General features: G+C 40.9%; 1 protein-coding gene and 1 pseudogene across 1 annotated transcript; one reads left to right on the top strand and one right to left on the bottom strand.

Moving 5' to 3' along the window:
• Positions 1–66,255: 66,255 nt before the first annotated feature.
• Positions 66,256–261,918, bottom strand: PELI2 (pellino E3 ubiquitin protein ligase family member 2). The gene is made up of 6 exons (XM_042943329.1): positions 261,543–261,918; positions 206,837–206,966; positions 97,643–97,744; positions 81,917–82,114; positions 74,424–74,612; positions 66,256–66,922 (listed from the first exon to the last, which is right to left on the bottom strand). The coding sequence occupies exons 1-6, from the start codon at positions 261,617–261,619 to the stop codon at positions 66,356–66,358; spliced, it is 1,263 nt and encodes a 420-aa protein (XP_042799263.1). The 5' UTR covers positions 261,620–261,918; the 3' UTR covers positions 66,256–66,355.
• On the top strand, positions 261,618–269,544 carry LOC122222652 (annotated as a pseudogene).
• The last annotated feature ends 18,814 nt before the right edge of the window (positions 269,545–288,358 follow it).

Genomic DNA, 288,358 nt, shown 5'->3' with positions numbered 1-288,358 from the left:
CAGCAGCTTCCTGCAACCAACAGCAGCTGTCACCCTGCAAAAGGACATCTTTCCATTTTCATGAGGAGTAGTGAAATTTTTAAGGGAACGCAAATGACAAAATATTTGACTGCATTTATCTGCCTTTTGGCTATTTTTACCCCTGTGCCATGCAAACGCCTTCCAGACTTCCCTGAAAACATCTTACTTTTTATCCAAGTCTTTGCTTAGCAGCCAATGCACATGTCTTGTCATTTACATTTTACAGATGGAGAAGCTGAGAACCTGAAATGTAAGTGACATGAACATAGTAAGGTCAGGCAGAGCTAGAAGCCACATCACAATTGGCTGAAAACCACCCAAGTCCCAAAGGAGGGACAATAGTCATCATGTTCCTCCCCTGGGAAATGGGAAAGAATACCAATTCTATGAATGCCACCTGGGAGCAGGTCAAAGTGGTTAATGTGGGGACCTAGAAAAATGTAGGGCCTGATTAATGCTTTTTTCCCCAGTGAAGAACTTGATGTGTAACACAGCATCATCTGCCCACAATATAAAGATTTTGTTTTGTTTTTTCTTTAATGTTTATTTATTTTTTTTTGAGAGAGAGAGAAGGAGTGTGCACGAGAGTAGCAGATTGAGAGGAGGGAGAGAGTCCCAAGCAGGCTCCAAGCTGTCAGCACAGAGCCTGATGCAGCCCTTGAACCCACAAACCATGAGATCATGACCTGAGCTGAAATCAAAAGTTGGGTGCTTAGCCGACTGAACCACCCAGGTACCCCCCAGATTTTGTTTTCTATGAGAGACCATGTTTATTGGTGCAGCTTATGCCTCATAATTCCTTTTCATGTATTCATAATCTGGATAGTGTTTCTACATATTTCTGCCGGGCTGTGGAGTTCTTTCCTCATCCAGACTTACCATAATTATTTTGTTAAAGTACCTGAACCCATTCATTTCTTCATTGATGCCATACTGAGGCCCTGTTTGGGGCCATAGGGCCGGGGACCTGGGAACACAAAGAAGAAATAGTCTCAGTTCCTGCCATCAAGGGATTCAGAGTCCTCTGGTGATAAACCGGTATGGAAACAAGTAGGTAGATTTGTAAAGAAATATGCTAGAGACTGTGGAAGTAATCGTCTCTGATGGGCAAAGAAAGGCTTTCCTCTTTCCTGGGAACCGTTGGTTGTGTCTTTTTGACCTCTCACCTCTGTCCTGCCCATGCAGCCCTGTTCTCCTTTAGTGTTGACATTTCCTCTCACATCTCCCTTGCTCCCTCCAACATCCCTGAAAGGTATTATTTCATGGCACAGAGGACAGTTCCATGTATAGAGTACGGATTTTCCCAGATGTCTTGCTCACGAGAAGTTTTTTCATAGAGTAAATCAATGCTAATTCTGTAAAGCAAAGCAACATTAAAGTAATTTTTTTTTTTCCTGGAGCACATTTCAAAGATTATGATCTATGAAGAATACTAAAATGAGAACAGATCCCTGGGCCTGGCTTGTTACTAATTTTTATTCATCTGATTTATAGAGGTGATAGGCAAGACAATGTCCTCCTCATCTCTGGATTGAAGATATGCTGACAGCTCCATCCATCAAGCAAGCTGTCAGAGCACAACACTTCACAGAAGTTGTTAAACAGAGGTCCAGCTGGTTAACACTTCTAGGAGATGAGAAGGAAGAATGTTAACCTTAGTGGCCATAGAAAAGTATTTCACTCACTCAGCAGGGAAATGGACATAGCAGTCAAGTCTTTAGTCAGAGGTATTAGAATTTCAAGACAAATTTTAACCATATGTCTGTATTTCTGCTTTCTTTGTGATGCTGGAATCAATCCTTGCTGGAAACATATTGATAAATAATCAGCCAGCAATGGCAATCTTCACTGAAACTTGCATCCATCTTCGTTAGTAAATTAAACAAAATTTTTTTTTAACATTTATTTATTTTGAGACAGACAGAGACAGAATGCAAGTGGGTTAGGGGCAGAGAGAGAGGGAGACACAGAATCCAAAGCAGGCTCCAGGCTCTGGGGTGTCAGCACAGAGCCCAACGTGGGGCTTGAACTCAGAAGCTGTGAGATCATGACCTGAGCTGAAGTTGGACGCTCAACTGACTGAGCCACCCAGGTGCCCCATCTTTGTTAGTAAATTTAAAGACTATTGATGTCTATAAATACAGGGCGGAGCAAATAGAGAAGACGTAATTCCAAGTTAACAGTGACACTGGTTCACTGAAGAGCTGGATTGCAATGGGACGCCTTTAACAATTAGAGGCACAAGGGAAGGACGGTGGCCATTTATATGATCACATTAATAGTTTGGTTGGTGACCAGTTTATGCTAGCTTGAAGAATTCTAAGCCCATGCAAAACACCAAAAGGACATCTTTTAGCTGCTAGGTTTAATGTATTTTCTTTCTTTTCTTTCAACACTTTTCAGCAGTTTTAGATCCTTCAGGGTTTTAGATCATCTAAGTTCCTCAAGGACAGAGAGAGATTTCACAAAGGCATGAGAGAGACTCACAGAATGACCTCTTATGAAATCTGGTTCAGGGAGACAGCCTACCTGAACAGCCTCCTATATTCAGTCTCCAGTGGTCTTCAAGATCCTTGCCGTGCTTGGGGCTGGAGAATAACTTCTAAAATGGGACCAATGAAAGAGTAATACAAAAGGCCCCTGAAGCAAGTGGCACTGCAGTCCTTGGCAATTTGAGCTTTGAGGGCACTCTTCAATGATGGCCTCTTCATCGCTCTAACCAAAATACTGTGATTTCCCCTCGATTGTCTTCTCAGTGCTCTGTGGTGGGGTGGGGGGAGACAGAGATTTTTAACAATCCCCTCCTAACTTCTAAAGAGAAAGTGTCCCAAAGAGGACCCCTTAGTTGCTGAGGGAAGATGGCACTGTTGGACGGACTCAGGCAGGAGGATGCATTGTTAGGGAAGGCACCTGACTCTTCTGCACAATAGGAGGAAGAAACAGAAAAAAAAAATGGTGGGGAGTAGGGAGGACAGAGAAGAGAAGCAGACAGCTAAGGTGGAGATTTTGACGAAGTCTGTGAGCATGTATGATATCATCTCCATCTTCCCATGAAACAGCCTGTAAAGTTAACATCACCAACAACACCTCTGCAATTCTATTGAGTGCTGGAGGGAGGGGAAGAATGGAATATGAGGAGGGGTTCAGTCTTCAAGAAAGTGTCTTGAGTGTTCAAGGACTGCCTAAAGGGCTGAGTTTGGACTGGACAACATAAGTGTGGTTAGCAAAGGTGAGGGATAACACTGCACTTGGGTCTATTGCTGCAGCCAAAGAGATGGGGACACTCTCCAGGTGAGTTATGGAGAGACAACACAAAGAACCCGGAGAAATGACATCTTCAACCAACCCACGTACCCTGCCATAGATCTGAGAACAAAATGCCCTCTTAGGCTGAAAGTAAAAGTTCATGGGTTTCACTGGAAGTGTATCTTCTTGATAAGAAGCTGTTTTAAGGCCACCAGATGTTTGGGACAATGGTGCCACATGACTCTGAGTGTGACTCAGCCCAGATATTTGCTTTGTGGTTCTGTAAGGATCTATGGATCCTGGACCATAAACACTAGAATCACCGGCAAGCTTGGTAGAAATCCCAGTTCTCAGGCCGCACTCAGATCTGCTGAACCAGACGCTTGGAAGAGAGGGCCCAGTGATTTGGTTAAATGAGTCCTCCAGGTGGTCCTGACATTTGAGAACAACTGATCTTTGCAACGATTCTCAATGTTGATGGCACCTGAACCCCCAATAGAGCTTGTCAAATACAGAATCACAGAATCCCTGGCATAGACACCAGGGATTTTGACTGTATAGGCCTGGAGTAAGCCTGGCACCCTATGTTTAACAAGCCCTGCAGATGATCTGGGGGCTTAGCCAAATTTGAGAACCACTAGAACAACAGATTAAGAAGAAGCTGAGTCCTATAGTCTGAAATTATTAGCCAATGTTGCTAGCCAATTAAACAACTTATTGGAACAACTGAGGCCCTCCCAGATAGGTGAGGGAGCTTAGTTAATGCTCCTTATTAATACAGAGTGTCTTGTAGCTGACAGAAAGGAAGTTTTGGAGATCATACACAGGGAAGAATTCTTCATTCATAAGCCCAAAGCTCCACCCAAAAGAACTCGAGTATCTGTGGAATGACTGGGGCCCCGGGGAGTGATCCAAAGACTCATTTATGTTTTGCAGGGTGGCAACTGTCATCCAAGTGTCCAACCCAGGTAGAACGAAGCACTGGGCTTCTCAAGGCAGGATCTAGCATTCAGGTGCCCCATGAGCAGTCTTCAGAATCACCTTGGAGCTTTTTACAAATGCACATTCAGATTCTTAGGCCCCACTCCAGTTTGCTGAATTAATTTGTGGGATTGGGGACTGAAAATCTAAATTCTTTACGAGTACTTTAGGTGTCTCTCACACACATTCAGGTTTGAGAACCACTGATCACCAAGTCTAGAAAAATGGGTAGATAAATAGGCTGGTTAGCATCACTGACATTCTAGTAAGACATGGGGAGAATCAGAGAAGTTCCCAGGACCAAAAGTGGTGTGGCCTTGATGGAGAAGCAAAGAGGATCCTTGTGTCACATTCCCACCTCAGGAAAGTAAAAAAGTCATTGATAGTGAGTGAGGTCACTTATGAATAGTTGGTTTCCCCATGTAGACCAGGCATTAAGTTTTGAGATATGTACTATGTAGTATTCTAAGTATATTAAACTTAATATATCTCTGCAGTAAGAGTGCTTGTCTGGTATTTAAAATATTCCCAAGAGTGCTGGGAATGTAAGGAAATACCTAGCTAGCAATATGCCATAAAATTTTCTGGGGAAATTGCTCTGATGTGGCTATAAATATAAGATTTCCCATAATATTTAACTTCCTCATTTCTTGTTCTTTTCGTTAATCCCATTTTTCTTGTGGTGCCCAGTTGAAAAATGCCTTAGGCAATTAAAAAGAAGTGGGTGAGTGCCTGTTTGTTTTGGAGACAGCAAAGAAGGGGTGCAGTTAGAGAAGTTGGAAAGCCCACCTTCCATTCTGCATGGGGGAGGCTTGTGGGGGTCAGGAAGGAGCACTGGGGAAAGGAAAGTGCACCCAGTCTCTGGCCCCTAGAAGTGCCAAATGGGAGAAACTGTCTAAGCATCCCATTGCTATCTCCACTGGGTCCTTCCTAAAAACTGGGCTGGCAGATCCAAAATTTAAATTTCTAACACCAGTTACACTATTCTAACAGTGGGTGTTAGAATACACATGCCTGTCGGTATCCAAGGTTTCAGAAGTAACCAGACACCTTACATATTTTTTCCCTAAATATTTGCACATCTGCTTCTATAGTACAGACTTGTAACGTCTTTTTAAAAATCTGCTTTCCCCCGAGTTCAACTTCATTAGAAGTCAGCTGGCTTTCTGACTAGCATTTCAGACCCTTGATTATTACACCAAAATCCATTAAACACATAAAATCTCTTATTGGAAACTCCAATTAAACCTCAAGTCTCATAAAAGAGAATGGAGTGATTATTGGAAAGTGATCTAATACCATGCAAAGTGTGGGGAATAATAATGCTGGGGATTTACGCGGGGCCTTTTGCCCAAGCAACTCAAAGAATTTCCTAACCTCCATCTAGTGGAGTGGGTTTTGATTCCTATTTAGTTCATTATTTGGCCTGGCATATGTCCAGCTTTCTCCTCTTATAAAACAGGGATAAGAATAACCATCCAACCTAACACCTAGAGATAATGGGTCCAAATGTTTTGTACAGTGTCAGGGAACAGTTGTTGTTGCCATAGTAGAAACCAAGGAATAGCTGTTCCTTCACCTTAATCTTCTAGATTTTTTTGTGGTGTGTTCAGGGGGACCACTCCACCTAATAGTGAATTGGTCAGCATCAATGCCCAGTCGAGCAATGGTTCTCACGCTTGACTATGCCTAACATCCTCCTGAAGATCCTATTAAAATGCAGATTCGTGGGACCTGCCTCCAAAGAGTTTATTCAACCAGTAATTATGCGTGCTGGACACTGTTAAAGACATAAGGGAAGTACAAGTGAACAAGAAGACAGAAGCCCACTCACAGCCTATCTGCATTTGTAGCAGAAATCCAGGTGACACGGAGACTGAGAGTTACACTCTCCCAATGGCCACACCTTGAGGAGCGGAGTGATAGCACAAGTCAACTAGAGACAAGTCTAGTCGCTGTCAGGCCAATGGCTATACTGATGGAAACTTCAACACATTTTCACGATCCTATTGTTCTTGTCCACTGAGACCTTGATCACAGTCTTCTGGACTATTTTTACCATTGCTTTTTCATTCCAGTATCACACATCATTTACATTGATTTCTCAAGGGATATCCTTAGCATCAAAGTCTTTAAGGAGAATTGGGAAACCCATCCCTTGTTCCAGGGACTTTGACAACGGGACAGTCATGAATATGCTGGATTTGACCTCTAAGAACTGGGAGACAATTAATTTGTCTAGTTCCAGCCCAATCTAAGAGTTTACCTTAAGTGGAAATTAATCTGGGGTTTGACTTAGTCTAAGTCATTTCATTTTCATTTCCCTTTCTATGTTACAACATTTTGAAATGGGGAAAAATAGCTTTTGTTAATGACCCACACTTCCTGTGGAATGAGGGCTCCATTCTGGAAGGCAGTAGATTAATTGCTCTAAGTCCCTTTGATGCATCCATACTGAAGATGTATTGGAGCCTTAAAAACTGATCCAGACCAACAGAGCAGATGAAGTACAGAAGCAAAATGGCATTGCACTTAAAAAATGCTTTTTGTTTGCAATATCCACCTTTAAGAAGACATGTTAATAAACAGAGCTGAATGATAAAAAATTCATTTCACTCCAGAACACCTCAAGTGCCCAAAGCTGGCAGCAAATCATTCAGTGAGCAAACTAAAGGTAGAAAAAAAAAGCAACAAGGGCAAATAAGATTTTAAGTTAGTGAAGAAAATGAAGAATGAAAAAATACCTAATAGATTCCAGGTTCATTGAAAAATGTATCTAGGGAGATTTCTTAAGTAATATTTCATTTAGTCCATATTTTATTTGTTATTTATGTCCTGCTTCCTTCCTCAAAGGATTTGAGGCTGCTCATTTATTCTGTGTACCTAGTGAGAGATAACATTTTAAGGGAAAAGATCATCTCTTTATCTTTACCTCCTCATTCCTCTCAAGTCCAACCACTTAGGAATTTCAAGCAGGATAAGGAAAGCACAAAACTTATCCTATAATAAGTTTTCCAACATCCAGTGTAATCTCTGCCATTTTAATAGCTATTTTTATCAATCTTAGAGATCTTTCCAGCTCCAAAAAACTATGAGTCTATATGTCTGTATTATGTTTGCCATTGATGGCACAGGTAAATATCTTGCTTTCTTTGCATTTTTTTTTAAGCAACTGAGATTTTTTTTTAACAAGTCCGAAATTTGGGGGACAGTTTTCCTTTTCCAAATCCTTCAGGGTCTTGTCCTCATGTGTATCTATTTTACCTGCGATTATTTTACTCAATATTACATTGTAAACATTTCCCACACTGTTACACATGTTAACTTTGAAAGTTTAAAAGTTACCGTTTTGAAAGGTTGCATGAGAGTCCACAGAGCTGGTGAGCCATTATAACACAGGAAAAGGAAGGGAGGCATTTGAGCAGATGGCCTTGACACAGTTCACAAAATGAGTCGCGCTACCGTTATTTGTAAGTGCTGGAGTATTTCATATTCCAGGGAGAGAAGTCTGGTACCAAGGAGCTTATTACTCTGAGGGCTGATGCATCAAACATGCACAAGACACGAGCTATCTTGGTCTCAATTTTGTTTCAAAGCCCTTCTTTATTCATTTCTTGCGTCAATATCCTTCAAGGGACAAGTTCTGCAAAAAGCAGAGAGAACAGCTGACATGAAACTACTCACCCCTGCCTTCTTGCCAGCGGCTGGGAGGTGGGGGTTGGGTGCCCTCTGACACCCAACAGCAGACACATGTATCCCACTTCAGTGGAGTCACCGTGGAGAGGGAGTACAGCTTCTGAGGCAGTAGACTGTAGTCGCTATGAGCAAGTACTCTGCGACCCGACTTTGCCTCTGTGTTCTTGTGCCTCCACTGTGCTCATCTGCAAAAATGGGGATATAAGAATGGCACTCACCCCACAGGGTTGTTGTAGGGATTATATAAAGAGCAGGGTGTGGCACACATTTAACACCATATAAGGGTTGATTATCATTTCTTTTTCACTCACTTTTGAAGGAAGGCAGAGAGCACAGCAGAGGTCAAAGTGCCAGGACACTAACTGGACACTAACCATCAAAAATAGCAAAGCGCAAAGTGTCCAGAGCAATCCGGGGCCCCGTTTGCCGCATTCACTTGTCTTAAAAGAATTTGAACCTAGAGACAATACTCGAGACTTTGTGTGTGCGTTTTAAGGCCAGAACTAAAGAACAGCTCCTGGAAGTCGAAGTCGAAGTCAACTTCGTGCACAGAGCCTGTCTCAACGATGCTGACATTTCGTTAGTACTAGACTGTCTCATCGCCGGACTGGACTCTTCATCACCTACCACAAGCCAGGACTGTTAGGCGCTTCATAGAACAATATCTAGTCTTCCTAACAACCTTATGGGGTAGGGGTGGTTGTTGTTGTTGTTGTTCCCATTTTACAGATGTTGGAACTTGCAGCCTGAAAGATAGAGCAATTTGCCTAAAGCCAAGTGGACTCTGAACTTGGGATTTAAATGCAGGTTCATATAACTCCCAAGTTTATTCTTTTTCCACTTCACCCACTCCTGCCCAGTGTGATATTTGTGCAAAGATGCCTTGAGTCTTGGAGGCTTGCATTGCTGATGAAGTAAACTGGCTAATGCCCACAGCTGCTTTGCTGAGCTATTCAGTGCTTCCTACACATTCCAGGCTAGATGCCAGCCTTCCTGACCCCCACCCCCACCTCCTCATTTCAGACTCAGCCTCTATGCTCCTGACCCTGCCTGCAATGGATCCTCCAACTATTAACGAAAAAGAGTGATGTGTAGTTGACACAGAGACCATCATATAAAGCCTGCTGGCCCTGGTCCTGTCTTTCTGCTCCTGCTCTGTTCTGATGTTTGGTGACCTTCTGTCTCAACCTTATCTCCACGGCCCCACTCTGGCACCAGAGTCCCTGATTACACTCCTGGAAGTGAGGGTGCACACACCAGCCTCGTGGTGGAAGCTGGGAAAGGGGAAAATGAGAGATTTGCAGGCAATTCATACTGAGCTAGCTGCTTTTATGGAGTTTCAGGCACAAGAAGCTCTCACCCGAGGCCCATACTGAGATCGCAGGTCAGTGTGAACTGCTGTTTGGACCTGAATGGTGTCCCCTCAAAATCCTAACTTCCAGCAGCCCAGGATGTGGCCTTATTTGGCAACACGGTCATGGCAGATATAATCAGTTAAGAAGAGGTCATACTGGAGTGGTCCCTAATTCAATGGCTAATATCCTTATAAGAAGGGGAAATCTGGACACAGGCACGCCCCAAGAGATAATGCCATGTGAAGAGGAAGATGAAGGCAGACATGGCCCTAATGAGCGGTCTGCTACAAGTCAACGACCACCAAAGGTTGCCTGCAGGCCATCAGGAGCTAGAAGAGAAGGATGGAACAGATTCTTCATCATGGCCTCAGGAGAAACCGACTCTACTGGCACCTTAATGTGGACTTCTCACCACCAGGACTGTGCAGAAATAAATTTCAGTGTGTGAGCAACATGCACATCCCCGCCCCCCATTTGTGGTGCTTTGTTGCAACGATCCCGGGAAACTACTAAACTGGAGTCATCTGAAGGCTATGATGAGCCCGGTCATGGGTGAGGTGGGATGCAAAGAGAGGCAAGGCTGTAGGAGCCTTCCTGCATGGGCCAAGGGGCCCCAACCCTGCACTGAGGTTCTTTGGAGACTGTTCCAGGCCATGAACAGCTCACCCTCACAAAACAGCTGATGCACAGGCTGTCTCTGGTGCCTGCCTGGGGAGAGGGAAGAAATTAGATTTGGGGGCACCTGGATGGTTCAGTAGGTTAAGTGTCCAGCTCTTGATTTTGGCTTGGGTCATCAGCTCACGGTTCGTGAGTTCCAGCCCCACGTCCGGCTCTGTGCTGGCAGCACAGAGCCTGCTTGGGATTCTTTCTCTCCCCCTCTTTCTCTCTGCACCTCCCCTGATGTCTCTCTCTCTCAAAATAAATTAATAAACATTAAAAAAAAAAAGAAGTTAAATTTTAAGCCTACTGTTACCTCTAGCATAGGGATACATGATGACTTTCATGGGCCTGAGGCAACTTAACGTTTGTGGGCTTTTTCCTATATTGAAAAAAAGAAAAGCCATGAAAAGTATTTGACAACCTCATTAGGGTAAAGACAAGTATAATCTATACTGGATCCATCATGATATATTCATTACTATTACATTTATTTTTTCTTCGTATTTAAGAGAAAATATTCTGTGGCCCTAAAAGTGTCATGGGCCCCAGGCACAGTGCCTATCGATAAGTCAGTCCTGCCCCACGGATATAACGAGTGAACCACTGGGGAGTCAGATAAAACCCCATTCCCCTCCCCCCCACCCCGTGTGCTATTGCCCCAAGAAACAGCTTTGGAAAGATCTCTGAACAAGTGTGTTGTATCTAAGCACTCTGTCTGTCCCTGCAAAGTTATGCACTCTTGATACAGGTTGCGTTTCTTGAGTCAAAAAGTCCATAGCTTGCTTACACTTTTCCTTCACCTTAGGATGAACCACAAAACAAATACTCCCAGGCGCAGACAGAGAGCCATGCCATATATTAGCAGCCACCACCTGCAAGTGTGGAGCCATAAATCCACACCCCTCCCTCCGAGGCAGCCGCTGGATGCCGTCAGAACCATACATAAAACATGCCCCTATGTACTGTATTATTGGCCTTCCTGATTTACTGTATATACAGTCTCCAACTTAAATACCAACAGAAGCACCTGAAAATATATTCTCTTGCAGCCCCTGTCTGAAAACCACATTCCCAAATAATGTCTGCTCATTCATCATTTTCTTCCCAGTACCTGAGTGTCATTCTCAGAAATACATCCCTACGGCCATGCCCCATGAAACTTGTGAGCACAGAGAAGGAAAAGCAGAACCTCCAGATTTAAGGCCCAGTCATTTGAAAAGTGAGCATGAGACTAAGCCATTTAAAGAGTTGGTATCCGATTGCCCTCTAACAGGGCTTTTATTGGCTTCCCTTCATGTCATATTTGAATCTATCTCACTTTTATGCACACCTCCTAGCAAGAGGAGCAGTGATAACAAATTAAATAAATAAACCCACTCTAAATGGTTCTCCCTAGAAACCGTTATGAAGTGTCTGCATTTATGCAGAATTTCAGGTACTTTCCACGGAAGGCCCAGGAGCACAGGTTTCTAGTCAGTGACAATCCACTGGGACACAAGTCTCAGGAGGCAGAAAGCAATCCCCAGTTATAGGTTATCTACTGAGAATGGGAGTAGCATTTGCTTTTCTAGGTTGATCTGGGTTTGAATATCAGCTTTACGACAACTAGACAGATGCCATCTTAGAGTGTCTGAGTCCTCCTCTCCCAAATGAAGATAATACCAAGTGGGCCAATGTTTATTGGGAATTTGATCCAGATGCCCTCCTTTCTTTTTTTTAATTTTTTTTAACGTTTATTTATTTTTGAGACAGAGAGAGACAGAGCATGAACGGGGGAGGGTCAGAGAGAGGGAGTCTCAGAATCTGAAACAGGCTCCAGGCTCTGATCTGTCAGCACAAAGCCCGACGCGGGGCTCGAGCCCACAGACCGCGAGATCACGACCTGAGCTGAAGTCGGACGCTTAACCGACCTAGCCACCCAGGCGCCCCCAGATGCCCTCCTTTCTAACTAGACCCTGATTTTGTTTAGGTAATTACATACCCAGGACCAGTTTCATGGATGTGTGACCTGTACAGGTACAGAGGGCCTCATGCTCAGAAGGGCTCTATGCTTGGCTTAATGCTCTGCTATCACCATCTCGAAATTTAAGGGTAGTTTGTGGTTTAGATGGCATATTTAATAATTTAATTTTGAACTTGTTAATTTGTAAATCTGATGAGACAGTGGAGCATGCACTTGAGTGGAGGAAATATAACATGATATGCCACCTTATTCACACTTCTGTGGTAAATCCACAGAATCATTCCATGGGGTAATTCTTGCTTGTTGGTGGCCTGGTCTGGAGACCAGGTATGCCACTCAAATAAGACCAATGAGAAGCTTCCTAGAGACTTCTGGAAGAATTCAGTCTTCTGCTTCCAGAATTAATTCTGTTTCCATCTTTCTGTCAGAGTAAGGATGAAGCCAAGATACAGAGCAGGGCAAAGTCAATAGAATCACAGAAAAACAGAGACCTCTAGACTGAGCAACCCAAACGTTGGCCCCCACTGTGGACTTCTAGAAATATGAACCAACCATTTTGCTGTGACTAAATCCCATTGAAGATGGCTTTTCTGTAACTTGATGCTGAAAGCGTACCAGTAAATATCTGTTGACTGAGTAGACAGATGCTTTGAAAAACCAGGCATTGAAACACCAGGAGTCATGGCTGGCATTGGACTGACCAAGGAAAACATGGATCTCAAAGGAGGGTGAATCTGGTAGACAGGTGAAGAGCAGGAAAAGGCTGTCCTGGAAGGAAGGGGAACTGTGGTGTATGTAAAGACCTGAGGTAGACACACTCAAGGGGGTGGGGAGGGACAGGGAGAGTGGGGACCATGGAGCGACTGCCCTACATTTGCGAGGATCTGTGATTTTTCTCAAGGTGGTGCAGTCATTTGCAGGTGGACCCTGTGCTAGCACATGACTCAGAAATGCCTGAGGTGGTGAAGAGATCTGTGACCATGATGTCACAGTAAGACCTTACGAGCTACTTCCTTATCATCTTATTCATGAAAAGGCACTTCACCGGAGTATTAATAGCTCCATTTTAGAGTCTAACCACCTGGGTTTGAAACCTCACTAATGGTATATCGTGGGCAAGGGACCTTATCATTCTGTGCCAGATGAATGCATAGTGAAGGTATTAGCAGTATCTCCTTCACGCTTTGCTACGAGATTATGAGGTCGTGGAGTGTTTGGCATTGACAAGCGTTCCGTGGATGTTGGTTATTATTATTAACAGTCCTTTAATTGTCTTACATGGTTCCTTGCTGGGGAGATTTCTTCTGGGGACCATCAACCCACAGGCTCCTACCCACGCACCTCGTCTTTCGATGTTTAGAGACCACCATCCGCAATTGCAAACCCCTCTTTCACCCTTTTGGCACCTTCTTCAGCGGCCTCTGAGCTGCAAGAGGAACACCTTCTGGGCCCCGAACTAAGTGTGCTTGTTTCCACTTTTCTGACATTGGGCTGGAGGAGGATGCTGCAGAGGTTCCTTGGACCAGATTCCACCACAGCCAGCCAACCTCTCTGGCTGTACCCAGCAGTCAGGGGAATGCCTTGAGTCCCAGCCCACTTAGGGTTTATAGAGGAAAACATAAAAGTCATATGAGAAATACTTATGTAGCTAATTTAACTTGATTTATAGGGATTTCTCAAGCAAGCAAACATGTATTTTCACTGTCTTCACCTTATTGTAGTGCTGTCCATGTTGGTAATCTGCTTCTGCAGGCCACATTTGGCCATATCTGGTGTTATCTTCACAGACCCCTGTACTCCTTAGCCACAGGATCAATGAGGACCCTATTACGTATGACATCTTTCCTTTAGTTTATTTATTTATCAAGTGCTTACTCAATGCCTATTACATGCTGGGTACAATTTGATGATCTGTCTTATACAGTTATCTGCATTCTATATATTATGTATGATACAACAATGTTACACAGAAATACTTTTATGTTTTCAAATAGAATCAAATTTCAGAGGGAATATGCCATTCAAACCACAACTACCTGGAAGAACTTAACTTCAAAACTTCAAGAATTGGTTAAAGTTCAGCAGATTTCTGGCCTCTGGATTAGTATAATCTTTCCAAGGTAGAGGTAGGAATGTGGTTCCACTCAGCACACAATTACCACTAATATTTACAGCTTGCCTTCTAAAAGTAAACAAATTAGGAGCAACCGGAGAACTCTAAGCCACCAAGCCCCACACTTTCCATGAATCTTTCTTATCATGCTATGATAAAGGCAAATAAAAATTCTTGGATGTAGTTCAATGCTAGACGATGACTCTGCATCTGCAAAACATCTGACATATACAAAGTTTTAAAAATTATTTTAAAATGAATATGCAGAATAAAGCATGCTCTGTGTCTAGAGACAAAATCATATGTTATCAATTATTTGAAACACACAGCACACATAGCCAACAAACACACGTGGAACCCACCAGTGTTGTTGGTAGGATTATGGGGAGAGTGGAGAGATTGCTTGCAGCTGTTATGTTAATTAAGGAACAAAATGGCTCCATCTGCCACACCATCTCTCATTTGGGCTACCAGCCCTTTTCCTACTTGGCTCTAAGTTGTTACAGAGCTAGGACGCTGATGCCTGGTCTTTGGCCCCAGTCAGTTCCCATGTGGAGTAGATGTTGGAGAGGAAGATCTGGCAGGCTGAGTCACAGGTTCCCACCTGGCTAATTCTCCATCACACTCAGGCTTGGGCTGGGGCTGTCAAGGGATTGTCTTCCCCCACATGGATGTGACTGAGATTGGGGGGTAAGGATCTGTGAACCAGGCTAGACTGGACCCTATGGAAGCCATGCATCAATAAGAACAGATGGAGCTGAACAGAGATGCGGAGCTGGGTGGCATTCTGAGTTTCCTTTGCAGTTGTCTTGCTTTAATCATCCACATGACTTATGTGTAGCAGTGCTCCACACAGGACGCTCCACAGCCACCAATACAATCAGCTTTGCTTGTATTTGTAAGCTTTGCTTGCAAGATCCTAGAATAGCAGAGTTTGGGGTAAATTTCTATTTGGTACCTTTCCAAGGGCCAAAATCAGAGACACACTGAATAAACACTTTCTAGTAACTGCCGAGACATAGATCATACAGACTGAATATACTTTATTTCCTCATGTATCCAATCTTCACCTATACGCACATGATGCTTTGTTGCTTTCTCTATGGTCTCATGTTCCCTAATGGTAAAAATCATTTTGTCCATTGATACAAGTCAAAGATGAAGATGAACATAAGAATAGGAAAAATTCTAAATGCATTATGTTCATTTCCATGATTAAATCATCAATGTGCTTCAAAAGTCTTTGATAAAATTAACATCCCGTTGTTTTTAAGTCAGTGAAAACCATATTATCCTCCTTTTGTTTTCCAACTACTCTTTTCTGGAGGTACAAAGGAGCAATGAGATGACAAGAAGTTAAACTTTAAGAGGAAAGAGTCATCAAGCACCTGCTCTGTTGTGGGTATATTCTCTATCTACAGAGTGAGCCATTACCCACAATACCTGCCCCCACCCCCCAGCACTCAAGGCCAAAAGAGTTATTTTTCGTTCTAGCCCTGGTGATGGGATGAATCCAAAATCACCTTCGTGCCACTTCCCCTTCATTCCACTTCCCCCCTCCACCATGACCACTGCTAGGGGATACAACAGTCTAATGTGGTATATTAGACCAAGTTCTGCCCCACCCAGGAATGAAGAGGAGAACTACCATAGACAGCTAAATGGTTTCTCTACAGAGGTATCAGAGCTCGGGGCAAAAAAGGGTCAAGAGACAGGGTCAATCGTATGAGAAGAGAAAGACCAAAGTCATAGCTTTGGAAGAGACATTCTTTCTCTGACATGAAATTAGGCTACTGACTCTAAGGAAAAAAATGTTTCCCTGTTTACCCTTAGCTGTAGCTCCCTTGGGTGGTGAGACTTGTCTGGGATTGGAGTGCTTCAGTTCATAAATGTCTTGCACCTGTCTGTATCTTACCCCCGAGTTTACCACACCCAAGAAGAGGAAAATACCAACAAATACTGGTTGAAACACCAAGGCATTACTCAAGTTGTGAGTCATAGGAAGGAGCTGAGGATCCTACTCCTTTTTGGAGGAGTGTTAGAGCTTCCTGGGGAAAGGGACTAGGTCATCCAGGGGGTGTCAGGGAGGGAGGAGGTGCCTGGAGCCTGAGAGCAGAGAGGGATGGGAGACTCTGTCCCAGGAAAATATGAATCATGAGCATCTGTGTTTAGGTGGTTCTTCCCATTTGTGCCACAAGAGAAGAGCTGAGTTGCTGTTTTTGGTTGTTTCAACCTTCACTTCTCCCAGACTCTGATGCCCTTCTCGGAACTGCCTGCCCTTTCAGTAAAGAGCTTCTTCCACCAAGGCATCTTCATTCTCCAAGCCATTTTTGGGTAGAGGCACTGGGACAGATGCCAGTAGCTCTAGGGGGGCACTAGGGAAAAAAAACTTCAGAAGCTAAAGACAATATGATGCAACTTCTCTGTTGCTTCGTTAACTTAGTGAAGATTCCTCTAATAGTGATTTTACAATCCAAGTTATGTTCACATTAACCTCCAAAGAAGATTGTAGCTCAAGAGGCTATGAAATTCTTCCTTCTAAATTTTTTTGAAACAAAAAACTTTTTAAAAACATCCAAGCTTAAAGGTCAGAGGGCATATGGAACACTTGAATCAAGAACTCACATGTCCATCGACTGATGAATGGATAAAGAAGATGTGATATATATATATATATATATATATATATATATATATACACACATATATATATGTGAAGATGTGATATATATATATATACATATATATATAGACATATATATGCCTTTTATATATATATATATGTATATATATATATACATATATATGTGTATATATATACACACACACACACACATACACACACACACACAATGGAATATCACCCAACCATAAAAAGAATGAAATCTTGCCATTTGCAAGGACATGGGTGGAGCTAGAGTGTATTATGCTAAGTGAAATAAATCAGTCAAAGACAAATACCATATGATTTCACTCATATGTGGAATTTAAGAAACACAGCAGATCAACATAGGGGAAGGGAAGGAAAAATAAGATAAAAACAGAGAGGGAGGCAAACCTTAAGGGACTCTTAAATACAGACAACAAACTGAGGGTTGCTGAAGGGGAGGTGGATGGGGGGATGGGCTATATGGGTGATGGGCATTAAGGAGGGCACTTTTTGGGATGAGCACTGGGTGTCATATGTAAGAGATAAATCACTGGGTTCTATTCCTGAAACCAAGACTACACTCTATGTTAATTAACTTGATTGTAAATAATAATAATAATAATAATAATAATAATAAAAAGAGCTCACAGTAGAGAAAGTCAAGAGTGAGAAACCTAACTGTGAACAGAATTCATAAGCCCAACAAGGTGAGGAGACGAGAGGCTCAAGCTCATTTTACTGGAATCATCATAAAAACGCAAGCAATATATAATGCTTGCAAAGTGCCTGGCACCTTTCTAAGTGCTTCCCATGCAGTAACTCCTTTGACAGGCAAATGTCTGCTAATTAAGAGCAAACAGACTAAAAGAGGTTTAAGCACTATCCCTAAAGTTTCCCTCAAAAGGCATATTAAAATTCAAATACTCTTCTTCCTCGGTAGAGTTCATTATTTACCAACCATTGATAGCATCCTTAGACAACAAGCAAGCAAATACCAGTGTGGCAAGGCCAAGTTTCCTAGATTTTCCTAATAATGAAATTCCCATCAGTATTGCAGCCTGAAACAGAAGCGAGGACCAGTCTTCTAGTGGTAAAGATTTGGACTGAAATAAGACCCATTTGTCGGGACAACATAAATTGAAGCAGTGTATCTAAATAAGGGAACTATCTCTTAATCAAAACTAATTTGTCTACCTTTTTCTTTTTTACACTTCATGAATTAAAAAATGTGTTATTACATAAAACACAGAAATCATTAATTAAAATCTCTACAATCAAATTAGGCTCTGTGGGTCCGGACCCTTTAACAGAGAATGTATAGGGGTTGCCATGGTAACTCATCGTGTTGTAATTCTGTACCTTCCTGGTCAAGAGCCTAGAAAGGAGAAGACAAACAATTTGAGGAGATACTAGCTTCAGAAATTGAGTTAATCTGTGACATAAGCCCTCTGTAATTTTGTTTGCCAGCTTTCCCCATGTGGAGGAAAAACAGTAAGAAGGCATGAACGATTTCATTTCAAAGCTCCCTAAAATTGCCAATTCCGTTCAAAGTTGATTCTCAGCAGAATAGGAAATGGGAAGAGAATGCAGGGAGATGAGGCTGTTGTAAAAAGATGAGCTCGAAGGAGAAAGTGGCATCATTGCTTCTGAATGGCAGGAAGCAGGTGCTTCCCCCAGGGGAAGGATTCTGTCCAACCCTTAGATTTGAACCCACCCTCAGCTTACTGTTCTAAGCCAATTACCAACCTGGGACAACACAGAAGCAACTGGAACCAAACTCACAACCTGCAGGCACGCTTTCCCTTCCCAGTAGCTCTGTACACTGAGGACTGGAAATCATCAGACACTGAGTACTGAACCCTTCCACAGCTGCTGAGCACAGAATGGAGCTGAGCACAGGATGGTCAGATGGCTGACCATCAGGTCTCATTTCCCCCCTTTCATGAAGCTGGGCACAACTGATGAAAACTTTTTAGGCTTTTGGTGTAGTTCTTTGCTTTCTCCCTTACCTTATTCAAGCCATATTGAATTGGGATTCTCTGAGAGTCCCAATTTCTCTGTTTGAAATACCTATACAAAAACTGATGGGTTATAAAATCCATTTACTGAGCGAGTGTCTTGCCTAATGTGGTCAGAAAACGTTAACAAGAACCATAATAATCTTCAGGACATTATTACAGGCAGGGATTGAAATTATTTAGCTTTTAGAATTCCAGAAGGTGGGGCACCTGAGTGGCTCAGGTGGTTGTGTGTGCGACTCTTGATTTCGGCTCAGGTCACAGTCTCGTGGTTTGTAAGTTCCAGCCCTGTGTTGGGTTCTGCCCCTCCACTGCTCATGCTCTCTCTCTCTTTCCCAAAAATAAATAAATAAACAAAAAAAAAGATTCCAAAATGCTATCAACCATGGGATCAATTGTGTGGCTATTGTCAACAACGCTCTTCCTCTTGCACTGGAAGCAAATGCTAGAGGGGACAGGGCTCTGAGGCAAAGTCAGTTGCATTAGAATTGTCACAGGAGTGGGCACCAAAGAAGAGTTCTCTTCTTAGGCAATGTTGTGTGTCTAGAATGCCTTTACAGATAACACGTTGGCAAATAAAGAGCTTCTTAATTACCAAGACAATTCCTGTTTTTATTGGGTTACACTGGAGACGATTTCATTTATTAGGAGTTGACTCACAAGAGGAATTTATTCAACTTCCCAACTTTGCACTGGGGAGTTATTTATGAAACAGCTAATGGGAGCTGGGAAGGGACCTCAGTGTGAAGTGAACTGGCTACATGTCAACCAAAGTCTACTGTTCAGCACAAACCAGCCGCCATGAGCTACTAAGCTACCGTGGTCATGAAAGCTGTGCCACTGTATAACTGTTATTTGTCAGCTGCTGCCTTGTGGCAGAAGAAGGGGAAGCCAGGCATCCCTTCTAGTAATAGATCCCTTTCCATCCTGGCCCATAACACTACCTCTAGTCCCCTCTGATCACATTCACCAGAGTAATAACTGTGATTGACATTAGCTTGACAGAGAGAGTGGTGGTGGTTACTGTCAGAAGTTCAAAGAGAAAAACAAAGGAAAACCAACGAATCACTGAAGTAGTAATTAGTAAAAATTTATTGTGCACACACCAAACAAACAAACAAACAAACAAACAAACAGTTTGCAAACTGGGAGCACTCAAACCAAAACATGGAATGAGGCTCAGAGGTATATTTTTGTAAAGCAGCTTTCATAGAGTGGAGGCAATGACTGTTTATTCTTCATGGTGATTGGCTACCAAATTGGAATTGTCTTCAACGAAAGGGACCTACTTAGTTAGTGGCTACCTCGTATCAATACTGAGGAATGATCTATGTTTCACTTATGATTTTCAGAGACATAAATAAAGAGTGACCCAGGTCAAGGGAGTTTCACTTGTCTGGCAAATTAAGCTAAATTAAGCTTTACTTGTATGATTAAACTGGTTTAGTCTGCTCAGGGAATTTTCAGGTCTGGTCTCCATTTGTTTTTGATTTAAGCATTACACAACACTGTGAATGTACTTAATGACATGGAATTATACACTTAGAAATGGCTAAAATGCTAAACTTCATGTGATATATATTTTACCACAATAAAAAATGTATCAAGCTTTCTTTTAAAAAAGAGTGATATATATATGATGAGTGATATATATCATATATATATGTATATATATATATATGATATACATAAAATACGGAGAGAGAGACATGGAATGACATTGGAATCTATATCTATATCTATATCTATCTATCCATATATATGGTTATATATGGAGAGAGAGAGAGAATAAAGAATGAGTTGCAAAGTATGGTGGGAATTTCCTAAGCAGTCAAGAATGTGGTAAGCTGTGGTAGACATTTGTGGCGTTGGGCCTAATGTGAGAATACCTGTTCTACTTTGGAAGGATCTCAAGATGGAAGCTGAAGGGTGGAGTTGTTCCCTCAACTGTTCTCTGAAAGTTGGAGAATTAGACCATCTGGAAAGCATCCCATAAAATGCTCATGCCCAAGACTCTAACTCTTAAGGGAGGGACCCAAAGATTCAGGTTTAGCCAGACAGGCCCTGGAAGTGAGTGGAGGCATGGCGAGTGACAAGGGAGCACTGCAGGGGCTGCACCCTCCACGAAACATGGACAGCTCTGAGGTCTTGTCTCCTCTGGTTCCTGCCCATTTTCCTGGTTTCTCCAGCCCTTCTGTGAATTCTGCAATAAAATCCTTCTAGTAAATTCCTTTTCCACTTAAGTTACTTTGTTAACTTCTGAAGTTTGTCATATGAATGGTAATACAAAGAGAAAAGATTCCATTTCTTCCATATTGACAAGTAATACTTGAAGTAAAAGTCAAAATGGAAATTAATTTGTTTTTTAACCAAGCGAGAATTTCTTAAATTTTACCTCATTTCCACTTTACTGAGGTATAACTGACATATAAAATTATAAAATATTTAAAGTATACATAATGGTACAGATGTATTCCCTGCGAAAGGATTCTCCCCATTGAGTTAATTAATGCATCCCCCGCCTCACATATTTATCTTTGGGTGTGAAAACATTTAAGTTTAACTCTCTTAGCAAATTTCAATGGTACAATACATTATTAACTATAGTTATCATGTTTTACATTAGAGCCTTAACCTTAGTCATTTTGTAGCTGAGTGCTTATACCCTTTTGCCAACCTCTCCCTATTTCCTCCACCATCCCCCAGTACCTGACAACTAGTTTTCTATGAGTTTGGCTTTTTTTTTTTTTAGATTTCACATATAAATGATACCATGCAGTATTTATCTCTGTCTGGCGTACTTCACTTAGTATAATGAGCCTTCACTTAGCGTAAAGCCCATCTATGTTTACAGTGGCAGGATTTGCTTCCTTCTCACGGCTGAATAACATTGCCTTATATAATATATAATAAAAATACAAATAATATGAGTATTACTCTGTGAAAAATAGCATATCTTTACCCCTTCACCTGTTGGTGGACACTTTTTGTTGTCATATCTTGGCTGTTGTGAATAATGCTGGAATGAATGTAGAATGCAGATATTTTTTCGAGGTCTTGGTTTCAATTCTTTTGGATATATACCCAGAAATAGGCTTGCTGGATCATATGGTAGTTCTAGTTTTAATTTTCTGAGAAATCTCCACACTGTTTTACCTAGTTGCTGAACCAATGTACATTCCCACCAACAGTGTACAAAGGATCACTTCTTTCCACATCTTCGTCAACACTTAGCTCTTGTCTTTTTGATGATAGCTCTTCTAACAGGTGTAAGGTGATATCTCATTGTAGGTTTGCTTTTTTTAAACTTTTAAATGTTTTTATTTAAATTCAAGTTGACATACAGTAATATTAGTTTCAGGTATACAATATAGTGTTTAAACGATTCCATACATCACCTGGTGCTCATCACAGCAGGTGCATTCCTTAAACCGCATCACCTATTTAACCCATCACTCATCCACCTGTGAGTTAGCATTTTAAAATTACTTAGGTGATTGTGATACAGGTCATCCTATGAATCCCAAATACTGGTTAAAATTGTAGAATACTTTCAAGGAAATTAAATTATATAATTTTTAAGGACAAATAGTTAATAGATCAAAGGCATGATTTATTATCTCTTTTGCTTCAGAGGTGAGTATGATTTCTTAAAACATAAAAAGCATTAACCATGAAAGAAAAGACCAATAAATTCAATTACATTAAGGGGAAGAACTTTGATTCAACAAAAGTCACCATAAAGAGGATGAAAAGACAAATCACAAATCAGGAGATGTAATTTACAACATATGTAACTGACACAGAATTACTACCTGCAAATCAGTAAGATTTTATCAATAATTAATACCTACAAATCAATAATAAAAGGACAAACTGATGCAAAATGAACAAAAGGCTTGGATAGACATTTACAAAGGAAATCCAAATGGCCAGGAAATGTATAACAATGTACTCAATTTTATTGATGATCAAGAAAATGTGAGTTAAAACCACAAAGGTATGACATTACATATTCACTAAATTGGCAAAATTTAAAAGGCAGATCTACCAATATCAACTGTTGGAGTGGATATGGATCAATGGGAAATTATACCTTGCTGAGGAAGGTATAAATTGGTACAGCCATTTTCGAAATGATCTTTAGCCTTATATTGTAAACTTGAATACACTCCAGCAGTTTCCTAGGTATATTTTAGAGAAACTCTTGCATATAAATACCATATACATGCAAGGATATTCATAGCAGTGTCAGCACTGTTACTTGTAATAGAAAATTATTGGAAACATCCAAATGTAGTTTTGATTTGCATTTCCCTGGTAAGTGATGTTGAGCATCGTTTCATGTACCTGTTGACTATTCACATATCTTATTTAAATTTTTTTAAATATTTATTTATTTGTGAGAGAGAGACAGAGTGTGAATGGGGGAGGATCAGAGAGAGTGGGAGACACAGAATCCGAAGCAGGCTCCAGGCTCCAGGCTCCGAGCTGTCAGCACAGAGCCTGATGCGGGGCTCGAACGCACAAACTGCGAGACCATGACCTGGGCTGAAGTCAGACACTTACCAACTGAGCCACCCAGGTGCCCCTCACATGTCTTCTTTAGAAAAATGTCTATTCAGTTCCTCTGCCCGTTTTTTAATCAGATTGTGTGGGTTTTTCTTTTGTTTTGTTGCCATTCAGTTGCATGCGTTATTTATATATTTTGGATAGTAACCCTTTATCAGATACATGACTTGCAAATATTTTCTCCCACTGAGTAGGTTGCCTTTTTATTGTGTTGATGATTTCAAGTGAGAATTTTAGCTGAATTTGTAGCCACAAATCTTCCTCTGTTGTCACAAAACCACTCAACCCTGCTAATCTTCAGTCAAGCAGAGGCTCAAATGGTTAAGAAATAGTTTTCTTTCCCATCACAATACACAAATTCCCTGGGAAAATCAGAAGGACTGACTTCATGTGCTCTGGCTTTTTTTTTGTTTTGTTTTGTTTTGTTTTGTTTTGTTTTGTTTTGTTTTGTTTGTTGGTTTGCTTGTTTGGCTGCTTCAAAGGTTTCAGTACAAACTTCCAAAGAGGAGGCTGTATTTTCCCTAAAATCCTTAATGACCAGGATGTGCACAGTAGCCACATCACTTCAGTCAACCCTAGCTCTATTCTTGGAGTCAGGCAAATGAGCCTCAAACTGAGCAGGGCCAGGCTCCAAAGGCCAAACCACAGAGTCCAGTGCTGAGAAATGATCTTATTCCCTCTCCCAGGGCTCTGGAATGGTTTCTCTTCCAGCATATAGGTAGTTCTTCCTTTATCAGCCTTGCTACAAAAGAGAGTTCTAAGGAAACTGTGGCAACAGTAAGTATGAAAATGCACCAGCCGTGGCACAGTGGCTCGGCCTGCTGGTTGACCCACGTGCTATTTCCACGCACTTGCCCTTCTTCGCCTCCTGTTCTTTGACCCTGGCAATTTGTCCACATGGGTCAGAAATGGACTGTACATTGAAGTTTGTCTACACCTTAACTCTAGGACAAACTATGCTTTAAAAAAATCTATGTAGTCTGTCAGGATGGTTTCAACCAGCCTCCCAGAAGGCTGTATCAGAACCATTTAGGGTGGTTTTTTTTTCCCCTCCTAAACTATGGGCATTCACTGCTTCCTCTCCCAAACACACATTTGGATAAGCACCCCCACCCCCATTTGGATAAGCACTCATTCCTCACTGACATGACCAGGGCAAATGTGTGACAGGATTTCTTCAAGATGACCAGTTCCCAGGGCTGGGATGGGCATCCAGCACACCTGCCTCCATGCCCATGTGGTTTCTAGGGCCCTCAGCACACGGTGGGAGCCAGGTGATCAGGTCCCTCCTGGCTCTGTCACCTCACCATCCCCTAGTCAGTACCTGTATTTGAGGTGTTGTGACAAATGGGGAGAAAACGGGTGGGGACATGGGGAGTGATGCAAAGTGCTGCCTAAATGTAATTTGCTATCATGATGAGTAATAGTCTTATCTGACGTGAGTGCTAATGCTGCCACAGGACAGGGTCTGGAGAAGAAAGGAAGCTGTTAACCAGGGGCAAGCAAATCACATCTTGCTTTGTTTGAAAAAAAAAACAAAACATATTTCTAGCTATAGGAAAGAGGAAAACAAATGACAATTAAGGACATGAGTGACTTCGAGGTGAACCCGTTACTTCCTGAGAAGTTTGAAAATGCTCACTGAGGTAGAAATCCCCTCAGCTTTGTGTAACAGTGGTGGCCATCGTTTTTCCAAGAGTTCGCGAGTACCAAGGATTTATATTTGATTTCCTTACTTTGTTTTCCCTCCGCCTGATTATTCTACTGGAAAAACTGTGTGGGTTATGGAGAGAAAGAGGAAAAAGACAATACCACTATGGAACAAGTTGTTACTAAGAGGAACCTGTGATATGGAGTGAGTAGACTTTAGGAAGATACATAGTAACGTTTGACCAAAGTAAAAAAAAGATTTCACTGACAAGCCCACTAGATTCTGTTAAGGGTTGGCCCTGTCTTTTGTTGACATATCACACTCTACTTTCAATGACAGTTTTATGGGCTTTTCAGAAATTAAAACAGCAATAAAAATAATTACATTAATGCCTCCACAGATGTGTTGGGGTTGTTTGATATTCTTGTAATATTTTAAGTCCTTTGCATAATCGGATTAAGCAACATGAACACACAACTCTAGAGCGAAAGGCCACTGTCATCCCAGGAAAGAGACCAGCATTAGCAAACAAATTAATTCCTGGGTAAACCAGAGAGAAAGGAGTAAGGCTTTGATCCAAGACTTAATATTTTCAAACCATCTCCCAGTTAAATTAAAGAGCTATCTCCTGAAGCAGATCAGTGGAAACCAGGCTCTACATTGCATCCCCTTCTACCATTAAGTGTCCCATGGAAACAAACACATGCTCTTGAAGTTGCTGACCTGCCAAGTGAGAAAAAAACACATTATGTGAGTGTGGGGAGAATTGGTGCTCCAATTTGAAACAGTTTGTCATTTTTCCCCCTTCATGACCTTGGGTAAATGACTTGAGCACCTTTGAGCAGGGTGCTGCCTTTCCCACACTATAAAAATGGCTATTATGCCTATCAATCATGCAGAGGTGCCACAAGGCTTAATTTATTAGTTAATGTTTGTGTTACACTCTGCAGCTCTTAGATGGAAGGTGTTATAGAAATGCAAAGCAGCAATATATTATCTAAACATCTGCCTCCTCAAATAGCTCTCCAGAAAGTGTTCATGGCTACAGCACAATGATTCTTCCAAAAATGGATAATTTTGTCCAGGTCTTCCTTGGTCTGTAAATTGTTTCGCCCTCCTTCCGGTGCACAGAGTGTCTATGCAGAATACACTCGAGTAGCTGTGCTTTCCGTCTCCAAAATGGCCCTGTGGGTGCTGCTCCCTTGCACCCGGGCGCTGCAATTCCTTATAGGTCTCCCCGTTTCCTCCCCACAGCCGCTCTCTTTGTTCTTTACTCCAAAAAGCCATTATAATTAGGCATTTCTTTTTTCCTAATGTTAAGTTCATTTATTTATTTTGAGAGAGACAGCGTGAGCAGGAGAGGGGCAGAGGGAGAGGGAGAGAGAATCCCAAGGAGGCTCCATGCTGCTAGTGCAGAGCCATATATGGGGCTCAAACTCACAAAACTGTGAGATCATGACCTGGGCCAAAACCAAGAGTCTGATGCTGAACCGACTCAGCCACCCAGGCACCTGTAAGCATTTATTTTGATGATTAATTTTATATATGGGCATGTTATATCTAACCCAAGGGCTTGGTGTTTTAAAATTTGGCAGTGAATGGGGCACCTGGGTGCCTCAGTCAGTTAAGCCTCCAACTCTTGATTTCAGCTCAGGTCATGATCTGACGGTTTGGGAGATTGAGGCCTGCATTGGCCCTGCACTGACAAGGCAGAGCCTGCTTGGGAATAATCTCTCTCTCTGCCCCTTCCCTGCCGGTGTTCTCTCTGTGTCTCTCAAAATAAATAAATAAACTTAAAAAATAAAATAAAATAATAAAACTTGGCAATGAAACCAAGAGAAATCACTTAAAAGATTCTTGAAAATAAAAGAAGAAAATGCAAAAAACAAAACAAAACAAAAAAAAAAAACAAAAAAAAACTAGTCCAAGCTTGAACATGTTTCGATGAGACTTAATTAATGGCTACATTGCTAAAGATTATATTGGAGATTATTTCTGCTAATATTAATACTGTCCATAATTTTGTTAAACTCTGTACCCTACCCTAAAGCAAGTGGATATTTATTCCTATATAAATTCCATAGTTCCACGTGTATGCTTGGATTTGGGTAACTCCTTTCCCAAACACAACTAGAGAAAGACAACAAATAATAAATGATCTCAACATACTGTATTCAAAGGTCTTCCTCTTCCCACATTTTTACTTCCATTTCAATTTTGAGAGTATTTTTTTTCTTTGCGTATTATTCCTCAACCCTATTGTTTATGGTTATAGGAATGTCTTCATATGTACCTGGGATTTGTTTTAATCAGGTTTCCTGAGATGACAGACATGGAGACAACGGACTTGGAAAGAGTTTGTTACTTACAAGGCCCAAGAGGAGGGGGCATGCAGCTCCATGCAGGGCCACCAGGGGAAGCACCGGGCAAGGCAGGAAGCAGAAAGAGCGACCAGAAAAGTGTGGCCCAGGGACTCTATTGTGGTTCCTGGTGGAAGGACTGGGTGAGGCAGGGTAGGCAAGTTTGAACAAAGGCAGGCTCTGGGCTATGAGTGGTCTCCAGTTGCCTAGTACTTGGCCCTGGGGTGATTTGGGGCAGGGGAAATATGGGCTTGGTGTGTGAGGTTTTGATAAAGGAGGTAGATGGGAATATGGATTTTGGATTAGTTGGTTGGTGTGTGAAAGGTGTGCTCACAGGCAAGTTGTTTGCTACCCCAGCTCTGGAAGGGCAGTCTCTCCCCATGTTCATGTGGTCCCCAAGATGTCAAACATCATAAAATATAAAAAATAAAAAAACATGATTAACACAGGGAGATCTTGCCTGGCATCTTCCAAGAAAATCTTTAAGAATTTGGCTATACAAGTCTCTCACCTTTTGTTTGGTGATAAAACATATGCTTTATACAGAGAAAAGTTGTGGAAATAATCATGAAAACAGCTACCATTGATGAGTACTTACTATATCTAGCAACTGGTGAAACACTATATGTACTATGTCATTTGAAGTATTAAACTCTAAGAATGCCAACATGAAAAAGAAAAGTTTAAGTTACCCTTTTGTCCTTATTTATCTGTTGTTTCATGGTAAAGCATCTCAAGGTAGGGTTTACAAGAGGTTGACCCAGAGGGCTTTGAAAGAGATAAATCAGCATGTTCTTCCTTCTTAACAGAGATGAGTCAGCCTGTCAACACTCATTTGTGGTGTTGTAAAGCTGCTCACTTAAGTGCATAACCTGCCATGCTTGGTGTTAATTGGCTGTTTGAATTAACTCTAGCATTACTTGGAAGCTCAGCTCTGACGCATGGCTCCAATTGAAAGTCTCTCCATCTGTAATGTCCTCAGTTTGTGGGTAAGCGTTCTTAACCTGGCATAAAACAGACAGTTATCACCCGGCATAGGTACCATCACTGCCCAAACCATACCCTTAGCCAGTATTGTTTTGTCTGAGCAAGAATGCAACCTCAAAATCTCTGTCAACACAGTTCTCTAGGAATTCACAACCAATTTTTAGAATTTAGTTTTTAGAGTTGTAGATTGAAAGGTAATCAATAAATTAGTTTATTGACTATAGAAAATCAGAGACATAATTTAATACTTCTATATTTATAATGAATCTTTGTCTTACAAAATGTGTAATGTAGGTTCCTGCTAACCCAGAAAGCTAGGTTAACCCTAAAGTGACCGGTTCTAGGTTGAGCCAATCACAGTCCTTGCTGGGTTTCTTCTGCTGGGGTGTCAGATGAGATTGTTTCTACTGGAGATGCTAGGTCAGGAGGGTATAAGGAAGGCGCTCGTGGTGGAAGACATCATGTGAGCTCAGCCAAGAGATGGAGAGAGAGACAGACAGAGACAGAGACCTTGGGTCCAAGCAAGATGGACCACTGAACTTCCTAGGCATGCACGAGAGCCAATAAATTTATTTTTCTGTCCCCGTAGGCTAGTTTAAAGTTGAACTTGTAACCAACAGACTTCTAACTAATAGAAGAACATTTAAAAAAATATATCGAAGGTATATTTTTACTCTATAGAGCTATTTTCTAAAGTTCCAACAGTTGGACACATGCTTAATATTGAGGAGATACATGATTCATATAAGGGGATAATATTTACTGAGCTTACCATGTGCTAGGTATCGTTCTAGGCACTTAGCATGTAGTGAATCATTTCATTCTCATAAAATCATTGGAGGTGGGTATTACTAGCATTATTATACAGATGCGGAAACCCCCACACTGAACACTTGTCCAAGGTCACAGAGCCTATATTTGAATCAGGCAGAGTCTGTGCTCTTAGCCACTAAGCCAGTACTTAGAGCCTGGTTCTCTCCTCTCAATGGGAAAGTCTTTCATAATTACGTCTAATAACAAAAGAGAACAGGCACAGTATCCTTTCTCCTTTCCATGCCTCATATGCCTCCCTGGACCCTGAGTGCTGTTCTAACTTCCAAAGATGAGCAAGAGAGTCTGGTCCCCCTTTGTAGGGGTGCTGACGGCTCTGACTCTATCGTTGGCTCGCCATCTTCTTCACGCCTGCGCAGTGACCTCCCTCGGAGCTACGTGTTCCAGGCCCTAAGAGGTTAATGTAAGCCCTGATCACAATGAGAGAAGGCTTGTTCTGATCTTCCCTAAAGTGGCGCACAGAAGGGCCCACTGTAGATAACGAGTAGAGATCCTCTGGAGCACAGATGGCGCCACTTTAAATAACTATGCTGTGACCTCACCACTGTGCCCCTCCCTCTATAAAAGCTGGGGGTAAGGCCCCGGCAGGGTGGAGAGTAGTCGTGCGGTCTTTGGATTGTTTGCCTGCTGGATTCTTCTTGTCAGTAAGTTACCCTGGACAAAACTGTAAACACTATGGAGCGGCTTGTGTCGTTTTGGTCTTAAAGTGCCTTCTTAGCCTGGAGGTTCATTACTGACTCTCTTGTACCTTCTAAAACCTTTGCTATGAGAATCGCTGCCCTTTAGATTTGGGAAGAACATTTCAGAAGAAATTCTACCCATAAGCCTCAGCCTAAACAGGCATACCCATCCTTTCATAAGTACGTAAGGGTCTTGAAAAATGTTATTAAACCAGTGATGAAAATACACAGGTGAACCTTGGCAGTATGCAATAGAGGTAAATATATCCAAGAAAGCCAAATGTTATGAGAAAGGTTATTCCTACTGCTCAGGGACTGGCATTGAAAGCAGGAAAATCTGTGCGTAGCAGGGTGCAGTCACTGGGCTTACATTTTCGTTGATTGCAGGGAAGATTCCTCTCCAAGTTCAAGTTCTCGCTGCCCTCTGTCCCAGGCCCCAGTAGAATTGTCCAATCCGCTTTTGGCACTTAGTTACTTGATTACCTGCTGAAACCCTGCAATTGCTACAGCTGTTGCTATTTTCGCTCCTAGAATTTATGAGCAGGGGAGCATCTCCCTCGCATCTGCTTTGGCTGTTGCTTTTGAAACGAGCGGTAGCGCTGCCGGGGAGGGCATGCAGCCCCAAGAGCTCTGGGGTGGGGGTGGGGGGTGCTGAGGACTGCTAAGAGAAAGAGCAACTCTTAACTTTGGAATGAGAATAGTAGCAACATTAAGTATACACATCTTTTTCCCTGAGGAATGCCAAGTGTTTTTCAAGAGCATGAACATTAAAATAGTGGCACGGTTTGTAACATCTAGATGCTCTGCAGTGGGGTGACAAGAGGTTTGCTTTTCAAATGGAGGGGCAATGTACGGAGAGAATACAATTATCTTTAAAGGAACTTGTTAGCTCAGGGGGATCTTCTTTTCAGATGCTTCATAGGTAACAGGGGAGACAGAGGGCTGGGAGAGAGGGATGCAGAGAGAAAATAAGGTGGTACTATTTCTATAAGCATTTCTGCACACTTTTCTTAATGGGCACTGACCTACACTCTGGTTTCCTCAAGGTCGAAGATAAAATTGATTTTTAGCCAAGGAGCAAGCCCGCCAGACACCTTTATGAGTCCTCAATTCTATGTGGGCTCTGATTTGGAGAAGGCTGTTCTCCTGCTTCCCTGGGCATTGTCTGGCCTCGGGAAATGGCCAATTGCAAAAAAAAGTTCACTAAGGATAATAAGCTATTTTCCATAAAGTCAGGTACTTGGGATTAGTTGGGGCCACTGGCTCTTTATGCACAAGTGCCTAGAGTTACTGACTAGCGAACCTCAGAGCAAAACTGAGCGTCTGTCCTGCCTGAGCAGCAGAGCCCGGACCGTCTCTCCATTTCCATGTACAACACCGTCTTCAGAAGACGCGGGGAGAGGATGCATCCCCCAGAATAAATTCTAGTCAATTCCAAGTGAGTCTCAAGCCCCATTAAAATAAAGTTGAATTAACAAATCACTGCTGTATGGCACATTTAAAGTAGAACCGTTAAATGCCATGAGTTCGTGTTTTTGTGAAGAAAGATCATTTGAAAGTAAAAGGAGAGGGGGAAAAAAGAACAATTTTGGTACGTGGTTGTCAAAGCTTGAGGAACGTTAACTTTTTGAGCAGAGGAGAATTTTTTAGGGCCCTACAATAGAAATTAAACAAAAGCTGCATGGTTGAACCCCACTCTTGTTCGGTGGCCTCAAATACAGGCTTGGGACTCTTGCTCCTACGCAGGATCCTGCAGCAGACTAATGCTCTCACCAAGAATAACTAGAAAGGCCATAAAGTGAAATGAAACATAAGATACAATTTAAAAATTCTGTTAAAAGGCATAAGAGGGCAGCTGATGCCCATCCGCAACTAGGCAGGTCTATACTTAGATTTATAGGATCACAGAGAGGTGAGCTATTGATTCCCAGGTTCCTTTACCCTGAGACATTTGCAGATTGGGGAGCTAGAGTCAGAGCCTGAGAGTCTCGTCTTGGCACGGAAGACGGTAGAGAAACCAGTCTTGACAGTCTTCTAGGGTTTGAGAGACCAAGTTAGTAGAGGGTAGCAAATCACTAGCCACGAGCATGAGGATGCTAGGAGAATCCATTAGCATGTTCCATGGAAGGAATGGAGAACAGTGATGAATTCTGTAAGAAGGCAAAGTAGAGGTCAGATAAGAGAGCTTCCACTGAAAGTTAGGATGAGGAACACCTTTCTTTAGCAAAGGTTAAGTGTTCCAGAGTATTTACACGTGATACTTAACTGTTATACAAGTTAAGCTACCTTAAAGTATTGGTTAAAATTTTATTATAAAGAGTGAATTATAGGGGCGCCTGGGTGGCTCAGTCGGTTAAGTGTCCGACTTCAGCTCAGGTCACAATCTCACGGTCCGTGAGTTCGAGCCCCGCGTCGGGCTCTGGGCCGATGGCTCAGAGCCTGGAGCCTGCTTCTGATTCTGTGTCTCCCTCTCTCTCTGCCTCTCCCCTGTTCATGCTCTGTCTCTCTCTGTCTCAAAAATAAATAAACGTTAAAAAAAAAAAGAATGAATTATATATATATATATATATATAATCTCACCAGTGCATGTAGATATATAGTGATATATACATAGTTAAATATTTAATTTGTTTTCAATTAACATACTTAACATAAATGATATTTCTACCATGTTCAGTCTCTTTGAAGTTGAAAGCTTTCCTTCACTGTCTTCATGCGTCACTTTCAGAGGAAAAGAAAGGGTTTGATGGACAGAATCTGATTCTGTTTGGGTTATCTGAAGCTCTAAACTAATGGATTGCAAATTGCCTTGTAGGATGTGGCATGTTAGGCCATTGGTGAAATGCAAGCTCCTGGGAAATCAAGCTGATGCTGTGAGTATAATGTACACAGGATACCAACAACTTTCATTCTCCATGAGTACAATTGTTGCTGTTTCCTTTTAAATTCAGGTTTGCAACAAGAACGTAGCTCAGGTCTATCGCTTGGTGCCTGCCTACACTTATATATTATGCAAGACATAATGCTACGAGTGGTTTTGTATTTATTAGGCAATTTTTGTCTGACACATTTATAAGAATGGCTCTCATTGTTAGATATTGTTAGTGATCTAACTTGGAGAACATTTTCTATTCTCTTTCAAGCTTCTGGTTTGGATTAAAGAGTATTAAGATGGAAGTTGAGCTATGAATCAGGTTTTTTTTTTTTCCCCAATGAAGCAGAAAGATTGATAAGGCTGATAGGACGATAACTGTTTTCCATAATCCTAGATTTTATCATTTTTTCTCATTTGAGTAATTTTACCCATTTAAGCTTTTTAAACTTATGCCACTAAAATATTGCTTTTACCCACTTACGTATTAGGGATCTGAATGAGAAGTCATCTGATTTTTTGAAAGTGTTCTACACTATCTACACTTTGAAAGCCATTGGTTTAGTCCAATTTTTAATTTTTTTTAATGTTTTATTTATTTTTGAGACAGGGAGAGACAGAGCATGAACAGGGGAGGGTCAGAGAAAGAGGGAGACACAGAATCCGAAACAGGCTCCAGGCTCCCAGCTGTCAGCACAGAGCCCAACACGGGGCTCGAACTCACGGACTGCGAGATCGTGACCTGAGCCCAAGTCGGCCGCTTAACCGACTGAGCTACCCAGGCTAGTCCAATTTTTTTAAAAGTTTTGATTGTAATGAGAACACTTTACGTGAGATCTATCCTCTTAACGAATTTAAGTATATATTATTGTTGGCCATACTTAAAATGTTGTACAGCCCTCTAGAGCTTTTTACTTGAGTCTGGTCGACACACAATGTTACGTTAGTGTCAGGTGTACAACACAGTGATTCAACAAGCTTATGCATCAGGCTATGCTCACAGCAAGTGTAGCTACCATCTGTCCCCACATATCGCTATTACAGTATCACGGACTGTATTCCCTATGCTGTGCCTTTTGTTCCCATGATTTATTCATTCCGTACATGGAAGCCTGAAACTCCCACTCTCTTTACCCATTTTGCCCAAATCTCTATCCCTTTGCCCTCTGGCAACCATCAGTTTGTTCTCTGTATTTATAGGTCTGATTCTAACTTTTTGTTGATTTTGTTTAGATTCCACTTATGGGTGAAATCACATGGTATTTGTCTTTCTCAGCCTGACTTATTTCACTTAGCATAATACCCTCTAGGTCCTTCCGTGGTGCCTCAAATGGCATAATCTCACCTCACCTTTTAAATGGCTACGTAATATCTACCCCCCCCACCCCTGTGTGTATGTGTGTGCATGTATGTGTACCACATCTTATCCATTCATATATTGATGGACATTTGGGTTGGCTATCATGAATAATGCTGCAGTAAACAAACATAAGGGTGCATATAAATTTTTGAATTAGTGGCTTTTTTTTTTTCCTTTGGGTTAATATCCAGTAGCGGAATTGGATCCTATGATATTCTATTCAATTTTTTGAGGAACCCCCATATTGTTTTCCACAGTGGTTATACCAACTTATATTCTCACCAACAATGCAAAAGGGTACCTTCCCCCCCACCCCCCACATCCTTGCCAACACTGGTTATTTCTTTTTTTTTCCCCATTCTAATAGATGTGAGGTGATATCTCCTTGTGGTTTTGATTTGCATTTCCCTGATGATGAGTGATGTTGAACATCATGAAGTGTCTGTTGGCCATCTGTAGGTCTTATTTGGAAAAATGCTCACTTCCTCTGCCCATTTTTTCACTGGATGTTTTTTGTTTTTGTTTTTTATTTTGGTGGTGTTGTATAGTTCCTTATATATTTTAGATATTAACCCCTTATCAGATGTATCATTTGCAAATATCTTCTCCTATTCTGTAGGTTGTCTTTTTGTTTTGTTGATGGTTTCGTTCGCTGTGCAAAAGCTTTGTAGTGCCAATAGTTTGCTTTTTGCTTGTTTCCTTTGCCTTAGGACTTACGTAGAAGAAAAATGTCTTTACGGCTGATGTCAGAGCAATTATTTCCTGTGTTCTAAGATTTTTACGATGTCAGGGCTTTAATCTGTTTAGAGTCTCTTTTTGTGTATGGTGTTAAAAGGTGGTAGAGCTTATTCATCTATTCATCCTATTTAACAAAAATATCATGCCTGTTGGTTAATAACCCCCCCCCCATATCTGCCTCCCTCCTTATCCCTTAGTAACCACCATTCCAATCTTTGATTTTATAAATTTGACTAGTTTTGATACTTCATATAAGTGGAATCACGTAGTGTTTGTCTTTCTGGATCAAGCTTATTTCACAGCATAATGTCCTCAAGGTCCATCCATGTTGTCACATATTACAGCATTTCCTTCTGTTTTAAGGCTAAATATTATTTTGTATACATATGCCACATTATCTATTCATCTGTCAGGGGACATTTGGGTTGTTTCCACATCTTAGCTATTGAGAATAGTGCTGCAATAAATGGGAGTGCTAATATCCATTGAAGATTCCGATTTCACTTCTTTTGGATGTAAACCTAGAAGAGGGATTGCTGAGTCACATAGTAGTTCTATTTTTAATTTTTTGAGGAACTTTCTGTTTTCCATCTGTGCCATTTTGCATTCCCACCAATAGTGTGCAAAGGTTCTCGTTTCTCTACATCCTTGCTGACACCTCTGTTTTTTTTTGTTTTTGTTTTGTTTTGATAATAGTCATTCTGACAGGTGTGACATGATATCTCACTGTGTTTTTAAGTTTGCAAATTCTAGTTAACATGCGGTATAATCTTAGTTTCAGGTGTACAATATGGTGATTCAGCGCTTCCATACAACAGCTGGTGGTCATCACAACAAGTGCACTCCTTAATCCCCATCACCTGTTTCACCCATCTCCCCACCCACCTCCCTTCTGGCAACCATCTGTTTGTTCTCTATAGTTAAGAGTCTGTTTCTTGGTTTGCCTCCCTCTCTCTTTTCCCCCTTTGTTTGTTTTGTTTGTTAAATTCCACATGAGCGAAGTCATATGGGATTTGTCTTTCTCTGACTAATTTCACTTAGCACAATACTCTCTAGCTCCATCCATGTCATTGCAAACAGCAAGATTTCATTCTTTTTTATGGCTGAGTAATATTCCATCACATATATACCACATCTTCTTTATACATTATCAGTCAGTGGACACTTGGGCTGTTCCTATTTCCACAATTTGGCTGTTATAGATAATGCTGCTATAAACATCAGCATGAATGTATCCCTTTGAATTAGTATTTTTGTATTTTGAGGGTAAATACCTAGTAGTGGAATTACTGGGTTATAGGATAGTTCTATTTTTAAATTTTTGAGGAACCTCCATACTGTTTTCCACAGTAGCTGAACCAGTTTGCATTCCCACCAACAGTGGAAGAGGGTTCCTCTTTCTCCACATCCTTGCCAACACCTGTTGTTTCTTGTGTTGTTGATTTCAGCCATTCTGGCAAGTGTGAGGTGATATCTCATTGTGGTTTTGATTTGTATTTCCCTGATGATTGTGGGGATTTTTTTGTTTGGTTTTTTAATGTTTATTTTGAGAGTGAGAGTGCACGTGCATGGATAAGGGGCAGGGAGAGAGGAGAGAGAATCCCAGGCAGGCTTCACCCACTTTCAGCGCAGAGCCCAAAGTGGGCTCAATCCCATAAACCATGAGATCATCACTTGAGCCAAAATGAAGTGTGGCATGCTTAACCAACTGAGCCACTCAGGTGCCCCTGATTGTGGTTTTGGTTAGCATTTTTTTGATTAGTGATGAACATTTTTTCATATACCTGTTGGCCATGTGTATGTCATCTTTGGAGAAATGTCTGTTCAAGCTCCTCAAGTCTTCAACCCATTTTAAAATTAGGTTATTAGTTTTTTCTCATGGAGTTGTATGATCAAATACATGGTTTGCAAATATTCTCTCATTCTATAGGTTGCTTCTTCATTCCATCATTTCCTTTGCTGTGCAGAAGCTTTTCAGTTTGAGGCAGTTCCACTTGTCTATTTGTTGCCTGTGCTTTTGGGGCCATATCTATAAAATCATTATCAAAACCAATATCATGAAGTTTATTCCCTATGGTTGCTTCTGAAAATTTTTACAGTTTCAGGTCTTTCATTTAAGTCTTTAACCAGTTTGAGTTGATTTTTGTGTGTATAGAGTAAGTTACAGGTCCAACTTCACTCTTTTACATGTAAAATGGTCCAGTTTTCCCAACACCATGTAGTTGAAAAGACTATCCTTTCCCTATTGTGTTTTCTTAAACCCTTGTTGAAATACCTTGATCATGTATATATGGATTTATTTCTGGGCTCTCTTATGTTCCATTGGTTTATATGTCTTTTTATGCAAGTACCATACTATTTTAATTATTAAAACTCTGTGATATAGTTTGAAATCTTAAAGTGTTCTGCTTCCAGTTTTCTTCTTAGAATTGGCTATTCATAGTCATCTGTGGTTCCTTATGAACTTATGGTTCCTTATGAACTGTTCTTTTCATATTGCCTTTTCTTTTTTTCTTTTTCTTTTCTTTTTTTTTTTTTTTGCCTTTTCTATTTCTGTAAAAAAAATGTTTTTGGAATTTTGATAGGGATTGTGTTGAATCTGTAGATTGCTTTGATTAGTCTTCTAATCCATGAACATCCATATTAAGTCTTCTAATCCATGAACATAACTTGTCTTTCCATTTGTGTCTTGTTTATTTTCTTTCATGAATGTTTTTAATTTTCAGTATAAAAATCTTTCAAGCGCTCCTGGGTGGCTCAGTCGGTTAAGCATCCAACTCTTGATTTTTAGCTCAGGTCCTGATCTCACAAACCAGGAGACTGAGCCCTGTGTCTAGCTCTGCACTGACAGCGAGGAGTCTGGTTGGGATTCTCTCTCTCTCTCTCTCTCTCTCTCTCTCTCTCTCTCTCTCTCTGTCTCTGCTTCTCCCCCACTCATGCTCACTTGCTCGCTCTCTCAAAATAAATAAACTTAAAAAAAACTTTGGCTCCTTAGTTTATTCCTAAGTATTTTATTCTTTTGCTACTATTATGAATGGGATTGTTTTTCTAATTTCCTTCCCAGATAGTTCATTTTTAGTATATAAAAACATGACTGAATTTTTTTTTGGGGGGGGAGGGGGAGTAAAGGCTTTTTAAAATTTATTTTAATTTAATTTTTTAAAGTTTTTATTTTAATTTTAGATAACCTACAGTGTCATATTAGTTTCAGATGTACAATATAGTGATTCAGTAATTCCATATAACACGTGGTGCTCCTCACAAGTGCACTCCTTCATCCCCATCACCTATTTCACCCATCCCCCTACCTCTACTTTGGTACCATCAGTTCTCTATAGTTAAGAGTCTGTTTCTTGGTTTGCCACTCTTTTTTCCCTTTGCTCATTTGTTTCTTAAATTCTGTGTGAGCAAAATTATATGGTATTTATCTTTCTCTAACTGACTTATTCTGCTTAGCATAATATTTTCTAGCTCCATCCATGTCATTGCAAATGGCAAGATTTCATTCACACACACACACACACACACACACACACACACACACACACACACCACAGCTTCTTTATCCATTCATCAGTCAATGGACACTTGGGCTGTTTCCATAATTTGGCTATTGTTGCTAATGCTGCAGTGAACATAAGAGTATGTATATCCCTTTGATTTTGTATTTTTGTATTGGGGGGTGGTAAATACCTAGTAGTGCAATTGCTAGATCATACCATGGTTCTATATTTATGAGGAAACTCCATCCATAGTGTTCTCCACAGTGGCTGCAAAAGTTTCTATTCCTATCGTTTAGTGCACAAGTGTTCCTTTTTCTCCACATTCTCCCCAACACCTGATGGTTTTTTCTGTTGTTGATTTTAACCATTTTAACAGGTGTGAAGTGATATCTTCATGTAATTTTGATTTATATTTCCCTGATGGTGAGTGATGATGAGCATCTTTTCATGTGATGGTTGGCCACCTGGATATCGTCTTTGGAGAAATGTCTATTCATTTCTTCCCAATTTTCAATTTGATCAGTTTTTGAGTGTTGAGTTTTATAAGTTCTCAATATATTTTAGATACAAACCCTTTATCACATAATGTCATTTGCAGATATCTTCACCCATTTTGTTGGTTGCCTTTCAGTTTTGTTGATTGTTTTCTTCATTGTGCAGAAGTTTTTTTATTTTGATGTAGTCGCATCAATGTATTTTTGCTTTTGTTTCCCTTGCCTCTGAGGACCTATCTAGAAAAAAGTTATTACTGCTGATGTCAGAGAAATTACTGCCTGAGCTCTCTTCAAGGCCTTTTTGATTTTCAGGTCTCATATTTAGGTCTTTAATCCATTTTGAATTTATTTTGTGTCTGGTGTAAGGAAGTGGTCTGCTTTCATTGTTTTTCATGTTGCTATCCAGTTTTCCTAACACCAACAACACCAATTTTGAAGAGACCATCTGTTTCCCATTGAATATTCTTTCCTTCTTTGTCAAAGATTAATGACCATATAATAGTGGGTTCATCTCTGGGCTTTCTATTCCATTCATCTGTGTGTCTATTTTTGTGCTAATACCATACTGTTTTGATCACTACGGCTTTGTGATACAACTTAAAGTCTGCAATTGTGATTGCTTTTTGCTTTGCTTTTCTTTAAGATTACTTTGGATATTCAGAATCTTGTGGTTCCATACCAATCATACAATTTCTCTAGCTCTGTGAAAAATGCTGTTGGTATTTTGATAGGGATTGCATTAAATGTGTAGTTTGCTCTGGGTAGTATAGACATTTTAACAGTATTCTTCCAACCCATGAGGATGGAATGTCTTTCCATTTCTTTGTGTTGTCTTCAATTTCTTTCATCGGTGTTTTATAGTTTTCATAGTTTTCAGAGTACAGATCTTTCGTCTCTTTAGTTAGGTTTATTCCTAGGTATCTTATGGTTTGGTGCAATTGTAAATGGATTGTTGTAAATGGATTCCTTCTCTTATTGATGTATAGAAATGTAACAGATTTCTGTACATGGGTTTTGTATCCTGTGACTTTACTGAATTCGTGTATCAATTCTAGCAGGTTTTTGGTGGATTCTTTCAAGGTACCTATATAGAGTATTATGCCATCTGCAAATAGTGAAAGTTTTACTTCTTGCTGATTTGGATGCCTTTTGCTTCTTTTTTTAATGTTTATTTTTGTGAGAGAGAGGGAGAGAGAGAAGAGAAGAGAGAGGGGGAGAGAGAATCCTAAGCAGACTGTGCTGTGTCAGTGCAGAGCCTGATACAGGGCTCCATCTCCTGGTTCATGAGATCATGTCCTGAGCTGAAATCAAGAGTCAGATGCTTAACCAAATGAGTCACCCAGGCACCCCAAGGATACCTTTTTGTTTTCTTTTTGTTGTCTGATTGCTGTGGCTAGGACTTCCATACTATATTGAATAAAAGTGGTGAGAGTGGACAACCCTATCTTATTCCTGACCTGAGGGGAAAAGCTCTGTTCTTCCCCACTCAAGATATTAGCTGTGGGTTTTTCACATATGGTATTTATTATATTGAGATATGTTCACTCTAAACCTATTGTTGAGGGCTTTTTAAATCATGAATGGATTTTTTACATTGTCAAATGTTTTTTTTCTGCATCTATTCAAATGATCATATGGTTCTTATTCTTTTTTTTATTATTAATGTGTTATATCACATTGACTTGCAAATATTGAACCACCCTTGCAGCCCAGGAATAAATCCCACTTGATCTTGATGAATGATTTCTTTATTGGTAGATTAGTTTTGCTAGTATTTTGTTGAGAAATTTTGCATCTATGTCCATCAGAGATACTGGCCCGAAGCTATTCTTTTTGTGGTGTCTTTATCTGGTTTTGGTATGAGGGCAATAATGCTGGCCTCATGGAGTGAATTTGAAGGATTCATAGAATGAAGTTTTCCTTTTCTATTTTTTTGGAATAGTTTGAGAAGAATGGATATTCACTTTTCTTTAAATGTTTGGTAGAATTTGCCTATGAAGCCATCTGGTCCTAGACTTTTGTTTTTGGGAGTTTATGATTGCTGATTCAATTACTTTGCTGGTTGTCAGTCTGCTCAGGTTTTTTATTTCTTTCTGTTTCAGTTTTGGCAGGTTATATGTTTCTAGGAATTTATCTATTTCTTCTAGGTTGTCCAATTTGTTGGCATATAGTTTTTCATAAGTCTCATTATTTGTATCTGTGAAGTTGGTTGTTAATTCTGCTCTCTCATTTATGATTTTTATTTATTTGAGTCCTTTCTCTTTTTGATAAGTCTGACTAGAGGTTTATCAATTTTTTCAAAGAACCAGTTCCTGGTTTCATTGTTGTATTGTTTCTATATAACTTATTTCTGCTGTAATCTTTATTATTTCCTTCCTTCTGCTGGTTTGGGGTTTTGTTTGTTCTTTTTCTAGCTCCTTTAGGTTTAAGGTCAGATTGTTTGAGATTTTTCTTCTTAATGTAGGCCTGTATTGCTATAAACTTCCATCATAGGACCACTTCTGCATCATCCCAAAGGATTTGGACTGTTTTTTTCATTTCCAATTGTTTTCATGTAATTTTTTATTTCTGCTTCTATTTCCTGGTCGATACATTCATTGTTTACTAGCAAGTTGTTTAACCTCTGTGTATTTATGTTCTTTTCAGATTTTTTTCTTGTGGCTGATTTCTAGTTTTATAACCTGATAGGTGCATGGTATAACGTCAATCTTTTTTTTTTTGTTAAGGCCTGTTTTGTGACATAATATGTGATCTATTCTGGAGAATGTTCCATGTACACTTGAAAAGAATGTGTATTCTGCTCTTTTAGGATGGAATGTTCAGAAAAATCTGTTAATACATCCATCTCGTCCAGTGTGTCATTCAAAGCCATTGTTTCCTAGTTGATTTTTCTGTTTAGACGATCTTTCCATTGATGTACATGGGGTGTTAAATTCCCCTACTATTATATTATTATTGATTAGTTTCTTTATGTTTATTATTAACTGTTTTAGGTGTTTGGGTGCTTTCATGTTGGGTGCATAAATTATTGTTGTATCTTCTTGCTGGATTGTTCCCTTTATTATTATATAGTGTCCTTCTTTGTTTCTTGTTACAGTCTTTGTTTTAAAGCGTAGTTTGTCCAATATAAGCATTGGGACTCCAGCTTTATTTTGACCTCCATTAGCATGTTAGATGCTTCTCCATCCTAACTTTCAATTTCCAGGTATCTTTAGGTATAAGATGAGTCTCTTGCAGGCAGCATAAAGATGGGTCTTTTTAAAAACTCCATTCTGCTACTGTCTTTTGCAGCATTTAGTTCATTTACATTCAAAATAATTATTGATAGGTATTGTACTTATTGCTGTTTTTAAAAATTTGTTTTCTGTTTTTTTTTTTTTTTGTCTTTGTTCTCTTGCCTTTGCTTTGTGTTGAGTATTTATAGTGTTTTGTTTGGATTTATTTCTCTTTATTTTTTGTGTGGCTACCATAGGTTTTGGGTTTGTGTTTACCATGAAGTTCGTAAATAGCAGTTCGTATTTATTGGTCCTTTAGGTTCAGACACATTTCAATAACCACAACAAAAACAAAAAAAAAGAACAGAAAAATAAAAAATTTACTTTTCCTTACCCCTTTTTTACTCTCTTCTCCAAAGTTGATGTATTTGTGTTCATATTTTACATCTTTTTGTTCATAGTTTTCTTATGTCTAATTATGGCTATTTCTTTTCTACTTTAAAGAAGTCCCTTTAACATTTCTTGTAAGGCTGGGTTAGTGGTGATAAAGTCCTTTATCTTTTGTTTGTCTGGGAAACTATCTCTCTTTCAAATATGAATGAAACCTTGGTAGAGTATTCTTGGTTGCAGGTTTTTCCCTTTTAGCACTTTGACTATATTATGCAACTTGCTTCTTGCTGGCCAAGTTTCTGCTGAAAAATAAGCTGATAGCCTTATAGGTTTTCCCTGGTAGGTCACTTTCTTCCTTGTTGCTTTAAAGAGTCTTTAACCTTTTGATGTTATAATTATTCTGTGCCTGCTTGGGGTCATCTTGTCTTGAACTCTGCTTCTTGGATTTGGGATATCTATTTCCTTCCTTAGGTTAGAGAAGTTTTCAGTTATTATTTCTTCAAATAAGTTTTCTACACATTTCTCTCTTCTTCTTCTGGGACCCCCACCAGTGCTAGACTTGATGTTTTCTAAGAGATCTCTTAATTTATCTTCATTAAAAAAATTATTTTCTCTTTTTGCTGTTCAGCTTGTGTGTTTTCCAATATCTTGTCTTCCAGATCACTGAGTACTCCTGCCTCTGCTAATCTACTGTTGTTTCCCTTTAGTGTGTTTTTTATTTTCAGTTATTGTATTCTTCAACCCTGGTTCTTTTTAATATTTTCTCTTTATTGAAAGCCTCAGAGTTCATACGTCTTTTCTCTCAAGTCTAGTGAGTATCTTTATGATCATTATTTTAAATTCTTTATCAGGTATATTGCTTATCTGTTAGTTCTTTTGACGTTTTGTCTTGTTTCTTTTGGAGTATATTCCTCTGTCTCCCTATTTTGCTTAACTTTCTGTGTTTATTTCTATAGATTAGGTGGAAACTATGGCTTGTTTTCTGTGCCTCAGCACCACAGGGCAGCTGCCATGGGCTTGTGGACTTATGGACCCTGGGCTCACTGAGGCTGCAAGCGTTCTGTGAGCCAGACCCTGCTCAGGTCTGAGCTTTTAAGGGGGAGAGGGGAGAGTGTTCCCACTGCTGCTTGGCCCTTTTAAACCCCGGCCTGTTTTTCTATATCCCAGAGTGAGGGGTTGGTGTGGACTTGCATACCCTAGGCTTGCTGAGGTCATGAGCTTACTGAGACAACCAGACAACATGCTCATTATGGTGTGTAGACCCTGTTCTGGTCTGGACTTTTATGGTGGGGGGGGGGCGGGGGGAACATAAACTGTGTCATTCTCTAGTTCCTCTGACCTGGAGAGCATTCCTGCAGCTCCTCTGCCACTTGGCACAGCTCTAGTGTTGTTTCCTTTATGTACTAGTTACTCCTTTAAGCTATGGCTTTCTTTCTGTGCCTAAGGACAGAGGGATCTGTTCCTAGTTCCTCAGTACTATCACTGCCATTCACAGTGGTGGGGGTTCCCTTTGTTACTGTGTCTCTGTCTCTCTTGCCATTCTCTTGCTGTTCTATCTTTGGTTGTTCAGAAGCTGTTCAGTCAGAGTTCAGTTATTCAGGAGGAATTGTTCTATTAATAGGTGTAATTTGGTGTGTTCCATGGAGGAGATGAGTTCAGAGTCTTCCTACATTGCTCTTGAACAGGAACTCCCAAAACACAAGTGATTTTTGTATGTTGACTTGGTATCCTACAACTTTACTGAATTCACTTATTAGCTTCATTAGTTATAATAGTTTTTTAATGGATTCTTGTGGTTTTCTGTATATAAAATGTCATCTGCAAACAGATCATTTTACTTCCTTTCCAATTTGCATTATGTCTTTTTCTTGTCTAATTGCTCTAGCTATCACTTCTAGTACTGTGTTAAGCAGAAGTGGTAAGAGTGAGCATCCTTGCCTTATTCCTGATTTTAGAGGAAAAACTTTCAATTTTTCATCAGTATGTTATCTACATGCTTTTAATATATAGCTTTAATTTTGTTGGGATATCTTCCTTCTATTCCCAGTTTGTTGAGAATTGTAATCATGAATTGATGATGAATCTGAGCAAATGTTTTTTCTGCATCTATTGAGGCAATTGTAATTTTTATCTTTTATTCTTAGGATGTAATATATAACATTAGTTTTTGTATATGGAATCATCCTAGCATCCCAAGGATAAATCTCACTTGGTCATAGTGTATAATCCTTCCAATGTGCTATTGAATTCAGTTTACTACTATTTTGTTGAGGATTTTTGTGTTTATGTTCATCAGAGATATTGGCCTGTAGTTTGCTTTGTCTAGCTTTGGAATCAAAGTAATACTTGTCTCATAAAATGAATTTGGAAGGATTCCCTCCTTACCAGCTTTTGGGAAGAGTTTGAGAAGGATTAACCTTAATTCTTCTTTTAGATGTTTGGTAGAATTTACCAGTGAAGCCATCTAGTCCTGGGCTCTTCTTTGTTGGGAAGTTTTTTATTACAGATCCAATCTCCATAGTAGTTATGAGTCTGTTTAAGCTTTATATTTCCTCATGACTTAGTTTTAGTAGGTCCTATGTTTCTAGGAATTTATCCATTTCTTCTAGGTTATCAATTTGTTGGTGGAAGTTGTTCATAGTAGTCAATCATTCTTTTTATTCCTATGTCCTCAGTTGTGGTATCTTTTCATTCTAGTTTTACTTGCATTTGTTCTCTTATTTCTTAGTTTAGCTAAGGATTTGTCAATTTTGTTTGTCTTTTCAAAAAAAAAACCTCTTAGTTTGTCAATTTTTTTCTATTTTTAGAATATTCTATTTAGTTTCTTGTGCTCCTTGTAATTTCCTTCCTTCTGTTACCTTTTGGCTTGTTTTTTTTTTTTTTTTTTTTTTTTTTTCTAGCTCCTTGAGGTATAAAGTTGGGTTGTTTGAAATCTTCCTTCTTTTTTAATATGTGCACTTATTGCTGTGAATTTCCCTTTTACTATAAGTTTTGATATGTTGTAGTTTTGTTTTAATTTGTCTCAATGTATTTTCTAATTTTCTTTTTAGGTTCCCCTTTGACCTAACGATTGTTCAGGAGTGTGCTATTTAATTTACACATTATTGTGAAGTTTCCAGTTTTCCTTCTATTATTTTTTAGTTTCCTTCTGTTGTGATAGGAAAAGATATTTAGTATAATTTCAATCTTTTAAATTGAGACTTGTGACTTAATGTGATCAATTTAGTCCCATTTCATCATCTCCCGTAGGAAAAACAGGCAGAAAGATTAAGCAACTTGCATAGGACCACACAATTAGCAGCCATATAATTACCAGAAACTGACACCTAACTTGGTGCTCTTTCCTCTGTCCACATTGGCTTTGTTTTCTAATTTTAATCCTGTTGATTCAGACTAACCGTATCATAGAAACCTTTATTTTCTAAAGTAGATTTTATCCTACAGATTTACAGAGGCAAGCAGGCAACTCCATTAAAAATCAAACTATAATACATTGTAACTAAGGAGTTCTCATCCAATGGAAATCTTGGTGGGCGGCAGAGACTGATTTTATTGGACTGTTTATTAGATTTTATAGCATAGGTTGCAGCATTTTCAATGAGTTTTTACTCTTGCTCTATACAAGAAACTAACAGGATAATCAGTCAAGAATCCTGATGCTTTCCACCAGCAAAAAGGGGTAATAATCCAGTGATAACCCAGCTTCGTATCCAAGTGGATTAGTGAATTAACCTTTTTTTTTTTTTTTTTTTTTTTTTTTTGAGAGAGAGAAAGAGACCGACTGAGACCCCGTGGGAGCAGGAGAGGGGCAGAGTGAGAGGGGGCAGGAAGAGAGAATCCCAAGCAGACTCCACACTGGCAGCTCAGAGCCAGACATGGGGATCAAACTCATGAAACTGAAAGATCATGCCTGAGCTGAAATCAAGAGTCAGATACTTGACTGACTGAGCCACCCAGGAGCCCTGTGAATTAACTAATTCTAAGGAACAGAATAGGACTTTGAAATTGTGAAAAATAAAATACTTTTTTTTTTAATTTTTTTTTTAATGTTTATTTATTTTTGAGACAGAGAGAGACACAGCATGAGCAGGGAAGGGGCAGAGAGAGAGGGAGACACAGAATGTGAAGTAGGCTCCAGGCTCTGAGCTGTCAGCACAGAGCCTGACGCGGGGCTCGAACTCACGAACTGTGAGATCATGACCTGAGCTGAAGTCGGACGCTTAACCGACTGAGCCACCCAGGTGCCCCAAAAATAAAATACTTTTAAAATTGAGAAACATCTACCAACTGAAAAGGCGGTATATACTTGTCAGCCTTATTCTCATATATATATAGTCACAAATATAACTTTATTTTATGAAAATATATAGCAAATACTACATGGTCATTTAAATGCTTTAAGTCATAGAGGCTGTGATACAGAGCTGTACACAGCAACAAATAGTATATATAAATAGTAGAGTTTAGAACTCCATGAATGTCAGTGGTCAACATTGGGCTCATGCTCCTTTGTGTCTTTAAAATAATTTTGAGAATGTATGGCAATAAGTCCATAACTGCTACAGCCTACTAATTATAGCACTCCCCAAGAAAGTAAAACACATTAGATGGGAGAAGAGCAGGTCTGTGGTCAAATAAATTTGGGATGTACTAGATTTATTTACCAAGGTCATAAGGTTAAAAATGACCTCCCCCCACCCACCCCTGGATCTCAGCCAAACTTGGTTTTATTTATTTCAACTTGAATTTCAAATTGTAGTTAACATATGGTGTCATTTTACTTTCAGGTATACAATATAGTGATTTAATAATTTCATATAGTACTGAGTGCTCATTAAGATCAGTGTATTCTTTTTTATTTCAAGTTTTTATTTAAATTCTAGTTAGTTAATGTATATGGTAAAATTGGTTTTAGGTATAGAATTTAGTGATGCATCATTTGCATATAACAACCAGTGCTCATCACAAGTGGACTCCTTTTTATCCATCACCTATTTAGCCCGTCCCCCCACCTCCCTCCATCAACCCTCAGTCTGTTCTCTATAGTTGAGAGTCTCTTTATGGTTTGCTTCCCTTTTTCCCCCTTTCCCTATGTTCTACTGTTGTGTTTCTTAAATTCCACATATGAGTGAAATCATATGGTATTTGCCTTTCTCTGACTTATTTTGCTTAGCATAATACACTCTAGCTCCATTCATGTCATTGCAAATGGCAAGATTTCATTCTTTTTGATGGTGGAGCAATATTCCATTGTGTATATATACACACCTCATCTCACACCTGTCAGAATGGTTACAATTAACAACACCGGAAGCAACAGATGTTGGTGAGGAGGTAGAGAAAGAGGAACGCTCCTATACTGTTGGTGGGAATGTAAACTGGTGCAGCCACTCTGGAAAACAGTATGGAGGTTCCTCAAAAAGTTCAAAATAGAACTACCCTATGACCCATCAATTGCACTACTAGGTATTTACCCAAAGGATACAAAACTACTGATTCAAAGGGGGCATATGCACCCTGATATGTATAGCAGCATTATCAATAATAGCCAAACTGTGGAAAGAGGCCAGATGTCCATTGACTGATGAATGGTTAAAGATAAGCATACTCTTAGTCTCCTTCATGTATTTCACCTGTCTCCACAACCACCTCCCCTCTGGTAACCATAGTAAGAGTTTTTTTGTTTGTTTTTGTCTTAAATGTTTTATTTGAGAAAGAATGTGAACTGGGGAGGGGCAGAGAGAGGGGGAGATCAAGAATTCCAAGCAGTCTCTGCTGAGTCAGCACAGTGGAGTGCTGTGCGTCACAGCATGAACTGTGAAATCATGACCTGAGCCAAACTCAAGAGTCAGTGGCTCAGCTGAGTGAGCCACCCGGGTGCCCCAAGAGTCTATTTTTTCGTTTGTTACTTTTTCTTTCCTTTTCTCATTTGTTTTGTTTCTTAAATTCCACATGTGAGTGAATCATATGGTGTTTGTCTTTCTCTGACTTATTTCACTTATTATGCTCTATAGGTCCATTCATGTTGTTGCAAATAGCAAGATTTCATTTTTTATGGCTGAGTAATATTCCATGTGATATGTATATATTATATATTATCTGTGTGTGTGTATATATATACTATATATATACATATACATGCACATATCACTATCTCTATCCATTCATCCATTGATGGATACTTGAGCTGCTTTCATACCTTGGCTATAGTAACTAATACTGTAATGAACATAGGGGTACATACATCCTTTCAAATTAGTATTTTAATTTTGGGGGATAAATTTCTTTAGATAATCCAGTGATATTATTGGATCATATGGTAGTTCTATTTTTAATTTTTTGAGGAACTTATGTACTGTCTTTCACAGTGGCTGCATCAGTTTATATTCCCACCAATAATGCACGAGGTTCCTTTTTCTCCACATCCTTATCAACACTTGTTGTTTCTTGTGTTTTTGATAGTAGTCATTCTGACAGGTGTGAAGTGACCTCTCGTAGTTTTGATTTGTATTTCCCTAATGATGAGTGATGTTGAGCATCTTTTCGTGTGTCTGTTGCCCATCTGTATGTCTGCTTTGGAGAAATGTCTGTTTAAGTCTTCTGCCAATTTTTAAATTGGATTTTTTTTTTGGGTGTTGAGTAGTATAATAGTATATTCTTCATATAATTTGGATACTAACCCCTTACTGGATGCGACATTTGTAAATATATTTTCCTATTCAGTAGGTTGTATTTTAGTTTTGTTGGTTGTTTCCTTTGCTATGCAGAAGATTTTTATTTTGATGTAGTTGCAACAGTTTATTTTTGCTTGTGTTGCCCTTGCCTCAGGAGCCATATCTAGAAAAGTGTTGTTGTTGCTAATGTCAGAGAAATTATTGCCTGTGCTCTCTTCTAGGATTTTTATGGTTTCATGTCTCATATGCAGATCCTTAATCCATTTCAAGTTTATTTTATGTGTGGTGTAAGAAAGTGGTCTGGTTTCATTCTTTTGGATGCAGCTGTTCAATTTTCCAGCACCATTTGTTGAAGAGGCTTTTTCCCATTGTATATGTTTTCCTCCTTTGTTGTATATTAATTGACCATCTAATCATGGATTTATTTCTGGGCATGCTGTTCTCCATTGATCTATGTATCTATTTTTGTGTCAGTACCATATAGTTTTGATTACTACAGCTTTGTAATGTATCTTCAAATCTTGGATTATGATACTTCCAATTTTGTTCTTTTTCAAGATTGTTTTGCTGTTCAGAGTCTTTGTGGTTCCACGCAAATTTTAGGACTATTTGTTCTAGTTTTGTGGAAAATACTATTGGTATTTTGACAGGGATTGCATTAAATGTATAGATTGCTTTGGGTAGTATGGACAGTTTAATGATATTTGTTCTTTTAACCCATTAGCATGAAATTCTTTCCATTTGTTTGTGTCATCTTCAATTTCTTTCATCATGGTTTTGAAAACTTTCAGATAATAGGTCTTTCACCTCTTTGGTTAAGTTTATTCCTAGGTATTTTATTCTTTTTTGTGCTATTGTAAGTGGGATTGTTTCCTTTCCTTTTTCTTTTAAAGGCTTATTTATTATTTTTGAGAGAGAGAACATGAGCAGGGGAGAGAGAGAGAGAGACAGACAGACAGACAGATAGACACACAATCAGAATCTGAAGCAGGCTCCAGGCTCTGAGCTGTCAGCACAGAGCCCGATGCAGTCCTCGAACTCACAAACAGTGAGATCATGACCCGAGCTGAAGTCAGACGCTTAACGCACTGAGCCACTCAAGTGCCCCAGTGGGATTGTTTTCTTGATTTCTTCCTGCTACTTCATATTAGTGTATAGAAACGCAACAGATTGGTGTATATTTGTATCCTGCAACTTTACTGAATTCATTTATTAATTCTAGTAGTTTTTTTGGTAGGGTCACTAGGGTTTTCTATATATAGTATCATGGGTTACAAGATCTTCTTTAAAAGAAAAATTTCTGGGACTTAATTTATATACAAAGATTACATGTTGGGAAATATTTCTGTAAGCAAAAAGTAAAAACCATTATTTACCAAGCCTCTATTATGTACTATAGTACATGTATTATGTTACCTTCATATCTCTAAGGAGTAGAAGCACTGTTATTTCTATTCTATAGATGAGGATATGCTTGTGCATCCCTTTAACCCAATGAATGTATTTAACATAACATTTCCAGAATACATGCAGAAATCAAACTGTAACTAAAAAAGGTTCCCTTTTAGTCTTATTAAAAGTATATTACTAGATGTAGAAACCCAAAGCCTGTGAAAGGTGCTGTGATGACCCCTACTTTGTTGATACACAGCACGTTTCCATCATAATTGATAACACTTTTGAGAGCTTAGCAAGCTCTCAGAATTCTGTACAAATCTCATCTTTAACTCTGAATTCTCTCAAATAATTTGAGAATTTCTAGAGATTTTCCCTGTAAGGTCGAAATGGTTACAGGCATGAACTAAAGCAATCGATGCTAAAGAATAGGGCACAGAAGTTAAGAAAAAAGGAAATGGAGTTGAGCCTGTTCTATTTGACAGAAGATGGAAGGTAGACTCGCAGGGTAGGAAGAACACTTGACTGGGTGGGCCATCCAGTCCCATCTCTATTTGTACTTGTATACTTCAAGTATCCAGGAAACCACATTGGGTCAGCCAAAACTAATAAAGACAGTGGGGATTCAGTACCTTGTACTACAGAGGTGTACAACTCATAGAATCACTTTAAGAAATTTTTCTTCAACTAAGCATGGAACATGCATTACCTGCAGAATCATCTAGGTTGTCTGTCCAAAGTGTAAATTACTGGAGAGATCTAGAAAAGTAGAAGATCATCAGCCTCTGTAGATGCCACTAAAGAAACTGCATTTGAAGCAAACACCCCATCGCACTCTGGTGTAACCTCAAATTTGAGCCTGGAATTAGGCAAGAATGAATCCATTTTTTCCCCCTTTAACTAATAAGAATAACTTTACTCTTAATCTAGCACCTATTTAGAAGATAAAAGGAGGAGGTAATGCTTAAGAATAGACCATTTGGGCATTCCAAAGCATGTCCCATAGTTGGCCACGGGTATTTAGGGATACCCAATGGCTTGAAAACAGTTTTATTAGGCTTACAGTTTCGGCAACCCTAACCACCATGGTCTCATTTTGCCAACATTGGACACATTTTGTGCTTTAGGAGAGCAAACTCCTTTTGTAGCTATTCACTGAGAAACCCACTACAGACCTACAGATCATTTCCCCCTGTTCCCCAAACCACATCTCAAAATGTACATCAGTGTTGATAAGTAAATAAGTAAACACCAGATGAAATTAAAGTCACAAGTAAAAATTCATTTAAGTATAGAAAGCTGGAACTCCAAATGTTGACAGTTTATCTTTGGGTGGTGGAGGAATAAGTTTTATTCTTCATCTTCCCAGATTTAAATGTTTTCATAGTGGTCCTCCAATGGCTTTTATTTAGATTGCAAGAGTTATCACTTAAATACTTCTTTTTATTTTCTTTTTTAAAATAATTTATTTAAAATAATTTATTTTTAAATTTACATCTGAGTTAGTTAGCATATAGTACAACAATGATTTCAGGAGTAGATTTCTTAATGCTCCTTACCCATTTAGCCCATACCCCCCTCCCACAACACCTCCAGTAACCCTCTGTTTGTTCTTCATATTTAAGAGTCTTTTATGTTTTGTCTCCTTCCCTGTTTTTATATTATTTTTGCTTCTCTTCCCTTATGTTCATTTTTTTTTTTTTGTATCTTGAAGTCCTCATATAAATGAAGTTATGTATTTATCTTTCTCTAATCTCACTTAGCATAATACCCTCTAGTTCCATCTAGGTAGTTGCAAATGGCAAGATTTCACCTTTTTGATTGCCAAGTAATACTCCACTGTGTATGTGTATGTGTGTATGTGTGTATACATACATATATACACATATTTATGTGTGTATACATAATACATATACACACATACACACACACCACATCTTCTTTATCCATTCATCTGTTGGTGGACATTTGGGCTCTTTCCATACTTGGACTATTATCTATAGCATTGCCATAAACATTGGGGTGCATGTGCCCCTTCCAAACAGCATACCTGTATCCCTTGGATAAATACCTAGTAGTATGATTGCTGGGTCGTAGGGTAGTTCTATTTTTAATTTTTTGAGGAACCTCCATACTGTTTTCCAGAGTGGCTGCACCAGTTTGCATTCCCACCAGCAGTGCAAAAGTGTTGCCCTTTCTCCACATCCTTGCCAGCATCTGTTGCTTCCTGAGTTGTTAATTTTAGCCATTCTGACAGGTGTGAGTTGGTACCTCATTGTGGTTTTGATTTGTGTTTCCCTGATGATGAGTGATGTGGAGCATTTTTTCATGTGTCGGTTGGCCATCTGGATGTCTTCTTTGGAGAAGTGTCTCTTCATGTCTTTTGCCCATTTCTTCATTGGATTGTTTGTTTTTTGGGTGTTGAGTTTGCTAAGTTCTTCATAGATTTTGGATACTAACCCTTTATTTGATATGTTGTTTGCAAAAATCTTCTCCCATTCTGTCGGTTGCCTTTTAGTTTTGCTGATTGTTTCCTTCGCTGTGCAGAAGCTTTTTATTTTGATGGTCCCCATAGTTTTTTGGTCCCATTTTTGCTTTCGTTTCCCTTGCCTCCAAAGATGTGTTGAGTAAGAAGTTGCTGTGGCCAAGATCAAAGAGGTTTTTGCCTGCTTTCTCCTCGAGGATTTTGATGGCTTCCTGTCTTACATTTAGGTCTTTCATCCATTTTGAATTTATTTTTGTGTATGGTATAAAAAAGTGGTCCAGGTTCATTCTTCTGCATGTTGCCGTCCAGTTTTCCCAGCACCATTTGCTAAAGAGACTGTCTTTATTCCATTGGATATTCTTTCCTGCTGTGTCAAAGATTAGTTGGCCATATGTTTGTGGGTCCATTTCTGGGTTCTCTATTCTGTTCCATTGATCTGGTGTCCATTTTTGTGCCAATACCATGCTGTCTTGATGATTATAGCTTTGTAGTATAGCTTGAAGTCTGGGATTGTGATGCCTCTTGCTTTGGTTTTCTTTTTCAAGATTGCTTTGGCTATTTGGGGTCTTTTTTTGGTTCCATACAAATTTTAGGATTGTTTATTTTACCTCTGTGAAGAATGCTGGTGTTACTTTGATAGGTGTTGCATTGAATATGTAGATTGCTTTGGATAGTATTAACATTTTAATGTTATTTGTTCTTCCTATCCAGGAACACGGAGCATTTTTTCCTTTTTTTGTGTGTCATCTTCAATTTCTTTCATAAGCTTTCTAAAGTTTTCAGTGTATAGATTTTTCACCTCTTTGGTTAGATTTATTACTAGGTACTTTATGGGTTTTGGTGCATTTGTAAATGGGATTGATTCCTTGATTTCTCTTTGTGTTGTTTCATTCTTGGTGTATAGGAATGCAACCAATTGTCATGAATTGATTTTATATCCTGCGACTTTGCTGAATTCATGGATCAGTTCTAGCAGTTTTTTTGGTGGAATCTTTTGGGTTTTCCATATGGAGTATCATGTCATTTGCGAAGAGTGAAAATTTGACCTCCTCCTGGCCAATTTGGATGCCTTTTATTTCTTTGTGTTGTCTGACTGCTGAGGCTAAGACTTCCAATACTATGTTGAATAACAGTGGTGGGAGTGGACATCCCTGTCTTGTTCCTGACCTTAGGGGAAAGCTCTCAGTTTTCCCCATTGAGGATGATATTAGTGGTAGGTCTTTAATAGAGGGCTTTTATGATCTTGAGGTTTGATCCTTCTATCCCTACTTTCTTGAGGGTTTTTTTTTTTGGATTTTCTGACTTTTTATACTTCTATTAGCTTATACATAAAATGTTTTATGAACATTAGAATACAAATTCAACCCAAGCCATGGAACGTAACTCACTGCTGCCTTGCACCATGTCTACAATCTCATACTATATATCGAAACTGAGGTTAGGTCTATCTATATAAAAAGCACATGAGGATATTATAAAGTCATCCAAGAAATGCTTTCAAAATCTTATTTTAAAAACTCTGTTTGCAAAAAAACACAGTACCCTGCATCCAGCTTCCCCTAATGTTGATAACTTAAGTAGTACAGTGATCAACATAGGAAATGAACACCGACACAATACTATTAACTGACTTCATTTAAGTATGATTGGTTTTTCCACAGATACCCTGCTTCTTTTTCAGGATCCACTCCAGGATCCCATTTCACATTTAGTTATCATGGGCCCTTGGTCTTCAGCAATCTGTGACAGCTGGATCCTGAAGCTTCCTTGTTTTTCATAATCTTGACATGGTTGCTGGGTACCAACCAGTTATTTTGTAACATGTTCTCAGTTTGGGGGTGCCTGATCCTTCTTTTTTTAATGTTTAGTTGAAGTTATACACTTTCAGCAAAACTACCACAGAAAGGGCATTGTGCCTTTCTCTGTGTATCACAAGGATACATGAAGTCAATGCCACATTACTGGGTTTCCTTGGTTAAGATGGTGCCTGCCATTTTTCTCCACAAAGAGTTACCACCTTTCTCTTTGTTGTAAAAAAAACTTGGGAGAGAGACCTTGAGACTATACATATATCTTGCTTTTCTTCAAACTTTCACCTGGTGATCTTAGCTTCCATCATTATTATGTACTTATACAAATATTTTATAATATAATGACTTTCTATTTTCCTCATTGCTGAAGGTTTTTATGTGAGTCAGTGTTGAATTTTATCAAATGTTTTCTGAGTCTATTCCTATGTTTATATATTTTTTCTTTACATTTTTTGGTATATTTTAAAAAATTTTTTAAATTTTTTAATTTTTTAAAATTTATATCCAAATTAGTTAGCATATAGTCAAACAATGATTTCAGGAGTAGATTCCTTAGTGCCCCTTATCCATTTAGCCCATCCCCTTCCAGCAACCCTCAGTTTGTTCTCCATATTTAGGAGTCTCTTCTGTTTTGTCCCCCTCCCTGTTTTTATATTATTTTTGTTTCCCTTCACTTATGTCCATCTGTTTTGTCTCTGAAAGTCCTCATATGAGTGAAGTCATATGATATTTGTCTTTCTCAAATTTCGCTTAACATAATACCCTCTAGTTCTATCCACGTAGTTGCAAATGGCAAGATTTTATTCTTTTTGATTGCCGACTAGTACTCCATTGTATATATATACCACATCTTCTTTATCCATTCATCCATCGATGGACATTTGGGCTCTTTCCATACTTTGCCTATTGTTGATAGTGCTGCTATAAACATGGGAGTGCATGTGTCCCTTCGAAACAGCACACCTGTATCCCTTGGATAAATGCCTAGTAGTGCAATTGCTGGGTCATAGGGTAGTTCTATTTTTAGTTTTTTGAGGAACCTCCATACTGTTTTCCAGAGTGGCTGCACCAGCTTGCATTCCCAACTTTCTTGAGGGTTTTTATCAAGAAAGGATACTGTATTTTGTCAAATGATTTCTCTGCATCTATTGAGAGGATTATGTGGTTCTTGTCCTTTCTTTTATTGATGTGATGTATCACATTGTTTGTGGATATTGAACCAGCCCTGCATCCCAGGTATAAATCCCACTTGGTCATGGTGAATAATTTTTTTAATGTATTGTTGGATCCAGTTGGCTAGTATCTTGTTGAGGATTTTTGCATCCATGTTCATCAGGGAAATTGGTCTATATTTTGGATTTTTGCATCCATGGTTATCAGGGAAATTGGTCTATATTTAGTGGGGTCTTTGGTTTCAAATCAAGGTAATCCTGGCTTCATGGAAAGGGTTTGGAAGTTTTACTTCGACTTCTATTTTTTTGGAACAGCTTCAAGAGAATAGGTGTTAACTATTCTTTAAATGTTTGGTAGAATTCCCCTGGAAAGCCATCTGGCCCTGGACTCTTGTTTTTCGGGAGATTTTTTTTTATTACTGGTTTTATTTCTTTACTGAATATTGGTCTGTCCAAATTTTCTACTTCTTCCTGTTTCAGTTTTGGTAGTTTATATGTTTCTAGGAATTTGTCCATTTCTTCCAGATTGCCTGTTTTATTGACATATAATTGCTTGTAATATTCTTATTATTGTTTTTATTTCTGCTGTGTTGGTTGTGATCTCTCCTCCTTCATTCTTGATTTTATTTATTTGGGTTCTTTTTCTTTTTGATCAAACTGGCCAGGGGCTTATCAATTTTGTTAATTATTTCAAAGAGCCAGCTTCTGGTTTCATTGATCTGTTCTACTGTTTTTTTGCTTTTTGGTTTTGATAGCATTGATTTCTGCTCCAATCTTATTATTTCCTGTCCTCTGCTGGTTTTGGGTTTAATTTGCTGTACTTTTTCCAGCTCTTTAAGGTGTAAGGGTAGGTTGTGTATCTGAGACCTTTCTTCCTTCTTTAGGAAGGCCTGGGTGCTGTATACTTCCCTCTTATGACCTCCATTGCTATGTCCCAGAAGTTTGGGGTTTTGGTATAATCATTTTCATTGGCTTCCATGTACTTTTTAATTTCCTCTTTAACTTCTTGGTTAGCTTATTCAATCTTCAGTAGGATGTTCTTTAGTCTCCAAGTATTTATCTTTCCACATTTTTTCTTGTGGTTGATTTCGAGTTTCATAGCGTTGTGGTCTGAAAATATGCATGGTATTATCTTGATCTTTTTGTACTTGTTGAGGGCTGATCTGTGTGCCAGTATGTGGTCTATTCTGGAGAACGTTCCATGCGCACTGGAGAAGAATGTGTATTCCACTGCTTTAGGATGAAATGCTCTGAATAAATCTGTTAAGTCCATCTGGTCCAGTGTGTCATTCAAAGCCATGGTTTCTTGTTGATTTTCTGTTTAGATGATCTTTCTGTTGTTGTAAGTGAGGTGTTGAAGTCCCCTACTATTATGGTATTACTATCAATGAGTTTCTTTGTTTGTGATTGATTTATATATTTGGGTTCTCTCACATTTAGAGCATAAATGTTTATAATTGTTAGATCTTGGTGGATAGACCCCTTAATTATGATATAATGTGTTCTTCATCTCTTGTTATAGTCTTTATTTTAAAGTCTAGATTGTCTGATATAAGTATGGCTACTCTGGCTTTCTTTTGTTGACCATTAGCATGATAGATGGTTCTCCATCTGCTTATTTTCAATCAGAAGGTGTCTTTAGGTCTAAAATGGGTCTCTTGTAAACAGCATATAGATGGATCTTGTTTTCTTATCCATTCTGTTACCCTATGTCTTTTGATTGGAGCATTGAGTCCATTGACATTTAGAGTGAGTACTGAAAGATATGAATTTATTGCCATTATGTTGCCTGTAGAATTGGAGTTTGTAGTGTTCTCTGGTCCTTTATATTCTTTGTTGCTTTTGCTCTTTTGGTCTTTTTATTTTTCCTCATCTTTTGTCTCCTCAAAGAGTCCCCCTTAAAATTTCTTGCAGGGCTGGTTTAGTGGTCACAAACTCCTTTAATTTTTGTTTTTCTGGGAAACTTTTTATTTCTCCTTCTATTTTGAATGACAGCCTTGATGGATAAAGAATTCTTGGCTGCATATTTTTTCCAATTCAGCACCTTGAATATATCCTGCCGCTCCTTTCTGAGCTGCCAAGTTTCTGTGGATAGGTCTGCTGCAAACCTGATCTGTCTTCCCTTGTAGGTTAAGGACTGTTTTTCCCTTGCTGCTTTTATGATTCTTTCCTTGTCTGAGTATTTTGTGAATTTGACTATGATATGCTTTATTGATGGCTGGTTTTTGTTGAATCTAACGGGAGTCCTCTGTACTTCCTGGATTTTGATGTCTGTGTTTTTCCCCAATTTAGGAAAGTTTTCTGCTATGATTTGCTCACATAACCCTTCTACCCCTTTTTCTCTCTCTTCATCTGGGACGCTTATGATTCTGATGTTATTCCTTTTTAATGAGTCACTGATTTCTCTAATTGTGCTCTTTTGCTTTAGTCTTACTTTTTTTCTGTTCATTATTCTCCATAGGTTTGTCCTCTATATCACTGATTTGCTGCTCTGCTTCATCTATCATTGCTGCCATGGCATCTATTCGAGATTGCAGCTCAGTTATAACTTTTTTTTATTTCATCCTGACTAGCTTTGACTTCTATCTCTGCAGAAAGGGATTCTAATCTATTTCAACCATAGCTGGTAGTACTATCGTGATTCTAAATGCTTGTTCAGACGTCTTGTTTGTATCTGTGTTGATTCATTTCTTCCTGTTCTTTCTAAAATTAAAGGCAACGTGCACACACACACACACACACACACACGCAAATCAAATAAAGGCTGCTAGATCCTAAGTGTGTTTTGGTCCGGTTGTTGAAAGGAACTTGATAGATTAGAGAAAAAAGGGAAAGATAAGAAAAGAAAATTTAAAAAAAACATTTGAAAAGTTGGAAAGATGAATACAATGAAATAAAATGAAATGATGGAAGTAGAATTTGAAAAAAATTACAAAAATTACAAAATATAGTGGAAAAAATATTTTTAATAAAAATGGAAAATTTTTCTTTTTGTATTCAAGAATACGAAAAAGAATTGAATAGATGGACCAGTGAACAGACTGACATATGATTGAAATTACATCAGGTTCCCCTAGAAGTCAAGCTATGAAGCACTTTTTTAATCCATAAACTAAGCAGGCAGAGAGACTGCGGTGTTCTGGAGAGTGAGGTTGGCCCAGTTGGGCGGGGCTTAGTGTAACGGCTCCATCCTCCGCTAGAGGGCGCTGCTTAGCTTACTGGGGTGGATTGTTGTGGCACCTGTAGGTGTGTATGTGCATGCACAGGAGGTGTGAAAATGGCATCACCCAGCTACCCAGTCTCTAGTATCAGAACTCTGTGTTCTCTCTGACCAGCAATTGTGCACCCCTGCCTTGTCTCCAGCTTCTATCCACTCCCTGCTTTTACACTGTCTGTGACCAAGCCATCAGGCTGCCAGGGGGTACCGCCCTCCTAAGTTTTATCTCAAATGCAGCTGTGTTTCCCAACCCCTCACTCCTGAGTGACTGGGGCTTTGACCCATTCTGACCCTCTGGGGGAGGGTCTCACTGAGCAATGTCCGGGTGCCTGCCTGCCCCCAGGAATGGTCGGGAGACCCTGTTTCTGGCAATGCCCAGACACTGTGGCTGGGTGCCAGCCCACCCCAGAAAAAGTTCACGCAATTGTGTAGCAGCAGTATCTCAGGGATTATGGAAAATCATAACACATCTGGCATTAAGCTTCTCCCTTAACGTCCTTGTTCCAGCACTAGCGAATGTGGTTGTCGTGGGACCTTTGCTTGTGGGGTGGCCTCACAGTCTCTACCAAATGTCCTCCCAGAAGGTGAACCACCTCTCCCCTTGTGGCCCGAGCACCCCTCAGACCTTGCTCTTTGCTCCTTGTGGTTCACCCTTCCCACCTGAGCGCCTCCAGGTATTGAGCTGCAGAGTTTGACTCTGCCCTCAACCTGTTTATAGAATCTTAATGGAATTTAAACCCTTTTCTTTCTCCTTTTTGTTAGTCCCCTATGTCCTCTTTTTCTCTCCAGATGCTTTCGGGCGGGAGGGGGTGGATGCTTTCTTGTACTCCATCCTCTCTCCTCAAGCAAAAATAGTTCCTTGCCCTCTGCAGCTTCTCTCCCCCCCAGTTCATGTCTCTATGCTATGTATGTACCTGCCGAGTTCTGTGGTTCAGGTTGAGCAGATTGTTGTTTAATCCTCAAATCACTTTTCTAGGTGTGGAGGATGGTTTAGTGTTGATCTTCAGGGATGAGAGATGCAAAAAAAAAAACCAAAAAAAAAAAAAAAAAACAAAACAAAAAAAAAAAAAACCCCAAAAACCAGAAAGACTTCTATGCTGTTCTGCCATCTTGTCCTGGGAGCAAATTCACTTAAATACTTTTTAAAGTGGATTTTGAGGCCTCAGCATAATATTCCATTCTATTCTTTCAGAAATACCATTCTATTTTTTCATCCTAGCTGCAAAAAATGGCAGTCAATCCTTAAGAATATAAAGTTCTCTAATAATCTTCTTAGTGGGTTTCTATGTTCTCTTTAGCTAATGGCAAGTGGAAGTATGATAGGAGCAAGCTGTGTTTTTAAGACTTTGGAAGACATCTCAAGCTAGGCATTGGATGATCCTGAATTTCTTTATGCGAAGCAGTAAGGTTATAGTGCTGTATTTAAATTTTAGGATGCAATTTTTCCCGTAACCTAGCATCTCTGAACTTCGTCTTTTTAAAGAAATCAGTTTTGAGATAGAATTCAGACACTGAAAGTCACCCCTTCAAAGTATAAAATTTGTTTAGTATATACAGAGTTGTGCAACCATCACTGCTATGTAAGTTTAGAACATTTTCATGTAATCATGAAAGTAACAGTCCCTCCTTAACTCTTCTCTCTGCCGTGTCTGTCCACTATTAATCTACTGTCTCTGTGAATTTGCCTATTTTCTGACCTACAATATGTGGCCTTTTGTGTCTGGTTTCTTTCACTTGGCATGTTTTAAAAGTTCATATTAGTACTTAATTTTTATAGCTAAATATAGCTATAAACACTTTTGGTGTGTTTCTACTTATTGATTACTATGAATAATGATGCTATATATTCACGTACAAGTCTGTGTGTGAACATGTCTTCAGGTGTCTTGGGTACATATCTAAGGAGTCACCTGGCAATTGTATATTTTACCTTCTGAGGAACTGAATTGCCATACTGTTTGTTTTAAAGTGGCTGTATGTACTATTCTGCAATCCCCCCAAAAGCGTATGAAGGTTTCAATTTTTCAACACATTGCCAACACTTGTTTTGGTCTAGCCATTATAGGATAAAGTGGTAGCTCATGATTTTAGTTTGCGTTTCTCTGATGCCCGGAATCTTCTTATGCACTTATTGGTTATTTCTAGATCATCTTTGGTCAACAGATTAGACATTTTTCCATTTTTTACTGGGTTCTTTTTATTGATGAGTTCTTCACAATCTGGATACAACTCTTATAATTTTCAAGTTATTTTCTATTTTATGGGTTTTTTTACTTGATAGTCCTTTGGTGTATAAAACATTTGAATTTGTTTCAATGTGGAATTTAAGAAACTAAAACATGAACATGGGAAAAATAAAACATTTTAAAGCCCAATTTATGGTTTTTTTTTTTTTTTTTGGTGTCTTAAGAAATCACTGACTAATCCAAGGTCATCAAGTTTTACTGTTTTCTTCTAAGAATTCCATAGTTTTAACACTCGGATCCATTTTGAGTTAATTTTTTGTGTATTGTGTGAGGTAGGGATCTAATGTCATCCTTTTGTATGTGGCTATCTAGTTATGCCTACTCCATTTGTTGAATACTTTTAGCACCCTTGTCAAATGGGATGTATCTACCTCACAATTGCAAGAGATTATAGAAAAACAGCTAATTTTCTAATTCATGGAACTTAAATGTTCCAATATTTTAACTCCTGAAATACAAGCCCATGTAAATGTGCATTTACTTTTGGGAAATGAAAAATCCGTTTACCTCAAAAATACTAAGATTCCTTAAATATCAGTGTGATGAGAAACTATCAAATACTATATCTTCTAATGAAAGACCTATTATTTTAAGGCTTCAAGGTTTACCCATAATCTTTACATTATTAAAAGTAAATGAAGATGGTCACAAAAGTAGCAACATGACAATGAACATGAAGGAAATTAAATTCTCCTGGAAGTTAGATTTAAGTACTGATAGAATTTTTAAAGAAAAAGCATGGATTTTCAAAATCCAACTTAAATAATGTATTGTGTGGAATATAATACAATAAGCTCAACTATATGGGATCAACTTGGAAGTTTGAGAAATGCAAAAATCAAGTCTACTTTTGTATCATCTTTGTAGCTGTCTGGGGTTCATCAGGACATTTGATACAGAGTCTGAAGACAACAACTCACAAACATAATGAGATCCGTTTAATAATTTTTGAAGATTTTTCCTGTAAAATGGCTTGTATTTCCACAGGTTACAATAGTGAAGAAATAAACTTTTCAATTTGACATGAAATATAAAAGAACAGTTTTACAAATATATCCATAAAATTTAACTGCTTGTAACACTATACATGGTAAATAGGACCACCCCTTAACTTCTAGACTATTTAATACAGAGAAATGATCTGTCATCTCACCTAAAAAGAAATAATTTCCCTTTCATCAAGTTTACTTTTGTTTAGAAACGGTTAAGTAGGACTGGAAAAATATTTGCTTTTTCCTATCTTCCTCTAGGGCTTTTTCATGAAGGTGAAAACTTGAGAGGATATAAATTTTACTTAAAAAGAAATACTGAACCTTCTTTGTTTTACTAGTTTTGTAATGTTTACATTGTTAAAAAAAAAAAAAAAATCCTGGAGTTGTCTCCTTGGCCTTGGGGTCCTAAAGAAATGATAACAGAGCTGTGTTCTATTTTCAGCCCTGGAAGAGGAACGTCATCCCCTCAGCCCATGAAGGCTAAACTAGGGGGCTATAAGATCACCTGCCAAGGGAACAGAGCTGGATCTGGCTTAAAATCAAGGTTGTGTGGTTTGCCTATCAGAAATTCCACTGTTGCAAGGCAAAACTGCCTGAAGCTCACTAGATCGTAGTCAGCATGAACAATGCTGAAATCGCACCTCCTTTCACACAAATCCAAAGCACAGAATAGCTTTTAAAAAGTTGATCAAAATCATAGAACTGCAGCTAACAATTCTTCAACCTAGGAGAAAATTCAGGAGAAAACACACTCCCTTTAAACTTTCAAAGGTGCCCAAATAACAATACTGAGCTCTCCCAAAAGGGGTTTGAGTTTCATGTCAGCAAAAATGAAATAAAGCATGGAAGCTTGATGAAGAAGAGTTCTCGACTTTCCTAATACAGTATATGTAATAACTTAAGGTTTCCCTATTGACACTGGAAATAAATTCTAATACAATCATGCATATGCCAGGTCCTGGCATACTTCTGCATCCAGATTCATTAGTCTCCTTAATGGAGCCCATCATTTTTCCAATGGCTTTCTCCTTTCTTTAAACCCTAACCCTGAAATTCTATAACCAGTTACGTCACGTGGCTTCCCTGAGGCACAAAGGTACCAAACTCTATAATTAACTATTGAGGAATGATAAATATGCTCTCTATATAAAAAGATTTTAATTCTTTTGGGCCACAGTGGGGGGAAAAGAAAAACCCAGAAAGTTTAATACTTACTCTGCAGTGTGAACTGTAGCCCTTTTTGCAAAAAAAAAAAAAAAAGAACCAAATCAGGGAAATGTTGAGTTGCAGCATGCATGACCTGACAGCACCAATTAATAAAAAAAATCCGACTAGAAAAATATTCAGGGTTGTATCCCATCCATTTTTTTTTTTTTAATAGTAAACTGACAACTGAAGAAATTTACTATGGGAATACATCACCGGGGCTTCACTTCTAGTGACCTATTCACAAAAGGCATTTTGATCAGGTCAAGATCAGGATAATTCCTAGGTGTACAGCTGGGGGAGCAGGGCTCACTCCTCAAGCGGGCAAGCAAAACAAAAACAGAAGTCATCTCTGTGAAGTTACTTTTTCTGAACTATATTACTCTACTTTGGCGAGCTAGACTTGTATATTCTCACAAACTAAATTGCTCTCATGTCTGGAACAAACTCCTTAGTCCAAGTTATAGGCGAATCTTGCTGGAAGTGGCCAAGCTGAACCTGGCTTCTTTTCCCAGACTTGCCACCTCTCTGCGGTTCCTTAGGCAGAATGGGAGGGGATCTCACTGGGAAGTCAAAGGAGAAGGTGTGAAGAGAGAGTATGTTTCCTGTTAGCCCTTCCAAGAGCTTGGGATTTATTAGCCAAAATTTGATTTCTACTTAGCTATCTCCATTTACTAAAAGTCAAAAGGAACTTTTCACGTTGGAAGATTATCGGGGGGCATGGGTTACATGTAAAACTGCTAGACCCTGAACTGTTGTAGTCCTCGAAACGGAAGATTACAGCAGATCGTAACTTTCTGGAAAATGTTTTTGATAGGAAAAATCCAGCCCTTCTAGATGCAAGGCCATTTACTTTACAAGATGCTTTTAGGGTATCCAGGCTCCTCAAACCACTTTCTAGCCAGAGAGCAAGAAAAGGGACTGTTGCCTCCTTTATCATTTTGTGGAGCCCAAAGAAGCACAAATTAAAGAGACTCTAAGAGAAAGTTAGTCATTGGAGTCTGAGGCTAAAGAAAAAGGCATGTGACACATGAATCTAGGCAATTCCAGCTGTCTGGAGATAGTTTATGACTTACCCTATCAGTAAGAGGGCTGTTGTTGGATTTTTGCATCACTTAAAAATTACCAAAAATGTCTCCTCCCACACAATCACCTCCATTGAAAAGTAAAGCTTTTTTAAAACTGAGCAGCTGAACTTTTTAGATACTAGGTCAAATTACGCGGTAGCAATCAAGAGTAATCCCTTTAAGGAAAAAGACATTCAAGATGTGTTAGAACAATTGAAAACGGCAACATATTTACCAGGAGGCAAAACATGGAAAGACGTTCAAGTGTAAATGCAGTCTATTAGAAGCCTATAAATTCTATACCTTTAGAAAGGTTAAAATGTAGCATGAATCTGCAATGGTCAATTTTAGAGGATGTTAGTATAAATAAATACTTGCTCTGTGTGGCAGGAATCTACTTCACATCAGCCAGCTGTGGCAATCCGTCGCCTGTCCTCGAGAACTTTTACGTTCTGGTAGCAGGGATACCGTAGGTACTGAGGACAGAGAATGAGTATCTGAGAATTATTCAAAATGAAATGGAGCTAACAGAAGGGTTGGTGGTGCTCATGTGAAATTCTGATTTAATTATTCCTCAGTAAACACTCATTTGCTCTCTTGAAATCTGGAATTCCAAATTATCCCTGCAGATGTACTGCTTGGTGTTGTATATATCTAATGATCACATTTAAATTTGGTTTGATTTGCAAACATTTTCAAAACTTACAGGGCTCCATAAGCTGCAAGAGAAGGTGACAGATGGCAGTGAGGGAGTGAACAAAAGCCACTGAATCGTGGTGATACGTTGCTTTTAGGCTCTCAGAAGTTTGGCCTTTTTAAGGAAGGAAAAAAAAAACACCTTAGAAAACCCCAACAAGTGGTTTTAAAAAGTAAAATCTTATTTTTAATTACTCCTAAATCTTGAGCAATTCAGTAAGCAAAGGAACTTGATGGTATAGTACCCAGGCCATGCTGACTGCTGCAATTAATAATCACCTTTAGTTTTTAAGAGTTGCTGCATTTTAATCAACCCAACGGTTGTGGCCATACAATCAGGGACAGACCATCTTAAACAGAAGCAACAAAAGGCAGACTAAAAAGTTACGGAAATGTCTTTGAAATGCCAAGGTATTTGATGACAGTAGCTAAAGTCATCGAATTCCACCCAACTAAAACCAAAAACACACGACAGTATATGAATATTCTTTTCCCCCCAAAAAAATCTGAAAACCCCGGATTTCAAAACCGCCACCTGTGCCTAACATCTCCCCACCGCCACCGCTGTGGGAGCTGGTCAGATTCTAGCCTGTATCAAGTACTCCCAGGCCCTGCATGTCTTTCCGTTCGCACCTACACCACGCAGCATGGAAGGTCGCCCATTTAGAGCCAACTTCTGAATAAATTTCTTCTACATTTGCAAAATAGGATTTTAAAGTCTCATCCAAGTTTACAAAGGAAAACATTGTTTGAAAACCCAAGGTTCAAATAAAAGCATGGCATTTTAAATCCAATTATGACAAAGATTATGGTTTCATCAAGCAGGCTTCAATGACGATGCCGCTTTTTTGAGCATGCAACACACCCGATGCCTTAAATTCCTGGCATGTCTCGTCGCCATGTCCCCCCCCTTCCCCCCCACCAGCCTCAGCCCCCCCTCCCCTTAATAAACAGCATTATAAAAAGGTAAAATCTAGAGTTAGTGGCAAAATCTTCACAGTAACTTGTTAATAAAGTCGTAGATGGCTGTCAAGGGCATCAGTCAACTGGACCTTGGAAAATTAATTTGATGCAGTTCTGTTCCCCAACCAGCTGGGTAGCACAGAAAGGGCAGGCAGCATGAAATGCGTGAGTTCCATGAGGCAACGGAATCTGAGACCAGTATTTTGCAGACTTTTCTGAGCACACGTGTCCACAAGGGGTGAAAGCATGAGTTGGTGGTCCTGCGTCTACATAAAACCCTGCCTCGCAGCCGAGCCAGAGAGGCACGTAGGGGCCCACAGTCCTGCACATGGGACACTCTCTCTCATTGGCCTCTGTGTCGCTCCGGTGGCCCCAGTTGTGGTACCCATGCACGTGGCCGCAGCTGAGGTATGCCCAGGGCTGCTTCTCCTCCACCACCTCCTTCCTGTTGATGCTGGGGAAGGCCAAGGTGTTGAGCCCCACGGGACACTGCGGCCGGGCGGCATTGATCTCCTGCCGGAGCGCCTCGATGTGTTTCTGCGTTGGAGTATGGAAAAGGCCGTCTGCTGTTCTCCAGAGAAGGGTGGCCCCGCACAGGTCAATGAGGGAGCCGTCCTGCAGGACGTTGGTCTCACTCTCCACCTAGAACAAGTTTGACAGACATGCCTTTTAAAAGCAAAATTCAGCAAATCACGCTAACGTTCTTTTGCTCTCAAGATAGAAATCATCTTTCAAGGAAACACAGGCAGGCAGCTTACCCCCTGCCTCCCTGAAGAACAAGACTGGGGGGTGGGGGGGGGTAACCCCTTCCTGGAGCTGGTTTCCTCACTGGAGCACTGGATGGAACACGGATCTGCCATACTCACAAAGCCCTAAAGAGCACACATACACCCAGCTTTACATGTTCAATTACTGTACTGTGGTTATTTAATGAACATCACAAATCTTATAGAGGAAAAGTGAAACTCAGTAAAAGTCAGTAACACTGTTCTTCCTTGATCTCACACAGGACAGGAGATGTCCTACCAGTCCATGCAGTATTGACTGTGAAGATTCTCTGTGACCAGAAGTGATCCAGAAGATGCTTGTGGGCCCTGCGATAATGACTGCAGTGGTCCGGACACTGCCTGGTCACCCTCAGCTTCATACAACCTACTGCCTGTCCTGCATTGCTATGGTTTGGAGAAGCGTTCGCCCTTAGCCTTCATTAAAAAAAAAAAAAAAAAAAAAAAAAAAAAGTTTTAAATGTTTATTTTTGCGAGAGAGAATACAAGTGGGGAACGGGCAGAGAGGGAGGGGGCTCTGCACTGACAGCAGCGAACCCCATGCGGGGCTTGAACTCATGAACTGTGAGATCATGACCTGAGCTGCTCAACTGACCGAGCCACCCAGGCGCCCCTAGGTTTCGCTTTTAAAATGGAATGCTAGGCACCTGACGAGAAGCGGCAGACACAGCGGGCGGGAGCCCAACCAGTGACCTCCACGTGCCTGCTGTGCTCTGAGCCCCGTGGGTAATAAAGCTTCTCTCCCGTCCTGAAGACACGTCTTTAGTGGTGGGAGGCAGACACGCTAGAGCCAGGAGCCAGCGAAGGTCAGTACAGCGCTGAAATCGTCGTGCGAGGCCACCTCAGCACACAGGCTAAGAGTGTAGCCTTTGCAGCGCACGGCCTTGGGCTGCACTTTGGCTCGGTCACGCACTAGCTCCAACCTGGGGCGGTGACTTCAGCAGCCTGTGCCTAGATTGCCCCTTCCGTAAAACTGGACAAGGGGATCTTGAGGGTTGAAACAGACCAAGTTCTGAGAACTGGCATGCAGGAAGCACTGTGTACACGTTTGCTACTTTTGCTTTGATGACAGAAGGTCAGAAAGGCTTTTTTGAAAAGGGTTTGCCTGGAGTGGAGATTTGAAAAAGTTGTCAGGACCCAGTGGGCAAAGGCTCAGCAGCACGGGGCACGAGGGAGCAGCAGTTATTCCACAGGCAACCGAGCCCGGCTGGACGAGAGCCTCAGGCTGGCCTCCTGTGCCTGGAGGGCATCAACACCAAGTTTTAAGCGGCTATAAAAGAACAGATCTGCCTTTCCCAAAGGTCACTTCCAGAAGTGTGGAGGATGGGTTGGATGGGTTAAGAACACCGTGGGAGTTCTCTCTCCAGGCCGAGAGGATGGGTGCACCTCAACAAAGACAATCCGTGGCAACAGCCCAGGCAGAGATACTCAACACTGAGGACTTAGCTCCCGGATTAAGAAAGACACGCTTCTGGATCTGGCTTTATTGTCTGCATGGGAGGAGGCTTTCTGGGCACAGGGAATCTAGGAGAAATGGCATATTTGGGGGAAGGGACAGAAATTCAGTTTTGGGTGTGCAGAAGTGGAGTGTCGTGTGGGGGTCTGCGCGGTGATACACAGGAGGCCTGCGTGACTGAAGAGCTGGCTTAGAGAAGCCGGTCCGGGACTTAACGGCATTGGGGTGAAGCCCTGGGAAGTGGACAAGACTGTCCAGGCAGGGTCTCAGGGAGGGCAGAGAGGCCCAGGGACAGAACCAGGGCTACCCCCAAGCAAGGCAGGGGCAAAGAACCATGAGAAGGGCAGGCAGAGAAATTGTTTGTCATTCTCTGGCTCAAAAGTCTTTGCTGGCTCTCCTCTGCCCTCAGGATCAAGCCCAAACTGAACACATATATTTATAAAAAAACCTAGGAATAAACCTAACCAAAGATGTAAAAGATCTGTACGCTGAAAACTATACAAAACTTATGAAGGAAGTTGAGGAAGACACAAAGAAATAAAAAAACATTCCATGCTCATGGATTGGAAGAATTAATATTGTTAAAATGTCAATACTACCCAAAGCAATCTACACATTCAATGAAATCCCAATCAGAATTGCACCAACATTGTTCTCAAAGCTAGAACAAAGCTAAGATTTGTATGGAACCACAAAAGACCCTGAATAGCCAAAGTTATGTTGAAAAAGAAAACCAAAGTGGAAGGCATCATGATCCTCAACTTTAGCCTCTACTACAAAGCTGTAATCACCAAGACAGTATGGTGTTGGCACAAGAACAGACACATAGACAAATGGAATAGAATAGAGAGCCCAGAATTGGACCCACAAATGTATGGCCATTTGACAAAGTAGGAAAACAACATCCAATGGAAAAAAGATAGTCTCTTTAGTAAATGGTACTGGGAGAACTGGACAGCAGTATGCAGAAGAATGAAACTGGACCACTTTCTCACACTATCCACAAAAATAAATTCAGAATGGACAAAAGACCTAAATGTGAGATAAGAGACCATCAAAACCCTAGAGGAGAAAATAGGCAATAATCTCTTTGACCTCAGCTGCAGCAATTTCTTGCTAGACATGTCTCCCAAGGCAAGTGAAACAAAAGCAAAAATGAACTACTGAGGCCTCATCAAGACAAAAATCTTCTGCACCGCAAAGGAAACAATCAACAAAAGTAAAAAGCAACTGACAGAATGGGAGAAGATATTTGCAAATGACATATTGGATAAAGGGTTAGCATCCAAAATCTATAAAGAACTTAACCAAACTCAACATCCGAAAAACAAATAATCCAGTGAAGAAATGGGCAGAAGACTGAATAGATACTTTTCCAAAGAAGACATCCAGATGGCCAACAGATGATGAGTGATGTTGAGCATCTTTTCATGTATCAGGGAAATACAAATCAAAATCACATTGAGATACCACCTCCCATCGCTCAGAGTGGCTAAAATTAACAACTCAGGACTACAGATGCTGGCGAGGGTGTGGAGAAACAGGAACCCTCTTGCACTGTTGGTGGAATACAAACTGGTGCAGCCGCTCTGGAAAACAGTGTGGAGGTTCCTCAAAACATTAAAAATATATCTACCCTATGACCCAGCAAGCACTGCTAGGAATTTATCCAAAGATACAGGAGTGCTGATGCATAGGGCACATGTACCCAATGTTTATAGTAGTGTTTTCAACAATAGCCAAATTATGGAAAGAGCCCAAATATCCATCAACTGATGAATGGATAAAGAAGATGTGGTTTGTATATACAATGGAATACTACTTGGCAATGAGAAAGAATGAAATCATGCCATTTGCAGCAACATGGATGGAACTGGAAGGTGTTATGCTAAGTAAAATAAGTCAGAGAAAGAAGACATCCTATGTTTTCACTCATATGTGGAACTTGAGAAACGTAACAGAAGACTATGGGGGAATGGAAGGGGGACAAATAGATTCAAACAGAGAGTGAGGCAAACCATAAGAGACTCTTAAATATAGAGAACAAACAGGGTGGATGGGGTATGGGGGAGGGGGGAAATGGGTGATGGACACGGAGGAGGGCACTTGTTGGGATGAGTACTGGGTATTGTATGTAAGTGATGAATCATGGGAATCTACCCCCACAAACCAAGAGCACACTGTATACACTGTATGTTAGCTAATTTGACAATAAATTATGTATTAAAAAAAATTTTGCTGCAGCTCACTCCCCCCCCCCCCACTGCCCTCCCTCCCCAGTACTGCTTGGTCCCCTCCCCTCTCATAGCCTGGCACGAGGCTCCCTTCCTGTGCTGACCACAGGTAATTCTCAGGGACATCTTATCTAAGTATGTAACCACATCTGAAAGAATAATTCTGATGTGGTTAAGACACTGAGGTTCAGTAGTGGCCACACTGGTGAACAACCCCGTCTTTCCTTCCTACAAAGCAGTTTTTGGTAAACAACATCTTATACATTTTGAGTCCCTGGTCTTTTATTTTCCACATATTCTTGACTCCTCCAAGGATAGAATAGGTTCCTCCTGTCCCTTCTAGTACAAGACTGTGTTCATTACACACAATATGCTAATGACTGGTTGCATTGTCTGTGACCTTCTCCAGATGGGACAACTGGAGGGCAGAGCCCTGGGCATCCTGTTCACTGCTGGATTCCCAGCTCCTACCCCTGCTTTGTCAGAACAGCTACCCAACCATGGACTGCTGTGCAGTCCTGTTCCAATCTGCACTTTGCTCTCTCTGTGATCTGCTAAGGTATGGACCAGCACTATTCCAATTAAATGCACGCGAAGCCAGGCACAGAGAGGTCAAGTCGTTGATTTGAGACTGCAGCACTCCTCAGAGTGGCAATGAGCACCCAGATCTGTGACCGGACTTCAGAACCAGTGATGGAAGGCGGCTGCTCAAACAATAACCGTTATTTTTTGTGGGCTCTCTCTTAACTGTGAACAAAGCGTAGTTTTCTCCAGACTACAGTGTGTAGGAGGGAGCATGGTAAAGACACCCCTGGGCAGAGGCATAGGTTCAGATATTTGTTTCTCAAATTCCACAAAAAGAAAAAAAAGAAAAAAAAAAGGCAAGGAGAAAGCCCAAGGAATCGACACTTACCTTTCAGAAGTAAGACAGTTAAAACTGATCAGTTAGCTAAGTTTAGGGTAGAGAATTCAAATCCCCACCCACTACTTACAAGTTGAGTATCAACTTTTTAAATCCCTGGTTATCTGTAAGTGGGAATGACAACACTGATCCCATGAGGTTGCTCTGAGTAATGCCTAAGAGAGACTTAATATGAAGCACTTCATAAAGCCTGCACGGAACACTATGGTTATTTTCAGATCACCTAAAATTAGGTAAGCAAATGAACTTTGCTGAATTTACTAAATTTTACAGAGCCAATATAGTTTAATAGATCTATATATCTAGTAGAGATCTAGTAGATATCTAGTACACTCATACTTAATAGAGCAATATTATCACTATTGACAAGACTATTGATAGAAAGTTATCAACTAGGTAAAGGAATAGGATACAGATCAAAGCCTATTCACCTACTTATTTGGGGTGGGGGTTTAAGCTCCTGAAAGGGCATCTCCCCCCACATTTAATTGGCTGTGGTGATCAAGGACAAAGCTGGTGTGATGAGAAACCAAGGAAGTTGTTAACACATTGACACATTAAATGCCAAGCAGGATATTAACACAGAACCTTCTACCAGCACTAGTTCCACACTGAAAGCAGGAGGCACCTGCTACTTTTATAATGTTCTGGATTTTTCGCAGATCACTTTATTCTCCACATTTTTGTGTTCAACTGAAAATGGAGAGTACCGTCAGAGACTGTTCTCTAAATCGAATCTCCTGATAGAAACTTTACATCAATACAACAGCCACATGCACAGAAGGAGTCATAAATTGAAACATAAGCTGGAAGAATCAGTGGGTTTTCACCTCAAACTGTTCCCCTGGTTAATCAGAGGGGGTTGGAGGGGAGGCTGGGTCCTTTGATCCCCACAGTGCAAAGTTAGGCTGATGGAAACTCAGAAACCTTTACTGTAGGCCAAGCCAATCGTACACTATCAAACAGTACAGCACGATGTTGGGCAGATCTAAGGGTCTCCTGTAGGGACTAACTTTGAAAATAGTCTAGATTTAGTACAGCTCGTGAATACAAGCTATTTTTGGAGTGGTTTCTTTTCAGTAGCACTGCCACCTTCTCTGGCATACACAGCCTGAGCTGGGTCACTGCACAATCACCAGAGTAGGCAAGAAACCCATCCTATAAATGTGCCCTTGAAGACAGATGTGCCCTACGCGGACTCTGACATACGCTCTGTATTTCCTAGGGAAGCAAATGCTCTGGTGTTAACCACCTCAGGTGAGAGCCAGGTGATGCTCTCCACAAGCTGATACCTAGTGGAGGCCTGGAGTCTAGACCCTCAGTCAGGGAGGACTGAGTTTCAATCCCATCTGCTGCTACCTTCTAACTCTGGTACCCTTCACAATAATTAACCTCCCTATGCCGTACTTTCCTCATCCATAAGAGGGGCACAATCCCACTTCTTTGAATAAAGCTGCTCAGATGTGATGAGTTACGGTCTCTGAAATGTTAACATAGTGCCTGCCCCCAGCAACCATTTACTAACTTCTACTGTGGCCATTATAATGACTGATAACCAGTTCAGCCAACCTAGGTCAGTTTTTGTATAAAGTTATCCAGTGATCAGAAACAAAGTTATCTGGAAGACCTGCTTTCACATTCTGTGCCTTAGTCTCTTGAAAAGTGTTTAAACAGAGATTACTGTATTTGCTTTGGGCTCTCTTAGAAAACGCTTCTCATATTTACTCAGCCAGGATGTTCTAATACTGGGCTTTACTGTAAAATGCAGAAGCTGTACTTGTAGCTCAGTAATGATGTAAAATAGAAATAAAAGTAACAATTCCTTACAAACTAACATGTAGTAGAGACTAGCCAACCAGGCTAGTGAAACAGCAACCCTGCCATCTTCTTTTTCCGTTTTAGTAATACTTGGTTGTCATCTTGCTGAAAAATGCTAGATGACTCTATGTTTTTCTAGGGAGGTGTTCTGAATCAAATATTTGTTCTCTCGTATTCTGGCTTCTACCTAACAATTAATTAAAGGCACTGGAGTAGAAAGTTTACTTAGAAACTTCCAGCACTGTGTCCCACAGGCATGGTAAGATCAGAAACCCAAAGCTTCCCATTTAAGGGTTTAACAATTATTCTCCATAGAAGAAAGGGTTAAAAAACCAACTGCTTTAGGTCATTTGGGATAAGTAGTGATATTTATAGGAAAATATTAACATGTCAGATCAATGCCCTCTATGAATTATTTCAAGTAAAAAGTTTTATGATTTTGGTGAATTATATAGGGAACTATGTATTAATTTCTTACTATGAACTCAAAGGAAAAAAGCTAACTTAATTCTCTTTTAGTTCCAGGAAGTCTAGTAAATACTTCTGTAATTCATAATTTTCACTAATTAGTCTTGGACAGCTCAGGATTTTTCCAAATTAGTAAAGTTTTACACTAAAAATAAGTTTATCTTTCTTTATCGAATTTAAGCAGAATTCTGTGGTGGAGCATATAATGAAAGATATGCTATTAAGGTAGGCGAGGAACAAAAAGGTAATTTTCTTCTACTATGGGAAAAGCTTAATCACTGAAGGAAATAAGCCTTTTTCCCTAGCACTTTCAGGGGCCTGTGGAATTCCCGTTTTCCTGGGTCAATGGAACACAGCCCTGGTACCCCTACAAAGGTTCTGAATTTCAGGGGAGAAAAACGACACTCCTTAGGCTGGGCTTTTGCAGTTCGGTGCATTTTCCAGAGTGAAGACCACTCACCAGCTTTCCCCTCTGCTGGGCCGACCTGGTTTCTCGCAAGGTGTACACATCTCCACATACAGAGATCTCACGCCAGACCCCAGGCTGGGACTCCTCAGTGAAGCCCCCTCGTGGATGCATCACCAGGACGCCATTTGTAGTGAGCCCGTCCATGTGGCCATCGGGGTTTTTCCATTTTGCTGCCTTTTCCTGGAGAGCATACCACAGAACAGAAAAAGCATGCTAAGATTATGTTCAAAATGAAGGGATTCCAGAATCTTTTAAAAATATCCAGTACGGGCAGAAGGAAGGAAAGTGATGAATTTTCATTTTCTATTTAAAGCTAATAATCAGAAGGATAAAATATGCAATTATTCTGATAACATGAAAGTGCTAAAATGTATGAATGATTTATCACTGGATATACATTATATTCATCTTGGGAGCTTAAAAAAAAAAAAAAAAAGGACCTGAGGCCCGGACCCTTCCCTCAGAGATTCTTTTCTACCCACTGCCCTCACGCCTGGGAGAGTCCAGGAATCTAGACACGTTCTTCAGTTCTATTTGTGCAATCCTTTCGCCTCTTATCTACCAGCACTTTACATGCAATTATTACCTGGGAAGTATACAGAAGAAAGAGGAAAAAACATACAAAAATTTTAAGACTGTTAGTCTGACAAGTTGTGGCTAGTATCTCTTCATAAATATCAATGTTTGGATCCTCAAAGATGGAATGTAAAGACCACCTGATATGATGGCAGGACCAACACTCCTGGATGCTTGTGTCACAGTTACTTCTCTCTTCTTTCTTGGTGACAGAGATAGCTGTTGCAAACATGACTCAGGAGTAAATTCTGAGTTGGATAACCCTCTTGCCAGGGACTGAGCTCTGGCCAATGAGACATAAGTGGGTTTTTAAGAGCCTTCCTGGTAAAGGTCCTTTGTTCTAAAAAGCAAAGGGAAAACAGTCTCCCACTGGCATGGGTCATTCCGTTTTCCTTGCCCCTCAGATGTACAACTAATCAGACATCTGTAACCAAAAAAGAGCATGGCTGTACAGCATCCAGGTCACCTGAAAGAGATCAATACATCTATGCCCGGAAAGTGGGTGCATTGAAACACAGAGGAGGCAGCAGAGAGGAGTTGCTGGGGAGCCAGAAGGCAGCAAAGGCAGTGGCTGGTGGGCAGGCAGGAGGATAGCGTAACCTTTCTGAAAAAGGAGGTGGAGGGTGAAGGAGGTAAGTGGGGGTCTGCCCCATGCATGTTCTGTAGCTGGAAGGACCAAATGTTGTCTCCAAGGAAAGACTGCAGTGAGTGGGAGAAGGGAAATAGGCAAAAAGAATTTCAGGGAAGGGTCTCCTGCTCTTTGCCCCAGGGTTCTGGCTCATGGACTTCTGGGACTCGTTTCATCCCTATCCTAAGTTGAGGATCCTCCTTCCAGGCTGTGGGCACATCAAAGCCACAAGAGCTAAGTACACACCTTCTCCAACTCTGTGGCACCCCCATTCCTTTTCCCTTGGTGGCACCACCTTCTGGAAAGTGAAAAGAAGGCTCCCAGCTACCAACTTGACTGTTAGAACCAAAGTAAACAGAACCTTGCCTAAATAGGGTGTTCCTTACTTCAAATGTGAGGACAGAGTCACTTTTAATCAAATACCATTAAAAATCATAGTAATACAGTACTACAAAAAGAAAATGACAATTTTCCAACAAATGAACCCAAAGACATGGAATACCACAATCTAACTGATAAAGAATTCAAAACAGCTATTATGAAGAAATTTAATGAACTACAAGAAAACTCAGAAAGGCAATGCAATGAGCTCAGAAATAAAATTAACAAACAGAAGGAATACTTTACCAAAGACGCCAAAATTGTAAAAAAAGAACCAAACAAATTTTGGGTTTGAAGAACTCAATAAATGACATGAAGAATGCATTAGAATGCACTGGAAATAGAGCAGATCAGATGGAAGAGAGAATTAGCAAGTTGGAAGGCTGGAATAGAGAAATGCTTCAGATGGAAGAGGAGAGAGAACTAAGATTTAAAGGAAGTGAAGAAACACTACGAAAGCTAGCAAACTCCATTACAAAAGCCCATATATGAATAATGAATTTTCTAGAAGAAGAGAGGGAGAAAAGGACAGGCAGCATATTTAAATAAATAATTCCTGAGAACTTCCAAAAGTTAGGGAAAGAACTGGATATACAAAGTCCATTAAGCTAACAGAACACCTTATTATCTCAATGCAAGATCTTCTCTAAGACACATTATATTAAAACTATTAAAAGTCAGTGATAAAATTAAAATTTTTAAAAAATATTTATTTTTGAGAGAGACAGAGACAGAATGTGAATGGGTTAGGGTCAGAGAGAGAGGGAGACACAGAATCGGAAGCTGGCTCCAGGTTCCTCCCTGTCAGCACAGAGCCTGATGTGGGGCTCGAACTCAAGAGCTGTGAGATCATAACTTGAGCTGAAGTCGGATGCTTGACTGAGACACCCAGGTGCCCCCAACGATAAAATTTTAAAGGCAGCTGGGGGGGGGGGGGCGGGTAGGAAGAAAAAAAAAAAAAAAAAGACAGTAACCTACAAAGTAATCTCCAGCAGGCTATCAAACTTCTCAGATAAAAACTGCCAGCCAAGAATATTCCACCCAGAAAAGTTATGCTTCAGATATGAAGGAGAATTAAAAGCTTTCCCAGACAAACAAAAGCAGAGGGAGTTCACCACCACTAGACCTGCCTTACAAGAAGTGCTCAAATGAGATTTTCAAGCTGGAATGAAAAGACAGAAATACACAAAACTCTGATCAAGGTGTTAGTCAGAATTATAAAACTGTAACTATTTATAATAGTATATTAACTCCCAATTATAGCATAAAGGTTAAAGGCAAAGGACATTAAAAATACCTATAATAAACAATAAAAATAAATACAGCTACTACAACTTGGTAACCAAATCACAGCATAAAAAGAGATCATCTGTGACATCAAAAATATAAAAGGAAAAAAGTAAAAGGACAGAATCTTCATAGGCAACTGAAGATAAATTGCCATCAGCAGAAAAGGACTGTTTTATCTGTGAGATGTTTTATGTAAACCTCATGATAACCACAAAACAAAAATTTAGAAGAGAGACACAAAACACTAAAAAAAGAGTGGGAGACTGAACGAAAAGCACCATGAAAAACCACCAAGGTATAAAGGTAGGTAGAAACAGAAGGAAAAAGAACAATGGAGAGACAAAATAACCAGCAGGCAAAAGAGAAAATGGCAGTAATAAGTATCAACAATCACACTAAATGTATCAACATATCAACAATCACACTAAATGTAAATGTACTGACTCACCAAAAGGCATAGAGTGGCAGATGGATCTAAAAAAAAAAAAGACAAAACAAAATACAAAAAACAAAAACCTCCTGCCCTACAGGAGATTCATCTCAGCTTAAAAAAAAAAAAAATTAATATGAAATTTATTGTCAAATTGGTTTCTATACAACACCCAGTGCTCATCCCAACAGGTGGCTTCCTCAATGCCAATCACTTTCTGCTCCCTCCCACCCCCCATCAACCCTCAGTTTATTCTCAGTTTTGAAGAGTCTCCTATGGTTTGGCTCAAAATGAAAGGATGGAAGATGATATTCCAAGCAAACAGAATACAAAAGAAGGCAGCTATAGCCATACTTATATCAGACAAAATAGATTTAAAGCCAAAAAGGGTAATAAGAAACAAAGTCATTACATAATCACAAAGGGATCAGTACATCAAGAAAATATAATAATTATATGTATGTATGGAGATTATATGTATGTATGTAATGTGTGTGTGTGTGTGTGTGTATATATATATATATATATATACACACACACACACATCCCCAACATCCAAGTACCAAATTGTATTAAGCAAATAATAACAAATCTAAAAGAGAAATATACAATGTAATAATTGTAGGGACTTCAATACCTCACTATCAACAATGGATAGATTTTTCAGACAGAAAATGAAGAAGGAAACACTGGAATTAAACCACACTTTAGAACAAGGACTTAACAGACATCTACAGAACATCTTATCCCACAGAATATATTTTTCTCAGGTGCATTAGAACAGTCTCCAGGAAAGATATGATAGGCCACAAAACAAATTATAGCAAGTTTAAGAAGACTGAAATCTTATCAACTATCCTCCCTGACTACAATGGTATGAAAGTAGAAAGTTACAATGAGAGGAAACTGAGGAGATCTACAAATAATGTGGAAACTTAACAACCACTGGGTCAAAGAAGAAATCAAAAGGGGAAAAATTATCTTGAGACAATTCAAAATGAAAACACAACATATCAAATATTGTGGGATACAGCAAAAGCAGTTCTGAGAAGTTTATAGCAATAAATATGTATATATGAAATTAGAAAGGTCTTGAACAACCTAACTTTACGCTTCAAGGAACTAGAAAAAGAAAAACACAAAAACAGCAAGCTCAAAGTTAGCAGAAGAAAGGACATATGGATCCAAGCAAAATAAATCAAATAGAGACCAGAAAAACAACAGAAGAGATCAACAAAACTAAGAGCTGGTTCTTTGAAAAGAGAAACAAAATTGACAAACCTTTAGCTAAACTCAGTAAAGACTCAAAATTAGAAGACTTTGAGAGAAGACTCAAAATTAGAAATAAAAGAGGAGATATTATACCTGATATTACAGACATACAGAGAATCATGAAAGACTGCTAGAACGTAGAAGAAATGGATACATTTCCAGAAACACACATCCTAGCAAGACTGAATCAGGAAAACTCAGAACATGGGTAAAGAGATTGAATGAGTGTTAAAAAAAAAAAAAAAAAAATCCCAAGAAAATTCCACCACCAGATGGCTTCAACTAGGGAATGCTACCAAACATTTAAAGAAGAATTACTACCAGTCCTCCTCAAACTCTTCCAAAATATTGAGAATGAAGGAACATTTCCAAACTCATTCTATGAAGCCAGCCTTACATTGATAACAAAACCAGATAAGGATACGACAAGAAAATTATAGACCAATGTCCCTGATAAATGTAGATGCAAAAATTCTCAACAAAATATGAACAAATCAAATTCCAGAACACATTAAAAGGATTAGACACCATGACCAAGTGGAATTTACCCGAGATGCGAGGTTCAACAGATGCAAATTAATAAACGTAACACATCACATCACTAAAATGAAAGGTAAAAATCACACAATCAATTCAATAGACACAGAAAACTATTTAACAAAATACAACATCCCTTCAGAATAAAAACCCTTAACAGGTTGGCTACAGAAGGAACATACCTCAACAGGCCGTATATGACAAACCTACAGCTAAGCATCATACTCAAGAGGGAAAAACTGAAAGTGTATCCTCTAAGGTTGGAAACAAGACAAGGATGCCCACTCTTACCATTTCTGTTCAATACAGTACCAGACGTCCTGGCCAGCGCAATCAGGCAAGATAAAGAAATAAATGGCACACAAACTGGAAAGAAAGTAAAACTGTCACTATTTGCTGATGATATGATCTTATTTATTGACAATCACAAGGAATCTGTCAAAAAGCTGTTGGAATTAATGACTTCAGTAAAGTGTCGGGACACCAAACCAACATACAGAAGTAAGTTGCACTCCTTTACACAAATGATGAAGCATCTGAAAAAGGCAAAAAGAAAACTATCCCATTCACAACAGCATCAGAAACAAAATACTTAGGAACAAATTTAATCAGGGAAGTGAAGGATCTATATACGATGAAAAGTACAAAACGTTTTACTGAGCTTTGCTGAAAGAAATTGAAGACACAAATGGAAAGGCACCCCATGTTTATGAATCAGAAGAATAATGTTAAAATGGCCATACCACCCAAATCCATCTATAGAGTCAATGCAATCCCCATCAAAATATTAAAGGAATTCTTCACAGAAATAGAAGCAATAATCCTAAACTCTGTGTGCAACCACAGAAGACCCCAAATAGTCAAAAAATTAAAAATAGAACTACCATATGATCCAGCATTTCCACTTGTAGGCACATACCCACAGGAAATGAAAACAGGATTTCAATGAGATATATGCACTCCCGTGTTTATCTCATTATTCCCAACAGCCATTATTGGAAACCACCCCAACGCCCATCAATGAATGAATGGATAAAAAAAGACACTGTACATATACACAGTAAAATATTATTTACCCATGAGAAAGGAGGATATCCTTCCATTTGCAACAACACAGATGGACCCTGAGCGCATTATGCTAAGCAAGTCAGAGAAAATAAGTACTATAGGATATCATTTATAGGTGGAATCTAAAAAAGTTAAGCCTATGCAAAACAGAGCAAAGTGGTTACCAGGGATGGATGGGGGCAGAGGGACCTGGAGAGAGTGGTAAGATTGATGGTGTTTAAGGGTACAACTTGTAATGAGCAGCAAATTAGCCATTGAGATTTAAGGCACCATAATATGAATATAGACCATATTATTGTACTGTAGTTGTGAATGTGGTAAATATTGCTACATCAGCAAGTATTTTACAACATACAAATGTATCAAAGTAACAGGACTGCACCCCTTACATTTACACAATGGTACGTGTCAAATTTATTCAACTACAAAAAGTAAATAACAAAACAATAAAAAGGGATAAGGATAGAAACTGCCTGTGCCCGCCTCTTCTTCAGCTACAAGTTGTTATGTGGAGGGACGTGTGGAGGGACGTATGGAGTGCAGGAGCCATCTCTCAGCCCTAAGGCTGCCTGAGGAAGCCTGATTTGCACAGGGAGGGAGGGGCAAGACAGAACCAACCTGGTTCCCTGGATGTCACAGAACCACTGAAGCAATCAGCCCTGGAACTGTCTTCCCTGGCACTCCTTGTTACATGAAATAATACATTTTTATTATTGTTTAGGCCATTCCGGATGGTTTTTGTCCTCGCAAAAACATCCCGAATAAAAAAAAAACCCAAAACTATATTAAAACTGAACATTCACCAAAACTTCTGGGTTTGATTTACATGGAAGCCTTATGAAGCCAGAGAAGCCTTATGAAGCCTTAATCTGTTTTGTTCTCTGCAATATCACATCTATGACACATGACCGGGAGCACAGCCAATACCCAATGAAAATTTTTTGAATGAATGAACGTCACTTTTTCCTTTGAACCCTATTTACGTAGATTTGACCATTATTTTTCCCTCTGAAATCACCTCCCTTAAATCTACTAAGAATACATTAAGAACAATGTTAATGTACATTTTTTAAAAAGTAATTACTGTACATACTATAATACAGCAAGTGGAACAAGTATCAAGGAACTTCATTACTTTCAGATTTTTAGTAACAGCCTTACAAAACTCCACCATCTGAAAACCAAAATCTCCAAATGTAACTAGAGGCGTCGTGTCAAGCAGATTTTTGGCCACAATTAACTGTTATAGCTGATAATAATGGGTGTTATTCTTGAAACAATGGGCTTAGTCATAGTACTTACTCCAAGAAATATGTTTTTGGAAGAGTCGAATCCGGCTGCGAATATCCGTGCTGTGTAAGGTTCACTCCTGTCGCAGACGATCCTGCAGGCAAACCTGGATATGGTGCTTTGTGTAATCTGGGCCTCATCATTGTTCTGACTGCCCGAAATTGTGTCTGTAACAACGAAGTCGATAGGGCTTTCTGTTGATCTGCCCACCTAAATAAATCAAATGCACTCATGACTCATTTTGAAAAGTATGTCACCATATTTTGTTCACATGGAATGAGTGTTCAGGATCCTTTTAACATTTATTATCTCTGCTCTGAGGGTAAGAATTTAATGGAAAAAAAATGTAGTTCTGTTCCTTTTCTTGTTTAAGTGAGATATTATAGTAACCGATCATCAGATTTTAAGTATTAAGAGAAAAGCTAAATTTTTTATCTGGGAGAAAAACATGAAGTCTTGCCCCCCAACAGATTGTATTTCTTGGACCAGGTAAAAATATTATTCTAATAGAGAATTATTCTCTCCCTCACCCCTTCTGCCCCTCTACTTCTAGCTGGAAAAAACCAAGATTTTAAAGAAAGCCAAGAAACAAAGGAACTGTTGCCCAGCCACAGGGACTGTTTTCCCTAAGTAAATCCAGTGACTCATGGCTTGGGGCAAGAATAGCCCTAACCCAGACATAGACTAAATGCCTGTTGCCATACTCTCTGTAAATGGGAATGATGTAAAGGGCTATACAAGTCAGCCCAAAGTTTGGGATGTAGTCAAGTGAAATATTTAAAAAGCTGGTCTTAACATTTCAATTTTGGATTGAAAAAAAAATCTCTTGGGAAAGTCTAAAAGAGTTGCCAATAATATTATGTTGACTTATTTTCCTTGGTAAATTTAAATGCTTCAGAAAGAATAGATTTCATGAGGAAGATGTTACAGTTCTAGAAAAGGTTTTCATATTCAATAAATCCAAATAAGGGAGGCACCGCTCTGTCCTGGAAACTGGGAAGAGTTAAGTACTTGTTTACAAATAAAAAAATTCTCAAGGGGTGCCTGGGTGGCTCAGTTGGTTAAGTGTCTGACTTTGGCTCAGGTCATGATCTCACTGTTCGTGAATTCAAGCCCCACACTGGGCTCTGTGCTGACAGCTCAGAGCCTGGAGCCTGCTTCAGATTCTGTGTCTCCCTTTCTCTCTGCCTCTCCCCCACTCGTGCTCTGTCTCTCTCTCTCAAAAATAAACTTTAAAAAACATTTTCAAAAATCCTCAAGACAAAATATTAAAATGTTCATGTAATGCTGTTCTATGCATCTCTTAACTAGTAAAAAGTGATAAATGTTATATATATGCCAAAGAGACTTTTTAAATTAAAATCATTTATATGTAAATAAATCATTTCTCACTAAAATATGATATTAATGTTCTCTCCTAACACTAGTGACTTTGATTCAGAAGCTGACAAGGGGAGGGACACATGGAACCCCCAGATGTGTACATATAAGCCCCCCTAAAAGTCAATTTCCCAGGTATTTTTATCGTGATCTCAAAATTCTATCTAACACATAAGATGTATTTTTCATCCAAATGAATAAAAGTAAAAAAAAAAAAAAAATTATCTTGCATCATTTAGCTCTGTTGGCTTCCTGGAAAATTATTATTGTATTTCTTTTGTAAATCTCACACATTTTTATGCACAGACTATCTCTATTAAGCCAACAGACAGCATTCATCTATTTTCTGTCTCTCTCTCTCTCTTTTTTTTTTTACAACACTTAATTTCTTGTCCTAATGAAATGTGCCTGGCATAAATGAAACCTCTGGTTTCACTAAAACTCATCAACTTGAATAGATGCATATTGCCTGAATATATGCATTTCAGGTTTAGAAAATATATAACTTGTTTAAAATGCAGCATAAAACCTAAATTAAGAGATATTATAAAACCTTACCATAGAATTCATCTTTCTAAAGTTGAGAGTCTTCCCTCTGCTAGATTCATTTAATTTTTTTTTATGTTTATTTATTTTTGAGAGAATGAGAGACAGAGCATTAGCGGGGGAAGAGCAGAGTAAGAGAGAGAGAGAGAGAGAGAGAGAGAGAGAGAGAGAGAGAATGAATGAATGAATGAATGAATGAGAATCCAAAGCAGGCTCCAGGCTCTGAGCTGTCAGCACAGAGCCTGACGCCAGGCTTGAACTCACAAACCTTGAGATCATGACCCGAGCCAAAGTCAGATGCTTAACTGACTGAGCCACCCAGGTGCCCTGTCTGCTAGATTCATTTAAAAGCTGGGTGTGTAACTCAGAAGCTCTGATTCAGACTGCTCTCTTTCTTTGAGCCTTTTTCTTTTCTTTTTATAAAAGCTATTCTCTTAGCGACTTTCAAGTATACAATACAGTATTATTAACTATAATCACCATGCTGTACATTCGATCCCCAGAACCTATTCATCTTACAGCTGGAAGTTTGTACTATGTGACCAACTTCTCCCTCTTTCCCCCACCCCCTCAGCCCCTGGTAACTACCATTCTAGTCTCTGCCTCCATGGTTTTGATTTTTTTTTTTTTTTTTTAGATTCCACATATAATTGATATCATACAGTATTTACCTTTAATCTATTTCACTTTAAAATTTTTTTTTAATTAGAAAAGTAAATACTTATTGCAAAATATTCTACAAATACAGAAAAGTATAAACAAGAAAATAAAGGCTACTCTAAACTCAGGAATAAACTTGTACTGTCCAATGAATAACCTTGTCCAATGAAGCTGGGGAGTGAAATGGGGTGAGTTCTACAATTGCCTGGAGCTCTCACAAAGACACGGTCTCTGACATCATTTCTGTTACCTCCATGAAGAGGGCAACGGCTCTTCAAGCTCTGTTGTAAGCTCAAAGCTAAAGCCATGCTCTAGTAGAATGTCACAGGCTTGTCACACACAGCGATTACTCTCTTCTGTAAAGGCCACTGTGATTTCATCCCAATATATTAATGTCTTGATGAATTAACTGAAATGGACTGTAAAACATGACATTTCAACTGGAACATACCGTTACAATCAATTATTTCAAGTCATGATACTTATCTGACTGGTCATGTTTGATTTGTTTATCAATTCACTCCCACTTAAATCTAACCTATAGGGTGCCAGTAAAATTTTATACTTTCGGATACATGTTGCTTTTGCCAGGAAAAAACAAAACAAAACTCTAAGCCACTTTCCTACTGAAAACTCACCCCGTGCGCAAAACTTGGAACCCATCCTTTTGAATACTGGATCAACTCTACATTATCTTAAGGGGAGTCATGTAGACAAGCCAAGATGTTCCTGAATTTCACCTGATAATCGTACAGTGCTGATACTCATAGAGTAACCACAGGGAGAATTTTACTGATACCACAGACAGGGCATCATTCAGCATTTTCAATTTTATATATTTTAGAAAGGTTTGGGTTTGCCTGGTTGTCAGTCGAAGTCAGTACAGGTAAGATGGCATTGAAGAACTTGGAAGGGCCTCCCTCACCCTTCCTGGACCAACGCTACCCATATCCCTGTATCTGTAACCTTATTTTCTGATGTCCCTCCTATGACAAGGATGGAATGTTGCTGCTTCTATCCAAGACCAATCTCTCTACTGATGTTGGCGTCTCCATATTCTTCCCAAGGATTTTGCTCCTGATATTGTCCCCTCTCTCTCCTGAATCTTCAATTTCTCTCTTTATACTAGATCTTGCCATCAGCTACCAAACACATTGTGAAGCTTCTCCAACTCTGTGACTCTGTGGGGGTAAAAGGACCAATTTTTTTTTTTTTAAACAGCAACTTGTCACTGATACTTTTTAAAAGTACAATAAAAATGAGTATTAGAAAAATGATCATCTGCTTGGGTGTTTCAGGTACTATAAAACGTGCCGTAATGGTTTCCAAACTCCTCTCCATGTCCAACTCAGCTCATTCTGTACCATTAACAGACGCTTGGATGCTCAGCTGAGCACACTTTGAGTAGCACTGTTCTAGATTAGTCTCTCTCATCTTTAAAAACACATTCCTTCCAGGGCACCTGGATGGCTCAGTTGGTTAAGTGTCCGACTTCGGCTCAGGTCAAGATCTCACAGTTTGTGGGTTCGAGTCCCGCATCGGGCTCTGTGCTGACAGGTTGGAGCCTGGAGCCTGCTTCGGATTCTGTGTCTCTGTCTCTCTCTCTGTCCCTCCCTCACTTGCATTCTCTCTCTTAAAAATAAATACACATTGGGGCGCCTGGGTGGCTCAGTCGGTTGGGTGTCCGACTTCAGCTCAGGTCATGATCTCGAGGTCCGTGAGTTCGAGCCCCGCGTCGGGCTCTGGGCTGATGGCTCAGAGCCTGGAGCCTGCTTCCGGTTCTGTGTCTCCCTCTCTCTCTGCCCCTCCCCCGTTCACGCTCTGTCTCTCTCTGTCTCAAAAATAAATAAACGTTAAAATAAATAAACATTAACAAAAATAAAAAAAAAACAAAACACACATTCGTTCCCCTGCAAGCAGCCTTTAACCTATGGCCCCATCTCTACAGTTCGGTTAGAGGCAATACTTCTTGAAAAACCTGTCACTAGTTACCACCCTCCCATGTCCTGACTCCTCCCTCACTCAACTTCTCTCAACCCACCCTGTGGAGTTTCTACCTCAGGGCAGTACTGATCGCACTACTGCAGAGCTCAGCCAGCACATCCTGGCACATCTGTACCTGGTATTAGAATAATGCAGCCCGGGGTGCTTTGGTAGCTCAGTTGGTTAAGTGGTCGATGCTTGGTTTCAGTTCAGGTCATGCTGTCGTGGTTCGTGAGACTGAGCCCCCGTGTTGGGCTCTGCACGGGGTGTGGAGCCTGCTTGGGATTCTCTCTCTCCCTCTGCCCCTCCCCGGCTCCCTCGAGTGCCCTTTCTCTCAAAATAAGTAAATAAAAAAAGAAAGAATAAGGAAACCCTACAGGCTAGTTGGTAAATCATCCCCTTCCCTTCTCTTTCTCTTCTCTCCCTAGGTAATCTCGTTAAATCCTACTATTAGCCAAAAAGTCCTGATCTTTACCAGAGCTTCAGACTATCATGCCCAATCTCCACTTCGGAATCTAATAAGCTTCTCGAAATGTAACATGTTCTAAACAGAGCCTGGATTCTTCTTCAATCCCTAGGTGCCCCGCCAACGACTGGTATCCAATTTGCTCAAGCTGAAACTCAGTATCAAAATATTATCCTTGATTGTTTACCTTCCTTCGCAGCCACCTGTCAACACTGCCTCCAAACACAGCTTCCGTCCTTTCATTTCTCCCACCTTAGTTCCAGCTACTGTCAGTTTTTACTAGGATTGCATTGCCTTAGTCCCCAAACTGGTCTCTGTTTTCACACATGTCACCTCCATTCCTTTCGAGAGAGTACTTGAAGATATCTTTAAGAAATATCAATCAGATTGTACCCCTCCCTTGCTTAAAACTCAATTTTTTTACTTGGCCTTAAAGGCCCCACCTCTCCAAGCTCATCTCATTTCACTGTCCTCCTCCTTCACTCTGCTCCTGCTTGGGGCTTTGGCAGCCCCCATTCCTCCCCCCTGGAATGCTTATTTGTGGTCCGTTTGCCTCCTCTAGGATGCAGCCTCCATGAGAGGGGAGCCCTGGCTGTCTGTCTTCAGTAACTACAGGAGTATCTGATACATAGCAGGTGCTCAAGAAATGAAACTGATGAATGGAAGATTCTGACAGTCAGCTTGATCTCTGTGAGAGAGACACACAATGCTTTAAGAAATAACTCTCTCTCTCTCTCTCTTTTTTTTTTTTTTTTTTTTTTTTTTAAGAGAGAGAGCAAGTATGAGCATGTGAAAGCAGGAGAGGGGCAGAGGGAAAGACAGAATCTCAAGCAGGCTCCGTACTCGGCACAGGGCCTGAAGCAAGATTCAACACAGGGCTCAATCGCATGACCATGAGATCAGTACCTGAGCCAAAATCAAAAGTCGGACATTCAACCGATGGAGGCACCAAGGCACCCCAAAAAATAACTATTTAAATAGCAAATATTCTTTAACTTTTCTCAACTAGATATATGCTACTTAAATATTGCCATCAAAAAGTACTATAGGGGTGCGTAGGTGGCTCAGTTGGTTAAGCATCCAACTTCAACACAGGTCATGATCTTGCAGTTCGTGGGTTTGAGCCCGGCATCGGGCTCTATGCTGGCAGCTCAGAGCCTGGAGTCTGCTTTGGATTCTGTGTCTCCCTCTCTCTCATGCCCCTGTCATGCTCTCTCTCTCTCTCTCAAAAATAAATACACATTAAAAACAAATAAAAGTACTGTAAACCAACTAAATTAAACACCAACCAAACAAAAACCAAAAACATAAGGTATGGCAGCACCCAGGGTCCAAATCATGAAACAGAAATCTTGAGGCCTGGCTGATTTCCTTACCCTGATGGTCAATATGCATTTGGCATCATACTTCCCTTTAGGGACCCTGTAAGACATTTCATCACTTCCTTTGATTTCTTTGATAAACATTTAAAAAAAAATATTTTGCTTTCTCAATAGCTACACTATTCCCTCTTTCATTTACTCCTATTCTAGAAAATTACTAAGAAACTGTTGCTATATTAACTCAGACTTTCTTACCCTTAACCCATCTCTTAAATTCAGATATAATTGATATTTTCTTCCTTAGGCAATAATATTTCCAAGTTCTGAGCCTACTGTCTGTTCCACAGTGGGAAAGGCAGCATAAGGACCTTCTTTGGTTCAGTCTGATGTTCTGCTTTTAAATTCTCAATTAACTTAGATATCATTTTATAGATAATGGCTACAATGAACAGCCCTCAACACCAAGGTCCAGGCTTGAGAAATAGGAATGCTACAGTGCTTTTTGCTCAGTAACCTTTGTCTGTGGTGGGTTTGGGACATAAGAACTTGTAAAAGGAAGAAAAATTAAAACAAGCTTGATTGTTCAGGGCCTTCTGAGAATGCCTTAGTTTTACTCTGCAGAGAAATGACCTGATAGTAATCCTCCCACAGGTCTAGTTATTTTGCAAGTAGAATCAGATTATTTTAGTTAAAATGACAAATGTGTTATGTTTTCTTAGTAAATCTATAAATTCTTGTTGAATTACCATGCTTTATTTAAAGAGGTACTACGTAGAGAATGTAGAACTCCAGAGACGTAAATCTTACTTCTGCCAGTAATGCCTTTTCTGCCCCTAGTAGCTAGTTACCTTTCCTCTCAAAGACCCAAATTTCTTCAGCTATGCAATTTAAGAGGTTAGTATAGTATAATTTGGTATTTCTCAGTGTAGTCTATGAACCTCTGTGGGTCCCTGAGACTTTTTTTCTTTCTTTTTTTTCTTTCTTAAATTTACATCCAAGTTAGTTAGCATATAGCACAACGATTTCAGGGGTAGATTCCTTACTGCCCCTTACCCATTTAGCCCATCCCCGCTCCCACAACCCCTCCAGTAACCCTCTGTTTGTTCTCCATATTTAAGAGCCCTGAAACCTTTTCTAAGGACCAGGTCCATGAAGCCAAAAATCACTTTCATAATAATACAAACGTGCCATTTGCCTTTTCCACTGTGCTAACATTTATTCTGATGGTGCTCAGGCAATCAAGTGCTTTAGCAGGAATCAAGGCAGCGGCACCAAAGTGTACTAACAGCCACTGCATTCTTCATCGCCGTGCATGTGCAGTTAAAAATAATGTCAATTTCACTTAAGTGTGCTTCTGATGAAGTGGTAATAAATTACTCTCGTTAAATATTGAGGCTTTCAAATATTCCATGTGGTGGAATAGGAAGTATGCAAAAAGCACTTAGATGTTTACAACTGTATGGAGGTTCCTCAAAAAATTAAAAACAAAACTACCATGTGATTCAGCAATCCTGTTTCTGGGTATTTATTAAAAACAAAACAAAAGAAAAACCAAAAAAACCTGAAATCAGGATCTCAAAGAGGTATCTGCTCCCCATGTTCACTGCAGCATTACTTACTGTAGCCAAGATCTAGATACAACCGAAAGGTCTGCAAAGGGTGAATGGATAAAGAAAATGTGGTATAAACATCCAATGGGATATTATTCAGTTTTACAAAAGAGGAAATCCTGCCACATGCACCAACATGCATAAACCTGGAGGATATTACAAATATTGCCCGATTCTGATTATGTGCAGTATCTACACAATCAATAGAAACAGAGCAGAATGATGGCTGCCAGGGACTGGGGGTGGAGGGAAATGGGAATCACTGTTTAATAGGTACAAAGTTTCAGTTCCACAGGATGAACGCATTCCAGAGATCTGCTGGATAACACTGTGTCTATGGTAAAGGTACTGTATTGGGCACTTATTTTGTCAAGACGATGCATCTCATGTTAAGATTCTCATGAATCTTTCGCTCATCTTGCATTTGCAGAGGTGAGGGGGAAAGTGAACAATGTGAGTGGAATGTGACTGTACAACAGTGAAGAACTATCTATATCCCAACATGTCGCTAAAGAATAGTGATGAAATTACAGGTGCCATTGCAGTGATGTGTTGATTTGAAAGTGGTAAAAAATCGACAAACAAAAATTAAAGGAGTTTGTGACCACTAAACCAGCCCTGTAAGAAATTTTAAGGAGGACTCTCTGAAGGGAGAAAAGATGAAAAAAATACACACACACACACACACACACACACACACACCCAAAAGCAACAGAAGATTAGAAAGGACCAGAGAACACCACCAGAAACTCCAACTCTACAAGCATCATAATGGCAATAAATTCATATCTTTCAGTATTCACTCTAAACGTCAATGGACTCAATGCTCCAATCAAAAGACAGGGTAACAGAATGGGTAAGAAAACAAGATCCATCTATATGCTGTTTACAAGAGACCCACTTTAGACCTAAAGACATTTTCAGATTGAAAATAAGTGGATGGAGAACCATCTATCATGCTAATGGTCAACAAAAGAAAGCCAGAGTAGCCATACTTATATCAGACAATCTAGACTTTAAAACGAAGACTGTATCAAGAGATGCAGAAGGGCATTTTATCATAATCAAGGGGTCTATCCACCAAGAAGACCTAACAATTGTAAATATTTATGTGCCAAGTCTGAGAGCACCCAAATATATAAATCAATTAATCACAAACATAAAGAAACTCATTGATATTAATACCATAATAGTAGGAGACTTCAACACCCCGCTCACAGCAATGGACAGATCATCTAATCAAAAAATCAACACGGAAACAATGGCTTTGAATGACACACTGGACCAGATGGACTTAACAGATATATTCAGAACATTTCATTCTAAAGCAGCAGAATATACATTTTTCTCCAGTGCACATGGAACGTTCTCCAGAATAGACCATATACTGGGACACAAATCAGCCCTAAGTAAGTACAAAAAGATTGAGATCATACCGTGCATATTTTCAGACCACAACGCTATGAAACTTGGAATCAACCACAAGAAAAAAATTTGGAAAGGTAACAAATACTTGGAGACTGAAGAATATCCTACTAACGAATGAATGGGCTAACCAAGTAGTTAAAGAGGAAATTAAAAAGTATATGGAAGTCAATGAAAATGATAACACCACAACCCAAAACTTCTGGGATGCAGCAAAGGCGGTCATAAGAGGAAAGTATATGGCAATCCAGGCCTTCCTAAAGAAGGAAGAAAGATCTCAGATACACAACCTCACCTCACGCCTTAAGGAGCTGCAAAAAGAACAGCAAATAAAACCCCAAACCAGCAGAAGACAGGAAATAATAAAGATTAGACCTATATAATAATAAATAAATAATAATAATAAATAATAAAGAAATTAATGCTATCAAAACCAAAAGAAAAACAGAATAGATCAATGAAACCAGAAGCTAGTTCTTTGAATTAACAAAATTGATAAACCACTAGCCAGTTTGATCAAGAAGAAAAAGGAAAGGACCCAAATAAATAAAATGAAGAATGAAAGAGGAGAGATCACAACCAACACAAGAGAAATAAAAATAATAGTAAGAGAATATTATGAGCAATTATATACCAATAAAATGGGTAATCTGGAAGAAATGGGCAAATTCCTAGAAACATATACACTACCAAAACTGAAACAGGAAGAAATAGATAATTGGAACAGACCCATAACCAGTAAGGAAATTGAATTAGTAATCAAAAATCTGCCAAAAAACAAAAACCCAGGGCCAGATGGCTTTCCAGGGGAATTCTACCAAACATTTAAGGAAGAGTTAACACCTATTCTCTTGAAACTGTTCCAAAAAATAGAAATGGAAGGAAAACTTCCAAACTCTTTCCATGAAGCCAGCATTACCTTGATTCCAAAACCAGACAGAGACCCCACTAAAAAGGAGAACTATAGACCAATTTCCCTGATGAACATGGATGCAAAAATCCTCAACAAGATACCAGCCAACCGGATCCAACAATACATTAAAAAAATATTCACCATGACCAAGTGGGATTCATACCTGGGATGCAGGGCTGGTTCAATATCCGCAAAACAATTAACATGATTCATCACATCAATAAAAGAAAGGACAAGAACCATATGATCCTCTCAACAGGTGCAGAGAAAGCATTTGACAAAAATACAGCATCCTTTCTTGATAAAAACCCTCAAGAAAGTAGGGATAGAAGGATCAAACCTCAAGATCATAAAAGCCATCTATTAAAGACCTACCACTAATATCATCCTCAATGGGGAAAAACTGAGAGTTTTCCCCCTAAGGTCAGGAACAAGACAGGGATGTCCACTCTCACCACTGTCATTCAACATAGTATTGGAAGTCTTAGCCTCTGCAATCAGACAACACAAAGAAATAAAAGGCATCCAAATAGGCCAGGAGGTCAAACTTTCATTCTTCGCAGATGACATGATAGTCTATATGGAAAACCCAAAAGATTCCACCAAAAAACTGCTAGAATTGATTCATGAATTCAACAAAGTTGCAGGATATAAAATCAATGCACAGAAATCGGTTGCATTCCTATACACCAACAATGAGGCAATGGAAAGAGAAATCAAGGAATCAATCCCATTTACAGTTGCACAAAAAAACCATAAAATACCTAGGAATAAATCTAACCAGAGGTGAAAAAAATCTATACACTGAAAACTATAGAAAGCTTATGAAAGAATTTGAAGAAGACCCAAAAAAATGAAAAAAGATTCCATGCTCCTGGATAGGAAGAACAAATATTGTTAAAATGTCAATACCACCCAAAGCAATCTACATATTCAATGCAATCCTTATCAAAATAACACCAGCATTCTTCACAGAGCTAGAACAAATAATCCTAAAATTTGTATGGAACCAGAAAAGACCCTGAATAGCCAAAGCAATCTTGAAAAAGAAAACCAAAGCAGGAGGCATCAAAATCCTAGACTTCAGGCTATACTACAAAGCTGTAATCATCAAGACAGTATGGTACTGGCCCAAGAACAGACACTCAGATCAACGGAACAGAACAGAGAACCCAGAAATGGACCCGCAAACATATGGCCAACAAATCTTTGACACAGCAGGAAAGAATATCCAATGGAATAAAGACAGTCTCTTCAGCAAATGGCATTGGGAAAACTGGACAGCAACATGAAGAAGAATGAACCTGGACCACTTTCTTACACCATACACAAAAATGAACTCAAAATGGATGAAAGACCTCAATGTAAGACAGGAAGCCATCAAAATCCTCGAGGAGAAAGCAGGCAAAAACCTCTTTGATCTCGCCTGCAACTTCTTACTCAACACGTCTCTGGAGGTAAGGGAAACAAAAGCAAAAATGAACTACTGGGACCTCATCAAAATAAAAAGTTTCTGCACAGCGAAAGAAACAATCAGCAAAACTAAAAGGCAACACACAGAATGGGAGAAGATTTTTGCAAACGACATGTCAGATAAAGGGTTAGTATCCAAAATCTATAAAGAACTTATCAAACTCAACACCCAAAAAACAAAGAATCCCGTGAAGAAATGGGCAAAAGACATGAATAGACACTTCTCCAAAGAAGACATCCAGATGGCAAACAGACACATGAAAAAATGCTCCACATCACTCATCATCAGGGAAATACAAATCAAAACCACAATGAGATACCACCTTACACCTGTCAGAATGGCTAACATTAACAACTCAGGCAACAACAGATGTTGGTGAGGATGTGGAGAAAGAGGGTCTCTTTTGCATTGTTGGTGGCCATGCAAGCTGGTGCAGCCACTCTGGAAAACAGTATGGAGATTCCTCAAAAAACTAAAAATAGAACTACCCTACAACCCAGCAATTACACTACTAGGCATTTATCCAAGGGATACAGGTGTGCTGTTTCGAAGCGACACTATTGACAATAGCCAAGGTATGGAAAGAGCCCAAATGTCCATTGATGCATGAATGGATAAAGAAAATGTGGTATATACATACAATGGAGTATTACTCGGCAATCAAAAAGAATGAAATCTTGTCATTTGCAACTACGTGGATGGAACTAGAGGGTATTATGCTAAGTGAAATTTGTCAGAGAAAGAAAAATCATATGAGCTTCACTCATATGAGGGCTTTAAGATACAAAACAGATGAACATAAGTGAAGGGAAACAAAAATAATATAAAAACAGGGAGGGGGACAAAACAGAAGAGACTCATAAATATGGAGAACAAACTAAGGGTCGCTGGAGGGGTTGTGGGAGGGGGGATGGGCTAAATGGGTAAGGGGCATTAAGGAATCTACTCCTGAAATCATTGTTTGACTATATGCTAATTTGGATGTAAATTTTAAAAAATAAAAACAAAACAAACAAAAAAGAAAGTGGTAAAAACTGTACCACCGACCACTGTACAATTTTCTTGATGCTTTTTTTTTTTTTTTGGTATTGAGAATCTGTTCTCTAGGTAAGACATGTGTAAAAAACCTATGTAAAATATCTTGTAAATAGAAGATTTATTTGGAAATCTTGGAATCTTGGAAAATAATTTTGGGAAGTATTCAAATATTATTATGAAGTCCACTAAAATCATCAACAGGGAAGTGTAGGCATACATTTATTTAGGAAGAGATTTTCTCTGGTTGAAGGAGAAGAAAAAACATTTAGAATGTTATAAAATGGAATGGCATGACTAAAACCACTGTTAATATTTTGTCTATGATAAATATTACTTTTGGGGCCCTTAATTAATTTGTTCATATCTAGGACTATGACACTATCTAGGATTGTTTAGCTTTTTATAAAATAGCTAACACATTCACATGGTTCAAAAATCATAGTGTGAAATAGCCCCCCATGTCCCCCCTACCCAGACCTCTTCCCCACAAAGGCAGCTACTTTAGTAATAATGTCTGATTTGTCCTCTTGGAGATTTTTAATGCATATAAGCATTATTTAAATCATTTATCTATGCTAATATTTAATAATATACTATTTAATGTTTAATAACAAATTTATTACTATTTAAGATTAGCTAATCTTTTTTAAAATGTTTACTTTTTAAAAAAAATGTTTTTAAAAAAATCTTTATTTATTTTTGAGAGAGAGACAGAGTGTGAGCAGGGGAGGAGCAGAGAGAGAGGGAGACACAGAATCTGAAGCAGGCTCCAGGCCCTGAGCTGTCAGCCCAGAGCCCGATGCAGGGCTCAAACCCATGAACCATGAGATCATGATCTGAGCCAAGTCCAACGTTCAACCGACTGAGCCACCCAGGTGCCCCTAAAATGTTTCATTTTGAGAGAGAGAGAGAGAGAGAGAGAGAGAGCGCACACGTGCAAGTGCATGAGTTGTGGAGGGGCAGAGGGAGAGAGGGAGAGAGAGAATGACAAGCAGGTTCCACTCTGTCAGCTCAGAGCACAACGCAGGGCTCAATCCCACAACCTGAGCCTAAATCAAGAGTCGGAAATCAAGAATCGGACGTTCAACTGACTGAGCCACCCAGGCACCCCAAAGATTAAATAATCTTAATTGAATATATTATCAATGGCTCAATATAATTAATAATACTAGTATTTAATTCATTAACTATGTTTGGAGCTCTTTCCACATCCACACAAGCTTTTTCTTCTTCTCTTTTAGTCTTGGAGACCTCCACTGTATGGCTGTACCTGAATTTACCGAACCGGTCCCCTACTGAAGGACATTTAGGTTGTTCACAATCTTTGGCTACTAAATCTTGCCTTGAGCAATAACTTGGTAAAAATGTAATTCTGCATGTATGTAGGGGTATCTTTGGGGTAAATCTCTAGAAACAGAAGAGCGGAGTCAAAGAGTGCAAGCATTTTTCATTTTCACCAGCATCTCTAACTCACTGCTGCACACAGGTCATACCAGTTTATAGGAGTAGGAGAGGGTTTTCCCACATCTCTGACAAGACCTTTCAGATTTTTGCCAATCTGATAAGTGAAACATAATGTGGCTGTGCGATGCGAAGCCACATTTCTCTTTTTGAGGTAGGTTGAGCATATTTTCTTATTTTTCAGAACTACTTATTTCCCCTTTAGGATGCGATCTATGATATTGTTTTGACACTTGTTTTAATACCGTTTATTTAATAATTTAACTCTCCATACACAAATGCAAAGCCTATGGACACCTGCGTGGCTCAGTAGGTTAAGTGTCCAACCTCGGCTCAGGTCATGATCTCACAGAGCCTGCTTTGGATCCTCTGTCTCCCTCATTCTGTCTCTCTTCTCTCTCTCTCAAATAAAAGCATTCAAAAAAAAAAAAAAAAAAAAAAGAAAGAAAGAAAGAAATGCAAAACCTCATGGCTTCCAATTTGAGTTTGATTTTTTTCCTTTATTAGCCTTAATTTTAATTTTTTGTTGTTTTAAAGCACCAAATCTTGAATATATTATAAATTCTCTTCTTCCTAAATTGATGATTTTTTTCCCTTTTCATTTCCTTCCTTCTGCTTTCTTTTGATCTATTTTTGGACTTCCTATTATATACCACTAATAGGAACCACTATTCATGACCCTGTTCTGTATTTTCTTACTTTCATTTTTTAAAGAGAACTCTTAGAGACCAATGGTTAGTTTCTTGATTTCCTTCCTCCTTCCCTCCCTTCTATAATGAAAGCACTTCAATTTTTACATTTCCTTCTGAGTATGAGGTCAGTCACATCTCTTGAGTTTTGCTACATAATGTTCTATAGTTCTTTTTAAAAAGTCCTATACTTGTAGTATCAATGTCCTTTCTGATTCAAGTGTTATTTAGGAAGTATTTTGAACATGTTTGCTTTTCAAAGTGATTGGTTTAAAAAATTTTCATTCTAAAATAAAAATAATGTGTATTTGTACACATAATGCTAAGAATGTAGCTTGTCTGCAATTTTAGAACTAAGTTTTTTCTTAGTCTTTCAAAAACCAAATAGGAATTAATTTTTATATTATCCTTATGTCCTTCTCCTTGTACATCACTAAACGCTACTGTGCCAAAAGGTCTGACTACATATCAAAATGAAGGAAAGTGTGCTAAAATTTCCACGAAGGAGAGGAAGATGTGTCATGGGGATGTAACATACAGCACGGTGCCTATGGTAAATAATACTGCGTTGTATATTTGAAAGTAGCCAGGAGAGTGGATCTTAAAAAGCTGTCATCCCAAGAAAAAAACTTTGTAATTATGTGTGACAAATGTTAGCTGAACTTACTGTAGTGATTATTTTGTAATATGCACAAATACAGAACCATCATACTGTATGCCCGAAACTAACGGTAAGGACACCACATTAAATAAGAGAAATAAAGACGTTACCTGAAACATATCCGTATCTTTATCATGTGTGTATTCCACCACCACAGTCTGATTCCTTGACAGAGTATACGATATACTGTGTTGACCTTTGCAGCTGATAGCCTAATAATGAAATAAAAACATAGACATTCAACAAAATCTCGTTTCAACAACTGCAATTCTGTTTGTAGTTAACAGACATCACTTTGCCAGCCAAATCAATACAAGCCAAGCCAACGTGTTTGTTTGTTTTTAATCAGAACCTGTTCCTGTGCTGTGCCCTGAATTAGACAAACTAACAGCCATGACTCCGGTTTTACCCAATACTGTATCTTCATATGAACAATATTTAAGTCAAATCAAATTTACCAGTTTGCAAGACTTGATTTAATCATGTCTCAGGAAAAACATATATTTTCTCCATATTACTGTAACTAAATGATAGAAATTTTAGATTAATAGGGTTTATTCAAAAATTTATTTTTGGGTGCCTGGATGGCTCAGTCAGTTAAGCACCCAACTCCTGGTTTTGGCTCAGGTCATGATCTCACAGTTGTGAGATCAAGCTCTGCACCGGGCTCCACAATGAACGTGGATCCTGCTTAAGATTCTCTATCCTCCCTCTGCCCTTCCCCTGCTCATGCATGCGTGCACTCTCAAATAAAAAGATAAGAACAATAATTTAACACTACAGCAGTAAGTCAATGGCATTTTGTTACACCTTCCCCATGCAATAGAGATGATAATCATAGTAAAAAAAAATATCACTGCAAAATGTAAATGTTCTTTAAGGATTTCTCTATATCCATCTGGCCAATGATAATCATACAAGATTCAATATGGCATTGAACAGAATATAAGTAGTTGTTTAACCCAGATATTTACTAAGTTAATAAATAAGGAAACTAAGTCAATTTCATCTTTTCTGTTTTTAGACTAAAGCTAACAGTCTTCTTCAAAGAATCTAGAGGCCAGTAATACAATATTCTTATTGTCTCCACAATGATATATTTGAACACATCTTAAGTTGTGGTCACACACTTTTAACACTTCCACATTAACAAAGAAGTTTATTTAAATTGTACTCCAAATTATTTCAATTACATTTTATCCATTCCACTTCAACCTCATTTATCTTCATTTCTACTCTTTTACATTAAGTATAATAAATAAAATTTTAATGAGCCTTTCTATTAAACATTTATTGAATAATGACACTATGAAGACCAAGAAAGCATTTGGAAGTAGCTGGACATAGAAAGCATGTTAATGAAAATGTACTCTGAACATTTATATTTGACTAATATAATTGCTTAGTGCCAAAGATAGTACAAAATTCCAAATCAACTTTGAAGTTAGCTTGGTTAATCTCATGGTTATTTAATCATCTGCCCTGAGGAACTTTGTGACTGAACTGTTTTGTTCTACGTGCTTCATTAAGACAATATAAGTATTAGAAATAATTTAAATATTTAATATGGCCAGAAATCTAAAACAGACTCCTTAGACTACTCAAGTCCACTAATAAAAATAGCCTTAAATTTTCATTGGTCTGAGTCCGGTAAATTCAATGGTTTTGATAAAAGTGACATTTTTTTGAAAGCCAAGCTAATAAAGAGCTATTTTCAAGATAAATAGATAATGGATGTTTATAGCTATATGAAAACACCCACTTTAAGAAAAATAATTTTATCCAACTCAAACTTATTAAAACTAGCAATCGGGGGGTGATTATTTATAAACTAATTTTAGGTTTCCTGAAAAAGTGTCTATTGCATTTAGAAGTATTCAATTTACAAATATCTCAGCCCAAAACACAACTTTCATGACGCATACATTACATGAAGAAGAAATGCCTGTACTTTGTCAATTATCTGCACACTGAGAAGCTAACAAGTGCCATAAAAGAACTCCCTTTAAAAAGTTACACTTTTTTGTATGATTGTACCTTCTTAAGTACAGTGTTTTCTCAAACTTCCATCAAAGCTGCCTGAACTGGAAGAGAGTCACCTGAACCTTGGAGACATCTGAGAAAGTATGCTGCAGTGAAGTTTCTCATATTAAAACATTTTACCTTAAGATTATTATAAATTTTGTATTCTCCTCCATAATATACTGGCTACTTCTAACATTTAAACATTTCCAAATTTGCTGGGAAACTAATGCCCCGGGAAGACTTGCTGGGCTCACCCCATAACCTGGCATAGCCCTGGGCACGGGACCCCACAGACACTTCCAGGCCACTCTGGGAAATACCTGCAAATAGCCATTTTACAGGCCCCAAGTTGTTGGTGGGCCCCATTGTTCTAACTTGTTTACTCAAACTATTCTTGTGACCCAAGTTATGAAAAGGGCTACTGATAGAGAAGCCATACCCAGGAACTGCTCCCAGTACAGGGAAGCACACAACCTAGGCTGACCCCCGGCTGCTCCCCCTCAAACACGGAAGCAAGCACAGAGACTCTGAACCCTTGAATGCCTGATCCAGGGCACCTTGCGTGTTGAGCCCACATAAAGAAAATTTACAGTTTCAAGCTTTTGCCCACTTTTTATGTGGCTGAACGTGAACAACTGGGGAGTTAGGAAAGGTGAATGCTTTTGGGTTAGGGAAATGCTTTTCCTGAGACTTTTTGATGAAGAAAGTACCAGCAGCGGGCTATATTCCAGATGCCTCTGATGTAGGGAAGATGGAGAAGTGGGAAAAGAGGTTCTGCAGGGAGACACGAGAAGGTGGTGAATGGCTCTGAGCTGGCAGGTAATGTACTCCCTGTGGCAGGGATGGCCAAGGAACTTCAGAATGGGAGTGACATCCACCTTCGCGCCACTTCCAGTTCTCACCGTGACTTCCCTCTGTGAGTGCCAAGCCAGGAGCTCACTGCCTGTCCTGAGTTCTCAGTGCTGGTGTTGTGACACGTTTCACCCGCAGGAAGAAGCATGGTGATGAGCTGGCCCTTAGAACGCTGGGAGTTAAGCCAGGACTGAGATCTGGAGTAAAAGGTGGCAGTCAAAACCAGGCCACCTGAGGCCATTGATGGCAACCTCAGAAACAAATGGAGAGATGCAGACTTCCCTGGATTACACACACTGGGCTCACGTGATCCTGTCTGCATATTAAAGCCAAGAGTGGGACCAGATTTGGTTAGCTGGGGAGAAAATTAGAAGACCGTGTAAGCTTGAAATCTGGTTTTGTTTTCTTTCTGGCAAGTACCTAAGGCATTACGCTCTTTTCTTGTTAGAAGTACCCATTTTTCAACAAGACTTTTAACATTTAAAATACGACTTTCAGGGGCACCTGAGTGGCTCAGTCAGTTGAGCGTCCTGACTTTGGCCCAGGTCATGATCTTGCGGTGACTTCCAGCCCTGCGTTGGGCTCTGGGCTGACAGCTCGGAGCCTGGAGCCTGCTTCCCATTCTGTGTCTCCCTCTCTCTCTGCCCCTCCCCCACTCATGCTCTGTCTCTGTGTCAAAAATAAACATTTAAAATACAACTTTCAGAAATTCAGCTTCTAGTCAATTACAGATTCACAGACTTGAGTCCATCATCGCAGGTATCTCGGAAATAAAAATTTCCCCAAAGTAACAAGTTGCTTTGAAATCTACTTCTGAAATATACAGGGGAGTTGTGAGGCCTTCTCTTGGCACTCACTAGAATGTAGTTCAAACACAATTACTGTGACATAATGTAATTTTTATTACACTAACTCAAACTTGGAAACTAGGTGCTTTAAAATTGTAAGGAAAACCAGCCCAACTTCCCTGGTGGCCAGTGCTGATTTCCAGTATCCGCTTTACTGCTGTGAGGAGGGGGCAGAGACGATGACTCTCTCTCATTGCCCTGTGAGTGCCTTTATCTATCCTTCCGTCCCCAGCACTGAGGGCCCGGCAGGCATTCAACGAATGTCAGACAACTGAATGAGCTGCTACAGATACAAGGTGAGATTTAAAGCTTCCTTCCTCCTTCCTCAGGTCTCCCCTTCCCTCCCCTGCCCTCCTTTTCATCTGCAAAGGTACCCACGGTGACACCTCGGCTTAAATTTACTGCAGGTGACTTTTACTGTGTTAAAAATACCACAGTTGGACAATTACAGATTAGACAATTACAACTACAGAGCCACAGAATAAAGGATTCCAACTTTATCCAGCTTCTGACAGTCAATCATGGCACGTCCTTTGGATATTACATATATATACACATATATATACACACATATACATTATGTATACACACATACATATACATATGTATATGTGTGTATATGTGCGTGTGTGTGTGTATATACACACACACACATATAGTGTGGGAGCACTAACCTGTGATCCCAGGTGCCCACACTAGGACCCTTCAGAGCCAAGACAGTTTCTTCCCAGCCAAGGATCTACATTTTCTTAGCTTTACTCGTGTCTCAGACTCTGTTCAGCTCAGTCAGCCTCTGCCACTCAGGAGAGCTACAACTGGTTGTCCTGGTTCAACTCAGACTAAACGTCAGGGAGTTTTCTGAGCTTCCAGACTCTAAAACAAACATGGCTCATAATGTCTACAGAATTTTCTTGCTCATATAAAACAGAAGATACGTATATAAAAGCACATATGGAAATATAGAAAGGGTAACGATGCCAGAAGGGCAATCCTGTAAGATGCAAAATGGGATGGATACAGGTTTTCATGGCAGCCAGAGAGTTCTCACACAAATTCTAAGAGGGAAATGATCAGATATTGTGTTTGTTATGAAACAGTGGGATCAGCTCTCAACCACAGAGTAGAAGGGAAAGGCCCACTGCAAAACTAACTGGTTTCTAGAAAATACTATTTATTATAGTTATGATTTAGCCTATCTAATTCAAGCTCTATAAGGCTGCTAAGTGAGCCTTTATCAACTGTGTAGGGAGAGAAAATGGAATTCATCACTGTGACAGACATTGCTGGTAACCTACTTAGTGCCTTTCTCCCTGCTGAGTTGGTTTTCCATGAAAAAGCCTGAAAACGCCAATCTCCTAGGCCCTGAAACTTGCACAGGGAAAGCTGACCAAACCCTAACCAGCGGGACTTAGGAGAAATCTGGTGTGGACCTCCTGGGAATGGGAGCCATCAGGAGACTTCTTCCTTTCTCTGTTATTAAAATGTCACTGTGACGTGTGGACTGGAGGTGGCCATCTAGCAACATGGAAAGGAGGTTAGAAGACTCTCAGGAAGGTGGACAAAGCCCTGACATCTTGGAGCTGAACCACACCTGGAACTACCTGCCCCAGACTTCTTCTGAGAGAAAAATGAGGGTTTTAAGTTTGTTTTTAGTTGGTGTGGACTGCAAGTAACAAAATACCCATCCCTATATTGTTTGGCCCTAACTTTCTCCTCCTGGGTTTCCTATTTCAGTCAATGGCACAATCATATTCCCGATCACTCACACTTAAAACAGCCCTCTCTTGCCACTGTTGTCCATAGACAATCAGCATTAGCGTAATTAAAGCCAGGAGCACTGATTTTACTGCATCAAGACAAAAATCAAATACAAATGGAACAAACAATATGTAACATTTCATGCTTTCTCTTCAAATATGAAGTAGTTGTTGGGCAAAACTGATTTATTCCCCAAAGGAGTTTTGCAACCAGCTCTTTTACAGACTACAGCTTTCTGCTCTGGATATTACTAGGCATCACCTAATTCATCTTTCCTAAATCTGGGCTGCCCTCGGGAACTTGCTTGACCACAACAGAATGCACGAGAAGTGACATATAGGGCTTCCGAGGCTGGGACACATAGGATGTGTAGCTTCTCCTCGGCACAGCACCCTGGAACCTTCGCTCTTGGGAGTCCCGAGCCCCCACATGAGAAGTGTAGCCATCCAGAGGCCACCATACTACAAGGGGAGCCATGCAGACGGCAATGCCACATGGGGAGACAGAGGCCACGGAGCAGCAAGACCCAGACACAGGGATGAAGAAGCCACCTTGGGAGTGGATCCTCCAGTTCCAACTGCCCCCAAATTCACCACGTGGGTCAGAGAGACACTGCCCATGTGGGCCCTTCCCAAATTCCTGATTCACAGAATTATGAACCAGATCAAGTGGTTTTTGCTAAGTTTGTCGCACAGAAAAGACAACTGGACCAATCAGTTTTCAAGACCCATCGGTGTTAGAGCCTTTCTTCTGTCTTAGGTGACTTCTCACTTACGACACCATGGGGCTGCGTGCACTCCCCTTACCTCTGTCCGAGGCTACGGGACTGGGTACAGGGACCCCAGCAGGTAGCACAATGCCTCACACAGAGCAGGGGTTAGGTTTTTAAGGGCAGTTTCATGTGCTCCTGAATGTAAGCTAAGAGGTGGCTGTCTGTGGTTTGCGTAAATAGTTTCACTGTGATAATCTTCAGTTGTTGAATGAGATGTAAACAAAGTTTTGTATTAGTATTTAAGATTAATATTTATAGACTAACACATCAAAGAAATCTGTAAGGCATTCTCAGGGGAGGCAAAGCCAACCAGACATGTCACATGGACAATCTTCATTCCTTACACATTTGGATCAGGAATAGAAGGGATACTTAGAAAGGCAAGAACAAAGAAATAGCCACTGACATTAGACCCTGAAGCCAAACTTTGGCAAACCACAAGTACTGTGTATACCAATGGAGCATGCCTTACTACAGTAGATCTCATTTAAGGGAATACTGTATCTGTGTATGTGTGTGAATCTGAGTTTCAAATGAAAAGGAACGAAATTCTTTTTCTTCAAATCCATATCTAATTTTTCTATTAATGTGTCTTTCTTAGAACCAAATGACTCCAGGGCTTAATAATCTCCCTTGTCTAGACATCTTGGATGCTAACGATCACAGGACTGCAGTTAATGCTCCGGGCCACACAGTGTTTGCAAACAGCAGCGCCCTGCACGGTTTTCTCCATGAGTAGATATAATTAGTGCTGTGTTCGCCTCTCCAAAGAGACACCTGCTGTGGCTTATACACTGAAGGAACCTTTTCCAAATAAATCTCAGAGTCTCACAGAGCTGCTCTGAAGAGTTTTGGCATCACATGTCCGAAGATGGTGGTATTCTGTGATGCTGTTCACTGAGCCTCCTCCTTCGGTTTCCAACAAAGCATCTCAAGAAGAAGTCAGAGATGCTCTCACAGCATCTGTTAGATCTGTTCCCAATGGGAACGCTCCTAGGAAATGTCTGGTACACTCTACTCAGGAAGCCAGGAACACCTTTGTCTTCTGGGTTCCACCAAGAAAACTATGAGCTGTGTTCCCAGCAGCCTTCTAAATGATGTCCACAACTCAGCACTCTTTAATAAGGCATCGTAGAGTAAGTATAGTCTCCCTGGCCAATTATTCTGCAAGTTTAAGGCATATTTTTTAATTTTTAATTTTTTTAATGTTTACTTTTGAGAGAGAGAGAGAGAGAGAATATGCACGCATGCACAAGTGGTGGAGGGGCAGAGAGAGAGAGAGGGAGACAGAATCCAAAGCTCTGAGCTATCAGCACAGAGCCCGCCATGGGGCTCAAACACACGAACAGTGAGATCATGACCTGAGCCGAAGTGGGACGCTCAACCACCCAGGCACCCCTAAGGCAAGTTTATTTACAGTCGCTTTAACTGTTGGTTCTAATTTGTAAGTTAGCATTTCAGTTGCAGAAAGGACCTGATAAAATGGATAAATAACTACGTTGACCTCTCACAGCCATTCCTACGACAGGGTGAATTGCCATAGAAACAACATTTTAATTGGTATGAGAAAACATAATGGGAACTATTTGGGGGTAGGACTGAATAAGGCCAACGAACTGAACCTTTTTTGTCCAAAACCAACTTCTGACATTTATGTTTATGGCACATTTATGAGCAAATGGATGAGTCTGCTGAGAACTGCACAGCAGCTTGGAAATAAATAACTGCTGAATGATTTCACCATCCAGAGCAGGGTGTCCATAACGATGCTGGGGCAGTGCAGCAGGGGGCCAGGGGGTATCGGCATATATGGGCACATGACTGCTGCCCTGGGAGCTCATCAGGGCCGCATAACCTCACTGTAATAGCCATCCATAACCCAGCACATGCCTGGACGTTGGGAAGAAGCAGCCATTCGTGCTAGATGGTTGCCTCACTGGACTTCCTGGTTTATCCTGCTGAGCTCCAAGTTCACGTGCATGATAGGAAAGGGGAATAAGACCACGTGTGGACACTGCAGAGATCAACTTGGTCAGTGGACTCTGATGTTGAGGAAACACACACACACACACACACACACACACACGACCCCAGATTTGAATCCTAACACACTCACAACTACAGCCAGATTACAGGACCTCTTTGATTCTTTTTCTATCTTTATAATTCAACAGAGGGAATTAACGTCAGCAGCACTGATTTCACTGGATTCAAAGCAGAGGGAATGAGGTATAGAACATGGCATTTTCTCTCCTCAAATACAAACTTGTTCTTAGATCACTGCTTCGTGACCCAAAGAGGTTTACCATCAGTTCATCATAGTCCACAACATATGCTTTGGGAATTACGATTCTGTTTGGCTTTAAATATATGTTGGATATTGACTGTATTAATTAGAGATAATCTCGGTATGACAAACATGTTTTTCCAGAACTAATGACTTTTATGTCAGGCTGACAAGTATAATTAGGCAATAAATCCTCAATCAGTCTGGCTCAAACTGCTGCAGGAAAGATGAGGTCTCTGCCATCCCTGTCAATTTATGTATAAAATATGTATGAGTGCTATTTCTAAAGAGAAGAGGTGGCTAAAGGAATTCATAATTTATTTGCACGAACATACTCTTTAAAATATACTATCTTTTCAAACAGCCATATTTCAAACAAGTGCCTGAGCCACAGGTATGATTCGAAAGTCAGGAAGCATTTCACTCAATAAATAAGTAAGATAAGCCTGTATGTTAGAGGCAATGGTTTGAACTTGGCATTGGACTGCTCCCACACCCATCTAGGATCGGCTCACTGAGCTATCTGATAAACCTTGGCAGAGAACTTACTGCATGCACAGGCTGGGGAGGACATGGTCAATCCATCCAGCACATGCAGATGCCAGAGAAGATAAGAAGATTTGAGGAGAACCTGTTTCTAATTTGGAGTCACTCCTAACTATACGGAAGCTGGATTTGATGAGTGGTACCAGTCACAAGAGACAACCTCAGATATAGTTCAGAAAACATGAAACATCCACGGCTGTAGTTGGAGAGGTGGGTGAGAACACATTCTTATGCCTGTGGAGATCTGCCCCGAAGGAACTCTATCACTCACGCTGGATGAAAAGCTCCTTGCCGGCAAGAACTCCTGTCTTTTCAAATCAGCCTTCAATTCAGGTGGTATACTGTGTAACAGCAAAGCTCAGGGTGAATTCCCACCCCCCACCCCCATCTGGAAAAGATATTTAAGGTCTCCGTGCTTCAGTTTTGTCATCTTATAAGTGTTGGTCCTGTGTCCGGGAAGGTCACTGCTGTCTAAAGTCGGAGATGCTTCAGTTATATCTTATCATAAAGTACTGAACAAGTAAAATGTCAGATTCCAGTCTGTATGGATTATTTCACATAACAGGCATCTTTAGAACCTACTAAGCTAACCTAATGTGCAATCTCCTCCTTATTAGTTGCCTTCTTTGTCTCTTTTTTGGAAAACAGGACTGAAGGGCAGTTTTCCCACACAGGAACGTTGTGGCAAGGTCACACGTTGGCACACATAACATGCTCATGTTACCGATCATATGCTGGACACTAGTCACCGTAAGTGACGGCCTATTTCTTTTTAAAATTTCTTTATTAAAAATAAGTTCAATGCAAGGCTCAAACTCATGAACCGTGAGATCATGACTTGGGCTGAAATCAAGAATCAGCGGCTGAACCGACTGAGCCACCCAGGCGCCCCGGTCTATTTGTGATGGTGACTTTTCAAGTACACACTTTACTGCAGGTCCTGTAGACATCTTTCCACACTGATGGAGACGCAGCTCCCACAAAGCAGGAGGGGGTGCAGGAGGGACGCAGTCCCGCAAGTGCAGGGCAATGCTCTGGAGCTCCACCGATCTCTATGCACACAGCAGATGTGAGAACTAATGGGGACCCAGGGTCAACCCCACAGCAAGGACCACCCCCTACATCCACGGTAACCTGGAGAAGAGAGTGTCATTCTTCAAAAAAGCAGTGCTTTTGCTTTCGGACCGGTTATGGTTCTAGATATGAACAAGGAGGAGCAAGGTAAGAAATGAAGATGCGATATTCTTGCAAATGCCAAGTATTTCCGTGAAAATTAAAACAAAGATGGGATTTCTTACTGCCATACACCTTCAGACAGAGATGCCTAACTGCAGTGTCCCATAAGAACAAGGCTTGGTAAACTTTCTGGAGAGATATTTAATTAGTCAATGGACAACATTCTCAAGGATGCATGTGAATCTGTCTGCGGCAACACATGTTTACTTATCTGAATCAAGTACATATTTGCAGACATATGAGCTCCTTGCCACAGGAAACAAAGCTAATTGAAAGAACGGACCCAAATAAATATGAATTATAAGGAAGAAGAAAGCATCTTGCAAATGACTAAGTTGGAATGATTCATTGTTCAGAATTCCATTTACATACTTCTTTTTAAATAATGCGTACACTGGGTAAAGTGCATATATCACTCCAAGACATACGTAAGTCAAATCATTGTGCTGCGCCTCTTAAATTTATACAATGCTGTATGTCGATTATATCTCAATAAAAACTGGAAAAAACTCCAAGGGATATTTTCTTTCTAAAAAGCACTGGAGAAAAAATATGTAACTATCCACCACAAACTATGCATTACAGTGAGTCAGTAGTAAATGCAAGCCCTAATTTATTGCCATGAGCAGGCAAACTTCCAGATGGTATAAACTGAATGGGATATGAAGCGACTTTATACTAAGATACTCAAAGATGTGCCATATGATTGTTTTAATATATATGTAGGCCAGTTTATCAACTGTCAGAAAGATGCCGTGAGTAATGAAGAATAAAAGGGCTGAAATTTACCCTTGCTCAAAATAAAATACAAGACCTTATTGATTATTTATAGTGACAGAAGTTAAAGTCCTCATTTAAAAGATGTTAGGTTAAAAAAAGGGGAGGGGGTAACGTTTTAAATTTCCCCCTCAATTTACTTTGATTTTTATTTTTAAGGCTTGGCTTAGATTTAAAATTTGTCCATCTGCTGAAGAACCTCATTTTCTTTAAAAGACCACATCACAGTTATACAGAAATATGAAAATATTTCCTCCCCAAAGATGACATTTATCTTGGCAGTTGGTATTTTCAAGATGTGGAGCTTGCTGGAATCATACAAGTTCCAGTCCTAATACACAAAATTTTGAGCAAAATTATGGCTGCCTTTCCTGGGAAGTATAAGAAAACATACATGTACCTACCACCACACAAGCCATCCATAAATGCTTTTGGGAGATGCCTGGATATATTCCTGGATGTTACTCCTCAACCCTAATTCAACTGAACGTCTTACAAGGGTCCTTATTATTTGTGTGCCCTTGGTCCATATTCTGAATCTATTTCTTTCCCTGTAAAATACAACTACCTTGAAGGGTTGTTGGAAAAACTAAGATAACGTGTGTAAAGGACCCAGAGTACAGTGCCCAACATGCAATAATTATATTAAGCTATTTTTATTACTAAAACATTCACAATTTCTACTGGATAATTTAATCACATAGGGTCCCTCAGGCTCTTAATTGATTTGTAAGGTAAAGAATATTTTTAATTAGGTAATATGTTCACAAAGTACTAAATGTTACCAATAAATAGTCTGCTCCTTTCAATTCTAGGTCTATCATAGGGAGAGGCACTAATTTCTTGTGTATTCTTCCAGGGAAGATCTGTGCCTATACTAACATAGTAGATATATTTAAACAATGATAATAGCATATTATACACAGTCTCTTGCTATTAGTGCTGTCTCACTCTTTTTGATATATATAGTTTGACTTATCTAATAATTTATTTTTTCCTATTTTATAGGCGATGCTATAATAAATATTCACGTATTCATTGTGCATATAGGGGGATAGATCTATAGGATAAATTCTAGAAATAAAATTACTGGATTAAATGATATATAAATATTCAAAGTTATTGTCAAACTACTTTTCATAGATGTTAAATCAATTTAAATTCTTACCAGATGTATAGGAGAGTGTATTTTTCCTACCTCCCCAACATAGGGAGTTAAGTTACTGTTATGGTCTCTACTGTAGGATATATGGAAAATTAGGTCACTGTGCTTTCACTGAACATTTCTACTATAATAAATGAAGGTAAACATGTTTTAACATGCTTAAAGGCCATCTCTTCCTTTACTATGAACTGTTTACATCCTTTGCTTATTACTCTTGGAATAGTCTTTTTCTTATTGATTTGTAGGCACTCTTCATATATCAAAGAGATGACCCCCCCACTGTTGGCAATATGAGTTCCAAATTTCCCTATTCATGTGACTTTTGATTTTACTTAAGGTGGCTTTTTTGCCATGTAGATTTTTTACAAGTTCATACAATGAAACTTTTGTTGTTTGTTTTTATGGTTTCCAGATTTTACCTCATAATTAGCAAGCTTTCTCACTCTGAGATAAAGCAAAGAATTTTCAATTTTTCTTCAGCACATTTATGATTTTGCTGTTTAGGTTTAAAAATATTACTTGAGTAACTTGTCTTAATAGTCAGGAGTGCCAGTAGAGAAGACAGTTTCTGTTTTCATTATATAAAGGTCATATTAAACACATATCACACAAAATTTGTTTCTTTTCAATGCTCTGCCCAATGTTTTAAGGAAATGATGTTATTTGATATATAATAATCTTAACAGACTGTCATTGGATTGTACTTTGTACTCCTTTTCATTATATAGAACCCTTCTTTGATTTAATATTTTTTTTACCCTGAATTCATTTATAGACTGTAACTTCTGCTTTGTTTGCATTTCACTGTATGTTCTCCATAATTTTACCCTGAATCTAAGCCACTTTCAGATGTACCTTATACACAGCCTGTGATTGTATTTTTCTCTATGTGATCCTATTCTTTTAATATGTAGGTTTAGAACATTTATATTTATTGATAAGTACAAGATATATGCTATATTTTCTGCATGTATTGTTACTACTGTCTTATTAAAAACAGCTTTACTGAGGTAGAATTGAGACACAATAAATTGCATCTACTTAAAATGTATAATTTAATAAGTCTTGACATGTTTATATACCTATAAAACCACCATTACAATCAAAATAATGTACATTCCCATAAACCACAGAAATTGTCTCACCATGCTCCTCTGTAATTCAATCTTCCCTGCCAGGCCCTCATACTCAGGCAGTCAATTAACTGTTTTCTGTCTCTACAGACAAGTTTGTATTTTCTAGAATTTTATAGAAATGGAATTTTAAATTATGTACTTTTTGGGGGATCTGGCTTCTTTTATTTAGCATCATCATTTTGAGATTCATTCATGTTGCTATATGTATCAACAGTTCATTACTACATTTTATTGTGAAGTGGTACTCCCTTTTAAGGATACAGTACAATTTGTTTATATAATTCATCTGTTGATGGATATCAGGTTCTAGCTTTTGGCGACTACAAATAAGGCTGTTGTGAACATTTATGTAGATGTGTTTGTATAAACATATCCTTTCTTTTCTCTTGGGTAAATACCTAGGAATAGAATAGCTGGACACATGGTAGGTATACGTTTAACTTTTTAAGAAATTGCCAAATTATTTTTCAAATTGATTGCAGCATTTTGCATTCTGATAAGCAGTGAACGTGAGTTCCAGCTGCTCCACATCCTGTCAGCCCTTGGTATTGCTGTCTTTCGATTTTAGCCATCCTTATGAGTCTGTAGTGATAGCTCATTGTGGTTTTGATTGGTCTTTTCCCAATGACATTGTCAATCTTTTCATGTGCTGCCACCTCTATATATTCTTTGGGAAGTGTTCAAGTCTTTTGCTTATTTTTAAAAAATTAGGTCTTCTTACGGAGTTTTGAGGATTCTTTATACATTCTGAATGCAAATTCTTTACCAGATGTATGATCTGCAAATATTTCCCCCCACTCTGTAGCTCCTCTTTTTATTCTCTGAAGAGTTTAGTTCAAAGAGAAGTTCTTAATTTTTATCTCTAGTAATTTTTTTCTTTTATAAATCATGCTTTTGAGTCTAAGAAATCTTTGTCTAATCCAAAATCATAAAGGCTTTTCTAGGTTTCCTTTTAAGAGTTTTAGATTTAGGTCTATCATCCATTTTGATCTAATGTTTGATCTGATAAAAGGTATGGATCAAAAATCACATTTTTGCATATGGATGTCCATTTCTAGCATCCTCTATTTAAAAGGCTATCTTTTTTCAAATGAATTGCCTTTGCATCTTTGTTGAAAATCAACATATATGTGTGAGTCAATTTCTGGACTCTATTCTGTTGATCTGTTTCTATTATCTTTACATCAATGTCACACTGTTGATTCTTGCAGTCTTAAAAATTTTCAAAACTATTTTTTGTTTTTATGTTTCTGCATTTTCAAATGAATATTTTGCAATCAGCTTGTCAATTTCTAAAGCTTTTTTTTTTTTTTTTTAAACATGTGTTTAGTTTTTGAGACAGAGTGTGTGCATGTGAGCAGGGGAGGAGCAGAGAGAGAGGGAGAGAGAGGATCCCAAGCAGGCTCTCGCTGTCAGTACAGAGCCAGATGAGGGGCTCAAACTCACCAACTGTGAGATCATGACCTGAGTCAAAATCAGGATTCCAACGCTTAACCAACTTTGACCCACTCAGGTGCCCCTTAGCTTGTCAATTTCTTGAAAGAAAGAAAGAAAGAAAGAAGAAAAGGAAAAATAGCCTATTGGAATTCTGATTGGGATTGTATTGAATTCACAAATAATTTTGGGAAAAATTAACAGTACTGAGTTTTCTGTATATAGCATATTTCTATAAACATGGTATATCTCTCTACATATTTAGAAATATGATATAGGGGCGCCTGGGTGGCTCAGTCGGTTAAGCGGCCAACTTCGGCTCAGGTCATGATCTCGCGGTCCGTGAGTTCGAGCCCCGCGTCAGGCTTTGTGCTGATGGCTCAGAGCCTGGAGCCTGCTTCCGATTCTGTGTCTCCCTCTCTCTCTGACCCTCCCCCGTTCATGCTCTGTCTCTCTCTGTCTCAAAAATAAATAAACGTTAAAAAAGTAAAAAAAATGAAAAAAGAAATATGATATATATTTTAGCAATGCTTTTTCATTCTCAGTGTAGAAGTATCTTGCACATTATTTGTTAGAATCATCCTCAAGTACAGTTAATTCTTGTTATTCGTAGCAGTTACGTTCTATAAGGTTGTTGCCAACAATGAATTAGTGAATATCTTGGAAAAATGCAGGTTCTTGTGAGCTTTTAATCACATTTTTGTCAATCGATCAATACATAACCTTGTTTTATGTGTTTCTGTTTAAAGATACCTTGTTTAATACGTATTTCTTAGAAATAATGGTCTACTGGGGAATCTGGGTGGCTCAGTCAGTTAAGCGTCTCTCAGTTTTGGCTCAGGTCATGATCTCCTGGTTCTGTTGAGTTTGAGCCCCACATTGGGCGGCGCTGACACTGCAGAACCTATTTGGGACTCTCTCTCTTCCCCTCTCTCTGCCCCTCCCTCCCCCCACCCCTTAAAATAAATAACTAAACTTAAAAAAAAATCATTGTCTACAATATGAAAGCTGAAATAACAAGACAGATTGAAAACTTTTTCAACCTCAGCTGGCACCTCAACATTTTTACCGTGCTGCCCATGCCTACAAATAACTGTGAAGTTCTACACATATAGATTTTACCACGGAAATTTGCAAATATGAACTCTATGAATAATGAGGATCAACTGTAGTTTGCATTTTTTTAAAAAAATTTCTTTTTAATGTTTTTTTTTGAGAGACAGAGCATGAGTGGGGAAGGGGAAGAGAGAGAGGGGGAGACACAGAATCTAAAGCAGGCTCCAGGCTCTGATCTGTCAGCACAGAGCCCAACACGGGGCTCAAACCCACGAGCCATGAGATCATGACCTGAGCCAAAGTTGGACGATTAAACGACTGAGCCACCCAGGCACCCCTACATTTTTAAATGCTATCGTAATTTTTTTTTTTTAATTTCTATTTCTGAGCTTCTGTACTGTCATTTAAAGAAATCTTTCACATTATGGTCTGGTTTTTGCCTTAAATTCTTTGTTTTATATGATTACTTAGAAGGGTTCTATTTCTATTCTTGTGGTTACTTTTTTGTATACAACTATATAAATATGGTTGTACTCAGTAACAGAAGCAATGATGAATAAGAATATTTGAATTATCTCTCTACCATCCTCCCATATATTTTTATTTTATAATTTTTTTAACCATTAAATATACTTATATCTTTAAGTGACAGTTTTTGTCTCCCAGCAGTACCATCTGAGGATATTAGCATGCATACACTACCTCTCACCCTTTCTAAGTCTTCCTGTCACCTTTATTATTACTTCTACATTGTCAGAATTTATGGCATTGCCCTTCTGTGGCAACCAAGTTCTCTTTTGTTTTGGCCCTACAGAGCGCACTGAATTTGATGCTGAGATGCCGTCTCTTTGCCACAGATTCTCCATTTACCTCCTCGCTTGGCCGAAATTTGTCTTTTGGGAATTTCTTCAGTAAGGGCTCTTAAAAACCCCGTATCTTCAATTCTCACATGTTCATCAATATTTGTCTGTGGGCTGTATATTTAAAAGAAGTCTGGAACAAGTAAAGAGATCTTGAGTCATTAGATTATGAAACCCTCAGGCAAATGAGTCAAAGTATCTAGTGTAGCACCAAGGACCTTCAGAACAAGCGCAGGTGAACAGGTCACTACCAAAAATGGATAAAAGGTCTCATATACAAAAATGCCTTGTTCTGTGCATATTCTATCTTAAAACTTTTATATTCTGGCTATATTTGTTAAGAATTTCATCCAAAGAAATCTTGTATTATGTATATTACATAATACAAGAATCAGGGGTGCCTGGGTGGCTCAGTCGGTTAAGCAGCCGACTTCGGCTCAGGTCATGATCTCGCGGTCCGTGAGTTCGAGCCCTGTGTCGGGCTCTGTGCTGACAGCTCAGAGCCTGGAACCTGTTTCGGATTCTGCGTCTCCCTCTCTCTGACCCTCCCCTGTTCATGGTCTGTCTCTCCCTGTCTCAAAAATAAATAAAAAACGTTAAAAAAATTAAAAAAAATACAAGAATCAAATTGTGATGAAGACAGCAGTAAGACGTAGTGTGACAGTGGAAAGAACGTCAGATCAGGAGCGAGCTACTTAGGGTGAAGGTAAGCCCCCTGCGACTCCCAGAGTCCTTGGGCACATTTCTGGTAAAAGAGGAAAGAAGTGGCACAGATTTTAAATGCCATTTTCCATTGTAAGAATATATTCTAGGTATGGAGAAGAATTATCTTTATCATTCCCTCCCCAACTTCAGCTATTTATTAAAATTAGCTTACATTCCTTGAGACATTAAGGACTGAAAGACAAGAATGGGGGTAAGGGTCATCTCAATGAAAATAGTCCGATGTGGAAAATCTATAGGTAATCCATTTACACATAATCAAATAATCAATAGGAAAGTAAAACGGCTTGGTATTGAGTGTGGTGGGGACTGAGATCTGACTTGGCTATTAAGTCATTAAGATGATTACTATTGATCAAAAGGTCTATCCAGGCAGTAGATAACACAATGTTTATTCCTTGGGTGATGCTGTGGAACAGAACTCCTCGAACGGCCACTAAAATGACCAGGGTTAATGCTGTGTTGCTAAGTACAGCTATCTAGCTAAAAGGAAGTCACATGAAAAACAGATCTGCCTTAGGACTCTGCCCGTAGACTGTGGCCTAAAATAAACCTGCCCTACATCTAATGTTTTGGAAAGAGAATATAAATAAATTTGATGAATATGCATTGCTATCTAGTGGATGGAACCTGTGCTGAATGGTAAGCCCACAAGATGCCACCCATTGAAGAAACTTTTCAAGAGTGAAACTACATGATGGGGTGGGTGCCTGGGTGGCTCAGCTGGTTGAACAACCGACTTCAGCTCAGGTCATGATCTCATGGTTTGTGGGTTCGAACCCCACATCGGGCTCTGTGCTGACAGCCTGGAACCTGGAGTCTGCTTTGGATTCTGCGTCTCCTCTCTCTGCCCCTCTCCTGCTCATGCTCTCTCTCCAAAAATAAGTAACATTAAATTTTTTTTAAAAAAAAGTGGTAAAGCTACATGAGACCAGAGCAGACAAGTCTCATTTATGGTACTTGGGAAGTCAGCCATTTCTAAGTCACATATTTACATGTTAATTAGAGTAGTAATATATAATGCACAAAATACTCTGCTTGGATCCAAGTGTAACTAAAAATAAACAGATTCATAAAATAAGGTAAACACCTGCACCTTAATAACCAAATTAGCAATAGTTTCTGCATCTATAGTGCTTTCTCAAGGTAGAGTATTTGCATGTATGTTATTTCACTTAATCATTTGATCCACACAACAACTATAATGTAGTCATAATTATCCCCATTTGTCAAATAAGGAAATTCACTTGGAGAGGATTAGTGATTTCCTTAGTGCATGGGTGGGTCTACAATTGCCTTGCATACTCTATTTTATTTCATTGTTTGTTTTTTGTTTTACAAAAGAATTTCCAAATGGGGGGTGGGGGAGAGACTTACATACATTTTCATAATCACTTACAATCTCTGAGATCATTGTTTTGCAAATCCCTTCAAAAGTGATATAGTTGTCACCTATCAAACCCCTTTCCGTCAGTAGGAAGGAAGAACCAGAAGTGAAGCCAGAGGAGAACCAGGGAAGTATGGTATCAGGGAAGCCAAATTTATAAGAAATGAATTACAAAAGCAAGCCATAATCAAAACAGTCAGCTGGGGCAGAGAGATTAAGCAGGAAAGATCAGGGAGGCCAGTGAATTTAGGTCATTTGTGCAGTCACAGTACCCAATTAAAAAAGTATTAACACAAGTTGAAATTTAGGCACATTCTTCAGAAGTTTCTAGAATCTCCTTGACAATACACCATCCTTGCCAATACCATCCAGTCTAAAAAACTTCCCAAACTGAAAAGCCTGCGAAGCTTTGTGGTAGGTAGAAACCTATCTTTCTGCAGCCAGAACATTTAGGGGGAAAAAAAAAATCCAATCCCTCTCATACAAGAGTCCTTCAAATATCTAAAGACAACGGTTTGGATCTCACTTCCAATGTTTCCTTCTCTTAGTGAAACATCTCCCATTCCTTCCAATTTTCTTCAAAACTCCTGGTTCCAAGTCCCTTTATTCTCCTGGGGAGAATCCAGTTCTGTCCAACTACATTCATTTTGAGGTCTCCATACAGAACACTTACATCTACATATGCTGATTACAATGAGCAAACAATTCTGCTTGTATCACTTCAGCATAAGATTGTATTAGTTTCTCGAGGTACTCACACTACTCACGTGAGTTTATGAAAAACTGTTTTGAATACTTTAAAAATAAGCTTTAAGTGTAGTTTACGTTTAATAAAATTCACCAATTTTAAGCGCACAGTTTGATAACTTTGACAAATGGTCATGTAACCATTTCTTCAAGATTTAGCTCCATCCCAAATAGTGCCTTCATGACACTTTGCAGCCAATCCTGTTCCCCACTTTCCCAACAATCACTGGTCTGTTTTTCTGGAGTTTCATATAAATAAAAACTTAGTCTTCTGTATTTAGCTTCTCTAAATTACCAAACGCTTTTAAGATTTACGTCTGTTGCTGTGTGTATACATAGCTTGTTCCTTTTTCTTTTATAGTTGTATTCCATTGTATGAATATACTGTAATTTCTTTATTCATCAGCTGATGGATATTTACATTATTCCCATTTTTGTGCTATCATGAGTAAAGCTGTGCATATATATTTTCAGTTCTGGGTAAACACTTACAGTCATATGGTGAACAGAAAATAACTCTTATTATTTATTTACACTCACAACACATTGGACACCCAGTGTGTGAGTTTTCCACACCATGCCCTTCTGTTACCACAGACCCCAAAGGTTGAAGGTTCAGTCCTGCAAGATTGTCTCCACTTCAGACATCAATCACAAGTACTAGGTTCCCAGGTTACTCACAACTTTAGTCCAACTTGGCTATAAATCGATGGTTTCTATGACCCCCCCTCCCCATCTCAGGTTCAATAATTTGCTACAGCAACTCACAGAACCCAGGAAAAGTGTACTTATTATTACTGATTTATTACAAAAGATATTCCAAAGGATTCAAATGAACATCCGGATAAAGAAGTACAAAAGAAGAGGCGTCTTGAGTGTAGGAGTTTCTGTTCCCTTGGAGTACATCAACCCCCCGGCACATGGCTATGTTCGCCAATGCAGAAACTCTCCAAACACCATACTGTTTTTATTTTTTTTAAAGTTCACTTAGTTTTGAGAGAAGAAAAGCATGGGGGAGAAGCAGAGAGAAAGGGAGACAGAGAATCCCAAGCAGTGTTAGCACTGTCAGCGAGCAGCCAGACTTGAACTCACAAACCATGAGATCATGACCTGAGCCAAAATCAAGAGTCAGATGCTTAACTGACTTAGCCACCCAGGTGCCCCAAACACCAACCTTTTTATGGACGCTTTATCATGTAGGCTTATGATGAATTATTAATGCAATTTCTAGCCCCTCTCCCCTCTCTGGAGAATGGGGAGGGTGGGGGTGAAAGTTCCAAGCTTCTAATCATGGCTTGGTCTTTCCAGTGACCAGCCCCCATCTAGAAGACCACCAAGGGTCATCTCATTAGAATAAAAGGTGCTCCTGGGTGGCTCAGTCAGTTAAGCTCCAACTCGATTTCAGCTCAAGTCATGATCTCATGGTTTGTGGGATCGAGCCCTGTGTCAAGCTCCACATTGACAGCTTGCAGCCTGCTTGCGATTCTCTCTTTGCCTCCCTGCCCATCCCCCACCATGCATACACACTCTCTTTCTCTCAAAATAAATAAATAAACTTAAAAAAAAGAATGAAAGCCACACCTCTTACCTGAGACATCCCAGGGGATTTATAAGCTCTGTGTCAGACACTCCTATCACTTAGGAGATTACAAGGATTTTAGGAGCTCATGTCAGAAACCAATATACATTTATTTCACATGTTATAGGTGTACATTCACTTGCACCCCCCCCCAAAAGAAAAATCTGGGATTTTGGTTGGAATTATGTTGAATCTATAAATCAATTTTTAGAAAACAGACACCTCAAGTCTTCCAATTCACTAACATGTATTCTCCATTTCATTTAGGTCTTTTCTAGTTTATCTCAATGTTTTGCAGTTTTCATCACGTAGTGCTGCATATATTCTATTTACCGCCACGTATTCCACACAATATTTTGAGTGCTTTGTTTTCAAATTTCCCATTATCAACAGCTCAATGCTAGTACAGAAAAACAATGATTTCTATATATTGGTCTTGCATCTTATAAGCCCACTAAATCTCTATTAGTTTGAGATTAAAAAAAATTTTTTCTCTTGTATCCACTGTAGGATTCTCTATACGGATAATCTTATTGCCTGAAGATAAAAAATGTTTCATTTCTCTGCCTGCCCCCAAGCTGTATGCACTTTACGTCTTCTTCTTGCTGTACTGTACTATACAGGGCCGCCATTACAATGAGAAGCAGAGCTACTGGGGGCAAACATTCCTTCCTTGGTGTCCATCTAAGGGAGAGCAGCATTCAGTCTTTCACCATTAAGTACAGTTACCTAGAAGTTTTTCACAGGTCTCTTTTTATCAAGTTAGGGCTTTCCTTCTATTCCTGGTTTCCTGAGAGATTTCATTGCAAATTAGTGTTTAGTTTATCAAACGCTGTTTATGCACCTCTTGAAATGATCATATGGTTTTCTAATCAGCAGATAATGGTGGATTACATTGATTTTTGAATGATGAACCAACCTTGCATTTTAGGGATAAAGAATAAAAGAATCTTACAATTTCCTCCCTCCTGCCCTTGATTTTACGGTTACACTCTCATGTTATACGCTCATAGCATTTGTGTTCATTTTGCTCTAACCAATTAATCTTAGAGAACTCAGAAGAAGAAATATCTGTTTATATATATATTATATATATATATAATTATATAATTATATATATATATTTACATATATATTATATATTATATAATTATATATATATATATATATTTTTTTTTTTTTTTTTTTTTTTTTAACCATGTCTGGGGTACTCTGTAAATCCACATTTTCATGTTTTTTTTTTTTTTTCCTTCTGCTTGAAAAACTTGAACATTTCTTTCTGTGCTACTTTGCTAGTGATATTTTCAGCTTTGAAATAGATCTTTATTTTCATTTTCAAAATACAGAATTCTAGGTTGACAGTCTTCCTGTTCTTCTCTCTGCTTTTAGACTTCCCTTCTGGTACTTTAAAGATGTTGGTCCATTGTCTTCTGTCATGCAACATTTCTGATGAGATTTTTTTTTCATCCTTTGTTCCTTTCTGCATATTGTCTCTTTTTTTTTCCTCTGGCTGATTTCAAGATTTCTAGATATTGGCTTTATCATTTTAATCAAATCTGGAAAATTTTGGGCCATTCTTTTCCTTCCTCCTCTACCCCTATTTTTCTAGGACATCAAATACGCATATTTGAGACCACCTGATATTTTTCACAGTCTACTGGGGCTCTCTTCATTTTTTTCAGTCTTTTCTCTTCGCCTCATATCAGACATTTTCTACTAACTAGGTTTCCAAGTTCATTGACCTTTCTTCTTCAGTTCCTAATCTGCACTTTTCACTTTAGACATTTAATTTTTCATCTTTGGATGTTTCAGTTGGGTCCTTTTGTTCTTTCATTTCTTTCTTCAACACCTTCATGGTTTCCTCTACACTCCTGACCACAGGGAATATATTGTAGCAGTTGTTTTTAGCTTTGTGTCTATTAATTCCATTTGTAATTTCTGGGTTTGTTTCTATTATTTTCCCCCTCAGTAATAGGTCATTTTTTATTGCCTTTTTTGCATTTCTGATAACTTTTGATTGGATGCTAGACAATTTTATAGTTTGGGATACTGGATTTTGTTATGGGTGTTGAACTTGTTCTGGCAATTAAAGTTACTTCAGATAAGTTTTTCTCTCTCAAGGCTTGCTTTTAAAGCTTTGTTAGTGCAAGACCAGAGAACACTTTGATCTAGGGATAATTAAACCTCATTACTTAGGACAGAGGCTTCAGAAGAGTATCACCTATTTCCCTTTATTATGCAGTTTTTTCCACTGCAGGTGGGAACATAAACTAATGCCTAGCACTCTGTGAGCTACAGAAATCATTTGACCTACAGCTTCCTGGTGGTTCTTTTTCTGCCCTGGAATTTTACCCACACATAAGTAAAGCAGAAATTAGCTAATAGCTCCAGACATGTCCCCTGCAGCTATCCAGAGCTCTTTCTCCCTGGGAAGCCCCCTATTTCTGGTACTCTCCTTCAAAAATTCTAGCTGCCTCAACTGTAACCTCTGGTTCAGCTCAGTGAGATCACAGGGCTATTTCGTTCCTCATCCCAGAGCCTGAGCCTGGACACTGCTTCAGGTAGTAAGATGGGGCAGGAGGCTTGCCTCATTAATTTACCTTCTCTTAGAGATCACAAGCCTGAGCTGCCTGGTGTCCAATGTCTGCAACAAGTCATTTAATATATTTTGTCCAATGTTCCAGTTGTTCACAGCAGGAAGAAGTAGGGAATTTCTGTAGTAGTTAATTCTTCGTGCATAGAAACAGAACTTTGTTTTGTACACATTTAGAAAATCTCTTGGAGGGTAGAGAGAATCTAGCACACTTGAAATGATAATTTTAAATTCAAACAATTCAACTTCTTGAATTATATCCCTCCTAGTAACATTAAATATTAAGTAGTACTCCAATCTAGTTCTCTCTAATCCCATTTTATTTTCTTCTGAGCATTTAGTAAATAAATGACAGCTTTTGTTTTGTTCCTCCAAGTTCACATTAGAAAGTAAGCTCTGAGAGGGTAAGACCGTGATGCTGTGCATTGTTTCTACCTTCAGGACCTAGAGCAGCTCCTGGAACACACTTAGCACACAACTACCTTTTGAGACAACTGTATATATCTATTCTTTGTCTTGGCAGGTACCTCTCTCAGTGGAAAAGATATTTATTTGTTATAAAGCTAATTTTGGTTAAAAAATATCCTATTTGCCCTTGATACCCACTCTATATAATTAAAACAAGATCCTATGTACACATGCAGGCAAATACAAAGAAAAAGGTAAACATTCATATTCATAATTTGAAAGGAAGAACACTACTTTAGTGTTTCTCAAAGTACATAATATGTAATAATGCAGGGCATTCTATGTAGCTAATTCAGGCATCTGGTACCTTCTAGCAGCATATACTACTATGAATCTGAAGACAAAAGGCTACAGACAGAGAACAGAATCTATGTTCTCAAAAGCTACCACTTTTTAAAAGGGAGGACCTATATTAATCAGAGCATATGAAAGGAAGGAGGGGAAATCTGTCTGAAGTTTACCTGCAATAAAATTTTTTTAGGCTGGATCAACTAGTGATTTCATTTACTCTATATATTACTTATTTTCCAAGATGTTCAAAAGTTTATTGCTTTCTAACTACAATTTGTATTAAAGAGATTCAGTGTCAACATAAAATCTTGGCTAAAAGATCCAAAGACAAAACAAATTTTAGACATATATATGTGTATATATACACATATATATGTGTATGTATACACATGTATATGTGTATATACATATGTATATGTGTGTATATACGTATTTATATTCAGTCAAATTTCAATGTTTTCTGATACCCCTTTCTCCAGAATCACACCTGGCTTCTGACATTTCTAGTAATTTTTATTTTGAAGTGAATGACTAATTCCACTATGACCAATACACATTTTATAATATGTTATAGGTCAGATATTTGCTCATATATATATTATAAGTGTATTTTCTAAGACTTTTAAAACTTGTTGACTTGGCACATGATCAGACTTGGGTTATAAGTGTTCCAATAAAGATTTTGCCATATTAATGAATGTCTTTCCTTCTGGAAATCTTATTTTAAAACAAGACTATGCTACCATTAACTATGAAAATAATTTTAAAGATCTAAATATATACCGCCCCCCCCCCCCCCCAAGTCTGGCTACTGTTATAGTATCTTTACCCTGTGCTATGCTATTTGCTTGTCTATAAATTGTCAGCCCCTTACTGTCTGAGCTAGCACAATGTCTGGTACAGAGAGCACTCAAGCGTTTGCCAAATAAATTATTAAATCAGAATACCCTATCCTCTCCAGCATTCTAGATGCCTGAGATATTACCCTGTGTTATTCTCAAATTAATTAAAAATTCTCCAAGTTCTACCTCATGATCCTCTTATGTCTCACTATGAAAATAAAAAAAAGAGAATTACACTACACAATGTTTGGAGTCTTACACTGTCCTGTCTCTACACAGGAATACAAGATGGTTATAAATTGGACTAAAATATCACGTATGTGGCCACTCTTGACGTAGCAACACCAGAGCTTTAACAACTCATCCTGACAGGCTGTGCTAGCTTTAAACAATGCACACACTTCAAATGTTACATCTAACGGTCCCCCATCATTTAGCTTGCAGGCCTCTTTCCGAGAGTTGCGGGTATCAAAACCTGGGGTCTTGGTTTTGCTGAACAATTGCAGAGGCCACAGGGGATGGCGGGACCAGAAGCAAGGTGTGGAGTCAGACTGGCCATCATAATGACCAGTGCGCCCCGCACAGCTCTGACAACAAGGATATGCCACTCCTTGTTCCTGCATCCCAACTTCTGGGGTAACAACACCCATCTCAGAGAACACGTGAAAGAGGTACACTAAGGTTAAGAAGGGCAAGTGTTAATGGTTTGTGAAGAGCGCCTCTGTTGGTGACTCTGCACAGGGCCCGGTGCAAATCATCACCCCTAATCAGGTAGAAAGTGGGAAGTGAATGTTGGCTACTGAGGGTTCACAACGAAACCCTTTCCTAGGAAGGTCCCTTGGACAGCTTAGTGCAGAAATGCGTGGGAGAGAATGCATTTCCCCCAAGGGCATCCTGCTGCCCATACCTCACTAACAAGGACAAGCCCTGGCCTCAAGTGGGGCAACTGTGTGGTCCCATGCGTCAGAGCTCTTGGGGGAGCAGGCGGAGGCCAGACTTCAGCTAGCACATTTTCTCAGCTTCTTCTCTGGCTCTCTCCAGCTCCCCATGCTTCTTTACTGGTCTCTCCTACCGGTAATTCCTCAATAAAGCACTTAACACAGGCTTTGCTCCTAGAGAACCTAATTTCATAAACAATCCATATCTTCTGGCTTAAGTCTGACAACCCTCAGCAAGTGGAAATGTTTCCTGGATGGCCAAGGCTCCCAGTCAGGCCTCCTGGTGCATCAGAACAGTGCTCCGCAAGCCCCACCAATGCTGGTTGATACCGGAAATAAGCCAGAAGCCAAGTGTGGGCAGAGCACAAGGTATTACAGGAGGGATAGGATGTACCCCTGCTTAGAGCATCCTCAGACAGGAAGACAAGATTTTCCAAAACCTACATGTGAAGGGATCTTCTGTCTCTTGGGAAAAAAAAAAAATCAGACAATATCTACCTCACTCTCTATGTGAAACACCCCTCTTAATCCACTGTGTTGACAGAAGTCAAACAATCTCCCAGAACTGCTTTCTCCACCTCAAAAACATTTAAAGGACATCAAGATTCACTTATCTACAGGGCCCAGAATAGCTGCTGACCACAGCAGGCACTCAGTAACCTCTGACTCAGTCAATGCACACATTCTAAGGGAACAGAGCAGTATGGGACCTACTCCCTGCTGTTTCCAGTCTCTACCCTTCTCTGAATTCCTGCAGAACTCAACACACAGGCTACGTATGCTACCCAAAATGCTGGTTAAGTCTTTGGTGTGTGTTTACATATTGTCACCTTAAGGGAACACAAGTGCCTTACTTCCTTCTAAGACCCACTTGGAGCCCCAGCAATGTGTCTACCGCCAAGCTCAGTACTGAGGTTATAAAGACTGAGTTAGGCACAGTTCTTGCCCTAAGTTACACTGGACCTTGAACCTAATGGATCATTCCAGAGGGATTCATGGAATTAAACTGACTGTGGTTTGGAGGAGTTGGATAAGGATTCTGGGAGGAAGTAGTCCTTGAACAGGACACTGAAGTAGCAGGATTTAGACAGAACAGAGGAAAAAAGATATCTTGGGGACAGGGAAGGCATTCACAGTGATGAATACTTGTAAATAGGAATAACCAAACACTGTGATCAGGGCCAACAGACCAATGTGTAATGTAATTAAGTGTTACCAAAAAGGATAGGAACAATTAACTGCTCAGGGGAGTTTGCTCCCCCCCCCCCCCCCGTTTTTTAAAACCCTTTTCCCACAAGTGCCTGGCACAGAGTAAACGCTTAGCATTGTTTGAATTTTAACAGACATTAATCCCTTAAGCCTAGAATTCTTATATGTGAATTTCTAGAAAGTGAAAGATACCTGTTATCAATCCTTTGAAACCAATAAACATTTCTGAGCACCAAATAATCCATCTCCCATAGCCAAGTTATAGAACTACCATGGGGATAAACTGACAAAAGAACTCCAACCTTTGTGTGAAAAGCCCAATCAACAGAAGCATGAATATAGAAGTCAAGGCAACAACTGGTAGAGAAGACTGTGCATTTTATTTCTGAATTGGCATTCACCATGCTTATGAGGCATTCACTCAGAGGACAACCCTCTTACAAAGCAGGATGGCAAGCACAGATAGCTGGCAGGACTGCCCTTCACTCTGGGTACTTAAACTTGGAATAGTTTAAGTTGGGGAAGTTAAGTACCCCTTCCCCACACTGCTTAGGTCTCTATTCTGTTCCTATTCTGATGAGAGTCACCCCCTTCCTCCACTGGTACAGAGTCAAGCCCCCATTCCTGAGCTTGGCATTCAAGACTCTCTTGGATTTAGCCTCAAGTTACCCTTTTGGTCCAATCTCCCATTACGTGCCAGACACAGGCCCTTCCCTCTACTTTCCATGGCCTCCTGGTTCTTCCATGCCCGTCCGCCTTGGCTCACTGCTTTGCCTGGATGCCGCCTTTCACATTCACCTCCAGAACAAAATGTCAAGCCCTGGTTAAAGGCCACTTCTCCTGCAAAGGTTTCCAGGACTTGCCTGATAATCAGAAAGAATCACTCCTTGTTCTGGATATTTCTCGGTGCTTCAATTCCTTCAACTAAGAAAATTAGAATGATGATCTGTATTCTGTCACATCAGAGTTCTTGAAAGGCTTGAATGAGGTGATGTACGTGATTGTTCTAGTTTCTACATTTTTTAAAGGGTGAATAAAATGAAAATGTGCACACAAGTTAATGTTCTCACTGTTTACTATGTTCACTGAAGCCACATATTTAATTGGCTCATATGCCATGCTCACTGCAGAATAGTTACCATAGATGCTGAAAATTATTTTTGCAGTCTATTTCATATTCATGCAGCCACTTTTAATGGCTTAAGTCAATCCAATATTCTGAAAATATATTTTAACCAATTATATTAAATTTTATCTTGCTAAACAAGTTCCCAATGGAGCATCAACACCGATAACAGTTATGTGGCAGCCAGCCTAAGGGAATCAAAATAGCACACGTACTGTGTGTGTGTGTGCCATACAACCGGGCATTTGTAGACATTTCCCAAACTACAGACATCTGTTGTTTATAGTTCAAGTTTTCCCAAATATAAAGTATCATCCTTCCAGACTGGGTAGCAAAGACTACTCGCCAAATGACTACTTTCTTAACAAGATTCCATGGAGGTACCTGACAAGGTCTTTTGTGATGCTTTTGTACCTACAGTGGAGAAATACAGTTAGCAGATAATTAAGTAGACTTATATTTGGATGACCATACTTAAAATATCACTTGCAGTCTAACAGGATCTCTCTAGTGGAAATCACAAAATCATGTCCTAGAATTCAACCTTTTTTTAACCCATTGATTTTCAAGATGTCAAGGAGAATAGGTTGATTGCAAAAAATGATGTAAAACCAAAGACAGTGAATCTACCGGATAAGAGGGTCAAACTCTATACAATGACAACCCATTATAAAAACAGGCCAAATCTAATGAGATAAAAAATGTAAATTTCTATGTGTAAGTTCAGATAATCAAGTCTCATAAATATATATGTACAAGACTGCTCTTTATACCTCCATTTGTAATAGCACAAAGACCATCTAAACATCCATTAACAAGAGAATAGTTAAATGAATTAACTACTGCGGCTACTAAAAAAAAAAAAACAACTATAGTGGACTGAAATATGATATGGAAGAATAGCTGTGATAAATTTTAGGTGATCAAAGTAGGTAGAGGATATTATATATAGACTGTCCCCCCTTTTTAAAAGAATTCCATATATATGCACATTTTTTTTCAAATTCAGAATGTCTAGGCCACTGACCTTTAATTCATCATAGGTATTTATATATAGTTGTGTCTTATTTACCATCTAAGAACTGCTTGCTTTCTATTTGTCCTACCTATGGTATACTCCTGTTTCAAGTAACTTTTTTTTTTAAGCTTCATTTTTTTTTTTAACTTTTAAAATTTGAACATGGTTGACACACAATGTTACATTAGTTTCAGGTGTTGGATCACTGCGTGGTACAAGTTTATGCATGATGCTATGCTCACAAGCACAACTACCATCTGTCACCAAACAACCCTACTACAATATCATTGGCTGTATTTCTTATGCTGTGCCTTTTATTCCTGTGATTTATTCACTCCACAACTAGAAGCCTGGATCTCTCACTCCCCTTCACCCATTTTAAGCTTCATTTTGGATTGATGAAACTTTAAAAAAATCACTCTATTATTGTCTTTTATTCTGGATATTTTATTCTATTTTTCAGCATACTGATTTTCTCCCATCTGTCTCTAAACTATTACTAAACTTTTTTTTTTTTTAATAGGAAAAATTTTCTTAGTCTGGCGTGAGAAAGATCTATTTTTCCCCTCTGTGTTAAGATATAATTGACATATAATGTTGTATAAGTTTAAGGAGTATGTGTTGATTTGATACACACATATTATGAATCGAGTACCATAAGGTTAACATATAACCTCACGTAACTTAAATGTTATGAACATTTAAGATGTACTTTCTTACCAACTTTCAAGTATATATTGTGAACTATAGTTATTACCATGATGTACATTAGATCCTTAGAATTTATCCTATAACTAGAAGTTTGCACCCTTTGACCAACATCTTCCACCCACCAACCCCTCCCCCTAAAACCACCATTCTGTTCGTATGAGTTTGGTGGGTTTTTTTAAGTGGTATTTCACTTAACATAATACTCTCAAGGTCCATCCATCTTGTCTTGTGCTGCAGAATTTCCTTTTTAATGGATGATTATTATTCCATTGTGTGTATGTATATATCACATCATCTTTATCCATTCATCTGTTGATGGACAATTAGGTTGTTTCCATGTCTTGACTATTGTAAATAGTGCTGCAGCTTCAGAGATATAGTCAAAAATGGGATTGATAGATCACATGGTAGTCCTGATTTCTGAGGAATCTCCATACTGTTTTCAATGATTGGCTCTGCTAATTTACCAACAATTGGCAAAGGTTCCTTTATCTCAACATCCTTGCCAACCCTTGTTATCTCCTGTCTTTTTGATTATAGGTATTCTTACACATCAGGTGCTATCTCTGTGGTTTTGATTTGCATTTCTGTGATGATTAGTGATGCTGAGCACCTTTTCATGTGCTGTTGGCCGTCTGTACGTCTTCTTTGGAAAAATGCCTGTTCAGGTCCTCTGCCTATTTTTAAATTGGATTAGTCTTTTTGCTTTTGACTTGTAAGAGTTCCACATATTTTGGAGATTAACCCTTTGATATATGGCCTACAAATATTTTCCTCCTATTCCATACTTGCCTCCTCATTTTGTCGATTATTTCTCTTGCTGTGCAGAAGTTTTTTACTTTGATGTAGTCTTACCAGTTTGCTTTTGTGGCTTGGTGCTTTTGGGGGTCACTTCCAAAAAATTCTTGCCAAGACCAAGGTCAAGGGGATTTTTCCCTATGTTTCCTTCTACGAGTTGTACAGTTTCAGGTCTTAAGTCTTTAATTCATTTTGAGGTAATTTTTATTGTGAGTGGAAATGACAGAGGTCCAATTTCCTTCATTTGCCTCAAGATCCAGGTCTCCAACACCAGTTACTGAAAAGACGACTACGCTTTCCCCATGAAGAATTCTCGGCTTCCTTGTTCAATATTAGTTGACTATGTATGTATTTATTTTCATATATGAATGTGCATGTGTTTGTGTGCTTAAATACATAAGATCAACATTTCAGCTCTACGTACGAGAAACTATTCTATACATCCTTCATGTATATTAACTAGTTCAGTCTTTAGAGTCAAACAGGTACATATTCAGTATCTCCATTTTAGGTAGGTACAGAAGTTAAGTGGTTGAGCAAGAATATGAAAAGGCAGTCACATTTCACACTACCAGCAGAGTTACTGGGGTGGGGAAGAGTTTTAAACTGTATAGAACAGACGAAGAAAAGTACTTAGAAAGCATGGGATACTTTTTTACTCAAAAAAGAAAACATGGCTCAGGCCGTGTAAGAAAGGGTGTGCAATAGAAGTCAATGGTGCAATGAAATAACAAAAGGGAATAGGAGACACCACTCTGCTACTTCCTGGGTAAGTTACCTGGAGCAATTTACTTAACATCAGAGTCTCAGTTTCCTTATCAGAGTCCTGGTGATACTCAAGCCTAAGTGCAAAGTCATATGGGTTTGATAACACAGGACTGTGCCAAGCCCGCGCTTCCTGACACACAGTCAACCTGCCTCAGTAAATGCTGCTTGCTACATAACAAACAAGAAATCATTCTCATCAATACAGGGAGATCCCAACTGTCCTGAGGAGCATTCAAATGCAGAGACACAGGAGGGCTAAAACAGACAAGGAGATGGAAAACAGGCGTGAAGAAGAGTTCAAATAACTGGAGCACCCTGCCCTACAAGTCATGTGTTAGTCAAGGATCAGTGGCGGACTTTAAATAATTAAAGGGCTACTGATTTACGAGAAAAATTAGATTTTCTTCTGTTGCCCTTTGACAGAGCCAAAACCACCACATACAAGTTACAGGGGAGAGGAGTCGGATTCGGGTACATATATATAAACCGTCTAAGAGTTACAACTGTGGAAAACTGAACTGAGTTGCCCAGTCCTCTCTCAGTTACAGCAAGCTTCATGTCCTCTGCTCGCTCCACTAGGGAAGTTCAGACGGAATGCCACAGGTCTTGCAGGGCAGATTTAGATCTACTGAGGAAGAATGGACTAGATATTCGTCAAGTCTATGCCTTTAAGATTTAGAGGCTCTATGACACCCAAAGGATCTAGCCAGTTCAAGAAGTTTATCAGTTAAGTATTGACATTTTTAACCAGTGAAACTCCCTAACTATTCTCATTGTTACAGATGAAGAAATAGTTTCCAAGGGAAGAAAGTGTGCCTGTACAGTTCAAATCATATAGATTGAACATCAGGCCAGAATAGCTCTCCAACCTCCAAGGCAGTACATCTCAAATTTTTCCAACTATGAGTTCACTCAATGGGCATATGGTACACATGCAGATAATTAACTCTAATAAAAAATTCATATATTCATATTTTTTAATATCAGTAAAATGTTTTAAAACTACTAAGTATTCTATATCAGCACATTCTTACATCTGGCTTCAATGACCTATTTAATTTGAGCAATAGTCTAGATACAAATCTATGATTAATATATTTTAGTTTAAATCCATTCAAAAATCCTAACTCATTGTGCTACGCAGACAGCAGAAAATGCTACAATGCCTTGTTCCACTAGGCAGTTTAGGTATTTGCATTAAGGATGAATCCCAACATTACAATGAAACTTCTTATCAAAGGTTTTTCTTGGCACCTATTAGAACCTAAGTCATCCCTAAAAGCTGGGAGATGGAATGTTTCAACTTGCTGCAGATTTTTACATATGCACAACGTATCATTGCTTTCTTGATGAAAGTCAGCATATTCTAGTAAAGAGTCAAATTCTTATTAAGTCATCAGCAGCAGCGTCTAGTTTTCAAAATTTCTCATTATCTTCTTTCTGTCACTGACCAGAAAGAGATAGATTAAATGAGAAGAGAGAAAAATACCCAAGCCGAGTGAGATCATAGAAATGGTTTTACTCACATCGCGGCCAGGAAGAAATAGTTCATATCTTATTTCAGAAAGATCTCAATGGCAGTTCAACATAGAAAAGCTGGGATTTTCACTTGCTGAATATTTCCTCATACTGCCCTGTAGGAAATATACATTCAGTGGCAGAGCTTTCATCATCTCAGGGGGAAAAGTAGCATGTGGATAAACATTTGTAGAGCGACATCTTCCTGGCTGCCTGCTCAGCCACTGCTTTGTCAGTAGGCATGTCAAGGAACCTTTCGATCCACATCAGAGCTCACAAGATACACCAAAAACAACTCCAAAAACCAAAAACAAAAACCAACCTCCCTTTCTGAAGCAAAAGTTTTCAATGAAAAGTCACTGAATACTTCTCCCTGATCTGCGCTATCAGACATATGCTAAAGGCTGACTCATCCCCTGCACGTCAGTGATTTCGACAAACTTACAAGGGAAAATATTCTTTCGCACATGTGACTCCTCCCCCACACGGCATACCACTGACATTATGTGACAAGCAACAGAAGCGTTTGATAAAGGGATTTTGCCAAAAGCGTGTTCCTCTTTCTCCCTGAGGATGTTCTCCTCAGCTCTGCGGCTGCTGCTGCTGCACACTTCTCAGCAAATCTGCCTTTGCTGTGAGGAATCCAAGCTTGGTGCTTCTGAGGTTCTATTCTGGGCCCTCAGTGACAGAATTTTCACCAATTTCACCCTGGAAAACATTACTTTCTCCTTGATCTGGGAAGACTCGACTGGTTTGCTAGAGAGTCCGCTGTACTTTGCCTGAAAATGGCTCAAAAGTGTTGAGGGTTTCATGCCATTATTTGACAAAGTTTCGTAACAGACAAAGCATCGGAGACTATGGGCAGATAAATCACCTACCAAGTAAAATCCAATTTTCAGAGAGTCATTGTGGTACTTTCTATTTAAAATTTTTCTTTTTCTGTTACTTGAGTGAAATTACCAACCTGGCACGTTCACTGGTCCCTGGACATTAAGATTCACATTCTATAATTACACTGGATTTCTGTTCACTATGTTTATGATGTTATTTTGAGCCATAGTATTTTACTCCTATTTTTGTCACTCCTTTTATACCTCGCTTCGAATTACTGATCCATTTTTGTGAACTGAAAACCGTGATCGTGAAAAATGAAAAGGTTAATAAGTAATTTACAACTGCACGATTATGTGCTATGTACTAATTGAAAGATACATATATACATATATTAAAATTTTTTTTCATGTTTATTTTTGATAGAGACAGAGACACAGCGCAAGCGGCGAAGGAACAGAAAGAGAGGGAGACATAGAATCCGAAGCGGGCTCCAGGCTCCGAGTTGTCAGCACAGAGCCCGATGCGGGGCTCGAACTCACGAACCATGAGATCATGACCTGAGCTGAAGTCGGACGCTTAACGGACTGAACCACCCAGGCACCCAAAATTGATTTACTCTTCACAGCTACCTTAAGAAGGAGGTAGTATTATCACCTCCTTTTTTTTTTTATAGATGGGTAAACTGAGGTATGACCTCACTTCCCCAAGGTCATAAAGAACCAGAATTTGGGACTAGGCAGTCCAGCTAGAGAGCCTCCATTCTTCCCACACTATGCTCCCTCTCAAATAGGTAAAATGAACGCACTGAAGCAGTTCTTATAACCCAAGGCTCTGCCTTTGAAGGAGTAGGTTAAAACAGTTTGCCCTAAGTAGTCCTGGATAGCTTCCTTCAGGGACCTTGCTGCAATAAAGCCATCCTACCTCCCTCAGAGATGGGATCTGATTAGATAAGTCAACAGCCAAGGGGTCTAGAGACCACTTTCCATCCTGTGTCTTAAGTCGCACTGGGATGGAAAGTACACAGAATTCCTTGTCAGGTTACTATTACATGACCTTCTAAGTTTTTCTTTCTTGATTTGGTCAGTTGTTAGTTTTGACTTCCTCTTTTACAAGGTAAGCGTTTGGCTTTCTCATGTAGACTCCCCTCCCATTCTTGTAATAGGTCATTTTGTTAAAGTAATTTTTTATTAAATTGATATTCACTGTTTTCATGGTTAGGACTATGCATATAATGGTCACAGCTGAGTCTGCAGTATCCCATGAGTACATTTCCTTTCTTAGTAACTCTGTCTCTCCTGTAATTAATTATAACTTTGTGGGGAGCCTGGGTGGCTCAGTCGGTTAAGCAGCTGACTTTGGCTCAAGTCATGATCTCACATTCACGAGTTCAAGCCCCGCGTCAGGCTCTGTGCTGACAGCTCAGAGCCTGGAGCCTGCTTCAGATTCTGTGTCTCCCTCTCTTTCTGCCCTCCCCCACTCACACTCTTTCTTTCCCTCCCTCCCTCCCTCTCAAAAATAAACATTTGGGGCGCCTGGGTGACTCAGTTGACTGAGCATCTGACTTCAGCTCAGGTCATGATATCACGGTTAGTGAGTTCGAGCCCCACATCAGGCGCTGTGCTGACAGTGCCTGGAACCTGCTTCAGATTCTGTGTTTCCCTCTCTCTGCCCCTCCCCTGCTCATGCTCTCTCTCTCTCTCTCTCTCTCTCTCAAAAATGAATAAACGTTAAAAATTTTTTTAAATATAACTTTGTTTATACTTGCTTTATTTTCTATTTTCCTATCATTGATTGATCCCCAAACCTTTGACATGAAGGTAAAACTCTTCTCTATAGAAACCCACCGCTGGCTCTCCCACCTCCACAAGCCTCACACACAGCCATTCCTTTAGAGGCCCCTACTGTCCTGGGTAGGCTGACCTCCAGGACCACTCCACAACTGTGTGTCCCCTTACCCGCCCAGGAATTCCCTTTGCTTTCTTCTCATGTTGGAGCTGTGGTTTTCTGGAACATGTCTTCCTTCCTCTTAACCTTACTCCTTCATTTTTGTGGAGCACAAGTCCAGCAGGTAGTTTTTAGTCCTGGTCTGTCTAAAAATATCTTCATTCTACTCTCACACTTGATGGTCTGGCTGCATGGAGAACTACAGGCTGGAACTCATCTCCCTTCGTAAGTAGGGTATCACTAGTATTGGAAGTTCCATGCTACTTGAGTCCTGATCTTTTAAATATAGTCTGATTTTCTCCTCCTGGAAAGTTTTACTATCTTCCTTTCATCCCTGGTGTTCTGAAAATTTGTAGCAAAGTACCATATGTGAATCATTCTTCAGTTTTAATGTAATGCCAGCAGAATGTAAACTCCACGATGGCACAGAGGTTTATCTACCGCTCCCCACTCCTATGCCTCTAGTGCATTTGACCGTCCATGTCTTAGAGCAGGTGCCTAGTGAATCTGGGTCGGATGAAGGGACAAGGTAAGCTCGGACTTGCTGGGTCCTGTTAATCTGGAGGCATACATATTTTTTTGAATTAACTTCTTTGTAACTTTCTCCCCACTACCTTTTCTGGAACTCATGTTAGTTAGGTGTTAGACTCTTGAATGGATACCCAAATATTCTCCCCCCTCTCCACTGTTCTACCGTCTGGGAGATTTCTTTCACTTTTATCTTCCTATCATTGCAAGCTGCTTTAATCTTTGGCTAGCAAATATTTAGCTTCTAGTTATTTCTTACTTGCAGGACTGAGTAATCGAGAGTTCCCATATGTTTCACTGAAGGGTCAGAATTCTAAAACTCTAGTATTTTTTAAATCTTTTCCTCTTGGTCTAGTTGGTCTCCTCAGAGAAGAATTCTTAAATCTCCTGGCTGATATTATCAATCCGGCTTCCAGTGTTCGGAGAGCCAAGTGAGGGAAGGCAGTTGAAGATCTCACTATCTGGCACACAGGCATTCACTTGTTCCCAGTGTCTTCAATAATGTACTACTTCCCGCTCTCAGCTAACACCCCCAAAGGAGAACGTGGACCTGCCCTCAGGCCAGATTTCTTCCTCCTCACAAGGATTATGGGCCTTGGTCACTCCCCAAGCACACCCTGACATATTTCCAGGGCTCTGAGTGTCAGAGTCACATAGACTCTGAGTCAGATGGACTCAGTCCCTTCTCTCCCAAGAGGCCTCCAGGTTCTCTACAAACAAAATATGTCCACCCCTTCTCCCACAGCCTTTAAACTCCCTGAGAAAAGATTTACCACTCTTCTGCACCTGACCCTGAGACACCTGGACTCACGTACACAAGAAACTGCACAATGTGCCACCGGATGGGACATTGCTTACAATCTTGTTCTCCCTCTCTGCTGGCTATATTTTTTCTGTTGGTATAAAATCAATGTTTTACATTGATTTTAAAAGTTAAGAAATTTATAGTTCTTTAAGAAAATAACTCCAAATTCATCTCGTGAGTGGAAAAGGTTAGAATCTTAAGATTTTCACAGAATATGGGCGCCTGGGTGGCTCAGTTAGCTGGGTGTCTGACTCTTGATTTTGGCTCAGGTCATGGTCTCCGCGCTTGTGGGGTTGAGCCCCGCATCGGGCACTATGCTAGGTGTGGAGCCTGCTTGGGATTCTCCCTCTCCCTCTGCCCCTCCCCAACTCGTGCTCTTGTGCACATTCTCTCTCAAAATAAACGTTTAAAAAAAATGTCACAGAATAGCTGCGTGGTACAAATGATGCTACTACACATGTGAAGACAGATCATCCATAGGACGTGGTAAGAGGGCAGTTCCCAACCATAAACGTCAATAATGAAAACGCGCATGGCATGCCTCAATGTGGATTGGCGATCTGAAAAATATTTAAATTTAGCAACTTTGAAAAAAGCCTTGTTAGTTTCTGCTTGTTATTTTTTAAAAATATGTACTGGTTTAAAACCAGAGGTAATAGAATACAGAAAATCATAAGTTATTAATAGTGATAATTATTAATAACAGTAATAATAGCTGTCTTATTGCTTTAAGTGATCCATTTTGTAGAGAAGGAAACTGGGTCTCATCAGGTAGAGGCAAGATTCAAATCCAAGTAGCCAGACTTTAGGACTTGATATCTTCCCTGCAACCACAAGGCCTCAGAGATGCGAGTCCATCCAAGGCCAGCCTTTCTGCTGGAGTGCTAGGAACCGCCTCTTCCTGGATATCAAATTCTCATTATCCACTAATCCCTCTTCTGTAGCTCCTTCCTATATTTACTGCCTCCTTAGGCCAGCATTCAAACATGCTTAGAACTCACTCCTCTTAAAACCCCCTCTTAGTCCACATCTCCCTCCACTTATCATGCTATGTTGTCTAACACCTTGAAGGCTGAACACCTTTAAAGACTTGTCTTCTTGCACAGTCTCTACTTGATTGCCCCTCTCACTCATCACCTGTCTAGAATGTGGCATTCCTCCCCATAACTTCAATGAAACTGTTCTTGCCAACATCAGTAAAAGCTCATCCACACTCTTCAGCATCATCCCTGTCTCTTCCCTCTACCTCATCCCCCATATCCAATCACATTTACTGAGATGGTCAAAGCCGCTTCTTACACATCTCTGGAATCTGTCAATTTCTCTTCATCTGCACTGCCAGGCCCCACCACCCTGCCACTAGGTTATTCCGACAGGCACCCCAACCTCAAGTCTTGCCCTCCATACTGCACCCAGAGTGACTTTCCTAAAACAGAAATCTAATCAGTTAAAATACTTCTGTGGCATCTCCCTGCCCTTGACCTAACTTTCCATATCCTTAATAGAGCCTTACAAGGCCTTCATGACCTGACCTATAGGTCTTAATGGATAAAGAACTGGAAGTTCTGAAGTGTTAAGAGACTTACTGTAATTGTCGGTTAACCGGCAGTGGGAACAGAGTTTGAGCCCCGGTTCTCTTGTCCAAACCCTACTTCTCTCTGCCACTGATAAAGTACTTCTTTTACTGTCTATTCTATGTGGTCCATCCTCCTGGTCATTTCTATTAAGAAATGGGACCAGGAGTCCCGTTTATACATGGACTTGGGGAACTGGCTACAGGTCACTCAGTGGTCTAGCTGGGACTCAGTCTGGGCTCTGGGCTCTGTCTGCTTTTCCAGAGGGTTTCACAAATCACAGGTGTGGAGGAGGGATAGTTTCTCTCCACAGCTACACAGAGTTGGAGTAGGGGGCTCTAACGAGCACCCAACTCATCATTATAAGACCTGAACTCCAGTCTGGGTCTTCTACTAACAGTGTGAATGGATTCAAGTTCTTTCACTTGGCTGAATCTGCTTTCATTTGTTAAATGGAGATACAATACTGTCTTGTGTGTGTGTCTGTGTGTGTGTGTACACACAGACAGACACAGACACACACACACACAAAACATTGTTTACTCTGTCTCTCAGAGCTCTTGAGGTAATCAAGTAAAAGAAACAGAGCTCTTAAAGTAATCAAGTAAAAGAAACAGGAAAGTACTCTACAAATATGTTATTAGTATTAATAAAGGCAGGTTTAAAAGTAAAAATCTAGAGTATGCTTAACTAAAGAAAACATTACAGCATTCCTGTTTACTTTTTTTTTTTTTTTAACGTTTATTTATTTTTGAGACAGAGAGAGAGAGACAGAGCATGAACGGGGGAGGGTCACAGAGAGAAGGAGACACATAATCTGAAACAGGCTCCAGGCTCTGAGCTGTCAGCACAGAGCCCGACGCGGGGCTCGAACCCACGGACCGTGAGATCATGACCTGAGCCGAAGTCGGACGCTTAACCGACTGAGCCACCCAGGCGCCCCTCCTGTTTACTCTTTAATAAAGTCAGTCAAAACTCAAATGACTTAAATTGAATTCAAATCAAGCTTTCTCCTGTAAGGTCCATCGAGAATTTTTAAAAACAGATACTCTAAGATACTCTCTTTTGAGGCTATTTCCCTATTCTCAATTTCAAGAAAGAACATGTAAGTCTATCTTATCTTTCTGGATTATCTGAAACTGATGAGCACAACTGTTCTGCAGTTTGAAACTATACAGAGGCAGGCAATAAGTATCAACTGTGATTTAATAAATAATGTTTTCCATGATTTTAGCCCCTTTATTAAGATGGATTTATACTTTAAAATAATATCTCCAGGTCACTAACAAATGTTAGCATAAAAAGGTCCTCTGCCAAAAAAAAAAAAAAAAAAATGTGACATGATTTACAGTTAATTCATGCTTTCAATCAAAAATCAATGAAAAAATATTTTTAACCACTAACAATAAAGCATGCTTAATTTACTGCTTGAGTTGCTTTTAATGACTTCAAGGAAGTTTTCAGCTACCTCCCAAACTTGTTATTTTTCTAACCTCTTTTATGGCTAGGCAAGGATTTTTTTTTCTAGTTCACTGAATAAATCATTTTCATGTGAACCTTAAAATAAGGTTTTTAACCCACAAATCCTCCTGGTTAACATCTTTGTCGAGTATGCTCACAGGCACTGAAACTGCCACTCAGCTGGCTTCCAGACACATGCTTTGTGTCCTTGTATAATTAAATTCATGAATGGGCTTAGTAACTAACTGATTAGAATTTGTCTGAGATTTTGAACAATTCTGTCATAAATGTAATCACAATAAGTCTATACAAGACTTATAAGACCGCCGGCCAAAAGTGAGCAATTCAAAACAGGAAACAGAAGGACAAAGGTTTTATTTTGGGAAGAGGAGCCAGATGAATTAAGGACACTAAACACCTTTAACTGTACTACCACTGCCAGAACAGCCTTCCAGAAATATTTACAACAAGAGTATAAATTGTAACTAATAGATTTTTGGATATACTATGGACTACAAGACTGAAATCAGCAGGAAATGTAATTAATGCCGTCAGTATAAAATGGCAATTGACAGCAAATGTTGGATAACACGAGACTTCGAGAACTTGAATCTCTTTCCTTAAATTAAGGAGAGTAAATGAAACTCCTTCACAAAACAGCTTTCAAGAGACTATAACTGCAAGAGGCATATTACCAATTCAATAGGTTTAGTTATTAATTATAACTGAGTAGCTATCAATTCCTGCAGACAGAATTGATTGGCAACATATGAAATGCAAGTGCTAGGTTTTCAAACTAACAATTTAGGAGTTTGAGATCCTAGATTATTTTATATTGAGGGAAATTACCCTTAAGCAAAGATAAAGAGAACATATTGGGGTTTAATACGCCGGTTCCAAAAAGAATCAGATAACAGTGCGGCACTCACCCTTCTAAAATGCACCATTATCTGCAATTTTGGGATGAATAAGATCTGGCTTCAAAGAGCTGACATGAAGATCAGGGTGGGAGTGGGAGGGAAGAGCCTATTATTAGCTCAGTGAACTGTAACGAAGCATGTGACAGAGCTGCTCGGGAAAGCCTGGGAAGCAGAGGTATCCAGGCAGTCCATGAACTCAGACACGGCTGGGCCCTATCTGGGATATCTGATGCGGTTCTAAACGTGCAGTGCCTGAGGAGCTGACAAACTAGACACCAAACGGAAGGAATCAGCAGCAGTCCTGATGCTTGGTGGTGGAGATTTCGAGTCATGCCACATGGAAAGGGGAGATTTCCATTGTGTTGCTTCAACAACTGAGACTAAAGACAGTTAGAATTTAGTTCCGTGTAAGAAAGAAAAAAAAAAAAAAAAAAAAGGATTTAAAAATCAAAGTTGTTCGACTAGATGGGATTCTGAACAAGTGGTGAGCATTGGATATTAAAGTAGGGTCTGGGCGCCTCTCTTACTTGAATTCTGTAAAAGGGATACCAGCCGTGTTGGGAAGTAGGCTTCATAGAGAAAGGTTCAAAGCCATTTTAAGAACTGAGGACTTCCATTTCTGAGAGTCTGTCCAAATAGGCACTCTGACCTATCCTCACAATGAAAACTAAAAATATTGGCTAAAACATTAAATACAGATAGCTAGAGAGGTGCCTGGGTGGCTCAGTCGCTTAAGTATCGGACTTCAGCTCAGGCCATCATCTCATGGTTTGTGAGTTTGAGCCCCACATCAGGCTCTGTGCTGACAGTCAGAGCCTGGAGCCTACTTCAGATTCTGTGTCTCCTTCTCTCTCTGCTCCTCCCCAACTTGTGCTCTATGTCTCTCAAAAAATAAACGTAAAAAAAAAAAAGTATATAGAGGGCCACCTAGGTGGCTCAGTCAGTTAAGCGTCCGACTTCGGCTCAGGTCATGATCTTGCGGTTTGTGAGTTTGAGCCCCGCATTGGGATCTGTGCTTACAGCTCGGAGCCTGGAGCCTGCTTCAGATTCTGTGTCTCCTTCTCTCTCTGCCCCTCCCCCACTTGTGCTCTGTCTCTATCAAAAATAAATAAAAAATACTTAAAAAAATTAAAAAAAATAGCTAGATATGAGCTGACCAGTTATTAAGGAACATGAGAAGCTAAAAATTAAGTGAAGGCAGGAAGCACAAGAAGTAAGCAGGGGAGTCAAAGTGGCTTCTGCTTTAGAGGCATCTGCCTAAACAGGACCTACTCCAAAGGACCATACATCACCCTCCATGTTTAGAATTGGACATCTCAGGACTGCAAAGACAACACTTGTTCAAATCTTGGTGCTAAGTGAAGGGGGAATATCCCTGCACCTCCAAGAATTCAGAACCACAAGCCAGACCTTATATAAGATTGTGCCCCAAAATAACTTGAAGTCCCAAAAACCTCAAGTTGAGAGTTGGGTTTCCAGGGGTCTCCAAGGGTGGAAAGTGATTCCAGTCATCTAGGAGAAGCAAAGGAAATTCCTCTTTGGTTCAACTCTGGTTGCAGAGAATTCTGCATAAAACCCAAGAAACATGGACTCATCGTAAAAACAAAGCAAAAATACACACAAAAGCAAGGCACCATGAATAAGAGCCAGCAAAAACGATAGTGAGAATAAGAACTGTAGAAGCTACAGTTCTTTAGCTACAGCATTGGTCAAAAATGGAACAGAGATAAAAGACATGTATAAACATGCATCACACACACAATATCCAAAGCTGGCTAAGATTCTGGATAAGCTGAAGTCTCATTCATAATCCATCTCACTATCAGAGCTGCTGTAAAAGTTAATACATAAAGCATAAGTAACTAAACCCTGTGAATAAGTCTCTTCCTGGTATTCATTAGACGACAGCTTATCTCTGTACAAAGAGCTGTAGCTAGAACAGTGCTAAGTATTTGTATACATAGGCCCATGTAAATGTGTTTTAAGTCAACACCAAGTATGCTTATTTTGAAACATACTAGCATAGGTAAATGCATATTTATAAACTCTAAAAATTTAATTCTATCAACTTCACAAAAGAGTGAACTTAAAAAAAAAAACTCAATGAACACAAAATTTATTAAAGTGATACACGAACTCTACAGCAGATTTTGCCCCTTGGGTTTGGAGTAGAGCATTGCTATTTCCATGTGTCACTTTCATTACAAAAAAGCACTTGAGGAAAAGGTGGGAAATGGTCTTAGCAGTATGGCTTCCAAGTCAGAGAGTCTCCAGCTGACTGAATGTGGGACTAAGTCACAATGAAACACTGAAAAGTTTCACTACAAAATGGAGAGGTTAACCAAGGTTTAAAATAACCAAGTATCTGTATTCTTTTTTGACACTAGCTAATGTTCTTACCTTCACGCTAATGTACATTTATAGAACACGTATCAGGCAAAATCATCCAAGGACAGCATCATTCCCATTCCACTGGTTTCAATGACCTCATAAAAAGGGATTGGATCCTGCTAGATATACAGGACCCAGGACTGCCTCATAGGTTTCCTTCTCTAAAAAAGGTTTGTCATGATCCAAACATCACTACTACATCAGTCTCAAAGTTGATGGTAATAAATCAGAGGGATGAATAAAAAGTGGGTTTATTAGGGGCGCCTGGGTGGCTCAGTCTGTTGAGCGTCCGACTTCGGCTCAGGTCATGATCTCGTGGTCCGTGAGTTCGAGCCCCGTGTCAGGCTCTGTGCTGACCGCTCAGAGCCTGGAGCCTGTTAAAGATTCTGTATCTCCCTCTCTCTCTGACCCTCCCCCGTTCATGCTCTGTCTCTCTCTGTCTCAAAAATAAATAAACGTTAAAAAAAATTTTTTTTTAAAAAGTGGGTTTACTAGACTATCTGATGCATTACACATGGGAACAAATGTTAAACTAGAGCTATACACCTGTCAAAAGTTCAAGTTTAAAAGGTGATCCAGTTATAGTTCCTAATGCTACCTCTCTTTCAATATCCCACTAATATCTAGAAAGATGCAAAACAGGTGGATTTCCAGGGGGTGGACTCACTAGCACCAAAACAGAAGCAGAACCAAATTCCAAGAACTAACACTTCTACTACCTAAAATCAATTCCTTATAATTAGAAAGCGGATAATTAAATGTTTTAAAATCCAGTTTTCCAAAAATTTATAATTCTTTTTAAGTTTGAGAGAAAGAAAGTGCAAGCAGGAGAGGGGCAGAGAGAGGAGGGGAGAAAGAATCCCAAGCAGGCGTGCTGTCAGTGGGTTCACTGTTCCTGGTGGGTTGCTGCTCCTAGGTGCCAGTGAACACAGCCAGAGGCTGCACTTAAGTATACAGATACATCTCTACTTGTTTCGGTAGGTCTGTATTCACTGAAATTCATGAATTTGTACTGATATCCAATTCCAATCTAACACCACAGCATTCACTGTAGTTTTCTCCCTTTCCATATTCAGAATTTTTTGGAAGTCAAATCTGGCTCCCATTATCCTCAATATACTTATATATTTGATCCATTCCCTTATATGGATCTCTCACTGCTGCTACTCAGCCCCCAATCCCACTAGGGCACCCTCCTCACTCCACGTGGGCTTGAACACTCTGGATCAGGAACACTGTCACACCCCATTCCACCCAGGCCATCAATCTCACCCCTCGCAGGTTCTGACACTCACACCAGGCTGCCCTCCTCACCCCGAACTGGGCCAAGGCCACCTGCCCCACGGGCTGCCCTCCACAACACCCTCCTCACCCCAGTTGGACCAGCGCGACCCCCACCCCACTTCCCGCATAGATGGCTGCCTTGCTCCGTCCTGTCTAATGGCTTTTGGGCTGAACCACTGAGGAAACAAAGGAGGAATAATTTAATAATGATCTTAATATAAAAGAGGAATGGTATAAGACAAATGCCAGATTGGTGCATCTCTGAAGTCTCTGCAGGTAACACTTAAAAATAAAAATAAAATATAGCTAATGATAGGTGGTACATTTTCATTTTATGCAATAGTCACAATCCTGAAAATTTCCACAGATGTTTAAGTTTCTATATAGGAATCAAGTTTTAGAGCCCTGTGGGGCTTTTACTTAAAAGAATACAATGGCAAGTTATTTCATGAAGCAAAAAGTCATTTTGTAATGTGAATAATCCCTCCTAATGTAGCTATTCTATAAAATTTGATTTCACCAAACATGATTTTTTTTTAAATGCTGGTACTTAAGAGATAAAGTTCACTAATACTAGTCAACGTACTCCAGAATCTTTCAACTTATGCCTAACTAGGCAAAACAAAACATCATTCAATTATAATATTGAACCCCAGAGAATTTTTTTTTCAGTAAAATCAATTAAAAGGAACCTTTAGGAAATTAATAGTTACAGAATGTCATCTCAACATGAGTGTCAGTGCATCTAAGTCTGGAGGGAGGGGGGAGAGTTAAACTAGGAATTCAGAAAATGGTTTTAGTGCAAACATGTAATGATTAGAATTTTAGGGACATGTAATTACCTGCATATTTATTTAGAAATTATGGTCTGAAATCCATCCCAGTGGGTTAGAAAAGAGCATAACACCACCTCCCCTCACTTTTGTGTCATTAATTGCTATCCCCTCACTTTTGTGTCATTAATTGCTATCAGGAAAGAACAAAGCCCCTTTCTGCCTCAAATGATCCTGGAATCAACAGTCTGGTGAACAGCACGCGTCAGGTGGCCACAGCGGGCTGGCCCCAGGTTGATACGCAGGGAGGTGGGCAAGGGTGAGAAACAAAGGGGGAAGGTAGAACTAACACACCTGTGCAGGAACCTGGGAACTAGGCGCAGGAAGGCCGATGTGGAGAGAGTCGGGGGAGGAGGAGACAGGTAGGTCAGATCTACACCAGATAAGCAGAGGAAAGGAGGGAGAGCGGAGTCAGTCAGGAGTTACCTCGGCGCACCTGAGGTTTTTTGGCCACAGGGAAGTTTTAATGTGCGTTTTCCCCTGGAAACCCTAACTAGGGCAGTCACTTCTTACACTGGAAATGTAGACTACTGTTTTAAGCACAGATTCTGAAATCGGATGGGAGTTCAAACCCAGGATGCACAGTGTGTTAGCTGAATACACGACTGTGTCACCTTGGGCAAGGCTCATAATCTCTCTATGCCTCAGCTTCCACATGACAACAGAGATCCTAAACACTGGGATGGGGACAAGGGGGACCCAGGAGTCCCCTCGCCCCCAGGGAAGTGCTGGACCACTGGGACAGGTGTGGGGAGGTGGTGTGGAGGCTGCCCCAAGTCAGAAGGCTTCTCTGGATAGGTTCTCCTCAATTGTTTTTGGTAGCTTCTGCTTCTCTGGGACAAGGAGAACAGAGTGGCAAAGAACCAATGCACGTAAAAGCTCTCCAGAGAAGATAACAGTTTGGAACTGCTGCATCTGCTGGAGGACTGTCTGGGCTTCTATCATTCATGCAACTAGCACAGGGCCTCCCTGGAAGCACGTCCAGTTCGGGTCAATTACAGACCCCACCTCATGTGACTCAGGGAGCTCTAGGGGAGGCTCAGTGCACCATGAGCCTCATCCAGGGTCTTGCTCTCATCGCTGGTTCCTCTTCCAGCCCTGGTAGCCTTGAGGGCACTGTTCCTTCTTGGGGTTTTACCTCCTTCCAAACCCAGTGCTCAGTTTGAACTCTCCACAGCTTCCACTCTCCAGTGCCTGGATTGCTGGAGTAGTTAGCCCCTCTACGCTGCTTTGAAACTGTTCTATTAACAGTGGTGTAATGTACAACGCAGCCTGGATCTCTGGAGTCCCCAAGTTCATACAGCTGCTCAGGATTCTTGGACGGGTCTTATTCTGTTTCCCAGGGCCAGATCTCCATTCTCATTGGTCCCCTTTACCATTTACACTGATCTCATACACATGAGGGTATGTATTTATTCATTCTTGACGTACTAAGCAGCCAGCATTATGGTAGGCTCTGGGGACACATAACACTGAAGATACAGACATATGCACATACCAAGACCTTCCAGTTAGAGCACCCAGAGAGAGACCAACAGGCAGATGAGTGATTATAGAGTAATGCGGCTGTCGCTACAACAGGATTATGTAAGGAGCACGAGGGAACCCAGAAAAGGCAGCAGCAGCCAACAGAGAATTGCGTGTGCCGGCAAAGTTGTTACATTTTGACTCAACTATACTTTACGTACTGACATTTTCATGAGTCTCCCAGTCCAAAGAAGAAAAGACCACCTTCTTAAAATACAATGATAGCCAATAAGCCCTGCACAAATGTAGCAAAACCTTCTTATTCCACTTATACATAGATACTAAAACTATTACACAAAAAATAGATTATCTAAATTCTGAGTTGCTTCTGTGGGTTAATAAAAACAAAACCTGACACACTCTAGTGATCTCCGGTTTCTAAAAGGAGAGAGAGACACAAAACACACTGTGTCCCTACTGAACTTTGAACAGATGACCCTTTCTCAAGAGCAACAACTGTACCAGCTGTTTCAGAATGAACTATCAATGAATTTTTAAAAAGCCACTAGAGGGCAAGATAGCAGTGGACTTTCCAAGTTAGAAGATTCCAACTTTAAAAAAAAACTACAGAGCACGTGAAGTCACAGTCACCACCTGGTGGGACAGGAGATTTGGGACAGATTAAATGAAGGCCAAAGCAGAGAATCTGCCTGACACTGAGTCTAAATCACAAGTGCCTATACTTGAAAGCAATATTAAATGACTTTATTGAAGTATTCCACTAACTGAACGTGAAGCCCTTTACATGAAACCAGTCCGTTCAAATGAATGTCTTAACCATCCATGTATTCTTCTGGATACTTCTGAACCTGCTGAGTTCCAAACCTGTTGTGCGTTCCACATCTGAACTTTAAAAAAGTAATTTTTTTTTTTTTCATTGAGAGAGAGAGAGAGAACACAAGCTGGAGAGAGGGGCAGAGAGGGGCAAGCAGGCTTCACTCAGCAGGGAGCCCGATGCGGAGCTCTATCTCACAACGCTGGGATCATGACCTGAGCCTAAATCAAGAGTCAGATGCTTAACCGACTGAGCCACCCAGGTGCCCCTCTAAACCAGAACTTTTAAAGCATATATACATTTCTTCAATCCCCTTTTCTCCTTTTAAAATCCATGTTCATCCACATTCCTACATAAGATCAATTTATATTGCCCCATTATTTTGCAGACTGTGAAATCATTTTGTTTTCCTCAGAAATATACTCTAATGTACATTGATCTCACCATCCCCATACATTTACATTTGCCAACATGAGAGATGGGTGGAGGAAAACAGGTATTATATGATACAAACTGGCAAATTAATCTCTTTCTGTAATTTTAGCAAATGGCACTCAATTCTTGTGAAATTAGAATGATTTTCAAACAGGAAGAAATGAAAACCCTACTGTGATTTTTTATGCAAGTTTGGAAAGTTACTGCATATGGTATTAAAATCTGTATCTGGTCCTCAATGAAGTTAATAAGTGATCAAATATCTTCTAGTATGAAAAGAAAATAATCAAGATGTGTACCCAAATTATAAATAGGCTCTTTTACAACAACATGGTCCTTTCTCCACATCCAATCCACATCTGCTTCCATATTTTGCTTTCCTATTGTTAGGACTGCATCCTACCCACAATTCTTGCCTTTCTCTGCACATCTGCAATCCACAGAACAGGATAATGTGGGAGTAGAGACCAGGCCATTCTTCAAAGACCAAGGGCCAGCTCTCACCACCTCTGGGCTGAAGAAAACTCAGCGGCAGGGAATCTGAGTTCTGGAGATGCCCACATATGAATCAAGGGAGAGATGGTCAAGGCTCTAGTGCATTTCACAGTGTTCTACAGCTTAATTCTTTGCTCCTGAAAGCCTTGGGAGCCTAAGAACAAGCCCCCTCCTGAACAAGCTCTGTATTTAAGTTCTCCAGTTACAGAAATTCAGATCAGAGAAGGGAGTTCAGGTTAAGGAAAGAAAGGTTCTGCTGACAGCTGGGTGGTTAAGAGCAATAGAATTTTCCTGGGTTTGCAGAGCCATCCCTTGGGTTTTGGTTACAGGCTCTAGAGATGAATGGGGCCATGAGCATCAAAGGTCACTGGGAGGACCAAACTGCCTTACTTGCCTCAAGCAGAGGGGACCACAGCCATTCTCCCCCACCCCCATTCTGAAATAATTCTTTTGATCGATGGCTAGTTCACAATCTATCATTTTAACCCCTGCCTGTTCTCTCCTACATTTGTTCTCCGCCTTTTCTCCATCAACATTGCAGCTCCCTCCCGGACTGCTGGGGCAAATTTAGGTCAGGTGGTGCCATGCATCAGGGAGGACAAGGGGCTGAAATCAAGCCTGTACAGTTCCCTGAACCACACACCCTGGTGATGAGCTGTGTCCACCAGAGAAAGGGAGGCTTTTTCCTATCTTGCACAAAAGCACCATCCATCACCAAGCCTTGTGCCACAGGGGCAGTGTCTGCTTAGAGAGGGCACCACTTGCTCTGGTACGGACTGGGGCTAGCCCTGCTCCCTACCCCCAGCCCCCCACCCCCGGCCGTCACTGTGAACTAAAAAGAGTTCTTCCATCAAAACTAATTCTTTGTGAATCACTGTTGATAAAAATATTTCATTCGAAGTCATACTACATTAATATGTCTTTTCCCATGGACAGACAATTCCTCTTTATATCCAACAGAGTAGTTTTAACTGAAATAAATGAATAAAGGGTTTCTAAGAGTGCCTGGCACATAGCTACACAGGGACCTCCAACTACATATCAGATGTTTTTATTCTTACCTTTTCAAATGTCATGCCATGCTGGATTTATCCAACAACTCAAATACTTTTAATAATGATGGGAGGGAATCTAAGACAAATTAAGAGAACAAAGTCTTTCCTGCTTCTAATCCATATCCAGCAAAATGATTGTTGAAAATTGGAAAAAAAAAAAAAATCACACCTGCAAAATGTCTTTAATTAGGCCATACATATGCAGACCAATGAGAAGGTCATCCTGCTAAGAAGATAAAATGAGGGAATATACGTAAAAGCTTCTAGCATAATATAGCCGGGAGCTCAATAAACATTTTTTAAAAAGTTAAGGAGAGGAGGTAGAAAAATTCAAAAGCTGTCTGAAACTAAAAAAGGAGAGCAGCCTAGGATCATCATGCATAGAGGAAACAGGCCTTAGTATAAAATAATGGTTATTCCAGTCAATGAATTACTGCTCTATTATTGTCTTTGTGGGAGAGATGAAGAAGGGACTTTTGAGTTCCTCCCGTAGATGCCACATGTTGTCAGGATATGTATGCTAAGCTCTTCAGAATTCTATTAGCTGAGCATGGTTACCCCTGTTTTGTTAAAAAAAAAAAAAAAAAAAAAGGGGGGGGGGGCACACCTGGGTGACTCAGTCAGTTAAGCATCCAACTTCGGCTCAGGTCATGATCTCATGGTTCATGGGTTTGAGCCCTGCATCGGGCTCCGTGCTGACAGCTCAGAGCCTGGAGCCTGCTTCAGATTCCGTGTCTCCCTCTCTCTCTCTGCCCCTCCCAGCTCACGCTCTCTCTCTCAGAAATAAACAGACATTTTAAAAATTTTTTTAAAAAGAAAAAAGGAAACAAGAACACCTGGCCTCCAGGGAGGACGTAACCACCCAAAAGGTTTAAATAAAACGTGAATGTTTCCACCATCGACTTTCTATAAAACTCATCTATGTGGATGATTTCCGGTAGCTGAAGGCTTCCTTCAGGGTAAGTCTCTGCTCTTCTGCACAAGAGGAACGGAGCCACCCCTGTGGTCAGACTCTTCCCTGCAGTCAGGAAAGGCCTCCTCATGTCGGCAGTTAGAGACGTTTCAGAGGGAGCAGAGACTCCATCCCAGTATGGGATCTGGCAAACAGCAGTCTTCTGTACTTGGTTTTAGAAGATGACATGTCCATTCCTGGGCAGTGTGTGGGTAGGTGGAGATCAGGGCGCTGAAAGCATGTGTGCCTGTTTCCACATTCTCCACGCGACCCTGTGGTGGCCTCACCTTCATCTGCCCTGTCCCTCTTTAACCAGGTCACCTGAGTGGCTCCCTTTACGTCTCAAAGCCAGATTCTCCTTAGGTAAGCCTTTCCTCTCCTTCTCAGTGGCCGAAATTCAGTGTTCCCTGCAGCCTTTGCTCTTTCGAAGGGCAGGTTTTACAGGTCTCAGGGGTGGTCTGTGAAAGGCAGCTTCAGCTTCCCAGAGGGCGTGGCCAGTTTTAGGGGGTGGGGTGGGGGCTTGGTCTCAGGTGAGCTTCTGCTGTCCAGGTCCCAGAACCACACTAGGCCTGACCATCCACCTGACTCATCAGCTAGCCACTTATCTCCGGCACAGCTCCGTTATCAGCGCTGAATGCCCTGTTTCTACGAAAACTCTGAATAAATGTATTAGCTGTATAATTTGAACTGTGTGGCTACCTATTATTTTCCAGAAATCTTTATTGGATTCTGGGTTTGAATCACCAAGGTTGACACGACTGGATGTTGTTTCATTGTCCTGCTCCCCATTTTCATAGCACCTTCTTCAGCTTCTCCTTACCTTGGTGCTGGCTCTCTACCAACTATTATTTCCGTGGAGACCTGGCTTTTCAAGTTTTGCTACGCCACCCTGCTGTCATCATCATGGGGCAGATTTTTCCTGCCTCGTTCTCCTTTGCATTTGTCATATTTTTAAAAAATTCAAACCCAAAAGAGCAAATGTACTGAAGGTTTCATCTCACGGTTTTGAAAAAGTCAGCAAGTAGTATTGGAATCATACAGTATTGTCCTTTCGTACAAATTGCTATATAAATGCCAAAACACAAGGTGGATACTGCTTAGTTTCCGGGTATTTTTTGCAGGGGGAAGATTCTGTTTCCAACCCCCCCCCCCAGAAGAAAACCGTAGACACATACTGTGTCTCATAGCTATGCTGCTTCAAAACTATCATTTTGTTTTTAGTTGTGTTCCCCCCAAATACTAGCTTCCAGCCAGATATTATCTGTGTGTCAAACAGCAGAACACTCCCCTGACCATGCGTCTTTGCACAAATGAAGTTACTCTGATTTTAAAGCTGCAGAATTAAACCATTGTTCCATGGCATGGCCCACTGTGGTCGCCCTGGTGCTGGTGAGCGTGCTGTCACAGGGAGTCAGCAGCTGGGACACATCTGTGGCACGGCTCTTGTTTAGTGCCGTCTGAAGACAGCAGAAGCAAGGAACGAGCCACAGCTAAGTGTCTGCAGCTTGCAGATAAGAAACACGTTTGGTGAAACAGGAAAGTTCTCAGTGTCTGTTGTTTGCTTTTACTGTTTACCTGGACGGCTTGTGATAGGATTCCCATGGCAAGCATTAATAGAGCAATAAAAAGTGTTAGCGGAACACTTCAGTTATCTGTTCTGCAGCCTGAGTTTTTTCAATCCAGAGCTTCTTTAAGGAGCCTATATCCATTAAAGACATAACAAGGGACTCTTTCTGTAAGGATGTCAGCAGTCTCAAATCCTTTGTGGAATGGGGCGAGTTATAAACATGGAGAAATAAATGAATCTAGCTGCATAAAATGAATGTATGTCATGTCACTTTTTAGTTTACCAACCTATGTGTAATTTTCCTCATCTAATTTTCTGCTTTTAAGTTGGCTACAGAAATGGAAATGGAATAATCAGTCGGTGAAGAATTGTCTATAAACAACAAATGAGTCCTGGGAGCAGGGCTAAGGAGCCTCTTGTGAGTGCCTGGCAGTTCAGAGAGCCTGGAGTCACCTTCCTCGCTGATCCTGACTGTACAGCCTGCGAGACGGATAGAGAGGTTGCTGCAGAAGGTGAGATATGGCTCTGAGAGCTGAGTGCTGAGGGTAAAACACACCATCTCGCAGTTCCTGGGTGAGGAAAGGATGACAAAGGAGTAGAGACTGAACATTAAAAGCTACAAGAATGTTGAGAGCTGAAAACAGTTAACTTTAGGCAAGTCAGCATGAGTGAAAAAAGAAACTTAAGAATTCAGAGACAAGAATGCTCAATGTGGTTTGGATGTGAAGATACCATCACTTTGGAGGGAAAGCAAGTGAAGGAAAAGAACAAGAAACTGACCTGGCCAAGCCCAAGAAAGCCGAAGGACCAGGCCCTTTATAAAGTCCAGGCAAAAGCAGCCCCAGAATGCTGTCTACTGCTTTCATATGCACACAGCATCACAGGACCACCTCCTCCGTGTTCATCGTCCACGAGAACTCCCATCACATTTCATTTTGACCAAATCTTCTGCGTCCGTGAACCATACTGCTCTATATAAACACGCCAGTTTCAGACCAATAGCTTTTTGTGGCTTAGTCTGTAATCTTCTTGGAAAATCAAATCCCATCTCCCTCTGTCTTCTTCTTCCCACCCATGTTCTCATCCCCCACCCCTCCCCACACCCATGGTGTCTTGGATCTGATTTTCTAAATGTATTACCCACAAAGACAAAGCAGAATAACATTTCCATCTCTTGGGAACAATAAAAGAAAACATCTGGGAGGTAGAAGAGTAGGCAGCAATAAATTAGCCTTAAAATTTGGCACAAAACATTAACTTCTAAGCAACAGAAGGTTTCTACAGTCCTTGAATGTGTCCAAAGTGGCAACAATTAAAGAAGCAGCCATGTTGGTTTCTACACCAATCATTTTTATTATCACAAGATCCCCCCGGAGGAACTTCTCTGCTCTACAACCCCAAAAGTAGAAGTACGAAACAGAAATTCTTGGCTTCTCTTTTAAACACTCGATTAATTTTGCTCACTGAGTATCAGAACAGAAAAACAAGATTCAAATTTTTAAGTACAAAAGCTACTAGCTATTAACACAAACAAACAAATTACATTCTCTGAAAGGAGAGGTCCCAGGAAAATGAGAGGGCACGGCTACTGAAAAAGCCAAAGGCAGGGGCAGAATCAAGTCTGTGCATTTATTAGACCACTGGCCAGAGTCAGACAACACAGGGCTGGAATCTCGGCTTTGTCACTTACTACCTGTGTGATTTCCAACAGGTTTCTTCATCATACTCCCTCTTTTCATCTACAAAAGAGCCACGGCTAAAATACCAACTGACAGGGAATGTGGGAGGAATCACACGCGATGCTGTGTGAAGTGGGCTCAGAATGTGCTTGCCTGGCAAACGTCCCTTAATAAACAGGAGTCTTTATTAGCTAGCCACGCAGGAGGGCGAGCACACAAATAGTGTTTCCCAACAGATATGTGAGATGATGATAAGCGCTGGTAAAGGACAGGCCGCGGGGGAGGCAAACCAAACCATGAAGCAATAGGGCCACATTGGATCAAAACAACGATCACAGAAAGGAACAGATGCCTGACAAAATGTGAAAATTTCAAAGGTTAGACAACAATAAAATAAGTCGCCTTTTCCTATTACGTGTAGCTTTGTTTTTTGTTTTTCCTGTGTTGAAGCATGGGTCTAGCTTTCAGTGTGGCGGAGAAAAGGCTATAGAACGTTAATAAAAGGGTCAAAAATGGCACACTCAAAAGGCTTCCTGCTGTAGTGAGGTAGAGGAGAGAATGAGCCCCGCCTCAGATGTCATTCAGGAGCCCTCTGCCTACTGCAGCCACAAGACACTGACCTCATCTGTAAGGTTCATGGGGGCAGAACCACGTGTGATGCTTACAAGCTGTGTGGACCCTCCCACGGCCTCAGTTTCCTCACCTGTGAGCAAGGGAGACACACTGTTTACATTTCTGCCTCACAGGACTATTATTACCATCAAATGAGAAGTGTGTGAAGCTATAAAGTGGCAAAGAATGCAACAAATTCTATTATCAGAAAAATAAGAACACCTGTTTGGAAACGCTTTCCTTGATGTATTTAACACACTATGAAGCCCACAGCGAAAGCTTAAAAAACAAAAGCCAACAAATAAAAAACTTCTAGAACTGAATTGCGATGCTGACAAAGGACTAAATAACTTAGGACATGTTTGGAAATGATTAAATTCTTAAATCAAGATATAGGTAAGCAAAATTATTCTTAGGGACCTCGTAACAATGCAGGCTAAGCAGCCTCAGGAGAAGCAGTAACTGTCAACAGGTCAAGGCAAAGAGCCAGTGTCTGCCGGGAAAGCAAATGCCAAAAAACCGAATTTGCTTTTTCAGAGGAGCCAGAAACCTGAGCCCCAGTGACATGAATCCTGATAGCAGTGGAGCTCTCAACACGGCCCCTGCCCGCTTTCTTCCCTCTGAATTAGATTAAAATGAATGCAATCACAATTGGTTTCTAACTGCCTACCAGTGTTCGCTGAAAAACTATCATCAAATGTATGAAAACTCAGACATTGCAGCTAGGACAGAGAATTATACTTTTGAAAAAAATGATACCAATTATGTGAAATATCTGCCTTTAGGAGCTACTACGTTTGCAGGACGAAACCGCCTATGTGTATGTCTTGTCGGGTATGAATATGTGTACTTTACAAAGTAACAGCCCTGCCTGGATATCCAACAATAACAGCTCACATTCGGCTGAACAAATAGTTCAATATACTGTTATAATAAACTCGGAAATGAATCTAGAGGACGAGATTGAGCATAGCATAACTCCACAACTGGTTCAGAAGGCAGAAGACAAAACAGAAAGGAACCTTAACAAATAACACCACAGCCAAACAGGTGCAGCTGAGTGCCATTCCAAGACCTAAGTCTCAACCCCATCCCCTGGTCAAGAATCTACACAAACCAAATAGAAGATGAATTATTTCCTATGCACATTAAAGCAACCGCAGACAGGGTTTTGTTTTTTGTTTTCATTTTTCCATAATGCTGATTAAAGAAACACCCAGGGGTGCCTGGGTGGCTCAGTTAAGCATTCGACTTCAGCTCAGGCCATGATCTTGCAGTTCGTGAGTTCGAGCCCTGCATTGGGCTCTGTGCTGACAGCTGAGAGTCTGGAGCCTGCTTCAGATTCTGTGTCTTCCTCTCTCTCTCTGCCTCTCTCCCACTCGCACACGCATGCGCTCTCTCTCAAAAATAAACATTAAAACAATTTTTTAAAAATAAACACAATTAAATGCCACCTTGAAAGCTTAGAGATGACAGTTTTGCAAAATATAAGCCAGATTAAGCAGTTCCCATGCAGTGCTAACATGTATTCTCTGTATAAAAATATAACACTAGCACAGGTATGATATATATTCCGGAGCGTTATCACAACATGAAATGGGACTACAAAATGAAACTGCATGATTTCTAAAAGTCACTGCAGTGTTATTACACTGTAGTCAAGTTATGTAGGTTTTAAGCATGCTTGCGCGCATTAGGTACCTGAATTCCACATCACTGGTGATAGTGACAAGACCTGACATGTGTAATTAAGCAACCGTGAGTTCAATTAAAATTTTTATTTGCAAAACTGGGCTACATTTCAAGACTCTGCTTCTTTCTTAAGGCCCCGTTAATTTTGAAAATAAAATGCTCTTTAGCTCATGTGTTCTGCTACCAAAACGGAGACTTTAGTTGAAAATATTATTATAGTTTACACCCAATGTGAATTTTCAACAACTGATTTATTTTGTTTTTGACTAATTCTTTTAGTCTTGGTTCATGAACTTAGGTTTTTTTTAAAGGCCATAAATAAGTCTTAAATCTAGAAAACAAGTATTGTTTCCTTCCACCGGCCTATTTGAGGAAACCCAAAATCTGTGTGAAAAGTACACCCAAAAGTATTCTCTAACAATGGAGTCAGCTACATTTCCCTTCAGTTGGTTTTTCTGTGAGCTGTTTTGCTACAGCAACAGCATGGGAGATATCTATCCTCAAATGCCCTCTCTTGAAAACACTTTATGCTTCATGAAAAGGGTTTAGCCTGCAAAACACATCCAAGTCTGTCACTATAGATTTACTATTACCAAGTATCCTTCTGAGGATAAGAACAATCGTAATTGCTAAGCCTTAAAATAAAACTGATGAAGATCTTTTTTCGCCTTATCCAGATTACCAAGTGAGACTATTACACAGATAATCACAATTATGCAATTAATGAAGGAGATGTGCTGGCACAGGGAAGCAAAAAGCACCTATTAATTACTGATACCTCCTTTGCTCAAATCGCTCATCAACTGTGAGACTAGTAACTCGAAATTTTCAGAATATAGGTTTAAGTAAAACAATTATTAAAATTCCCAGCATCTCAAAAAAAAAGGGGGGGGGGGAAGAGGGGAGGGAGGGAGGAAAATCAGAAAAAGGTAGATGTTCAAGAAGAACGCTAACCCCACACAATCATCTGCAGGCATGAGCTCCGCTCTCAGAGCAGGGAGCACAGTAGCACACTGGTCATCTCCTTGACCATTTCTCATCCGACGCGATGAACCCGGAAGGTCAGACTGTCTTGGTCCAGTTCGCTGATACACCATAGGTGGGGAGGAAAGGTCCAAAAGGAGCCCCTCTGTGTGGCATTCATCACATTCTCAGTATCACCCCCCAACCTTGCCCCCGCTAAGGCTACCCTCCCAACTTTCTCTCCCACTCATCAAATGCTGAACTTTAAAATGCTGTTGCTGTGTCCCTCAAAGTCTAAATATCTTAGCAACAGAAAATATACATTAAGTGTTCCACCAAAGAAAGTAGCATATCCATCTTCAGAACTCTAGAGGTGGCCATGCACACCAGCTCCCTCCAAAGTTTCCCCGGATGCATAATTACAACTGACCCAAAGTTTAGTTCCTTCTGGGTCACCTGGGCCTGAAGCCTCTTCCTACCAAGAGGACAAACCCAAGAAGAAATCACTTGCTAAAATTCATCCTATTGGGCATGCTCAGGAGGAAAACTTGGAGGAGAGACTAAAAATAAGGATACTTACAAAAAGCAGCACACATGGGCATGCTATCCCTGTGTGGATATTTCACACTATACGCCCCAAACCCAGTCAATCCAAGCGATGAGTACCATTAACGTCCGAAAATGAATTCAGAGAAAAAGATAGCATCACTTCTTGTCTCAAAGTCACAGCATAGGGCTTGATACCTTCTAGCCCCCTCTCCCCACCTTCCCCACCCTGAGCTCCGTGCCTCACGGTGGCAGACTCCCATCTCTGCTGGCGGCTTCCCTAGTCCCTGAGCTAAGGTGAGAAAGCAAGACAAATGTTCCGATTCTGCATCGTAATTAATTTAAGAACATACTTCCTTAAGGATCCTAATTTGGGATCCAGGAGTTGCACCAAATTACATCATAGTGACATTGGGACAAGCCTTATAAACAAGTCATTAAACATTACCACGGCATGAGGTCCCTATTTGTCATTCAGATTGATTTATCCCTCAGGATTAAAACAAATAAACCTAAGCTTTTTGCTTAGGTATCTTCCTACTCATTATCAATAATGCTCACTCTGAGCCCTGCTCTTGGTACTTCAATCCCCCCTGCCCTACCACTGGCTTATTAACTTCACTCCCAAACATATTTTTGCCATTTCGTCCTAAAACCACCAGCAGTCTTCCCTTCATCATCAAATCGCCAAACTTCTTCGGGACCACAGTCCACCTGCTACTTCAATCCCGGCTCTTTTCCACTTCCCGTTCTGCAGTCTGGCCTTTGCCCCTCTATTCCAGGGACCTGCCCTAAGCTTCCCAGCAGGGCTCACCCTCAGCCTCCCCTACTAACCTGACCCTGCCCTCTATGACCTTTCAAGTGTGCTGCTCCCGGCACTTGCAACAAGCTAATTCCTTTCTGGATCTCCTTCTGTCTCTACTGTGCAAACCCCTTGCCTGGGCAAGAAAGGTAGAATGCAAAAGAGAAATACAAATTATTCATAATGATACAAACCGTAACTTCATCCACATATGTTAGAGGAGAAAAGATACCATTACCTAGTTGGTTTCTCTACTTCCTGAGGAAGTGATAAGAATGTCTCCCAAGGCTAGAGTTCCTGTTCTTTATAATCTGATACTTGAGCAATCTGCCTGTACAGTCACTGTCTGGTTTTAGAAATAATTCTAAAGATGAACGTGAGTCGCTAAGAAGAGGGAGGGGCAACAACTGGCAAGCTGCAGGTCAGGGAAGAGAACCCTGCCATCCACTTCCAGGCTAGGCTCCCAAAAAAGGCACACGCAGCAGGCATCGACCAAAAACCTCCGGACCCTGCCTCCCAAGCCAGCTTTCATCCCCAGCACCTCTGCTGTGTCTGGCTATTGGCCTCGGCTTGATTTCGTAGTCATGGCTCCTGCCACCCCCCTTCCTGTAGGGCAGGTGTATGCTCCGCCTGAGCACCTGCCCAGACTGGTCACTGGAACACATGTCCCTGTCCCTTCCCGCCCCCAGAACACCTGCAGGGAAGAGTAAGGGGTATGGTGAATGGTACTGTTCTCCACAGCACCGTCAGACGTTTACTGCATGAGCTCGGCAGCAAAGCTGTCACCTGTAGGACGATGACAGAGCACTTCTAAGTCACAATCCTCTTCCTCCAAAAGCAAATCAATAAGGCAGCATCAAGAAGCTTCACTGGTCCTCAGAAAGCCTGTCACGGGCCACCCCTTTCATCTCATAGGTTGTGTCTTCCAATTCCCCTGTGGGAGCTCAGATAAACCTGTGTGGGAGGTCAGGGTCACAGACACAGAGGCTCTCCCTCAGAGGCCAGGGAAGAGAACAGGGGATACCTGAGACCAATGGTGTCTGGGTGAGCTATAGGACTTCAGATCACTGATTTCAATGTTCCACAGAACCACACTTCCCCTCCTGGGGAGAGCCAACCTGTATGGATTTGTAGGATTACGAGTTTTGGTAGCATGGATTTTTCCTCTTCAAACAAGGGAAAGAAGTGACTTAGCTAGATCTGTGGGGATGAGGGGGATTAACGAGCCTCTTATCAATATCCCTACCTGGCCTGTGACTTGGAATTCAGTCATGGGGCAACTTCACCAGCTAGAAAGAGTAAATACAAAATAACACATTTAATGCTTTTATAGCAAAATTTCTCTAGAACTTTAATATCGGTCAAATGCCTATCTAATTTACAGTTACTAATCCATCCAACCAAAACCTATTTATTTCTCACTATGTGCCAGGGACTGTGTTTAGAGCTGAAGAAACACACATTAATAGAATATGCTCTGCACTCTAACAAGGTTGGAAAACTTGTCTGAAAATATGTACAATACAAAATACGAGGTGCTCTATAAGAGGTGCACACTAAATACTATGTGAGCATTCAACCCAGCCTGTGGATGTCAGGGAGAAGAGGTGACAGTGTGATGGTATACTTCACAGACGATGACAGGCCATAACGATACCATGACATCTCAACCCAGAGGTCTACCTACCAACCCAAAACAATCTAATCACCTTGTGACCTCATGGCAACCTTCTCAGCGTCCAGAACCAGTCAGTCAGCAACTAGGCAACCGAGGACATGTACAGTAACAAGCAAGAGTTGCTTCGGGGCTGGAAGCTGCCTTCCCCAGCAGAGGTGATGGGGCAAATGCTCAAAGACCTGAGATTTTTATTTTCTCTTATGTGGCTTCTCAGTTGGTTGTGTCGCAGGATAAAGAATCACAGGTAGGCTAAAAAAGCTTCTGAATGGCTTAGAAATCTTGCATATACAAGATGTTCGGAAAGTGTGAACTGCACCCAGAAACTCCTGGTAGTTCCTTAAAAACAAGTAAACGAATGATACCACCAAAAGTTACAATGGTTTATTCCAACGATTTTTAACTATTTAGAGAGAAGGACGTTCATTTTTCATTTACATGGAGGGAAAACGCTGAAGAGGTCCAGCCACAGGTCAGACAGTAATAGTGGAGTCAACAGTAATACTTACTGACAATGGGGCTTCAGATTGAAGACGAACCCCAGGTACTGTCTACCTGGTACCCCAAATCCTGCCATTATTGTGGGCAATTGTGACACACTTAGCAGTCAAATGGATCCTTGGCCATTCAGTTCATTGACATCATTAACTGCAGACTTTCCCCGTATTCATCTACCCTCAAGGCCGTTCTCTAGCCTTCATCATTTCTTTACATCTGGCAATCTTAAAATTGAACCAATCTGACTAAACACTCCTATTTTGAGTCTTTCACTTGATAATTCCACAACATGTTTCCGTAATACATCAAGCCCTTCCTATTGGTCTCTAACTTCCCCTTCTTGTAAAAATTTTTATTTAAAAAATACATGTACATTGTCCGAAACTCAAATTATTCTGTGAGGCTTAAAAAGAAACACAGAAGCTCTGCCCCACTCTCCCTTTCTTGACTTCCCCTACCCAGAGAAAACCACTTCAACTCTGGTGGTGGTTTCTTAATTTCTTTTGTAATTTTAAACAGCATACTTTCCAATTTCAGGCATTAACCACTGACTGATCTTTCCATCTTCCTTCTCCATACCCCTCTCCTCATCAACATCAACACACCCTTTTCATTCTTCCAATAGGGTTTAGCTACAATTTTTGGTTAAAACAATATTTACTGTTGGTATTATTTTTACTATATTAACATTGTTCAGAGCTGAGCCCTGCAGTGACCTATGGTTAAATTTCTTGTTTAACTTATGTTACCTAAAGCTTTGCTTATCCTTTATTTTGTTTGTGCTGATTATTGATAAACTCCCAGACTATCCCATGGGACTCTAGAACTCTCTCAACGCAGTCCTATGTAACACTCATTGGATCCAAGTTTTTTCTTGGATATTCTCACTTATAAATCTTCAGTCTTTTGCTCCAATCTGGATGGAATATTCCCTGGGCCTGCACTACAGTTGCCATCCTGGGATTCCCTGTATCATTCTGGGAGACCCCTTTGCCTTTCTCTTCTGCTGGAGATTACCTGGATCCCACGCATTCCTCTTCATTTACTCCCTCATTTACCTAGATACAGCACATCCTTTCTTGGCTTCACGAGAAAGGTCCAGGCAGTTAAAGGTTTACATCACTCACATTCACAAACTATCTTGTTGATAGTTTAACAGGAAATAGAACTTTAGGCTGGAAATCATTTTCATTCACAATTTTGAAGGTATTGCTTCACTGTGTTGCTAATACAAAGACCAGGGTCTTTCTAATTCCTTGACCTTTACAGGGATGATTTCTCTCTCTGGAAGCTATCAGGATTCTTTATCTCTGGTGTTCTGCACTTCACAATGACATGCCTTTAAGTGGCTTTTGTTCTACCACAGTGTTGGGCACTTAGTGTGAATATTCAATCTGAAGATCCATCATCAGTTCTGGGATGTTTTATCTCATTTGATTCCATTATTCCTTTGATAACTCCTCTCCTTCCTGTTTGCTTACTCTTTGTAAGGTTCATACTAATTGGATGTTAGACTTCCTAGACTGATCCTATTTTTTACCTCCTTAATTTACAACACTTGTTTTTTCTGTTCTACATTCTAGGAGATTTATGTGGCAAACCTTTATTTTTATGCTCACTTTTCCACAACATTTTATTTTGCAAAGCTTTGAAACTGTAAGTCCTTTAAAAAACTAGTACAGCTTGGGAGGAATTAAGATGTGGGAGAAGTAGGGGGCCAGGATTTCCCTCATCCCTCAAACACAACTGTATGGAGGTCAGAACACTTGGAACACCCAGGAATTCTTTCTGCAGAAAAATCTCCTAGACTATCCCCACAGGTGAAGGGAGACAGGTTGGCAGGGCAGAGGTGTGTGTATGTAAATTGGGAGACATAAAACAGAGTGGGCACAGAGGGGAGAGATTTTTTGTGTTAGGACAAGAAAAAAACCTCTCCAGACCATGAACTGGGGAACAAGAAATAAGGAGAGCACCAGTCTCTACTCTGCAAACAGCTTTAGGAACTGAAAATCAGAGTTTTCAAAAGTACCAGACTTTCAAATCCAGACCAAAGCTGCCATGTGTGTGCGGGGGAGGTGAGCCAACCGGGGCTCAGCAGCGATCTCAAGGGCACACTGGGAGACCACAGTCTTCTCCCTTGAGTACTGTGGGAAGAGGGTATATGGCCCCCACCCCCAACAAGGACAAAAGACCCTGCTGGCGCCAGCCATATCAGCAGGGTGGGGTGGTGCTACCCCAGAACCAAGTCTGGCTGTACAGGATCCCTTAAGACATCAGGTTTTGAATCCCAGAAGAGAGCCTGGGAGGTGTGGGAGACTGGGGAGTGGGACATGCCAGCCCCCTGGGCTATTCTGTGAGGGCTGCCTGAACAGCGTGGTTTGGGACACCCCACCTGGGGAGGAGAGACTGGGGTGTCGCCATTTTTCTCCCCATCACCAACATGGTGGGGTTTCAGGCAACAGCACAGCAGCCCCCAGCGGAGGCAGTGCCGCTTAACATCAAACCCCACAACTCCGTGCCTGGTAACCGCTGATCTACCCAAGCGGGACTGACACTGACCGACCCAGACGGCCTCTCCTCCAGACCAGCACAACCACTGGTCCCAGGCACCAACAGACAACAGTCATGCGGTTTTGTATATTCGTGCGTTTTTCTCTTTTCTTTCCTTCTCTTTTCCCTCTTTTTTCTTTCTACCCTCCTCTTTTTTATTCCTTTGGAATCAGGCTCATAGTTTGACTTCATTTTTGGTCAATTCTTACTATATATATGTATTTTTTTCTTTCTTTCTTTGTTCATGTTTTTACTCTATTCTTTTTACACCTTTTCTGTATCTCCTTCATCTTTATTTTTCTCTTTCTCTGGATTAAGCCTTATAGTTTGATTCTCTGTGTGGTCTTTTTTTCTCCACCCCTTTCATTTTTTTTTTTTTTTTCTTTGTATGGGATGAGGTTCCCCACCCTTTCCTTTTTTCCAGAGTTACTTCAACAAGCAAACAAAGTACACCTGGTCCAAACACTCCACCACTACAAGCAAGGAGGAGCTTTGTGGAGGACCAAACAATGGGACAGAGCAGCCCGAGATACAACAGAGTATATGCAACACGCTCCAAAAACACTTCCTGAAGTGCCAGGCCTTGGACAACGTATGACCTCTTGTTAATATAGTAGTACTCGCAGGTACAGGACACAGAACAAGTTATTAAAACACGTAAAAGACAGAAACCTAGCTGAAATGATGAAACAGAAAAATTCTCAAAAGAAATTCCAGGAAGAAATGACAGCGAATTGCCCAAGACAGATATAAACAATATATCTGAACAAGAATTTAGAATAACACTCATAAGACTAATAGCTGGGCTTGAAAAAAGCATAGAAGACAGCAGAGAATCTACTGTTATAGAGATAAAAGACCTAAGAAATAGTCATGATGAATTAAAGGTTGTAAATGAGATGCAAAATAAACTAGATGCAGTGACAGTGAGAATGGAGGAAGCAGAAGACAGAACAGGCAAAACAGAAGATAAAATTATGGAAAATTATGAAGCTGAAAAAAAGAGCAAAAGCAAATTACTAGACCACGAGGAGAGAATTAGAAACCTAACTGATTCAATGAAACCAAATAATATCCACATCATACGAGTTCCAGAAGAAGAAGAGAGAAAGGGGCAGAAGGTTTATTTGAGCAAATTATAGCTGAGAACTTCCCTAATCTGTGGAAGGAAACAGGCATTCAAGTCCAGGAGGCACACAGAACTCCCTTCAAAATCAAGAGAAACAGGTCACCACCACAACATATCATAGTGAAACTGGCAAAATACAAAGATGAGAGAATTCTGAAAGCAGCTAGGTACAAATGGGCCTTAACCTACAAGAGTAGACACATAAGGGTAGTAGCAGACCTGTCCACTGAGACTTGGCAGGCCAGAAGGGAGTGGCAGAAAATATTCAGTGTGCTGAATAAGAAAAATATGCAGCCAACAATCCTTTATCCAGCAAGGCTGTCATTCTGAATAGGAGAGATAAAGGCTTTCCCAAACAAACAAAAACTAAAGGAGTTCATCACCACTAAACCAGCCCTACAGAAGATCTCAAGGGGGACTCTGAATGGAAAGCAACAAAGACTACAAAGGAGTATCAGGCACAAAACCTACAGATAACACAATGACACTAAATCCATATCTTTCAATAATCGCTCTGAATGTAAATGGACTAAATGCCCCAGGCAAAAGACATAGGGTATCAGAATGGATAAAAACAAAAACAAAAACAAAACAAAACAAAACCATCTATATGCTGCCTACAAGAGACTCATTTTAGACCAGAGGACACCTGCAGATTGAAAGTGAGGGGATGGAGAACCATCTAGCATACTACTGAATGGCAAAAGAAAGTCGGAGTAGCCATACTTGTATGAAACAAACTAGATCTTAAAACAAATACTGTAATAAGAGATGAAGAAGGGCATTGTATCATAGTTAAGGGGTCTATCCATCAAGAAAATCTAACAAAAATGTTTATGCCCCCAATGTGAGAGCACTCAAATATACAAATCAATCACAAACATAAATAACTGTATAGATATTAATACCATGATTGTAGGGCACTTTAATACACCACTTACAACAATGGGCAGAGCATCTGGGCAGAAAATCAATTAGGAGACAATGGCTCTGAATGACACATTGGATCAGATGCACTTAACAGATATATTCAGAACTTTTCATCCAAAAGCAGAATACACATTCTTCTTGAATGCACATGGAACATTCTCCAAAATAGATCATATACTGGGTCACAAAACAGCCCTCAATAAGTATAAAAGGATTGAGATCATACCATGCACATTTTTAGATCACACCACTATGAAACTTGAAGTCAACCACAAGAAAAAATTTGGAAAGCCCCAAATACATGGAGGTAAAAGAACATACTACTAAAGAATGAATGGGTCAACAAAGAAATTGAAGAAGAAATTTAAAAATATATGGAAGTAAATAAAAATGAAAACATGATAGTCCAAACCCTTTGCGATTCAGCAAAGGCAGTCCTAAGAGGAAAATACATTGTAATCCAAACCTATCTCAAGAAGCAAGAAAAGTCTCAAATACAGAACCTAACCTCACACCTAAAGGAACTAGAAAGGCAGCAGCAAAGAAACTCCAAAGCCAGCAGAAGAAGAGAAATAATAAAGATTAGAGCAGAAATAAACAATAGAGAATCCAAAAAAAAAAAAAAAACAGTAGAATAGATCAACGAATCTAAGAGCTGGTTTTTTCAAAGAATAAACAAAATTGGTAAGCCCCTAGCCAGACTTCTCAAAAAGATAAGAGAGAGGACCCAAACAGATAAAATCTCAAACGAAAGAGGAGAGATCACAACCAATACTACAGAAATACAAACAACTATTAGAGAATACTATGAAAAATTATATGCCAACAAACTGGACAACCTGCAAGAAATGGACAAATTCCTTGACACTCACACACTACCGAAACTCAAAAGGGAAGAAACAGAAAATTTGAACAGACCCATAACCAGCAAAGAAATTGAATTGGTTATCAAAAATCTCCCAACAAGTAAGAGCCCTAAGCCAGATGGCTTCCCAGGGGAATTTCACCAGACATTTGAAGCAGAGTTAATACCTATCCTTCTCAGGCTGTTCCAAAAAATAGAAAGAGAAGGAAAGCTTCCAAACTCATTCTATGAAGCCAACATTACCTTGATTCCCCAAACAGACAAAGACCCCACTAAAAGGAGAATTACAGGCCAATATCCCCAATGAACATGGTTGCAAAAATTCTCAACAAGATACTAGCAAATTGAATTCAACAGTATATTAAAGGAATTATTCACCATGATCAAGTGGGATTCATTTCTGGGCTGCAGGGCTGGTTCAATATTTGCAAATCAATCAATGTGATGGATCACATTAATAAAAGATAAGAACCATATGATCCTGTCAATAGTTGCAGAAAGAACATTTGACAAAACACAGCATCCTTTCTTAATAAAATCCCTCAAGAGAGTTGGGATAGAAGGAACATACCTTAATGTCACAAAAGCCATACACGAAAAGGCCCACAGCTAATATCATCCTCAGTGGGGAAAAACGGAGAGCTTTTTCCCTGAGATCAGAAACACGACAGGGATGTCACCCTCACCACTGTTGTTTAACATAGTGTTGGAAGTCCTAGCCTCAGCAATCAGACAACAAAATGAAATAAAAGGCATCCAAATTGGCAAAGAAGTCAAACTTTTACTCTTTTCAGAGGACATGATAATCTACATGGAAAACCCGAAAGATTCCACCAAAAATCAATGTACAGAAATCAGTTGCATTTCTATACACCAATAATGAAGGAACAGAAAGAGATATCAAGAAATTGATCCCATTTACAATTGCACCAAGAACCCTAAAATACCTAGGAATAAACCTAACCATAGATGTAAAAGATCTGCATGCTGAAAACTATAGAAAGTTTATGAAATAAATTGAAGACGACACAAAGAAATGGAAAAACACATTCCATGCTCATGGGTCAGAAGAACAAATACTGTTACAATATTGATATTACCCAAAGCAATCTACAAAATCTACAATCTCCATTGGGATTCAATGCAATCCCAATCAAAATAGCACCAACATTCTTCACAGAGCTAGAAGAAACAATCCTAAAATTTGTTTGGAACCACAAAAGACCCTGAATAGCCGAAGTAACATTGAAGAAGAAAACCAAAGCAGGACGTATCACAATCCCAGACATTAGCCTCTACTACAAAGCTGTAATCATCAAGACAGTATGGTATTGGCACAAAAACTGACAGACCAATAGAAATAATGGACCCACAAATATATGGCCAACTAATCTTTGACAAAGCAGGAAATAGTATCCAATGGAAAAAAGATACTCTCATCAGTAAATGGTGCTGGCAGAACTGGACAGCAACATGCAGAAGAATGAACCTGGACCGTTTTCTTACACCATACACAAAAATAAATTCAAAATGGACGAAAGACTTAAATGTGAGACAGGAGAAAACAGGAAGCAACCTCTTTGACCTCGGCTGCAGCAACTTCTTACTTCAAATGTCTCTGAAGGCAAGGGAAATAAAAGCAAAAATGAACTACTGGGACCTCATAGAGATAAAGAGAATCTGCACAGCAAAGGAAACAGATCAACAAAACTAAAAGACAACTGATGAAATGGGAGAAGATATTTGCAAGTGACATATCAGATCAAGGGTTAGTATCCAAAATCTATAAAGAACTTACCAAACTCAATACCCAAAAAACAAATAATCCAGTGAAGAAATGGGCAGAAGACATGAATAGACATTTTTCCAAAGAAGACATCCAGATGGCAAACAGACACGTGAAAAGATTCTCAACATCACTCATCATCAGAGAAATACAAATCAAAGCTCACTGAGATACCACATCACACCTATCAGAGGGTCTAAAATTAACAACTCAGGAAACAATAGATGTTGGCAAATATGTGGAGAAAGGGGAACCCTCTTGCACTCCTGGTGGGAATACAACTGGTGCAGCCACTCTGGAAAATAGTATGGAGGTTCCTCAAAAAATTAAAAATGGAATTACCCTACAACCCAGCAATTGCACTACTAGGAATTTATCCAAAGGACACAGGAGTACTGAACCAAAGGGGCACATGCACCCCCATGTTTATAGCAGCACTATCAACAATAGCCAAATTATGGAAAGAGCCCAAATGTCCATCGACTAATGAATGGATAAAAAAGACGTGGTTTATATATACAACGGAATACTACTTGGCTAGGAGAAAGAATGATACCTTGCTATTTGCAACAACATAGATGGAACTGGAGGGTATTATGCTAAGCAAAATAAGTCAGCCAGAGAAAGACAAATATCATGTGATTCCATTGAGAAAATTAACAGATGACCATAGCGGAAGGCAAGGAAAAGTAAGATACAAACAGAAAGGGAGGCAAACCAGATGAGACTCTTAAATACAGAGAAAATACTGGGAATTGATAGTGGTGGAGAGTTGAGGAGGTGGCGAAGATGGGTGATGGGCACTGAGCAGGGCACTTGTTGGGATGAGCAAGGGTGTTGTTTAAGTGGGGAACCATGGTGGGGCGCCTGGGTGGCTCGGTCGATTAAGCGTCCGACTTTGGCTCAGGTCATGATCTCACGGTTCGTGAATTCGAGCCCCGCGTCGGGCTCTGTGCTGACAGCTCAGAGCCTGGAGCCTGTTTCAGATTCTGTGTCTCCCTCTCTCTGACCCTCCCCCGTTCATGCTCTGTCTCTCTCTGTCTCAAAAATAAATAAACGTTAAGTGGTGAACCATGGAAATCTACTCCTGAAGCCAAGACTACACTGTATTTAGCTAACTTGACAAGAAATACATTTTTTAAAAAAGAGCAAACACCCAAAAAACTAGTACAATGTTTGAACAAATTTTTAGAAATAGTATAGCAAATAGCTACAGATGAGACCCTTCACCTAGATTTACCAACTGTTAACTTTTTACCACACATACTCCTTTTTTTATGTAAATGTATTTTTATCCTGGACAAAACCATTTTAAATGTTACATTTCATTCCTATATACTTTACAGTGCTGTTAAGAAGGACATTCACCCAACCATAACCACAATACCATTATTACACTGTGATACAACACCAAAACTCAACAACTTGCCATTTCTTAAAGGTTGCAATGTAGAATCTGAAATTACATCAATGAGCTTTTCTTACTCCATTAAATCCACTGGTCCAACTTATACTTTTGCTCTTTTGGCTACATACAAGTAACATATGTAACATGAATTAAGGATGTAACCAGTCATTTGGAACATACTAGTTCACTGAATTATGTAGAACTTCCGTATGTTGACACATTAATATATGTATTTTTTACTTTGAGAGAGAGCACAAGCGTGAGCAAGCAGGGAGGAGGGGCAGAAGGAGAGGTGGAGAGTGTGTGGGGGGGGAAGGCAGATGGGGGAGGGGGAGAGAGGGAGAAAGAATCTTAAACAGGCTTCATGCTCAGTATAGAGCCCAATGTGGGGCTCAATCCCATGACCCGGGGACCACGACCTCAGCCAAAATCAAGAGCTGGGCGCTCAAGTGACTGAGCCACCCAGGAGCCCCAACACATTAATATTTATTTTTAAAAACCACCTTATTAATATCACTACCAAGCTCATCAGGAAAGTCTAGCCTCGGTGACCAACAAGTTTTCCAAATCCCTGATTCTGGCTTGAAAGTTTGAATTTTAACACAGGCAACAAAACTCCCTGTGGTTTTCCTTTCGAAAATGGGTACCAAACACCCAAGTCTGAATAACCATGTCCATAGATCATCCTTCTAAAATGCTGCTCGGTTACACTGGCCAGTTCCACGAGCAAGTCCAGCCACCCAGTGCTTTCCCAGAGAAACTAGCCTGCTGTGCTAGGCGACAGGTGCTTTAGGTGTACTTCTCATTTCCACATGAATAAAAAGATGTGCACTCAGGGCTGAGATGTAAGAAGAGTGTTACCACCTCAAGTGAAGCTGCATTTTCTTTGTAACTTGCAGGTGTTTGTGGCAACAAAGAACAAAATGACCACCGTTTGGAGCGCTCACTGCCAGGCTTCAGGTTAAGGTGCCAGGAGTTTTACCCCAACACCGAGGCAAAGACAAATGCAACAGTATCCTAACCAGCCTCCCTTTCCCACCTACGCTACACCTCGTAGGCACATGGAGCTACTTCTCATTGTTGGAGATTTTGATGCGCCTCAACAGTCAGTTCCTCTGTTCTCCTCACCCATTTGTCTTCAGGTCTGAGAGGTCATCTCCTCTGGAAAGCCATGACCCCCTGAAATGGGGTCAGGTTACCCTGCTCGGCACTTGCACAGCACCTGTTTACCAGGGTACGGGAGCTTTAGTAAGGAGCTTCTGAGAATCGGGGCCCCTCTGGCGCCTGCCCCTCATCTTGGCAAGCACTCAAGAGTGATTCTCTGCTCACCACACTGACTCCTCGACTTTTAAGCTCCCTCCACGAGGCTGACTGATGCAACTTGGTAACAGCACGTTGAATTTAGGCACCAATGCCACGCCTGTCACGTGAGAGGTGTCTGAACGAAAAAGATGAGAGTTTTACGTTTGCCCTGTGAGTCCCAGTCCTGAATTCTCAACAATCTCAATGTGCCTATCATCTGGATAAGGATCCAGACTCCACCCAGAGAGAAGGCACCATGGCCATCACCCGAGGCAGCAGGGTCCATGCCTGCTCTCTACTAGTAGGTCATGCCAATGTAGGTGTTCTCTACCCTCTGGTCACACAAGAAAGGCCTCTGCTGCCCTCACTGCTGCCCAGCACTGGAGCCCACTGGGGTGACGGTGTTCCAGGCCCCTTTCCAGCCGTCTGGCTAGCAACTGCACCATCCCTTTCCCCCTCTGGGTTCAGGTGACATTTAAGCTTAGCTGTGCTTTTTCCACACCGTGTGACACCATATTTTTATGGAAATATAACCTACTGAGGGGAAATTGACTGCCAGAAAATTGGTCCCTTTTCTTAGTGCATCCCACCAATACCACATTCTACTGGGACTTCTGATTTTCTTACTAAGAACTCCTCCTATTAAATAAACTAAGTTCCTGGAGAACAGTGAGCATATTATCCCCAGTAACTACCATGGTACCTAGAATATAGTAGGTGCTCCAAAAAAAATATCTGAAGGGATTAAATGAGATATTATAAAGTTCTTACCACAGTGACTGGGACACAGGACACAGCGGAAGCCGATCTGATTTTGATATAATGACACTGACAACAATGTTAGGGTTTACGCAGAGATTCAGTAATTTTTTGCTCTACTGGCCTCGTTGACAATGTGCAAAGTGTTATTTGCTAGGACCCAGTGATCTTAGCATGTGTCCAAGGGCAGTGAGAAATGACACAGTTAATGAATCTTAAACTTTTTTTTTTTTTTAACGTTTTATTTATTTTTGAGACAGAGAGAGACAGAGCATGAACGGGGGAGGGGCAGAGAGAGAGGGAGACACAGAATCGGAAGCAGGCTCCAGGCTGTGAGCCATCAGCCCAGAGCCCGACGCGGGGCTCGAACTCATGGACCGCGAGACCGTGACCTGAGCTGAAGTCGGACGCTTAACCGACTGAGCCACCCAGGCGCCCCGACACAGTTAATGAATCTTAAAACCCTCTGTTCGTTCTGCTCTTGGGTGGTAATTTTTGTCATTCATTTCCACTGTCTTCCCAGGATTTCACTGTAGACTCACAGCTAAAAAGCCACATAGTCACTGAAATCTATGGGCCCTCATTTGATAACTTGTGCTGTGCATTTTGATTAGGCACAACTAACGTGTTTCCAGGCAGGGCAAGTTATCCCCACAGAATGCACAGCGAACCCCTCAGAAGACAGTACTGACCAGTTTAATAAAAGGGGTGGCAGTGATCCTGGAGTTTCAGAAACCACTTGACAGAGTTCCATATCAAAGGTTAACAGCCAGTGTAGGACAGCCATAAACTGAGAGGGAAATTGGTATTAGACTGAGAAAACACTGAACAACAGGAAACAAAGAAAATGCTCGAGGAGGACCGGGAAGTCTTACATGCCACCTGAGCTGGTGATGAATTCCAGGATTTTTAGGTTACTCTAAAACATCTGAAGGGAAAGCACTCTGGGTACTTGAGGCTCGCAGACCCATTAGAAAAAGAGACCGTAATGAAACACTGGAAAGAGAACTAGCACATCCAGCCTGGCACGTGAAAAGAGTCATTCCCTGAACTCTGAAATGGTAACTTGCTAGAGCACTTGGAATGACAGCTGGAAGGAAACTCTTAAAAGGTCAACCTATGAAGTTCAGCAAAGAAGAATGTTTGTAAGAGGAGGACAAACAGAAGACTGTTTTGTCAACTAAGGATTACTTTGAAAAAATTCTTCCTTGAGAGGGAAATGGAAAGGTGATATGCAAACCACCATTCGACATAACTTTTGTTTTTCCCCAATTAGCCCTGGTAATAAGGCAGAACTAAGCCGTTTCGGTCAAGTAAAGGGAAGTAATGTGAGGTACTGACCCTGTAATCTGATGACGAGAAAGTTTCTGAAGTTACCATTTGTTCTAATTAGGTCACCTTCCTACTGTAAATACCCCAGTAAATGAGGTGTGTCATTTCAGTACTCAACCTTTGCAAAGGAGAGGAAACTTCTGAATAGCAGCCATGCTTCCTGCTGGGCAGCGTTTGCTTGCAAACTAGCTGCTCCTTGGTAGGTTATCTGTGGGCTTTTCATGCATCAAAATGATGGTTACTGGTTGGTCCGGAGGAAAAAAAAAAAAAAATTCCAATTCTCCAATTACCCTCTTCAACACTCATGATACTTAGAATAGCTTTTTATTTCAACTGCACTGACTTAACCGCTCCGCTCCCCAGGCTGTTTCCCTTACTTCCTAACCCCAAGATGCAGCTCCCAGCCAGCCTCCTCCCCTGGCAGAGGGGCTCCAGCATCTCCTCGGGACTAGTGCTGTGCCGGCCAAAAGCACCCACCACATCTGGTCTCCGCGTGAATACCATGTGGAGGTCTAACCCTGGACTCACGTCCATAAACCACAGAATGCTTTTCCGTTTTAAATATCTGTTTTAATTTTCCATCCAGTCGTCCCCTTTACCTTCACTTTCCAGCGTCCCTCATGCTTCAGGTTGTGATGGAGGAGGAGTTTACCCTTGCTCAGCCCACACCTCCTGCCTTCTCTAGGATCTTGCCCAGTTACCCACCCTGTATTTTCAATCTCCCCTTCCGTGTCCTGTTTAACCATGCTCAGGACTCTTCTATGTTAAAAAATATATATAACTCCACTCCCTCATCACACTCTCACCTCCTATTCAAATCACATGAGTTTCCCGATGCATAGAGCAGCATGAACTCTTGTCGTATACTGTATTTAATGTACCTGGTAATAAGGCAGCAGAGGAAAGGGTCTATATCTGCAGGCAGGCTGACCTAGAATGAAGCAAAGCATTCCTAAGCTTACTCTCGGATGGAAAAGCGAAGGACTGTCCATAGGTGCTTTGAAGTGACAAAAAATACACTAGTGCCAGTTGTGGGCACCTTCCAATGTTCTGAAAAATCACTGATTTCTGCCAAACACCACGGCCTGAGACCAGGCATCCGAGCATGGGAGAAGATCACCCACAATCCCACAGCAAATGAGAGAGGAGACAGAGAATGAGAGAGAGAGAGAGAGAGAGAGAGAGAGAGAGAACCACTGACTCAGTTGTGATCATGTGACATTCAGCGTACATACTACTCATATTGCAAGACATCGCTCGTTTATCAACTTAAAATTTAGTAGAAATGTTTGCTTGCCTTGTGCAACACTTGCAGAACATGTTACTTGCAATCCGAGGTTTTACTGTAATTAGGCAGCCGGATTTTTGGTGAAACATTCCTAACCACATCTCCGGAAACCACAGTGCAATGGAGGGAGCCACCCACTAAAACAGCGGAGAGAGATTTATCAGCGGCTCAGAAGCATCACTTCACAACGACATGGAGGAGAGCCTAGGAGAACTACATGGTCTCAGGTGGCATCTGATCATACTATTCGATCAGATTATACAAGGAGAGGTATTCTTCTCAAATAGCATTTGTATGGTAGGCCCTTAACCAGTGTTGGTTGAATGCATGCACAATACACCGTAGAGACGAACGCGAACTTAAAAAGCAGAATGGCACTGCTGTGCTTGAAATCCCTAGCCCACTCCTGGATAACTGGCACCACTGGATGCACTGGCATCCAAGACTTCGGTATGAAAGACTATCTCACATTAAGTAGAAGGCACCTTGCAAACCTACTTAAAGAAAAATGAAAGTATCTGTCACAACTTTTAGCTTCTCTTTCTCCATATTTTCTCCATTTCTCCTAAGGAACACTCTCACGGAAAGCACACCAACAAATCCAGAATCATCCTTTGAAAGAATGAATTGTGAAGAGCTGCAGGGCAACAGGAAAAATTTCCAGTTTCCTTTTCTGGCTTCCTCACTGAGGCTCACTCAGAGAGCACATCATTTATTTGGAATCCCAAGCAGGAAGTAGGTTCTAGACCTCCAAATTCGCAGGCCAGTGCTCTGCCCTGGGTTTACACTTACAGACTGAAGCTTAATGCTCTTTTATTTGGTGTTTTAGGTCAAGATCAGATGTATTTTAATAAAGAGGGCTGTGTACGTCTTTTTGATGTTGAAAAGGCTGTGAAATGCAGCCATACTTGTGAAATCCCCAGGCAGTTTCATTTAATAATGATCACTAATAGCCCCTGGACCAGGCAAAAACCTGTGAGCCAAACAATCAGCATGTTTGAAATGCAAACGTAAGATAATTAATGAAAATGCCGGCAGGTCTTCTGCTAAAGCCCACTACAATATTAAAAATTAATCTAACAGGAATTTTCATACAGGGAGACCTGAGTTACGAACTCAATCACGCTTTTTCAAGAATCATCTTTGTAAGTGAACAGTACAGTTCAGGCAATTATCAACATCCTGAAAGTCTAATATCCAAGATTTCAACACATAGGATTGTATTTATGGTTGAGTGTTGATTATATTGATTATTTCCTAATCTTTTAATGAGATTTCTTTCTTTCTTAGTCATAATTTCTAGTTCTGGATGGTACCTTATGTGGAAAAAAAACCCAAAAAACAAAAAACCACCCAGGCACCCCATAAACCCACCTCATTTTAAATGGAATCAGGAAGCCAGAAAGGGGAAGCTCTCACACCCTACCATTGGTCATCAAGTACAGACCCAACAAGAATAGAAGAACCTTACAATTCTTGCAAGTGGGTAACTACTACCCTAAACAGGAGGAAGGTTTTCTCCTTGTCCAGCAATAGTCCTGCCAATGAGAGGCTGTCACAACTCAGCCACTGAGAAGCCATTACACTCTGAACTCCCAGTTTACTCCAAAGGACATTTTGTTTGTAAGAGCCCCTCGCCCCCACCCCCTTTCCTCTGTAAAAGCTTAGCTTTTGTTCTCCAGACTTGCTTATGGTTTTGCAATAGTGTGCATGTCCTGAATTACAATTCTCTATTCCCAGAATGAAACCATTTTCGCTGGTAAAATAACTGACAATGTTTAAGGTTAACACCTACATGTCAAAATACAGTGTGTGGTCATTATGAAAGCAGGCTTGGCCATCAGACCAGGTTTGAGTCTACTTCTCACCATCTGTGAGATCTTGGGGAGGTTCCTTAATTACTCTCTGCCTCAGATACCTCATCTGAAAGATGGAAATGATAAAAGTCCTATGTTGTGAAACTTAGAAGGGACACAAGAAAATCTAGGAAAAGCTCTTAATATGTGGCAGCACTCTATATTTGAGCTCTAATTATTATTATGGCAGGATGGTATGGTAGCTGCAAGGGAAAAGTAGCCGGAAGTACATTTTGTTGCCCATAAGGAAGAAAAACAACACATATTTGGAAAATGAATTGTGAAGTAGATTATGAAGAAAATAAACATTTATATAGAGGCCTTGGATTCTGGTTTTAAACCATTCCTCCCGATTTTGTACAAACTCTTCATTAATCACTTAAGCTGCCGACTGGCAGGAGACCCAAGCTCGATTCGGAGCTGTGTCTACCACGTGAATACTCCAAGGGCCGCCACCATGTAACGCAGGTTTTTGCAGTGCAAGTAAACTGTGAGTACACGCAGTCAACACCAAGCAAGAGAAGATTTATCGGGCACCACCTGTGTGCATGGCACAACCATAAACAGAACCTGTAGCACAGAATCAAATCCCTGGATCCCAACAAGCTGAGTGCAAATCATAAATACTGGAGAAAGAGCTGAGAAACTGGCTTCTCACATATGTTCACATATTTTAATTTACCAAAACAACTTTTAACTCTCTATGCAGCCAGTAGGGTTCGTGTCTAATCAGAATAAATATGTCAAACTGGCCATTAAACTCATTTACAATGAGGATTTCACGCAGACTTGCCAGTTATCAACCTTGGTTCATTGCTAGCCACACCCGGAGAAATCAACAGGAGGAACCAGAAGCACTGTGTAGATTTAATCAGCACATTTAGAATATTCTATTTTTATATTCCTGATAATAAGGAATGGTTTCCAATCACATTTTAGGAATCTACCATCTGTGATTATTGGACACTTCCCTCCTCACAGTTCCTAATTCTTCACTGGATTCCACCCCAGCAGCAACATAGGAAGAGAAGAAATGACCCAGACTAATCCTGCTCTTGTCTAAACACAAAGATGGAACAGAAGTAAATGGCTTCTATTAGAGCCCAAGCGGAACGGAGACATTCAGTTTCCAAACACGAGTATGTGGAGAGACTCAGGACGGTCACTAAAGAGGACTCGAAAACATCATGTGATCGCCCTCCCGAGAAAAGTCTTGAGCAGCAAGACAAACTCTGGCTTACACATGACAGTAACAGAACTGCTGTTGTTTACAGAATTACTGTAAGGAGAGAGGTGAACTAAAATTAATGAAATTTAACAGAGTAACAGTGGAAAATAAGGCAAAATCTGGCTTTTTGAAAGTAGGAGTAAAATAAAATACATCTAAACAAAAGAGGAGAAACAAAAATATATGATTATAGGAGTAAAAAAAGGGGGACATAATCATAGATATGAATGGTTATGGGAAGAGTCAACTGTACAACTTTCACTCCCAAATTAATCTACAAATTACATGCAATTCCTAACAAAACTCTAACATGCCTTTCGATAGGACCTGGCAATCTAATCCGTAGAATTCACGTGGAAGAGAAGAGAACACAGAATAATGAAGACACTTCTGAAGAACAAGGTGGGTGGGGCTTACCTTACCAAACATTAGGATTTATTGGGAAGGTGTAGTAATTAAACTAGTGTGGTGTTGGTCGAGGGATAAACAGACCGATGGAAGAGAATACAGAGCTATAGATCTGGGTCCACATATTTACGTAGGAAGTTAGTATTTGACTGGAAACCAGGTAAAGTGCAGAGAAAATTGGTTCCTGATGACAAAAACAACAATTCTAGATCTTCGCTTAGCTTACAACCTACACAAAATCAACTCTGGTTTAAAGTCCTAACCATGAAAAGCAAAACTTTATTTAAAACATATTAAAAGACAGTACCAGAAATCAAAACTACAATGAGATATCACTTCACACCTGTCAGAATGGCTAAAATCAACAACACAAGAAACAATGGGTGTTGACAAGGGTGTGGAGAAAGAGTAACCCTCTTACACTGTTGGTGGGAATGCAAACCGGTACAGGCACTCTGGAAAACAGTATGGAGGCTCCTCAAACAATTAAAAATAGGATGAATATACAATCGAGTAATTCCACTACTGGGTATTTACCAAAAACACTGATTTGAAGGGACATATGCACCCCAGTGTTTATAACAGCATTATCTACAACAGCCAAATTATGTACAGCGCCCAAATGTCCACTGCCGATGAATAAAGGAGATACTGCGGTGTGATATATATCTATATATAGATGTACAGAGATATACAATGGAATATTAATCTGCCATAAAAAAAAAGAATGAAATCTTGTCATTTGCAACAATGTGGATGGAGCTACGGAGTATTATGTGAAGCAAAATAAGCCAGAAAAGACAAATACCATATAATTTCACTCATATGTGAAATTTAAGGAACAAATGATCATAGGGGGATGATGGTAAACCAAGAGGTAAACCAAGAAACAGACTCTTAACTATAGAGAACTGACGGTGGGGGCGGGTGAGGGAATGGGTGAAATAGGTGATGGGGATTAAGGAAGGCACTTGTGATGAGCACTGGGCATTGTATGTAAGTGGTGAATACTAAATTGTACACCTGAAACTAGATTACACTGTATGGTAACTGGAATTCAAATAAACACTTAAAAAAGGATAATATCAGAAACAATGTCTATGACACTAGCATAGGAAAAGATTATTTAAATAAGGGACACAAAAGCACAGGCTATAAGCAAAGGGGGAAGAGGGGAAGAAGCAGATTTGCCTGACTACATTAAAATCTAAAACCTCTCAACTTGCATATCCAGCATGATGGAGTAGGAAGGTCAGTGAAGTCCTCTCCCCAAATAAGTCTGGTAACATCAAGTATTTGTAAGAACATGGAGAAATAAAAACTCTTACTGGTAGGAGTATAAAATGCTACAAACATCTTGGAGAACAATTTTAGCAACAGTGACACAGAAGATGAACTTCTGTCTTACCAAGCAACTCTATTCCAGGTGGTAGGTCTGGAAAAACTGCACGTGTCCCTGAAGGACCCTAACCCTGCTCTACCCCATACTGAAAGCGTGTGTCTACACTGCAAGAGGCAAAGAGATCTGAAGAACAGAACAGAGAGACAAAGAGGGCTCCTAGGATCGTATGGAAATTCAATATACGGGAACAGTGGCAAGTCAAGTCAGTGAACAAAGGATGGTCTACTTAATAAAGGGTTGGGGCACAACTGCTTCTCCTGAAAATAATGCAGGTGGACCCCTCACCTCACAGCATATATATGACCTCATCACATCCTTCCACCACAGTTCTTGGATGTCACTAGTTATCCATCAGTATCCTTTTCATCAAACTGAAATTTCATCAATCACTTTTATCACTCCCATAAAAACCATTCCCTTGGTCCTATTTGTCAGACTCTAACCCAATTTTCTTCTTTCTTCTTTCTCCACAGCTGCAGCAAAACATTCACAACAGAAAAACATACTAGCGTCCCTTTAAATCAGTCTCAACTCTCAAGGAGGGATTTCAACACCATCCTAGCTATTCTGAGTTAACTTTCTTCCCCGCTCTACTACCTCCTACCTCCTTCTTCACATACTCTCCTTACTTCCCAATTCCCTTTTCTAGGAGAACAAAATCCATTACATGGGAGCTCCTCATTCCCCCAACAGACACACCTGCCCAAGGACCTGTTTCTCCTATTTTACACCTTCTTTCACCTCATCCTCAGTCTTCCCACACTACTGGATCATCTCCATCAGAATCTGAACCTGCCTTCCTATCATCCATCGTTAAAAAGTAAGAGTGAAATACCCCCGAGCTCCAAATCCTCAACTCCTCCTCCCCTGGTTTTGCTGTTCCCTGTTGCTGCACATCCAAAGGTTGGCACAGGTACGTTCTTCCGGTCTTCAGCTCCACTTCGCTCAGCCCATTCCACTCCTGACTTTGTTCCCACTATGCCATCAACTCTGCATTAGTCAAATAACCACCAACCAGCAAGCTGTCAAGCCTAACAGTCACCTCTAATTAGCCTTCGTCTTCTGGTACCACGCAACAGCATCTGACATCAGCTACATTCTTCCAAGCTCTTGGTTCTCCTATGTTTCTGGTCACTCCCTGTCCATGTATTTATATGTGTTTTTAATGTTTTTATTTTTATTGATTGATTGAGAGAGCGCAAGTGGGAGAGGGGCTCTGAGGGACAGAGCCCGACACAGGGCTCAAACTCACAAACTGTGAGATCATGACCTGAGCCAACGTCAGACGCTCAACTGACCGAGCCATCCAGGCGCCCCGCTGTCAGTGTATTTCTAAAGGTGGGGTTCTCTAGTGCTCAGTTCTGCATCTTCTGCCCCGGTCTGTACTGCTGAGTTTCAGAATCGTATCTCCGATTTGTATACTTAACCCTTCCACTCATATCCCAGTGGCACCTCAAATGAAACAGGTACCAAACCTTTGAATTTCCCCTACCTTGGCTCCTCTCTGTGGCCTTCAATTCCCCAAATGACCTCACCATCCATTCAATTACAATTTATTCCTCTCAGTGAGTCCCACTCTTTCCACCTCAAAAATAGGCTCAGTTCTCTGTATTTTCACTGTCACCACTTCTGGTGTTATTAGTCAAGGCTGTCCAGAGAAACAGAACCAGTTGTGTGTGTGGGGGGGGGGGGGGAGGGGGTACACGTGCGCATGCACATACACGGAGAAAGTTTTGGCTTTTTGTTTTTGTGTTTTACGGAATTGGCTCATGTTGTTATAGAGGCTAGCAAATCCAAAATCTGCGCCATGAGCCTACGAGCTGGAGACCAGGGAAAAGCTAGTGCTACAGTTCAAGTGTGAATGCGGTCTACTGGCTACTGCAGAACTCCCTCTTGTTCAAGGAGGCCAGTCTTTGGTTCTATTCAGACCTTCAATTGATTAGACGAGGCCCATCAGCATTATACAGGGCAATCTGTTACTCAGAGTTCATGTGTTAAAATGTTAACCTCCAAAAACACCTCAAGGAACATCATTCTAAGTGTTTGACCGCATATCTGGGCCTCAGAGCCCAGCCAAGGTGACACATAGAATTAGCCATCACACTAGTCTAAGCCGTTCATCTCTTACCCAGCCTATTAGAGTAGCCTATCTGGTTTCTCTGCATCCATCCTTACCTTCCCTATCAACACTAAAACACTCGTCCTTCATACATTCTCTCCCTAAACCCCCCACAGCTTCCTACTGCACCTAGATTAAAACCAAGGCCCCTTAACAAGACATGAAGAAGCCGTTACTTCTGAACCCTGGTCTCATCCCGGACTCCAACTCTCCACTTACCAATCCTCAAATCTGCCTCGGGGTCTTAGAATATCCTGCCAGTTATATCTTCTGCCCCCCTCTCTGCAAAGCTAACTTCTATGTATCCCTTCGTAATTCAGCATGGCTTAAGCTTGTGTCCCTCGACCCTAGACCCGCTGTTTCCTTGATAGCACTGGGCACAGACAGAAATTATGTATTTGTTTGGTAACCTATTTACCGCCTGCCTCTGCCAGGATAAAGCTCCACTAGTTGAGGGATCAAGTTTTACTCATCAGTACAGAACCCAGGGCCCAGCACAAAGGAGATGCTCAATTAATAATTGATTTAAAAATAAAATTCAAATGGAAGAAAAATCTAAGTATAAAAAAAATAAAGTCAGGGAGTGCCTGGGTAGCTCAGTCGGTTAAGTGTCTGACTTTGGCTCAGGTCATGATCTCACGGTCTATGGGTCTATGGGCTCTGTGTTGAATGCTTGTTCGGAACCTGAGCCTGCTTCAGATTCTGTATCTCTTTCTATCTCTGCCCCTCCCCCACTCCTGCTCTATCTCACCCTGTCTCTCAAAAATAAATAAGTGTAATAAAAGAAATTTTTAAAAAGTCAGGGGTGCTGGGGTGGTTCAGTCAGTTAAGCATCGGACTCTTGATTTTGGCTCAGCTCATGATCTCATGGTCATGAGACTAAGCCCCGTGCTTGGCTCTGTGCTGAGTGTAGAACCTGCTTATGATTCTCTCCCTCCCTCTCCCTCCATCCCATCCCTGCTTGGATGTGCACGCGCACACGCTCCCTCTCTCGCTCAAAGTCAAAAAAGCATTTGAAAAAGTATAAGATATGTAAACCTTGGGATAGAGTATTACTTTTCTTTAATTAAAGTTTTTTTAATGTTTATTATTTTTCAGAGAGAGAAAGAGAGAGACAGAGTACAAGCAGGGGAGGGGCAGAGAGAGAGGGAGACACAGAACCGGAAGCAGGCTCCAGGCTCTGAGCCGTCAGCACAGAGCCCGATGCGGGGCTGGAACTCACAGACTGCAAGATCATGACATGAGCTATAGTCGGCCGCCCAACCGACTGAGCCACCCAGGTGCCCCAGGATAGAGTATTTCTTAAGCATAACAGGAAACATAAATCATAAGTGAAAAAATTCCACATATGATTACATCAAGGTTAAAAAAAAAGCCTCAAATACAGTGAACAGAGTTAAAAGACAAAGAAAATTGATAAGACCTCTTTGTTATATACATCACATATGTAAAAAAGTCCAACAATACAACTTAAAAATAGCAAGAAATCTAAACATTAGATCTTTAACAAATGCCAGGAGATTAACATAAATTCTACACTTCACCCATCAGATTGGCAAAAGATTAACTGACATCTTAGAATTAAAAATGAGGGGCGTCTGGGTGGCTCAGTTGGTTGAGCATTTGACTCTTGCTTTCGGCTCTGATCGTGATCCCTGGGTCGTGGGATTGAGCCCCACCTCGGGCTCTGTGCTGAGCATGAAGCCTGCTTAAGATTCTCTCCCTCCCTCTGCCCTTCTCCCCTGCTTGCCCTCTAACATAATTACAAAAAAAATAATAATAATGAAAAATACTTTTTAAATCTGAAAACACAGATTTTAAAAACATGCTTCTATTGGTCCCTTTTCCCATGAGCAGCAGTGTACGTGCTTCATGCAGTGCACCAGACAGGTCTGGTGAGAGGAAGGGATGTGGGGACACAAGGGCATGGAGACCGTTTCCTTACAGCCACCTCTGCAAGGAATCCATAGTTTGTTTGAAGTAGAGGATCACACATTTTTCCAAAGCAAAGATCATCAACCCAGGGACAGTGACATAATCATGGTCTCATCACCAGAAGTATAATATCAAGGACTACAAAGTTTTCCATGGCTCCAATTCCTTCTTAAACATGGGCCAAAAGAACTTTCTTCAGAAATCAATGCCAAACATGTTCATTTCAGGGTCTACAATTTGTACCTCCCCCCCAAAATGCTTTGGAAGGAAAGAGGTCTAGTTATTTCGAGGAGGGAAATTACTAAGAAATATCTTCCTTCTTTCTAGCTTTTCAGTTCACTTGGCATCATTTTTATTTATAGAACCAAATCTGGTAAATTGCATTAAAAAAAACACACACAGCTAATATTTTAAGCATTTTGATATCCTATTTTATTTCCCTATTAAGATGAATAAATGGCTAATTCTATCAGACTCTCCTCCCACCCCTACCCTAGTAATCCTAAATTGACCTTCTGGAGTCAAAACATCGATTCTGGCAACTGGGAATGTGCTCACGGAAATGGTGCTCTCCCGCTGGAGGCTCCAGTCACATCCTGCTTGACAACTACACGTGCAAAGTGCAGCCCGCGTCAGTCCTCCGCCTCTAAGAATGGTGTTCAAAACTGCTTGCTACACAGGTTAAGCTTTTTGACGTGTGATTCCTATTCCTCCCCAGCTTTACAGAGGTATCACTGATGTAACGTGATGTAAGAATAAGGTGTGCAACATGTTGACTTGACACACGTATACTGCAAGAGGATCATTACCACAGCTTTAGCTAACACCTCCATCATGCCATGTAATTACCATTACTCTTCTGGGGTGAGAATACATAACATTTACTCCCTCAGCAAAGTTCAAGTATATGATACAGTTTTTCTATAATACGGTATTATTGGCTATAATCATTATGCTGCACACTAGATCCCCAGAGCTTAGAACCAGACGTTTGTACCTTTGACCAGCATCTCCCATTTTTCTCACGCGCCAGCTTGGTAACTACCGTGCTAAGTCTCGGTTTCTGAATTCAGCCTTTTAAGATAGTCCATGTAAGTTAAACCTATACTGGTTGTCTTTTAGCCTTATTTCACTTAGCATAAATGTCCTCAAGGCCCATCTGTATTTTCATAAATGGCAGGATGTCCCTTTTTGTACCTGAATAACATTTGCGTGTATGTATGTGTACACACACACACACACACACCCCATATCTTTATTGACTCATTCACTGACAGATACTTAGGTTCTTGCCATTATCTTGGCTACTGTGAACAGAACTGCAACGAACCTGGGAGTGCAGCTATCTCTTTGAGACCCTGTTTTCATTTCCTTTGCATATATATCCAGAAGTGCTAGGTCATACGGTAGCTCTATTTTTAGTTTTCCATATCGCTTTCCATAGTGGCTATACCAATTTACATTTCAACCAACAGTGGATAAGAATTCCCTTTTCTCCACATCTTTGCAAGTGTGTATCTTTTGGAGAACAAGCATTTTAACAGGTGTAAGGTGGTATCTCATTGTGGTTTTGATCTGCATTTCCTTGATGATGACTGACGTTCAGCATCTTGTCATTTACCTGTTGGCCATTTGGATGTCTTCTTTGGAAGAGTGTCTATGCAGTTCCTCTACCCATTTTAAAATATCAGCTGGTTTTTTGCTATTGAGTTGTAACAGTTCTTTATGTATTTTGGATATTAAGACTCCTTATCAGAAATAATTTGCAAATATTCTCTCCCACTTTGTAGGTTGCCTTTTCATTTTGCTGGTGGTTCCCTCTGTTATACAGAGGCTTTTTCGTCTGATGTAAGCCCACTTATTTTGCTTTTGTTGCCTTGGCTTTTGGTGTCAAATAGACCCACGTCAAGAAACTTACCCCTTGTTCCCTTCTACGAGTTTTACGTTTTCAGGTCTTCCCTTCTTCAATCCACTTTGATTTCTGTGTATGGCTTAAGATGGCAGTCCAGTTCCATTCTTTTGCACGTGGCTGTCCAACTTTTCTAACACCATTTACTGAAGAGACCATCTTTTCCTATGGACTACTCTTGGCTCCTTTGTCATAACTTGGCAATATATTTTTGGGTTTATTCCTGGGCTCTCTATTCTGTTCCACTGGTCTAGGTATCTGTTTTTATGCCAATACCATTCCATTTTGATTATTACAGCTTTAGAATACAGTTTGAAACCAGGAAGCATGATGCCTCCAGCTTTGTTCTTCCTCCTCAAGACTGCCTTGGTTATTGGGGGTTTTGTGGCTCCCTATGAATTTTAGGATTGTTTCTTCTAGTTCTGTGAAAATGCCATTGGAATTTTGATAGGTAGTACATTGAATCTGTAGATGGCTTTGGGTCTGATTCATATTTAAATAACCAAAAGATCTCTACGGAACAACTCTAAAATCTGAAAAATGGTTTAACATAAACTAAAACTAGCTAAGGTGGCAAAGTTTCCTCTGATGGGTGGTCTCTATTATTTAACATAGAAAGTGGTGGCATTTCGAGGAAAGGTATCTCCACCACATGTTCCTTTAGTGCCAATTTTCGTAAGTGAAAATGTCTCCACTGCTTCCAAGCCTTTAGCTCAATTGCTGAAAGGTCTTTCACACAGTAATTCTGTTTTATGGCCATTAAAATGCCCACCTAGCTTCAGAGCTGCCATAGTGAACAGATGCTGCTGGAAACTGCTTCAGCCTGAAGCCAGCTGTGAGCGATGTGAGAATGGATGGTTCAAAAAAAGCATCCTCCAAAAACGCAGAAATGGTGCCTCAGGAGAACACTCCATGTGGAAAGGTCAAGCACAGCTCTTTCCTGGTAGAAGCAGTGCTGGTCTCTCCACACCCCACTAGAAGACAAGGCGATGGCGAAATGGTAAGAAGCAAACACAAAGACAGTGTGTAAAGACTGAACCACAAGAGACTTTCAGCGGGTGGTTCTACCTTATTTTAGCAGGGGGTCCCCTTTTCCTAGGATGGTTACAAGGTTATTTTTACAAGGAATACCAGAAAGGAACACTCATTTTATAAACTATTTCTGGCTTGCACGCATCCTTTAGTCTGCGTGGGTGCCGAAAATTTTTTTATTGAAAACTGTAGAATCTTGTATCAAGGAAAAGCATTAAATTAATGGATCATCCAGTTTAAAGCTTTAGACTTAATCCTCATCAGTGGGAGGAGAACGCCCCTGGATTCATCGGGGCTGTCTCTGTGCACAGAGTACAGGGATATCTGATACAGCTGGCCCCTGAATTCTAATACCAGGACCAACCCTCAGGCCTTACTTTCACATACATAAAGAGCAAGATCTTAAAAGTACTAATCCCTTACAATTCCCAATTGACTCACTTTGCAAGGAGGAGAAAAGAGGTGCTGGTAGACCAAAGGAAGCTGGAAAGGTATAGGGGCCAGTCTGTGAAAGACTTCACAAGCCATTCTCTGAATATGGGGCCTTATCGTATGCATGATGGAAGTGAAGCACTGGGCAGACCCAGCAGTATGAAGAAGAGCACACCTCTCATTATCTTGAAAGTATTTTAGCGCTTCAGGGGCATCTAAGAGATATGAAGAGTCTATGGCCTGGAGTAAAAGAACAACTGTTAAGGCCTCATCCATCCATCCAAGAATTACTGCAAATGTCAGCACCAGGCACTGGCAACAGAGACGGGGAGGGGCGGGGGGTGGGGGAAGAGAGCATGGGGTCAATGAATCTGCATTGTGTAGGCTCTGGGGGCTCACTAGCCAGGGGGAGATGCCCAGGTATCACGGGAAAGAAAAGGTAAGCAGGATACCAAGGGTCTCACTTAAGACTACAAAGTAGGTGGTGACGGGACTAGAACCAAAGACAGGAAGTTTAGGAGCAAGTGGGACACAGGGAAGCAGGTTGAGAAGCAGACACTTAGGACAGGAACAGAGGTAATGTTCTAGTAGGGAGAGGCAGTGAGCCTGTGGAAAACACCACCCACCACAGGGGTATACTCACGGTCAATACCCCACACTGCATGCCATAAAAGTACCTTATACTCAGCTGTGGCTTTTATAAGTGTTTTTTTTTTTTTTTTTTAAACCACATAAGAGTCCACAAAGTTCAGGAACAATTATTAATAAAAAAAAGAATAAGGTGATAAAAGACTTAATTTCTCAGACCAAATGAAGATCCAACAATAAAAATATAGCAGTTAAGAACCTGAGGCTCAAGCTACCCAAGCAATCCTAGAAAGGTCCTATAATGCTAGGTAGGCTTCACTTTTCCTACTAGGAACAATGACCAGGTAGCTCTAGAGTCTTCCTAATATTATAGAAAAATGGTATCATAACTAGGGATAAATTATATACTCCTTTGACAAAAAAGGAAGCTGACTTTTCTTATAAAATTACATATTAAAGTATTTTTTAATGTTTGAGAGTGAGCGAGCATGTGTGCAGATAGGGGGAGGCACAGAGAGAGGAAGAGAGAGAATCGCAAGCGGCCTCTGTGCTGTCAGCACAGAGCCCAGTGTGGGGCTCGATCCCACGAACCGTGAGATCATGACCTGAGCTGAAATCAAGAGCTGGACACTCAACTGACTGAGCCACCCAGGCGCCCCTGAAGTATTTTTCTAAACTTAACAACTTAAAGTTTTAAATTTTAACGATTTTGAAAATTCCCACTCTTTATCAAGTGTGTTTTAAGACTCAGATCAATAAGATACTAAAAGAATATTTATCATTAACATTTTTGGGACTAATGGATTTTTTAAAACCTATAAGCAGTACAATTCAATCGCATGTATCATCAGAGGAGCTATTTTGTGCATTTAAGTTGTTTCAAGTCCCTCTGGTAAGTATGACTACCTGCCTATTTGTTTGCAACTCCATCTTTTTTCATTCTCAGACTGTAGAGAAAATTTTTTTCCTGCACAAAAATCTCTGCTGATCCTTTTCCCCCAACCAAGCCCCCGCCCAACCTCCCCCACACACTGCCTTTTTTGTTTGTTTTTTTTATTTCTATGAATTAGCAGCCACTGCCACAATCAAGGCTTTGGCAAAAATGAATTTGTCCTTGTCAGATTAGATAAAGGGTGAAATTCAAGATAGAGGGAGCTTCAACTGACTGGGGTAACAGAAAAATCCTCCTTCCTTCCAGCCCATACTGCTGCCTGGAAGCCTTCTCACCACATTCCATCCCAGTCTGGGGACAGAAGGTCTTAATGTGCCTCCAACCTGAGGAAGAGAGAGGCTTGGGACTGAGACGGGAACTGAGAGCAGCCCTTCTTAATACAGGCCAAAGACCATCCGTGTGCAAAGCATTGCCCTCACTCTCCACAAAACCCGAGTTCAAGCAATGGTCTCTGCTAAGCAGCACACAATCACCGAAGGAAAGGAAGCCGGTCAGGAGAGTGATATCAATTCACTGCCACACTGCCTGCCAGCCAAAGCACACAGCAATACAGCTTTTAAAAAGGAGATTAATTTGCTGAAACCCTGTCTCGATTATCACTTGCCCCTTAGGTCTCCATTCTGTGACACAGTGAAAAAGTAAGTGGGAGGAGGAAGGAAAGGAAATATGATACCCAGTATTCTTATAAGCGGTAACAATACTCATGGTTAACCTTTACTGAGCATTTCCAGCAGGCCAGGCACCATTCTAAAAGCTAAAAACCTTACGTGTATTAACACATTCCAACCTAGGATTTGAATGTTCTTTTCCATCACTTGAGAGATGAGAAAACGGAGAGGCGGTGTCATTGTTACTTGGCCAAAAGCTGGGATATCAACCCCGGGACTCTAATGCCAGAGCTTGCACTCCGAAGCAGGTGATATACTGGCTAGACTTAGGAGTCTAGATCAATGGTCCTCACCAGGGTCATTCCTCCCTCCAAAAGAACATTCATCAGTGTCTGAAGACAGTTCTGGTTGTCACAACTGGGAGTAGGGGGGGCCTTTTGGTACCACATGGCTAGAGGCCAAGGATGCTGCTCAACACAACATACAACATTGCCTCACAACAAAGAATAATCTGTCCAAACTGCCAATAGTGCTGAGGTCAAGAAACCCCAACCTAAATAGTGTTCATAAACTTCTTAATCTTTTTCCCTTTTACCACTGTTTCATTTGACTCAACGTAAAGAATGATAAAGGACAAGAAATACAGAAATTGCTTGTGTTTCTACACACTAATAATGAAATAGCTAACAGAAAAATTAACTCCATTTATAATTGCCACAAAAGAACACCTAGGAGTAAATTCAACCAAAGAGATAAAAGACCTGTACTCTGAAAACTATAAAACACTGATGAAAGATGGGCACCTGGGTGGCTCAGTCAGTTAAGCATCTGATTCTTGGTTTTGGCTCAGGCCAAACCCGAGGTCATGATCTCATGGTTTCATGGGTTCAAGCCCTGCATTGGGTTCTACACCAGCAGCATGGAGCCTGCTTGGGATCCTCTCTCTGTCCCTGTCTCTGCCCTTCCTCCAATTGCGCTGTCTCATCTCTCTCAAAATAAACAAATAAACTTCAAAAATCAAAAAAAAACAATGAAGAAAGAAACTGAAGATATTCTGTGCTCACAGATTGTGAGAATACTGTTAAAATGTCCGCACTACCCAAAACAACCTACAGATTCAATGAAATCCCTGTCAAAGTACCCACATTTTTCACAGAACTAGAATACTAAAGTTTTTATGGAGGCACAGAAGACCCCAAATAATCAAAGCAATCTGAAGAAGAACAAAGCTGGAGATACCATCTCAGGTTTTCAGATATACTACAAAGTTGTAGTAACCAAAACAGTATGGTGACTGGCACAAACAATAGACCCGCAGGTCAACAGAACAGAACAGACAGATCAGAAATAAACCGAGGCTTATATGGTCAATTGATCTATGACAAAGGAGGCAAGAATACAGTGAGGAAAAGACCATCTCTTTAACAAATGGTGGTGGGAAAATCAGAAAGCAACATGCAAAAAAAAATTGAACCACTTTCTCATACGATATACAATAAACTCAGAATGAATTAAAGACCTAAATTTAAGACATGAAACCATAAAACTCCTAGAAGAAAACATAGGCAGTAATCTTTAACACTGGCCTTAGCAACATTTGTCTAAATAGGCCTCCTTAAAGCAAAGGAAACAGCATTAAAAATAAACCATTGGGACCACACACACACACACACACACACACAGCTTTATACAGCAAAGGAAACCATCAACAAAACAAAAAGGCAACCTACTGAATGGGAGAAGACATTTGCAAATGATATATCCAATAAGGGGTTCATACCCAAAATATATAAAGAACTTGTACAACTCCACACCAAAAACACAATCTGATTAAAAAATGGGCAGAGGACCTGAACAGACATTTTTTCCAAAGACATACAGATGGCAAACAGGCACATGAAAAGATGTTCAACATCACTAAGGAGATGCAAAGCAAAACCCAATGAGCTATCACCTCATACCTGTCAGAATGGCTAAAATCAAAAACACAAGAACCAAGTGTTGGCAATGTTGTGGAGAAAAATGGAACCTTCGTGCACTGTTGGTGGGAGTGCAAATCATTGCAGCCACTGCTGAAAACAGTGTGGAGGTTCCTCAAAAAAATTAACATAATTACCATATGATCTAGTAATTCTACTACTGGGCATTTACCTGAAGAAAACAAGAACACTAATTCAAAGAGATACATGTGTCCCTATGTTTATTGCAGCATTATTTACAATGGCCAAGATACAGAAGCAACCCAAGTGTCTGTTGATAGATGAATGGATAAAGAACATGTTGTGTGTGTGTACACACACACACACACACACACACACACACGACTAATACTCAGTCATAATAAAGAACGAGATCTTGCCATTTGTGACAGTATGAATGGACCTAGAGGGTATTATGCCAAGTGAAATAAGAAAGACAAATCACATGATTTCACTTATATGGGAAATCTAAAAAAACAAACAAAAAGCAGAAACAGACCCATAGATACAGAGCACTGATGGCTGCCAGAGAGGAGGGGTTGGGGAATGGGCAAAAATGAGTGAAGCGGAGTGGCAGGGGATAAGTCATGGGAATAAAAGGTAGAGTGCAGGAAACACAGTCAATGATATTGTAATAGTGATATAATGGGGCAGATGGCAGCTATACTTGCTGTGAGCATAGCATAATGTGTAAACTTGTCCAATTACTATGTTGCACGCCTGAAACTAATGACATTGTGTAAGCATACTTCAATAAAAAAAAAAAAATGTCTCCAACAACACCAACTTACAGCTACTGAATTGATTTAGAATCAAAAAATTAAATTCATCTTGCTGTTCTGATGTATACACAAAGTAAAACTCCCTTTCATGGTTATAGAATTTTTTAAAAGAACAAAAAACACACAAAACTAGAAATACATCACCATAATAAAGGACTGAGTGGAAGAAAATTTAATAAATTGGTATTAAAATTATCTTTGTTCAATGTTTCAAAACAAAAACACTTTCTCATTAAACAAAAATAAAGAGGCTATATTCTTTTAAAAGAAAGAGGAAAGAGCAACCAGAGTTAAAACTTCTTAAAACAAACAAACAAACAAACAAACCCACCAAACCCTGATCTTGTATCACAGCTCAAGTCAAACTATTCTCAGAATTAGTGTGGGTTGCCAAATTTTCAAAGTTATAGTGGCTTCAAGAGGAATTCATGTTGTCTAATCTCCCAGGCGTGGAAGGGGGCAGAGGCAGAAAGAAGGTCCTCCTGGGTGTTCACAAAAGTGAAAGCTGAGAAAAATTTGGTATGCAGGCCCCTAGCTGAAATGCAGGTATATGTTTTATTAGGAGAGGAAAACAACACATCGTATGTAACATTCGAAGGTTAGTATAAAATTAGTTCTCCCCCCAGACATTCAATTCTGTGAGATCATTACTGTTGTAGCAGGCTAATCAATTTTCAAAGTGAGAATACATTTTTTGTGTAACAGGTAGCTACATTTTCAACTGCTGCAAGCTATAAATGTGGATGTTGGTAGCTATTGTGCTTATTTTGACTTCATATCTGAAACTGAAATCGTGGGTTGCCTGCGTGGCTCAGTGGGTTGAGCGTTGGACTTCGGCTCAGGTCATGATCTCACAGCTCGGGAGTTCGAGCCCCACGTCAGGCTCAGTGCTGACAGCTTGGAGCCTGGAGCCCACTACCAATTCTTTGTCTCCATCTCTCTCTGTACCTTCCCCACTCACGCTCTGTCTCCCTCTCTCAAAAATAAACATTAAAAAAAGTGAAACAGTTAACTTAAAAAAAAGTTTGATAATTTACAAAAACTCAGATTTTTGTGTGATTAATACTGTAATGCATATTGAATAAGAGAATGAATATTTATACAACAGAATACTATACACCAAGAAACAAACCTACCCAATGTGGGATATTTCACTCACAAACACAATGCTAATGAAAGAAATAAAAAATATGCACACTACAGATCCAATTTATATAAAGTACAACAACAGAAATCAGTCTATGGTGTTAGGTTGTAATGGCAGGTAGCTGGTGTGGGCTAGGAGAGCGAGCTAGGGGAGGGGCATCTCTTCTGGGCACTGATGGTGCCATTTCTTGATCTGGGCACGGTTTAAATGGGTGTGTTCACTCTATGAAAATCCATCCAACTCTACACTTACGATGGGTGTACCCTAAAGAAAGTCTTCTTAAAAACAAAAAGCTAGGTAAGATCTGTTTACCACAACTTCCATTCTTCTGCATTTTACGGGAACCAATTTAACATCGGTTCCACCTTGCTCATTAAACATACATATCGATGGTATTTAGAAATTTAAAAATAGTATTCTTGGATTTAGGATACTAGATTGCAGAGTAAGATAATTTTTTAAGTGGGGGGGAAAAAAAAACCCCTGATATTCATGTTCATGTCAACCAGGTAATATGGAAAGATCTAAAAGGGGTTTCCAAATCTCAACTATCCACAGGAAACAAAGGTTTAACTCTATTTTGAAAAAATACAGAACTACTCCTTTGTTTGAAAAGCAAGGAATGAAATCAATGTTGGCAGTCTAAAGATTGCATGAGGAACCAAAACAGATTCAGGCCAGATACATTTTTCACAAAAGAATGGCTTATCAAAGTGTTCTAATTGTTAAGTACATTTTCCAGTAAGGAAATACACTGATTTTCAAAGTTAGTGGGGTTGATAATTCAAAAACTATTATTCATTAAGCCTTTGTTGCTGTGATCTAGAGAAAGCGACAAAGTTTACAGAGAAAACCTATATTCAAATCATGAAGCTGAAGTTTTAATTTTTAATCTGTCAGTACATTTTAAATAAAAGTTTTTTTTTTATATAATCAAACTGCCAATAACTTAGATGCTAGGTTTCATCATATCCTAAGCCCATTTATATCTTCTTATAACAGATAATTAATACTTTCTAGAGAAACCAATCACTAATATGAGCTCACATTAATCAATTGCTACCATGTACTAGCTGTATGTGATACGTTCCAAGTATTTCCCTTCATGAACCACTGCCTGGAGGCAGAATGCACTACCATTTGCAAATATGTGATGCCTCTCCCTGCCGAAGGATTATGCGTCCCAACCTTTGGACTCAGTCTGCTATGAGACATGCTTTAGCCAGAGAAATCCAAGTAGGTCACTTCCAGCTGGAAGTTTTAAGAGCTATATTCTCTTACCTCCCTCTACAATCTTTGAAACGGAAGTCAAGATGCACCCTCTGTCTGGATCCCTGATTTCCCATGGTGAACACTGCCTCTGTGCTAATCCACAATGGACAGGATGAATTAATAATAAGTATGCTGTGCTTCCATAAACCTACAGAGATTCGGGAGTTGGCTTTACAGGATAGCCTGGCCTATATTGACTGACACAAATCTGTTCTTCTAAAAAACTGGAGAGTGAACCACAGAAAACGGTTTTGCCCAAGTGAGTCTATAGGTAGTAAATGGGGCCAACTAGGAATTCAGGAAGCCTAAACCTCAAAGCCCACACTTTTCATTCTATTCGTGTTTTCATATTTTATAAAACTTAACAATTTCTTCCTAAAAGTCTCAAATATGGTATTCCTGAGATTGAAAGGAAGAAGATGAGAAATTAACATGAGCTTCTGTACAGAGGAAATTATCACATTATTTGTAATGAAGAAGATACAGAAACAATTTTCAATTTACCAAATGTGCCTGAAATATAAACTAACCCATGCATGTGCCTGTGGGTTTGCAGAATACCAACACATTAGTTATTGACCCATTACAACAACCAGCTGTCCCACCTACCCCTGCCCAAGGCAGGCCACAGCACCTAGCTACTCATTCAACAACCTGTGCTGGGCGCTGGGAATACAGACAAGAAAGACCACCCCTGTCTTCAAGGGACTTGCTTCCCAGCATGACAAGACACAGACAACTCTAATACAGCTCAGAGCACTGAGATACACACACACACACACACACGTTCACGCTTTTGAACTTCAAGAGTTCACAAAAGGGCTTTTCACTGAGACTAGGAGTGTCAGAGTTCCTAGTGGAAAGGACACGTGGGCCATGTTCTAGAGGATGGTGGGAGTCTATGTTAGTATTGAAGGCCGGAGCACATTCTAGGAAATGAGAACGTCAAAGGTGTGGGGGGCAAGGAAAACATGGCCACCTGGGGAATTTAACTTGAATGCCAGGCTAGAACACAGAGAAGACAGAGCTGGTCCTGAGGGCTCACCTGGAGGCAGAATAAGGAGAAAGAGCAAAGCAAGAACACACTTATCCATCAGAGAGCACCTGTGCCCAGGCTCCAACAAGCTCCCATTAACTCAACTTCAGTAAGACAAAACCAAAGCTTCCTGAAGCTTATTCACGCCTGTGACATGCGTGTGATCAATAAAGAACTTGTAAGGAGGTTTCTCTGTGAATTAGTCAGCAACATAGCACTTCAAAGAGGCTGACATACTTTTCACAAAAAGAAGAAAAAAGAGAAGGTCAACAGCACACTTTAACGTGAAAGGCAAAGACGTAACAGAAGAGGCCACCAGCAAATTGAAGTCACTCAATGATACCTCTGTGACCCTCCCTCCAAAGGTTAGGACTTCTTTCCAGCTACACAGAATTTACTTTGATGTACCTTATGCTACTTGCCATTCTAAGTACCACTTCAAACCAACCAGCTACTAAATGCAAGCCTTCATCATTGTGCCTTTTGTAGAGAGGGCTCTCTCTGCAGAGAACTGGATTCCAGACTGGACAGATTATCCTAACAGTGCCAGTAATCCTTGAGTTGACAAAGCAACTTCCACTTTTATTAATAAATATAGCATTCATTGCAGCATTCCTAGTTCAGAAATAAACGAGATTTTCCAAGCCACACTCCCAGGAGGTGAGAGACTCAGGGGCTTGGTTCCTGTCCTTCAGATCACTCTCCACCTGCTACCTGCAGCAACACACTCCTTATCCCGGATCCTGGGCACCACAGCTGGCTTCGTGACCTGAGGCCACTTTTACTGGGTTTCTCTGCACTTCAAGTCCCTCCTGTGTAAAATGGAGTCAGAGGGCATAAGGGTCTTTCCAACGTTCACTTTCCATGTTTTTAAAAAGAAAAGTTACAGCAAAAGATTCTCTCCCTCCATGGAAAGACAGGATGGGTATAAGTGCCTGAATCAGTCATAATTCCAGTAAGTCTGAGTAAAGGCATAATTGGAAGGACGAATGCAAGTATTCTCCCACACTGACATGTTAAAAGCAACTATTTAATAAACATGTGCTTTAAGGACAACACAAATTAAATCTGATTTTTCTAACTAATACATGAATCAAGTCAATAGTAAAATTATTATGGATCAGTAAAGCAGATAATTACACTGATAATTAAGTTATTGGGTGAAGTCAAGCTTTCCAACAAACCCCTCCAACACTCTGGATCCAAGAGAACTGAAGAAAGAAAAGAAAACAAAACCTCTTTTCCGCCACAGTTCCCTGATGGCTCCCCAGCCTTTCTTTCCCCCCAGTACAAAGTCAAGGGCTGCTCAGTAAAACAAGGTACTCTGTATTTAATTTCCCACAATGGGGGCGCCTGGATGGCTCAGCTGGTTAAGTGTCCCACTTTGGCTCAGGTCATGATCTCACGGTTTGGTTCCTGAGTTCGAGCCCCGCATCCGGCTCTGTGCTTAGAGCCTGGAGCCTGCTTCGGATTCTGTCTCCACCTGTCTGCCCGTCCCCTGCTTGTGCTCTTTCTCAAAACTAGATAAAACTTAAAAAAATTTAATTTCCCACAAGGGTATTGTAAGTTTTCTCGCACTGCTGTAACGAATTACCACAAGCTACAAACACAGATTTGTTTTCTCAGACATGCTGGTCTAGAGGCTTGCCTCGTTTCTCTGCCCAAGCCTGGAGAGGCCAAAATTCAAGGGGCCACTAGGGCTATGTTCCTCGGTGAGGTTCTAGGGAAGATGGTTTCCAGGGACATTTCAGGCTGTTAGCAGAATGGAGTTCCATGTGACTATAGGGCAGAGGTCCCCATTTCCCAACTGCTCCTACCAGAGCTATTCTCAGCTTCTAGAGGGGGGCCCACATTCCTTGGCTCACAGGCCCTGCCCCCGTCTTCAAAGAAAGGAATGTGGAGTCCTGCCTGTGCTTCAAACTCCCCAGCCCCTTCTTCCTGCACACTGCTGGCAGTCTTTGACCTTCGTCTTCCACCTTGAAGGACTATTGTGATTATCTTGGACTGTGGGGCAGGCCCAACGTAACCCCCTATTTTAAGTTCCCAGACTTCAATTCCATCTGCAAGGTCCCCTTTGCCATGTGAGAGAACACATTCTCAGCTCCCAGACATCAAGGCATGGACATCTTTGATGGGGAGGGAGCATTCTCTACCAACCAAATCATAAATACATAGAAGACAGAAATGTATCTTTTGCAAGAAAACAGTAATTCTGCCCACACCACACAGCGGAGATTTAGCCTAAATAGCCATGAACAGAAAAGACCGCAGCAATGACCTTGTGATGATTCTGAACAGACACAAAAAAGCCCATTTGTTGTTAGTGCTTGAAGTGATGAAAACGTATGTTAGGATTTGAGAAAACAAAAATGTTAGTGTCAAACTACAATAGCAGAAACCAAGAAAAATGTGATATTCTGAATCAACTTCAACTTTCTGGGATTATTCACTATGAATCACACCTCAAAGTTTAATTTTAAAAATACCATAAAATATCTTAAAACCCACCCTAAAGCCTCTCACACAAATCGGAATGGAGAAATGGTGATAATTATTCCCTTTCAGATCTTCAACCAGCACAGGTCAAACTGTCTAGTTTAAACACAGCAGTAGAGATGTCAACATGTAGGGGATTTGAAAGAAAATGTACTTAAATAAGAAAGTCTACTGTTTACTTTGTGTGCAGAAATCAAAGCTAAACCCAAAAAAGGGCAAAGAACAGCTCCCAAATTGCAATGGCAAAACCATCAAAAAGCTTAGAAAACCATAGAAGTATTGGTTACTCAAAATTTATAGAAATATAGCAGTTAAGGGGCTCCTGGGTGGCTCAGTCAGTTGAGGGTCCGACTTCAGCTCAGGTCATGGTCTTGCAGTTTGTGAGTTCAAGCCCTGCATCAGGCTCTGGGCTGACAGCTCCGAGCCTGGAGCCTGCTTCAGATTCCGTCTCTCTCTCTCTCTCTCTCTCTCTCGCTGCCCCTCCCTTGCTCACACTCTCTCTCCTTCTCAAAAATAAACGTTAAAAAATTTTATTTAAAAGAAATATAGCAGTTAATAATCAATTCTTGCTGTTAAAACTCAAACTATATAACACATAAAATGAGATAATCACCTAGATATATGTATAACAATTATTCATGTCAGGAGTGATAATATTTAACAATAGGATTTATAGTAAGTATGTAAGTCAAAAATTTTAAAACATTCCATGGTCTGAATAATATGAACTATATATGGTATAAAACTGTTCCCAAGTGATGCAAGCTGGAGTGCCAATCATTCAACAAACCATGCTAATAATGTATTTCCAAGTCATCTGTTAATTGTTAGAAATTACTGGTGTGATCCTTTATTTGATATAACTGTCACAACTAAGCCATGTCTGAGCTAGGATTCAATAGAACTAAACTCTTCCAATAACGTCCCCCATTTAATTGAAAGCCAACAAGTAAATAGAGTCTTGATATAGAGATATCTTCTATTGAACTAGTATCAATTAAGCTCAATTATTTTCCTAGCCCCAATACTGTAATTTTTAAGTGTTATTTTTTTAACGTTTATTCATTTTTGAAGGACAGAGAGAGACAGAGCACAAGCAGGGGTGGGGCAGAGAGAGAGGAGGACACAGAATCTGAGGCAGGCTCCAGGTTCTGAGCTGTCAGCACAGAGCCTGATATGGGGCTTGAACCCACGAACCGTGAGATCATGACCTGAGCCGAAGTCTGATGCTTAACTGACCGAGCCACCCAGGTGCCCCAACCAGTACTGTAATTTTTATGTTCACTATTTCTATTATTACCAACACCATGAAAACCACTTATTGGGCTGTCCTATTCAATTACTTAGCTTCATTTTACAAAATTTTGTTCACCTTCAATCTATGTGCTTTGAAAACATCAGTTGGTCAAACTCCAAAGATAACTGTTAATTATATTCTTCATATGTATCAAGTAAGTGTATTTTCATGTAACCTGGATAATTTAATAGTTCTTCTCTTAGAATTTTTTGATTTTAAGTTTGTTTCTCTAATATTCTCTGCTTCTCTATCACAGGCTTCTGTATTTGGTTTTATATATTCTATCACCTACTTGTCAAGTAAAAATATCCATTTTAATAACTGAAACTTTTTCTCTTCTAAAACCAAAGAAATAAGAATGGTTAGAATGCCATGTAATAAAGCCAAATCTCTAAAGTATTTAATCATCTAAATGCTATCCCACAGTTCCTATTAAAGCAAATATTCAGGTCTTTGATTTCCAAAGTGACTTTTGTGTCAATAATGCCACAAGCTGCCCATCTCACTGAAACCATGTTTCTTGAATGACAGTAAAGTTTAATATATTTCAGACTTGGCTCCTTCCCAGCTCCATGAAATCAAAAGTCATCACCTATCTTCAAAGTCTTGAACACCATATTTTAAGCAAATTTTTAAATCATTTCTATGTGAAATAGTTTGAGCCTTGTCAATAATGACTGGAATTTTACTGCCCTGATTTAGGAGTTTTACAAGAAGCTGTTCTCATCTAATTCATGTTTTGTAAGAATCAAGACCATAACTTTAAACTGCCATGGTACATTCAGGTAAGAGCTATTTTTTGAAGTCTCAACAAACACTAAATCAGAATATTATTTCAAACTATGAAGTATGTTGTTGGTATCTCAAATACTTTTTCCTTTCCTTTAACAATACTCTGATTTCTTTGAAGTTATTTCCATTTCTTTGAAACTTATGCTTATATTTTTCCAGTTCTGAGATACATTTGACATATAACATTAAGTTTAAGGCATACAATACGTGAATTTGATACCCTTATATATTGCAAAATGATGCAACCATATCCTTAGCTGATGCCTCCATCATGTCACATACTTACCATTTCTGTTTTGTGGTAAGAACAGTTAAGATCTACTCTTAGCAGCTTTCAAGTTTATAAAACAGTTTTATTAACTATAATCATCATGCTATACTTAAGATCCTCAAACCTTATTCAAATTATAACTGGAGGTGTGTAAGTGTTCATAGACTTTGACAAGCATCTCCCCATACCCTCAATCCCTTGGCCTCTGATCCCATCATTCCAGTCTGTTTCTATGAGTTCAGGTGTTTAGATTTGAGATCTATATATATATGATCGGTAGTATTGAGCTTTCTCTCTGACTTATTTACTTAGCATGATGTCCTCAAGGTCATTCTATGTTGTCGTAAATACAGGATGTCCTTTCTCATGGCTGAATGATATTACATTGTATATACATATACAGTTGGCCCTTCAACACAGGTTTGAACTGTGAGGTTCCACTTACAGAGATTCTTTCTCATATGGTAAAGTCCTGTACATGTAGTTTCTCTTCCTTAGGATTTTCTTAACGTTTTCTTTTCTCCAGTTTACTTCTAAGAATACAGTATATAGTACATATAACGTACAACCTAGCTGTTAATTGACTGTTTATGTTATCGGTACGACTTCCAGTCAACAGTAGGCTATCAGTATTTAGGAGGAGTGAAAAGTTATATGAAGGTTTTCAACTGTGTTGGTGGTGGTGGGGGTGGTTAGTACTCCTAACAGCCATGTTGTTCAAGGGTCAACTGTGTACCTTATCTTTACAAACCACTCGAACTGCTGACAGGCACTTAGGCTGATCCCATATTTGGGCTATTGTGAATAGTGCTGCAATGAACACGAGGGTGCAGGTATCTCTTGGAAACGCTGTTTTCGTTTCCTTTGGATACACACCCAGAAGTGGAATTGCTGGATCATATGGTAATTCTATTTTTAACATGAGAAACTTCCATATTGTTTTCCACAGTGGCTACACCAATCTACATTCCCACCAATGGGGGAATTTACATTCCCAGTGTGTGAGGGTTCCCTTTTCTTCACATCTTCACCAACACTTACCTCTCATCTTTAGGATATCCATTTTAACAGGCATAAGGTGATGTTTCATTGTGGTTTTGATTTGCATTTCCTTGAGCATTGGTGTCCTTGAGCACCATTTCATGTGGCTGTTGGCCATTTGGAGGTCTCCTCTGAAAAAAGGTCTATTCAAATGCTGTGCCCATTTTTTTTAATCAGTCTGTTTTGTTATCAAGTTGTAGGAGTTCCTTTGGATGTTAGACTTTGTATATTAACTCCTTATCAGATACAGGATTTGTAAATATTTTCTCCTACTCTTGAGATTGCTTCTCCATTTTGTTGACCATTTCCTTTGCTGTGCAGAGGCTTTTAGCATAGTGTAGTGCCACTCATTTATTTTTGCTTTTGTTGCCTTTGCTTTTAGTGTCAAGAAATTATCGCCAAGACCTAAGTCAAGGAGCTTATTCCCTATATTTTACTCTAGGATTTTATGGTTTTAAGTCTTATACTCAAGCCTTTAATCCACTTTGAGTTGATTTTTGTGTATGATATATGATAGGGGACCAGTTTCATTCTTTAGCATGTGGCTGTCCAGTTTTTCCAAAACATTTTATAGAAAAGACCAGCTTTCCCCCTTTAATTACTCTTGGCTCCTTTGTCACAAATAGACCATATATGTGTAGGTTTATTTCTGGACTCTATTCTGTTCCATTGACCTACATGTATGTTTTTATGGCAATACCATCCTGTTTTGATCACTATAAGGTTTGTGATATGGTTTGAAATCAGGAAGCATATCTCCAGCTTTGTTCTTCCTCCTCAAGATTGCCTTGGCTATTCAGGGTCTTGTGTGGTTCCATACAAATTGTTTATTCTACTTCTCTGAAAATTACTGTTGGAATTCTGATAGTACTGCTTTGGCTAGTATGGTCATCAATGTTAGCTTATGCTCATGGGTTAGAATTATTCTTTCCATTTGTGTCTTCAATTTCTTTCACCAACATTTTATAGTTTTCAGTGAACACATCTTTCACCTCCTTGGTTAAACCTATTCCTATTTTTTCTTCCTGATGCAACTGTAAATGAAATTGTTTTGATACCTGCATTTGTTACTGATTTTTGTATATTGATTCTATATATCGCAACTTTGCTGATTCATCTTCGTTCTAACAGTTTTTGGTGTAGTCTTCAGGGTTTTCTATGTATATATAATGTCATCTGCAAATAGATCATTTTACTTCTTCCTTCCCACTTTGGGAGACTATTTCTTTTCCTTGCCTAATTGCTCTGCCTAGGACTTCTAGTACAATATTCAATAAAAGGATCCTGAGTGGGCATCCTTGTCTTACTCCTGACCTTAGAGGAAAAGCTTTCAGTTTTTCAGTTGACTATGAGATTAGCTGTAGGCTTGCCACAAGTGACCTTTATTATGTTGAGGTACATTTCTCTGTAGCCAATTTGTTGCACATTTTTAGTCATAAATGGATGTTGATTTTTTGGTTTTTTTCCCCTTAATCTTTGAGATCATCCTGCAACTTTAATTTCCTATTGTTAACGTAGTTTATTTGCTGATTTGCAAAAGTTGAATCATTCATTCTTGCGTCCCAGGAATAAATCCCACTTGATCATGGTGCATGATCTTTTTACTGTACTGAATTCATTGACATTTTGAGAATTTTTACATCTGTGTTCATCAGGGATATTGCCGTGTAATTTTCTTCTCTTATAGTGTCTTTGGTTTTGGTATCAGGGTAATGCTGGCCTTGTAAAAGGGAGTTTGAAAGTATTCCCTCAATTTCTTGGAAGAATTTGAGAAGAATGGTTATAAAGTCCCCTTTAAATGTTTGGTAGAATTCAGCAGTGAAGTCATCTGGTCTTTACTTTCAATTAGCAATCAAACCCCTCCACAATCTCCTTAATAGTAACTGGCCTGTCCAGATGTTCTATTTCTTCAGGATTCTGTCTCAGGCTGTATTTCTAGGAATGTATCCATTTCTCCTATGTTGATCAATTTGTTGGCAAATATTTGTTCATGCTAATCTCTTATTATCCTTTTTATTTCTGGGGTAGCAATTGTAATGTCTTCCTAATTTTGAGTCATCATTTCTTGGGGAGTCTAAAGATCTATCTTTTCAAAACACTAGCTATTAGTTTGGTTGATCGTTTTTCTTTTTTCTATTTGTTTTGGCTCTGATCTTGGCTATTTCTTCCCTTCTACTGACTTTGGGCTTAGCTTGTTGTTCCATTTCTAGTTCACTGAGGTATAGGGTCAGGTTGCTTGTATTTATATTTTGTTAAAATAATTAAGCTGTATTCCCTTCTGTAAGTACACACTATTTTAGGTTTATATTCCTGTATAGTACACAAAGATATTCTAGGCTGCAGTGGATTACTAGTTTTTTTTTTCAGATTCAGAATGTTCACGTTGATGTGATCTAGAAGGATAAAACTTACCCACACCTTGTTGCTCCTGTACAATAAAATGAAATTCTTGAACTTATAAACATCAAAACACCAGACGCCACGAAACTCAAGAATAGTCCGTTAACAATGAAAGAACACAAAGTTAAAAAAAACAACCCACTAGTTAAAAGCTGCATTAAATAGTCTGAGGATAATGATACACAGATGACTCCTATGGCACAGATGTCTGCGGCTTCCTAATAATTGCACAGCAGAGAGATGCCACCCACAGCACCAAGACCCAGGCTGTACAGACAGGATTTCAAGAGCAGACCCCACTACAGCCTACAAAATTAGCTTGAACGAATGAGTTACACTGCAATTTATATTACCACTTCTCATATTACTGCTGTATTATTCATGGATACGGAAGAGTGTTAGTATCAACCAGGAGGGCCACTGCAGTGTGAACAACCCAAGAACAGTCCTGGCCGCAACAATCACATGAAATAGTTCTTCTTGCTTTAACACTGTCACTTGGAGACCTTTGATATTTTTCCATTCTGAAACATGCCAACTGGAACAAAATGATACTCTGTTACTTTTAAGAAGTAAAAATGCCCAAAACAGGAGATTTCAACAAAGCATAGCCTAGAAGGGAAAACCACGATGATGAGTTTTCCTCTGTAATGTTGCTAAATTTAAACCATGTTGCTACCAAAATAGTCACCATCACCATGACCCTATTTACCGATTAATTAAGAGCAAAACAGTTGTCCCACAACCTTAAAAGGAAATGAACAAAAATGGACTTAAATTCTTAGTCCTATTATATCATGTCCTCTACTTAAAAAAAAAAAAAAAAAAAAAAAAAAAAGAGGAAACAGTGAAGGGTGTTAAGTTTATTTATTGAGAGAGAGAGAGAGAGAGAGAGAGAGAGAGAGAGAGAGAGAGAGAGGCAGGCAGCAGAGAGGGAGGGAGACAGAGAATCCCAAGCAGGCTCCACATGGTCAGTGCAGAGCCTGACACGGTGCTAGAACTCACGAACCTGAGATCTGAGATCATGAGAACCTGAGCCAAAATGAAGAGTTGGATACTTCACCAACTGAGTCACCCAGGCACCCCTCAATGTTTCCTTTAACAAAAAACCCCAAATCTCTGTTCCAGATCTCTCTGCTCTCCTGGCTAACTCCTCCTAACCCCTCACCTCCAAGCTCAGGTGCCATGCCCTCAGAGGCCCTTCCCTGTCTACCCAATCCAAGCTCTTGCCCCCCCTCCCCCCGCCCACTGTCCTCACAGCTCCATCGTCTTTTCCTGCACTGCACTTCCCACAACATGCAGTTGGCATGTATTCACATGAGAACTTAGTGTCTGCCTCCTCACTAGACAATGTACTTCATGCAGACAAGGTTTGCACACTGCAGTATATCCAATACCTAGCATGATGCCTGGCCATAGAAAAGTGCTAGATAAATATTTTTTGAATAAATGAACAGTAAATAAATTGCTAAATGCCAAAAGCAAAACAAGACTTTCGGTTTTCTTTGAACACATTATATATTAGGTGAAGTATCTTGGAGTATTACTATTTCAAGAGCAAATACGCACACAAATAGAGATTACACAGAGATTACACAACAGTAGCACATATTTACCATCCTGATCTGACTTTGCTTGGACTGTGGCATGCGTGGAAGATGGAGACCCCATTCTCCAGCAGCCACTACCATCAACAAAAGGGTACATCCTGATACTCCACTGGGCTGTGGGGCAGAAGGAAGAAACAACATGGAATGTGAGCACTTGGCCTCTTGACTAACAATGGTAACACACCTACCCTTTAAGATCTCCTGTTTACAGCTCCAATCAAAGATGACCCTTTCACTGCCAGTATTGCACAATCAAATTTCAGGGCAGATAAACCACTACTGATTCAGGTCAAACAGCTTTTGTCAAGTTTACCACAGACCCTGGCATTCTGACAGGAAATGGGGTGAGCAAGAGGGAAGAAAACGCAATACAGGAGGGCCTGGGAAGGGCCCAGAGGCAAGGACTCACCAGGAGGGCTAACCGGCAGGTACCTGAGAAAGGAAATCCAGGGTAAAGTTGACACATAACTGGAAAAGCCAAGTAGACCAACAACCTTGACAAGAGTAAGGACAGGCTAAAGGGCTAGAGGTCTTGAGATCAGGTAAGAAAGCCTATTTATTCACAGGTAGAATGAACTGGAGGGTATGGTCACCTTCAAGTGACAATGGACTACAAAGTGCACCATATTAGTGGGAAAAGTGCAAGTGATGGTCAAATTGGAAGAGGTAAAATATTATGACCCATGGAGGCCAATGCATGGTTTAGCAAAGGTCAGGGAGAAACAGATGGGACTAGGTACTAAGTCAGTGGAATATGCAGAAGAGTGGACTGCAGGTCAGGGAGGTCAGGGGAAGCAGGGTAATCAGCAGCTTACATCAAAGTAGACTTAAGGAACAGACTAGGGGCGCCTGGGTGGGTCAGTCGGTTGAGCGTCCAACTTCGGCTCAGGTCATGATCTCGCAGTCTGAGTTCAAGCTCCACATCGGGCTCTGTGCTGACAGCTCGGGGCCTGGAGCCTGCTTTGGATTCTGTGTCTCCTTCCCTCTCTGCCCATCCCCCACTTGTGCTCTGTCTCTCACTCTGCCAAAAATAAGTAAACATTAAAAAAAAAAAAAAAGAACACACTGAAATGGAAACAGAAGGAAATCATTTTGAGTCCAATAAACTTGGAGAGATGGAAGAAAGGAAAAAGGCCATACCTGTGAAAAAACAGCATTCAGTTAAGGTGAGGCAGGAAGAGAAACATTTGAAGCAAAGGTTAAATATGTAAGAAACTTTGTCTAGGGGTCAACAGAGCAGGTGGGAGGAGAGGCAGGCACAGCTGACCAGAAATGAGAGTTTGAGAGGGAACAGGAGTGAGGAATTTGTGAGCAAGGTGCTAGGCTCAGGTAGGGCGGAATACGTTGCAGGAGGCCCTCATTGTACAGATACCAGGATGAGTAACATGCATATAAGCAAAAGGCAGTAAGGGCTAGGTGATCAGCTCAGTGTGTCTGATCTACTCATCTCCCTTAGTCATAGCTGACTGACCCTGGCCAGGCCTCTCAGATTCCCTTTCCTGACAATTAAAAACCTCTAAAAGAGACAGAAGGTAGCTGGAGACAAGTCACTTTACAACCCCCGTTAAACAAGACCCGCATTAACTCTTGTTCATACTCAGCAGAGCTGTCCCTATCCTAATCTTTAATAATTTCTCCAGTTTTGCTGTTTTGTTTTTTAAGCCACAATCATTTGTTGCTTATAACAGAAGTATCTTGTCTGATTCAGCATGGCTCCTGCCTATAGCCAACTCATTCATTTTATATATGAGGAAACAGAGGCTCTGAGAATGTATGATTTTCCCAGGTTACAAGACAAAGTTCCAATTTCCTCTTACTACTAGTAATGTAGACCATAAACACAGATTGAGACAGACAACTACCAAAAGATTCAGAATTTAAATAACTTCGGGTAAAATTCAGTTATAAAAAGTAAAACCTTTATGAAAAGTTAAACTGGAGCACATGGAGGTAGGAAGTGAATAAAGGAAAAGCCAGTGATCTTCCGATAGTAGCTACTGGAAGATCTATTACATATTCCAGCCATATTTCATATTCTATCATAACATGAAGCCTGAGGTGGCGCCTGGGTGGCTCAGTCGGTTAAGCGTCCGACTTTGGCTCAGGTCATGATCTCATAGTTCATGGGTTCGAGCCCCGCATTGGGCTCTGTGCTGACAGCTCAGAGCCTGGAGCCTGTTTCAGATTCTGTGTCTCCCTCTCTCTCTGCCCCTCCCCCACTCACACTCTGTCTCCGTCTCTAAAATAAACAATAAAAAATTTTTAAAAATGAAGCCTGAGTAATCAAAGATTTCTATACATTTTCTTAAGTATGTAAAGCCATGGTATCAATATAAAATCTAAGATTAAGGAAAGTAAAGTTACTGAGCTAGAGGAAGATCAACACACAGACAAATGGAAGGACCAGGTCTATAATATCAGAACTTTTTTGGCTTAAAAACTTTTGTCTTTAACAGTCTCTTATGGTTTGCCTCCCTCCCTGTTTTTATATTATTTTCCTCTGAAACACAAAGAACAAACTGAGGGTTGCTGGAGGGGAGGTAAGCAGGGGGATGGGCCTAAATGGGCAGTAAGGAAGGCACTTGTGATGAGCACTGGGTACTGTATGTAAGGGATGAATCACTGAATCTACTCCTGAAACCAATACTATACTGTATGTTAACTAATTTGAATGTAAACAAATGAGTTAGAAAAAAAACTTTGGTCTTGGTATCCTCCAAATATTTTTGTACTATCAAATACTTCTCATACTCATTAGCCTTCCAAGATTCTGTTATTTCACTTCCTCCTTTTCTCAGCATCTTTGTAAATCTGACTTCTTTTGTTTTCCTTATCAAGTGTCCTTCCCTTCATAAAACTTACTTTATTTCCCCTTCTCTAGCCAAGTTTGGCTGCTAAATAGTTATCTTTCCTGTTTTCCTAGTTGTTTCATATTTTCAGATCTAGCCATTCCCTCATTAATACAAGACAATCTTAACTGGTACATTCTAGCAAACTTTTTTCATGGCACTGCTTCAGAAACTCCTTCAGCAACAGGAGGTCTTTTAATAAAAAACATTAACAAAGGTCACCTGTTTCTAAGACTGAGTGTCAAAACCACACGTACTTCCACGAAGCTTTTCGAGTCTCTGACCCACGGGTTTTCAGTAAAAATGGCAATCAAGTCGTATTTATTCCAGATGGTCCAAACCATCTGGATAAATATTATGTATTATGTATGTATTATGTAAAATGTATTAGCCAATATGTATTATTGATAAATAATGTATTAGCCAATGCACCATATAGAAATTTCAGGTAAATCCAATTTTTCTAGAAAAAGAAACTATATTACACATTAAATAATTGAATTAAAAGAAAAAACTGTCCTATCTAAACAAGTAGAATATATTACCCAGAATGGAAACTCAGGTTTCTCCCCATTTATAGATCAGAAAATCATAGAAAAATTAACATTTTATAGACTTCAAAGCTATGAGAAGAGATATAGTAAACGTCCTGTGGCACTTAGCTCTGTTTACTTCCAATCTTTCTAATAATGACCCAAATTCCAGGTACATGTAGATTGTATAAAAACAGCTAGTGCTCAATAAATAAAAGGAAAATGACAAATCTTAGTGAGGTTCACGAAGACTTAACACAAAAACTAAGTTAAGGAACATCATTTATCTTTCAATACAACTATTCTAAAGTGACGTATGTTGGTTGCACTATATCCCAAGCAGTGATCCATCAGGGGGTAGCGGGATGGGAGGGGCTGCCCACCTCACCACTCAGGGGACATGTGGCAATGTCTGGAGACCTGTTTGGTTGTCCTAACAGGGGATGGGAGTGGGGATGTGCTACTGGCATCCAGTGGGTCAAAGCCAGGGATGTGGCTAAACATACAATATATAGGACAGCCCTTAACCACAAAGAATTATCTGGCCTAAATGACTGAGAAACTGCCCCACAGAGAAAAGAGACTGAAAGAAAAGAGCAGTGACGACAAGAAGTACCAAAAGTCACCATCTGCCAAGGCCTTCCCAATTCTGTAGGAACCACCTACCTTGGACGCTTGTGGCGTGGATATCACATGGACCGTGCTGGGTTTGACTCCATTAGCCTTTGGCCGCTTATAGAGAGCAAATCTGCTTTTCCTCCGGCCGCGGTCTCCATTAGGTAAAGCACCATTGTACCTATAAACAAAGATGAAAGAGTTCATTTACTTGTAGATTTTTAAAGTTTTAAGAATAAAGGATGGAAAAAGGGGAGACACAGGGATGGTCATAAAAAGCTGCCCACTAAACACCCCATAGAAGGAACGGGCTGTAAAACAGACTTCAGCTGTAATGAAATTCAAATCACTTCCAGAAACTTAATTTAAGGGTGATGTACAAAGTAATTATAGGTTTCCTATTCTATAAAGTCAGACTCCTCAAATCTTTTTGGAAAGAGACAGTATAAATAAGCAAATGAGAATTCTGCAGAGGCTGTATTAGAGCTGGCTCAATTTAGCAAGTGTTGTTCTAATGGACCCCAGAGAAACACTCAAGAAATATTTTTAAATGAACTAGTTAGAAAATAGCATACTAATTAAACCTCATCTCTCACTCCCAAATCATGTTAATGTCTTTAGGATCTTTATTTGTAAGAAGACCAAATTTAGTTACTTGCAGTCTTAAGAGTTCTGAATTCTCTACATTCATTCCCATTGCTATTCGAACCGTATACGGTCAGGTAGGCAAAAATACTTGTGAAATCCGATTTTATGTTCGTCACAAGAGGGTTGCCCGTAAAGAGGCCCAGAAATAAAAAAAGAGGAGTTTTAGTCCAAACTGTCAAATAAGTTAAAAAGTCATCTGGAAAACAATGTTCTTAATGTAGCTCTCCCACATTAATACCTGAAGTTAATACCAGTGTTTAACATTTATTTATTTTTGAGACAGAGAGAGACAGAGCATGAACGAGGGAGGGTCAGAGAGAGGGAGACACAGAATCGGAAACAGGCTCCAGGCTCTGAGCAGTCAGCACAGAGCCCGACGCGGGGCTCATACTCACGGACTGTGAGATCATGACCTGAGCCGAAGTCGGATGCTTAACCAACCAAGCCACCCAGGCGCCCCAATACCAGTGTTTAAAAGAAATGCAGGGGGCACCTGGGAGGCTCAGTCAGTTAAGCGTCCACCTCTTGGTTTCAGCTCACGTCATGATCTCATGGTTCATGGGACAGAGCCCCAAATAGGGCTCCGTGCTGACAGCACAGAGCCTGCTTGGGATTCTCTCTCTCCCTCTCCCTGACTCACGTTCTGTCTCTCTCAAAATAAACAAACTTAAAAAAAAAAAAAGAAAAGAAATGCAGGACTGCAGTTAGTGATTCTTTCAATTGTACTTCTAACTCGATTAAAAGGTCTCTGTAAGTTCTGACCAAGGTCTCATGTTGCCACACTGGCATGACTATTCTCCATCTCCTTCTTTGGAGAAGTTCCTTTAAAGAAGAGAATAGAAAGAAGGGAAGGGAATCTTTTGAGTTTTACATATATAGGACAGCTCCTTCAGAACACCAAAGTCAGGGAGAGCACATCTAGTGGCTCATTCCTCTCCTCCAAGTCTTACCTCTGTCTCTGTTGAGCCCCACCCAGAAGTACCTGGTGGCCAGTATGGCGAAGGGGACATCAGGCTCACTAACAGTAAGAGTTGGAACAAAGGGGTTTTTTGTTACAATCTGGTAGCTACAGTTTGAGGATGGATTTAAATTATCACTCGAAGTTATTCCTGCTGTGTTTTTAATCTGTTCCCATTTCCATCACAAAGAAACACGCGCTACATAAAAGTGTCTCCAGAATACAGAGATGATTTATTTCCAGTCTCCTTTTTCTGAGGCAAGATCAAAACATACATTGTTTTCTTACACGTGTTTGTGATTGCTACTTTAATGAATGTACCCATAAGAAAACCACCATTATAAACCCGCTTTGCTTTAACATATTTCCCAATCACTTAAATCAAGATGAATATTTTGTACTAAGAGAAACATGTGGAAATCAATTAAAGCTACTAGGGCTCTCAACAATTTAGAGGAACATTTTCACCACTGAAGCCTCAAGGCAAATGGTACAGGATCTGGCAGGATTTCCCGGGCCCCGTCGAGTCTCCCCAGCTCTCTACTGCATCTTTTAAGTGCACACTAAACCTAGCAAGAGCGTGTCAGATGCTTCTCGGGGATCCACTCACCACCACACTCCCTCCTCAGGCATCCATCCCTTAACTCCCTAAGGTGAGCCCGAGCACCACGCGTGAGTGAAATGGCCAGGCCGGCACCCTCCCCACCACACTGTCGCTGAATGGCTGGAGGTGGACAGCTGGCCCACATTGGCCAATGACCTTCTCATCCCAGAAAACACAACACTGACCCTGAGACACACCCAGCCAGTCTCTGCGGATGTCCAGGGCTGCAAAATCGAAGTGCACAAACTGTGGGGATGTCACAATGTGTCACATGATGAAGCAGCAGAGAAGTGAGGAATGAAGCAGATGAACGGAGACAGGCAACAACAAGAGATAGAGGATCCTTAGGGCTTCTAGTGACCCAGATGCACGCTGACACTTGTTCGTGAAATTCTTTCTAGTTTTGGCTAACTCAGGTTGGTTTCTGCTACCTACAACCCCAAAGTCCTATCTACCATAAAGGGGAGGATAAACCCGCAAAAACCAGACGTGTCATCTTACCATACGCAGAAATGTTTACGTTGCCCAAGCACGATACCTGCAGGTTAAGCAAACAGTAAGCCAGCCTACACACAGGTTACCTACTTACTCAATCCATTTAGACCATGCTCAGTAACAAATCCTACTGGAAATCGGAGGCATTTCCTATTGGAAATAGGGTACCAACGAGACAAGTTTCTAATTAGGTTAAGCTACATGGCGTTATGAATACTGAATGAATGACCAAGTACTAGAGCTACAGTGATGAGTATCAGTTTCCTTGTCTTCAGATCACTCCACTTAAAAGCAAAGAAAGGCGGGGCACCTGGGTGGCGCAGTCGGTTAAGCGTCCGACTTCAGCCAGGTCACGATCTCGCGGTCCGTGAGTTCGAGCCCCACGTCAGGCTCTGGGCTGATGGCTCGGAGCCTGGAGCCTGTTTCAGATTCTGTGTCTCCCTCTCTCTCTGCCCCTCCCCCGTTCATGCTCTGTCTCTCTCTGTCGCAAAAATAAATAAAAAACGTTGAAAAAAAAATTTAAAAAAAAAAAAGCAAAGAAAGGCATAAAAACTACTGTGATAAGGTATGTAAACAACAAGATGCACTAGGGCACAAAGCACGTGGGAAGAAGCATGAGGGAAAGTTGCATGGAGGATACAATGCTTGAATGGCCTTTTTTGTTTGTTAAAATTTATTTTATTTGAGAGAGAAAGAGAACATGAGTGGGAAGAAGGGCAGGGAAGAGAGAGAGGGAGAGAGAGAATCCCAAGCAGGCTCTGTACTGTCAGCACAGCACCCAATGCGGGGCTCGAACCCACGAGCTGTGAGAGCATGACCTGAGCTGAAACCAAGAGTCAGACACTTAAATGAGCCACGCAGGAGCCCCAATGCTTGAACGGCCTTGAAATGTGAACAACACTACAGGGGGAAGGTGGGGCAATACTATATACAAGGACAAGGAGTATAGGCAGTTCATTACTGTGAAAGCAAAGAGTTCAAGGAAAGAGAAGCAGTGGGGCGGCGGGGGGGGGGGGGGGGGGGGGGCAGGTAAAAGGCAGGGGCCAGGTTACACAAGAGCCTGGCACTCCATAAGGGGCATGGCTTTTTACCCTAAGGGGAATGGGGAGCTGGTAAGTTTAAGCAAAGGACTAACACAATTGGATATAAAGTCATCGCTAGGGCAGCACAGCGCAGGATGGACAGCCAGACTGGACTCAAGATGACCAGATGGCAGAAGAAGCCTACCCATATGGGAAGTGGAACGGGTCACATAGTGGCCCCCAAGTCAATGGGACCATGTCCCAGACCTTTGTAAAAAGGGTCTTTGCAGATGTAGTTAAAGCCCTGGAGATGAAATCATCCTAGGCCACTGGAGGGCCCTAAACCCAAGAACAAGCATTTTCATAAAGGGACACACAGGAGAAGAGACAGAGAGGACCATGGGAACATGAAGGCAGAGACTGGGGCTAGACCCTCACAAACCAAGAAATGCCTGGAGCCTCCAGGAAGCAGGAAGAAGCAAGGAAAGATCCTGCCCCCCACCCCCACCCCCTGGGCTCCTGGAGGCAGTATGGCCTTGCCTGCACCATGACTCCAGACTTGAGGCCTCCAGAACTGGGAGAATAAATTCTGCCCCCTTGAGCCACCATGTTGGTCGGAATTCGTCCTGATAGCCACGGGAAACTTTAACGGCCTAAACCCAAGCAGCAAGGAAAGGAACTGGAGGATTAGACAAAGGTTGCAGAGTGTTGTTTTCAGTGCTAAGTCAGCATGAGAATCACCAGGGAAGCTTTACGAACCTATGCACACCCAGGTCTCAAGAGATGCTGAGTCGGCAGTTCTGGTACAGGGCTCCAGGTGTGCACACTGTCAAAGTTCCACAGGGGACGTGCACTTGCAGCCACAGTTGAGCTCCTCGGTTCTGAAGACAAGTATCAATAGTATTTGGAGACCCATTTGGCTGCACGGAGGGAGGGACAGAGAAAGGTAATGGCATACAGGCTTCTGGCCTAGGCCAGGGGGATGGCATTATTAGGAAGACAAAAGGAATTACAGGGGTATCCCGGGAAAGACATGAAGGAGGCAAGAGAAGTTACAGTGTTTAATCAGTTAAAAGTCCAGTTCATAGAACAGAAATGTACTTCCATGATCTGGAACAGACTGGGTCATTGGTGACCTCACCCATCTTCAGAGTAAACAAGTAACACAAGCCAGCCCCTAGACCCTGGGTCTCCCTCTGAGCCTCCCCTCCCATACCACCTTCTCTTCACAGCCAAGAGAGCTTCTCGCCCACTGCCCTGCTTCTAGTGCTCATAGACTCTTCAATCCACTATCATCTGATTTTTGCCCCAAATCTAAAAGTACATTTGGGGATACCTGGGTGGCTCAGTCGGTTAAGTGTCCAACTCTTGGCTTCGACTCAGGTCATGATCTCACAGTTTGTGAGTTTGAGCCCTGCATCCGGCTCTGTGCTGACAGTGTGGAGCCTGCTTGGGATTCTCTGTCTCCCTCTCTCTCTCTCTCTGTCCCTCCCCCCACGCTCTCGCACATGCCCTTTCTCTCAAATAAATAAACATAAAAAAATAAAAGTACGTTTGGTCATGTGTCACGCCACCACCCTACTCAACCCCACCCCACTCCAAAAGTCTCCCACTGGCTCTTGTATCAGAGTGGCAGATCAGAGATGAACACAGATGCCCATGACTTCTCCCAGTGAGAGGTGAGTCTAGTTCCCCCCTCCCTACACCTGCGCTGGCCTGCGCTGGTAAGGGACCTGCTTCCCAATAGGATGTAGAGGAAGTGATGTTCTGAGATTTCCCAAGCCAGGTCTGAAAGAGCCTCGCAGCTTCTGCCTGGGTCTTTTGTGAGCCTTGAGCCGCCATGGAAGAGACCTGGGACCACCATGCTGGTGAGGCCACACGTAGGGGCTCCAGTCAGCAGTCTCAGCAGAGCCCAGCCTTCCAACCACCCAGTTAAGGCGCCAGTCACATGAATGAAGCAGCCTTGGACCTTCCAGACCAGACCATCCCTCAGCTGACGATCACCAAAGGGTACCAAATGGGGCAGAAAAACTGCCCAGCTGAGCACTGCCTAAATTCCTGACCCACAGAACGGTGCAATAAATAAGATAGTTGTTGTATCAAGCCAGTGAGTTGGGGGTAGTTGGTTACACTAGAACAAGCCCCAATACTCCCTTCTCCCTCCTCACAGCCTCTCCTTCATCCCCTCATCTGTCAAGCACGGTCACCTCCTCCTGAACACCATCACATAATCTTCCCCTCCTACTTCCTGACTCCCCATCCAGACCAGGGAACATCAAGTCCGTCCCCACCACCTGGCACACTGCACAGGGCTCACAGGCACTGAAACCCACCCAGGGTTACTACATGACAAGACACGACCATCTTCTGTGTAATGGAGTAGAGCTAAAGACGTGATTCTGCCTACAAAGGCAAAAGGCTTCTTTCCAAGAAAGAAGGGCAGACTATCCCCTGGCCTGGCAAGCTCTTCAGCCAGTCAGTTTGTAGAAAGAATATTTCCAAGTGCTGCTGACACACCTGTTTTAGCTGCTTAACAGGGGCATTTTGATTCAAATCCACAAGTTGCTTTTCAAGCTTCCCATTAAAAAAAAAAAAAATTCTGGAGACTTTAAAAACATCCACTTATTTAGTAAGCATGTGATGAAATCTTAACTCTTCACATACGCAGAGCAAATAGTTGGTGTTAACAGTAAAAGTATTTGGATGCTGTGAAGGACAATGAAAACCCTGTTTAAGAAGCCTCACAAATTGAGGGTTTTCCCTGGATTAAGATTCAGAGTTCGAATATTTTCCGTAGTAAGTGCACAGCAAATGCTTTGTGCCAAGAAACTCAGTGAGGGAGGTGTTATCACTCCCAGTGGACAGAATGGCTGAAACACAAACTTGCACAGCTAGGAAAGGACAGGCTGAACCTGAATCCACACCTACTTTTGTCTGACTCCAAGCGTCATTCCTTCCAGTAGACACCGACAATTTTTAAATTCAAGGCATTTCTTGGCACACAACACAAAGATGCAGTCTTAAGATGCCTACCACCTAAAAATGCATTCGTCAAAAAGAATTTTCTATGGGAAATGGCAAAAGACGTGTGCTAGAGGCTACCAGTTACATTTTGGAGGCATCACGTTTGATCTCGACCAGCCTGAGCTCAGAGCAGCGTCCACGTGGAAACAGGGAAGAAGATGTGGGGTACACAAGTGGAGGCATCATCAGCATTACAGAACCACATTCCAGAAGCAGCACGGCTTCCCACTGCAGCCTGAACGCTCTGCCCTCTCTCGAAAGCAACATTTCTGTCACTTGCACAGATCAATCACAAGCACCTACTACAACCAAAGGAGGCTGTACAACGCAGATGAACACGTCAGTGACCCCACAGGTGAGAGACGTGAAGGCAGGGCACACAGTCTGATAAACTCTTACACTGTGGCACCTGCTTCGACAGAGCACACACTAACTCACCATGAGAGTGAATGCACCAGTGGAACTGTAAGAAAATGCACATAAACCAATTAAATGCCTGACACCAGCCTGACATTATTAGGGCCTCGCTCATTATTTCATCTGTCATAACGCATCTGGATTTGCCTTGCCCGAATGAACTTTATATATAAAGCCCTAGGACCCAACAGCGTTTATTTCTCTGTGCCTAACAAATACCGTAGGGTTACATAAATAGATGTTCATTTCTAGCCAGAGAACTAATTATGACAGCACTGGAACAGTGTATCCCCTCTGGTGATAACCTGCTGCTTTTTAAACATCAGTTCATTCAGAAAATCTTCCTGGGCTTGGCCTTAAAATGAGAATTTTCAACACCCCACTTCTGGCTGGAAAGGGTCTTTGCCTCAAGTAGCTACTTAACATTCAATCAGTATGAAACGAATATGTTCACTCAAGAATGCATCCCGGGTAGTACCTGGGGGAGGGAGGGCGGGAGGGGGAGTCAGGCCTCAGGGCCAGAGCCTAAGGGGCTAAGGGTACTAACCTTAAGGTACTTGCCTCTTAACAGAGTCAGGCAAAGGCAGACAAGGTAACAGAATTGGAAAATAATACTGACAAACGCTGCTGAAATTGAGTTAGAAAACAATGGGAAAAAATGAATCCAAACATTAAGTTTTGAACCTGGACAATGACAGGTCTTGCCACGCCCTACACATGGGATGGGACTCATGGAACCTTTAACGGTTGTCTGCTATAGCTGACCTGTGTGATGGCACAGGTTCATCTTCCATTTTTCTTACACCGTTTTGGTGGATGCTTTTGAGAAGTTTCCTTTTTAATGTTTTAATTTTTTTTAATGTTTATTTTTGAGAGAGAGCCGAGCAGGAGAGGTGCAGAGAGAGAGGGAGACACAGAATCTGAAGCAGACTCCAGCCTCTCAGCGGTCAGCACAGAGCCCTAAGCAGGACTTGAACTCATGAACCATGAGATCGTGACCTGAGCCGAGGTCAGATGCTTCACCAACTAAGCCACCCAGGCGCCCTGAGAAGTTTCCTTTTCATATGCACAAGCCTCTTCAACTCCACGTGGTCCCTTCAAACTGAGGAGGGGCTCAATGAAACAGTCACCACATTAGTGTGGACACAGTGATGGGGGTGCAGGGATCACCAGCAATTCCAGCTGCAACCCTTTTCCCATCCTGTGCTGTGAACTTACTGAAGATGGGCCTGTTCCTTCAGCTACGAAGACAGCAACACAAAATTACAAATTTTAAAAAGATTCCTAAGCCTCTTTCAAGCGTTTCAAGTACATAAGGGCACAGAAAGCATTACACCCAACTAAAATACCGTCCTCTTGTCTAAGGAGGGTGACTGTTTCAGCCATTACTGACACGACTGTCTTTTATGGCCGCCACACTTCCAAAAGCCTCCCAAATCTTCGCGACAGCTATATTTTCAGAGGTTGCCTTTTCTTATCTGGAGGTGTTTTAGCTTCCGCATACCAAAATATTTCCCAAAGTGAAATATTAAAAAGTTTTTTATAACAGGAACACAATACTACCCCCACACCAGGAGGTTTTTAGGCTGTTCTTCCTGGGTTTGTACACCCACACGCCCCTTGCAGCAAGAAGTACGGGGACGGCCATCCTGGCCCTGCATCTAATCCCACAGGGGACTTAGCACAAGTCCTGGAACTTCTCAGAACCTCACTTTCCTTCCCCATAATGTAGGAAGGCAGAACATTCTATGGTTTGGATTCTGCTGCAGCGTGCTAGGAGAGGAGCTCAGGAGAGGCATGGCCCCAGCCTCCCTGTGCCATCGCTCTTTCTTGCATCCATCCCATTCCTGTGGACTCTAGAGGGTCACCCCTCCCTATGTGCTTCCTCCTGCAACCAGGCCGTTCAAAAGCAACCAACGTGCACAGCAAATCCAGTCTACCTAAAAAATAATGTTCTTTTCATAAACCATTCCCTTATCATCTCATACTCAGCCATTTGCTCCTTTGAGGTATTTCTCCTCCCTTTTTCATCAAATTGGTTAAATCCACAAGTTGTATTTCTTTTTGTTTTTGTTTTTGTTTTTTTTTTACTGTATTGAATCTTTGTTAAGTATTGCTGGGGGGCCAACAGCAGAACATTTTTCACTGAATAAAGATACGCAAAATGTTGGGAATAGGGAAAACTTGTTACTCTTACAAGATCTAAGACTACTTCTTTTATTCGGTCATGGCTCCAACAGTCCAAACACCTCCAATTAAATATGTATTAATCTTACTGCTTTACAGAGAATCAACTGTTTAACTTATAGGTGAGAATTAAAGTATTACTCTTCAGTGATTTGATCCCTAACAGAGAAAAGATCACAAAGAGGGGAAAAAAAAAAGTGTGGCAAAAAACGGATTTGATATAGTACAATTTGAGATATAGTACAATTTGAGAACCAGGTAAAGATTCATCTTATTCTTGAATGAGTACCATCTTACACTCTACACCCCTTTACGTATTTCGCCATTTTGGAAAAACAGATTAAATCCCAAACGTTCATTCTTCGTCACTTTAACATTTGCTTATTTTAGCCTCTCGTCACCTAAATTAAGATGATCAGGTGCATAAATTGTACATGGTAGACATGAAAGAAGACACGCCCTCAGCCATGACTTTATAGCTCCAGTTAACTGCCTTGCCCTGGACGTGGGGTTGGGCCATGTGACTTGCTTTGGCCAATGAATGTTAACAAATGTGATGCAAACAGGGGCTTGAGATGTGCTTGGTACTTGAGATTATCTTCTGGCATCTCTGACATGGCCATAGGAAGACTATGTCCCAGCCAGCCTGCCAAGGAGAAGGAGAGACACTTGGAGGAGATCCAAACCACATATATGCAGCATGAAGCAAAGCCACTCCATCACTGCCTAAAGCCGAGCCATCTCAACCAACCCACGGATTCATGACAATAAATGATTATTGTTTTAAAAGGCACAGAGTTTGGGGATGACCTGTTACGCAGCATTATATGGCAAAAATGAAATGATGTTCTGAATTTCAAAAGCAAATTAAGTGGCTCCCTCAGTACCTAAAGACTTTGGGCTAAAGACACAATAAACCATCAAATATATGCCCAAAGTTTTATATATAAAGACTCTCTCATTCTGAAGGAAGATAAGAATTCCAAATGTGTCCCTTTTTAAATTAAGAAAAAAAAATTTTTTTAATGTATACTTTTTAATGAGGGGAATGAAATATCAAATTCTAGGTCTTCAATAAATTATGTCAATCAAAAGCTGTGGTCCCTCAAGTCAGCTACATGCGTATATAAAGATCTTAGTCTCTAAAATTCAAATTTAGACATAAAAGAATTAGGATAAAATTACTATCTGGCAGAGCACTGATTCTTTTAAATCTGTTCATATACAACTTCCACCATAGTAAGAGCCCTCTAAAAAGTGAACATCTCAAACGTTGCCTAAAAAGGGAGCATCTGAAACTAGCATTGGGCCCATCATCTAACATGTACTAAAGCTATGGGCATTTCAACTAAAGAACTTGACGTACAAAGAGTTTATAACCGGTCCAAAGAATTAAAGCCAGAAACTGAAACTAGCATTGCAATCTTTTCTGTATAATAAATACAGATAAATAAGTTCTAACTATTCTTAATAACTAAAATAATTACTTACAATCTCTTTTCCTTTTTTAAAATTTTGCGAAGAATCACACTAATCTATCCTTTACTAATGTATCCTAAACAAATGTTTACCGTAAACCTTTAGCAAACGCACCTGAATTTAGAAATTCTTAGAAATATAGGCGTGTCAGAGCAAGACACCTAACTTTTGAAACCTTGCTGGCCAATGCCTTGATGATTTAAAAGATACATAATTGCTATTGTGTGAACCAACTAAATTGAAGAGGATTATACAATATATTCACTCGAATCAATTACCCATGACAGAATGAGGGGAATGAACGGTTTACACCAAATATAAATACTTTAATGGGCTGCAAAACATAAACCCAATGGTGGCTTTACCTCATGCATATTGAGACTACATGAAGAACCTTTCACATAACTTTTTTAAAAGATTCTTTTATTTCTAGAACACCTGAATATAAGAGTTGCAATAAAAGATTGGAAAATATTAGTATATAAAATCAAGTTTATTTCAAGAAAATGAAAGCACTGCCTAAAGTCACATTTTTGAAAAGCAGTAGTAGGTGGATCAGGTCAGTTACACAAAAGGACTTCTGAGCAGCTGTGGTGAATGATTTTATAACAACCAACCTTCAATGCTATAGAAGATGATCTAGAAGTTAGTTTTGGTTTGGCATATTAGCCCATCAACTACAAAAGGAAAAACTTCACATTCACCAGGAAAATATATTAACTTGTCAATTACCACAAATACGATGTTTTAAGTGGATACTAGGAGTCAGTCAACGCTCAGGTACATAATCTGAATACAGGGAGTATCTTATCAAGAATTCAGAAATTAGAACTTCAAGGTTTCCATCCCAAATCTCCCAACTTACAAATTCTTAAAATCTAAGATTTCTTAGGATATTTCTAGCCATATTAGAGAGGCACAGTTTGAGAGCTACAAGTGACCTCCGATATATCCTGACTCATTGTACAGATCTGCATTATCCACTATAGCACCATTAGCCGCATACAGCTATTTACATTTTAACCGGACGTAAAAATTCAGTTCTTCATGCTAGCCACATTTCAAGTGCTCAACAGCCAGATGTGGCCGGTGTCCACCCTACTGGGCAGCAGGGCTTTGGAACCTTTCCATCATCACATAAGCTTCGACTGGACAGTGTTGGAATAGATGTTCAAGTCAAATCAAGAAGCATCTTTGAGGCACTTAGCTAGGTTGGTAGTAGGTTCCTGAATCTTCGTTCAAATTCTGCCTTTAGGATTTCTAGAATTTAAGTTTTGGACATTGTTTCTAAAAGAGTTCCTCAGAATAGTGCCAAGGTCTTCCAGACTCCATCTTCCTGCTTGAAGAAGAGGTGTTTCTATCTGGTAATTAAGAAAATGTCCTACTGCCTTTGAGGGAAAGCAAAGTTTCTGGCATCAAAAAAAGTGTATTTTGCTTGAGGCCTAAGCATTTTCTCTAGGGACACATTTTGGAATATGCAATGGAAGTTCTCACGAAGTGTGATTCACTTACAAAAATTCACTGTATAAACAACTTCCAAATTCAGACTTCATATAGATACCGAAAAGGCATTTGATAAGTTTATTACAGATTGATGTTTTTAAGAGCCACAAAGAACATTTCCTTCCCACAATTATTTAAAAGTAAAACAGTAAAAGCATTTGTATTAAAAATCAGAAATAAAATAAGGATGATTATTACCATCTTTACTAAATACTGTTCTAAAAATCCTTGCCTAACTAAAAACTTGAATTGAGTATTAACTGTAGGAAAAGATATACAACTTAAGTGGTATTGCTGTAGTAATTAAAACAGATTACTTGAGAACAAAACCCACAAACCAATGGAACCAAAGAAATATTCCAGAAATAGAATCTTGACTATATAAGAAAGTAATAGAAGATGAAGAAAGGTCTGTAAGTCAATGGGAAAAGTTGGATTATTCAGTGAATTGTGTACGGAAACCGACTACTTTAAAAGGAGAAAAAAAAAAAAGTGTTGCGCTACATGTTCCCCTCCACCACAAAATTCTGAAATACTCAACAAATAAATGAACAATAGTCATAAAACTAAAGAAATCGAAGCTGATCACTGGTTCGAGGATACGAAAAATAATGTTCTACATATAGTGGAAAAAATTACAAAGAAAAGGACAAGTACACTTAAATATGTAAAAATCTGAAATTCTGCACAACAATTATAAGAATACACATCCAAAGCTAGAAAAAAATATTGGCAATAATATGACAGAAACTTAATACCTTTACTAGGTAAATGTTTTTAGAAGGAAAAAACAGACATTCCCCTAGATACATAATAGAAAAATAAAGAACATGAATAGAAACTTCAGAGAAACAAACAATGGCTAATGAACACTTTTTAAATGTTCAATCTCATCAGTAATCAAAGAAATGCAAATTAAAATTATTATCTGCTGGGGCGCCTGGGTGGCTTAGTTGGTTAAGTGTCTGACTTCAGCTCAGGTCATGATCTCACTGTTTGTGAGTTCAAGCCCCATGTTGGGCTCTGTGCTGACAGCTCAGAGCCTGGAGCCTGCTTCAGATTCTGTGTCTCCCTCTCTCTCTGTCCCCACCCCCCGCCCTCCCCTGCTCACCTCTGTCTCTCCCTCTCTCTCAAAAATAGACATTAAAAAATTTTTTAAATAAAATTATTTGCCAGTAAAATTACCAAACTGTTGAAATGACCTCTTGTCACTAATACACCTCTGGTGAGAAGGTTAATTGGTATAATTTCTCTGTAAAATAACTTAATGTGTATCAACATGCTTACAAAAGTACTCATGTTCTTTGACCTAGTAATTCTATTTTGAAAGATCTATTCTCTGAACATAATTTTGAAATGCGAGTTTTATGCACAAAGATGTTAATTATGTCATTATTTATAATGGCAAAAACTGCAAGTAACCTAAATATTCAATCATGGATTAAGTAGATCCTATAATTCTACATGATGAAATTGTATTTACCACAAATTAATAGTGATGAAAAAGGATTATAAAAACCAGAATACAAAATGTACATATGGTATCTTTAATATGTTCAGTTACTTAATATTCCTAGAAAAAATTGAAATATACCAATACATTAAATGATTACTGCTAGACAATTATATATTTTTTATACTTTTATATACCTCCCAAAGGGCTATGAATAAATATGAATATATTTTTTTAAATCAGAATGAAACGTTTTAAAAAGCATATAGTAAATAGGGTAGCCTCATATTATTTGATACAGTATTGATAAACTTAGATCTGAAACAAGACCCATAAATTTCAAAAAAATAAAAAAATAAATCAACCCTGAAGATGGGAAGATTTAAATTTATACTCAGTAGAAGGCCACAAGGTATCTTAAATTGTTACAGTGGTCACATTCACAAATACCACGTGTTCATGGATTATCTCTAGCACACAAATTGGACTTGGTTCTTCCACAGCTGGGCAAGTGGTTACTCTACAAAAAAACCCTTTGCACCTATCATTCTCATATTTAAGTTAAGAAAATCTCAAGTTCAGGGCTCCTGGGTAGCTCCATTGGTTGATTCCGACCTCGGCTCAGGTTACATCATGGGTTCGAGCCCCTCATCGGGCTCTGTGCTGACAGCTCAGAGCCTGGAACCTGCTTCAGATTTTGTGTCTCCCTCTCTCTGCTCCTCCCCTGCATGTGTGCCCTCTCTCAAAATTAAACATTAAAAAAAAAAAATTTTTTTTTAATTCTCAAGTTCTCTACTTCTATACATACTTAATTCTTTTATGTAGAATCTTAATCAAATTTTTGCCTTTCATAAATTACTATTAGAGCATAAAAATGGCCTCTAGGGCCTAAGACATAGGCCTTTGAAAATTTTAAATCTGAAGTCTGCTCCTGGATTAACTCTTAGAAGAATAGAATTCTCAGCAACACTAATCAGGCAACACTTTTCCTGTCTCTCACCTGTGACCATTTTCCTGATACTTTCTCTGCAGATGAACAGGGAAATGGGCTTAATAATTACACCCTGACAGATAACAAGTAAGAGCAGGAACTGCAGGCAACTCATGGAATCAGAGCCTGGTGTGTATATTATATTAAACTTGGAGGTTGATCAGGAATTTTCCTCCTGCCAAAACCAGTATATACAGAACCCAGTCTTCCATGATAGTTACAGCAGCACTACTCAAGCCAAGAAATCCAAAAGTTCATTTCCAAGTTTGTCAAGCAAACCAAAGAAAGTCAGGCAGGCTCCTCTGCTGCCATCCTTCTCGCAGCCTTTAATATGCTACTATGCCCTGCGAATCTCCATGTGGCACACACAGCAAGTGGTATTTCCCAAGATCACTTAGCCTCGAGTCCCACTGTCATGGCACACACGTAACTGTTTCCAGAACCGTGCTCTCAAGTTCGGGAGCTGCCAAGGTCGGTGTGTAGACACCCCATGCTGCTCACGGTTACCACAAACACATGAGAAGGCCGGGAGAGAAGAGTGGGAGTTCCAAGTAGCCACATTGCATATTAGCTTTCCCAATTAATACACAGTTTCTAATTGACATCAATTATAAATCTGTTTCAATATAGGAAACATCCCTTTATAGCCATCATTTTACTACCATAAAGGAAGAATGAATGCTCCAATTAGAAGTTAATATGGTCACAAATGCAACGTTTCCTTTTAACTTACTTTCTTGGTATATTAATGACAAGCTACAGTAAAAAGAGGAGCTAGAAATGAAAAATGGAGGTCAAAAACCACAAACATGGTCATCAACCTTTCTCGTACTGACCCAAGGGAGGCCTAAGCAAGACCTGTACAGGGCAAGAGCCTACAAGTTCCTGGGACCTACAGTAATGACAACAATGCTCTGGCTTCCCAGAAACCTCCTGTAAGGAGGCCGGTGCGGAAGCCCCAAGCCTCAGTCTCTGGTTTTCCTCCCATGGAGGACACCGGGCAGGTCCCTCCATACTCATCTCCCTCCCTCCTTTTAGTGAGATCATCACAATCATGGTCATGTACACAATGCTTCCTTTGTGCCAGGTGCTGTCCAAGGTGCTACATAGACTAACTCAAGGTAATCCTCACCACAACCCTGTGATGTGGGTGCTCCTATTACCCCCATTTCTTAATGTTTATTTAGAGAGAGAGATTGAAAGAGAGAGAGAGAGATTGAAAGAGAGAGAGAGAGAGAGAGAGAGAGAGAGAGAGAGAGAGAGAGAACACATGTGGGGGAAAGGCAGAGACAGAGAATCCCAAGGAGGCTCCCACAAACCATGAGAGCATGACCTTAGCTGAAATCAAGAGTCAAATGCCTAACCGACTGAGCCGACTGAGCCAACCAGCACCCCTACCCTCATTTTAAAGACACACACACACAAAAAAAAAAGTCACAGAGAGGCTAAGCAACTTCCCCAAAGTCTCAGTGTCATTCAGTGGCAAAGCTAGAACCCCTTGGTTTCCCTTGCTGCTGGTTGTGGTTATGTGACTGTTTGGGACAGCAAAATAGGACCATAAGCAATGCAAACAATCTCTGGCTCCTCTCCTTACAGTGGAGACCACTCTCCCCGACCTTTCTCTTCCCTGAGGGCTGGAACATGGCCAGAAAATAGGACAGCCTGTACAATGTGAGACCAAATCTTTGAGTAATAAAAGAAAAGGGACCTGGCCTCCTAAAGGCCCCTAGGAAGTACACTCATCATGGACAGCTCAATGGTAGGCTATTTCAAGAGAGAGGAAATAGCTATTAGATTTCCAGCTCTGTTATTTTAGGTATATAGTAAAATCTTGGATTGCAAGTATCTTGTTCTGCAAGTGTTCTGCAAGACAAGCAAACATTTCTAATAAACTGTAACTTGATAAACATGCAATGTCTTGCAATACGAGTAGCACGTGATGCCAAACATCACCTGATCATAACTGAGCCAATGGTTCCCTCTCTCACTGTGGACTGTGGGTGACCATCAATGTAATGTCACATTTCTGCAAAATCCTCAGAAGGAGGCAAAAGTAAGTGTCACTGGATAAGTTCCTTGTTAAAGCTGCATGAAAAAAAAAAAAAAAAAAAAAAAGATTCCACTGAGCCAACAGATAGCAGTGATTCATTAGTGACAAAGTCATCCTACACAATAACCCTCCCCTCTCTGTCTCCCTCACGCCAGCCACGAAGGTTTTCAAAGTAAGTGCAGGTTAATTTTTAATATTTTGTATTTTATTACTTTGTATTACAGTAATTATTAATTATTAATTGCTACTTATTTAATATGAATATTTTGGGGTTGTGGAATGAATCATCTGAGTTTCCATTATTTCCAATGGGGAAAATTGCTTTGACATACAAGTGCTTTGGATTATAAGCATGTTTTCGGAATGAATAATGCTCACAAACCAAGGTTTTACTGTGTTTTGGAGTATCTTTAAGAGGAACTTTATTTTGCTTTTAGCCCAAAATTTGTTCCACTTTCTTAAATAAGCTCTACTAGTAATTTTTTTCTCAATAACTTGGTTCTCAGCTTTGATCCAGATAATAGCTATAACTCATTAAACACTTACTTGACTCTATTCTAAGCACCTTACATGTATCAACTCATTTAATCTCCTTCACAAGACTGAAGGGGCATGGGGCTTGTTAATGTTCTCATCCCATACATGAGAAACTGAGGCACTGGTTAGGCAGCCTGCACGCCATCACAGAGCTGGGGTGAAAATCCAAACACTCTGATTAAGTCCTGGCTGAACAGGTACATTCCATTGGTTGAGGTAAGGTCAAGTTCATGCGACATGTTTAGCAAGTGCAGTCCCCTGAGACAGACACACCATTTACAAAACAGTGCTGTTCTGAAACAGGTCTGTGTCCAGTGCTAAGGGAGTGCCAAGGACGGAGCACCTGGGTCAGTTAAGCATGGGGTAAATAGGAACACCGAACAAAAAGGTTCACAGAGAAGGAAACCGTAGAGCAATGCATAGGATAGGAAGTGCAAAGGCCCCCGGTAAACAGAAGAAGAGGGCAGGGAGAGACAGAAGGGACTGTATATGCAGAGGCTATGTGCCCCTGAGCTCCTGCAGCTTCTGAGTTACCGAGATGCTTCAAAGAGGCCACACACCCCACACTGCGGGTGTGGGCTGCAACACCACCGGAGCCTCTAGCCAGCAGCACCCAATTTACCTTCAATCTCATTTCACCTTTTCTTTCTAAGCTCCAGCTGTAAATGCGACAGAGGTGTTGGCACCTCTCATTTTCTTAAGTCCTTAATGTCCAAAAGGTAATCTCATTTCATCTCCTTTAACTTCAGTCTTACCTGTCAAGTCTGAAGCAACCTTTGGGATCTCCACTGCTGCCAAGAGTCCACTCTGCTTTTTTAGACAGAAGGTGGCCGGCCAGCCACCGCTGGAAGGCAGCCACAAGGGAGGCCAGGCCTCTGTGACGAGTCTTCAAGTTAAATTTGGCTTCCTTACCTTGTGTACCCAGTGTCCGTATCAAGTCTTTTCAAACAACACAAGTAAGTCTTTTCCCTTTCCTACCGGACAGCCTTTTAGATATTTAGAATTGTGGAAATAAGAGATCGTAAAAGACTTTTCCAGGTATTGTAAATACCTTGAAATACATAAAGATATTTAGACTTTCTTATTGATGTAAAATCTTTACTCCCAAAATTCATTAATAAACATGCCACTGAACGAGCAGACCTATGCTGGCCGACTCCATCTTGTTCTGTGTCCTCCATCTTGAGTGACTATGTCCCCGACATGGCCCCATTTCCGGGAAAACCGCAGAAACCTCTAGACCATGCCTCCTCCCCTTGAGTAACCTCCCGCTCACCCGTTCAAACTTCCTGATCAAAACACGCCTGGCAACCTGCATAACGGGACCCCGGCCAATCGGCGGAGGCCACGGCCCTTCCCCGGCCAATCGGCGGAGGCCACGGCCCTTCCCCGGCCAATCGGCGGAGGCCACGGCCCTTCCCCGGCCAATCGGCGGAGGCCACGGCCCTTCCCCGGCCAATCGGCGGAGGCCACGGCCCTTCCCCGGCCAATCGGCGGAGGCCACGGCCCTTCCCCGGCCAATCGGCGGAGGCCACGGCCCTTCCCCGGCCAATCGGCGGAGGCCACAACCATTACCTCACCAACTGCCCCTAGACCCCTATAAAACCTTTGTGCTTTTGAAACTCGCTGGCTTCTCCAGCATCTCACCGCTGCATTGGTGCAGGTAGGGGATTGAGCTCGAGCTAGCTTGAATAAAGGCTCTTTGCTTTTGCATCAGACCTGGCTCCCTGGTGGTCTTTTGGGATGGCGAATTCTGGGCATAACACAACTGCTCAGTATTGTGTCAGATATATAAGCTGGCCTGAAAAAGTTAAAGTGACTACCAAATGTATTTTAAAAGGGCACCAAAAAAAAAAAAAAAAAGAAAAAAAGGGGGGGGTAGCAGGCAATGCGATCAATTGGGAGATTATATAGGATCAACATACAATGGCATTCATTACAGCACATCTTCATCTGAAACTCTGTTTAAGTGAATGTCTTTACTTTGGTTATGTGTGGGGAAACCGTTTCCTCCAAGATGGCGTTCTGGCAGTTCACACCGGATATTTTTTATTTTTATTTTTTTAATGTGTATGTATTTTTGAGAGATAGAGCACAAGTAAGGGAGAGGCAGAGAGAGGGAGACACAGAATCCAAAGCAGGCTCCAGGCTCCCAGCTGTCAGCTCAGAGCCTGACATGGGGCTCAAACTCACGAACCAGGAGATCAAGACCCGAGCCGAAGTCGGACGCTCAACCAACGGAGCCACCCAGGCGCCCCAACACTGGATCTTCATGTTAACCACCACACACACCTGACAGTTACAATGCGCTTTTGCCAGTGACACGATCTGTATAATATTTCCTCCTCAAACTGTTTTACTTTTGAGGAGATCAAAGCACTTTACCTTATTTACCTTTATACCTGCCTTGAGAAGGAACATAGCATGAATAAGAGATCGAAGTTATTAAAATTTCCCCTTAACAATACTGGTAATATCTATCCTATACATTTCTAGGAAAGTCATTGATCTTGTGCACAACATAGCTGGGACCAGCATACAAAGTTATAGGGAAGCATGACCTGTTAAGTCTCCCACGACTACCAAAAAACAAAGGCAGGAAAAAAGATGTATGTTTTGTACGCGAGAAGACAGACATTAAATGTCCTTTAAAAATAAGAAAATATTTGCATTATCCTCTAAAGACACTTGAGCTCTTAAACGAAGAGAAATATAAAGTACACAATATTTTAAATAGAGATCAATAACACCTTATTCACAGATGCTGCAAAGGTAGGAGAAATGATATAATCTCAAAATGAACTGAGGCAATACAACTCCCAAAGGTCGGGTAAAAATTAATCTAGCAGGAGGACAAAAAGGTTTTTCACAATTGTAATATGGTTGAAAAAGTAAAAGGTGGGCTCCAATCTCCAAGGAAACTGGAACTGGTGAAACTGAATGGAAAAATACTTGGTGATGAGATATATTCTTACATTTCTGCCCTCAGTATTGTCTTCCTGGGCCCCCATGCTCCTTCAGGCAGGCATTATTTTATAAAGCGGAATTCCATGTGCGATTACCTTGGCAAGTTGTAGAAATAAAAAAGGATAAAGGATGAACTGCGGTGTCCAGAATACCTAACTAGAATGAAGTAGAACTATGCACGAAGAGAAATTTAAACAGGAAAAAAAAAGTACATTGTATGCAAAGCCCTCATTTTTCAATAATCAGGAATGTGTGGTTTAAAGCTTACTTAATAGGTTCACACATTTTGGCATCTAACCTCACAACTCTTGTTTCAATTTTATTACAGTTCTCGTTTAAATGTTTATTTGCCTTCACAGAAGGATCCATGCATACTAAGGCTAACAACAACAACAAGAAAAGAGTACTTAAAACCTAGTATACAAGGATCTGGTAAAATATTAATTCTATAATTTCTGAACATGAGGGCTTCTGAGTACCGAAAGAATATAAGGAGGTGGGATCACTCTTCCAACCAGCAGGTGAGTTTGCATCTACACTTACCTGAAAGACACAGAGTGACTCAAAATGCCTCCTCCCAGTGCTCACAGATGGCATCTCACTTCCCACAAATATCTACTGCTCCCACCCACCTTTAGCCCAGACTCCTCAGCTCCTTGTCTGCAAATTCTGAGTTCACACTTGGTGCCACGCACTGTACAAGATGGCAGGGTCTCGAACCTAGAGAACTCCCTGCTACCTAGGAGTACACAGCCCAGTGAGGGACAGAACAGTAGGCTCACAGTTACAGTGTTGTGGGACCAAGTCAGACAGAGAGGCACGTAAAAGTGCAGGGAGGCAGCAGGAAGAGAGGGGCGGGGGGAGGTAAAGGCATCTGAGAAGGTTTCGGGTCACCTAGGCACCGCAGTCTTGGAAAGATGAACTCAGGGGTTTGGGGGGGGGGGGGGGGGACAAGGATGGAGGAGGACAGGTCTCCCCAACCACCAGAACAGGATCTGCAAAGGCTGGACATTCCAGAGAGGCAGGGGCATCCGAGCAGCCACGGGCAGCTCCCTGAGGCTGCAGGCTGTACGTGACGGGCCACAGGGGCCGGCACCGTGAAAACCCTTTCACACGATGGAAAGTTTACACTTCACCCTCTAGGCGACATGCACCACACACATTTTTACACAGATCCTCACAGGGGCACATAAACTGCTTTTCACTGCTAACAGATCTCTCCAGTAGCATTGAGACATGGGGAAGGAGGGACTGGGACAGAGAAAAAAGGGATCAGGGGGCAACAGACCCGGGGGGTGGGGGAGAGGAAGGGAACAGCAAAGAGGAGTCCAATCAAAAGAAAAAAAAATTTTTTTTTTTTTTTTTTTTTTTTTTAAATTTAGTGACCCACAAGATGTGGGAGGGGAGGGAAGCATCCGGGCTGACTTCCAGGTCCTGGTTTGCATCACTGCTTTGTGGTGCCAAAAACAGCGAGGGAGGCAGGGGCAAGAGATCTACCAAACTTGGCAAACTTCATACTGTGACCAAAAAGGTATGAAGTCATCTGTACTTTGCATCTAGTGCTATTCAAACATTAAACCTCAACCTGTCTGTTCCCCGGCTGTTTACAGTTCAAACACCCAGTCCTGTACCAAATCTGATTCCAATACAACTTGTCACACTAATAATGCTGTGGTCAAAACACTGCACTGGTAAGGACATAAAGATACTCTAGTTTTCCTTTTAGACACACACCCAAACCACACACTTAAATATCCACTCATTCTCCTCCATATTCCTGGCTTTTCCCAAACTTTCTAAAAGCAGAGCCAGAGAACTTTCTAAAAGTAATAGCAAGACAGAGTTATAAAGAGGTTGTTTTAACTCAGTTGGAGATCACTACAGGGGTGTTTTTCCCAGATTCCAGTGTCAGACGAAAAGTTCACCTAAAACCAGAGCTCATAAAGAGAAAAACGATGAACAGAAAGAGAGCAGTATCCTCAGAATTCCATCCTGCACAATTCGGTGCGGGTGCGGGAATTCAGAACACCTAGCAGGAGACAAGCAACCATCCCACCCACAGTGGCTTTCACGTCCTCTCTTCCGCCTGCCCCATGCACACAATCACTTGTTGCCAGTAAGACTATGCCCGCAGTAGGATGGCACAGCATCTCTGAAGAACAGTCCGGCAGTTTCTTAAAAAGAAATTGAACACGGGGCGCCTGGGTGGCTCAGTTGGTTAAGCGTCCGACTTCAGCTCAGGTCAGGATCTCAGGGCTGGTGAGTCCGAGCCTTGCGTCGGGCTCTGCGCTGACAGCTCGGAGCCCGGAGCCTGCTTTGGATTCTGTGTCTCCCTCTCTCTCTGTCCACCTGCCCCCCCCCCCCCACTCAAGCTCTGTCTCTCTCTCAAAAATAAACATTCAAAAAAATTAAGTTAAACATACGCTTCTTACATCTAGTAATTCCACTCCTAAGTATCTACCAAAGAAAAACTAAAACATCTGTCCATGTAAAGACTTGCAAGCAAATATCTATAGTCACATTATTCCTAACAGATCAGAAACAATCCAAGTGTCGATCAGTCACTGGTGAATAGATAAACGCTATGTGGTACATCCACACAATGGAATATTCGTTCGGTCATAAAAAGGAATGAAGCCCTGACACACCCTGCAATATGCGTCAAGCTCCAAAACATGATGTTAAATGAAACAAGGCAGACACGCGAGACTCCATACTGTAGGATCCTATTTATAGGAAATCTCTAGAAATGGCAAAACTATAGGAACAGAAAGTAGGAGCACAAATTCACCACACACTGGCATGAGGGAACACTACGGGGTGATGGAAATGTTCTACACCTGTATTTATAAGTGACTGTCAACTTGTAGAACCATTGAACTGTATGCTGAAATAGGGAAATGGAATGGTGTAGAAATTATAGTTGAAGCTTTAAAAAAAAAAAAAAAAAAAAAAAAAAAAAAAAAAAAAAGACCACTCCTCAGCAGAAAAATGAAGACTTTATAGTGTTATATAACACAAGTGAAGTTTCTCCCTGGTGTAAACACCAGAGTTCTAGAATAAGGACCGTGTAAGGAGGATACCATCAAGTTCAGAAGTCCTCCTTTGTGGTACATTCCAACAGTACTGAACCGCCCATGCCACCGGGCCCCCACGGCCTCCTACATGTTATTCTTTCCTCGCTCCTGCTCATCCTTCAAGTTTCGTCCCAGGTGTCAGCATCTTGTCCACCATCCCTGGCCCCTCACACGGAACTTGAGTACAGCACCACGTCAGCACGTGGTAACTGTGCTTGCACGGCTCTCTTACTGAACCAGCATTTTCTCCAACAGGGACTTGTGCACATATTCTTAGGGGTCCACATCAAGAGGGATATTTTCCATCTTTTCTTCTGGCATCTCAGTTTGTTCTGCATTTAGAACCAAAACGGGGCAAACTATTCCCACTTCAGTTGCTGGGCACTAACGAGAAACCAACAAAGGCAGACCTACTATGCTGACGATGCATCTGGGTCGACAGAAGGTCCAATGAAATCCAGAACAAAGACTTCTGTATGCTGGTGGGAAGTCTGAGTCATGCCAGGGCAGTAGAGGCATGCCAAACTGAAAAGTCTGGGCCCTGAGGAGTTGACACAGTATTTTGTATTGCAGAGGGTGCTTGTGTTTTAGCAAAACAGTATCATCTATCCCATTAAATTAATATAGTTAATTTGGATTTCAGGGACTCTCTAGTTTTATACTTCATCGCAAATTGACAGGAGACATAAGGGGTTTATTCTGAGTGACATGGCTGTACGTACTGAAGTAACATTACAAAAGTAATGTAAGTCAACACTGGGCATGCCAGATAATTTTTTCCCCTTTGAAACAGAAGCATGCACTACTGAAGACAGAAAATCAGTGCCCTAAAATATATATGCTTTAGTAGCAGAGTCCCTATCTTTTCCTCTCTATAGCCCGAATGCATGGCATAGGAGAAATGACAGCTTGTATCATGCTACTACTCCAAAACAGCAAAAAAGTGAATTGCCACCGTTTGGTAATACCCTGAACGTATCTGTTTTGAAGCTTCAAACTATTGGAAGGTATCCTTTTCTTTAAAGCACAGAAACTAACCAAGCAGAACTTGTAGAAGGGGGGGGATGGGGGGGGGGAGGAGGCGGGAGAGAAGGGAAGCAGGCATTCCAAGAAAGGGGTGGATTTTGGTCTTTCAGTGAACTATTTCAGTATTAACCCAAAGTACAGAGGATGTTTATCCAACATTTCCTTGGAATCCAGGATTTAACCCAATACCCATCTTTTGGTCTCATTATGCCCCCTTCTAAGCTGGGTCTTGTGACTTCATTCCTCTTGTTTAATGGAAACACTGGCAAAGGGGGACATTGGTGATAAAGAAATATTGGAAGGATGATCTTATTCACGTTCATTCAACAGCAAGTCACTGTTCTAGTAACTGTACCAAGTCTTGGAGATATAGGGCAAGACTGAATAGGATCCAGTGAGGAAGGTGATAAACAAGGTTATCAACAATAGGAATAACTGCAGATTGGCAAGTGCTATCCTATATTTATCATCGCATCTACAAATTTTACATAGAAAACAGATTGCTTAAAAAAACCAGACTGGGGTACCTTACTGTTTCTCATAGAAGGTATGGGTTAGCAATTCTATAACTGCTTGATTGATTTAGGAGGTATGATGGTCAGTTTTAGGGGTCAATTGGGCTAGACCACAAACCCCACTTATTCAGTTAAACACTCCTCTAGGTGTGGTTGTGAAGGTATTTAAAAAAAAAATTTTTTTTTTAACGTTTATTTATTTTTGAGACACAGAGAGACAGAGCATGAACGGGGGAGGGTCAGAGAGAGGGAGACACAGAATCTGAAACAGGCTCCAGGCTCTGAGCTGTCAGCACAGAGCCCGATGCGGGGCTCGAACTCACAGACCGCGAGATCATGACCTGAGCCGAAGTCGGACGCTTAACCGACCGAGCCACCCAGGCGCCCCTGTGAAGGTATTTTTTTAGATGTGACTTAAGTCCATAATCAGGTGGTTTTAATAAGGGCAACTGTCCTAGATAATCTTTGTGGGCCTGATTCGATCAGTTGAAAGGCCTTAACAACAAAGCAAAGGCTTCCCTGAAGAAATTCTGTCTGTGGACAGCAGCTTTAGCTCCTAGCCAAGAGTGCCAGCCTGCCCTCTGGATTTCAGACTTGCCTAGCCAGGCTCCACAATCACAGAAGAGAACTCCTTGCAACAAATCTTTTAGTAGGTCTTCTACTAGTTTTTTTGGGGGGGTGTTTTGCAATTTTTTTTTAATGTTTATTTTTGAGAGAGAGAGACAGAGACAGAACATGAGTGGGGAAGAGGCAGAGAGAGGGAGACACAGAATGTGAAGCAGGCTCCAGGCTCTGAGCTGTCAACACAGAGCCTGATGCAGGGCTCCAACTCACAAGCCATGAGATCATGACCTGAGCCAAAGTCGGATGCTCACCCAACTGACCCACCCAGGCGCTCTGTTTTTTTTTTATTATTCAATTTTTAAATTTAAATCCAAGTTAGTTAACATATGGTATAATAATGGATTTCAGGAATAGGTTTTAATGAATCATCACATACATATCACACCCAGTGCTCATCCCAACAAGTGCCCTCCTTAATGCCCATCACCCATTTAGCCCATCCCCCCACCCAACACCCTACCAGCAACGCTCAGTTTGTTCTCTGTATTTAAGAGTCTCTTATGGTTTGTCTCCCTCTGTGTTTTGATCTCATTTTTGCTTCCCTTCTCCTATGTTCATCTGTTTTGTTTCTTAGATTCCACATCGGAGTGAAATCATAGGATATTGGTCTTTCTTTGACTTATTTTGCTTAGCAAAATATACTCTAGTTCCATCCACATGGTTACAAATGACAATATTTCATTCTTTGGTCTTCTGCTTCTCTGATTGAGCCCTCAATGACCTAATAGGGCTGAAACAAATAACTAGAATAACACTGTAGACAACAGGAACCAGGTTGCTTATTGTCTAAGAAACAAGTTAGAAATAAGAGAGAAGTCTAGAATGGACTGTGCAGTATTGGACTCAGGTAGAAGTATAAACTAATGCTCGATATATTTACACAGATCTAGAAATATAGATGTGCATGCAAGTGTAGGTTAGTATACATTGGTTTTTCTCCCTGTGTCCACTGGGAAGGCCTAGGGACAATGGTAGGCCACTAGCACTGAGCTCATTTAACACCCAGATCTTAGTTTCTACACATCACTCTCCAATAAAAGGAACCAAGGTTCCTTGGAAAAGTGGTCGACTCCAGGGCTGGGGCAGGGAAAATGCAAGGTAAGCTTGAAACATTTGTGGTGTCAGAAAACAAGAGAGTACTTGACAAAGGCTGTCCAAAGGACACTGGAGAAAACCTGAAGGAGGTCCCAGTGGCCAAAGCCAGAACATTTTCAACAAAAGAAACAGTAATACTTTTGGATTATAATGCATAAAGATATCCACAATTCATTTTTTTTTTTAATTTTTTTAGTTTTGAGAGACAGGGGAAACATGCATATGAGCCAGGTAGAGGCAGAGGAGAGAATCTTAAGCAGGGGCTTAATCTCACAATTGTGAGATCATGACCTGAACTGAAACCAAAAGTCAGATGCTTACCGACTGAGCCACCTAGGTGCCCCTACATAGTTCGTTTTGATATAAATGATAAATACACAAATGAAGGACAACTCTTCTTCACAGAAGAATTCCAATTAACTAAATGTAAAAGGAATGAAGGAAATAGAAGATCACCCTTAGGCCAAAATCACAGTAGTAACTGTTGCAGGCAAGATCCACTGATGGATGCTCAAAATCGGTGGACAAATTTAAGGAGAAACACAAAAATTGGTCTCAAAATGTTTCCCTGAAGACACTCATCGATTAGAAAGGAAAAGACAGCAACTTTACAGAGGAGAAATCACACAGACATCACCTCAGCCAAGTGATCAAGGTAAGACCTTTCATCTTCGTGCCCTCCTGACATACGCATCACAGAAAAGAGCACATTACTTCTATGCGCTTCTTAACTGCATAGCCTCAATTTGATCATGAGAACACACTAGACCAAGCCAAACTGAGAGACAAGTTACAAAACAGCTGACCAATCCTCCTCAAAAGAGTCACGGTCATGAGAGGCTGAGGAACCATCACAGATTGAAGGAGACTAAGGAGACAAGATGGCGAATATAAGAGGAGAGCCTGGACTAAATCCTAGAACAGAAAATACACACTAGGGGAAAATCTAGTGAAATGCATATAAGGTCTAGTATGGTACCAGTGTTCATTTCCTGGTGTTTTTTTTTTTTTTTTTTTTTTAATTTATTTTGTGAGAGAGAGAGAGAGAGAGAGAGAGAGAGACAGAATATGTATGTATGCAGGGGAGAGGCAGACAGAATCCCAAGCAGGCTCCATACTGCCAGTGTAGAGCCCAAGGAGGGGCTCAAACTCAAACCACAAGACCATGACCTGAGCTGAAATCAAGAGAGGGACGCTTAAATGACTGAGTCACACAGGCACCCCAATTTCCTGGTTTTTAATGATTTTTCTATGGTCATGGTAACACTGAAGGAAGCAGGGTGAAAGATGTACATGTACTCTCTGTACAATTTCTGCAGTTTGTGTGTAAAATTAAAATTATTCAAAGAAAAAAGAGCTACGGTTTAAAAAAAAATCTAAATCTAAATCTGGCTCCACATTTTTAAAAAGTTTTAAATATAGCAGTAGTCTAGATCTAATTTAAAAAGATTGTACTCCCATTTTTGCTAAAAATTGTCAACTGTTACTTTTAAAAAAATATGCCATTATAATCTCAACCTCTTTATTCAAAATGAGAAAAAAAAACTGTACAGTACTGATCTGTAAAAAAAAAAAAAAAGAAGAAATTGAACTGAGAATTTTGTAAAAGACATACATGTAATTACATCTTTATAAGTGTGCAAAGAGAAGGGTCTGAAAGATTCACGCATTCATCCCTTGATAAATTTCTGAGCCCCCAACAATATTCCAGGCACTTGCCAGCTATAGGATACTACTGTGACACGGGCCTCCTGCTTCTGAGAGCTCACATTCTGGTGAGAAATAGACAAAAACCCAGTAAACAGCTGTAAAATAACTATCAACAAGGACACGGTCTATAAAGGAAACAGGATGTTGTGACAGACTCTGGGTGGGAGAGAGAACACGTAAGCATATGCCAGATCGCCAGGGCCCAAGAAAGTCACTGAACAGCATGAGCAGTCGTGGGACATGCATGATCCGATCCATGCTGGCCCTTCCACCGCTGTGTAGGCATGCCTGGCGGAGGGGCAGGAAGGGATGGGGGTGGCGGAACCTGTGAGTGTTGTCTTTCCCCATTCATAAAGGTCTGTTGTCCACATCTTCAACAGTGAACAGGTTAAAGCTGCCTTAACAAAAGGAAATTACTTGGTTTAAAAAAAAAAAAAAAAAAAAAGACAAAAAAAAAAAAAAAAAACCTGAGGAGGCACCTGGGTGGCTCAGTGAGTTGAGCGCCTGACTTCGACTCAGGTCATGATCTCGCTGTTCGTGAGTTCAAGCCCCGCATGGGACTCTCTGCTGTCAGCACAGAGCCCACTCCAGATCCTCTGTCTCCCTCTCTCTCTGCCCCTCTCCCACTCACACTCCCAAAAATAAACATTAAAAAAAAAAAAAAAAAGTTACCTCAATTTGCCACTGCTCTATCTGTACATTTCCAGTAACCTTGAGATTTCCTATTGTAACCCTTTCTTCTAAGAATAGTATTCAGGAAAAGAACAGAAGTTTCTTTCCTATTTTGGAGGAAATGGCTCTATATGAAACATACTCCAAAGATTTCTGAAGTCTAGTATCTGTTGGCAAGCAGTTCCAAGTTAGTAGAGAAGTTATCGCTTTTAGGCATTAAATTCCTAATGCTCTGAAAATTTACTGTGAGACACTGGAGGACAATCACTGGTAAAAGGGGGCAAATCTCTGGCCAAAGCCCCACATAGTCGCAGGCAGTGAAGGGGGTGGGACAAAGCCCGTCAGAAATTCCAGCACTCAAGATGTAGCATGTCCCAATTTCACCCCACAGATCTGTAAATAGGTAATTTATTGATTATTTTCCTGAGGAAAACTTGAATTTATTTTAACTTAGAAGTGTGAGCAAAAATTTTAAAGGTAGAACAGAGACCACTATCAATACGTGAAGTTCTGCTCATGAGCCCCCAGCTACTTCTTATTTCAAAGGGCCACTGATAAAGGATGGGCAAGGTCATGTTAAAGTTAGAGATCATTGTTCACGAAAGAACTCTCTGGAGCTGGAAAAGGCCAGAACTATGCTGATCCCGTACCGAATGGCTATGGGCGATATGCCCTGCATTTGTTTTAAGCTTTCCCAATGCCTTGATACAATGCTATAAAGCATCTTCCTTGTAATAAAATACTTCAAATCCATGAATGTGGTCCATGGATCAAATTACCTCCTAAAGACTGAAGCAAATTCCACCTCAGAAAAATCTTAACAGAAGAGAAATGGGTGTTTATTTGCCTAACTGGCCATTCACACACCAGCCCGTCCTCACGTACATTCACTGAAGGCTCACGCAAGACTCCGATCTAACCGCTACTCCACATTTAGTTTTCCAGATCAATACGCATAGTAGACAATGCCTGAGAAGTGTTAAATATTCTTGTTTCCCAATCAGATGATCACTCTCACACTAACAGAAACAAGTTATGCTTTTCAAAGAGAGGACAGATGTTAACTGAACTTACTGTGGTAATCATTTTGCAGTATAGGGAAAAGTCAAGGGATTATTCTGTATACCTTAAACTTATAGCACTGAATGTGAATCGTCTCAAAACTGGAAGAAAACCAACCAAACAAAACACAACTTTTACTTTTATCCCATCCAAGAGAAGCCCATATTCACAAGGAAAGAGTCTGTACCATAAAAGTGCCATCCTAGCCTGAGGGCCCAAGCCTTGCCAGCAGCCCTTGGGCTCCAACCAAATCAGACACGACTATATAGTTTTTATATTACTGAAGTAATGTGCTTTTCAGTGGACAGGACAACTCAACAGGAAGGTACAAAGGGAAAGAGACAGAAATAAGACACTCAGCTGGTGGGTCAACTTCCACATGCTCTGGCCAGCAACCCTGCCAAGCTCCAAGCATCTGCCCATTCTCCTGGCCTTCCCTCCCATGCCTATGGAAGAACGGTCATATCCTGGTAAGAAATCAACTCCCCATTTGTCCACTAGACCCTATCCACTCCAGTTCTAGCATCATTGTTTTTTTTCCTGTCTTGCAACTGAACCAAAATTTCCAACTGAAAATACACCTGAGTCCTTGGCATCAAGTTAAAAACTAAAATTTTAAGCCCTGAACATCCTCTTTTCCTGCGGTCATTTGATAAGGAGAGGTTGACAAAGACCCTCTTGAAGGTTAGCGATCTTTGAGGGCTGTGCTGTGTCTGCACATAACCCTTTAATAATCTTTACTTAGAAACGTTCATAACTTCAAAGGAGTCATTTTCGAAGATTTGCTTAAATTTCACATGCTTTTCTTTTTAGACCTCACTATAAAGATACAGTCCTGTTGTATTTGCTGTTGCTTTTACCACTGTTGAAAAATTAGATTTGCACCTAACAAGAATACATCAAAACAGTTTATTTAAAGCAACCACTGATACTATTTTAAATTATTTTAAATGGAAATCTGGGATTGCAGGAAGGAGTTTATGTGTGTTTTGCAGGGCAGGAGTGTTCCTGACTATTCTTTACAAGTCCCAAAGATATTAATGGGAAAGATGAATCAGTTCTGTAAAGTCACCTCACATGTTTGAGGCATGATGCATGATTTAGCTATCATCAACGGGGCTGCATTTTCATTTCATTCAGACATGCACTAACATGTTCACAAGGGAAGAAAGACAAGGAGGAGGAAGAAAGAAAGGCCCATTTTCAGACAGTCATTTTTGATGAAAGCCAATGTACACAGCAGTGAATTGCCCTACCAATGACAAGCCTAGAATATGAAAACCCCACCTCTCCTTTTTAATAAGGAAGTTGGTGTGTACCACCCTTTCCAAAGAAAGGACCCTGATTTTCACAACTAGAAAACCTGCTAAATGGGAGAGGTGTAGGATAGGATCACTGTCCCTATTAGCTCTAGTTTTTCCGTTCTTCATCTGTACTAGTGGAGGCTCAATGGTTACCAGAATTACATTCTTAGAAAACTTTAAAACTAACTTAAAAAAAAAAATTGCAATATTGAAGAACAATGGCAAGCTGAAACATAAAAGGCAGGAAGTATTAAAAAAACAAAAGTACACACAAAAAGGCCTTCAGGCTCAAAAGTACATCTAAGACTTAAAAATATAAAGCAAACTATAATCATATCCACAGAGAGGACAAAAAGGAATGGTGAACAAAGGGAAAGGAGGAACAGATAGGGGAAAAGGAGTTGGCTCAGTAAAAATGAACTTTAGGGGCACCTGGTTGGCTCAGTTGGTTAAGCATCTGACTCTTGGTTCCAGCTCAGGTCATGATCTCAGGGTTCATAAGGTTGGACTCTGCTGGCAGTGCACAGCCTGCTTGGGATTCTCGCTCTCTGCGCCTCGCCCAAGTGCACACGCCAGCACGCTCTCTCAAAACAAACTTGGGGGGGGGGGGAACTTTAATGGCACTAACCATAAAATACAGGGTCCGCTTAGAGAATAAGCACTTGCATACAAAATACAGATAGACCAAGTTTCAATACAGTTTCATAAGTACTCTGAGACAACTAAATCTCGAAACTACCAAATACGAAGAAAACACAGTACATTTTAATCTCACTCTGCACGGCAACCCCCGGGTGCTCTCCTCTCGCCCTCTCCCCTCCCACTCCGCCTTCCCTGGCCCATCTGTCACCCTTTGTTACCTCTCTCATCCTGCACCAGCCAGCACCAAACCCAGAAAAATGACTGGGTATGGAAGGCCCTATCGTTTAGGGTGTCAGAGAAGCAAGGAGTACAGTCAGATAACTGAGGATTCTGTGGTTTAGCCAATGAGTCCACCTCTACCCAGCTGTTCCTGCAATCCTGTGGCCTACGTTCTCCAAATCCCTCCGGCTCCCTGTAGGTAGACCAACTTGAGTTACTTTTGTAACCCCTATCCCACCCCCACCCCTCTACCGGGGGCCCTCCCCCCCACATGTTTATCAACTTTGTCAGCAGGAAAGAAGTGAAAACCAGGCTAGGGAAAAAGCACCTGAGAAAACAAACCAACAACACAGGAGAAATCACTGTTTCAACATGAACTAAGTGTTTCCATAATCATCTACTAAAACTTCAAACAAGTTGCATGAATGAACAATCTAGACATTCCTAGAGGGACAATACGGCAAAAACAATTTGCTCGCTCTCTCTTTTAGTTAGGCCACAAATTAGTAGGAAATAAAATAAATGCTATTAACTCAGGGGAGGAAATCTTTACAATGTTATTCCATCATTATTCACACCTGTCCAATAAAGAGGACCTTTTTAAGTGTGCCAAGTAGATCACTTTACAAAGTTTAAGTCAGAGCTTTACAGATTCAAATTTGTAAATGCCCTATAATATGATATTCCTATTAAGCAACTGCCATATCATAGTCTTTTCCTGGACAGATATTATAGAATTCATGAATATTTTTCAGTCTTTGAAAGACAAGAAGAAACACAGAACCTCCTACACTTTGATTGGATTAAAAAGTTGCAGATGATTCCAAAAAGAGAAAATGTTCAATGCCTGAAAAATGCTTTTGCTATTTCTATGGCAGGACTGAAACTCCAAACATAAGATGCTTTGTGTCAAAGCCTATGTAAAAATACACGGTCTCTTTTGGGACTCAGCACTTTTTACCAACTGTGTGTACAATTTCAAAGAATACTCCTGAAAGTTACTTTTACCTCCTCATGAAAAAGGACTACTCCAAACAAAAACAGTCCCTTCTTGGGGAAAGCAATTTTCTGGGCATTGTAATGCTCTGGTGAGCACAGAGCAGAGGCAGGCTACCTGGGAACTGTCGCTGGGAGACCAGACCCAGCTGGGGAGCAGGGCGGGGCATGGGGCTGGCTGCTCCTGGGGTCAGGAGCACGTAAGGTCCCAGAAGCCTCCCCCCTGGCAGCTGTCTGCAGCAAAGGCTGCCCTCCAGAAGAACACATCCTGGAGCCTCCTGGAAACTGCACAGGTCAAGAACAGATGGTAGGCAGGAAACTGCAGCCCAGTGCAGATCAGCTTGTTATCCCCCACTTCAAGACTGACATGTATGGCATCAAGTAACATTTGTAGGAGAATGATCTAAGCACCTCTCTTCAAGGTCTCTGAACTCTTCTGCAAAGATGAATCTGTTTAACTCTCTCAATAAAGCACACTAGCAACTTAAACTCAGAAGAGTTGAAGATCTTAAATCCAAACCATCAGCCTCAATTCAGTCAGTCTTGGTTAAGCAACTGATGACAGAGTGAGAGATCACACATGATACGTGTAAGTAGTCGTTTTTCATCAACTATACTGCTAAATACTCTACAAGGGGGAAGCGTACACAAACACCTTTTCTACACGGCATTAGAATCGAACCTGAGACATTCAGAACAGCAACATTCTGTAGGTGACAAGGAACCAGGGTCAGGATACCCTAGAGGGAACCTGGAAAAAAAAGTGCCATCCTCGCCACAGACCAACGGCCCATTAAACTCTAGGCAGTGTAGGTTTTCATTCTTCTCCCCCACTTTAATCCAGATACCAGGCAATTATAGTAAAACCTTGGTTTGCAAGCATAATTCGTTCCAGAAACAAGCTTGTAATCCAAAGCACTTGTATAGGAAAGTGAATTTCAAGAACGATGGGCACATGTGATGTTCAGCATCATGTACTACTCCTATTGCAAGACCTCGCTCGTTCATCAAGTTAAAATTACAAATGTTTTCTCATCTTGCAGAAAAAATTACTTGCAATCCAAGGTTTTACTGTACTTGTCACGTGGCTCCAAAAGCTTTTTTTCTATTACCCACTCCAATGACCGAAAAGTTTTTCAAATTTCACGTTGAGAAAATCACCTTACTATGCACACCCAACAGGGTCTCCCAAGGAAAGCAAAGTTACTGTGAGATTCTTATGTTAATGAGAAGCCATGAGCTACTTTTTGAAAGAGGTCACTAACCCCATCCTAGACTCCTCACAGTGTGCTTGATGCCCTCACCTCTAGAGCAGTAAGTGAATGAAAACAAGTTTCTTCTTACTGAATGGGTGAAATTCACTTTGTTATTATGCTGACACCCCACCAAACCTTCCCAGTGGCTGTAGGGCCAGCCCAGCATAATTGGTCACCCCTTTCCAGAAGAAGAGTGAAGCGGCTTTCCAAGGGGGAGCTGGAACAAAAACGAACTCTACACCGGTGGGTTCTTCACGTGACACTCTTAGAGAAAGTTGCCCAAGGCAAACTGCCAAGGTCTCCCAGTAAAAGAATGATCTCAGAGTGCGCACGTACAAGAGGAGGGAGAAGAGGGGGTGGGGAGGAGAAGGAAAAGACAAGAACAAGAAAGGCACCCATTCAACTTCAGAGACCATTGGCAGGTGTCATGTATAAATTCCATGCTTTATACGTCAATTAGAAACACTTGGCACTCAATAAATTACATCAGAGGATGTCACAATCACCAAGGTCAGTGGGCTGAAGTAGTCAATTATTTTTATTCTTACTTAAACAAAAGGCATTCCACTAACTGAGCTGCCCTGGGGAATGATAGATCACATCGGGCATCTCTAGAGCGTTGCTCTGGTCCTGATTCTCCTCAGCTGAAACCTTGATTTTACCTCCTTCTCAACAGCCTAATGCTTTAAGAGAAACCACCAGTTTAAAAGGTTAAAAATATAAATTGGCAGTTAGCAGGGTTGCTTCTAAATTATACGCTCCCCTGGCAAACATGTTTATTTTGTTGCCACGCTACCTAAATCCAGAGCCTCTGGGCAGAACCAAAGAAGCTATGGACCCCCAACAGTCTAAGACACCCCCAGGAGATATTCAAAAACCCAAATGGGCAGAACCTAAGTGCACCAGTGCATCTCTTGGGCAACACAAATGCCTTCCCTGCAATCCACCTTTACAGAAAGCCAAATTATCGGTAACACAATTTTTTATTTATAGGATAACATGTTAGCAAGGGATCTTCAGAGGTTTCCCGTGGGCCCCGGTTTCTACCTTTAAAATTTACAGTGTTGTGCAATGATTACTAATGTCCAAAAGGATCAACAAGGCAAGCCTAACCCATCAAAAAAAAGAGTCAACCAGACTCCATATATTGCATTTGGAAAAGCAGAATGGTGACTGCTTTTTTTAGTCCTCTTCAGAGATTTCTGCTTAACCTACCAGTTAACCTAAAACCTCGATGGCCTGTAAGTATGCCACTCCCGAAGCATTCTGTTTAACAGATCTTTACAGTATAAGGCTGAGGTTAAATACTTGGCTAAATGTTCTTAGTGAGCAGCAAATGCAGCATATTGTTATTATTATTTTTTTTTTAACCCAGTTACTTCTGGTCCAGAACAGACACGAGTTCCAGCTTTTGAAATATAGTCTATCAGAAAGCAAAGGCTGTTTTCAATTTAGTAATAGTCACCATGTGTAGCTAATATATTTATTATACAAAACCCAAAATGTCAGCTCTCAGAGAAATCTTACTTTAGACAGATCCTCAGTAATAAACTGACTCATCAACCACCAACATTCCACCAAAATCTCTGGACTATCATCCCTGAGCATTTCTCATATGGACAAAGTACCTGCAATTTCTGGATCATTTTTTATTGAGAGCAGGTGCCCATAATACACTACAAAGAAAATCTAAAGAGCAGAACTAATCAGGCAAATGTCATAAGACAGTCTCTTATTGTAATCCAATCAAAATTAGATGAACAGATTCATTAAGCCACTTTACAAAACCGCAATTCACAAATCATATGGACTGCAGCTCACTCCCAAGGACTTGTGCACACGGAAACAGACCATTTCCCTTCTACTTGGAAAGTCATGAGGGCACACGTGTTCCCAGAATCAGATCCGGGCATCCTTTATACTTGGAATACAGCTTTGGGGTTGCCGAGACCCCACAAAGAACAAGGACCTTAAGTCAGAGTAATTTAGACCACCATACTGCTCTCCAATATGTTTAATTTCTTTTAGTACCACCACAATTCCCTTTTTGTTGTAAATCCCACGAATGACCTAAATTCTAGACATTTTATTATCTATTACGGTCTGCAGGAGAAAGAAGAATATTCGTTTGAGGAGTCTACAAACTCAATCACACAGGGTGGGAAACTGGACAAGGTGAGGAAGAGGGAGGCAGAACAAAAAGCAAGCCCGAGAAGAGGGTTGCGATACACAACCCCTCTCCGGTAAAAAGGACCTGCTTAATGACTTGATCTCTGGTTCCTCAAGATAATGATTTTTTTTAAATATATAAGAAAATGAAAAAATAGCTCCAGTTGGCTTCCAGAATAGCCCAGCTGTCTTGCTCCAAATATTTAACAAGCTGTACTCAAAGCGGTGTGATGGAGGAAAAAAGTCAACAAACAACAAATATGTTTGTAAGGACATGAAAAAAGAGCATGTTGAAATTGGCTAGACAGCAGACATCCCATCCACAAGCATAAAGCTCTCAAAGAAAAAAAAAATATCAAAGGAAAGGAGCCGGAGAGTTGAAGGTACAGGTGAAAAAGCACACAGCCAGCCAGCCTACAAACAAAAGCCAGTTGTGATATATATCAGGAAAACATAATGCAGAAAATATTTCCCTGACTTTAGAGTGGAAAAGTAAGAAACCAGAGCAACTAATTTTGAGTAAAAATAAAGATTTGTCACTGCCAAAATATTCTTGGATTTGTTGATTTTGCAAAGGAGGTTTTTTTAATACTCCATATGAAGATCATTTAAAACTGAAAGCTGAAATTAGTGTCAGCTTCAGACTACCTCCCGATACTCCTCCACTTTAACCCCTTATCTTTTTCAAAGTTTAAAAGGACAATTTTAAATTCACCACCATCTCCTTTCAGGGCTGAAACAGTCAATTTTCAATGAGTACCCAATATATTTATGTAGCCTAGAAACCTTGCAATTTACCTTGGGGAGATGCAAACAGGAGAATATTTTTTGGAAACCAATTAAAGAAACAGAAAAAAGCTAAGTGCCTATTTCAAAATGAATAATCCTTTCTATAAAACCCAAGCCGGGAGCAAAGAAAAGGGGGAAGAGGCCACCTGTATGAGAATGCTCACATTTCCAGGCCGGTGTCTGTTCATCCGTATCTTCCACCACCCACCAAGTGCCACGTCCTCCTCAAAGTGCTGAGACAGAGTGCAGGTGAGTGAGGCCAGGGCCCGAGGAAGATCCTTATGAAGGTCCTGAGAGCTCACCAGAAATAACTGCTCCAGGCAGGAGGAAAAGGGAGTCTGGGAGGGAATTATGCAAGAGGGGACACCTGAGCTAAATCCTATCAGGTGAGCCGCAGGTAGCAGGCAGAGGAAGGGAGATGTAAAAGAGGAAGAAAGTTCAAGAAAAAAGCCAGAAGTTTGGCCCCAAGGGCAAGGAAGTAAGTCACCTTGGGCTTGACTGGGCCACGCTTGTAGAATTTAGTGTCCTTAAATGTGGCCTTTTCTCTAGGCTCCTAAGAAACTTATTTGCAGAAGTCAGTCATACCCTTAGCATAACTATGGGTCTTTCAGAGGTCTTTTAAGGATCTCCAACAGTGAATGACCCTGTATTTCTTCTCCTCCCATATATTTCCTTAGAACAAAAGCCTCAGAAATCACATGGCATTTCTTCATTACGCAACAACCCCCACCTCAAAAAAGAAAAGAAAGAAACCCACAGAATTTGTGTTATATAACCTATTAGCACATAACTGCTCTGATCAAGAAAAAATAGATTTGGCTTACTCTAAATGCTTTTTCTAGTATTAATCAAATTCTCTTAAAATGAAAGTGAGTTAGCTAATCCTTTATAAAGTAGCATATACACCGTGTATAAAATGAAATACATAAAATATTTTTGTACATGGATAATGACCAGATGTGACTATGCAAAATACAGTATTAGCATATGGATGATTTTTCCTTCCAATATTTTCATTAATACTCTTTTCATAATCATATTTTTAGCATACCGCTTTTAGGATTAATTCCATGTTACCTAAATATAAATGGTCTGCCTTAAAAAAAATCTGCATTTACAAATTTATCAGTAGAGGAAAGCTAAATGATTAGCACTAATGATTAGTTGCTAACATCTAAGTTGCAAGAATCTATGACACATAACACTGGTTTAACCCTCGGAGAAATTGGGGTGAAATAATTACCCAGGCAAAATCAAAGAGTATGTGATTCACGTTAACTAACACGGTGAGTATTCAAGTGGATAAAAAAAAAAAAAAAAAAAACACAATTAGATCAGAGAAAGATTCACTTGAATTGAACTTAAGGGGCCAGGCAGAGCCCTTCGCGGCAAGGAGCAGAGCTCCATTGTCTGAATTTGATCTGAATGGAGGTAACAGGAAAAACAAGGGCAGGCATCCTCTGACCCTTTCCATGGGCCTGAAGGAGAGGAGCAGAAAGGGAAGGGTTAGCAGGCAAAGCCGTCAGGCAGTGAGGAGGGGCCAGCTCCCTGCAGGGCTGTCGCCAGCACCATTGTCCACCCTTCCCAGCTGGTCCTGGGAAGCCTCGCCAGAATTTTCATTATAATCACAACTTCAGAACCTAAAGCAAATACAAAGACTTACACCCTTAATGTGACCCTTCAGGTGGTTATCAAAAGTTATTACAGATGTGATGTGAGTTACAGGCTTTGAGAAATGGAATACACACAAGCTTCTGAGAATCTGAGATCCGGATTCAAATTCCTGAGCTTCAAAATCCTTTCCTGGCTATGAAGGCTCACAGGAGTCACTGGATCTGTGGCCATCTCTACTTCCCCACTTCTCTGATGGAGATGATAGTCCATCCTCTGACTCCTGCTGCAATCGAGCATCTGGCAGGGGCTTAGGGCCCCCTGGGAGCCTCCCACACCATGCAAGGGACCCCAAGTTCCTGCTGCCTCCTGCGGTCAGTAAACTGCACAGCAGCCGGGAGAAGCAGCTAAGGGGAAAGCCCCCTGCTCAGCCCTCCTCGCCACCTCCCAGAAAAGGAGCAACTCTCCACAGCTGTTCCTGAAGCATGGGTTAAGAGTGGAGCCAGGTTCTTCTCTTCCAGGGGGGCCCCTCGAGCTAAAGAAGCCCACAGGCTTGTCACCATAGCTAAACTATACTTGGAACTGTTGAGGAGCAGTTTTACTTCTTATACAACCCGAAGTCTGTAGGCTTCATTATGCGGGCCAGGAATTCCAACTAATAGCCCACTAGAAGCCTGGGGGCGGGGGAGGTAGTGGGAAGGAGGGCCCACAAATTATTAAGGTGATGAAGATTTGTCTTTTGTCTCCCATCTGGGGACAATATGAGTTGTGTTATTTTTTAATATTTAAAACAGTAGAACACAGGCAGACAACCACTGTAAGACAATAAATTCAACTGAAGGACATTCCAGTGTGCGTAAACCACAAGTTTCACCCTTGTGTAGTTTATTACATTATCAGAACCTCCTGATTGGATTACTTTCCTGCAGGGCTTCCAAGTGTCTGCTTTTCCCCCACATAATATCTAATATCACCTATCAAGATGCTGTATTTGTCCTTTTGTATTTTACCCCCTGATATCTTAGGACGCCTGTTAGTTAAGAACGGTTTTTGTTGTTGTTTTCGGTTGGTGTTTTGTTTTGTTTTCAGAAACTCACTCTGGGTCATACGCACCTCACCACATCTGTGACCAAAAAGGCTTAACTGCCCTCACAGGAAGGTTGAAACTGTACAGCATAAAGCTTCACCAGCTTCCAGAAGGGTCTAAGCCAACAATTTCATCAAAGCCTTCAAGTTGGCATCTGGTCTAAGTTAACACTTAGAATAGCAAATAAAAGGCACTTTTCCTGGACTCCTGCTGGCCAATACTTCTCGGATTAGCTAAAGCAGTGCCGCTGCAGGAGCGCCTTGTATTAGGTCCTGTTAGTGAGGAGATGCAGGGAAGCTGTGCGGGTCTTTTCCCTTAATCAATACTAACAGGAAGATCAGCAGACAGGGAAGGAAACACCAACGCGCAGCGACATTAGTATCTAAGCACAAACAGACCCTTACTTGAGAGCACAAGGGCTTGAAGCCCCTTTTCCAAGCTATGAACAAAATATAAATGCTAGCCTACGTTTTCATCAACAATAGCAAAAGAAAAAAGAAAGCCTTCAGGAGTGCGTGCCACAGCTAACGGGATTAAAGAGCTTTTTCTCAAGGAAAGAAGAATAACTTGACAAAGTGGCTTTAAAACTAGAGAAATGAACTTAGAATTATTTTGGATTATAAACGCCAGTCTTTCTTGAATTTAACTGCAATATGTTCAGGCAAATAAGAAGGCAAATAGGAGGATGCATGTTTTTATTCCCTAGAGATCACATTGTTTTGGGTTTTTTTTGAAAATACATTAGGAACACAATACATAAGTGGGTAAAGCACATACGTAGGCAATTTTCCACCCAAAAGGTTCCTATCAGTTGTAAACATTAAAAAAAAAAAAAAATTAACCTTACTGGTAACCTCATTAAACGAATGAGGTTTATTATCACTGCGTTTAATGAGAATATGCAGTACGGAAAGGGTTTGGTTAGAAAACAAATAGGGGTACCTGGGTGACTCAGTTAAGTGTCCAACTCTTGATTTCAGCTCAGGTCATGATCTCAGTTTGTGAGTTCAAGCGCCCCATCAGGCTCTGTGCTGGCAGCAGGGAGCCTGCTTGGGATTCTCTCTCTCTCCTTTTCTCTCTGCCCCTCCTCTGAGGGTGCACACACTATCTAAATAAATAAGGTGCAAAACTGCACAAACACACACACATAGAGACAGGATTTAGGAACAAGGGTGTTGGAGTCAGAAAGCCTTGAGTTTAAATCACATGACAGCGATCCAGCGATCCAAGACAAGCTCCTCACAGCATGCATGGCTCAAGCTCTTCATCTATAAAATGACGAGTGATAATATGCAGCTGCCTCGGTCAGAACTTAAATGCATGAGGGGCACTTTGCACAGGACCGACTAACAGTAAGCACTTAACACAGGCTACTGAGACATCACTGTCACGACCAAATGCACCAGCGCTCTGTGCACCTCCCCCAAAGAAAGAACCAGCCGGAATTTTCTCATCCACGTGCAAAAAAAAGAAAGAGCTCAGATCCTGACGCTCCCTCTTTAATGATGATTTTAAGGTCTGATGGGGACCTCCATTTCAATTCAAAAGGTGCAGAGCTCCCTGAAGGCAAGGCAGAAGTGGACATGGGAGTGATGGGAGAGCAAAGCAAGCACTGGGCAGAAACCAGAGAGCCCGCACCTACTGCAAGAATAAAACTCTGCCCCCAGCAGCAGGATCAACACACCAGCAGAGGGGCTGTTCCATGGGCGACGCTGGCCCCAGCTGTCCCCCCACTTCTGCTGCTGGCACAGCTCAGCCGGAGACAGCCAAGACCCTGAGCTGCAGTAACAGCCTGAAGCAAGAGCACCAGTTTACTCCCTGAGGGTGATTCGCTGGAAGGCTGGCACACGAGGGCTCCCTGGGGGGCTAGGAAAGGATGGCCATGGGCTGCAGGTCCCCTCCACCGGGGAGACGATGCACAGGGATGGCCATCACCTGGGCGTTGAGGGAAAGCGAGGCTCCAGAGGACAGCTGGCTGAGTGTGTAAAGGTTCTGGGATCTGCTCTGACGAGTGGGGTCTGAAACAAAAACGTGCATGGGTCCTGCCCAAGTTTTCCAAACACACTCCTGAGTGACTGAACGCTCACTGTATCCCACCACCGCCATCTCTCATCGCTAGACGCAGCACAAGCCACTGTCCCTTGGAGACAAAGGAGGGGGAAATAATCTACAAGAGAAAATGCAGACCCAGCTGGAAATCCTTCCTCAGAGTTTTAAGGCAACTGCTCAGAAGACACGGAACACCACCCGAACATCAAGGCTTCCCAATCCCCGGAGGCCTGAATCTTTACAGGGCCCACGGCACCCTTTCCATCATGTCCATCTCATCACTCTGGCCCACCAACCCCCTAATTTCCAAACTCACCGGATGTCTCTCAGCTCCTCAGCTTCTAAATGTGTCTTATACACACCACTCTCCCCCAGGACCCTTGGCTAATTCTTACCCCCCCTCATCGCAGACTAAATGGAATCCTTCCCTCTGCACAAACCCAAGGTTTCTCCCCTGAACCTACACGCCCGTGAAACCCTGTGCTTGCTTGCGCCCTGCCAGGCTTAATTTGTGTCAAGTCCCCCTTTTGTGGTAGACTATAAGCTCCATGAAGGCAGGGGCCATGCAGTTATTGCCCACCGGATCCCTAGCATGAGTAGTTGCTGACTAGCTGATGGTAGTCCAACTTTCTTTCCTTCCTGGGGCACTTCAGCCTCTAGCCAAACACCCCTATGCCTTTACTACTACTGCCCTCTAAAACCTCAGGTCGCCCTTCAAAGCTCTGCTCCCAGGTCACCTCCTCCAGGATATCTTTCCCAATCTTTCAGGAATATCTTCTGACCTCACCCTGGAGGGAAAAAGCAAAGCTTCAGAGCAACATGTACAGACCCACCTTCCAGCCAGGCCCTGCCACTGATGAGGCGAGTGACTTGAACCGGGGCCTCACTTCCAGGTTGTGCAGATTGTTGTGTTCATCTTCCAATCTGTTTTCTAGGTGTGCAGGATGGTTTAGTGTTGGTCTGGCTCTATTTCATGGATGCGAGACACACAAAAAGCTTCCATGCTGTTCTGCCATCTTGACTCCTCCAAGGGGCCTCACTTTCCACTGATAAAATCTAATTCCTGGGACTGACCAAGCAAAACACCTAATGGAACCTGGCACATAGTGCGTCTGAAAAAACAGCTGCCTCCATCTACCCCTCCTCTACACCGTGTATGGTTTGTTGCTAAGTTATTTGTCTTGACCTCGGGTCGTATGCCCCTGGAGGGCATTTCCTTATGTGGGCTCCTCAACATGAAATCATCAGCATCATCAAAACAGCAACAACAACAGCATCGCCTCACCCTTACTGAGTGCTTAACGTTTAGTGTGTATGTTTATAAGTGCTTCATTTCTACTAGGTACAGGGGCTCCCATTTTTAATTAAATAGATCCATACAGGAAACACATGCAGTAAAACGCATCTATCTCTATATTTGGTATCCCAAAAGTCTTCGTGTAGCGTTAAACTTTAAAAACCACAGAATTATAGCAGTTTTTTACCAAACAGATCGTTTAGAAATTTAAATTTCTTTTACACTTAGTTTATACATTTTGAATGCAAAACTCCGAACTTTACATGTTTCAGTCCCTTGGATAAAACATGGCAAGCGTTAAAATTCCCTAAAGAGCATTTAGGGAAATTCACGAAGTTATATTCATGTCAGCTACTACAGGACTCCCTCTCCCTCTCTCTCTCTCTCCAGCAATGGGCTCAATTTGGAGGTGGTAACTGGAGGCGTGGTGGAGTGAGGACCACACAGGTGGCTGCCAGTGTGGCTGCCGTCACACTTTGTCCCTTTCTGTCGCAAGTACACGGGCCCACCCCAGACCGTGCACGCCAGAGTCATCTCTCGCCACTGCTTGCCTCTGACCCGGCACGTGATGGGTCGCCACGGCGTGAATGAGGCACGTGAAGTATTTCAGGAACTGTGCTTCCGTCTTATGGCTGACAGCCACAGACAGGTACAACTGACAGAAATGAGCTTTTCACCTTGTCACTTCACCGCCCGACTGCAGCGTGAAAACATTCTTCGGGCCCATCCATCGCCCTGTACCTGCAGGATGCTAGTATAGATTACCTCCCCCACTCAAATCTCTGTTGGTTCTCTTATTTCATGTCAGGTGGCCTTTAAAAGCCTGAAAATCTGTGTCATGCATTAGCTCCCTGGGTTCAAGCAACTTCTGTTCGAGTGTACCAGAGGCACGGTTCTCAGCAAAGCGGGGGCCATTCTTCACCTGCCGTGCTCTCCATGAATTTCAGGAGATAATACTGATTATGGAGATTATCGAATGCAGGGAGACTCACAGATGACTTACACATGATAAAGTTATTCCACAAATGCTTTTGTTAGCTAAGATTTTCAGACCATGCGGTACTTGATTTCTGGAATAACTCATCCAAAAAGCTGAAATCGTGCTTATTAAACTAATCAGAAACAAAACACAAGACCAGTGAACTATTTCATATTAGTCTGTCAGGTCTGACAGCAGAACCACATGCAACGGAGTCCTGTGCTGTCCGAATTGTCTGCCACTGTGTAACAAATCACCCCAACATGCGGTGGCTTAAAACAACTGACACCCACAGTTCCTTAATATGGGCAAAGCTTGGTGGAAATGGCTCATCTCTGCTCCACGTGGTGTGGACTGGGCAGCCTGATGGGCTGAAGGGTCTAAAACAGCTTCACTCCCAGGCCAGCTGCCTCAGCTGCGTGGCTAGAATGGCTGAAGGTTGGCCAGGCCCACTGCCCTTTTGTAATCCCTCACCCGCCAGGGCCACGGTCCCCAGCAAGGCAATCAGCTTCTCCATCTGGAGGCTGCCCTCTAAGAGGGCATTATAGACTGAATTTATATGTTGAAGTCCTAACCCCAGGACACCTCAGAATGTGACTGTATTTGGAGACAGGATCTTTAGAGAGGTAATTAAAGTGAAATCAGGTCATATGGGTGGGCCCTAATCCAGTAGGACTGGTGTCCTTATAAGAAAAGGAAGGACCATCAGGGGTGGGCACACAGGGAAAAAGGCCATCTGAGGACACAGGGTGAGATGGTCCTCTGTAACCCAAGCAGAGAGGCCTCAGGAGAAACCCAACCTGCCAACACCTTAATCTTGGACGTCGAGCTTTCAGAACTGCAAGGAAATGAACTTCTGTTGTTTAAGGCGCCAGGTCTGTGGTATTTTGTTATGGCAGCTCTAGCAAACTAACAGGACAAAACTGGAAGCTACAACACCCCCTTACAGCAACATCCACAAGTCACAAAGTATCACTTCCCTCAGGTGGACTGGTCAAAGCGAATCACCAAACCAGCCCAGATTTGAGCGGTGGGGATTGGCCTCCTGAAGGAGAGGTCCAGTGCACGCACACAAGGACACACGGGGAACTACTGCCAGCCATATTTGAAGACAACAGGGGAAGAGCATGGAATGAAGTCAAAACCCTGAGTTCTCTTACCTGATCTCCAGCTGACTACAAGACCGGCTGGGAAAGCAGGGTAACGTCCACCTCAACGACATGGCCGTTAGGTACAGTGCTTCACTGGACAGGTTTAAGGGCCAAACAAATGAATGCTTATTAAATGAAAGAGCTCAGGTACATGAGAAGCATAACATGCTGACAAATCATGGCTCTCTGTACGATAACTTTCCTGTTTACCTTAGATATTGCTACAGAGCAAAAGTACAGATTCCAGGGCGCCTGGGTGGCTCAGTTGGTTGAGCGTTTGACTTTGGCTCAGGTCACGAACTCGCTGTTCATGAGTTCGAACCCTGCGTTGGGCTCTGTTCTGACAGCTCAGAGCCTGGAGCCCGCTTTGGATTCTGTGTCTCCCTCTCTGTCTCTGTCTCTCTCTCTCTCTCTCAAAAATAAAGACTAATCTCTACCAAAAAAAACAAAAAACAAAAGTACAGATTCCAATTCTGAATTCTATCCATGGGCATGTACTAACGAAAGCACCCAAATGGTAGTGTAACCTAATGTACTACCGCACAGACCTGGTCTGTGTAATTTTCCGGGATCTGGTGTGAAACACACTCTTTTGTGTCTATGGTCCCTGTGCAATAAGGGCCCCTCCTCAAGGTAATCAGTTTATCAATCAAGTGCTCCAGAAATCCTAACTGCTTACCCCTCACAAGTTCTGATTGTGAAGAGTGCTCTCTAACCACATAGCAGGAAGCACAAGAATTCCAGGTATGGATGGGAAAAGAGCAGGGGCCCCTGGTAATAGTAAACAGCAGTTTTACCCCAACAGCTCAGAAGCCAAACACACAACTGCCTGCTTTGGTTGGATTTTGTTAGGCTAGCACCAATTAGAACGGAAGTACAAAGCTTGAAATAATGATTCTTATCCTAAAAGGAGATCCTGCGTGAGCACAAAAGCAGGGAACGAACAGTTAAATGTTTGAGAGTGAGACGCATTATGTGGATGGCTGGAAATAAAACCTCAATCAAGAACGACTTGCAGTAGTCTTAAACCTGACGCTGAAAAATACCCCTGATGCATATTTATTAGGTTTGTCGTCCAAGAGGCTTGTATTCCATAGTGCTGCCAGCCATCATTAACAGGCACTAATGACCACAGCTTTTCAACGCCACCACGGCGCACTGCAATGCAGCTCAGAGCAGCTGGGGGAATCAGAACAGATGGCCTGCTTCCCTTCAAGGCAGAACTTTCTGCAGGTGACAAAATGACTGTTAGGTGACTGACAGAAAGAGAAACAAACAAAAGTTGAAATGGAATATCTGATGTCAGTAAAGTGGATGTTTAATATTGCAGGGAGCCTTTATTGTGGGCTCTTACGGTTGGGAGGGTTGTTTACACAAGTGCAGCTGTGCTACAGAACTGCAGTGTTCCTTCCAAATCCAAAATCCTTCCCTGAGCCCCGGGACTCCTCTGTGCCAAGCGAGCGGGGCACTGGAGATGTCACGGAAATCCATTCCTTCCAGGTACCGGGTAAGTACCTAGCATACACCTGAAAAGGTGTGCCTGACACTCCAAGGCAGGTAGAGGTGGGGGTCTCCGCCCTCCAGGGGCAAACTTTAAGGGAAAGCCAGGTAATTTCAACGAACACTAGTGGAATGCCATCACCAGTCTGGGCACACGGCAACAGCACAGTGGACTGAACCGCGTTGGTTTCTAGGGATGTTAGACACATGTCCTTATATTTGTTTTCACTTCTATTTTCCCTTTGGTAGTCTGTTTATGTACTCTGCATCCTTAGCTAATATAATACTCGGAATGCTTTGGCTATAAGAGAGGAACCCACCCAGGGTGGCTTAAACAGAAAACAGTAAATAAAAATTGAAAAATGTGGGTGCTCTCAGAGGACTCGGGATTATTTTCTCAGAAAAGCCCTTGCTGATTATTCAGCCTCCAAGGGCCTCCAAGGGCCTTATCCCTAGCTCTTCACCCTGCTAGTCCCCTACGCCAACCTGCTCACTCTCTTCCCCCTTCTCCCGCTTTCTTTTCCCCATAGCACCCTCTGAAATGGCATGTTTTAGCTATGTGTCTGCTGGCTCCTGCACAGGCCCCACCCCTCCCACTAAAAGGTAAACTCCCCACTGCCCGGGTGTCCTCTATCTCCCCGGCTTCGGCTTCGGTCTGCGGCAGTGCTAGGGCAGTGCGGGTTCCCCATCAGAACTTTCGACACTGAACGAAGAGCCAAACACACAGAGCTCTGGGCAGGGGGTGCAACTGGGTCTCACAAGGGACAGGAACCAGAATCTAGAACCCAAACATCTGCCAGCTGGCTCACATTGGAGTCCGCTCTTCCCTGCACCTCCTTTTCCCTCTCCCAAGGCCGCATCCCCCCTTTGTGAAAGTGCCTTCTCCACTCCCCTTTCAGAGCTGAAAACCCTGCTACGGGCTCCCATGCCCTTAGGATAAGGCCCAAAATCTTTCCAAGGACCCAGTCATTGACTAAGTCCAATGACTTTATGCCTGCCCCCAGCCTCACCTGTGATTTCAGTCAACCACTCTTTGTGGTTACGCAGGGCTTTCCCCCTTCCTTACAGGAGCATGCACACTTCAACTCTGGGTCTTCCAATCCTAGTTTGCAGTGCCTAGAGCATTCTTTCCCTCTTCCCTCCTCCTGGCCATGCTCTCCTCCTCCGGCACGGTGTTAGGTGACCCTCTGCTCTGCAGACTGCCTTCTATGTCTCTGACAGGACTACAGGCTCCAAAGTAGCAGGAACTGTACCAGTCTCATTCATCGGTGCATCCCCTAGTGCCAAGCACGGCATCCCACACGAGTAGATGCTCAAATACTCGTAGGCTAAATAAATGAACAACATATTGGCAATGGCTGTTCACTAAGGAGCTGTGACAAGAGTAAGACAGCAGTTCACGAGGGCAGGGAACGTGATCGCCCTGTCTCACTCCCCTGTGCCTGGAAGAGAAGACACCCAATAAATATTTGTTGAATGAATAAATTCCTGGCTTGCCCCATGTAGCTCCACCCCTTCTCTCTCCCATTTGAGAAAACGTATCAGAATGCAAGTGGGTAAAAAAATGGCATTATTAAAGAGACATCTCAGAGTCATTTGAAACATCAACACTCTATTACTTGTCATAAGTTACTGGACACATAACTCAAAACTGATCATCACAAATGAGGTCGTTTGAGACAGTGGTTGAGAACAGCTGATTAAGACAAAGCTACGAAACATGAAGCACTTTCTGCTCTTATCATTTTATTTTCCAGAAGCTGAAATGACAATACACTCAGTAAGAACTAATAACTGACTCATTCTTACCCTCACTGTTCTCTATAAAATAGGTTCTGCACGCCCCAGGAGAAACCTTTCTTTAAAGCAAACGACGTCAAAAATTCCTTTTCAGTTATTTTTCTCCGGTACCAATGAGGTCCACCAAGTTGCTGTTGTCTCCAGTCAAAAGCCAGCCCACAGCCCCACACGCTTACTTCCAGGAGGCTGTGTTGCTGATCCCTGCACAGCGATATAAACTCACTGCACCAGCGTGACAATACTGGTCTCCTTCAAAATCGGCAACTGGTATGTTTTTGGCTTTTTGGTGTTTTGTGCGTTTGTGTTTTACCTCTTGGACAAAATATGTTTGGTAAAGTTGCTGGGCTCTCGATCAGCCTGGTTTTATTTCTGTTTATATATATAAAGCATCCCCAAATATTGATCACATGATGAAATACAACCAAAAATGAGAAGTCCTAACAAAGGTGTCAATCTGGATGTGTTAAAAAGAGAAATAAATCTGAGAAAGCCAGACGAGAAACCACACAGACAGCCACATACTCCAAACAAGGCTAAAGTTAGTAAAGCAAAATATAGCAACCCAAAGCTAGTAACATCATGACCCTTAATAGCCTACAGAATTAGACACTCCATCCACATGAACAGATCTGAGCTCTTCAGATCACCCCACATGCTGAGTGGCAGTAAAGATTTTGTTTTATTTATGAAAAACAAAAAGACCTTTAACTTTATAAAGGATACTAGCGTTTGAAGTCTTTGGGCCCAAATTAGAGAGGGGGACGAGAAAAGGAAAAGTATTAGGGTATATTTTAAGGTTTCTTATTACTACCGAAGGGAGGGGTAGTCAAGGCAAAGTGCCAAAGTTAAAACAAAAACAGCATATAGAAATCTGGAGCTGCTTGTTTAAAAAAACAAAGACCATAAACTGTTCAAGCAACAGTGTCCCTTGTCTTATCCGATAGAATGCTGCGCCATCCAAAAGAAAAAAGGCAGGTCCCCCCACCCATCCCTGACCTTTTAGCCTTTTGAAGACCTTGATCAGTTTCCACTAAAATACTTCATTTTCAGTCATGTTTAGAAGTACACATTTGTAGAGGTTTTTACCCATTTAGGTGCCAAGGACTTCCCTTTGGCAGTCTGGCAAAACCTACTGAGCCCTTCTCAGAAAAATGGTTTAATTGCATAAAATAAAATACAAAGGACTACAAGTGAAAATAATTATACTTAGTTATCAAGACGGTTTTAAGTTACGAGACGATAATGTATGCAGTTCTGTATTCATGCACCAAATAACAAAGCTAGCAGCAGTTCTATTTGTTGCCTATACTCATGAAATGCTAAATTTCAGTCTGACTATAGTGAAAATAGAGATGCATCCCGCCCCCACCCAAGTTCAAGGGCTTCCTGAAGGACCCTAAAACCCCTTGGTTGGGTTTGGAAGAGCCAATAAAAATATATCTGGTGAAGCATCAAATTAAAAATAAAGCCTGGCAAAACATATTATCCACTCAACTGTGCAATATTTTTCCAAAAAACCATGATGGGTCCTGAGTCAGCAAGAGAGCTGCATGCTTCAAACTGAATCCAGAAAGGGATTCAGCTTCCCCCATGCAAGTTACAAAAAGTCTGAAGCTTTGAGAAACTGACAGCACTGCTGGAGCCTGCCTTGAAGTGGGAAAACAGTGACCCGGCAGTGCAGTGATCCAGCTCAATTGTGAACTTGAACAAATCTCCTTCCTTTCTGGAGCCTCAGTTTCTTTTTCGTTAGTAAAATAAAAGGGCTAAACACACACCATGACCTCGCAGGTCCCTTCCAGGTCTAAAATCCTATCTTCGGATTATCTCTTCCTTATGCTGGCTTTTGTAGCCTATTCAGATTAATTTCAAAACATTATTGCCTTGCTTACGTTTGGAACAGAAAGTCGTACCAAATCTGAATGTCTTAACATATAATCAAACACCAATGAGCCAAATATACGCATACCATTACCACCTTTTTTAAAAACCCTGTTTTGCACATATCTACTTCAAAAAAAGTAATCACAGCGTTGGTCTTTTCTGCTATTTAAAGTTAGTTCCCATTAGAATTCTAGCACCATCACCTCAAGAATATTCAAAATTAACACACAGAATGTTAACTATGCATTTTCCACATTAAACCAAGGAACAGTATGACAGGGTATACACCAGGAAGGGCCCTTAAAGATCACCTAATCCAATCATGTTTCATTATCACTTTAGACAGAGAAGGTAGAAGACTAATCCAAAGTCACAACGCTGGCTGGCAAGAAAGCAGAGATTCAATCCAGGTCTCCTGACTGTACCTTTATGCTCTCTCCACTACACTCTCAAATCCAGACACACTTCCCCAACTTAGGCTTAAAAGGAATAGCAAGAGAGACCTGACGGTCAGACTAGTCATTTTCTCTACTTTGAATTACGTAATGGGCACAACAAGGGATGGTGGCATGACACATTCATTGGCTGGACTCAAGAAATAACGAAATTCCATTAATCCACCAAAAAGGTGATGACCCAACTAACATCCTAACTACCTGGCAATTCTCTTAGTACTGTACAGTATGTGAAAAGACCCATATTTGCATATGGATTTAGACATATAGCTATATGCAAATAGCTATACATATAAACCTCTTCACACATACATATATAAGTATACACATATATAGACATACACATATATACATATATATATAGTTCCTCAGTCTGCTTGCCAGGATTTCTCACTAACATTTTACCATGAAATTTAAAAGAGAAAAGAAAAAAGGAGAAATTTAGAGGAAAACAAAAAGGTAGTTACACAAAAGCTTAAAAAAAAAAAAAAGCACTGTGTTTTAAAGGCAAAAGCTTCTATCAATATCAATATTGGTCATTTTTAGACATCAACACTAATTTTATCAATAAGAAAACCTACTAGAAATTCTTTACCAATATTTACATCCCAGATGATCAGATATGCAAAGTTGATGTTTGATTGTTATTGTTGTTTTAAGAGGGCACTGTCTTGAATCCGATGGATAGGATATGAATTAGTAAGGGTCTCTCTCTTTTTTTTTTTTTAATGTTTATTTTTGAGACAGAGAGGGACAGAGCGTGAGCAGTAGAGGGGCCAAGAGAGAGGGAGACACAGAATCAGAAGCTGGCTCCAGGTTCCAAGCTGCCAGCACAGAGCCTGATGTGGGGCTCGAACTCAAAAACTGCAAGATCATGACCTGAGCTGAAGTCAAACACTTAACTGAGCCAAGTAAGGGTCTCGTTAGAGTCTACCTACTACTATTTCCCCAGCATTCTTCAATGTGCTTGATATTTCTAGAGAGTCAGAAATCTACTCTCGAAAGAAAGACAGAAAAGAAAAAAGAAAAGAAAAGAAAACAAGCAAGCAGGCAGTCACGAAGGAAGTTAGGAAGAAAGAAAGCAAGCAGGCATGAAGGAAGGAAGGAAGGAAGGAAGGAAGGGAGGAAGGAAGTTAGGAAGAAAGAAAGCAAGCAAGAAGGAAAAAAAGAAAAGAACAATTCTTCTCAAGTATTCAAAAACCTGACCAGTATCTTCTCAGTAGTCTGATGTCAACTCACATTTCACTTCCTCAGAGAGACCTGCCCTGACCCCCTAGCTAAAGAAAGCAATACCTACCTGGGGCAGACATTCCCTAAGTTAACCTCCTTCTGTTGAAAATTTGGCAACACCTGACATCGCCATTTATTATCCATTTGTTTACTCGTTTGTTTCTGCTTACCCTGTCCCTCCACACTAAAATGAAAGCTCCTTGTTCACTGCTGGATCCTCAATGCCTAAGCAGTGCTGGCACATAATAGGTGCACATATAACTGCCGAGCGTCTGGTCCAAAATATTCAAGTGCCAACTATGTCATACTTAGTGTCTCCTGGAAAACCATTAGTCAGGGACAAAGCACATGCAATGAGTAATGCATTTACATAGCCTACTTTAGAGTAAGCCTATGATACCAAGACAATCCTGGGTATAAATCCTTTCCACGGCTTTGGAATGCCCTGCACTTCCAGCTAGAAACGCAAAACCTCTCCAGGCCCACTCACACGCTGCTTCTCTGAAACATCTCAACAATGATTTCCTCAAAAGGAAATAATGAAATAAAGTTCTGGCATAAGTTAATCTTTCCTGTCAGGTTCACAGAGTATGTTAAACATGCTTTGAAGCCAGACACACAAACAAAATCAAACTCCACAAAATTAGGTTGGGCTGAAGTTACATAAGACCAGCTAACCTCCTGCTTTCTCCCTCATTCCGCCCTCCTTCCGGTGAACCCTGACATCTGTCTTTTCAGCACAATTCAGATGCAGATGACAAAAACCGCTTATCTGCAAACTTCAAAATAGGTAATGAGATTTCCAATATTATTCCACTTAATACTGTAGCAACTGTACCAACAAAGTGAGGAGGAATAGACAACTTCCAGCTGTACGGTGTCTGGAAGCTTCTCTTAAAAATTCTCTTCAAAATTATTTTTAAGCCCACACTTACTTCAAGGCATTCAGTTATCAAAACACGTTTTTCAGAGTTCCCTGAGTTTTTCCATACCCGTGGCTCCTCATATGTGTGAGAAGCCTACCTATCAGCACAGATGACGGTCTGAACACAGGTCTTTCAAGAGAGAGGACAAAAGCGCGGTTCCCAGGAGTGACACATCCAAAGGAGAAAATAATCCTTTCTCCTCCTAAATATTAAATCCAAGTTGCTTCCTCTCCCGAGTTTCCTGCACTTCCCTCCTCCCCATTCTGCTCCCCTTTCACTGCCCACTTTATCCTGCTTTAATCCTACGAAGCCTCTCTCCCGGCTTATTAAGGGTAAACAATAGAAATGTCACAAGGAAACTCAGGAAGTAGATGAAGTCTCTAATTGCCGCCGTTTAACGATTGTGGATAATTACTATCTTCAAAATGTGGTTTTCACAAGCGGAGAGGGAGCCGAGGCGGGCGAGCTCCACGCCGCCAGGAGCACATCAGCGAGGCCGCGGCCCGGGACGGAGGGGATGCGGCCCCGCGCCCCGGGGCCCCGGCAGGCGCAGCCGCGTCCCTGCCCCCCCCCAACCCCCGGACACTGGCGGCTGGGAAAGCGGAGGGCCGGCCTGCCCGCCCAGGTCACAGACAGTTCACAGCCCCCGGCTGCGGCTACCCGCGGCGGTCACCATAACAATATGCAAAGCGCTACCCGCGGACACCCACCCCGCAGATCTCGCTGCCCGCGGCAGCCAAGCCCGCAGCGCCGCGCTCCGAGTTCCGGGACCCGAGACCACAGTCCCCCGGGGCAGAGGGGTCCCGGGGACCGGGCTCCACCGGCTTTTCAGCTTCGCCAACTGGGGGATCTCCTCCGACACCGCGAGGTGCCTGCGACGGTGGCGCCTTGACCCGGTCCCTAGCGACCCTCCCCGACCCAGGACGCGCGGGGAAGTCGAGCAGGGGTCCCCCGTGGTACGGACCGGGACTTGGTCCCTGAACGCTGCGCCTCGCGGGGCGCGGTGTCGCCACAGTCCCTCCCTTCCCGAGGCCGGCCCCGCTCCGCCACTTCCTCGGCTGCCGCCGTCCTCCGCCGGGAAGGCGCGTCTCGGTGGTCTCTGCAGCACCCCGCGCGCGCTGATGGGGAGCACAGCTCCCCGGGCGCCTGCCGCCCGGGCCCCTGAGCCGCCCCCGGCGCCCCAGCCGTCCCCAGAGAGCGCCCGAGCCGTCCTCCTGGCCCCGCTCGGAGATGCGGGCGCCCGGCAGTCACCCAGCCCGGAGCGCTCGCCGCCCGCCGCCTCGGAGATCTCGGGACTCACCCTAGTACTACTAGCTCCCCATATTTCACAGGCTCCTTATTGGGGGCGCAGTGCTCCTCCTGGCCGGGGGAAAACATGGAGCCCCGATCGGCCGCCGCCGCCGCCTCCTCCGCCGCGATCCCCGCGGAGTCCGCGCCGCCGCTACAATCCCATCCTGAGAACGGGGTGAGCGCGCCGGGGAAGGGCACGGCGGCGAAGGGGGCGCGGGGCGGCCAGTCCCGCGGCTGCTCCGTCGTGGCTGTGCGGCTGCCCCGCCGGGCTCCCCGGAGCTCCGCTCGCCGCCGCCGCTCCGAGCAGGACTCGGCAACAAATGGGACCGGGCAGCAGGGGGACCTGCCCGCGCCAAGCGCCGCCGCCGCCGCCGCCGCCGCCGCCGCCGGAGCCCCGCCAGGGAAGGAGGGAGGGAGAAAGCCAGCGCGGGAGGGGCGGGGGCAGCGGGCGGGGGAGGGGCGGGGGCAGGACCGCTGAGCCGCCCCGCCGGCGCGCGGGCAGGTGGGAACCGCCCGGCCCTCCGCCCGAAGCCGCGCTGCCCCCCGCCCTCCCCGCGTCCCCTCCCTCTGGCGCGTGGGGCGGCCAGCACCCTCTCCCGCCCCCCTCGGGCCCCGCGGTGGATCGGCCCCCGTGTTATGTAAACATAGAGTAAAAGGGAAAGGAAGTTCTTAAAGGAGCAGCTCTATTTTTTTTCTCTCGCTTCCTTCCCCAAACTTACAGCAAGGGGTTCTCAGCCCTTGCAACCCAGTTCTCTAGCTGCTGAAAACTGCAAAGGATCCCGGAAACGCAGTCCTCGAGGTTCCCAAGCCTAGCCTAGCAGTCCCGGGTTTCCTTAGATGTAAAAAAAGAACTTCCTCTCGGAGTTAGAGAGCATTTGCTTTCTCGGTGCCATTGTGTACATCTGTAACACACGCACCTGGGCGCCTCCTCCTCTTCCAAAATCAAGTCTTTCAAAGCTTGGAGGTATCTAGAAATCTGGAGAGTTTTGCTAATTGGTGCTGGATTAGAGGGAGTTTTGAGTTTTGAAGGCACTTGGAGCACCCTGCCAGTGTATAGGGTATAGCTACCCTGTTTGTGGTCAGCAAAGTTCCACAGGATTAAAAAAAAAGGGGGGGGGGTTGGTTTTTGGGTTTTTTACTTTTCTTTTTTTTAATCCATACTCCATCCACTTTTCTCATACCCTCTTTCACTACCCTAAGAAATTTAAGAGGAACTTACCTGGGTGAACTTTTTAGTGAATATAAATGTTCCTTTATTACCATAATGTAGACAATGCACTATGCTATGGCTTTAATATGGTTTGGGGTATAATAGATGTACTCACTGCTGTTTTTCATCATGCAGGATTTTATTGTTTTACCATTTATTAAGCACTGGTAACATGCTGGAAACTGCATATTATTGCCAGTCACTGCCTCCCAAGTCTGCTAAATATTTAAAGAAATAAATACTGCAAAAGCTACCCTGTGTATAAACAATGACTGATTAGCCGTGACCCTAAGGAAAGGGCTAGAAAAAAAATAATTACATCTATCACCTTCCACTCTGCCATTTGCCACCCTTTGCCTAACATTCTCTGACACGTTATTACTACAGTTACATGATGCTTCAGAAAATTTTACTTCAGTTATTAACTGATTTTTTTTAATTGAGGCTTTAGAAATAAATTACTTCAATAACTATAGCTACACCATTGGTAAGCCAAACACACACACACAAAAGTGAAACCATTAACCTGTTTCAGCTAAGTACAGAAATTCTACACTTCAACTGAATACAGCTATTCTGCACATTTTATAAATTCTCTTTATTTTTAAATATATATTCTGTTTTACTTTAAACCAACAATCCTTCACTAACGGGTTAAATGTCTTCTCACTAGTGTTTTGATGTGAATTTCTGTCTGAATTTGTTTGATTAATGTTACCTTCATCTGGGACTCTATGCTTCTACTTACCATGTAGAAGTGTTACTAGCAAAGATCTATCGGAATCATGCCATAGTTATGCAGTCCCCTGTTATTATAGTACTTGGCCCTGTCATTCTAACTTCTCCAGGCTTGTTCTGTTGCTGCTACTGCTCTCTAGGCTGCAATTACCTCCTCCCTCCTTCTCTCTTGGCATGCTGTGCTTTTGTGCATTGCATTACACTATTCTGGCTCCATTTCCTCCTTGCTGTGCTCTGCATCTGCTCTTAGGAAGATAGAAACAAATATTTATTAACCTCCTACTAAGTTCCAAACACTAGCCTGAGAGTGTCCCATAGGTTGTCCCAGTCTTCGAAGGTTCTTCATTCTAGCTATCCGCCCATGGTGCCCCTGATTTTCAGAAGGGCAGCGCTCTCTGTTCCCCCAGCATGTCTTTGAGCATGTTTATAGTTCTGACGCAGGTCTGTCTTTATCAGAATTATTTAGGAACTGTTGCTTTGAATAAGTTTTTGTATCAGGGGAGACTTTTATCCTAGGCAGCTCAGGGCTTCAAGACCAGGTTTATAAATCACTCCCAGACCTGAAAGCCTCAGGAATGTATACAGCCGCCAGAAGTGGAAATCCAAATGAGCACATGGGCTGAGTGAGGACTGTGGCAAATTGGCGAGCCTGTGCCATCTAAAATGAGCATCGCTCTTCTGCAGATAATGGTTACCATGTGACAATAACAGGTCACTGTTGCTAAATTTAACTTTTCTTAAAGCCCATATCCGAAATTTTATGCCAAATTTCCCAATTTCCAACTGTCACGCAACTCATTCAAGTTGATTTTTTTTAACACTTTTTTTTTTTTTTTTACTACATTGGGCTCAAGGTCTGCAAATTTGCGTTCTCTGATTTCAAGGAAACTTACAAAGGTAAAGGTAAAGGAACACACACACACACACTCTCTTTTTTTAATCTTTATTTTTGAGACAAAGAGACAGTGTGTGAGTGGGGGAGGAACACAGAGAGAGGGAGACACAGAATCTGAAGCAGGCTCCAAGCTGTCAGCATGGAGCTCCATGGGAGGCTCAACGTGGGGCTGGACGCAGGGCTGGATGCAGGGCTGGATGCAGGACTGGATGCAGGGCTCATCATGGGGCTCCTCATGGGGCTGGAACTCACAAACCACGAGATCATGACCTGAGCCGAAGCCGGATGCTTAACCGACTGAGCCACCCTGGCGTCCCAGTAAAGGAACACTTTTACGTGGTATCAAATGGCAGCGATGGGAGGGGAGCAGAGCAGTGGGGCATAAACTTAACTTTTTCAGAGTTGGTGACTTATGTCCCTTTGCAAGGCGGCTTGCACCTTTCTCTGCCCATCCTTTTTAGAGTTTTCTGCTCACAAGTTAAGCCCACTGGAACATTACCCCTACCATCCCTAGCTAGTATTAGGAATCTGGTTGTAGCATAAATTTATCTCTTCTTGAATGTAACTGTTTTAGTTTGTAGCTTCAGGCTGATGGGACAATCTGGCTGTGCCATCTGCCAACCCACCGAAAGCCACGGTGGGTTTGACCGACCTAGCTGCCAGGGCAGACCCGCCCATCCCCTCCCTGCTTGCCATTCCATTTACATCTCTCCTAAACTACTCTCCTAAAGAGGATGGCCCACTCACTGCATCCCACAGGGAGTTGATGCTATTTCTTGGGCTACTAAAGGCCATATGTTTACTACACAAATAAATAATGTAAGGCTTTCTCTTGATTTCTCTCCCTGTGATGTCTACCTCTTTTAAGTTAGAATGAAAACATTTAGTGAAGAAGTTTGCTTGTCTTAACCATACTCTGAATGAAGCCAATCAAAAACCTTCCAGTACTTCCAGAAGAAAGAGTCTAATTTTTGATCACTCTATATTCTACCTTACATGTTTATGTTTGCAGACTTAAAAGAGTAAAAGGATACTTTAAAATCTTATTTTATTTTAGTCATCCATAGTCTCATTACCCAGAAAACAGCCTTATGACATTTTTTTGTGGATTTCCTTCATCTTTTTTATTTTTAATTTTTTGACAGAGCAGTGATAATATGATTTGTAATCACCCTTTATACAGCTTGTTACCTCCCCCCGTTTTCACCTCATGTTATATTGTGAGTTTTCTCTTGTCAATAAACTTCATAAACATTTTTGTTGTTTTATCATATATGTCAGCTTCTACTAACCATTCCTTTCTCGTGGAACATTGGGAAGATTTCTAAATTTTGGTTTTATAAATAAACATATTTGCATTTGCTATTGCTGCATGAGAACAGACTCCTACAAGTAAAATTATTACATCAAAGGGTACAAACACTTTTAAGACCCTTTGATGCATATTTCCAAAGTGTTTTCCAAAACGGTTATGCCTGCCAATTTACACTGTAACTAGCAGTAAATGAGAGAGCTGCCTCAGGGAACTCTCACCAGCTTTTAAAACCCTTGCTAATGTGACAGGTGATCATTTTTTATTTGCATTTCTTTGATTGCTATTGTGAGGTGTACCCACTTTTTATTATCATGGTAAAAAACGCATAACATGAGATCTACCCTCAACAGATTTTTTTTAGAGTACTGTATGGTATTGTTAACTCTAAACACAGTGCTGTCCAGCAGCTCTCCCTAACTTTGTCATCTTGCATGACCGAAACTTTATACTCCTTGAACAGCAATTCCTCATTTCTCTCTCCTCGCAGCCCCTGGCAACCACCATTGCACTTTCTACTTCCGTGAGTTTGACAATTTTAGATACCTCGTGTAAGTGGAATCGTGCATTATTTCTCCTTCTGTGCTGGCTTAGTTTTTAGCAAGCTGTCCTCATGGTTTACCTATGACGTGGCATAAAACAGGATTTCCTTCTTGTTATGGCTCAGTAATATCCATTTTATGTATACACTACAATTTTTTTTAGAGGTTCATCTGCCAGTGGGCCTACAGGACAGCTACAGGTTGTCCTCACCACTTTGCTATTGTGAATAATGCTGCAATGAACACAAAAGTGGGGATCTCTTTGGGTGCCTGACTTCAGTTATTTCGAGTAAACACCCAGAAGTTGAACTGCTAGATCATATAGTTAGTTCTATTTTTAATTTTTTTTTAGGAAACTCCCTTTAGTTTTCCATAATTGCAGCACCATTTTATATTCCCACGAGCGGGCACAAAGGTTCCAATTTCTCTACATCCCCATCAACATTTGCTACTTTGGGGGTTGTTTTGTTTTGTTGATCGTGAACATCCTAAAAGGTGTGAGATATCTCATTGTGGTTTTGATTTGCGTTTCCCTAATAATTGGTGATGTTGAACATCTTTTCATATATCTGGTGTTTATCTTCTTTGGAGAAATATCTATTCAGTTCTTTTGCCCACTTTTAAGTTGGGTTATTTCTTTTTTTGCTATTGAATTATATGAGTTTCTTATGTTTTTTGGATATTAACTCTTTATCAGACATATGGTTTGCAAATATTTTCTCCCACTCTATAGGTTGCATTTCCACACTGTTGGTTATTTCCTTTGCTGTGGAAAAGCTTTTTAGTTTGATGTTGTCCCATTTGTCTCTTTTTGCTTTTGTTGCTGGTGCTTTTTGGTGTCAAATCCAAGAAATCATTGCCAAGACCAGTATCATAAAACATTTCCCCTTTGTTTTCTGTTAGGAGTTTTACAGTTTCAGATCTTACGTTCAAGTCTTTGATCCATTTGAGCTGATTTTTTTGTATGGTGTAAGATGAGGGTCCAATTTCATTCTTTTACATGTGGATATCCAGTTTTCCCAGCACATTTATTGAGGGGACTCTCCTTTTCCATTGTGTCTTCTTAGCACCCTTGTTAAAGATTGGTTGACCGTATTTGTGTATGATTGTTCCTGGACTCTGTTCCATTGGTCTGTAAGTCTATCTTTATGCCAGTACCATACCGTTTTGATTACTGTAGCTTTGTAATATGTTTTGAAATCAGGAGGTGTGAGACCTCTTATTTGTTCTTTTTAAGATTGTTTGGGCTATTTGGGGTTCTTTGTGTTTCCATATGAATTTTAAAATTGTTTTTTCTATTCTATTAAAAAGTTGGGGTTTTGACAGATTGCATTAAATCTGTAGGTTGTTTTAGGTAGTATGAACATTTTAACAATACGAAGTCTTCCAATCCACGAACAGGAGATGTCTTCCCATTTATTTGTGTCTTCTCTCATTTCTTTCATAGATGTTTCGTACTTTTTAGTGTAAAACTCTTGGCTCCTTGGCTTATTCCTAAGTATTTTATTCTTTCTTATGCTACTGTAAATGGCATTGTTTTCTCAGTGTCCTTGTCAGATAGTTCATTGTGGGGGCATCAAAACACATCTAATTTTGGTATATTGATTTTGTGTACTGCAACTTTACTGAGTTCTTTTATTACCTCTAACGGCTTTTTTCTGGTAGAATTTTTAGGCATGTCTACATATAAGATCATGTCATCTGTGAGCAGAGATAATTTTACTTCTTTTCCAATCTGGATGCCTTTGATTTCTTTGTCTTGCCTAACTACTCTGGTTATCTTGCCTAACTGAATAGAGGTGGCAAGAATGGACATCCTTGCCCTTTGTTCCTGATCTTAGAGGAAACACTTTCAGTTTCTCACCATTGAGTTTGATGTTAGCTGCAGCCTTTTCATACGTGGTCTTTCTTATGTTGAGATAACTTCCTTTTATTCCTGGTTTGAGGTTTTTCTTGTTTTGTTTTGTTTCAATCAAGAAACGGTGTTAGATTTTGTCAAATGCTTTTTCTGCCACATATTAAGAGCATCATGAGATTTTGATCCTTTATTCTGCTAATGTGTCGAACCATCCTCATACAGCAGGGATAAATCTCACTTGGTCATGGTGTATGATCCTTTTAATATGCTGTTAAACTTAGTTTGCTAGTATTTTGTTGTGAATTTCTTCATCTATATCCATCAGGGATACTGGCCTGATGTTTTTCTTTTTCTAGCTTTGGTATCAGGATAATACTGGCTTCATAAAATGAGTTTGGAAGTGTTTCCTCTTCTTCAACTTTTTGGAAGAGTTTGAGAAAAATTGATGTTAATTCCTTAAATGTTTAGTGGAATTGCTCTTTCCCATCTTGCAAGATGACAGGTGAAATGCTGAGAAGCTCAATACTGAAGAGAAGAAACCTGGGGCACTTGGGTGGCTCAGTCAGTTAAGTGTCCAACTTCTGCTCAGGTCCTGATCTTGCGGTTCGTGTGTTCAAGCCCCGCATGGGGCTCTGTGCTGACAGCTCAGAGCCTGGAGCCTGCTTTGGATTCTGTGTCTCCCTCTCTCTTTGCCCCTCCCCCACTCACAAAAATAAACATTTAAAAAAAAAAAGTAACCTCAAGACTAAAACACCTAAAAAGGGGAAGCTCCACTGCAGCTGAAATCCTGTCCTAGTCAGAGGAATTGGCAGATATTCCCAATCAGCTACGTATTCCAGAAAGGCCATGTGCAAGAGGAAGTATTCAGCAGCTAAATACAGGGTTGAAAAGAAAAAGAAGGGGAGGGTTCTTGCTACTGTCACAAAACCAGTTGGTGGTGACAGAATGCGTAGGTATAATCCTACTGAAGATGTGCCTCAAAAGCTGTTGAGCCACGGCTAAAAACCTTTCAGTCAGCATGTGAGGAAGCTGCAAGCTAGTATCACCCCTGGGACCATTTTGATCATCCTCATTGGGTGCCACAGGGGCAAGAGGGTGGTTTTCCTGAAGCAGCTGAGCAGTGGCTTGCTATCTGTGACTGGACTGCTAGCCTTCAACTGAGTTCCTCTGTGTAGAACACACTAGAAATTTGTCACTGGCACCTCCACCATTGATATCAGCAATGTGAAAAATCCCCAAATATCTCACTGAGGCTTGCTTCAAGAAGAAGCTGCGTAAACTCAGACACCAGGAAGGTGAGATCTTCCACACGGAGAAAGAGAAACATGAGATTATAGAGCACTGCAAGGTTGACCAGAAAGCTGTGGACCCACAAAGCTGTTCCTCAACTTCAGGGCTACATCCACTTTGTGTTTTCTCTCACAAATGGAGTGTACCCTCACAAATTGGTGTTCTAGATTTCTTACAAAGAACCTAATTAAATAACTGATAAATGATAGATGATACATAGATAGATGATAGATAGATAGATAGATAGATAGATAGATAGATAGATAGTGGAAGTCACCAGTGAAGTCATCATCCTGGAATTTTCTTTGTTGGAGGTTTTTGATTGCTAATTAAATCTCTTTACTAGTTATAGGTCTGTTCAGCTTTTCTATTACTTCACAATTCAATCTTGATAAGTTACATGTTTCCAGAAATTCATCTATTTCTTTTAGGTTATCCTGTTGGTTGGTGTAGTTATTCTTTGTACTTTTGTAATCCTTTTTATTTCTGAAGAAGTGGTAATATTTATTTTATTTCTGATTTTATTTACTGGAGTCTTTCTCTTTTATGCTTAGCTAGTCTAGCTAAAGACTTGTCGACTTCATTGATGTTTTCAAAAAAAAACAACTCTTAGTTTTGTTGATTTTTTTCTATTCTCTATTTTGTTTATTTCTGCTCTAATCTCCATTGCCTTCCTCCTGCTAACTTGTGGCTTAGTTTGTTCTTCTTTTTCTAGTTCCTCGGGGGGTGGGGGTAGAATTAGGTTGTTTATTTAAGATTCTATGTCTTTTGTAGTATAGCCATTTATCATTATAAAGTTCCCTCTTAGTACTGTTTGCTGCATCCCATAAGTTTGGTATGTGGTACTTTTATTTTCATTTGTCTCAAGATACATTGTAACTTCCTTTTAATTTCTTCTTTGCCCCATTGATTATTCAAGAATATGTTGTTTAATTTCCAAATATTTGTGAATTCTCTAATTTTCTTTGCTATTTATTTCTAGTTTAATTCCATTATGGTCAGAAAAAAAACATGAATATGATTTCACTCTCCTTAAATTTGTTAACATTTGCTTTGTTATCTAATGTGTGACCTATCCTGGACAATGTTCTATTTGTACTTGAGAAAAACGTGCGTTCTGCTGTTGCGTGAAGGTAGTCACTTTCTAAACAGACACATGGTTGGGTCATGTTGAACTTGTGGTCAATAAAATTTTAACTTTTTGTCAGGTGAATTGCTTTTAAGCAGGACACATTTCACCAGGAACTGTATAACTGAATTACTGAATCTAAGTGAAATATTAAATATTTATTTCTGTTATATTTCCAATTTATTAGGTTTAGGCTATTGTATAGGTCCTTTCCCCCCCTCTTTTAAAGAGGCTTTAATTATTGTAATAAGTAATACATACAGGTAGTAAACAATTCAAATAATACAACAGAGTGAAAAATGTTTTACTCCCATTTTCATCCTGCCATTCTTCTCCCTAGTGGACACCACTGTTATCAATTTCTTGTGTATCTTTCCAGTGCTATTCCTTGTATATATTTGTATAAATAATATTTAAGAAAACACACAGAAATAGAAGCACACTAAACATACTATTCTATACCTACCTCCTTCCACCTACCATGGAGACCAGGAAAGGCCTCTTTAAGGAGGGCTTTGAGCAGATAGCGGAATTATGACAAGACAGAGTCACCTGTGCAAAATCTGTGGAAGATCCAAGGGAACAATGATATTCCATCTAGAAGATATAGCAAGTTCAAATGCCCTAAGATAGAAATGAGCTTGGCCTATACTAGCAGCAGAATGAACTCCATGTTGTCTAAACTTACTGAATGAGCAGGAAAGTATTATAAAATTAAGTTGGAGATGTAGGTAGAAGCCAGATCATACAGGTCATCAGGATAATGATGTGAACATTTGCTTTGCTTCTCTGTGATACTATAAATCACTAGAGAGTTAGGTATGGTTGTTGAAACAATAAAAACGAAATCACCCAACAATGTTACCTATGTACCTATGTAGAGACCATAACATGTAAAATCAAGACAGACATTTTAGAAGCTCCACGATAGATGATTAAAGAATTAATTTTTCCATTCTTAGCTCAAGGCCAGAGTTACTGTGGACAATGAAGCATACTTGTAACAATGAGATAGCCCTGGAAGACAGCCTCCTTACTGTCAATCGCCACTGAGCCGGGGACACATGGAAAGAGGTTAAACTGAGGCAGAAGAAAGGCATCCTAAAAGAGTAAAGAAAGGGCAAGTTTAAGAGCCAGAGACCTCAGTTCCATATCACTTAATCCCTTTGTTCCTGTCTTACTTATCCCATCTGTGAAATAAGAATAATTGCCTGCCTATATATCTCGCAAAGTTTTTGAGAAAATCAAATGAAATAATGCATGTGACAGTAACTTGGGTGCTGCAAATAAAACGTGTATAGTCTTGTAATTTTTTCAATAAAACTACAGGACAAATTTTGTAGGGCGGAGGATGTGGAAATATTAAATAAAAATGAATCAGTAAATGTGTTAAAAACTTCCTGTACTTGTTCTGTGCAGTCCTGTAATAATAAGTCAATTTGATAAATATTTATTTAGGACCTATTATTTTATGGCACCATGACAGATAAAGCAAATGATAGAAGTGCATGAAAGACAGCAGGAAACCAGGAGTCCCAGGAGCTCACATTTTGGAGGTAAACTCTTAATCCCAAAACAAGGGACAGAGGGAGGGTATGGGACTCTGGATGGCACGGTCTGTGCAGTCTCCGGCTTTCCTGCTAGTTGTGAGATGTTCCAGTTGTAGCAACTAGAACCTTAGAACCTAAATAAGAAACGAATCCAAATGAGGATGCTCTGTACACTGGCAGGTGCTCCGCAGCTATATGATTATGAGGGAGTACTAAAAGATCAGTTGATATCAGAAAGCTAAATCTAAAATGCTGATCTACTGTTTTATCCACTTCCAACTTGCTTATGAATGTCCCTCCCACCTTGAATCACACTGGATGCATTTGTTTTATTCTTCCTTTTTCATGATCTTTTAGATTCAGCCATTACAATTGCTTACGTCAAGTGGTTGGATGTGTTTAGCTGCAGAATCAACACATGAGACACAGTGACCTAATCTCCACTACCACGTGCCAGTTCACATGAAAAATCCAAGGGCATGCTGATACAGACAGCCCAGCACAGATGGGACTGATCCCCACAGTCAACAGTGAAAGTCGGCACGAGCACCAGATAACAGGTAAATGTTGTAACTATTCCCCTAAGCTAAATAATAAGGCAAAATGACATTTTTCATTCTTTTTGAAGGACCTTGAACCAAGGTTGCACCTTATTCACGGTAAAGGGGAAATTAAACACGTTAAGACCCACAAAATCAAAAGTGTCAATGCACAAAAATCCACATGCCTGGTAAATTTAAGTTCCTATTGACCTTTCTCTTTGCTTGGTCACCAATCAGTTATAGGAGGGGTCTTTCTCCTCTTGCACTCAATCCTTAGGTTGTGATTAACTAAAGTCAATATGCAAAGATCTGCAGTTCACCAAAAACAAGCCATAAATACATAAAAAGGAAGCAAAGAATCTTAGCCGAACTAACCACATTTATTTCTTCTATGAAATAATGAACATTTTATTACATGCTAAGCGTTTTATTAACTGTGTCTTCGTCTATGTTCAGACCAACAGATGCTGAAAGCTAGTTAAAAAAAAACAAAAACTTAAAAAATCAAATCCCTTGCCCTCCCCTCCTTCTCTAGGCATTTTAAAATTCATAATCTTTCTGGCATTTATCACAGACTCACCATATGTTTGCTACTATACATCATATTCAATACAGAACTTCCTTGCACTCTATAATCTTTTTATAATAAAATCATATGGATATTAAGTTGAAATGTCGATAGCTCTAAGCATAGTTTTTCATTCATAATTAGAGACTTTATTCAGCAACTTTTGAGGATAATGATACACCAGCTATCTATTACTGCAAAACAAAACCCCCCAAAAGTTAGCGGTTTAAACCAAAATCCAAAAACCACCCTTGGTCCCACCCTAGGTTAAAGGGTGAGGGCCATGAAGTTCTAACATGGCTGCTATGGGAGCAAGCGAGAAGGCAGGATGTGGGCTGAGAAAACACCTCCAATTGTCTCCTACAACTGTAATTCCAATGGAAAGAGAGCAGAAACATTTGAGTGTAAACAAAATGTTAAAGTATGAAGGTATTATATTTAGTACTACGTGTGGGATAAAAATGAGTAAGAACATAGCCAAAGAAGACACATTAAGCAAAGTAGGTGAGGCATAGTGAAAGGGGCCAACTACATAAAAGGAGAGAAGGAAGTTCATTCCAGGCGAGATATCTGAAAGATCTGAAACACAGGATGAATAATTCAAACTTAAAAAAAAAAAAAAATCTTGTTGAAGGTTTTGAAACAGGAGGTGATGAGGTCAAAATGGCAGGAGAGATATTGACATTCAATCACTTAAAATAAGTTAATAGACAGTGAGTGTCTACGGTGTGCCAGACCTTGTGCTGAACCCTGGGATTGTTTGAGTGGTGTGGTTCTAGAGCATCTGAAGGCTATACCCTGCCTGGAGGACAGCCAAAGGATTCTACTCTTGCGTGTCATTGCAGAGAGAATGACGGTAAAGTCAGGACAGCTCAATGACAAAAAAAAAAAAAAAGGCAAATTAGAAAGGAACATCACCTTTAGTATAAAATGTCACTTTTCATTCTTTAGTTTTCTCTGCCTATAACTAAAGATAAATATGGATAATGTTATACTTCTTTCACAGAGTCAGCAAAGCAAAGTTTGATTTTATTTAGAGTATTAACAAAAAGCAAACAGCAAAGTTTTATTTAGAGTATTAACAAAAAACCCAGCGTCAAACAGGAACTTTGTGGCTGATCATCACATGGCCTTTAATAAGTCTCTACCTCTCTAAGCCTTAGTTTTGAAGTGCAGTAGCTAATGATAATAACAACACAGACTGTTGATTATTGCCAGGCACAGTTGTACAGGCTTTATACAAATTAACATATTTAATCCTTACAATAACCACATGAAATAGATCATTATCCTCATGATATAGACGAAGAAACTGAGGGATAGAGAATTTAAGTGTCTTGACCAGGGTTATACAGGTAGTAAGCAGCAGAACTGTGCTTTAGACTCAAAATATCTGGTTCCAGAATCCATGTGATATGCTATGATGCCTTGTAATTACTTTTTAAATTAAAAAATATTTTAATTTATACTTCTTGGAAATATTGGCTGAGTGTCCTTTTATATGGCCACACCATGAATAGTTGGCATCATACATACACTTCTAGCATGTAGGACCATTTAACTAACTGGATATACTTCCTTGTCCTAAAGTGGCCAAAAGCACAGGGCCAAAGACGCCTATTCATAACATACTATAGGGAGGGGTGGGGGAAGGGGTCAACCCTCCAGTAAGAGCTTGGGGTTCTGAGGCCATTCGAGGGGCCCAGTATTCCCCCTTAGCATGAAAAGAGAGCCGTTTCTCTCCCGGTGGATGCCAGTGACCACGGGCTCAATCTTCTGTTTCTACTGCACTACCCGGCACCACGCATATGCACAGAGATGTGCATGCGCACGCAGACTCCCACGCTCTCCACTCAGGGTGGGCGCTCTCCTCGTTATTGCGGGAGGTCTGCAACACCCAGCTTTCTCCCAGAGCATTCTGCCCTAGCTGCCAGAGGGACTAGTGCAGCTGGCTGGGAAGTTTGCCTGCATCAGCATGGGTGAGGGAGAGGTCCAAGCGTGTTGCTTTGGGAAAGCAGGCCAACATTAAGATGCTTTGCATGGCTGCTAACCCCCAATTTTCTCAAATTTCATTACTGAAAGGATCAATGTCAGTGTAATAAATATCATATTATCAAGTTTCACGGTCTAATATCAGTTGGCAGCCCTTGGCCTTTCTACATTAGTTACCATAAACACACCAAATGTAGGTGGGATATTTGGGGCTGAATTGAAGCAAGCTCTTGGTAACAGGGCGTTAAAATTACAAATTTTACACAATTAAGTTAAAATGGTATCATTAAAATTTTTTTTAATGTTCACATTTACAGTCATTGCTAGTCAGTCTTTATTTGAATTTTTAAGATATAAGATTATCCGCATTTTACAAAGCTAATTCTTCAATAAATTCATGTATTAGTTTTGAAGAAAGCAGATTTTTAAATGAGTAAATTATCAGAGAAAAGTTCAAGGCTACTTACAATCTCTTTTATCTTCTTAGGCCTCAAAAGTGTCCCCAGCTTTTTCAATCCTTTCCCTGGAGTTTGATTTCCACTATCTCTAACCTCACTTTAATTCAGGCCAAATGATCGTTACAAATGAAACTGCCAGAAGGAACAAGAAATGTTCGAAGGATTTATCTTTGTTATTTGGCTTCTAACTTAGGACCTACAAGACCAGGGTTCACAAAATTATCCTCTAAAGATAATTTGTGGGAGAAAAATAGCAGATTCAGAGATGAAGATGTATTTTAGCAATAAAAAGTGAAGTAGTATTGGGTACAAAGAATGAGAATGAATTTTCATCATTTTTATTTTAAATGTTCTCATGACAATTCATCTAAACAAAAGTATTTCCTTCTTCTAAAAACACATTTTTCAGAGCAATTTTTGAAGGTTCTTGATCTAGATATATCCATCATTTTCTCTTGCCCACCCCCCTTTTGGAGAACTTTCCCTGCTAACTGCCCTAAAGGGGTATGATGCATCCCCTTGGCAGCTGGACCAAGAGTGGTCACGTGACTCAAGTTAGGTTGTTCAAATTATGTCTCCTAGAAATTTTGGATATTGAAAGAGAGACCAAATCATCTACATCTTAGGATCTAGAGCCATAAGGTCATAAAAACTTCATAATAGAATTGGCTTCTTCATAAAGGGCTAGGATCCAAAATCTATAAAGAACTTACCAAACTCAATACTCAAAAAACAAATAATCCAGTGAAGAAATGGGCAGAAGACATGAATAGACACTTTTCCAAAGAAGACATCCAGATGGCCAACAGACACATGAAAAGATGCTCAACGTCATTCATCATCAGGGAAATACAAATCAAAGCCACACTGAGATTCCACCTCACGCTGGTCAGAGTGGCTTAAGCGAACAAATCAGATGCTGGTGAGGATGTGGAGAAACGGGAACCCTCTTGCACTGTTGGTGGGAATGCAAACTGGTGCAGCCACTCTGGAAAACTGTGGAGGTTCCTCAAAAAATTAAAAAGAGAACTATCCTACAACCCAGCAATAGCACTACTAGGAATTTACCCAAGGGATACAGGAGTGCTGATGCATAGGGGCACGTGTACCCCAATTTTTATAGCAGTGATTTCAACAACAGCCAAATTATGGAAAGAGCCTAAATGTCCATCAACTGATGAATGGATACAGAAGATGTGGTTTGTATATACAATGGAATACTACTTGGCAATGAGAAAGAATGAAATCGTGCCATTTGCAGCAACGTGGATGGAAATGGAAGGTATTATGCTGAGTGAAATAAGTTAGAGAAGGACAGATATCATATGTTTTCACTCATATGTGGATCTTGAGAAACTTAACAGAAGACCATGGGGGAGGGGAAGGTGAAAAAAATAGTTACAAACAGAGAGGGAGGGAGGCAAACCATAAGAGACTCTTAAATACAGAGAACAATCTGAGGATTGATGGGGATGTGGGAGAGAGGGAAAAATGGGTGATGGGCATTGAGGAGGGCACTGTTGGGATGAGCACTGGGTGTTATATGTAAGCCAATTTGACAATAAATTATATTCATAAAAAATATATAAAATAAATAAATAGGCAGATAAAATAACAACTAGTGTTATTCTTAAATAAAATGAATAAAAATATATTTAGGAAAATTAAAAAAAAGAAGAAGAAGAATTGGCTTCTTGGCCAAATTAAAAACATAGTTAAATTCAAAGTTAAGCGCAGCCAAAGTTATGGGAAAGCAGACCCCAAAAGGCCTGTAGAAGAGGCTCATTTCCACAGGGAAGATGCAGCTTATGTGCAAAAAGAAGTAAGGACAAGACTCTGAGAAAGACCCAGAAAACTGATCTGCTTGCAGATATTTGAGTTCCCATAAGTCCCCAGCTATATCATCAGATTCAGAGGATTTCATGAGACCCTTACAACAAAGTCCTCATTACTTACACTAGCTCGAGTGTATTTTTTTTCTTGTAATGAGAAGAAGATAATTGTTTTTTGTGTGCATGCTTTCAATCTGGATGAAGACTGCATTTAATATGCCTCAAAAGACAAAAGGGGATGGCCTCTTCCTCTTCCGGTGCTCCCAGAAAAAAACAAAAAACAAAAAAACAAAAACGAAGGCAAACTCCAAAGCTTGCATATCTTAAGTATTTGCAAAGGACAGCAGTTTCATCCCAAATGGGATTTGATGAGTAACTTCTGTGACTAGGAAAGAACTCAGTAGAAAAGCTTTTCCTAATAAGACAGATGACTCAGTCATTGCAGTCATTCTGCAAATTATATTGAGTGTCCACTAGGCATTCTGTGAACAGACACACTGTGAACAGTCTGGAGCCCTCAAGGAGATGAGGTGAGCTATAAATAAGGGTTCCAGCAGGACTAGAGTAAATCACAATTATTATACAACATACCTCAGTCCATTGAATGCTAAAGATGATTTCAAACGGAGAGCACTGGGCTGGAGAGTCGGGGGGTAGGGTTGAGCCACATGTAAAAAAATGCAGCTTTTTCCTTCTTGAGTTTCTCTGGCAAGGGATTCCAAGTTTAAACAAAGTCCTGTGAGCATGTGTCTGAGAGTTCTGAACAAGTCAACAGACATCAATTAAAAATGTACTATGTGCTAGGCACTAAGCAAACACTAAGATGAAAAAGGCTTGGCTCCTTGTCAAAGAGCTTTTGTACTAGAAAGTGAGCTAAAATAAATACATCCAAATGGATTTTATATCCTTTTATATGACATAAGAGAGATCATTCACTCATTAGCTTCCTGTTTGTATTGATGCCTGAATGTTGTGTTGGTGAATTCTGCAACTGTTTTAAGAACTTTGTGACTTCTCCTTGACCTCCTGTCACTCGTTTAAATTCTAACCCATTAGGAATTATTATCACAGATGTGATTCCAAATAATGTCATTATAACTTGGTAAAAGCATTACAACTGAAACCCCTCAACTTGCTTTGTGGATAAAGCCTAGGATAGTCTGCTAAGTCCTAGCCCTGGAAAACACAGTGTCAGTCTTTCAGTCATGATATATTTCATGGCATTTTTGTTGTTGAAGAAAAGGGCAAACAGTATAACCCTCTGAATCCACAGATCACGAGTGCGTTAAAACATCAGCTGTCAGCACATGAAGCAAGTCAAAAGAGAGCAATCTGGCACAAGAGCTGAAGCTGTCAGTCACATTAATAGAATAAAGTAGATGTAAAACTATCTATGGATTCCAGAATCAAATTGCCTCTCTCTTCCACGGCAGCTCACAAAACTCTCCTAGAATCACTTAAGGGCCCCAGCACAGTTAGGACTGGAGACTTGGAGGGGAGAAGCAGAGACGAGAAAATATTTAGAAAGCATCTTGCATAGGCACAGTCCTCCCCCTAAGTGCTTCATAATCATAATGTTATGGTTGAGTGCCTATCAAATTATAGCTGAAGACCAAGTAAAACACAGGCCTTTTCAGAGCACTTACTGCTCACTTAATGGTCTGATAGGGCAAAGGATAAATTCTTGAAAATGTCAGGTATTCAATAAGTCATATTCTTAGAGGAAAAAAAAAATCCTTCTAGAATTCAGGCTTATTATCTAAGATAAAAGTCATGGTTCGTGTCCAGCAGGAATTTATAAAGATAAACACAAATGTGGCAGTACTGGTCCCCAAAGCTCCATAATCAAACTAAGAGATTTTTCGCTGCTCGGAATCATTCAGCTGTGTCGTCCAAATGCCATTCTACTGAGAAGCAAAACACTCCGTAGTGAATTTTTCAGCTAGGATTCAAATGGACCCAGACACCACAACCTTTCAGAGGAGGTAGACTGTAGCTATAGAAAGATGGGAAGAGCAGATAAATTGAGTAAATCAAGTAATAAATCTGAATTCCAGGGCCACCATTTGCCGGCTCTGTGACTGGGGGCGGGTCACTTCACACCTCTGCCCCTCCATTCGCTCTTCTATAAGGTGACGGTAGTAATATCTGCCTCACAGGGTTATTGTGAGAATTAAAAGGGGTGATATGGGGGGCATAGTACTTGGCAGGTGGTGGGGAATCCATAAATCTTGGTCCCCATTCCCTAGCATGGCCTTGCAATAAACGTCAATTCACAGTTTGCTTTTCATTTTACTTTACGTATTTCTCCCACTGGATTGGAGAGGCAGCACGGTTGAGTGGTGAGAGCATGAAGCAAGGGGCACTGAGCTGCCAGGGCTCAAGGCCTGCTTTCATTGATTTCTAGCTTTGTGACTTTGGGCTCGTTACTTAACCTCTTTGCAGCCCATTTTCCACTGAGGATGAACTGAATTAATATAGACACTTGGAAAAATGTCTGGTACACAGTGAACCCTTTAAGATTTAGTCACTGTCATTATGACCATTGTTGTTAACTGTGTCTGGATAAAATATATATTCCTTCAAGGAGCTTATTCCGGTTCAATTTTTTTCCCTCCAGTCGTCTACTCATAGGTAACGTGCATCCTGAACCACCGATGGCAGACGGTATTTTTCCAAAGACAACTGCAACAATAACTCCCATTTCACGTGCTCTTCTGCGATGTGACCTGTCATGACTCCATCCGCAATGGAGAATCCATAGATATTTGTATGTCACCCTCCCCTTGAATCTGGGTGAGACTTTCACTGCTTTGGCCAAGAGAGTGTGGTCAGAGTGACGGTATGGGTCCCCACAGGTGATTCAGCTTCTGCTTTGTTTGCTGGGAACACTTGCATTTGGATCCCTGAGGCTGCCATGCTGGGAGGAAGCCAGACCCCATGCAGAGGACGCACGCAGGGGCTCGGGTCTGTGCTCATCACGGCATCTTAGCCCGGGTGCCAGATGTGGGAGCGAGGCCGCCCCAGAGGACTCCAGCCTCCAGCCTTTGCAGCAGCCTCAAGTGTGAAGCCTTCTTAGCTGAGATCTCAGACATCACGGAGCAGAGTCAACACATCCAAATTCCTGATCCACATAATCTGTGACCAGAGTAAAAACGATTGTTTTAAGCTGCTATATTTTCAGATCGTTTATTATGAAGTTAACTGGAACACTTTCTTTCAAGGAGAAAGTTCTATTATTTTAAACCTTTTCTGGAGTGAACATATGAAAAAAATTGTTTTTTGATGAACATAAAATATGGGCCTTCTTCACAATAATTCACGGGAGTAACTTGAAAAATAGACATTTCAAATTATATGTATTTTTATGAGCTGATGGGCAAGGCCTGGAACTGGCGTTTCTGTATTACATGTCAAAAAGCTTGCCATGGTTTTCCTCCCCAAACATGTGTACAAGTATTTTTCTGGAACTAAAGTTTGCAAGAAGAGATTCCTTTTTTTGTCATCAGAGTAACAAAATCTTTCTGATGCTTCCTACCTCGGAACTAGAAATCATTCAGTAATGTTCAAACAGCTGTATTCAATTATTGCTGAGCATGTTAACTAGTGAGTGATCTCAGGTTCAGAATTATTCACAGCACCTTGTTAAAGTGGCAAGAGGGTCTCTATCGATGCGCATTGACTCACACGTCTGAATTTCTGCTCACCGTCTCCAACACTGTGCGCAGCGCCGATGTGCAGAGGCCAGTCTCCTATTTTAAAAGTTGTAATACACATAAGACACTCAAAGTTAGGGTTTGCGCTGTGTTAAATAAGGACACAGAATGCCATTTCTTCAAGGAAGCTTTCCTAGGAACAACCATCTGTCCTGTTGTGTATGTGTGTGCGCGCGCGTGCGCGTGCGTTTCCCAAGCTATCCTGATTTCAAAACAGAAATGCCAGTAAGAGCTGACCTGAAACGTTTCCATGCTCTCAGCTTCTGCCACCTTCTTGAGGGCAGCTCCATTCTGTCCCCTCAGTGTTTGAGAGAGGCTGTGTGCTGACAGCGAAGGACACAGGAGGCCAGGGTGCTGGGCAGTGACAGAACTGTACCTGCCACATGGTCTGAAAATTCTCTAGTTTCATTTCTTAGGTCTCTGAGCCCTTCTTCCTTGTAAGAAGCTTCTTTTTGCCTGGACCCCATCCTACTTTCTACTGTGTCGATGGATTACCCCTGTAACCCCTGAGGCTGTGGTTCATGGCAGGAGCTTTGCTATTAAAAACATCTGGATTTGATTTCGGTCTCCTCCACCTACTAGCTGTGTGACCTTGGGCAAGTTACTTAAACTCTCTGGTCATCAATCTCTTAACCTTAAAAGTGGAGACAATAATATACCTACTTTGCAAGATTCTTAAGAGAGTTAAAGAAATAATGCATCATAAGCATGTAGAACAGTGCTTAGAGTATAACTGAATGTTCGCCCCGTATTAGCTGTTTAGAATAAATGAATGTATATCACAGAGATCAGAACAAAGAAGAAATTTAGAGTACAGATCCCTCTTTTTTTTAGTTTATTTATATATTTTGAGAGAGAGAGAGAGAGCACAACATGGGAGGGGCAGAGAGAGAATCCCAAGCAGGCTTCACACTGTCAGTGCAGAGCCCCGACATGAGGCTCACACTCACGAACTGTGAGATCATGACCTGAGCCGAAATCGAGAGTCAGATGCTTAACTGACTGAGCAACCCAGCTGCCCCTGGATCCCTCTTTCTAAGATGTCCTTTGGATTTCAGTTATCCCAGGAGTGCTAGGAAAAGGCACAGCTGTCCAAGTCAATAGAAGTACTCCCAGAGATCACCTAAGAACCTGGTGATGGACTTTGTCAACGTCAGGTCCCTACCTGGGTCATGCATTATTAGCTGAAGAGGTGCAGCTTCCAGCAGGATTAGGATTAGGCAACGAGATGGACTAACAGAGAGCATCCTCATACAGGCTCAGGAACCCAGATATACCCTTACTGCTGTTCACCATAGCAAGGACAGTCTATTAATTGCACAGGGCTTGGACACCTGATTCCAAGGTGTGCTTGTTCTTTAGGGAGAACAGTATATCTCATTTCACATTCATGTAACAGGCCAGATCTAAGACCTGGGTGGCACGAGTGTACCAAAGCAGCACGGAAGTGATTTTCTGGGCCCCACACAGCAGCAACCACCACGGCCCTGGGAATGAATGTAAGGAAGGTGATGTTTGTCTTTCACTTCTCATTCCACTTTTCTTCCCCTGCACCCCCTCCCTCAGTGCCAAGACAGGGTATCACAACCTCTATCAGGATCCTCAATGTCCCACCCCCCCAGTGGTATGCCACTCTCCTCTTCCCTCCCCCGAAATGTCCCAAGCTCCAAGAGACCCTCCCTCAGTCTTTAGCAGAACAACACTCATTGTTCTTTACATAAATTTATTCTCTGGTTAGACTAATTCACAGTAAGCTACAAATGACCAAGAAGTCTTGGGACTCAGAAATATAGGGCAGTAGGCTGGATTGTGGCCCACCCCCAAAAATACATTCAAGTCCTAACCCCCACTACCTGTTTGTGTGACCTTATTTGGAAAGAGGATCTTTGCAGACATAAGTAAGTGAGAGAGCTGGAGATGATATCCCCGTGGATTAACTGAATGAGCCCTGAATCAAATGGTTAAGATCCTTATAAGAAAAGTAGATAAGGAAGACAGAGCCAGAGATTTGAGTGATGCAGCCACAAACCAAAGGACACGTCGATCCACCAGAAGCTGAGAGAAACAGGGTAAGATTGTCCCCTAGAGCCTTCCAAGGGAATGTGGCCTGCTGACACCTTGATCTTTGACTTCTGGCCTCTAGAACTAAACAAGAATACATTTCTGTTGTTCAAAGCCACCCAGTTTGTGATCATTTTTTAATGGCATCCCCGGGAAATGAGTACATCCAGTAACCCCACCCAACCACCATAATCCAGATGCCCACTGAGCATGGGGTACTTTCTTGTACATGATTTCAATGACTCTTCCCAAGGAAAGCAAAAAGACACCTGATGTCGCCTCGACAGATGAAGAACCTGAAATTAAGGAAGGTTCCGTAACTTGCTCTTGTCACAGAGGTAGGACTCAGCTTCTTGTGCCTTCCTATATCATCAGTTTCCAGACTGCTGTTGGTTTTATTTTGGAAGGGAAGCCTATGGTTCCAAATGCATAAACTTTTCACTGGTTCCTTTGACTTCCCTGGCTCTGCCGCTGTGTCTGCAGAGCGCAAGCCCTCTGAGCCCTAGCTTTCACAACGCGGCTGACTCAGATGGAAGAGGGAAGGAAGCAAGGCTGCCGGAAGTGCCGTAAGACATAAAAACATCATTTTTGTGGTTTTCCTCCGTCCCGTCCCACGCGTGCTCCTTTGTCCGGGCTCAACCCATACCATACCGTAGTTCGTCTCTAATTTGTGAGGGAGCACTTCGGCAGCACTGTTCTTTCTGTCGTTGTCATCTGTGCACACATAGATTTTTTAAATTGAATGATATTATCAAAATTTTGGTCACAGTTCCCCATCCTTTCATTTTCAACAGCAATGACGTTTCCGGTTGTATATTTCAATCTGTTTCAGAAACGTTTTCTTCCTGGTGCATTTACTGGGATCTCCCTTTCATTTTCCATAGTAATCAGTAGATGACATCAGCTCACACACTCCTAACTTACGGGGGCTCCAGGCACCTAAGCTATCAGTGACAACGCATCGCTTTTGCCTTCTTGTGCTCGTCATTCTCATCCACCTCTCTTTGGAACTGCTCAAATGTTCCAGCATCTTCGTAAGGCTGAGAGGTGCAGAAATTGGCACATATTTATGGAGTGACTCCCCTGTATCTAGTGCTGTATTCCAGTTGCTATAGAAATAAGCCAGAAAGTCTAACTCTGGGTTCTCACGTCTCACATATTCAAATTTAGATGGACTGTGACATGGCTACAAAAAAAATTATGCCATCTGAAAAAATTATGCCAAAGGAAACTGTAGGTTTGCAACAGAAATGCAAACCCACAGTTTCAGTTGGCTCTTTAAATGGATAAAACCATCATGCAAAGACAGCAGAAGTCATTTGTCTGCTCCGCTTTATTTTTTCTGGACTTGAGGGAGCTTTGTTTATAGTAAAAACTTAGGTCTGGGTATTCTAACTGCTCTGAAACTTAATGGAGTAGGAGAGAAAGACAGGACAGAGAGGGTTACAAGAAAGTAAAATGGCACACTTTTCTAGTGCTTGAGACGGCAAACTACTTTTGTTTTTCTAACATTATATGACAGAAATAGAATTCACTTGGAGACTGGCCAAGACTGCTAAGCCCAAGGAGGCGTAGTACAGGTGAGGCTATAGTCTGAAATGTGTACTAAGAGTCAGAGACGAAAAAAAAAAAAAAAAAAAAAAGGAACCAAAACCAAGCACTGAGTGTTGAGAGAGAAATAGCCAGAATGCTCTATCTCTGATTGCCCTTCTTTTGAGCCAAGCTTTCTTAGTTTTTCTTGAAAAGAAATTGAAAATCAATCCAGTATGCACACCACTCTTTAGCTCTTGTTACTACGTAGCATGCATTCAATTTAAAAGTGGTATTGCTGAGAAGCTATAAAGAACTGCTGAATGGGATGGGGTGTTGGGGGAGAAAAGAGAAATAGGGGAGCATAAAAAGTTTTCGATCTCCTAAAAGTTAAGTCTTTAAAATAGCCTTTTTTCTTTAACCCATCAGGACTAGGAAAGCCTGTACTTAACAGTACACTTAAATAAATCCTTTCTCAGTTGAATTATAAATCCCACATTGCAATATTTGAAAAGAAAATTGATTTACATGAGGACATTGAGAGAGGACTTACACATATTTCTTCTCTATGATTTACACCTTAGAATTTAAAATCACTTGGTTGATGGGTCCAGGCTTTTGAGTACCACGGATTCTATAACTCAACCAGGAAGGTGCTCAAATGTTACAGTGTGAAGGGGTTTGCTGAATGTTGAATAGGAGCTTGGAGATGTTAACTAAGGAGGTAGGGAGACTGTAACGCTTCTCTTGTCTTTGAAGAAGGAAGACGGTCACAATGATTGAGCTTCTAATTGCGCAGGGGAAGGACGTGACAGCTAAGAATTTGAAAGGACAGCATGAGGAATTTAAATTGGTTGTTAAACAAAGATAAAGTTTCCTACAAGAAGCTGGATTTGTTATTTAAAAGACCTTCAAATGACTGACCAAAGCCTTGCCCATAGTGGCAATCTTGGCTGTTCCTTCCCAGTCATGTGAATCTATAAAATAGGGCAGCAGTGTTCTGTACAGAGGCAGTAAAAGATAGTGACTATGTGCTTATACTTTGGAATCAAATAGATGGAGGTTCAACTCTCACATCTACTGCTTGACAGCTGATTAAGTCAAGCCAGCTACTTAGCCTTGCTGAGTTTTAGTTTCTCCGATTGTAAAAGGGAGGCAATAATAATAGTAGGTACCACCTAAGAGTCTGGTGAGAACTAAGTGAAGTAATGTGTAATCAGTAGTAAGCCTAGTGTCTGGAATACAGCGAATATTTAATAAATATTAGCTAGTATTGTTGCTACCATTATTATTACTTAAACAGAAGATAATAGTTTTTTTTTTTTTAATTTAGATCTTGTGCCAGTAGGATATAGTAACTAATGATTAGAACTAGTATCATCAAATGGTCACTGTCCTGTCACTACTTCAAGTAATTTGTGAATTGCAAACAAATGTCTCCTAAAGCTGTCCTCACATTTCATGTCCAGGCTGACCTTTAGCCCCAAGCTACAATCTTAACCTAACCTGCTGCATTCTACAACACTCCAGTGGGCCAACATTAGCTTGGGCTCCACATCACCGGGAACACACTCCCTTTTCTTCGCTAATTTGCAATTTCTCTCTGGTCTTAGGGCTTTTGAAATTGGATATGGTCAATTTCATTACTAGTGGTCTGTAGAGTCAATTTTAAAATCATTAATCTTTGTAAACTCAAAGGTGTGCCCATCAGCAAAGGTTCTTGCAGTTTTCATTATGCTGGTCTACAGGGTGGATGGATATACAGGCAAAAATCCTTCTCATAGCAATGAGATCATAATGGCTTCATTAACAGAGAAATGGTTATCTGCAGCAAGTGGTATACAACTCTTGCATTCTTACTGGATTTTTTTTAACTTGCTGAAAATGAGTTGCTGGGAGTTATTAGAAGCATCCAGCTAATGAAAGCTATGCATAAAAGCTCCAAGAAAAGCCAGGAAGAGATTAGGTGACACAAGAACATTAAAAAAAAGAGGGGAGGGGTGAGTGGATATATCTTTGCCCAGTCCTTTAGGAAAAGGAAAAATAAAAATAAAAAATGTCTGTACCTTTGCTTACTTACTTATTTTTGGAATCTGTATACGGGATTAGAGAAAAGCCACACACGGTTTTTGTTTTCTTGTGTTTGCTTTTCTGTTTATTTGCTTTGCTCTGTTTTGTTGTTGTTGTTTATTTATTTATTTTGAGAGAGAAAGAAGGAGTGTAAGCAAGGGAGGGGCAGAGAGAGAACTCCAAGCAGGCTCCACACTGTCAGCGCAGAGCCCAATGCAAGGCTTGATCTCATGAACTATGAGATCATGACCTGAGCCCAAATCAAGAGTCAGATGCTTAATGGACTGAGCCACCCAGGCGCCCCTATTCTGGTTTTTAATCCCAGCTAAATATGAATCAACAAGAAAAAATGAGCAATTACCGCCTGACTAAAACGGCAAGCAGGGGCACCTGGTGGCTCAGTAGCTTAAACACCAACTTCAGCTCAGGTCATGATCTCACTGTTTGTGAGTTTGAGCCCTGTGTCGGGACTCTGTGCTGACAGCTCAGAGCCTGGAGCGTGCTTCGGTTTCTGTGTCTCCCTCGCTCTCTGCCCCTCCCCCCCTCATGCTTTTCCCTGTCTCTCTCTCTCTCTCAAAAATAAATAAACATTAAAAAAAATTAAAAAAACAAACAAGCAAGCAAACACACATAGAAACAAGATAAAATAAGATTCCCAGTTCAAAAACCGCCATAAGAACGGGGAGGATCTCCTGACACTTTGTCCGAGAAAAGCAGCCCCCAGCAACTGAGCTTTTGGCGGTGTGGCTTCCCTACCACAGTAAAGGATGAACTGAGGTCGGTAGAATAAAAGGAAGCTACTTAACCCTGAAGCACTGAGTTTTGATCCCTTTTTCTCAGATACTTTCTATAGAGTTCAGGGTTTGAGGGAGAATCACATTAACAAAGGAAACAGAACCCCTTCTCAAATTTGGGCGGGGCTCTTCAACCAGCCCCAAGACAAAAACATCGTGGAGGAAACTCCCCTGCACATTAAACGAAAACCAAAACACAACAAAAAAACACTTGCCATGATGAGAATAAAAATCGTCACAGTTACTTGTCCTGTGAAAGACCAAATAGGGGCTCCCTATGAAAGAAAAGTCTTTCGGAAATTTGGTCATCATTATTTTCACAGCAGATGGGGCCAGAGTCAGCTCAGGCTTCCTCGTTCACAGACACCAGCCAAATCTGCCACTAATTAGCAATGCACCACACTGCTAAATGGCCTTCTTCCATTTGCAGCCAAAGCCTTGGTGACCTGCAATACACCACCTGAGACCACGATTCAACAATCACTGCCTGGAAATCATCCTGCAGTGGCCACACCGTCCGTCACCGCAAATGTGTGGGGTCACAAAGGAAGGCTTTGGTTTTTCCTTCGTGTTCCATTTTAACTCCTACGAAGGAAATTCCAAAGATCATTGTCTGGTGAAATAAAGATATTTCTTGCCTCACCACCTATTTTCCCTAGTTAATATTTCATATGTCTCTTTCTCGCAGAAAGGAAATGTGAAGGATATTTTTTCTCTTAAAAGAAGGGCAAGGGGAATC

This window comes from Panthera leo, chromosome B3 (assembly GCF_018350215.1).
Source record: "Panthera leo isolate Ple1 chromosome B3, P.leo_Ple1_pat1.1, whole genome shotgun sequence".
NCBI classification, from domain to species: domain Eukaryota; kingdom Metazoa; phylum Chordata; class Mammalia; order Carnivora; family Felidae; genus Panthera; species Panthera leo.
Note: the sequence above shows the minus strand (reverse complement) of the source record. Positions and strands in the feature narration are given on the sequence as shown.

Excerpts from the sequence above, each read along its gene's own strand:
- PELI2 (XM_042943329.1), bottom strand. The coding sequence starts at position 261,619 with ATGTTTTCCCCCGGCCAGGAGGAGCACTGCGCCCCCAATAAGGAGCCT. Across the intron at positions 206,967-261,542 it reads GGGGAGCTAGTAGTACTAGG|GTACAATGGTGCTTTACCTA; the intron begins GTGAGTCCCGAG and ends CTTTGTTTATAG. Across the intron at positions 74,613-81,916 it reads CCAAAAACATATTTCTTGGA|GAAAAGGCAGCAAAATGGAA; the intron begins GTAAGTACTATG and ends TATGCTCTCCAG.